General features: G+C 50.5%; 13 protein-coding genes, 1 long non-coding RNA gene and 1 pseudogene across 22 annotated transcripts; 5 read left to right on the top strand and 10 right to left on the bottom strand.

Moving 5' to 3' along the window:
- Positions 1-9,623: 9,623 nt before the first annotated feature.
- Positions 9,624-10,568, top strand: LOC134052543 (olfactory receptor 14J1-like). The gene has a single exon (XM_062507053.1). The coding sequence runs from the start codon at positions 9,636-9,638 to the stop codon at positions 10,566-10,568; it is 933 nt and encodes a 310-aa protein (XP_062363037.1). The 5' UTR covers positions 9,624-9,635.
- A 21,519-nt stretch (positions 10,569-32,087) lies between these two features.
- BCL7B (BAF chromatin remodeling complex subunit BCL7B) lies at positions 32,088-36,864 on the bottom strand. 4 transcript variants are annotated; one of them, XM_062506925.1, is made up of 6 exons: positions 36,654-36,864; positions 36,268-36,343; positions 35,463-35,559; positions 34,360-34,530; positions 34,085-34,164; positions 32,088-33,694 (listed from the first exon to the last, which is right to left on the bottom strand). In XM_062506925.1, exons 1-6 carry the CDS (start codon positions 36,743-36,745, stop codon positions 33,605-33,607), a joined length of 606 nt encoding a protein of 201 aa, XP_062362909.1. In that variant the 5' UTR covers positions 36,746-36,864; the 3' UTR covers positions 32,088-33,604. The 4 variants fall into 4 exon arrangements, with proteins under 4 accessions (XP_062362909.1, XP_062362910.1, XP_062362908.1 ...); XM_062506926.1 differs by having other exon boundaries at positions 34,360-34,545; positions 36,268-36,336; positions 36,654-36,791; XM_062506924.1 differs by having other exon boundaries at positions 34,360-34,545; positions 36,654-36,768.
- Positions 36,865-37,455: 591 nt separating this feature from the next.
- Positions 37,456-42,553, bottom strand: TBL2 (transducin beta like 2). Of its 2 annotated transcripts, XM_062506923.1 has the most exons (9): positions 42,282-42,553; positions 42,073-42,200; positions 41,619-41,803; positions 41,571-41,578; positions 41,072-41,105; positions 40,829-40,980; positions 39,640-39,766; positions 38,878-39,030; positions 37,456-37,912 (listed from the first exon to the last, which is right to left on the bottom strand). In XM_062506923.1, exons 1-9 carry the CDS (start codon positions 42,409-42,411, stop codon positions 37,456-37,458), a joined length of 1,374 nt encoding a protein of 457 aa, XP_062362907.1. In that variant the 5' UTR covers positions 42,412-42,553. The 2 variants fall into 2 exon arrangements, with proteins under 2 accessions (XP_062362907.1, XP_062362906.1); XM_062506922.1 differs by lacking the exons at positions 41,072-41,105; positions 41,571-41,578.
- A 601-nt stretch (positions 42,554-43,154) lies between these two features.
- Positions 43,155-60,298, bottom strand: MLXIPL (MLX interacting protein like). The gene is made up of 17 exons (XM_062507113.1): positions 60,009-60,298; positions 54,452-54,558; positions 54,229-54,311; positions 53,949-54,038; positions 53,712-53,756; positions 53,247-53,445; positions 52,501-52,578; positions 48,463-48,677; positions 47,786-48,380; positions 47,187-47,260; positions 46,625-46,799; positions 45,867-45,979; positions 45,589-45,708; positions 45,258-45,385; positions 44,844-44,967; positions 43,665-43,794; positions 43,155-43,282 (listed from the first exon to the last, which is right to left on the bottom strand). Exons 1-17 carry the CDS (start codon positions 60,296-60,298, stop codon positions 43,155-43,157), a joined length of 2,694 nt encoding a protein of 897 aa, XP_062363097.1.
- A 7,339-nt stretch (positions 60,299-67,637) lies between these two features.
- On the bottom strand, positions 67,638-70,427 carry LOC134052556 (fibrinogen-like protein 1-like protein; annotated as a pseudogene).
- Positions 70,428-85,400: 14,973 nt separating this feature from the next.
- Positions 85,401-90,362, bottom strand: LOC134052684 (uncharacterized). Of its 3 annotated transcripts, XR_009933880.1 has the most exons (4): positions 90,181-90,362; positions 87,436-87,526; positions 86,774-86,909; positions 85,401-86,374 (listed from the first exon to the last, which is right to left on the bottom strand). It is a non-coding gene; the product is annotated as an uncharacterized LOC134052684 (long non-coding RNA). The 3 variants fall into 3 exon arrangements; XR_009933879.1 differs by having other exon boundaries at positions 85,401-86,909; XR_009933881.1 differs by lacking the exon at positions 90,181-90,362 and adding an exon at positions 87,764-88,278 and having other exon boundaries at positions 85,401-86,909.
- A 356-nt stretch (positions 90,363-90,718) lies between these two features.
- Positions 90,719-134,548, top strand: BAZ1B (bromodomain adjacent to zinc finger domain 1B). 2 transcript variants are annotated; one of them, XM_062507237.1, is made up of 19 exons: positions 90,719-90,925; positions 97,109-97,225; positions 99,704-99,848; positions 100,667-100,865; positions 104,326-104,447; positions 105,261-105,458; positions 106,579-108,274; positions 109,620-109,758; positions 110,232-110,362; positions 111,705-111,816; positions 118,295-118,393; positions 118,811-118,988; positions 119,437-119,622; positions 123,675-123,822; positions 125,332-125,479; positions 127,636-127,754; positions 130,028-130,176; positions 131,841-131,944; positions 132,467-134,548. In XM_062507237.1, the coding sequence occupies exons 1-19, from the start codon at positions 90,813-90,815 to the stop codon at positions 132,831-132,833; spliced, it is 4,470 nt and encodes a 1,489-aa protein (XP_062363221.1). In that variant the 5' UTR covers positions 90,719-90,812; the 3' UTR covers positions 132,834-134,548. The 2 variants fall into 2 exon arrangements, with proteins under 2 accessions (XP_062363221.1, XP_062363222.1); XM_062507238.1 differs by lacking the exon at positions 119,437-119,622.
- Positions 134,549-138,418: 3,870 nt separating this feature from the next.
- Positions 138,419-140,173, bottom strand: FZD9 (frizzled class receptor 9). The gene has a single exon (XM_062506910.1). The coding sequence runs from the start codon at positions 140,171-140,173 to the stop codon at positions 138,419-138,421; it is 1,755 nt and encodes a 584-aa protein (XP_062362894.1).
- Positions 140,174-156,536: 16,363 nt separating this feature from the next.
- On the bottom strand, positions 156,537-177,220 carry FKBP6 (FKBP prolyl isomerase family member 6 (inactive)). Its single transcript, XM_062507012.1, has 9 exons — positions 176,051-177,220; positions 174,659-174,748; positions 173,906-174,108; positions 172,614-172,733; positions 171,447-171,641; positions 171,049-171,158; positions 168,869-168,918; positions 167,700-167,787; positions 156,537-156,702 (listed from the first exon to the last, which is right to left on the bottom strand). The coding sequence occupies exons 1-9, from the start codon at positions 176,298-176,300 to the stop codon at positions 156,537-156,539; spliced, it is 1,272 nt and encodes a 423-aa protein (XP_062362996.1). The 5' UTR covers positions 176,301-177,220.
- Positions 177,221-191,098: 13,878 nt separating this feature from the next.
- NSUN5 (NOP2/Sun RNA methyltransferase 5) lies at positions 191,099-194,461 on the top strand. The gene is made up of 10 exons (XM_062506909.1): positions 191,099-191,191; positions 191,312-191,434; positions 191,561-191,735; positions 191,815-191,923; positions 192,182-192,320; positions 192,602-192,717; positions 193,051-193,229; positions 193,310-193,514; positions 193,586-193,738; positions 193,904-194,461. The coding sequence occupies exons 1-10, from the start codon at positions 191,099-191,101 to the stop codon at positions 194,007-194,009; spliced, it is 1,398 nt and encodes a 465-aa protein (XP_062362893.1). The 3' UTR covers positions 194,010-194,461.
- A 2,194-nt stretch (positions 194,462-196,655) lies between these two features.
- Positions 196,656-205,948, bottom strand: LOC134052523 (nuclear envelope pore membrane protein POM 121C-like; the record flags this gene model as incomplete). Its single annotated transcript, XM_062507011.1, has 11 exons — positions 196,656-196,991; positions 197,204-197,332; positions 198,176-199,873; positions 200,195-200,365; positions 200,587-200,689; positions 201,093-201,217; positions 201,921-201,991; positions 202,742-202,833; positions 203,773-203,944; positions 204,226-204,306; positions 205,929-205,948. Coding segments are annotated over 11 exons (2,757 nt in total), but the record flags the coding sequence as incomplete, so codon positions are not given.
- A 3,323-nt stretch (positions 205,949-209,271) lies between these two features.
- HIP1 (huntingtin interacting protein 1) lies at positions 209,272-252,480 on the bottom strand. Its single transcript, XM_062507330.1, has 31 exons — positions 252,364-252,480; positions 223,816-223,879; positions 223,129-223,271; positions 222,541-222,597; positions 222,016-222,096; positions 221,251-221,327; positions 221,032-221,093; positions 219,705-219,845; positions 219,279-219,336; positions 218,412-218,487; positions 217,836-217,967; positions 217,193-217,290; positions 216,963-217,035; positions 216,455-216,638; positions 216,272-216,360; positions 216,065-216,181; positions 215,832-215,974; positions 215,054-215,149; positions 214,709-214,875; positions 214,530-214,616; positions 214,325-214,432; positions 213,859-213,995; positions 213,642-213,752; positions 213,470-213,528; positions 213,272-213,365; positions 212,786-212,886; positions 212,563-212,668; positions 212,308-212,431; positions 211,765-211,826; positions 211,143-211,254; positions 209,272-210,849 (listed from the first exon to the last, which is right to left on the bottom strand). The coding sequence occupies exons 1-31, from the start codon at positions 252,478-252,480 to the stop codon at positions 210,839-210,841; spliced, it is 3,087 nt and encodes a 1,028-aa protein (XP_062363314.1). The 3' UTR covers positions 209,272-210,838.
- An 8,121-nt stretch (positions 252,481-260,601) lies between these two features.
- Positions 260,602-261,754, top strand: LOC134052522 (C-C motif chemokine 5-like). Its single transcript, XM_062507010.1, has 3 exons — positions 260,602-260,607; positions 260,990-261,192; positions 261,655-261,754. The coding sequence occupies exons 1-3, from the start codon at positions 260,602-260,604 to the stop codon at positions 261,752-261,754; spliced, it is 309 nt and encodes a 102-aa protein (XP_062362994.1).
- A 947-nt stretch (positions 261,755-262,701) lies between these two features.
- LOC134052503 (E3 ubiquitin-protein ligase TRIM39-like) lies at positions 262,702-267,188 on the top strand. The gene is made up of 6 exons (XM_062506978.1): positions 262,702-263,139; positions 263,795-263,890; positions 265,112-265,342; positions 265,436-265,458; positions 266,009-266,121; positions 266,617-267,188. Exons 1-6 carry the CDS (start codon positions 262,702-262,704, stop codon positions 267,186-267,188), a joined length of 1,473 nt encoding a protein of 490 aa, XP_062362962.1.
- Positions 267,189-273,653: 6,465 nt separating this feature from the next.
- LOC134052595 (C-C motif chemokine 4 homolog) lies at positions 273,654-274,875 on the bottom strand. 2 transcript variants are annotated; one of them, XM_062507131.1, is made up of 3 exons: positions 274,806-274,875; positions 274,198-274,312; positions 273,654-273,741 (listed from the first exon to the last, which is right to left on the bottom strand). In XM_062507131.1, exons 1-3 carry the CDS (start codon positions 274,873-274,875, stop codon positions 273,654-273,656), a joined length of 273 nt encoding a protein of 90 aa, XP_062363115.1. The 2 variants fall into 2 exon arrangements, with proteins under 2 accessions (XP_062363115.1, XP_062363116.1); XM_062507132.1 differs by having other exon boundaries at positions 273,654-273,729.
- Positions 274,876-279,524: the final 4,649 nt, after the last annotated feature.

The raw sequence follows: 279,524 nt of genomic DNA, 5'->3' as shown, positions 1-279,524 counted from the left end.
GTCACACATTCTGTTGCATATGACTGAGCTGTGTCAGAAGGGATTCTGGTTCCAGGTATCCCCACAGTGTCCAAATGGCCCCTTGGCTCGATGGGACTCTGCTTTCTCACAATGGACCCTTTGTTCCATGAGGTTCCACAGTGTGACCATTGAATCCTTGGGTCCATGAGTCAACTCATGGACTGTTACCAAATCTCCAAAATATCAGAAAAAGACTCCTTAACACTAATTTGGGTTTAGAGTGGGCTGGGGATGACAGGGGATGACACATAATCTTCTGTGGATACATGATTCTAAAAGCCTGCTGTTCAATGCCATTGCTCCATTTGACAGACAGCTCATCCCGAGGTGTCTCAGGACATGGATCTCATCCAACCTCTGACAGCAACCATGGTGACACTGCAGAACCTCATGGAACCATGGGTCAGTTGTGACAAGGACAGCAGCAGATCCAAGGACACCATGGAGATACTATGGAACATCATGGAACCAAAGAGACCATTGTGACACTCTGGTGCCTCATGGAATCAGGAGGACCCATGTGAAACTCAGGACCCCTATGGAACCAAAGGCCAAGGATGAAGCTGTGGGGCCTGTAGAACCAAGGAGCCATTGTGATACTGAAACAGGGGGAAGAAAAATTTAAATCAAAGATTTCAGGGTAAAAATACAGGAGGATGCTTTAACTAGAAGGGGGGTGACAAGATTCTATGAATGCTTCACATTCTCTGTCTTTGCAGGAACAGGAGAAGAGAGCAAGGCTACAAGATAAGATAGAGGAGCAAGAATGTGCAAACAGGATGGAAGAGTGAGGCCCCTTCCAGATAAGGGGCATTCCTTAGACCCCTGCACCAGAAAAAACTGGTATCAAGGTCTGGAAAGAGACAAAGACTAATTTGGCTGTGCAGAGAAGGCAAGGTGAAAAGTTCAGCTGAGAGGAAGACTGTTTGTTTCATCCCAAAGACCCCCAGATGACCACCAGAGTGACCAACAAGGAGCAGTGCGCAGTCACAAAGATGCTTAGAGCTAATATTAATAGAAAGAAGGGACAGGTGGGGTTAGGAAATGAATGTGTATGAGGTGTATTTTGCAATCCTAGTTTGTAGAGAATGAAAAGAGAGGCACAGGTCACTGAAGCCGTGCATGTTTTTGGAGGAGCTATCCCTCATGTACCTCAGTGCAAAATAAAATACATACCTCTAACCTCCTTTGTGGGTTATAGAGTTTTTCTGCACATCAATCTGGGTGACCCTGCTGCCCCCCCTGAGATTTTGGGGTGCCCTCCCTGCTCATCCCAGAACTGGAGCTGGTGTAGAACACCATCTTCATCAACCCCACAGAACAAAGCACCTGCGTGTATCTGCGCTGCATCCTCTCCTGAGATCAATTGGGGCTCCCTCCCACCCCTGGAGCTCTCACCTGGAGTTTGGGGTCATCCCCTGAATGTTGGGGTACCCCTGACAGCCCCCCCACTGCCAAGAGTCATCTGTGTCCAAGTTGACCGGCAGGACACAACCATGGCCATCATCTTCTCCAGGCCCATCAGGGTGAGTCAGGATGCTTGGGTGCCCCAAACATCACCTGGATATCCCCCCAAAAAAATCACCTTGGTACACCTGAGTACCACCAAAAACCACCTAGGTCCCCCAAAAATCGTCTGGGTACACCTTGGTACCCCTTGGACACCTGGATCACCTAAAATCCCTAGGGCTCCCTAAAACTGGTGTCCCAAAAATCCTCATTGCTTTGACTGGGTAGACCTGGTGTCCCTAAAATTCCCTAGTGACTTTAATGGCTACACCTGATATCCCTAAATTCTGATGGATTTTAATGGGGTTCTCTTTATCCGCATTTATTTCTACCAATCCCTACCAGTGGTGTCACTTTTGCCCCAGTACTCCCAGGAACTCCAGTGGACCCCTTAGACACTCCCAGTGCTCCCAGTTAAGCCAGCAATCCTTCCCAATCAAGCTCTATTAATGGATAGACCCAGTGTCCCAAAATTCCCAAATGATTTAAATGGGGAAGACCTGGTGTTCCTCAAAGCCCATTGACTTCAAAACACAGACCCTATGTCCCAAAATTTTTTGGTGCTAAAAATCCCAATTTTGGGCTCAGAATTTCCAGATTTTGGGCTGAAAATGGAGATTTTTGGGCTTACCTGGAGGAAAACCTCCATCACAGGCTGCAGGCACGGGATCAGGGATCCGGGACTGGCTTCCAGAAATTCATCCAGGATTTCCAGAGCATCAGCACTGTCATCCTGGAGCAGAAATTCCCAGAATTCAGCCCATGATTTCTCTGTAATTTATCCATATTTCGCCACTTTAGCTCAAATTTTCTGCAAAATCACCATTGACTTTAATTGGTAGACCTCACTTCCCTAAATCCTCATTAACTGCAATGGGATAGACCTGGTGTTCCTACATCCCTATTGATTTTAGTGCTCCAGATGTTTAGAAAATACTTATCAGGAGACTAATATTACAGAAGACAGAGCAACTGAGAGACATTATAAAAGGTGGTTTATGGGTTGATTGCATCCATCTCATTGAATGGTGAAATATTAAATGTATTAGATACAAGGCCATAATATCAGAGGATGCCTAATTCTCAGTTACAATGCCTTATGTCAGTTTTTAGCCAATACAATACCTCTACAAAGTTTGCTAGCATCTTTTTACACCAATCATTAATAGCTTTGCTTCCCATGGCTCTGCCACAATGTGTCATTTCTCAACCAATCCTATAAAATTTCACAAACTTAAACTTGTACATCTTTAACTTCTAACTAAATTTATAATAGATTCCATTACTAAATTTTAAAATATTTTACTATCTTACTTAACATACTGCTTTGCTCACATAATACATATTTCTGTTTGCTTAAAACATATTTCTACGTAAACTACAAACTTATATTATTGTTTTATGCCTATTTTACTTTTAATGCTCTAACTCTCCAATTCTTCTCCAAGGTCTTAGGTCAAACCTTGGATCCATCTCTTATCTCTGAGCCTGTATGCACAAGGCCCTGAGGGCTCTCCATGCCTGCATTTCCCACACCACCTGTCATTGCTGCCTCCAATTTCCTGCTCTGACTGGAACCTGGGCACACTTTCTCAGTCGTGTCCCTCAGTGGGACACATGAACGATATCAGAAACTTTGGAGTTCTATTATGACTAAATTCTTGAGAGGATTCCTAGCACACCGTGGTTCTGCCTTGATTTCCCTCTGGTGTGGTGCAGTTCATCAGGAAGGTTTTGAACTCCAGTTACGGAGAAATATGTCAAAGAGCTTCTTAGAAATCTCCATTACTGTTTTCAAGGGTGCATTTCAATACAGTTCTCTCTATAGAAGAGGTGATAGCAGCATTCTGTGATTGATATCTGTGAGAAATGGATTTGTAAAGGATTCTCAAAGCCTGACTGAAAGCTCTCACAGTCTTGTACGTGTGCATGGAAATTCTGAGATAAGGTGTGATGACTTAGAAAGGCCATGGACTTGAGAAGACATTATTGAGAGAGACACTGAACTAAAAACAAATCTCAAATGTTTGCCTTGCAAAAAGACCAGATATTTTGGACAATTACAACTTTGAAAGATGCATTGTGGCAAGACCATGTAGGGTAAAATACTAGGTAATTAGAAGTAGGTATATAATTATTTTATTTAATAAAATATTATATAATTTATAATATATATTATATATATTATATTATATATTATATATATAATATAATTTATTATAATTTAATTATATTCTAATACTAGGTATTAGAAGTATTAGCACCACAGGTGCCAAAAGCTCATAGGCTGAAAAACATTTATAAGGTACTGTAACCAGGAAATAATTTGGCTTCTGATTGACAGGCATTTACTTTTACATTTCTTGTGTTTCACTCTTTACAAGACTGGTAATGTAATATCTTGCAAAAAAATGCCTCACAGTTGCCCCGTCTCTGTAGAGCTGAGATTTTCCAACAGTGCTGAGTCCCTGGACATCAGTCCCTGAGAAGGAGCTGAAAGAAAATTCTCAAGAACTCAAAAACATATTCAAACTGCAGAGTTGCTTGAAGTTTTAATGGGTTCCACTGAGGGATATGACTCTGAAAGTGTCCAAGGTTCCAGTTAGATCAGAACACTGGTGGCACAGCAATAACAGGAGGAGACAAACAACTGAAAGATGTCCCTGATGCCGAGCAAACCTGGATGTGTTTCAGGAATGCCAAGGGCCAAGGGCCGAGTCCCAGGCCCTGGCAAGGCAGGTCCTGTCCGTCCCTCATTGCTCAGGGCTCTTCCCGGGGCACTGGGCTCTGGGGATGTGCAGTGCCAAGGGCAGCAGCATGGGGCGGCTCCTGCCAGGCTGCTGAGCAGGGACAAGGAGGCAATGCACACCAGCCCTGCCATGGGATGGAATTTCCTTTCTCCTCGCGTCCTATCTGTGCTCTCCTCTCTGCCCTCTTCAGTCTCCACTCCTCTGGCCACAAACCTCCTTTGTCCCTTTATTGTGGTCGTTTTCTTGCAGCCTCCAAACAATACCTGGGGAGATTTTTGGGCCCTCTCCAAGTTGTTGGCAAATAAAAATTTTCTTCTCATAATGTAACCAAATCAACAGAGGACAAGACAGCCAGACCTTTGTGCCCTTGATAATTTTGTCTGGGCACAGTTCCTGGATAGAGCCTGATGTTCCAAAAAGGATGGTCACCATTTAATTTAGAAAAATAGATATGTTTGGTCTGTTTCAATATCAGGGGTTAATCCTCCCTTTGCAGCTTCAGGGAATGAAGCCATATTACTCCAGTACTCTCCCCCCAATTCACTTTTGTTTATATTTTGAGAGCTTGAAGCTGTAGGGTGTCTTTGAGTTTCAGGCCTGGAGGAATTGTTTTATCTGACCAAAGTGTGAAAATGATAAACACTTTATATGGAGTTTAGAGATATTCACTGATGCAGTACAGGATTTGAAAAATACCAAGGCTAAAACCTTAAGGCATCACAGTTGTCACTGAACAAAGGGGCCACTGTGACACTTTGCAGCCCCATGAAACCAAGGGGTCCATTGTGACACTACAGGGCCCCATGGAACTAAGGATTCATGGAACAGTGCTGGACCCCATGGAACCAAAGGTCCATTGTGACTCTGTGGGGCCTCATGGAATCCTGGAGGCCATGAGGACACTTTGAGGCCTTGTTGAATCAAGGGGCTCCTCAAGGATTCATGGAACCAAGGAGATCCTTGTGACATTGTGAGTCCCCATGGAACCAAGTGTTCATTTTGGTGGCACAAAGCGCCAGGGAGACCTCTGTGACACTGTAAGGCCACATGGGAGCAAAGAACCATTGTGACACTATGGAACTCCATGGAAAGATAAGGCCAGTGTTACACAGCTGGGCCTCATGGAACCAACGATCCAATATGACACAGCCACTGTAACACTGCAGGGCCCCATGGATCCAAGGGAACAGGGAACAGGTCTGGTTGGCTTGGCCTGACTTGTCCAACTGCCCTTGGCATGTCAAGGGTCTCTTCTTGTGTGCACCTGAAACACTGCGGATTTGGGATTTACTTCAAATGGAAAAGGACTGTCCTTCTCATTCAAGCATCCATGGCCAAAATGAGACTCCCCTTCCAAAATTCCCAATATCCAAGGATTGCTCCCATATAAAAGCTGCCATTACCAACAAGTCTGGCTGCCCTTGTCTTCCTTAGAGCCAGCTCTCACCTTCCTGCAAACCCTGGGGCTCAGTGCTTTCCTTCCTAAGGAAAAGAGCCATCCCTCCTGTACAAGCACCCATGGCCAAAATGGGAACTTTTTCTCCCAGATTCCTATCCTCAAGGGTTTCTCCCAGAAAATGCTGCTAGGACAGATAGGTCTGTCTGGTCTTGGCCTCTGCTGACTGCAGTTCATCAGCCCCTGAAACACTGGGGCTCTGTGGTTTTCTTTCTGTGCAGACCATTGTGATACTGAAGGGCCCCATGGAACCATGGAGACAAATGTGACACTTTCAGGACTTGTGAAATGACACTTTGTGACACCACCAAAACCCCTTGGAACCAAGTTCATCATGGTGGTACTGCTGGGCTGCATGGTCCCAAGGGGCCGGTGTGAAGCAGCAGGGCTGTGTGGAACCAAGAGGCCATAGTTGCATTACAGGGCCTCGTGCAGCCAAAGGGCCGCTGTGATCCTGCAGGGCACCGTGGATCCATGGAGACCATTGTGGCATTGCAAGGCCCTATGGAATCATGGAATTTTGACAGGAACAGATCTGAATGGAATCATTGTGACACTGTGGGGCATCACTGAACCAAAGGGCCATTGTGACCCTGCATGGCCTCATGGAAGCAAGGGGCCATTGTGACACTGCAGAATCCAGGAGAACACTGTGACAATGAGGGGTCTCATGGAACCAAAGGGTCGTGGAACAGCTCTGGCTGACTGGGCCTCCTGGGGGCCACCTGGCAGGTCTGGCTGATCCTGGCATGTTGAGAGCTGCCTCTCATCAGCCCCTGGAGCACTGGGGCTCTGGGCTTTCCTTTTGATGCAAAAGAACCATACACCTTTCCAGGTGCGCACGGCTGGAATTGGACCTCATTATAAAAAGTTCTCCATAGACAAGGGCTGCTCCCCACCAGAATCTGCCAGGACAGACAGCTCTGGCTGGCCTTGGCCTCCTGAGGGCTGTCTCTCATCTACCTCCACACACTGGGACTCAGTGCTTTCCTTCAGGTGGAAAATAACTGCCCTCCTTACCAAGCTGCCAATGCCCAAATCTGGGATTCTATCTCCAAAACTGCACCTGTCCAAGAACTGAGCCCAGAAAAAAGTAGCCAGGACAGACAGGTCTGGCTGCCTTGTTCTCTGGTGATTTCCTTAGATATGAGCAGAATGCTTTCATTTGCCAACACCTTGGAGAGGGCCCAGAGATCACCAGGCAGCAACTAACAGAACGAGGGGACACAGTCTCAAATTGTGTAAAGGCAACAATTGGCTGGATACTAGGAAAAAGGTTTTTCACGGAAAGAGTGATAAAAGTACTGGAATGATCTGCCCGGTGAAGTGGTGGATTCACCATGCATGGATGTGTTAAAAATAAAGTCTGAATGTGGCACTTGGGACCATGGTCAAGGTGAGGTGTTAGGGCATGGGTTGGACTTGATATTCTTGAAGGTCTCTTCCAACCTAGTCATGTGAATTCTGTGAATCTCAGATGTTTGGGTTTGGACACTGCAAGAACATGACCACTGTATAAGGACAAAGGAACTCTTTGTTCGGTGGAGTGGAGACTGAGGACAAAAGAAGAGAGCCCAGGGAGGGATTGAAGTGAGCCTTTGTAGATGGAGGATCCTTGTGACAGAGTTGAAAACAGTCTGAGAAAGAAAGAATTAATGCCAAGAGCAGCTAGGATGGTCCAGACAGGACCCAAGGTTAAAAAAATTTCTCTCGCAGGGCAGGGCTGTGGTGAAACATGACCCCCAGAAGGAGTCTGGAGCAGCCCAAGGCTTTGTGTGTCCAGGCAGAGGCAGGCAGGATGCAGAACTGTCAGCAAAGGAAGGGGCCAGCGAGGTGGAGCAGCCAGGGGATGAGGACAGCCTGCAGGGACAGAGGGGCAGGGCATGGACACCGTAGGACAGCCTGGGCTGCAGAGGGCACAGGGATGGGCAGCAGCTGAAAGGCCCTGCCAGAGCCAAGTGCTGCAGCACTTTGGCCATGGCTGCTGGCCCTGGGCCCTTGGCCAGCAGGGGACAAGGGAACCTTGCTGTGCTGGGGCCTCATTGCCTCCTTGTCCCTGCTCAGCAGCCTGGCAGGAGCCGCCCCATGCTCCTGCCCTTGGCATTGCACATCCCCAGAGCCCAGTGCCCCGGGAAGAGCCCTGAGCAATGAGGGACGGACAGGACCTGCCTTGCCAGGGCCTGGGACTCGGCCCTTGGCCCTTGGCATTCCTGAAACACATCCAGGTTTGCTCGGCATCAGGGACACCTTTCCCTTGTTTGTCCCCACCTGTCATCACTGCCTCCAGTGTTCTGCTCTAACTGAAACTGGGGAAATATTCACAGTCAAATGCCTTAGTGGAATCCATTAAAACTTCAAAAAATTTTGGAGTTAGAATATAATTTTGAGTTTTGAGAATTTTTTTGAATACTCTGAGGGACTGAGTCTGACGTAAACAGCACCAAACCCCACGAGGTTCATTAAAGTCCTTCCGCTGTGTCTGTGCTGCTGAGCTGGGCCAGGCCCCTGGCTCAGAGGCAGCTCCCAAGGTAAACCAAGAAAAGCTTCAAAAGACATTTCTGTTAGAAGCAGCTCCTCTACCAGACCAGCAGGGCTGAGAGCACTGCCTGCAGGCACTGAGGGGACAGGAGTCAGGCACAGACAGGTTAAAGGCAATCAGGACTGGGAAGACATTGAGCTGAGACTTCCCTTGGGGAAACATCTTCACAGGCCTGGATATGGTGAGTCTGTGGGTGCAGGGCAATGTCCCCTGTGCTCCCAGAGGGATCTGCTGGAGCCAGCACAGCCCACAGCCTGGGGGATGTGTCAGGAGGACTCTGCCAGTGCTGCTGCCAGGGACGGCTGCAAGGGCTGAAGCTGAGGCTGCAGCCAGGGCTGCCCAGGGCTGTCCTGCAGAGCAGCTCCTGCAGCCCTCAGGGCTCTTGGCCAGCCCAGGGCATGTGCCACCTGCCAGGGACAGCTCTCAGCCTGCCTGGCAGCTCCCCACGGACTGTGAGGAGAAGTTGGAGGTGGAAGGAGCCACCCCCATCAGGGCAGATTCCTCCTGCTCTGGAGATGCTGCTGCATGGCCAGGGCTGCTTTCAGCTCTCTCCTCAAGGCAAGGCAAAGGGGCTGTCAGGTGTGTCTGTGTCACTGAGACTCCTGGGCATCAGCAGATGTGCCTCAGATCTCCTTCACAAAGTGCCTCCTCCTCAGCCTGCTCTGCCTACAGACAGCAGCAGCAGCACCTTGGCTTGCAGCATCTGTTTGTCTGAGCTGCCCTTCAGACCCTGCTGCCAGGGAGATGCCCCTGGGCAGTGCCCTGTGCTGGGAGGAGTCTGCAGGGCAGAGCTGAGCCCCCAGGGCTGGGCTGGGCTCTGACAGCACTGGCAGGGACAGAGCTTGGATAGAGACAAACTGCTCGCATAGTAGGCACAATTCCAGGCAGCAGAGAGCCAGACCAGCTTTGCGTTTCTCTCTTTGTCCAGTAACACAGAGCAGACGAAAAAAAATAATAAAAGAGAGAAGAGTGTAGGGAAATTTATTTTTAAAACTGGATCATTCAAAAAGTCATATTTATTTTCAAGCACATCAGTTTTAACTCTGATCACTCTGAAATAGAGGGAGGTGAAATGAACAATGGGCAGCTCTGTAGGACCAGCAGGTGTGACTGCTCTCTGTCACAGGGAGCCCTCTTTTCCCTCTGGACTTCCCCATTGTTCAGGCTGAAAGCAATTTTGAAGATGAGGCAGTGAATAAGCAGAACCAACCTGAACTCAAAAAAGGTTAGCAATGTTCCATAACAGGAAGAGAAGTAATTCTGAGAGGATTCAAAAAAATGCTATAGGATTGACTCAAAGAGGTTGTTCCCAGCTTCTCAATGTCTTCTTTCAACAGCCCAGTATAGCCAGAGATAGCAAATGTCCAACAGCAGCTCCATCAGGCACTTACTCCTGCTGGCATTGGCAGACACACGGCAGCTGCAGCTCCTGAACTTCTGCCTCTTCCTGGGCATCTCCCTGGCTGCCCTCCTGGCCAACGGCCTCATCATCAGCGCCGTAGCCTGCGGCCACCACCTGCACGCCCCCATGTTCTTCTTCCTGCTCAACCTGGCCCTCACTAACCTGGGCTCCATCTGCACCACTGTCCCCAAAGCCATGCACAATTCCCTCTGGGACACCAGGAGCATCTCCTACTCAGCATGTGCTGCTCAGGTGTTTTTCTTTCTATTCTTCATGTCAGCAGAGTATTTCCTCCTGACCATCATGTGCTACAACCGCTACGTGTCCATCTGCAGACCCCTGCACTACGAGACCCTCCTGGGCAGCAGAGCTTGTGCCCACATGGCAGCAGCTGCCTGGGCCAGTGCCTTTCTCAATGCTCTGCTGCACACAGCCAATACATTTTCCCTGCCCCTGTGCCAGGGCAGTGCCCTGGGCCAGTTCTTCTGTGAAATCCCTCAGATCCTCAAACTCTCCTGCTCACACTCCTACCTCAGGGAACTTGGGCTTATTGCTGTTAGCAGCTGTTTGGTATTTGGTTGTTTTGTGTTCACTGTTTTCTCCTATGTGCAGATCTTCAGGGCTGTGCTGAGGATCCCCTCTGAGCAGGGAAGGCACAAAGCCTTTTCCACCTGCCTCCCTCACCTGGCTGTGGTCTCCTTGTTCCTCAGTACTGGCATATTTGCCTACCTGAAACCTTCCTCCATCTCCTCCCCATCCCTGGATCTGTCCCTGTCAGTTCTGTACTCAGTGGTGCCTCCAGCCCTGAACCCCCTCATCTACAGCCTGAGGAACCAGGAGCTCAAGGCTGCAGTGTGGACACTGATGACTGGATGGTTTCAGAAACATTAAACCTTGCCAATTTCTGCATGTTGCAAGTTTCTCCTAGTCACAAGTAATATGAGTTATTGTTGAGAATTCTTTTTTTATTTCTTCATTGTGGGAAGATTTCTCCTTTGTTTTAGTCTAATAATTTATGGACAAAATCATGCCTGTTTGTGATATTTTTTCTCTCTCCACCGTTGCTGTGGCCCCAGACTCTGTCAATGAGGGGCTGTGTTTTCTGTAGCTTTAAATGAACTAAAGGATCTCCCAACCAATTTTTTACTGGAGATCTCCTTTCTCTGCAACTTTCTTCTGCTCCCTTCCCTTAAGCTGCAGCAGCAATATCTGTGTGGAGAGGTGGGGTCAGGTCAGGGGTGGCACAACAGCTTGGCTGCTGCTGGTCACACCATTCCTGATCCAGGCCAGGGGCCACTGGCCTTCCTGGCCACCTGGTCACACTGCTGCTCATGTCCACCCTGCTGTCCATCACTGCCCCCAGGTCCCTTTCTGCATGGCCCCTGTCCAGCCACTCTGTCCCCAGCCTGGAGTACTGCAGGGGTTGTTGTGAGCCAAGTGCAGGACCCGGCTCTTGGTCTTGTTAAACCTCACCTTGTTGGATTTGGGCCCTGGATCCAGCCTGTCCAGGTCCCTCTGCAGAGCCCTCCTACCCTCCAGGAGATCCACACTCACACCCAGCTTGGTGCCTTCTGCACATTTGCTGATGGTGGACTCAATGCCCTTCTCCAGATCATCAATAAAGATCTTAAACAGGACTGGGCCCAAACTGATCCTGGGGGGACACCCCTGCAAACATGCTGGATGTGGAACTATTCCCCACAAATCTCTGGGTCCTCATGTCCAGTCATTTCTTATTCCAGGTAAGGATAGTGAGGGGACATCACACAGGACATGTAGAAATCCTTTGTTCCCATGGGCTCAGACAGGTTCTGAGATGCTGCCCTGTCTCTGTCCTTTGGGGTTTCCAAATTCAGACCAAATCAAGGCTTGAACCACTTGGTCTGACCCAGTTCCTCACAGCTTGGGCTGCAGACTTGCTGAGGTCCCTTCCAACCTCAGCTCCCTGATGGTCCTGGGACAATGCTGCTCCTGATTTTGGAATGGGCCAGAGCAGATGTTTATGGGACAGGAGCCCTCTGGGGGTGTTGGGCACCTGATGTTTGCAAGGTGCAAGAGCACATCTCATTAGCTTGGTTACTTGAGTACTTGAAGAAATGTCCAAGTTTTCCCACCAGGAGAGAACAGAAATTTCCTGGAAGTGTACTGATGGCAGGAGAAGAAATCCTGCTCTTCCCCTCTACCTGTGTAACCACTGTACTGTTTATTATTTCATGTCCCTCTCCATTTGGGTGTTTCCATCTCTCCTGTTTAAATGGCCATGTCTAAGGACATCTCCTCACTAGACCAGATGGTTCTACGGCCTTCCCATTCCTCCCAGATTTCCTCCTCCACTTGTTCTCTGGTCATTCCACATTAGTCAGTATCTTAATTGAGCTTACATCTATCATAGAATCACCCTTTCTAATGACTTTATCTCAAACTGTTCCTGTATTTCCCTTGGAAATGACAAATGCCACACCTTCAGCCCATGGGGGAGAAAAGGGCTCGGAATTGCCCACCCCGGCACAGAAACCCTGTTCCCAGGGTGCTTCAGACACAGAGTTCTTACAGAGGACTCCAGAAAGCTGAGAATCAGCCCTGCCTTCTCCATGTTCTGTGTCCTAAAGCTGCCTGAGAGTAGAAATTGAGACTCGGCTCCAGCAGCACAATCCCTGCTGGTCCAGGAAAGTCTTTGTGTGCTGAGCCTTTGCTCCAGCCAAGAAAAGCTCCCGCCACAGGGTCACCTTTCCTGCTCAGCCTGACCCCTCAAGTACCCCAGCAGCAGGAAATGGAGGGATGTGGGCAGCACCAATGCTGGCAAATACCAGACTTGGGCTCTGCCATGGCCAGCAATCTGCTGCATCTGGAGTCCTGGCATCCACAAATTACCAGAGCTGGGCAGTGCTGGTGCCCAGAAATTGCCAGATTTTGGCTGTTTGGGCATGCAAAGTGCTAGACATGGGGTGTGCTGGCGCTGGGAAATTTCAGGATCTGGGCAGTGGAGGAGCCAGAAGACATCACATTTCAGGCTCCGGCTGCTGGTAAGGATCAGATCCAGGATTCTGGGATCAGGATCGCCCCTTCCCTTCCCTTCCCTATCAAATGACCCTCCATCACTTACCAGGCTCCCCGGGAATGCTCACAGCTGCCAAGCTGCCACAGCTCCAGGAGCCTTTGGACACCTCTCCCAGGGATGCACAGCCTTGCCTTGTTGGGCTGTGTGTGCAGGGCTGGGGTCTGGACTCCAGAACCCCGCTGGGTCCTTCCCAGATCAGCCACTCTTTCCATCCTCACACTTTTACTCAGCCTTTGTGTCCCCAGGAGGCACTGGGAGAGCTCTTGGGGCCAGGCCAGGAGCAGGGCAGCCCCAACTTTCCCCTCTCTGGGACACTGCAGCTGTGGCAGCCCCAGCATTCCCCTGGCTGTGACACCACAGGCATGGCAGCCCCAACATTCCATCCCTGGAGACACTCCATGGCAAGCTTGCTGTCAACACAACTGACTGGCCACTGAGCACCCCCAGCCTGGCCTGATGTGGATTCCTCTGCACGCAGCTCAGGCAAGGTCCCTTTGGAGAACTTCACTGTGCCACAGACAAGTGCCCCCAGGTCCCTTTCTGCGTGGCCCCTGTCCAGCCACTCTGTCCCCAGCCTGGAGCACTGCAGGGGTTGTTGTGGTCAAGGTGCAGGGCTCTGCACTTGGTCTTGTTAAACCTCACCTTAGTGAATTTGGGCCCTGGATCCAGCCTGTCCAGGTCCCTCTGCAGAGCTCTCCTACCCTCCAGCACATCCACACTCACACCCAACTTGGTGCCATCTGCACATTTGCTGATGGTGGACTCAGTGCCCTCATCCAGATCATCAATGCACATATTGAAATCCACGCTGCCTGGCTCTGATCCCTCAGCCATCCTGGAGGTGCCCTGTGATGGCACTCAAGGTGATCTGTTCCATTACCTCACCAGGCACCCAGCTCAGGCTGACAGGCCAGGAGTTCCCCAGATCCTCTGTCCAGCCCTTCCTGGGGACGGGGTCACCTTGGCACCTCCAGTCCTCTGGGACCTCCCTGCTGAGTCAGGACTGATGAGAAATGATGGAGAGCAGCTTGCGGAACTCATCCACCAGCTGCCTTATCCCCCTAGGACTGATTACATCTGCTCCCAGAGACACCTGTGAGCATCTGAGTGGCTCAGCAGGTCCCCAGCTGCTTCCTCCTGGATTACAGGAGTCTGTTCTGCTCCCTGTCCCCATCCACCAGCTCAGGGGAACACTGGTCCTGAAAACAACCTGTCTTATTGTTGAAAACTGAGGCAACAAAGGTGTTAAGTCCCTCAAACCCTTCCTCATCTTCAGTTAGTATATTCACCACTGCAGCCAATAAAGTGATAAGGTTCTCCTTATCCCTGCTTTTGCTGTTAATGTATGCATAAAAATATTTTACATTATTTTTCACTGAAGCGGCCAAGTTAAGCTCTAATAGAGCTTTCACCTCTCTGCTTTTCTTTCTGCATGATCTAAAGACATCTTTAAACACCTTTTTCTTCCCCTGAGTTCCTGGAAAAAGCTCCATGCCCAGCCAGGCCAGTCATTTTCCTCACTAGCCCACATTTTGGAGCACAGGGACAGTGTGCTCCTGCTCCTTCAATATTTCTTTCTTGAATTGTGTCCATCTTTCCTGGACCCCTTCGTTCTTAAGAACTGTTCCCTTTAAAAAATCAGTACTTGATTTATTACTGCCCAAATCTGCATCCTGAAGAGCCTAAAGACTGCTCTCCATAATTCCAGTATAAAAGTTTTGTTGATGCCCCTCTTTCTTTAACAGAGTATTTAAAAACTCCATAATTTCATGGTCCCTGTACCCCAAACAGACTCTAACCACCACATCACATAACCTCCCACCAGCCCTTCTCTCTTTGTGAACAGCAGCAGACAGAACTTTCCTTGGCAGTGGGAAGAGAAGGAATCCTCCCCAAAGTGCAGCCTGGAAGGTTCAGCCTGGAGGTGAGGGAACACAAAAGTCCCTCCCAGGGCACAATGTTGGTGGCCGAGGTGTCCCAGCGTGAGGCTGGGCCATGGCACAGCTCTGTGTGCCAGGAGCCGGCAGCGCCGGGTGCAGGGAGCCCAGGGAGGGCACAGAAATGCTGGGCTGAGAAATGCTGGGGGGGACAGTGAGATGGGCAAGTGCAGCCGGCCAGGGCAGAGGAGCAGCACGCACAGGGGGCACAGGCTGCAGGAGAGATGGCCGAGGGCTGGGCAGGGCTGGCAGGGCCAGAGGCACCCAGGCCTTTGTCCCCTGGGCTCCAGCAGGGCCTCTGCAGGTCCCACAGAAGGAACTTTCCTCGCAGGGGCCGCACTTTGCTTCTGCCTCAGCTCTCCCTGAGGAGGCTGGCAGGGCTTGCAGGCTGATGCCATTTGTCCTTGCTGCCCCTGCCATCCCACTGCCCCAGCAACAGCCCTGAGCCACCCGTGAGGGACAGGCCCTGCTGTCCCAGGCCTGGGCTCAGCCTTGGCCTTTCTGCTTCCTCCAGCCAGCCCAGGCCTTGCTCAGCATTGCAGTTCCCTGCTCACAGCCTTTGGCTCCTGCAGTCCTGCCCTCAAGGATCTGCTCTCCCCAGGCCCTGGGGAGCCTTGGGCACTCCCTGCCCTCACTCATGGGGGCCACTGATGCTCCAAGGCACTTGCAGTTTTGCTGCTGACTCCTGCAGCAGCTTCTTCAACCTTCTCTCAGTGCCTCAGGCTCCTGGACCCAGCCCCAAATCCACCCTGGGGATCATTAAAATACAGAAAGACCTTGGGAGCTCTTTGTCTTCCTTCCATTGTCTTCAAGTCTCCAGGGCTTGTGCAGCTGCTTGGAGTCAGTTTGGAGTTCTGTTAAGGAGGGGTATTTCAAAGTGCACCTCATGATTTTTGGTTTTAATCAAGGGCATAATATTTTCATTTTTCAGTTCATTGCAGAGGAGATAGAAAAATGATAGATCATTCTCCCAGTGATCTTGATGCTGAATGTCTCCTTAGGAGGTCTGGGCACAGAGAAGAATGACCCCTTTCAGAGCTGACCCTGTTTGGACAACCTGCTCCCCATCTCCAACGTCACCATGTCTGACAAAGCACATCTGGGAGTGACATCCTGAAAGAGGAAAAATTCCCTATAAATTTATTCTTATAATTACACTTTAATAAATAATAAAATTATAAATCTATTTTTCTTTACAAAAGGAATTTTTTAATTTAATAAATTAAAAATAAATTTATGAAATAAATTTATTTTTCTATTTCTAAAAATAAATATTATTTTTATTAACTATTTTTTTGTATTTATATTAAAATATATCCATTTTTAGCAACCAGAAAAATTACTGGTTATTGGTTCTAAGTAACACAATTTCGTTAATTATTGGCTCTTGATTTCTCCCTCTTTATGCTAATTCGTCTTTTTTCAGTCCTTTAGTAATCCTTGCCATAATTTTCTCAGTCAGGGTAAAAGGGGCCACTCTGGGGTCCATGGAGACATTTCTGGGATACATTTGGGGCAGACTGGGGTCTGGGGAGGGAATTTCGAGAGAACTCGAGAGTGTGGAGGACACTTCAGGGAGCCGGGTGGGCACTGGGCAGGGCACTGAGGGATTCTGACGGACACCTCGGCGTCCGGGGGAGCTCTTGGGGGTCCAGGGGGAAAACTTGGAGGTCAGGGAGGGGAATGTGGAGCCCTTCGGGGTCCGGGCGGGCACTTGGGGGGGCTCGAACGGTGCTCTCTGGGGCGCGGGGGATGATGGGAGTTGTAGGCGCGGGTAGAATACTGTTCAAGAAAGCCGCGGAGCATCACGGGAGTTGAAGGCGCAGCTGCAATGTCTCCCGGTCGTGCGCGGTGCATGACGGGAGATGAAGTCACGGCTGGAATAGCACTCCACGGGCACCGCGTAGCATGATGGGAACTGTAGTCCCGGAAGTGGCTGGGACGAGGTGTGTGGGGTCCGGGAAGGCACCTGGGGGACAGTTTTGAGTCCGAGCCGTGACCTGAGGTGCTCAGGGCGGAACGTGTACGGTTCGGGACCATTTGGGGGGAGCTTGGGGAGCTCTAACCGGGTTCCTTGGACCGCGATGCACGACAGGAGTTTTTGGTGCCTGTAATAAAAACAACATAAGAACTGTTCATTAAAATAAAAGGACTATCAGGAGTTCAATAAAATAACAGGAAATAGAACCGGATTTGGGAGAGCAGAAGTCATGCACCCGTAGCCCACAAGAATGTCTTGATACAATTAGTTTTAGCTGAGCTAGTTAACCATACTTAAGTATCCATTGTTCAATGTGTAAAAAGGATCTACTGATTAGGCAGAGGTTCATCGGTCAAGATACGGCTGCAAGGAAGAGGAGTCTTCTTCATTGCAACGACCACCGGAGGGCAAAGTACGACCCCTATCAACAGGCAGTGCCAGCGCAGACACGGTTACAAAAGGGACACGTACACCAGAAACAAGGGGTATAAAACCCAAAGGACTGAGAGAGGAAAGTGCGCGCCGTTGGTGGAGTGCTAACTCCCGGCCGCCCAGCGCTGCTTTTGCTTGTTACCGCTTGCTTAATAAATTCCACTGGTTGATGGACAATTGGCTCTGAGTCAGTGTGTGTGACGAACATTTGTAACAGTGCTGAACTTTGTTATGAAGGTCTGTGAGGCCGCAGCAGCTGAACTGAATTCCCAGAAGTGGTTGTAACGGGAATGTATGGGGTTGGGAGCGTTCAGGGGATCCAAGGATGCTTTTGAGGGGTGCCGAGTGGGTACTGAGGGGGCACTTCGGGATCGTGGAATGTCTGGGGGACGCTTATGGGACATATGGGGGGTGGATACCGGGGGGGGGGTTGTGGAGCGCGGGGCATGATGGGCGTTGTAGTCCCAGCTCTAATGGGTCTCAATCGAGCCGTGGTGCATGATAGGAGTTTTAGGCAATTAGGAAAGATGGCGCTGTTACCAGGCACCGCCCCCAGTCCCCGATCCCCGGCACTGATTGGCTGTGGGCAACGATGGGCGGAGGCGGGAGCAGCCCATTGAAAGCCTCCGGGCCCTCCCAATACACCTGAGTTCATTCCTATTCCTTTCCAGTTCTCCCCAGCGTCATTCACAGCACGCCCCACTGTTGCACAGTCATTCCGATGTTGTTCCCAGTTTTTCCCAGTATCCCCCAGTATCGCTCACAGTATCACCAGTTTGCCCCAGGATTACTCAGTATCACTCCCAGTATGTCCCAGTGGGTCTCTGTGTACCCCCACAGTCCATCCCAGTCCCCCCGGATTCCCCCCCAGCATTGCTCGTGTTCCCAGTATGTCCCTGTCCTCCCAGTGTCATTCCCAGTATGTCCCAGTGTCTCCCACAGCATTCCCAGTATTCCCCAGTATGTCCCAGTCCTCCCCAATGATTCCAAGGAAAATTGAACTTGTCATGGTTGCCGTGGCACCCAAACCCAGCAGTGGGGTCAGTGCAGTGTCCATGGCCACAGCCCCTGGCAGTGCCCAGTGCAAGTTGGGATGATGATCCACCCTTACAGCTGGCCCAGGGCAGCTCTGCAGTGGTTTTGGTGGGGCCTTGGGCTGGCACACACCTGAGGAGTGTGCCTGTTTGCCGTGGGGAAATTTAGGAGTTTTCGATTGCTTCAAAAAAAAAAAGGGAAAACCCCTCTTTGCCAGACCTCCTGAGGAGTGACTCTGGATCAGTATCAGTCACTGAATGCTGCAATCACCTCTGCTCTATAGAGAACAGTAAAAAAAGACACCATTTAAAATAGGAATGTTCATTTCTTAGAAGTTGTTGCTGTAATATTTCTCCATAAGTGGAGTTGAAGCTTTCCTCATGAATTGCAGCAGACCAGAGCGAAATCAAGGCACAGCCATGGTTTGATAGGAAACCTCTCAAGAACTCCAGAATTGAAATCCAAAGTTTCTTTCACTTTTAATGGGTCCCACTGAGGGACACAACTGAGAAAGTGTGCCCAGGTTCAGTCAGAGCAGGAAATTGGAGGCAGAGATGACAGCAGGGGACAAAGAGAAGCCAAGTCTTGGTGGCCTGGGGCACAGCAGGGTCTGTGCCACCAAGGGCTGTGAGGAAACACCTTGTCCTGAGCCACTGGGGCCTCCTGGCACAGCCCCAGCAAGGCTGGGCACTGTCAGCCCTTGTCCTGCCCTCAGCATCCCCCCACATGCCAGTGGCCTCAGGGATCTGCTGGGACCAGTCCCTGGGGAGCCTTGGTCAGGAATGGCCCTGGGGGCTCCTTCAAGCTCCCAGGGACTGCAGGTTTTTCAGAGGACTTTGGGTTTTGCTTTTGCCTTGGAGTCTCTGAGAGCTTTGTGCAATCATGGCCTCCAATTATCTGCTTTAATTAGTCTCTTGAGAAGATTCCTCAATAACAAAACTCAGTGGGGCTAATTGGATCTTTAAGATATTTCAGTTTTTTGAGGTACTTTCCTTTGTCCTTTCTTCTCTAAGTCTGGGAGGTTTTTGGAGAATCATGGCCTCCACTTGTCTCCTCCAAGGAGTCCATGAGGATCCTGTGTTGGGGATGGACCTCAGTGGAACCCATTAATTCTTTGAGACACTTTGGGTTTTTCTTCTGACTCTGACTCTTGGAAAGGTTACTGCAATCTCCTCTCAGGCCCTGAGGTTCAAGGGCTCAGCACCAAATGCACAACGGGGCTCATTGGGATAAAGCAAGTCCTGACAAACCACAGCTCTGCCTTGATTTCCCTCTGGTCTGGTGCAGTTCATCAGGAAGGTTTTCAAATCCACTTATGGAGAAATATTTCAGAGAGCTTCTAAGAAATATCCATTCCTATTTTGAATGAATGGTTTTTAATACTGCTCTGTTTAGAACAGAGTTGACTGCAGCACTCAGTGACTGATGTTGATTCAGGGTCTCTCCTCAGAAGGTCTGGCCTGCTCAGAGAAGCTATGCCTTGGGGTCTGACCCAGTGTGGACAACCTTGCTCCACATTCCCTAACCCCATCCTGTCTGTCCTCCCTCATCTGGCACCTGCTTTGCTTGGAGAACTGGATGCACTCAGACAGAGATATGTTTTTCCTTTACTTTTTTAAGAAGAATCTAGAATTCCTAACTTTCACCATCGAAAACAGACACACTCCTCAGGTGTGTGCCAGCCCAAGGTGCCACCAAGGAGGTTCCCCTTCCCCAAGGCAGAACCCTGGAAAGAATGTTTGAGACATTTGGACTCCTTGGTTCCCTGAGGCCTTGCAGTATCACAAAGGTCCCTTGGTTCCATGAGGTTCATTGATGTCACCATGGTCTCTCTCCTTGGTTCCAGGAAGTTCATTGGTGTCACCATGGTCTCTCTCCTTGGTTCCAGGAGCCATCACAATGTCACAACTACCCCCTGGTTCCATGAGGTTTCTGCAGCAGGACTTCCCCTGTGGCACAGCAGAGCTCATCTCTTCTGTCCATCAGCTGGGCCATCACTCAGGGCATTTCCCCCCTCTCAGGAATTGCTGAGATAACCCAGGTTGGACATCTGTGCTGTGCTGAGTTATCTCTGGTGCCAGGGAGGTGGAATTCCCAGCTGACCATAAGCATCCTCCCTTGAGAGCAGACTGAAGGGAGGGAGATAAGCCTTGAATTTCTGAGTGACACACACTTCACTTTACAAACTCTAAAATATATGCTAAAGTTCCACCATACAAAACTCTTCTGCATAGTCCCTGGAAACAGTCAGGGCTTCACTCCCAAGTCTGGATGAATCTTTGTGGTTCCATTTCTGGAAGCTGAGTGAAAGGGCTCCATGTGTACTCCCTCATCAATTCAGTATAAGTTACACTGACTCCTGATCTCTGCTATTTCTTCACTAGCTGTAAGATAGGTAACTTTATTGTGCACTGGGTTTGTATCTACCTGTACTTCTTCTGTTTATCCTGTGCAGTAAGTAGTCCATTTAAAGTCTCTTGTCTGTTAATCTTGAGTCCATTCAGTAAATAATTCATTTTATAATAGACCTGAATTTGCATTCTAAAGAACTTGTGGGCAAGATCGATTTGGGATTCAGGTATCCTGAAACAGAGCTACTGGTAGAAACCTGAGCATAGGACAGGACTTGTCTAAGCTTTCATTGACTTTGTAACACATTTTATTTAAAAACACTGAGCAAGAGTGTATTTTTTCACATTTATTCTTTTCCTGTTTATAGATTGGTCTCAGCAGTCTCCAGTTGATTTTGATCCCCAGCACCTCCTCATGCACTCTGAACACATATGAAAATCAAGACCCTTTATGGCTGACAATCAATCACACTCTGTCCCTACCCCCATGCCACCATTTCCCTTATCCATCCCCTGGCACTCAGAGCAGCCTTGTGCAAATCTGAGCTTCCTCCACTCCAGGCTGTGCCTGCAGCTTCCAGCTCCTTGGCACCAACTCCCACCTGCTTCCCTTGGAGAAGGAGCTGCCCCAGACACAGAGGGATGTTCATTTCTGGTCAGCAAACAGAAGCAAAGGCAGGACCAGCTCCATGGAAAACACAAGTGCAGCCCAAGGAGTGCTGGGCAATGGAGCCACATGCAGGGGTGTCCCCAGGGCTCAGGACTGGGGCCAGGGCAGTTCAATGTGTTCCTTGCTGATCTGGACCAGGCCATGGAGGGCACCCTGAGTCAGTGTCCAGGGGAGCCCAAGCTGGCTGGGAGTGTGGCTGTGCTGCAGGGCAGCAAGCTCTGCACAGGGATCTGGCCAGGCTGGAGCCATGGGCCCAGGACAATTGGATGAGGTTCACCAAGGCCAAGGGCCAGCTCCTGCCCTGGGCTCACAACCACCCCAAATCCCTGGCTGTGCCCTGCCCCTGATCCCCACAACCTGTCCTGTTTCCTTCATCCCTGCATTGCCAGGGACTTTGTGGGACAAGGGAGCTCTGCTGTGGCTATGGAGGGAGGTGCAAGAGCCACCACTGCAGTGGGCATCACAACTCGTCAGGTTTGTGTCCTTTGGAGGTCAGGAACTGCTGAGACTCAGAGGCACAGACAGTTTCTCTTCATTGCCAATATAAAATAATGTACAAATGATATAATTTAATAAATATCAAAATTCTTCCCTCAGCTCTGTGCAATGTCAGAGCAGTATCTGATATGTCCACCATGCACAAGGGATTTCCATACAGGAACAGTTTTAGACAAAGACATTAGAAGGGGTGATTCTATGACAAATGAAAACATTACTAAGGCTGATGTGAAATTATTGGAAAACAACTGGAGAAGGAAATCTGGGAGAAATGGGAAGACCATAGAACCAGCTGCTGTAGTGAAGAGACATCCGTAGACACGGCCATTTAAACAGGAGAGTTGGAGACACCCAAATGAAGAGGGACATGAAATAATAGACAGCATAGTGGTAACACAGGCAGAGGGGAAGAGCAGGATTTCTTCTCCTGCCATCAGTACACATCCAGGAAATTTCTGTTCTCTCCTGGTGGGAAAACTTGGAGATTTCTTAAAGTACTCAAATGCCTCAACTAATGAGATGTGCTCATGCACCTTGCAAGCATCAAGTCACTTACAGCCCCAGAGGGCTCCTGTCCCATATATATCCTCTCCGGCCTATTACAGTATCAGGAGCAGCATCGTCCTGGGACCATCAGGGAGCTGATCTTGGATGGCACTTCAGCAAATCTGCAGACCAAATTGCCAGAAACTGGGTCAGACCAAGTGGTTCAAGGCTTGTTTTAGTCTTGATTGGAAAATCCCAAAGGACAGTGATGAGGCATGATTTCAGAACCTGACTGAACCCATGGGAACAAATAATTTCCACATGTGCTGTCTGATCTCCACTCTTTCCCCTTCCACCCATTGTGTTTTGTCTCCCCCCAGGCCCCCTGATGAAGAGCCTGGCTCTGTGTTCTCCATCAGCTCCTGGCTGGCACTGCCAGGCTGGGATGAGGAGCCCCTCAGCCTTCCCTGCTCCAGGCTGGGCAAGCCCAGTTCCCTCAGCCTCTCCTCACAGCCAAAGGGCTCCAGCCCCACCTTGGAGGCCCTTCCCTCACCCTGCTCCAGCTGCCAGACATCTTTCCTGCCCTGGGGAACCCAAACCAGGCCCCAGTGACCTGGATGATCAACATCCTTGATGTCCTGGTCACACAGCCCTGGCCCCTTGTCTTTGTGTCAGGCTCTGGGGGTTGATTTGTGGAACATCCTTAGGGGAGGCTGTGGCTCCAGGTGGACAGGGAGGATTCCAGGGGGACAGGGGACCCTGCTGGGCATGAACAGCTTTGGACTTCTGTGGGGAAACAGTGAGGGGGGGGCTCAAACCCAGTGACCTCACACAGCCCTGCTTGGATGTCCCACAGCCCTGATGTGATGTCACAGCCTTCTATGGGATGTCACAGCCTGCTCTGGGATGTTCCAGGCCACTCTGAGAGCCACAGCTTGTGTCATAGCCCACTTTGTGATGTCACACAGCTGCACTCTGATGTCCCAGCCCACTCCCTGATGTCATGGTCCATTCTGTGATGTAACTCTGCCACCCTCTACAGTGTCAGAGTCTTCCCTGTGATGTCATAACCTGCTCTGTAATGTCACAACTTACCCTGTGGTGACACATGTCACCCTGTGATATCACAGCTGGCTCTATGATGTCACACCACCACCCTGTGATGTCACATGATCCCCTCTATTATGCCATAGCGAGACAGAGAAATTAAGCATCAAGCACCAAGAAATGCTTTGTTTAAAGTGGGCTGACAGAACTGTATGGAATGCTCAAACATTTATTGTGCTTACAAGAACAGGGGAACAACAAGTTTACAAAATGAGATAAAGAGCTAGGATGTGCAAACAGGATGGAAGGACAAAGGTACCACAGGATACGGGGGATTATTCAGGACTCTGAACAAGGAAAACTGGTATAAAAATTTGGAAGATGACCAAAGGATTAAAACAAGAATGTGCATAGAGTCAAGGAGAAAAGTTTGACTGAGAGGGAGACTATTTACTTCATCCCAAAGACCCTCAGACGACCTCCAGAGCGACCAGCAAGGAGCAGTATGCAGTCACAAAGAGACGTGGAGCTAATTTTAATACAAAGCAGGGAGAAGTGGAGCTAGGAAATGAACATGTATTAGGTGCATTGTGCAATCCTAGTTTGTAGAGAATAAAAGGAGAGGTACAGGTCACTGAAGGTGTGCATGATTTTGGAGGAGCTATCCCCCATACACCTCAGCACTGAATAAATACATACCTATTCTTATAAATTATTTTGTTGGTTATAGAGAGTTTCTCCCTGCTTCATGTTGGCGAGCCAGCCAGGAGACATGTGTCTGGCTGTGAGAGCAGCCAAGGAGCAGATTCTCTGGTGCACCCCAGTATCTTCCCAGGAGGGACCCTGAACCTCAGTTTGATCACCACAGAGATGGACAACTGTTGCGAGGAGCGGCCAAAGTCAGACACGTAACACTCACAGAGTTATGGTGAATGCTCCACTTTATTATACAAGCTGTTGTCTTTTATAAAGTTCTGACATAAGTGCATGCGCTCATGCACCTAATACTAATATTTATTGGCTACAAGTAACTGTTCATGAGCCGTGACTACCCTACTAATTGGTTACAGCATTTTATGTTCATGTTCTACTTTCTCGCTCTTGTGATTAGCACATCATGACTTGCATTCTCACTCTTGCCACCTGTTTATCTCTTATTCTCAGTCCAAGGTCAGCATGCTTTTGCTAGCACTAAAATAGCCCAATTTATCCCAACACTGCAAAGCAAGCTCTCTGCGGCCTCACTGGCCCAAAACTCCTCCACAGACAACGACCTCCTGGCATTGCAGATGAAATGGTGTGTATGAAATATCAATAACAGGGCTGCTGGAAAGTTGTACAGAGACATCTGACGCACAGCAGTGTCATGGTGGGCTTGCAAGCAGCCAAACAAGGGGGCCAGAGACAGAGGGAGAGGAGTTTATCCCCAGCTGATTGTGCGGCTGACAGAGGGGTCTCACTGAGCTGATAGAGCAGCCCACTAGTGACTCTGGGTTGAGTCGAGTGAACTCGTGTTTTTTCTGCTGTTGTGTGTGACTGCTCAGTCTGGACACGTTGAGCTGTTGAGTGTGTCAGTGAGTGAATGAGTGGGTGAGATGTACCTCTGGTACAGAGCAAGTGTGCAGCTCTATCTGTGTTTTCAACCTGAGGTGACTGAGGAGGCTAAAGGAAAGCGAAGAGACCGGGGTCAGTGTGGGGTGAGTGCAAGTGTGGATGGAGGAGTGTTGTGCTTGAATGTGGAGTGGCTGGTGTCTGTTTTAACCATGGCTAGACCTAGACAAACAGAAGGAATCCCTCTCCCTCAGTGGTTTGGGCTGGATCGCTGGGAGTTCATAAATCCCGTGAATTATTGGATAGAAAGGGGAAATGATCAGGTTTATCTGGAAGGAATATGTAGAACTTGAGGAGGAAGAGTGGTACCTTTGGATTGGGAACAGCCTGCACATTAGGATCTGGTCATTGAAGAGAGAAGAAGTGCAATAGATTGTTCTGGCAGGTGTTAAGTGGCTTTTGGGCTTCTAGAGGTTGGCACACTGTGTGGTTACTGCTACAGTGTAGGACTTATGAAAAATGTTGGTATTGTTCCTCTGAGAAATGGCAAGCTCTATGCCCTCAGTGTAAATCAAGGCATCGCAATCAAGCTAATTTTGAACCTAGGATTCTAAAGTTGGTGTGTGGAAACTCACATTTAATACCTGCAACTTGGGCATGGGTGTGGGATGAAGACTGAGAAAGAGCTGTGAGAAATTGCGAAGAGAGATTTCGGTGGAAATGGGGCAGGACAAGAAGGCAATAATGGGAACTGGACAAAGAGATTTCTAAAGCCAGTCTGCTAGGCTGTATTATTGCACATTGGAAAGACGTTGCTGGACATGGGGGCACAGAATACAAGAGAGACCTTATTAGATTCTGCAAGGACAGGTGGCCTTTATATAAATTAGACGATGAAGAGAAGTGGCCACCCAGTAGAACTTTGGATTATAACACATTATTAAAGCTCATGCTGTTTCTTAGGAGGGAAGTGGACAGAGGTGTCATGTGCTGATATGTTTTTCTCCCTTCAAAATCACCCCAAATGGCAGAGGGAATGTGGGTTGTCAGGGCTCCATCTGACTCTCTGGTATTGGACCTAGAGAAGGAGAATAAGATTAAGAGAGAAAAGCTCAAGCAGTGTGGTTCAGCCTGCAGTCCACGGCAAAGATGTACAAAATTGGATAAGGTTTACCAGACTGTTGCCCAGGAACAAGATCTGGCTGATGATATTCTCAAGCCTCCCCACATAAGACAGGAAAGGGATGAGGATGAAAATCCCCTAAGATCAGACACCAGACTAGACAACAGACACACATATTACAGGCACCTCTGCGAGATGCAGTGGGATCAGATAAGGAATGGTATTGATTAAAGTTCCCTTCTCCACAATCGACCTGGAATCAGGGGAAAAGTTTGATAGAACTTACTTCAGTGATCCATTTAACATGGCTAAACATCTGTGATATATAATAAAGCAACATAATCCAGATTGGAGCAATATGCAGTTATTATTGGATGCACTGACCGAGACAGAGAAATAATTAATTATAAAAATGGCAGGGGATCTGGCAAAAGATTATTACAAAACCCAACAATTAGATGTGAAAAATTATTTTCCACTCCAAAATCCACAGTGGGACCCAAACAGATGAGCAAAATTGAGAAAGTTGGAAAGCTGTCGGGAGTGGATTGCAAAGGGAATTTAAAGGGCCATTCCCAAAACTATAAATTGGTCAGCTTTATATGCAATCAAGCAGGGACCCTCTGAGTCACCACTGGAATTCCTCCATTGATAAGGGATGCAATGTGCTGCCACTCATCACTGGACCCTGGGTCTGACATCAGGATACAGCAGCTGGTCAATTTATTCCTGGGGCAGTCTATGGGTGACATAAGACATAAACTTCAAAAGCTCCAGGGAGGGAGATGGGAGGAACTAAGAGACTCTGTGGATGAGGTGTGGAGAGTCTTTAGAAAGTGGGAATAAGGATATGAAGAAGGAATGAGTAAGTTTGTAGCTGTTGTAAGTGAGAGGGAGAGAGGAAGACGCAGACAGGGACCACCTAGACAAGGCCTGTCCTGGCTGGGCTGGGACCAGTGTGTGATCTGTAAGAAATATGGTCACTGGAAAAATCAATGTCCAAAACTAAGTTGGGGTGGCCTTCAGGAAAAGGGAGAACCATGAAAAGGGAAAAGTGATTGCACATGTGAAAGAAGGCTGAGGAGGACTGGTAGATGTCACCCCAGGAGATCCACTGGTTATAAAATTGAAGCTGCGGATAAAAGGGAAGGAGATGGAATTTCTGGTTGACACAGAGGCAACATATTAGGGTCTGAATAAAATTCTGGAACCTGTAGGGAAAGGATTATGTAACAGTAATAGGAGCAACTGGCCAACCTGAAAAAGCGTATTTTTGCAAACCATTGAAGTATAGGCTATGAAAGCAATGGGGCATTCATAAATTTCTATATCTGCCCAATTCCCTGCGACAGCTTTTGGGGAAAGACTTGTTAGAACAATTACAAGTAACCATTAAATTTAAAAATGAGATTATTCTGGAGGTAAATGATGAACAGTACATAGAGTACAATAAGATTAATGTTAACAGCTATTCAAATGGAGGGAGAAATTAGTGAAGAAATAATAAATTAAGTGTTCCCTGGAGTGTGGGCATCTAATGTAGCAGGGAGGGCGAAAAATGCAACTCCTCTAGTAATTAAAGTTAAGGAAGGAAAACAACCAGCAAGAATTAAGCAGTACCCCTTGAAAAGGGAGGACAGGTGAGGAATTAGCCCGATAGTTGAAAACATTTTGCAATTAGGGTTGTTAAAAAAGAATGTCAGTCTGAGTTCAACACTCCCATCTTACCGGTCAGAAAACCTGAAGGGACATACCTGACAGTACAGGATCTAAGAGCTGTGAACAAAATAACTGCAGATCTCTATCCTGTGGTAGCAAACCCATACACTTTTCTAACATGCTCAACACCAGAGCTGAATTGGTTAAACATTTTAGACTTGACAAGCCTCCTTTTGCCCCCCTCTCCATAAGGATAGACAGAAAATTTTTACATTTGAATGGAAAAACCCTAAAAATGGGCACAAATCCCAGATAACATGGACAGTTTTGCCTTAGGGATTTGAAAACTCTCCTACCTTGTTTAGGAAACAACTTGCTAAAGATCTGGAATCCTGGGAGCCTCCCCCAGAAGAAGGAAAGCCACTGGCAATAAATGGATGATCTCCTCATAGCCACCCAAATGAAAGAGGCATGTGTAGCCTGGACAATGAACCTCCTAAACTTTCTAGGACTTCAGGGATACAGGGTATCAAAGAAAAAGACCCAGGGAGTGAAGCAAAAGGTAATTTACCTGGGTTATGAAATTAGTGTGGGAACACAGGCTCTGGGGCAAGATCACAAGGGAGCAATCTGCCAAACCCTGAAACCTCAGAGAGTAAAGGAACTGTGGACATTGCTAGGAATGACGGGATGGTGCTGATAATGGATTTATAACTACGGCGTACTTGTGAAAGCTCTGTATGCGCTCATTATAAATGGGGACAGAGAACTCCAGTGGACAAAAGAGGCTACCCTGGCCTTTCACCAGCTGAAGAATGCTCTCATGTCAGCTCCAGCTCTCGGACTCCCAGATGTGAGTAAACCATTGTTTTTGTTTCTCCATGAGAAGCAGGGAATTGCCCTGGGGATACTGGCCCAGGAGCTGGGTCCGTACTGGAGAGCAGCTGCTCACTTCTCCAAGCAACTACACACAGCAGCCAAGGTATGGCCAGGCTAGCTCCGAGCCATTGCAGCAGTGGTGCTGAATATTCAAGAGGCATGCAAACTCACCTTGTGTCAGAAAATTACTGTATTGGTGTCTCACACAGGATCTGCAGTGCTGGAAGTAAAGGGCGGGCACTGGCTCTCCCTACGAAAGATTCCTGAAATACCAAGCCATCATGATAGAGCAAGATGATGCAGAGATAATTATGACTAACATTATCAACCCAGCTTCTTTCCTTAATGGAAATCAAGGGAAGCCAGTACACCACGACTGCCAGGAGACTATCGAAGCCTCCTCCTCCAGCTGCCCAGATCTGAAGGACACCCCTTTGGATGATGCAGAAACCTGGTTCACTGATGGAAGCAGCTGCACCATCAGTGGAAAGCGACATGCTGGGTATGCAGTTACCACCTGCAAAGAGGTGACAGAATCTGCACCTTTGCCAGTAGATACCTCTGTTCATAAAGATGGGATAACCACTCTAACCCGTGCCCTAGAGATCATGAAAGGAAAGAAAATAAAGATTCATATAGACTGAAGATAGGCATTTCGGGTTGTACATGCACATGGAGCCATCTGGAAAGAAAAGGGGACTGTTAAAAGGGAAAAATATCAAACATGCACAGGAAATATTGTGGCTATTGGAAGCAGTTCAGCTACCTGAGCTGGTAGCAATTATGCACATTAATGTGCATCAGAAGGTGAGCTCAGAATTGGAGGAAGGAAATGAGGTAGCAGACAGAGAGGCAAAAGAAGTAGCAAAAGGTGAGATGATGATGGACTGAGCTTTAATTCCAGATGGACAGGTCTCCCTTGAAAGTAAGGCAGTATGTTTGTTATGATTTAAAACAGTGTAATTAATAATGGGCTAACAGCTTAAAAAGGCCTGGTATTTCAAATAAAGCATCTCTCCTCGGCACCTGCCTGAGGATTCTGTGTAACAGAGTACAGACCCTCACCCACATTAGCCCAAGGCTCTACTTTGACCAGGATGGGTGTGTCCTGGTTTGAAAGACAGGTGTTTGCTAAGGAAAGCAGAGGCCTCCCTTTGGACTGAAAAATGTGATCCTTCCTTCCTACAGATTATTATGATTTTGAAATTAAGGGAGCTCTCAGGCAAAGGTATGGGGGTAGGAATAACAGTTCTTTACTAGTATATCTAACAAGACAAACAAGAACAACAACAGCTATGAAATTAGCCACAAACAGAACAGTAACTCAGTCCCAGTGTTTTTTGGCTGCAGGCACCTTTTCCCTGAGCTGCAGTTCCCGGTGCTGGGGGCGGGCGGGTCCCGCAGAGCTGCAGGAGGGCTGGGGGTGATGGCAGCGCTGTCCCAGGGGGTGAGAGAGATGGAGAGAGAGCTCTCCGCTCACGGTGTGGGTCCCGATGCTCAGTAGAGTGCTGGATTGTGGTAGTTCACAGCGAGAAAACAGCAGGGCAGGGTCCGATAGTGGTTTCCCAACGCTGGGATGACGGAGATGGAGAAGAGGCGGCGATCGTCCTTCTCGTCCGAACTCTGTGGGGGAAATGGGCCGAGGCCCAGCCTTCCGCTTCCTCTTCTGGCTGTTTGAATCTCGCGGGGTTTCCCTCTTCCCTCCCGTCCCCTCCCCCTTGTCACCAGGGCCCAGTCAACAGGTATCTTATCATGACAATGGGGAAAATTCCACAGAGGGAAAAGGGAGAGAACCAACCCCTAACACCACAGCATCTTGGATGTTGTGCTCTTGGATGTTCAGTGGAGTCTCTTTTGCTCCCCCATCAAAACTCAGCTGAGCTCTTGTTGCCGTTTTCAAGACCGGTGTCTGTTAGGGAAGGCAGGGCCTTCCCTTGGATTGGAGAATGTAAACCCTCTCGCTCCCAATTGTTATGATTTTGAAATTAAGGGACTCTCAGGCAAAGATATGAGGATAGGAATAACAGTTCTTTACTAGTACATATAACAGGGTAAAACAAAATTATGTCATTAAGAACAAACACACAAACAGAACCAGGGATCCAGTAACAGTCCCTCGGCTGCAGACACTTTCACCTTTGGTGCAGTTACCGTCAGCTGGCAGGAATGAGCAAAGAATCCCGGGGCGGTGGACAGTGGTAGCTGCAGAATGTCCCAGGAGGGCAGGAGGGTATGAGCTACCATGTGGAGAAACCTGGAGCAACAGCAAAGAAACAGCAGCCAGCAGGGCCCAGCTCTGAGCAGGGCAGGGAGAGACGAAGTTCAGGATTTCCAGGGCACATGAGCAAATGGTAACAGATCCCTCAGGTGCCAGTAATCAACAGCCTGGACGTCCTTCTCCAATGGCAAAGAGAGAGAGCAAAAAGATCACAACTGCTCCAGCCCCTATCCAGTGTCTCTGTCCCTCTGAGTGAAACTCCCCAAAATCAGAGGAGTTCCTCCTCCCCACTCCATGACATCTCAAGCACCCAGCCACCACTGCCTCTTGGCAACTCAGTGGGAAAAAATTCCACACGTAACAATGAAAAAAAAGGAAAGAAAAAGGTAAGAAAACCCAATCCCCAAGAGCTCTCTTGGGGGTCAGTCCATTCTCATTGTGGTACTCAGCACAGTTTTTCTTCCTCAGGAATCCAGGAACTTCTCTGGACGTCACAGGATAAACCAAAGTGCTGGACCTATAAAACAAACCAGTGGTCAAGCTGCAGAGGTGCAACTTTGTGGCTGCACCTCCCGGCTCCGGGCCTCCACAGCTCCATGTTTTAACAAAAAGCAGCAGGCTACTCCCCTGCTGCATCCATGTAAAGTATTCAGAGGCCTTGTTTGAGGCTCATCTCTATATCCCCACAAATGCCATGCTCCTGGAAGAAATCATTCCTGCTCTCCCTGTCCATTCTCCCTATTCCTCCTCCTGAATTCAGCAATGCACACACTGCTGTGGAAAAGACCTTTTGTTCTGTTTTCTGATTGCTAGACTTCTTTCTGGAACTCTTTCCTTAAAGTATTTTGCCAATAACTGCCTCCACATCAGGACTGTGTTCAAATCCATCGGTAGCTGCCCCTCCTGGCTGGCCATTCTGATCCTGAAAGGATACATTATTACAAACACTTCATGATTATCATGGAATTGTTAGGGTTAAAAAAGTCCTCTGAGACCACTGAGTCCAACTGCTCCCATAGCATTGCCAAGGCCACCGCTAACCCATGCCCCTCCCCATGTGCCACATCTACACATCTGTGATGTGCAGATCTCTTCAAGAGATGATTTCACCAATGGCCTGGGCAGCCTGTGCCAGAGCTGGACAACCTTTTCACTGAAGAAACTTTTTCCCAATGTTCGACCTAAACCTCCTCTGAGACAACTTGAGACCGTTTCCCTTCATGCCACTCCTTGTTCTGTGGGAACGGAGCCCAACCCTCACCTTGCTGTCCCCTCCTGTCAGGGAGTTGTGCAGAGCAAGAAGGTACCCCTTGAGCCTCCTTTTCTCCAGACTGAGTCCCCGCAGGTTTCTCAGCCGTTCCTTATCAAACGTGCTCCAGACCATTCCCCAGCTCCCCTACCCTCCACTGGACATGCAACGAAGAGCACACACACGGTATCAGGACCAAGAAAACTTGGGGGAAAGGAAACATTGGAAAATAAAAGTCAAAATTAAAATAATTTATTGCAGGAGCAGTCAGGTCTGAGTGGGCTGGTGCGGAGGCCGCCGGTTAATTATGGAAATTGTTGGGACGCTCTGGTACTGCCCTGAAGTCACGTCCAAAGCACATCCCAGGTCCCGCAGCCGCGCCGGATTTCTCCCGGCCCCCGCGGTCCCTGACAGCGAGGAGCCGCGAGCAGAGTCCCCCGGAAAGGCGCGAGCGCGGAGCGGTCAGAGCCCGGGGCGGGGCCGAGGTCGGAACCGCTGCACAGGGCGGAGGTGCCGCCCCGGGCTGCTCTTCCCTCCCACCTGCCCCGAGCCGGCTCCGCTGGGAGCTGCTGCCGCCTCGGCTCGGGGCCGCCCCTCACCAACTCCGGACAGCGCCGGCCACCGGCAGGGAAGAAGGTGGGGGGAACGGGGACCGGGCGCTGACCGAACTTCCCGGGGAACCGCCCTCCCGGCCGGCATCGTGCGCACGGCAGGCGGTGACTGCCGGCACCGGGCCCCATCTAGCAGAAACTTCCCTACCCTTCTCCTTCCGCATCGCCCCTCCCCACCCGGCCGGGGGCGGCCGACATCGTGTTCTGCATCTGTATTTCAAAGTTTAATTTCAAAAATATTCTATTCAGTGCTAAAATAACTTTCCACTTCCACACGCGGCCGCGCCTCCAGCTTCACCAGGCTCGATCACGGACTCGGCGGGACATGCAGTGGCAGCGGGGAGAGAGTGGGGCTGCGGGGGGGGGGAGGAAGCAGCGGGTATTGGGGGGCGGCAGAGCCCCATGGCAGGAGCGCTTCCCGGGGGCTCCAGCACCCCGCAGCTTCCTCCCCATCCTGGGGATAGCTGGTACCTAGGCCGGGGCAAAGCCCTCGGCACAGGGCAAGCGGCTCTCCATCCTCTGCCGGCTTCCGAGGGACTGCAGATTCCACCCGGCTGGAGTTGTGCCCCGCGGCAGAGCTAAGGCCGGTCAGTACCTGCCCTCTGGGAGGGTAAAGTGCTCCTCTCTCTCCCAGTACGAATGGCTTAACTAGCAGCTTATTGCACAGCGTCCCAGTGGGTCCCTGCCGCCCTCCCCTCACTACTCCGCACACTCACCACTCCACACTGCTCCCATAGCCCAGTGGACACATCACCCGGAGCATGTAGAAGGTGGCTCTCCTGTTCCAGCACCCAGGGGAAGGGCAGGCAGAGGAGCCACAAGCAGGCAAACAGCATCTGCCAGTGTCCTGGGGACCATGGAGAGCAAGGAGCCCCATGGAGAAACCCCCCACACATGCAACCCACCCAGTGGAGACCCTCCAGCTCTAGGGCAGGAAGCAGGGAGAGAGGGAGCCAATAAATAGAGGCAAATTTGCAGGTACTGGCAGCAGCCCCATCCGTCGGGCAGGGCAGGGCAGGGTGCACTTGATGTGAGTGGTGGGAGCCCCGACACTGGGGAAGCGGCAGGCTGGAGGGAAGTGCTGGTCCTGGGGGGGCCAGGTGGCTCTGCAAGGGGTTGATGAAGGTGCTGTGCCAGGCAGGTTAGCTCTCCGAGGCCGTGTGGCACACAGAGTTCTGATCAGCACAAAATCTCTTCAGAGGTGGTGCACCAGAGTCCTCCTCTTCAGTTACCTGCAAGAGCCAGAGGTCACAGGCAGTGACACCGAGCTATGCACACCTAGACAAGGCTGTGTCACACCATGGGGGACACCCCGGGTGATCACCTATGCACAGACCCCAGGGCACCAGGAATGGAAACCCACTCCAGCCCTGGAGCTTGTCAGAATCATTGTATTCCTACACCCCCATATCCTTCCCTGACACTTCAACACTTGATCTGAAGCAGGGGATAAAGATCACAGCTCAGTAAACCAGGAGGTTCTGGGAGTTCCCAGGGGGCACTCTGGGACTGCAGAGCAACTCCATCCACCATGCTTCTCCTACAAGAAGCAGCAACAAGGGTCCAAGGGCCTATCTAGATCCACGCACATTTTGAGGTGGTTTCAATCCCCCTTCCCTTACCTGAGTCTCAAGGGGGACCGGCTCTTCCTTTGTGAGAGTGGGAGGCTCATCTGCCACTTCTGAGGAAGGCAGGGAGGGCTCTGGGAAGAACAGGTGGGTCAACAAAAAATGCAGACCCAGCACCCAACTCAGTGCTGAGCCAGGACAGAACACCTAGCAAAAGAAGTCCCCAGCACCCTGTCAGCTTGCAGCAGTGCCAAGGCCACCCACTGGACCACCATCAGCCCTGAAGGGACCTTCCCTGAGCCCAGCCATCTTCCCAGTCCAGCACCCACCTTCCAGAGTCTCCTGCCCCAGGGTGGGAGGCTGCGAGTCGTCTGTGCGGAAATCAGACGTGTGGGCAGGACTCATGGACTCGCTCTGCTGAGGACTGGGACTGGAGTTGGGGCTGCTGTCCACCTTGAGCTGGTACACATCAGACAGGGAGCTCTGGTTGCTGTTCTCATCTGCAGAAACAGCACCTGGTGAAGAAGAGCACCTTGACCCAAGGGCACAGGCAGCCAAGGGCAGCACTGAAAGCTGGAGTCTTGCTGAGAAGGCAGAGCATAGTCAGAGATTCAGTCAGGGGATTCACTGTTTCCCATCAGCCCAAGGGCTGTCAGGCACAGGATTGTCCTCCAGAAGAGAGTGGGAATCATATATACAACTGGCCAAGGAAGAGAAAATGTTCCTGCCCTGGGAATGAGAATGAACACTGCCATATTCCACGTCTGCAACTTGGGAGACCGTGGGTATCCAAGGACAGGAATCTCCTGCCATGTACCAGGGTTTTGTTCCTCCTCTGTGAAGCAACATGTGGATTAATGCTCAGCACCTGTATCCCAATGAGGAGGCAGGCCTGGCACACCCCTTCCCAAACTGCAGACCTGCAACATAACACCACCGCATCTCCCAGAAGTGCCAGCACATTCCTGATTTTCCTTAGCAGAGCAGAGTTGGACAGATGTGTACACTCTATTTCAGCAGCGAGTCCAGTGCTGCAGAGCCTCTCCTAGCTGTACCACAGTGCCCAGACCAACAGCAAGGCAAGGGACATCCTCTGCCCCTTCACCCTTGGCTGCAGGTGGCTACTGGCCTATCCCCAGCAGACTGGAATGGGGGGAGCAGGAAACCCCACTCCTCCAGTTAGCTGTGAAGCTTCCCACAGAAGATACCAGAAACAGCCCATTAAGACTCTCTGACAAAAAAAATGAGCAGTTTGGAAAAGGAGAATCCAGAAATGGATCAGCCCAATTCCATAGGTCTCCACTCCACACCAGTGCTCAGAGGCAAGCACTGCTCTTCCCCATAGAGGCAGCACACAGAACCAGCAATGTCCCAGATACTGTACAGCCTTGGGAGTCTTTCCCCACGTTGAAGGGAGCTCAGCCAGACCCACCTTGGAACTCCAGAAGGAGGGAGGAGTTGGCAGAGCTGTCAGCAGGGAAGCCATTGGATTCTCGGGTTGCGCTGCTACTCGATTTGGATTTCTCTTTCTTGAGGAGAGAAAGAAAAGCACAAACACAATGTCAGAGAAACACATGCTGCTCCAGAGGAGCCATTCCCCTTTCTGTCTCCAGAAGCCCAGAGGGATATGCCCAAGCTGGTCTTTTTCCTTGGCTTTGGGGGCACATTCCTAAGTGAGGGACTGGGAATCAGGATAGAGAGGAGGAGCTGACATCCATCTAGGAATGACACTGAGTAAAGCCAGTCCTTGGAGGAGTCAGGCAGAGTCTTAAGGGGAGTGGGAGGGGTCTCAAGGGGCTCGACAGTTCGGGGGAGCTCAGGTCGGCTGAAGGGACTCGTTGGAGCTGGTGGAGGGGACCCAATAAAGCTTGATAGGAGGCTCATGAGGCTTCAGAAGGGACTCGGTGGGGTTTGGATGGGTTCGAAGGTCAGTTCAGGGAGGGATCAGGGGCTTGGGAGACTCAGGGGATCTCGATAGGGTAGGAGGGGCTCGGTGGCGCCTCACGGGTGCTCAGCAGGGCCGGAAGGGCTCAGCAGGGGCTCGGATGCTGGTTCGGGGAGGGCTCCGGGGGGGTTTGTAGCGTTCAGCAGAACTGGGGGGCTCAGAGGTTGCTCGGAGGGCTTCGGTGGTCGGTACGGCTGGGGGAGGCTCAGAACGCAGCTTAAGCGGGGTTGTTAAGGGGGCTAGACTGGCTGTGCGCGGTGCCTCCATGCTCGTCTTCACGCCCAGTACCCACCTCCTTACTGTCCGCCACTGGCACCCACTTGAATATCCGCAGGGATGTGTCGCCCACGGTCACCCATTTCTTCTCCCTGCAGGACACAACGCTGACAGGCCGGGCCAGACTGGGCTGGGTCACCACGGCAATAGATCCCGCCACACTCCGGTTGGCTCAGAGAAGCGTCAGTTCGGCACTCCAGAGCACTTTCCCCGCCCCCCGCACTGTGATTGGCTGGGTCAACCGCCCATCACGAGCATTTCCGTCACCGCCCCATTCCCATTGGCCACCACCCACCCGCCTACACCCTCTGGTTGGGCGCGCACTCCCGGGTCGCACCCCGCGGCACCGTGATTGGCTGCGCGCGGGTGGCGGGGCCCTCCCCCCCGCGGGCCCGCCCTCACCATCTGCGGACGCGCTCGATGGCTGCCATCACCTTCTTGATGTCATCCTTGGCGCGGCTGCGGGTCTCGGCCCGCACCGAGCGCCCCGACATGGCGCGCGCAGTCCCGCAGCACCAGCCCCGCTGCACCTACAGCCGCACCCGGCCCCGCGCACGCGCCCTGCGCGGACCGCCCGCGCGCTGCGCGTCCTGCGTCACCACGCCCGACACGCCCCGGCTGCTGCGCCTGCGCAGACACACACGCCCCCAAAGCGGGCATGGAAACAACGCTCAGGCGAGGCGACAGTGCGCCGCCATCTTTCTTTGGGGCAAGTCCTGCTCCACGCCATCCCGAGATCAGCCTGAGACTCCGGGCCTGGAGCCACCCTAAGTCCGCTGCACCGTTACAGCCCTGCGCCGTTCCCTGCAACAGAAGCCCCACCATTTAGCATCAAAGACTGAGCTTCGGCAGCTCCCCTGGGAAAAAAAAACAAAAAAAACCAAACAAACAAAAAAAAAAAAAAAAAAAACCAAAACACTAAAAACCTATCCCAAATCCACACAACTCCTGTTTCTAAGTTCAGGAAAACTCGTAGGCATTACCTTAGCAATCACTTTCATAGGATATTGATAATCCATGCCCAGGGATGAAAACAACACAAGAGTGTGCCAATGGGAGACCCCACTGTCCCCAGCCCTGTCTCACCCCTCACAGAGCAAGAAAGGAAGGACCTGGGCACTCTTTTATTACTGGTATTCACAGTTATTAAAAAAAAAGACAACCCCAAAGGCGGAGTGCAGCTGCCTCCTGCTGTACAGGTATCTTAGTGTTTCTTGCCATAGATAGCAGCCAATGCTTTGAGAGCACTGGAGATCTGCTGCTCCAGCCTCTCCTGCGTGGCTTTGTTCCCAGTCTTTTTCAGCATGGCCTCCATCTCCTCCACCACAGCACGGTGCCCAGCAGTGTTATGGAAGACACGGATAGCATGGTCCCCACAGGACACAACATAGCGGCCAGTGGTGTCAAAGGCAAGGTCGGTGATACAGTGGCTGTGCACACCAAAAAAACGCTCCTCCTCCTCACCACGCCGTGTGTTGCACACCACAATGTCTGTGGTGCCCGCCACAGCAACTGTACGGCCGTCAGGGGACAGGGCAATGCGGCATGGCTCCAGCACTGCACACTGCCCTGTCAGAAGCAGGTATGGGTCCTGCTGCTTCTTGTACTCCACATCTGTGCCCCAGAACTTCCATGTGCCGTCCTTTGACACAGTCGCCATCCTGCAGCCAAGAGAGAACATGGTGAGTGCGTGGAAAAAGGGCAGCACCTCTAACCCTGCCCATTAACCAAGGATCCTCTGTGGAGAAGTATCTCTTGGGAAGGGTGAGTCTGTACACACATACAGTCTGTGCTCTCTTTCCAAAGTAAAAAAGCCTACCACTAGACCAGGCTGCTCAAAGCCTCTTCCAATACAGCCTTGAACACTTCCAGGGATGGGGCAGCCACATCTCTGGGCAATCTGTGCCAGGGCCTCACTACCCTCACAACCAAGGTTTTCTTCCAAATATCCCATCTAACCCACTCTCTGTCAGCCTGAAACCATTCCCCCTTATCTTGTGACTCCAGGCCCTTGTAAGTAGTCTCTCTCCATCTCTCCTGACAGTTCCCTTCAGGTCCTGGCAAGCCACAATTATATAACCTGAAGCCTTCTCTTTTCCAGGCTGAGCAATCCCAATTCTCTCAGCTTTTCCTCATAGCAGAGCTGCTCCATCCCTCTGATCATCTTAGTGCCTCCTCTACAACTCACTCACAGTTCCATGTCCTTCCTGTGCTGGGACCCCAGAGCTAGAGGCAGATCTGCAGATGTGAGTCTCACCTGAGTGGGGCAGAATTCCCCTCTCCCTTGTTATCCACACTGTGGGATGAACCTAGGGGAGTTTCTGGGCTGGGTCATGTCCAACTCTCACCCACCAGCACCCCTTGGCTGCTCTCAATCTGTTCATCCCCAGCCTGGATTGATACCGGGGGTTGCCCTGTTCCAGGTGCAGCATCAGCACTTGGTCTTATTAAACTACATGAGATTCCTATGAGCAGGGAATTTTGGCCAGGTTTGGCTCCCAAGGGCAGTGTTTTACCCACCACCCCCCCCCCCCCCCCCCCGGTGCAGCTGGTTAACCCTGGAAGAGATGAACTTACATGTCCTGATGGTAACTTGGGTCCCTGTGAACAGGTAACACACACATACCTCCTTGAGTCATTGGAGAAGGAAAAGGATTGTACACCAGCAGTGTGGCCTTTCAATTCAAAAGCCCTGGTCACCTCCCTGAAGTCTCCGTTCTTGCTAAAACACACCTCCCACACCTTCACATCAGGGGTAAAGCCACAGGATGCCACAAACCTATGTGAAGGAACAGGATGCCTTACAGAGGACCCAAACAAAGCAGCTCTGCAAACCTGTCCTGACTCCTGCACTCAAGTCTGGTCAGCTGAATTTCCACTTTTCTCTGAAACCTGCCCTTCCCTGAACACTAAGGAAGGGCACCAGAACAACACAGGAATGAGAAACTTTCCATCAAAGTAAAAGAGTTAAATGCTTTTGAGCCCCAAGCTCCTCACACCAGGAGCAAGGCAAATCAACCAACAGCAGCAAGTGATTTTCCCACTAAACAGATCTCCCAGAAATAAAACCTTTCCTTCTATAATTAACCTTTAAGAAGTCACAGACAAGTTCAAAATGCTGTTTTCTTTGCACAGGCCATTTACTCTGTCCCACCTCTGCTACCTGAGGCCAAAGCTGTTCTCAGATTACCAGAACAGCAGTGCTGAAGTAGAATGGCAACACACAAGTGCCTGAGCCCACATCAGCTCCATCTCCCAGGGAGCCAAAATACCTTTTTATACTGTGGAAGCCTCAGAAAACTGCATTACAATAACAACTAACTGCTGATGGTCTGAACTGACGCTATTCTGGGCAAAGGAGCAGCCTGGAATCCTGCCTGTCTCTCACCTCCCACAGGGTGACACTGTGGCATAGGCATTGTTCATCTGGTTGGTGTTAATGCTGGCCAGAACTTCTCCCTTTGGGCTCCAGATCAGGATGGTGGTGTCACTGGAAGCTGTCATGATAAACTTCCCTGGGGAAAAAAAGGCAAAGATCAGGGGAACCCCCAGACCTAATGCTGCCACAGACTCAACAACCCCCCAGGACAAGCTCTCCCTGCAGCTGGAGGAAACCAGCATCAGCACCAAAATCCAAGGAGTATAAGTCTCCTAGGATAAAGAGCAGTATGAGAAGACTCAACTCCTGGCTATGCCTCAGTACTCCTCTGGCTCCTGAGCAGGCAGCAGGCACTGAGCCCATGTGTGCCCTGTACTCATGACCCTGAGCCCCACAAGCAGAGCTGGGAGCCCCACTGGATTGTGGAAAAAAAGCACACTCCACCTGAACTGCATGCCCAAAATCAGCTCGAGGACAAGCACCTTTCAAACTGTGGATTGCAGGCAGGCAACTGAGTCCCATTAACACCACCATGACCCATGATTGCTGGTTGTGCCTATGCTGGACTCCTGCTTGTTCCCGCTTCCCCTTTGCCACCTCAGCCCAGGCAGGGAGTTGTGTGTTTACTTTTCAGCTACTTGTTGTAGGTTTAAGTTTTCATATTCACAGCTCCAGTCTCACTTAACATTTTCCCTGCTCTCCTATTAGAGGTGAACTCACATCCACCTTCTTCCAACTGCCACTAGCACACACCTGATGCATTAATCCATCAAGCCCTTACCACTAAAATGTAATCTTCACCCACCCACCCCCACCTCTAGATGATCCCAGAAGTTCACGATAGACCAAGTGAACTCACTAGAGATTTATGACTGGTTAAAAAGAGACTGGCAGCCCAGAGAACAGTGATCCTCTCAATATTGAAACCAGACCTCTTTGCAACAGCATCCCTGAAAATGTAAATTAAGAGACTGTGCATATCAGAGAGCTGGTTACAGGGACATAATTGGTGTGAAAACAACACCTCAAAAGGTGTTCAGTTGGCAGCAAATTAAGTAAAAAGCCCTAAGAGACTACAGAGTTCGGTACTGGTGCTGTACACAGCCCTGAGAAAGCCAAAACCTCCAACACATTGAATCCAGTAGCTTCACAAGGAATTCAAAGCTGATCTGGAGAGGTGAGCAGCTCATTTCCATACCTGTCTCTGCAATCCCTATGTTAATGACAGGAGCCTTGTGCTTCTTTGGGAAGTCCCCAGAAGTCACACTGAATGTGAAGCTGCCATCATCCTTCTTGATCATCTTGTAGACACGAATGGTCTCAGCATTGGCCAGCCAGATAATGAAAGCCCTGTGAAGGGACAGGCTCTGAGCCCCAGCTCAGCCCAGGTCACTCAGGGGCACCTGGGAAGAGGGATATGCTGGCAGATAAAAATATTTATAAGGGCACCAATTTCTTTCCCTTTGCTGGCTCAACTGCGCAACACTGAACGAAAAAGAATGGAATTTATTATCCACACCAGGAAATGAGAGCCTTTCCTTTCCTTCTAAAAGAGACCACTTCAAAAAGCCAAAACACACTTTTCCACCAAATTTCCCAACCAGCTAGAGCTCCCCCGTCAGTACTGACATGCTGGAGAGACTCAGCAGCACACTGCAGCTGCAGTCAGCTGGCAGTGACCTCAACAGGCACGTTCCACGGGTGCAGCAAGCTGGGCACTGGGATATTTGCCCTGAAAACCACATTAACACACCAGGAGTTGTACTAGATGATCTCCATAGGTCCCCTCCAACTCGAACTATTGTCATTCTGTGATTAAGTGCCAGCCACTCTCAGGAAAAGGCCACGATTCAGTGATACTGTGATGACCCAGTGAGAGATGCTGCCTCCACCCATCCCAGAGCAACACCACTGATCCCACCACAGCTCGCCCGTGAGACTAGCGGCTCTGCATGACAACCCAGTGCCAGTACAAGGTCCGGCCGTACCGTGAGTCAGGGCTGAGGCGGACGAACTCGGCGTGGTCCAGTCCTACATTGGCTCGCAGGCAGCGGTGCTCCCGCCCCGCCAGGTCCCGGGTGCTCCACAGCCGCACCGTGCGGTCCTCGGAGCATGATGCCAGATACTTGCCATTGCTGCTGAAGTCCAGGCAGGTGACCCGGCTGCTGTGGCCCTGCAGACAGAGAGTGGTCACAAAGGACGGGGGAAGGGGGGAGGAAGGGAGAGGGGAGGCGCAGTGGGACACCACCACAAGTGGGACGCCAGCATCGAGAGGGACACCTACACCAACCCTGGCAGGACAGCGCCATCGGGTGGGACATCGGCACCGGGGAGACACCGGTCTGAGCGCTGGCGGGACACCAGCATCGAGGGGGACACCAATACCGAGGAGCACACTGGCATCAGCAACAGGGAGGCACCGGCCCCAGGCACACGCGATACCTTGAGAGCAGCGACCAGCAGCTGGTGTGCGAAGCTGTGCTGCTGCGGCTTCTTCTCCCTGCGACCCCTCGCCGCCGGCTTCGCCTTCCGCGGCTCCTCCGGCCTGGCGTGCCTGTTCTCCCTAGGTCCTGCGGGAGCGGAGGGGTCGGTGGGTTCGGTTCAGCTACGCTCCACGCTGCCCGGTGCCCCATTACCCGCACGGTACTCACCGTCCTGCGGGGCGGTGGAGGTCTCCCACGGAGCGGAGCGGTGCAGCGCGACCGCCAGCAGCAGGACGAGGATGAGGACGATGAGGGCAACCGGCAGCCCCGATCCCCCCAGTGCCGCCGCCGCCTCCATGCTCCCGCCGCCGCGTCAGCGACCGGCACCAGGAGGGGAGGAATTTCCGTGCGCGCATACGCGGCCCCAGTGATCGGCGCAGGGCGGCCCCTGGTGGTGCTACTGCACCCCCACTTCAGCCGTTTCCCCTTCACCCACGGACACCCCCGACACCCTCCTAGCTCCTGTTTCTCAAGCCCTGCCTCCCACAAAGCCCCGTCAACCTCACAGACCCAATTCTAACACAGCCCCCCAGCACCTGACCATCCCAGCCCGTGTCTTCCACACAGCCCGGACTCCCCTCATCCCACGCCCAGTTTCTACGTCCCTCCTCACCCCTGTCCCCCTCCACTTCCTGCTCCCCCAAGCCCCGGCCATCAACCCCCGCCAGCTCTTGCCTTAACTCCGCCCCCGGCCCCCACCACCCCAGCCTGCTCTGCCCTTCACCCCCCAGCCCGGGACCGCCCCCTCTCCCCCCACCCAGCCTCTTCTCTTTCACTTGCCCCCAACCTCAGTTTCTCTCATCCTCCTCAGCCCCTAGCCCCCCTCCCACTCCCGGCTTTCACCCCTTCCGGTCTCATGCCCCGTCAAGTCCCGGTCCTCCTCCGCCCTTCCTGGCCGAAAGCGGCCTCGGGGCTGAAGGGCCAGGCGGGGTCCGTGGCACAGCAAGTACTTTATTTCAGGAGGACAGGGCGGCACAGCCTTGGTGCACTCCAGGCTTCTCACGCCGGTGCACGTGGGACACCCCGGAGCCCCCGGAGCAGTCAGGTGGAGGAGGAGGCGCTGGGGCGTCCCAGCGCCGCCACTGCCCGCGCCGCCTGGTCGGGGACACGGGCCGGGTCGCTGAGGATGGAGGTGGAGATGCTCAGGTGCCTCAGGGAGCTCAGGACGGCTGCGGGGACAGGGGACAAGGGGGCTCGAAGGCGGACCCATCCTGGGGAAGACGGCGCTGCCCGGCCCCGTTCCAGCCCCGGAACAGTGGGACTGGTCATTCCCGCATCCCCAGCAGACGCGGTGACGGGAAAACCACCCTGAGGGGCTTTCGGGAGGGCCGAACCTGCCCTGCCAGGACACGGGGTTAGGGCACTTCCGGCTCAGCTAGCACGTGGGAAAGAGAGGAGCACGGCAAATCACTGAGCACGAGCTCCATGACATCCCACAGATCAGCCCTGCCGTCCTCTGGGACGCCCCTGTCCTTTTCCCCTCTGCCTTTCCCTCAGTCCATGCCAACACAACTTGCTCAGGGTGCCACAACCAGGCACAGAGCCACTTACTTGGCCGAAGTGCTGGGAGGGAACAGTGCTGGTCCAGCCAGGCGAGGGATGTTTGGGTGAGACTCTCCATGCTGGCCGTTGACACCATGTCATTGAAAGACTCAAAGAGTGGCCGGATGATGATACTGAACTGGTGGGATTAGAGGAGTTAAGGACCACCTTTCCTATGACAATGATCTCTCTCCTCCATGTGTGGACATCACCCTTCTATGACAGCAGGACAGACTTTCTTGTCTGGACATGGAGCAGAACTCCCAGCACAGCACCACACCTGGCACTAGCCCAAGCTGCTGGGGTGATGACATGAGTGTCACCTGGGTAGGCAGTGGAAGAGATACAAAACCCTGCATGGCTGGGGCTGCCAGAAAAGGTTGCTGAGACACAACACATGTCTTCCAGAGCACCTCAGGGAACCAGCTAGCAAAGTGCTCAGGGACAAGGCAGTGTGTCCCATAAGCTCCACTGTTGCTTCAAGCCTGCAGGGACCAGCCTGGTGATTTTGTGCAGGCAGTATTCCACACAGATACCTCCACCACAAGCATGTCCTGGAGCCTATGTTTGCTTTATGACACCCCATGTCCTGAGGAAGGAGCTCCCCAGCTCTGTATCAGAAGTCACCTCTGCCTTGTGCAGATACCCTGTGCTGGACGGGACCATAGGCAGCAGTGCTTTTCATCACTCTGCCACTTGGGATTTCACGGACCTCACAGACTCTGCCAATGAGTCCCAGTGTGTCTAATCCATGTTCACAGAGGAGCAGATCCAGCCATTTGCCCACAGGTTCCTTGGCCCTTGGTCCTCTCCATCCGTGTGTTTCCAGGGTATGCCATGCAACCCCCAGGGCCAAGCCATCATGTCCCCAGCGTTGTATCTGGACCTTTCCTAATCCATGGCTGATGCCTCTCAGAGCCAGTTCCCATGTTATCAGGAGCAATTCCCTTTATAAGCTTAGCTCCACTTCCATTCTTTCTGAGGACCATTTACCCAACTGTTTCTGATCCCTTGGATCAGAATATCCCTCCTAACCACAGAACATCAGCATGTTCCCACTACGTGACTTTAGCTGCGAAACACCTCCCTATGGTCCCCAAAGCCTCCTGAGTAGCAGCAGGTGAACTAGACCACCTGGTGTCTGGTGGAGGGCAAGAGGGAGCAGCAGGCACTGACCCCAAAGGATACAATCCAGAACTTCCAGTTCTGCAGTGTGGAGGAGCACACGTACTCGTCAAACATTTTGCGCATGTGGTCGAAGCGTTGGCGCGTGATGGGCACCCCTGTGGCCGGCAGCTGCTCCTGGCACAGACTGTGGGGCACAACCAGTGTTGTGGGGCCATGTTTGAGAGGCTGGGAGCCATGGAAGCTCAGCAGGAGTTGCCAGCCAGTGTCCCACTCCCAGAGCAGGGGTGGGATCCGGCCCTACTCTGTCCTGCCTCTTGAGCATCAGCCTTCCCAGAAATGGTTTGAGGAGGGACACTCAGCTGAGAGGTGCTCCAGGGAGATGTGCCATGTCCTACTGCTGTCCTGGCACTGCTGCTTGCCCTGTCTGGCTACCCCAAAACAGGCAGTGATCTCCCCCAGCCACGGCCCCCTTACTTGATGGAGCCATTGAGCTCCTCGATCTGCTCCCGCAGACGCAGTGCCTCATCCTGCAAAGCTGCCCGCTCCTGCTGCAGCTTGCCGATGTATTCAGCTGTCTTCTGCAGGGTGGTGGCCTTGCTGACCTGGGGGTCATGGGGTGAGAGGGGAAGAGGGCCCAGACCACCCTCACGCAGCTGCACTGTGTGCCTGATGTGTGCTCCAGTCTCCTGCACCGCAGGCTGGGGTGCAGGAGAGGAACTCTGTGCTGTGAGTCACAGCAGGGATGCAGTCTCTCTGGGTGACGTGCTGTGTCCCTGCATACCCAGGGATGGCCCTGGGTGCTCACCTTGATGCTGGGCTGAGCACTCAATGTGCTCACCAAGCTGTGCAGCGTGGTGAAGCCAAGCTTGATGTTGAAGCGCCTCTTCTGCTCAGCAGAGATATGTGTGATGCGGCGGCTCTCCAGCTGCAGGTCAGCACCGTTAGGCACCTCCCAGCAGCAGGGACAGCCATGGGCCACCAGCCCCACTGGAGACTGGCCCAAAGTTTGAAGTGAGGGTGAATGGTGTTTTGGGGGGGAGGAGGAAAGAGGGGTGCCTATGAAGCTGGCAGTTCCTGCCGTACCTTGCTGGACTCAGGCCTTCCTGGATGGGACAAGGTCTGGTGCGGGGAGGTGCTAATGCCCAGCCTTGCAGTGGGTCCTGAGGAAGCCTGGCTGGGCTTGGGCCAGTCACTGCCTAAAAAAAAGGAAGGTGCTGCTATGAAGAGAGGAGTAGCAACAGCACTCATGACAAGGTGACGTCTCAGCACCTGGGATGGGAAGAGAGGGGCATCCCACAGTACTGCCCCCACCCCAGGACAACCCACCCCACTCAGCTGATGGGGATGCTCCACTTCAGCCTCCAAGCACACATTACCCCAAGTCCCACTCATTTTACAGCTGCTCTGAAATGGGAACATCTCAGATTTGACATTTTAAATTCCCAGCATTTCTTGGGGTGGATATGGCGTGGAAAGAGCTGCAAGGGTAGCAAGATTGTACTGTGCGGCACCAAACTGAACTGGGAACACCACCAGAGACTAGTTTCCAGCAGCCACGCTGGTTACTGCGGATGAAAGCGGATGCTTCCTGCTCCAAAACCAAGCTCTGGGGTTTCAAAACCACAGTCCAACATTTTGCTCCATTTTTGTCTTTCCCTATTTCTGCTTTTGCTGCTGGAGAAAGAGGCAGGTGAAGGGGCACAGAAGAAACACTCCATGCTCAGCTGGATAAATGGAAATAGCCCGGATTGAAGCCAAAATGAAAATTCCCAGTGTTTGGTCCAAGCTCACTGCAGGAACCCCAGTTCCCTGTGGAGCTCCTTGGGGTGCTCCAGACTCACCACAAGCCAAGGTGGGGGACAGCTGCTCTGCCTTGGGGACTTGTAGGGGGCCTGGCTGCATGCCCACTGTGTTCAGCAACACTTGGGAAGGGCTGGAGCCAAGAGCCAGTCCTGGGCTCATCTGGGCCATTCTGGAGAGGAAGGTGGCAGGGACTTTGGGGACAGTGCTCTGCTGCTGGAAGAAGGCAGAGGGAAGGGGAGTTGGGGGATCAGCACCCCATGCACACCAGGTTGGCCATTGCCCAGGCACTGGCAGCCAAACCGCCATGAGGGGATGGGGAAGGGGGGTGTGCAGCCCCATGCCACCATCTGCAGGGGCAGCCCCAGCGCCCCAGGAAAGGGGCCCTTCAAACAGAATGTCTCTCACATCTGCCCTGTTTCTTTTTACAGGAGAAGAAACTCAGGCAACTCCTGCCATCCCCAGCCACCCAGATACATGGCCCCTGCTTCCCTCCATTTCTGTCCAGCCCATAGCAAAGTGTGACCCTCAGAGCCCATCTCTGCCCCTCCCCAGCAGCCAGGAGAAGGCAGTTTCCAACCCAGCACGTTGTTGAGTGCTTACCGGGGAGACAGGGGCTGTGGGCATGAGTCCTGCACCCATCGGGCAAGGGGTATCCAGCACCAGGTCCTGCTTAGCTGAGGGGGCAGGGAGCAGATGGGCACTGCTGCGTGGGGCTGTTGGGACTGGGGTGACCTTCTCTGCCCCAGGAGACAGCCAGCCCCACCCTGCACCAAAATGCTGCACCCCCTTCCCTGCTGGATTGCCCCAGAAAACAAGGCAGTCCTCCTATGGAGGAGGAGCCTGTTTTCTTCACAAAGGGATGTTCTCAGGAGCCTCGTGCAGGCAGGGAGCCCCAGCCCTTAGTACCAACAGGGCCATAAAGACCAGACTGGGAACACAGGAGCTCCTGAGCAGTGCCTCTAGCCACGTCCTGGGGCTGGGCCACATCTCCCTTTGAGGCCACTGAAGCCAGGGCAATCCCTCAGACATGGCTTCTCCCCTGGGTTTGGAACTACCCTGCTATGGGGACTGCCATGTGCCCTGCCCAGTATTCCCTGTGTCCCCAACCCCAGGGAGAAAAGGGGTTCCCACTTTGATCCCCACAACAGCATGCCCCCCCCTCACCCTTGTGTATCCCCACAGCCCCCCAACCCTGTTACCTGTGGTCAGGAGCTGGCTCGGGCAGGGGTTGGGCTCAGGCAGGTGGGACAAGGGGTGTCCTTGCAGCCTCCTTGCCTTGGTGCCACTGGGCTTCGCCTTGGGTCGTGCACCCCCACCCTGGGGCAGCCCCTTGGAGGGGGCAAACCTGGGGTTGCCCAGCAGGGTGGGGGGCAGGAGCTGGGAGACAGCAGGGTTGGGGTACCCCTGGGGCCCCATGCCTGTGGCATAGCCCAGCCCTGGGACATAGGGGGCGAAGCAAGGGCTCGAGAGAGGGGAGGCAGGGTGGGTGACAAGTGAGGGGTCAGGTGAACTGCTGTAGGGGAACTTAAAGTGGGAGGCCGAGGTGGGGGAGAAGGGGGGTTCTGGACTCAGCAGTGGTGCCCGGGGGGATAGGATGGGGGCGACACAGTGGGGTGCTGGTGGCTCCAGGCTGAGGCACTTGCCAGGGAAGTCGTACTGCAGTGTGGGCTTGTGTCGGAGCTGGGAGCTGAGGCTGCTGGGTGCCACGCTGGGGGGATCAGGGGGCAGAGGGGCCAGGGGCAGCTCAGAGGCCAGGAAGGTGCTGTGGAGGCTGAGCTGGGAGGCACCACTGGGCTGCAGAAGACATGTCAGGGTCAGGGCAGGTGACTGGTACACCACCAGTAAGCCACAGGCTGCAGACTGGGATCCCACTCACCTGGAGGAGAGTGCCAGGTAGGATTGGAGCCTCGGGGCTCACAGGCAGACCCTGAACACCCATCAGGGACCCCCCACTGCTGAACAGGGGCTCAGCCATGGGCGAGAAGCAGGATGGATCCTGGTAGCCCAGTTGTGTCTGAGATGGGGGTGGCCGGTGGCTGGTGAAGATTTCTGCAGAACCAAATGGAGATACAGTGACTAGCATAAGCAGACCTGCCCAGAGAGGAGCAGGACACACTGGCACATGAGGGCTGGCACTCTGCACTTTTTTGGGCCAGGGCAGATCCAGCACATTTTTATCTAGGGCCAGCACTGTTACATGCATAGGGGCAGGAAAATCAACCTGAAATACCACCCATATGTGAGGACTCCATCCCTGACACCCAGCTGAGCTCCATGTGCTCCAGCCCAAGCTGTTCCCAGGGGTATGTGTTGCTATATCAGCCCCAGGCTGTGGCACAGATTGTGACACCCTGGCTGGGGGCAGCCACAGCAGAGGGGATGGACAAGCAGGTCTCATGGCATTCCCAAGCCATGGGGGTGGTCCCCTGGAGTGGTGACAAGTTCTGTGCTGCCCACTCCAGTGCTGCTGTGCACTCAGCCTGCGGCTAACCACATCCCATGGCCTTCCTGAAACCAAGCCGCGTGACCCTGCCATGACTCCCCCTCCCTTCCTCTCTCCTTCCCACAGCCCTGGTCCTTCCGCAGGCCCAGACACCACAGCACAAATGGCTGGCCCCATACTTTTGGCAGCTGTCTCCCTAGGCACATCAGCCCCATGAATGCCTTGGCTCAGTGCCTATGTCAATGCTGGTTCTGGCATCACCACAGGGAGGGTTTTTCTTGGAGAGGATGACACATCATGTCCCATGACATCCATGGGACATGGATGGCACTGCTGGATGCTTCCATGTAGGATGGAGCAGGAGGGTTCACTGGGTTTGCTGCCTGGAAGCCCCTGGCACAGGTGCAGTGTTTGAGCAGTTACTGGGGAGAGGCACTTGCATCTCTTCTGGAAAGAACCCAGCTGTGCTCTCCAGCCCTTGGCTGGCACTGGCAGTGCCAGCTCCAGACCCTGCTGCTAGTGCCTGTCTGGTGTGCACACCCATGCTCATGGCACCATCTGTGGTCCAGGCTACAGCACATGGGGTGCCCTGGCTGGGACCCACAAAGGCCTGAGACTCTACTGAATCTACACCAGAGGAGCAAACATGCCAGCACTGTAGGATGCCATGGGACTGGGCACAATGATGATTCCAGCATGCCATGTGCTGCCATCTGAGGAGAACAGTGATTTGAGACAGAACAGAGACCCTGCTGACATGTCCCAGTTAGCTCTCAAACTGCCCCTAACCCCTGCCACAGCCATGGTGAATCCCTGACAGCATGTCAGAGCCATCCCTGCCCCTCCACAGGCCAGCACTTTGTGTGCTGCAGTGCTTCCAGACAGGAGCTTGGCCTTCCTGGATGCAGTCCATCCCCACATTGCCCCCACCTCAGCCATGCCCACTCCAGGATGTCCCTGCCACCAGCACTGAAGCTCTGCAGGTATTTAAAGGAATTTGTGGTACCCAACCTGTCAGACCCTCTTGTGCCTATCACTGTGCTACAGAGATGGAAGGTGGCTGGCAGTCTCTGGGAGCCTTGTCCTCCCTTTCTCCCGCCCCGTTCTCATCCCTTAGCTCTTGCCCATGCTCCTCCTCACTGTTGTATTGCCCTCTTTTGCTCCAAGCAGTGCTGCATGGCCAGGGCACAGCATGGCCAGGACACAGCATGGCCAGGGCACAACATGCTCAAGCAAGAAGAGCCTGCGTGGTTGGCAAACCACAGCTTTGGTAGCCTGCTCAAACCTGGGGATGCTCTCCAATGTGATTGGGCCTTCCCAACCCAAAGACCCTCCCGCACTTGTCCCAGGCTTTGGGGAGAACCCTGCAGTACAGCAGGGCATTGCCACCCCATGGGATGGACAGTCCAGCCCCAGTGCCCAGCACCAATCCTACCTGGAATAAGGTGCCAGCAGGGCACAGGGCCGGACTTCTCCCTCGCCTCTGCTGTCAGGACTTCTCCATCTGCCTCACATCACACTCCAGCACCCATGCGCAGACATGAGATGCTTCCTCATTTGGGGATTGGTTTGCAGACACTGACTGACAGGCACTGTGCTCTGCCACACCACCCCACACAATGACAGCCCTGTGACCCCATGGTGCCCACCCTACATGCCTGCCCTGTGTAGCTCTGCACAAGGCTTCTAGGTGATCCTTGGTCCCAAGTTTCCTACCCTGCTGAAAAAGTCACCTTTTGGGACATAATTGGGTTGGCTGGCACCCAGCACCCCAGTCTTCTCTCCCGACTCTTCCCATGGCCCCAGGGGTACCTGGCACACACAGTGCTCATATGTAATAATGTGATATCCCTTATCACCCAGGGAGCTGTTCCATCCAGGACAAAACTCCACCAACATGTCTCCAAGCACCCCATGGGATGCTGGTCTGTCCCAGGACACACTAGCCTCACAGACCAGGAGCCACAGCCAGAGTTGGGACCCTCCCCAGCCCCAGCAGTGTCCATGGGCAGTGGCGCTGGACATGGTCAGAGCAGGAAGGGATGTTTCCTTGTGATGTTGTGGTCTGCAGTAAGATCCATCCCATTGCCAAGAAGCACCCTGAAGCAAAATGCAGGCCTTTTCCCAGGAAAAAAAGCCAACCTGGCTGATGATGTATTGCTTCAGAAAGGAACCACTGTGCTCCTGCCATCTCCTGCTGAGCTTGAGGCCATGCTGGGCCCTCAGAGAGGTGCTGAAGCTGTTGCTGTGACACCATACAGGATCTCTTGGGATAAGGGAAAGTTATCAAGTGTCAATTTGACCCACTTGGAGCTGGTCACACCTTCCAGCAACTGATGCCCACTTGGGGCACCACAGGACAGAAGGGACACCAGGCATGGCAACAGCATCTTCCCAGCATGCCTAATTCTGATGTGATCTCTGGTTGGAATGAGTTGAGAGGATGCTGGCAGGAGTCTTCCCACCTCATCCATCCCAAGAGAATCCATCCCAAGGGCACCCAGGGCACCACTTGCCCTGGCACATAGAGTGTGCAGCCTGTTCCCTGCCAGCATCTGGTCTTGCAACATCCCACAGCCATGGTGCAAGTATCCTTTTTTCCTGGAGGAAGTGGAAGTGAAGATGAACCATGGAGCTCCAGGGTGCTCACAGAGGGGTCTGGAGATGCTGGTGCTGCCCAAGGCCACTAGCTATCGCTGGGCAGCCACCAACCCCCGCCAGCTCCCACCCTGCGTAGTGTGTACAGACCACCAGATCTGGCATGGTTGAGGACAAAGCTGGTCCCCAAGAGTGCCTTGCCCTGACATTTGGGGACACTGCTGGGACCAGGACATGTCCCAGATGACTGCATGGACATTCACAGCTCAGAGCCTGCATGGCACAATGGGAGAGTTTGCCACTGCCCACTTGCTGGTGTTACCTCAGCAGCCCCCTGCCCCAGCTGGACACCAGCGCCAGATTTGTCTTTGGGCAGCCTGGCAGGGACAGTGACTTATCCCCAGAGGATGTAGCACAGCTTGGTGCAGGGTCCCAGCTCCAGCCAACCACCCAGGCTGCATGGACAGTGGGTGAGGAGGGGACTCAGCAGAACCTACTCTCTAAACATTTCCTCTTCCTCTGGGGGACAATCGTCCTTCCTCTATCTGCAGCCAAAATGAGGGACTTTGGCACTCCCGGAAATACCCTCTTTTTGTAGAAATCCCCTCCCACAGCTCCTGGCCAAACCCTCAAACCCTTCCTGACCTTCTGTGACTCTTTCCAGAGGCAGGCAGGCAAGACAAGGCTTTGCCCTCAGCCCCTGCCCATCCATGCTGCTTTTCCCATGCCGTTGGATGTCCAGTGCTTTCTGCCTGTCTCAGCAACTCCCACTGCTGCCAGGCCAAACCTCTGACCTCCCCCCCCCCCCAGTCTTAGGCAGTCACAGGGTGCAGGGTGAGTTGGATGTGGTACTATAACCAGGCTGCATCTTACCTGATATGTCCATGTCATCCAGGCTGGGCTGCAGGGGTGCCAAATCAGGCTGTATCATGTCAGCATTCCCAACATATGCTGGAAGAGGGCAGAGCTGGAATATCAAGGCCCAGCCACTGCATCCCCAAGACCCACCTTGAAGGCTGCTCCCACCAGTGCCCTGACACCTACCTGACTGCCACACCTCTGTGTCACTCCAGAGTCACCCTGTAACACTGCACCCTGCCCTGGGCAAGGAGATAAGTGCCTACCCTGTAGAGAGCCAGGGCCATTCCATCCCACCACTGTCCATCAGCACCTCTAGGGCCTCATCCAGTTCCCAGGAACCCCAGTGAAATGCTGATCCTTGGCACAGGTCGGAGCTGCAGACACCCAAGGGACATGGCCCAATAGGGACATTGAAGAGTGGCCATGGAAGCAGGACCTGCCCTGGGGGCAGGGGCAAAGTCCTTCATGGTGCCGGTGGTCCCTGGGGAGTTCAGCCCTGGGACAGCACATGCTGGTGCATAGGGAACCACAGGAGAAGGGGATGATCCCACCCTGCCTAAACACTCCTTAAGCATCCCCTCCCCTGGGATGTCCCTGGGCAAGACAGGAATATCTTTTACCCCTGCCCCATCAGGGCAGATGCCAGGGGACCCTGCCTGCCTAAAAGGACACGGCTGGTAGCTCTCAGGGGCTAAGCCAAGATACAGCATCTGGATTCCTCCTCCACATTCTGCTGAAGCATAGTCTGCAGCACTTACCATCCTCGGGGAGTGCCTGGTGGGTGCTGGGCATCTGTGTCATGGTAAAGAGGGTGTCAGATATGTCCAAGAGGAAGGTGTCCAAATCAAAATGCTGCCTGCTCCCACACTCCTCCTCCTCATCCCCAAGCAGCGTGGGCACTACGTTGCAGAAGAGCTGGTTGCACCATTTCTCTGTTGGCCTCCAGGCATCCTCATCCTGCATGAGGTAGAGCAAAAGAGCCAAGTGGACCTCTTTCATTGGTAGGATCCACATCTGGCTCCCTGGCTGCTCCTCCTGGCAGCTTCCATTTTAATGCCTGGCACATTGCTGCTTCCAGGGGCTGAATCCAGCATCCCAGATCCTTAGCATCCCATTCCAATGGGCTTATCACACCCTGGGGCTTTTCTCTGCCCTTGTGCCCAGTGCAGGGGTCCAAATCAGGCTCCCCTTTCTCCCTCCTCCCACCCTTTCTCAGCACTCACCCTCTTTGGACTGGAGATCTCTCCATCCCGTGTGGACTTGCGGAGCTGGAAGAAGACAGCCTATGTCACCCTCCAGCAGGGAGAGCTCAGGGGGCCAGCCAGCATCCCCCTGCCATGATGGCAAAAGCCTGACATGTCCCGCCCTGTCAGCCATGGCTCCAGGTTCCAGCGCACACTGTTCCGTTCCACTGTTGGCACTGCCACAGGACAGGGAGCAGCATGGACAGAGCCACTCACCCGCTTCTTGTAGTAGATCCTCCATTTGTGGTACTCCCTCATCACCACCTCAATGCGGCGTTTCCAGTAATTGCCCTCCAGCACGACAGCCTGAGAGGCAGGACAGGGAATCATGGCTAAGGTCCTCAGCTCCAGCACCCCACAGCCAGGGCTGCTTTCCTTGTGCCATATCAGAAACACCTTTTCCAGCAAATCCATGAAATGCAGCATGTCCCCAGATCCCCACTGTGCCAAACAGACCTGCTGCTGCTCCAGAGAGCTGCAAAGGACCTTGGCCTACCTCTGGTTTTCGGTGCTCATCAGCCTCCATGCCCTCCAGAGGGGTGATGAAGCTGCACACAGGGTTTTTCCTCCGCTCCACATCTGCACAGAGGAGAATACAACTGGTTGTATCTATGCCCATCCCTATCTCTGCACCTGTACACAGTTGTTCTGATGCCAGACCCATCACACTGGCACAGCCTGGCATCTGGCAGACAGAGTGAGGTCTGGCCCATACTCACACTGGATGTACCATGCTCTCCAGATCACATTGTTGAGTCGAATTTTATCCCAGCAAAGCAGCTGCAGCCCCTTGAAATTCTTCCACTTTGGAGATACTAGCTTCCCACTGAAATACCAAGCAAAGGGGAGGCTGAGGGGCACCACCTTGAAAGATGCACAAAGAGCAGATACAGCCACGTGGCTCTGCTGCAGGTGCTTGCCGAGCACCTGTGGAAGCACCTACAGGAACATTCCAATCTCCTGCACACTCTGGGAGCAGCACAGACCTAAACCCTGAGCTTCACAGACCCACAGGAGGCTTCTCAAACCCCTGGATTAAAGCATAGAACACTGAGGCATTGATTCCTTGACATTTGAACCCCACCTTCAAGGCAGGATCCTGCTGTCCCTGACCAAGCCAGCTGTGTCCTCGCCCTGGAGGACAGGAATGCAAGTCTCCTGCCCAGGTGTGATGTGTGGTGACACGTACTGTAGTGGCTCTTGCCTCATCACAGTGTTTGGGCAGCTAATTCTGACCTTCCCTTTAACACCAGGCAAGGCTTGAAAATGCTGCCTTCAGCTGGGGCAGCCAGGGGCAGCCAACGTGGAGGGTCTGGAAAGGCAGGATAACAGTGGAGGATGTTCAGGGACACTTGCCTATGCTCCAAGACAGACACAAAGTGACACCAGCCCTGCTGTCAGCCAGAGCTGCCCTGGCCTCTTTTCCACATTGATCCCTGCAAACCTGCCCCCTCCAGCCCGAGCTGGGCTTCCTGCTTCCCATTTCATAGTTCCCACAGGCAGCTGTGTTTGTTCTGCAGCTCATCATACTGATGGTGGTGGTGGTGAAGTCCCTGATGGGACCTGCAGTGCAGGTGCAGTGCAGCCTCATTTTGCTCTTTGTCTTGTTTCCATCCAACCGAGGGACACAACCAAGGGTTTCATGTGCAGCCACTGAGGAGGTCCTCAGGGTCCTGCTGGCCCAGGAGCTCTGTGGGGGAAGCCAGGGTCCCTCTAGCTTACTTTGGGGTCCATTTCATCTCTCCAGCTCTCCCAACAACATGGCATAAACTCGGGGCAATGCCAGGTGCTCCAGGGGTCCCTTTGAGATCTGGCTGCAGGCTGCATGGCATTCCTGTCTGGGAAGCCATGTCCCTCTCCAGCATACAGTTTGTACCCTAGATATCTTGGTGCTGCTTTGACTCCCACTTTTCCTTGGTACATGTGTGGAGCAGGAAAGGTGGAGGCTGAGCTGGTGTCAGGGTGGTGTATCCCCTGTCCCCAGCCCCTCCAGGTGCCACCAGGCTGTGTCCCCAGGGAAGTGCTGGGTATGAGAGTGGTGTATGAAGCCTCTGACTTGTTCATTCAAGCTTGTGAAAACTCTAAGTGTTCTCAAATAATGATTTTGGTGGGTTCTGTTCTGACCTGCCTTGAAATCTGCCTCTGGCAGAGGGGGAGGACTGGGGACCCCTACCATTCCAGAGCCTGATGCAGGGATGTGTCTAGAAGCAGGTGCAGGAATGGATGGGCATGGTCTCCTGAGGGAGACCCAGCCTGACACATGGCCCTAGGGGCTGGGGAAGGACCTGTGACTCTAGACTGCAGAGAGTTAAGGCTGATACTGACCACTCCACTATCACCAGGATTTTGAACTTTCCCCAGGTGCATAAGGCCAACAGTAAGATGGTGCCAAGTGGAGGAGCCAATGGAAGGGACAGGACTCCTGGGCACATGGCCAGACCATGCTGGTCAAGGCCATGTTCCTCAGTCACAGCCAACTGAGAAGAGCAGTCTGAGGCTGTGGGACACACCTTGCCCTTGTGTGAGGCCAGTGGGCCATGTCTAGGCCGTGTCTGCTGTAGGGGCTGGAGGCAGCAGGGAGATGCCTTTGAGTTTTACCACCAAATGCCTTTTTCCCCCGTAATGATCCTTTCAGTTTTGGGGCTTAACAAGCTGATCTTTGCTCCCTGCCTTGCCTTGGAAAAGGCCCCACCCTTCCCTGCAATTATCTCCACTGGGGATACGGATGCAAACTTCACATTGAACCGTGGGAAGGGTATAGGGTGCCCCAAGATTGGGGGTCCTGCTACCCTACACTGTCACCAGGAGGGGAACACAGATTCTGCCACTGTTGTGCTACCCTGTTGTGGTGTTTGTGTGATAGGGTGAAGTGGCAACAGGGCTCAGTCTCGGTCCAACACTGGCATGGGTCCAGCAGCACCTTGTTTGGTCTGTGACTCATTTATCCATGCAGCAGTTTCAGTTGTTGCAGTCCCTGATTTCATGGCAACATGGGTACTTTCCTCTGCATCAGCAGCAAAAGGAGTAGGGAAGACAGAAGTGATCAAGAGAGATGTAGGGCTGCACCAGCACACCAGCCCAGCTCCTCTGCCCAATCCTTTAACAGGATCAACCTCAAAACCTTGGGGAATGACAGAAGAAAAGAGTGCAACTCCTTGCCATGAATGACAACAGAGCCACAGTACAGCATGAGTGGGTTTAGACCAAGCATGAGCCTTTCCTATTCATCAGACGCCCTAGAATGGAGGTCATCTGCCAGAAAAAAAATGGGGTTGGATGATGAACACCAGTGAGTGTATCCCTGAAGTCTCTGCCTAGTGTTCACTGCCCCTGTGTGAGCATTTAAGGCACTGTGAATTAGAGAATCAATAGCAGCAATTCCACCTCTCCCAGGGGAGACATAGGCTGACAAGAGGATGAATTAGTAGGAAATTGGCACACAAGATATGTTGTTTTAAATCACAAGAGAGGCTGAGTGTATACTCCAAGTCACTGCAGTCTGATGTCCCTGCCTGCAAAATCTCCTCTCTGGAGCACAAGACATATGTTGCCAGGTAAGACTACAAGTGACTGCAGTTCACATCTCCCAATCTGCCCCCAGTTTTCCTTCCTTCAGGAGGATGTTCCCCAGGTCCCATTGTGATTCCCAACAATGAGTCACAGGAGGGGGTGTGAGCCCAGCCTATCCAGGTCACACTGTGGTGATGGAGAGGATGAGCCTTCTGGTGCTAAGACCAAAGTGTGAGCAGCTCCTGAAGGAGCTCAGCTCCACCCTCAGCTTTTTGGGTAATGAGATGCAGCCAGATGGGCTGCAGGGAGAAACAACATTCTAGGGAAGGATTCAAGGAATGCAGGGTGTTGCAGGAGGGGTGAAAAGGATTATTAAGCAGGAAGCTGCTCTAAATGTCCTGGAATACAGGTAAAAATAAACTGCTTCATCCTAGTCTTAGGAGGAAGACCTCAGAGAGGGGAGTTGCTTCTCTTTGGGGGATCTGAAGAAAAGTTACTGCTGGAAGCAAGCCTTAATGTGGAGAGAACATTTCTTTACCAGCGATGGGTGATGCACAGTCCTGCCCATGGAAGGAAGATAAGTCATATCCCCAGAATGATTGTTCAGGCTGAGACAGGGACTGCTATAATGTCTGAGAAATGCAGGGGAGGAATGTTGGAGAGGGGTGGAATTCTAGCTGTAGCCATTGAAAAATATTTAGGGAAAGTTTAGTGAGTTGCTTTTCTGTGTGTGAGCCCAGACAGCAAAGGATGGGTGTCTGCAGCAGTCACAGCTCACCAGGAGACAGGATAGTTTTCTCCTCTGCTCCACATTGTTATGGCCAAGTTATGGACACTGTGTCCAATGGACAAAGAGGGAGGTTTACAAACTGGAGTGACCCTGGAGGAGGACATCAGGGTGGCTGGGGACTAATATACATGACAGAAGAGTGTGAGGTTTGTTCAGCCAGAAGAAGATGAAGAGAGAATTACTGCCGTCAGCTGCCCAAAGGAGATGGAGTCAGACAGTTCTCAAACATGCACTGAGAAAGGCCAAGGGGAAATGAACATAAGAATTGGAACAGGTAAACTCCAAACTAGAGCCACAGACAGCAATTCCCTGTGGAAGAGGGGCAGCCTGGGCAGGTAGTGGGCTCACATTCTAGGGTTCCATCTGTCAAAGTGATGGGCCCGAGCAACCTGACCTGGCTTTGGATCTAGTCCTGCCCTGCACAATGGTTGGATGAGGAACTCCACAGGTGCCACCCAGGTGACAGCATACAGTGGTTTCTCCTTGGTTGGGAAGTTAGTTTGAGCTTAACTGTGGGTGCTGTCCTGAGGGCTGGAGAATATTGGGCTGGTAACCCCAACTGAGGCTGTGCTGCCTCAGGGAACCTGGCTGGGAGGGGAGGTGTAAAATGGCAGGTGATGCAGAGAAGTATCAAATCAGACACTAAATGTATAAGAACACTTCATTTTTCCACCCTGATACCTTTCTTCAGCTGCTGCCTACAAGTGTGTCAAAAATGTATGAGCAAAAACAAAGGCTGAGTGAGCTGAGGTTGGAAAGAATGGGGCTGGGGGAGGAGAGAGCAAGGCCACCAGTGTCTCTATCTCCCCTGTTTGTGGCACTCAGAGGTAAGTGCCACATGCTTCCAGCCAGAAGCATGATCCTCATCTCGGTCACCCCATGCTGAGGCTCCCTGTGCTCCCAGGAGCACTCCCTTCCCCAGCCCCTTGGAGCACAAGATGTGCTGTGCTGGCTGCTGGCAAACTGGGATGATCCCATCCACCACCTGGGAGATGGTGATGGGTCAGATGTGCACAGCTATGTGGGAACTGGTACCCTTGGAGTGCTGTCTCTGTGCCCAGCATCCCCAAGGATGTCCTGGCAGTGACTACATTCCCTAATGCTTTGAGCACTCAAAGACTCCAAGGCAAACCTGAGAGCTCAGTCACTGGATGAGATCCTGGATGTGCCAATGGGCACCTCTTCAAGGCTGCTTTGCTGAGGTTTTACTTTCACATGGTAGGACATCATCATCTAGGTTTTCACTTTTGGACATTTTGAGAAAGCTATGCAAGCAGTTTGGCACTGACTCCACCAGAGCAAGTCATGCTGATGCCATGCTGGAGAGAACTCAAAACCTTGGGGCTTAGCAAAGGAAGGAAATGCCTCCAAGAATGAGGACCATGGCCATAGGAGACACGTTGCAGCTGTCCTGTTGTAACCAAAGAGCTGTCACTGGGCTTTGGCAATTTGTGTGGCAGGAGAAGGAGGAAAGCTTTCAGGAGACCCTGGGCAAAACCTGTGCAGCCATTGAGTCCCAACTGCTACTGCATGTCATGGAATAATCTCAGGACATGGGGACAGAAGTCAAGGACAGAAGGCAGGACTCCTCCTCTGGTATGGATTGCCAAAGAACTGAGTGTTAGCTGTCCACAGGGTTGCTGCTGGTCTACAGAGTGTGCTAGGTCTGGCCAACAGGGAAATACAGCTGGGCACAGTGACACCAGATCTGATGGGAAAATGGAGGAGAGTCAAGCTACATGTGAACAGAGAAGCTTCTCACTTGGCTCCATAGCCAACAACCCAACATCAGCTCTTTCTCGCTGAAACTTTCCAGGATGGCAATTTCTGAGCATATGGCACATCACAGCCCATGGAGAAGAGGAGGAGGAGGTCAGATGGAAACAAATTCCTGGCTGGGGAAGGGGGCTCAGCTAGCCTCCTGCCTTCAGCTAGCTGGGGGTACGTAAGACACATGCAAGGGCTCTGGGACTCACCTGTACTCCAGGCTCATGCACTCAAAGAGCCAGGTGAGGGTCGGGTCGATACTCCAGGGATCAGCCAGCTCAGGTTTGGCATGGTGGTGCCATCGCCGGGGCAGTGAGTCGCTGTGCGGGCATGACACCATGAAGTGGCCACTGTGGATGACCTGGCAGGAGTTCTGTGCCGCAGCATTGGGTCCTGTGCCACCCACAGCTGTGTCCTCTGAGTCAGAGTCAGAGACGGGGCAAGGCCCAACCGGAGGCTCCAGGAATGGTCCCAGTAGTCCCACCTGAGCTCCTGCCATTCCTGCTGCGTACTGGGGAGCCTTTACGGATCTGGCCCAGCACGGTGATGCAAGTCCTGGTTGAGCTGAAGCCCTATGGGCACTGCGTTGGCACCGAGCACATGTACTGTCCCAGTACAGGACACTGGCACCACACCTCCTCCTAGGCACCTCCTCCACCCAGCCCACGCCGTCTGTTCCCTGCTCCAGAGCTCAACGTCCCTCCCCCAGTGCGGATTCCCTGCCAGCCCTATTTATAGTGCTGGTGGCTGATCCCTCCCATGGCACACCATCGGCAGGACACGTCCAATGGCCACCAGGCACCAGGCACCGGAGCTTCAGCTCCATGCCACCATCCAACTCCAGCTTTTACATCCCCCACACACCTGGGGAGGAGCACTGTGGGTCCCCTGTCCCCCCTTGCTGTGGCCAAGGGTTGGCTGGCAGTCGGCTCTGTTTACCCGGAGTTAATTGCTGATCCCGGGTGCTGGTGGAGTGAGGAGCGGGTGGTATTTACCCAGTGCTTCTGCTTTAATGGATCTCCCTGCACTTTCAAGGGAACAAATACAGATTAAGGGACTCAAACAGGTAAAATTATAGCAAAGGGCACTCAGCTCAGCGCAACACAGGCCAAGGCAGTGAGCCAAGTGCCGAGCTGAGAAACAGCCCCAGGAAAACCTGCTCCAAGCTGTGACCTAGCAGGAGAGGGGATACAAAGAACAAATGTGACAGAGAACAGCTGTGAGATTGGGTGTAGTGGGATTTACACACCTTGTTGTCACATAGTCCTTAAAATCAAAAAAATCATCAAATCATAGAATGATTTGGGTTAGAAGTGACCTTAAAACTCACCTTATTCCACTCCCCTTCCACTAGACCAGGGACACCTTCCACAAGAACAAGTTGCTCAAAGCCCTTTCCAGCCTGGCCCAGAATACATCCAGGGATGAGGCAGCCACAGCTTTTCTGGGCAATTTTTGTTGAGACCTCACCACCCTATACAGGAAAGGTTTTTTTCTTAATATCCAGTCTAAATCTACCTTGGATTGCCTTCACCTCTGAGGTTTCCTGAGAGAGGCAGACAGGGCTTGATACACCAAACCCCTGCTCCATGACAGTGGATCTTGGATAAATACAGGATGTAGAAGGTGCCAGCCCAGCCAGACCTGTGTTGCAAGCATCTGCTCACTGACCTGAGCCACAGAGGGACACAGCATATATAATTTCAGACTTAAACCATTTATTTCTCTCTAGTTTCTGGCAACTTCTTTCCCAGCCCCATATACTGGAAGGAGCACGCATGCCTGGAAAGCACTCAGGCATAGATCTTAGGTACCTCCCATGGAGACACAGTATAAATGGGCGGGAGAAACCCAACACAGATAGCTGCAGGAATTGGAGCCCTAATCTCGTTTGTAGATGGAGCTGAATACTTTTCTTACCCTCCAGGTGAGTCCAAGAAGGGTCAGCAGCTATCCGTGGTATTTTCCAGAGCTGGAAGAAGAATATGTACAAAAAGCTGGTTTGGACAGCTTCTACACTGGTTGGTGCAAACCTCCCTTTGGGACCATTTTTTCACTTGAGAACCATTTCTTCATTTTGCAGACAGATTTCTGTGGATCTGTAGCTTTTTGTCCCCTCTGTGATTCATTATAACCACCTCAGCCTGTCCTAAGCTGCCTGTCAAGATGTTGAAGAGAGAAGTAACTTTAAAAATACTGTCTGCATACATTTTAAAGCAGTAATGGGCATGTGAGTGTCCTGGGAAACTAAGAATTAAGCAAGGCACAAAGAAACAAAAATATCAGAGATACAGAGGCTTTCTGGGCACATTCCACTCATGCTGTGCAAAAGAGATTTCCCAGGATTTTGACAAAAACCATTTACCATCTGTTCACTAGCCACAGGCAGACTTCATTCCTCTGGGACAACATCTCTTTGAGTGAAACAGAGAAACATCAGTGAGGCTTTTATGAAGATCACAACTCCCTCATTCCTGGTCTAGCACCTCTTGTGCTGCAGAGAAGGGAAATCCCATGGCCAAAGGGCATCCAGCCCAGGGAAGAGAGTGACAGATCCATAGTCTACCAGGGAGTAGAGCAGGAGTCCTACAGGGGCAGGTAGGCTGCAGAGCTGAGGAATTTTGTAAAAGGCTGTTTGGATCCTAAAATGTGTGATACCAAGCACAGCTGTAGGGATGCAACACAGTCTTGGAGAGAGTGTGGCAAGGGAGATGTAGTCCGGAATGCAATGCAAGATGGGTGCCCTAAAGTTGTCCCAAAGATGTCCCAAAGGTGCGCTGACACACAGGTGGTTAGTGGAGCAGTTTTGGAGCAGTGCTCCAAAATTATTCTGACATCATGCTCAGAGGTGCAGAGAAAAAAACTGGGCTTAGGAGGGGAATGGCTGGCACAGAAGGGTTGGATTTCCTAGTAGCTGAAGAAACTGGGATTGGATAGGACATGAACAAACATGAAGATCTCCATGTGATCCAGACTGCACCGGGGCACTGGTGTATGCAGCCACAGAAGTTCTGGGTGTGGATGGTTGGGCTCAGATCTGCAGGGTTCAACAGATACTGAGGAGCACACAGCTTCCAGTCTATTCCCACAGGATGGGGATCCTGGGAAGCCCTAAAAATTAAAAATTCTAAATAAAAAAAAAAAAAAAGCAGTAGGAATGGAGCTTGTAGCACTGTTGTCAGGATCAATATAGAGAGGATAAATTTATCATGAAAGCTTTATTAGAGAACAAGAAGCAAAGTTGGTGGCCTGAGTACATCTTCATCACGCAGACCAGGGAGACTGTATGGGTAGAAACAATGAGAGCTTTTTAAAAGGAGATTAAAAGGAGCAGGAAACAGATGCTCATCCATTTCCAATCCTCTGCTATGGGGATGCCCTCCACTAGACCAGGTTGCTCCAGGACTTGCCCAGCCTGACCTGGAACACTTCCAGGAATTCTCTGGGTAACCTGTGCCAGGGCCTCACCACGCTGACAGGGAAGAATTTCTTCCCAATATTCCATCTAACCCTGCCCTCTGGCAGTGGGAAGCCATTCCTCCTTGTCTTGTCACTGCAGCCTCTTGTCCCAACTCCTTCTCCTGATCTCCTGGACCCCCTTTAGGCACTGGAAGGGGCTCTAAGGTCTCCCCAGAGCCTTCTCTTCTCCAAAGGAACACTCCCAGCTCTCCCAGCGTATCTCCAGGGCAGAGGGACTCCAGCCCTCAGAGTATTTTCATGGCCTCTTTTGGACTTGCTCCAACAAGTCCAGGTTTCTTGTGCTGAGGGCTCCAGTCCTGAATGTCGTATTTGTCTAGAGATCTCCAGAAGTCTCATTTCTCTAGCTACTGAAAAAAATAGTAATAAACACCGAATTTGTAGGAACTAATGAATAAATATTGAATTGGTAAGGCTATGTGGTTATGGATCAAGGCTGCCAGAGCTCAAGGAAAATTTGAACAAGGTTGTTTGGAACAGGGTGGGATTTTGGGGATGTCCTGTGCAGGGCCATGAGTTGGACTTTGATGATCCTTGTGGGTCCAATTCAGGATGTTCCATGAATCCATGATTCTGTAAATACAATAAACTGAGTCAACATACTTTTTAGCAGAATGTTGTGGCTCAGAAATCTGTTCAGCTATTGCAAGAAGAGGTGGTGTGTGTGGACAACAGTGATCTGGTCAATATAATGCCATCCAAATCACTTTTAAGAAGGTCTATCATAGAGTTTTCAGAGACACTGAACTGTAACAGATCAACATCTTGCAAAGATAAGGGAAATTAGTAAAAATGCAGATTTCCTGTTGTATCTCCACCGGGGCTGGAGTTTTCAGCATATTCATTATATGGAGAAAAGGCTGCAATTAGGATGGTGTCAGTGTTTCTGCCAGAGAAAATAGTTCAGAACTGTCACAGCTAAAGGTAGCTAGAGAGTACTGCAGAAGTATTTCAGGCTACAGAGCTAGTGGGTGATAACATCAGAAATGAAAGTCAGTGCTGATAAGGGTAAAGTAAAGTACATCCTTCACTGCAGACTGAGGCACTCTAGATTAATGCCAGTCAAGAACTAGAGGTAACTGTAAGCAGTTCCCTGAAAACATCAGCTGAAAGTTCATGAGTAACTAAAAAGTAAAAAAAAGCTCCAGATTGCAAGGAAAATATTGCTTTCCCCAGTATAAAACAAGCTCACAAGTCTGTGTGACTTTGGTGCCTGGCTCAGAAAAGATGGAGAAACACTGGAAAAGGTCACAGAGACAAAGAAAATGGGTGGTCAGAAGTGGAGGGGGGGAAAAAAGTGATCAGGACTATTAGGAAAGAGGTGAATGAGGTAACAGGCATTGACAGTGTAGACATGCATGCAGTAGGAACAGGGAATGGTTAGAGGTGGTTATTCAGCACTTTTCAGAGCTGGATGATCTCCAGAGGTCCCTTTGAACCCTAACTGCTCTGTGATTCTGTGTTTCTGGGGGCACCAGGCAGAAGAAGGGTTGGCATGTTAATCTCAGGATGTTGTGAAATCAAAAGTCTAATCGGTCTTAATAAGGAATTGGATAAACTAATAAAGGACTGGAACTATTAAAATTCTTTGTGTGTCCAAATCAAAGCTGACGGATGGGAACTCAGGACAGAGGCGCAAGTTCACCCTTGGCTTCCCCTTGCTCAGGTGGGTGTTTTTGGGCACAGACTGTCAGGGTGAGAGACATCCCTGTCTTGTCAGAGCCACCTGGGCAGCTGATCTTCAGGCCCATGCAAGAATGGGCAGAAAAAGTCTTTGTACTTTCCATCTTTGGCTGCAGATGAATAAAAGATCTGAAAAAAAAGAAGCAAATTATACCTTGTGCAAGCTTACCATGTTCCCTAGGAAACAATTATGAAGTGCATATTAAATCCTTTGGGAAAGGTTGAAAAATCCTGATTCAGGGAAACATGTTGTATTCTCTCTACCTGGAAAGAAATTTTCTGCTATATATTTTCTGTTTGCCCAGAGAAGCTGTGGCTCCCCCATCCCTGGAAGTGTTCAAGACCAGACTGGACAGGGCTTGGAGCAACCTGGTCTAGTGGAAGATGTCCCTGCGTTTGGCAGAGGGATGGAACCAGATGAGGTTTTAAGATCCCAAACCATTCTGTGAGTCCATGATTTGATATATGTGCAATGAAGTTCTTGGTGCTTTTTTCCTTGGATGGCCTCATTCACATTCCCTCTGTGAAGAGCTGATGCTGATAAGGATCTCAACAATCCATGCAGCAACAGGACAGAGTAAGGAAGGTGGAAAAGAAAAATGCAGCCTGTGGTTAGACTCCTTATAGAATATTTCTGGGCTCTCTTTGTCTGCCAGACTTCCTACCCACAGGAAGCTGCCTGGCAAACCTGGGCAAGAGCACCCTCTGGGGACCAACAGAAATGTAATGGTGCGATTACTCTTCTCAAATCCCTTCTTTTCACACTGACGTTGCATTTTAAATGGGTTTCATGATGGTGATGTGTGCCAAGTTGTTTGCCCAGAAAGTGGAGCCTGCTGGGGAGGGCTGGCTCACTACACCCCATCTCTGTTACTGTGAGACAAGCTGAGTCTCCCTGGAGAGAGCAAGAGAGGCCTGAGGAAACACAGCAACTTTGCAGCTTGTAAGAAAAGTGAGGTATCACTTCAAAAAATCGTGGAATGGTTTGGGTTGGAAGGGACCTTAAACGTATTTCATTCCAACCTTACTGTCATGGCCAGGGACACTTTCCACTAGACCAGGTTGCTCCAAGCCTTGTCCAACCTGGCCTGGAACACTTCCAGGGATGGGGCAGCCACAGCTTCTCTGGGCAACCTGTGCCAGGGCCTCACCATGCTCACAGGAAAGAATTTCTTCCCAATATCCCATCTAACCCTACCCTCTGGCAGTGGGAAGCCATGCCCTATGTCCTGTTACTCCAGGGTCTTGTCCAAAGTCCCTCTCCAGATTTGCTGGAGCCCCTTTAGGCACTGGAAGAGGCTTTAAGGTCTCCCCAGAACCTTTTCTTCTCCAGAGGAGCACCCCCAGCTCTGCCAGCCTGCCTCCAGAGCAGAGGGGCTCCAGCCCTTGGTTCATCTCAGTGGCCACCTCTGGACTTGCTTCAACAGCTTCACATCTTTCCTCTGCTAAGGACCTCAGAGTTGGTGGCAGCTCTGCAGGTGGTGGTCTCACAAGGGCAGATGGGGACAATCTCTTCCACTTGACAAAGGTCACACTGGTTAAAGATAATGAGGGGACATGGTGCAAAAGAGACTTCTCTGCATCTTGCTAAGGAGACTCAACCATGAGGATGGAATATCCAATGGAATTGTCTTTCCTGTCATGGAAGGGAATTTGGTGTGGGGAGCCCAGCACAAGTGGGTGGCACTGCCCATGCATAGTGGGTGCCCAGTCTGGGGGGGGGGGGAGGCATTAGCAGAGGGTTCCTTTAATCATACATCACCATGTGTATCTCAAGGCAAGAGAGTTAGCCAAGGAAAAAAACAAAAAAGATTTCTAAATGTTACAAGAAATTCCCAAGTTTGACAGCCAAGAACATTTTATTTAGGTTATTGTCTCCTACACTGGGTTTAGTCTCCATTCTGAGCTGGTGGATGCCTACTCCCACCTGTCACACACCTCATGACTCACTGCAGAGGAGCAGGAGGCAGTAGGAGGCAGGGAGAAAAATCCCACATTTAAAGGAAGACATGCAGTAAAATGTCAGTGTAAAAAACTCACACACAAGCACAACAAAGTAGTAGAAAATTTGTTATTGATGATTTTTATTTTCTAGCTCATGTCTCTATATTGATGAGGAAACAACTTTCATCTCCCTGAGCCAAAGGCACTGCAAGACTCACGTGCCACTGGAGGCGATTTCAGTACATAAGTACAACAGAGGCTGGAATGGGTGGCATCTGCTGAAGCATTCTGCCCTCAAAGATGAGGATGTATCATAGAATTATGAGGGTTGGAAAAGCTCTCTAAGATTATCAAGTCCAACTGTTTTACCAGCACTGACTCTGGGAAGTCATCATTGTCCTGGCTCAGGGAGAAGATGAACTGCAGTGGTAGAAACCCTCCAATGCATTAACCTCTTTGAGCACTTCAAAGGTCTGAAATAGACTTTCACAATTCAGACAGTTCTTTGAATACCAATTTATTTAATATCTATTAAGCATTACATGCAGGAGGTTCAGAGTGGCAAGTTGCCTGTGTACTTTAGTATTTGAGCAAGATTTTCAGCAAAAATTAGGTCATTTTCCTGAAACTAAAGATGTAATTTAACTGACAACACCACAGAAGTCTAGTAGGTTGACCATTTCACATGTATGAAACACACTACCAACATGGAAACTTCTGAGTTTCCAGGAGTCTGTTTCTATTATGTAATTAAAGTTATCTGACTCTGAACTAGAGGACACAGACACAGCTGAGAAGTAGAGAAAATCTACAGGAGGAGGAAGAAGTGGAAAATGCCTTATTTTATTCAGTAGCTACATATGGTCAACCTCTGCAAAGACCCCATGGCACAACCAGTTTGGTTTTGCTTTGTTCCAATTCTTTGGAGAGCCAGAAGTAGCCGCAGGTTGGACAGAAAGGAAATGAAAATGCAACTAGCAGTAGGTGATGGGTTTGATAAGGATGGCTGAGGCTCTGCAGTTCCCCTGGCACAGATTGCCCCATGTCATGGCCCCTTTGAAGTTCAGACGCACAGAGTAACACGCCGAGTACCACCATCCGGCACCGGAACTGGTGGCACAGTTCCCACTAGAAGTGTCCTGATCTCAATCTTTAGCAGAGAACTTCATGTTGTCATGCATGGTGGTTGTGCCTTTGGAGGCCATGGCATCCTCTGCTGTCCCTGAGTGCGCTCCCAGCCTCAGCTGGTAGCCCTGGGACTCATCATCCAAACTGAACAGGTTTTGTAGTCTGCGAACTTCATGTTGTTTGCAGCATCCCAGATGACAAACCTGACCTGGTAGACCTTCTGCCTGGTGATCTGATGTACTCGGTGCCCAGCCAGAACTCAGTGTGCACATTCCCAAAGCCGTGTTTGTAAGTGCTCCAGGACTCATCCCACATGACTGGTGTATCTCTGTGGTTCCTCTGGATAATGGTCCAGCCTCCATCCTCCCTGTTCATCTCACAGTAGACCACGATGGTTTGCTGTCCTGTGGGCTGAATGATGTAGATGCCACTGGGGCTGCTAGCAGGGAGCTCACTGCAGTCCTTGGGCCAACCTGGGGCATGAGAGAACATTGAAGGACCAACACACAACATCCCAGTCTGTTGTCCCTGCAACCCTGGCATCCACTGTATCCCTAGGGTCAGGAAGGAGGAAACCTAATTCCCTTAGCATTGGACCCTGTGGATGGCTGTGAAAGCCCAGCTTTGCTTGGAAGGGACATCTTCTGTGGACTTGTGGCAGGATAGTAATGGCAGCAAAGTAATGGCAGCAGAGTCCTCCGAGATCACAGAATCCCAGAATGGGTTGGCTTGGAAGTCACCTTAAAGCCCATCTTGTTCCACCCCCCTGCCATGGCCAGGAACATGACCTTCCATTAAACCAGGTTGCTCCAAGCCCCATCCAGGCTGTACTTGGACACTTCCAGGGATGGAGTAGTCACAGCTTCTTTGGGCAACTTTTAGCAGATCCTCACCACCCCTGATTGTCTGACATTTCTTCCCCATGTCCAACCTGACCCCACCCTCATTCAGTGGCCTTCAAGTTTGGAGGAGTAGTTGGAGTTCTGCTGAGGCACTGGACTGGCTGCTCCCCAGGGTGACTGCCAACCTGCCACCACTGTGCCTTCATTTCCTACATGCCTCCCTGTTCCCTGAGGGACGTGGGTAATTACCACTGCGGCCCTGTTCCTGCTGAGGGTCAGCTGCCCGGTTCTGCTGGATGATCCCTCCAGCTTCACCTGCATCAAGAAAACAAGGAATGAGAAGAACAGCCCTGTGCTGCATCACAGAGCTAAGTCCAGCCCCCACAGGATATTATTTCCAGCACCGAGCTTTTTGTAGGGCATTTCAGTGGTGCCACTTGGCTCATTTTTCTTCCTCTGTGTTAGTGTTTGGTTGGAAAATCTTCAAAGGTACCACAGACTAGGAATGGGAATGCTGCAGCCATTAAGCAGCTGCCTATTTGCACCTCTCAGCAAGGAGCAGATGGCATATCCATGTAGAACCATGGAATCATTAATGGTTTAGGTTGAAAGGGACCTTTAAAAGACCACTTAGCCCAACTCCCCTGCTATATGCAAGGACACCTTCCACTTGAACAAGTTGCTCAGGGTAGTATTGATGAGTAGAAGGATGTACAGGAGAGAAGGATCAAGAGGGAAGTAGACCACAGGTGCTCTCAGACCAAGATCAAACAGCTGGAAGCTGTTCCTGTGATCCTGCTTTTCAGTGATGGATTCGTATGTTCGTTCAATTCATAAAGAGCTCCAGAAACCTTCAGAGTGTGAGGGAGCTCATAGCTATGAGAGAGCAATGCTCTGTTTAAGAGAAATCCCAGCACCCATCTCACTAAGACTGTTTCCCTGAGAGCCTCTGGAATTGTGATTTCCATCAGTGGTGTGATGAGGTTTTAGAACCATTTAGCCACATGCAAGCTTCAGAAAGCATTTTGGTTATTCACTTATACAAAGTCTCTCTGAAGTTTCAGGGCTCTGAATGAACTATGCAAATGTATATGGGAAGAGAATACATAAAGGAAGAGAAACAGTCTGTCTAGAAAAAGCTGCCACATACAATCTTGTCAATAATGAAGGTTGAATTACCAAATCTGGTGAAGTTTGGTTAAGATATTAAATTAGAAGAAGATTTGATCAGGATCCTTTTATTTCCACAAAAGTATTTTCCACACCTCCCTTTCTGTGCAGAGGAGAGGGCTCCTGATACTTGGATGAACAGAATTCAGGGATGTAAGACAGAAAATACATACCAGGAAGAGGCCTGTCGGAATGGATATTAATGATTTCATCTAAATTTACTTTCAATCTCTCCAGGTTATCAATGTGCAGAGCAAGAAGTGGGGATAGCAGGGCCAGCACAGAGGTGAAGAACAGAGGACTGTAGTGATGAGCAGCTGGAGAAAGAAGATACACAGTGAATCTGAGAATGTGAATCCTCTGGAGGAGAACTGGTGTGTTGGGTTGTCAGCATCGCTGGTACCTAAAGAGACACAGGAGCTACGACAGGAGGAATAAACGAAGCACAAGGAACCCAAGACCTTGGAAAGAAAGGCAAGGATGGCCAGCTGCACATGGAATTCATCCCATCCCATCCCGTCCCATCCCGTCCCATCCCATCCCATCCCATCCCATCCCATCCCATCCCATCCCATCCCATCCCATCCCATCCCATCCCATCCCATCCCATCCCATCCCATCCCATCCCACACTGACCCATGCTGTCTGTCTCTTGTTGAGACCCTGTGAAGTGGGGAGCTGAGTAGGTCTGGTCTGGTGGCACATGGCCAACCCTGATGTTATATAGGGCTGATTGGTGAGGTGAAGCAGCTGATCAAATAACAGTACTCCTTCATTCCTGGAAATTTATGGCCTGTTTGTCCTCTGAAGGTACCTTTGCTCATGCACCATCTGTTGTGTGTCTGTGGTAAGGGTTCCCAGCTGATGGGGTTCACACAGAATTCCAGGAAACCAAGAAAAGCTCCTGATAACACCTCCCAGGACCATGGCAGGGGCCCCTGGGGTCAGCCAGCAGGTCAGAGGGGAGGACCTGCTGGTGCCGCCCAAGCACTGAATGAAAATAGGGACTGAAAGCAGAAGGGAAGAGAGTCCAGCCTGGTGCTGAGGGTTTACCGAAACAGCTGGTACAGATGTGACCCAACAGCTGCTGCTGCTGCCTGATGCACTGGCCACAAAAGAATGCAGATGCTCTCTGAAAAAGCGCCCGGGCTGGGGTGATGACCACCCCCACACAATGGGAGAGAGCAGGTCAGCAGAGCCCTCTTGAGCCTGTTTCTCCCCCTGAGGACATATGGGATAAGGATGAGGAGTGTAGGGACAGGAGCACTGTATGACCACCAGGTTTTTGCTCAGAGCTGCCACAAAGCATCCAGGGGTCATGGATGACCCCCAGGAAAGGTTGTTGACCTTTGCCCCAGCCTTTGCTGATGGAGGGCACAAGGCATCTCTGCCTGCAGCCCCGCTCTGTTTTTCAGTGAGTTGAGTTAGTCAATCCATACAGCAGAACTCACTCGTTCCTGAAAATGTATGGTTTGTTTGCCTCCTTCCACAGACACCTTTTCTCACATGCCAGCTGTTGTGCTTCAGTGATAAGAATTCTCAACTGCTGGTGTTCTGTCTTGGTTTGAAGGACAGGTGTTTGCCAAGGAAAGCAGAAGCTTCCCCTTGGACTGAAAGAAAATGTGATTCTTCCGATTATTATAATTTTGGAATTAAGAGAGCTCTCAGGCAAAGATATGGGGGTAGGAATAACAGTTCTTTACTAGTATAACTAACAAGACAAACAAGAACAACAACAGCTGTGAAATTAGCCACAAACAGAACAGTAACTCAGTCCCAGTGTTTTTTGGCTGCAGGCACCTTTTCCCTGAGCTGCAGTTCCCGGTGCTGGGGGCGGGCGGGTCCCGCAGAGCCGCAGGAGGGCTGGGGGTGATGGCAGCGCTGTCCCAGGGGGTGAGAGAGATGGAGAGAGAGCTCTCCGCTCACGGTGTGGGTCCTGGTGCTCAGCAGAGTGCCGGATTGTGGTAGTTCACAGCGAGAAGACAGCCGGGCAGGGTCCGATGGTGGTTTCCCGACGCTGGGATGGGACACAGACGGCGATCGTCCTTCCCGTCCGAACTCCGCGAGGGAAATGGGCCGAGGCCCAGCCTTCCTCTTCCTCTTCTGGCTGTTTGAATCTCGCGGGGTTTCCCTCTTCCCTCCCGTCCCCTCCCCCCTGTCACCAGGGCCCAGTCAACAGGTATCTTAGCATGACAATGGGGAAAATTCCACAGAGGGAAAAAGGGAGAGAACTAACCCTCAACATGTTCACACTGAATTCCACAAAACCAACAACAGCTACTGATAAGGGTTTTTCTCAGAGTTGTAAATACTTACAAGATTTGAAGCCAAGCCCTGTAGGGACAGTCTGTCACCTGGCCATGTCAGAAATCTCTGTTAGACACCTTCCAGGTTTGTCCACCCTCACATGGTGCATCATTCGAGGCGATACTGTGCTCTGACATTTCACATGGGATTGCACACACATTGAGCAGCAAAAGGGCCTCATCTGCAGCCCTGACCCCTGCTTCCAGTGCCACATATAACCAGGGACTGTAGCATTTGTCTTAGACACATTTCTGGCAGCCTAATTTCAAAACAGATGAGAAGGGTCTTCCCAGCCCTTCCAGCAGCACTCCCCATGCCACACAGGAACAAGGCTCACTCTTTGCACCCACCTGGGCACCAAGTGCAGCCCCAAAGCCAAGGTACAAAGCTGTGCCTGACATCCCAACCTGTGGGCACTGGGGTGGCCCTGGCTGTTATTATCCCCCGGTGACATTCTCATCCTACAGCTCTAAGGGAGGTCCTTGCAGCCAGGAACCCACGGTGAGTCGCTTGAAGTAGCAGTGTCAGGGCATGGATGGTCTTGGAAGTGTGATCCCAGCCAGGGTATCTGGAGGTCACAAGGGAAGCTGAATTACAGAAGGAGGGAGAAGGGACTGAGCCTCCCCCAGATGGAGACCTGCAGCTGTCCCCTGCTCCTTCCCTGCCCTCAATGTGAGACCTGCTGCCCAGGAGCCATCATCTCCAAGCACAGAGAGTGTACTGGAGCCAGGTGTACACCCAGTGCTGGTGACACATGGGTACAAACTGTTCCACCAGGACCACAGCAGGAGCTGGATGTCAGACTGCAGGTCGGGGGGAGGACCTGCTGGTGCCGCCCAAGCACTGGATGAAAATGGGGACTAAAAGCAGAAGGGAAGGAGGAGACTGCCCCAGTGCTGAGGGTTTACGTAAACAGCTGGTACAGATGTGACCCAATAGCTGCTGCCTGAGGCACTGGTCATGAGAAGATGGAGATCCTCTCCCTGGGCTGGGGTGATGCCCACCCACACACAATGGGGGAGAGCAGGTCAGCAGAGCCCTCCTGAGCCTGTTTCTCCACCTCAGGACTTATGGGATAAGGGTGAGGAGAGTAGGGACAGGAGCACGGTATGACCACCAGGTTTTTGCTCAGAGCTGCCACAAAGCATCCAGGCGTCATGGATGACCCCTGGGAAAGTGCTGACCTCAGCCCCAGCCCTTGCTGATAGACAGCACAAGGCATCTTTGTCTGCAGCCCAGCTCTGGGGCTGATGTCTGGACAGCTCTGCAGAGAGGGGGCTGAGACAGATTCAGCTGTCACAGAGATGTCATGTCATTCTGGGAGCTGGGGGCTTCTGCAAAAACACTCCCCATAGGTGTTATTCTCTTTGATCTCCAGATGACAGATCTTCCTTTCAGTTCATGCTCCAGCCCTTCTGTTTGCCCTTCCCCACTCCTTCAGCTGCCTTATTGACTTGCAGCAGTTGGTACATCTCCAGGAAGATTTTAACTCCTGGGCAGGTCCAATGAATTGCAGGTGATAAATGCCCTGCACCTGGGAGATTTGGATTACTTTCTTCTTCCTCAAGAATAAAATCTTGAGGCATCTTTGTGTAATCTTGAGCAAAGACAAGCCACCAGGTGGGTAGACAATGATTAATGCCATGAGATAATGTGCTCACACAGAGGAGGTGTGTGTAGGGACAGACTTGAGAGTGAAGGCACAAGGCCCAGCATGGACCTAGGAGCAGTAGGACTGGCCAGCAGCATGGCAGTGATGGATAAGTCCTCCTCCTCTTTCTCATGGCTCCTTTCCTACAGGACTTTCAGCTCCAGGAGATACAAGCAGAAATCCAAGTGGGGGGACACCAGTGAGGACCAAGGGGGTGGGAATAGATATGTCCAGCATCTATCCCACTCCTTTCCACCCTACTGTTTCTTTCTGGTTTGCTGCTGCTGCTGGGCTCTTTACTGCATCCTTGTGAGCTGCATCCTCTGCACCTGGAGTACCAGGTCTTACTCAACACGCTCAGATGCAGTGCTTTGAACTATTTGCTGTGGATGGTCTTACACACATTTACTTCATTACCATAAAGACATCCTTTTGCTCCTAGACCTATAGAAAAAGAACCAAAGAAACCAACAAAACACCCAAACCACTTTTAGGAGAAACGTGAGAAAATGTAATAAATGTGATTCGTGATAACTAAATTGTAACTATATTGGTGACACTGTACTCATATTAATAGAAAATAATTGCTAGAAAGCAATACTTATTTAAAAAATTAAATAAATAATTGTTACAAAGCAAGAAAGGAAATAGTGAGAAAAAGCAGATGGAATCCCCCAGATGTTAAGTGGGAGTAGTAGATGGATCTAGGTTTGATAAGCCACATCTAGAAATAAAAATTCTGACCTTGGACTGTGCCAAATTGGGATGATTCCAGGCATGGAACTTGAGTCTTATTACAAGGAACATATGCTTAATTACGTAACACCAAGCTTAGTGCGCCTGTGCTACCTGCAAGGTTACATAGCAGACACTGATGAAGACAAAGAGCCTTCATCGGAAAAAAGACCCCAGAAGGATGAGACAGCCCTAACTACTAGTGGAGCATGCACAACACAATGCAGTGACGTAGATTTTAGGAATAGAAACTAGGAGGAGTTTTCCAGAAAGTTCTGTATTGATATGTATTAGCATATAGTATATAAGTGTGATTTTTAGCCTTATTGTTTGATATGTGAGGAAGGGTGGGGCCCTCTCCCTATCCCCGGCCAGTCTTGCTTATGCTTTATATGAACCTTAATTATACTGAATTACTCACTGCCAAATTTTGTATATTCTCAAATATATGTAGCTAAGATATTTGACTGTATTCATTTATACACAATTGCTGCTATTAAAAAATTGCTGCTAAATTTATTCTTCTTGTTTGGTAAATTGGACAGATAGAATAACATTCATAACAGAAAATGTAAGCACAGGCTGCTGCATGGTGCAGTAGAGGGGCTGATCAAGAGATGACAGAGCCATTTCTCACCTAGCTTCAGCCCTGCAGGGGCTGTCCTAAAGCTGCAGCTCCCACTACCCTGCTCCTGTCTGTGCCCTGCCTCTGCCTTTCCTGCTCAAGCATCGTGAGGGCTGCTCAGGGATCCTGATAGTGATGGGCACGTTCTTCCCCAAAACTCCAGGCTGTGGCACCCCAGCTCCACCAGGACTTTGTCCTCCTGCTCACTGTGGTGGGTGCATGGGCCCAGTTTGTGTGACCAGTTCCTAGGGCAGTGAACTGGGCACTGGGTCACAGCCAGGTTAGCGTGCAGGTACAGGGAGTGATGGAAAAACAGGTGCAAGAACATCCTGCTCAGTGCTGTATGGAAAACCACAGTACAAGCCAGTGCCCATAAAGGAGACAAAGGAGTCCTGCCAGTTTATTCAAATAAAGGAAAAAAGTCCACTCTGTCACATGCCTATGGGGTTTTTTCTCCCAAGGTTTTGGAGGATGCAGTCTCCTTTGATCCTGTCAGGAAAATTAATCCACAAACACCAGAGGTTTATGTCCAAAAAGGATACAAAGGAGTCCTGTTACTTTATTTAAATAAAGGGAGAGGCCATGAGGCATTTCCCCGGCGTCTCTCCAATTTTTGGAGGATGCAGCCTCCTTTTTATCCTAATTTCCCAGCTGCATGTGCCCCTCTCTCTTTCCCCATTGGCTGAGGTACTTCAGAGGTACAGACTTCCTGAAATGCCTAATATCTAAGACCCCCTTCTAACATATCCCCCCCTTTGTCTTTTCCTTGCGTCAATTAGTGGAATTCCTTATGGAATTTACGGCTCTTCACACTGTTTTTTCATCTCTCAGTATTCAGTTTTATTTATCAGCAGACCTACAGTTTGTTTGTAAAGACAAATCTCCCATTCCCTTTATCAATCAATGAAATCCTACCTGTTGTTTATATCTCAGTTTCTAGTTTTATTTACCAGCAGATCCACAGTTTGTTTGTAAAGACAAGTCTGTCATTCCTTTCAATCCTAAACTCCTGGACGCATGTTGCTGTTGCCATAATTACTTTTTGCTTTTATATATACTCTATATTCTTTAGACATATATTCTAGCTCTGTTGTTGTGTAGTTATATGGTTCCTAGCTAGCCCCAGTACTTTTCCACATCCTGATAGGCAGAAAGACAAAACACATTCCAAGGCCCCTACTCTATCTTGGTTCTTCCTGGGAATCAAGGCTGAGACCAGCTCTTTGAGATATATTTTCAAAAACAAAGTTTAGCACCCATCGGAGGAGGGGGACGTTTAGAAAGGGGTTGAACTGAGGAGGAATTGCCTCACCACTTTGTGCTCCTAACCGGTGATTTTTTTCAGTTATGCTAATTTGCTAAACTTAAAAAACTACATTCACACTGTGTGGGGGAGGGCATTTGGGCATTTAGGTATTTTTCATTTCTGCCCCTTGGAGGCCTCCAATAAAGATGAGCCTTTATATCAGCTCCTACACTAATATTATCTTGAAAGTGCATTGTTTCATTTTGATGTCCTTAAAGGCATCATTGACTTCATTTCTCCACTGGCTGAGGTACTAGGAAGATACAGCCTTCCTGAACCTGTCATTTCCGTGCAACGTTCAGGAACTCAGGCTTGTGCCGACCCATTTGTCTGTTTCAGGAGCCAAACCACCCAGGTTCTGTAACAAACCTGTGTCTCAAAGTTGGTAGAGACATCAAGACCCATTTCAAAGAGGTCAAACACCCATACTGTCACCCACAGAATTGTTTGTAAAGATATTAGCACACATCTTTCCTATCAATGCCAAAAATTACATTGTTTGGCTGGGATTCTGCGATAACAGTGACTCCACATCCTCTTTCATCCCAGTCAAAGCCACAGACATGTGCTCACTGCGTCCAGCCCCCCGGAGTGAGGGGAATGGGGACTGGGGCAGGGGTACGCGCCACCATCCACAGTGTTAAAGAAACTTCCCACTCCTACCACTCATGACATTTTCTGTCAGTCCCATTCCCAAAGCCAGAGACTTTCATTGCTGGGACAAAAGCCGCTCCACAGCAGGAAGTTTCAGACAGCCAGCATGTCTGCACATTGGCTCCACACACACTCCACTCATACGCAGTCAGACCCGGTTTCCTTTCCGGCTCAACTCAGGTTTCCCTTAGCAGAGTCTCAACTGTCTTGGTTCCATAAAGCCATTTATTCACGGCACAGGAACACAGAAATGGCTTGAGACACCACTCCAAGGAGGACACCCAACAAAGGAACTCCTGTGTTTTTCCACCCTCATAGTCTACTCATGCACAAATTTTGCTCTTCTTCCTGAGGCTTCCACTCCTGCTCTGTCTCACAGTGACAACTCACTACACCAGTCTTAGTCCCTTTTATCCAAAAGACTGGCAATTCCTGGCACCTGCAGTGTCTCTCAGTGTCCATTCATTTGACTGGTGCCTCCTGTCTTCATGTCCTTTGTTAATCAAAAGGTTGGCAGTTCATGGCATCTTGTCTCTGGCTCCCACCCACAGCTCAATCTGCATCTCAATCTACAGATTGAAAACCGACCCACCTGCACCAGACGTTTTCCTCAACATCCAGCTTGGTGCCCCGTTTTCTTTGCAGTCCTGATGCACGCTCTGCTCTGCCCACAGCTCCTGCACTATCACCAGCTGAAACACAGCAACGCTGGGGCTCAGGACCTATCATCCAAAGCACCGGGCACATGGACAGTTTCACCTGATGCCTGGAAAGGCTGACCTAGAACAGAGACTAGACAGAGCAAAAGGGATAAAATAGGTATTTATTGAAAGGATACACTTTGGGCAGTGCAAGAGCCTGGCCAGGGCTACAGCCAAATCAAATCCTAGATGGATCCCAGTCACGAGTCTACACTTCTATAAGTTTTGGTTCATCTACATATTGGGGTCCGTTACCCAACCACAGTCCCAAGCTATGATGTATCAGCCCCTTGGCTTGCCCCCTTTCCCTCGCTGTTGTTTGTGCTTTTTGGGCATCAGGTGTCCTTGATTCTCCAGCTAGAAAGGGATTGTTTTGTGCAGCTACCCTGTGATGAGAACTTACTAACACCAAATATGAAGTTCCAGGGTTACACACTAAGAAGCAGAGATTCTGAAAAATAAAAAAGCTAAACCCAAGGCATCACACCCACTGCCATGGTGCTGACTGGCACTGGGACACAGGTACTGGTTAGGGGTGGGTGCATCCACTCCTGTCCTAGGGAGGGGGACATGGTGCCAGTTCCCTTTCCCCGCAGTCAGTGAACCTTGCTTTGCTCAGGCTATGCTCCTTTCCGAGACCCTGCACAGCCCCCAGCTCTGTTACCCACAGGGTAAGGAATCAGCTCCAACAAACCCTGGAGCCAGACTGTACTGCCTCATGTCTACCTTTGCAGTGACACTGCAAACACACACAGGAGAAGTCAGGGTTCTGGGGAGGAACACTGGACAATGCTTGGGGGCACCATGTTCAGGCAGAGTCCCATTTGCTGCAACCCTATCTGAGTCTGTCTTTGCTCTGCTCCATGCCATGGCTGGGGAAGTTGGAATTCCAGCTCCATCCTGCTGCAAGAGATGGGGGAAGAAGGGTGCCCCTAAGGGGCGTCAGTTCAGCAAGACGGGGCTCCATGCCGTGGGGATCTATCCATCCCTAGGGTAGTGCCTGGCATATGTCAGCAGCCCAGGACTGAGTGCTGGGAGGTGATGCTGCAATGCCCCAGAGGGCTGGAGAGACCAAGGGTGAGTGGGGGTTTTGAATCAGTCCCGCAGTTCTCAGCCTGGGCTCCCATCAGGGGGAGAACAGGGACCATGGGGATAAGAGGACACTGCATCATGACCAGGGCTGTCCAGCCACGGTGTGGGTGATGTTTGGTGGCCAGGATGCACCAGGACCTGGCTGGCCACACCTGGATTTTGGCCAGTGACCAGAGAGCTTGTGGACAGCACCTCCTCCACAGTGAGCTAGACCCACATTTGCCCAACCTGCCTGATGCCCTGATGCCATTGTGCCCTGTGCCAGGATGGGCACATGGGAGCAGGCACAGCAGGAGCACTGGGTGACACCACTGTGGGTGCCCAACCTGGGGTGTTTCCCAGCAGGGACCAGACAGACCTTCATCCCTGGGGCTTGTCAGTGCTGGGCAAAGCGCTCAGAGCTAGTCATCCTTCCCTAAAGCACCTCCATATGGGAGCTAAGACAGAGGATTTAATCTATGGATTTAATTAGCGTAAGTAGTTTGATAACCAAGATGCCTTGGCAAGAACAAACAGGGTAAGAAGATTGAATCAAGACTGGTGACAGGGAAAAAGATTGAATCAAGTAGAAATGCTGTAGCATTTGTGTAAGTTTGTCTGTGTGATTTTTAACCCAATCAATGTAGTAAAAAATTACTAGCCTTCCTAGAATGGTATATAAGCATATGGAGCTCATAGTAAATTCAGATTCTGATCACCAGTCAGTAGTCCTCATCTCACTCTCAACTGTTGATAATTGATGCCCCATGTGAGGAGAAGGACCGGCCTACCTGGCAGTAATCGGCGAGCCCTCAGAACTGATGTGTCAATGAAAGAACTGCATATGGGCCCACAATCACCTGTCCTGCTGTGACATGACAGGTGAGCCAGGGAAATGGAACTATGGGACAGAACATGTCCGAGGAGACAGACGATAATAAAACCATGCTTGCTCTTCCAGGAAAGCATGGCTCCCCCATCCTAAAGCATGACTTTAAGTAACTTTTACAATGGGTGTCACGCATGTTTCCCGATACCACCCCTTCTTCTATTTTTACTCTCCACTACTAGGACGAGGTCGGCATTAAGCTCTATTAACTGCCTACTACGGGACTCGAGCAGGCAATGTGTATGCTCCCAGCCTGGAGGGCAAATTTTGAAACATTGAAAAAGCAAGAGCAGTCTCAGGCTGTATCCTCTGTGGATGTCACTGGCCCCCTGCCCCGCTCTGACTCTCCCTGCTTGAAAATGGTGTTCCTGATACTGGAGAGCTACCACAGCCATCAACACCCCCTTCACCCAGACAAAGAAGGGAAAGGCATTCTGTCTCACGGTCCTTAGCAGCATATATTGCCAACTGGGGCTCTAGCAGTCAGGAGGAAGGGGTCCCCTTCGACGGGGAACCAATAGATCCAGGTGCTGAGCCTGACCTATTCCCTCCTGACCCCCATGAAAACTGGGTGCAATTAAAAAAAAAGGCTCTGAAGGAGGGGGATTTTGATATCGCAACAAAAATAAGTCATGCCAGTCACGTTTTGTGGTGCCGGAGGAAATACCCCACGGTGGGAACCCCTCGCTTATTTGGAAATTAAGAAACTATGCTGCATGGCTACAGAACACGGGCTGGGATCTCCCTACCTCGCTAATCTTTTACAGTCTACATTACCAACTAATCTTATGACCCCTCATGATCTAAAGGAGATGGGGAACTTACTATTAACCCCAGCTCAGTATATAATTTTTGATGCTTAGTGGAAAAATGGTCAGATGCTCTGCTTGTGAAATCCAGAGTGGACTCAGCCAGCCCCAACCCAGCCACCACAAGCAGCCTTCACCAGACCATTGCTGATCTCCAACCCGCTGCACCAGGGAGCGTTGGACTGGACCTGGAAACCTCCAGCACAGTCACATTCATCTGTTCATTTGCTTCCCACCTGAATTGTCAGACAGAAGCAACGTTTGCCTAACACCCTAAATACTGCTGGGTAGAGCCTATATTAGAACAAGGTACATGCCAATGTACCCTGACATTAAAAGAATAAAAGATACCACCTGTCAGTCTCATAGACACAGGGGCTGAGTTACTGTTATCTCTCAAGCCGAATGGTCCCCACAATGGGCCCTTGCTGAAGTGCTCCAGACATTTTTAGGCACTGGGGGAAGCAGCTTTAGCTATCAAAGCCACCACCTGACACAGATCAAACGGCCCCAAGGGACACCTCACCTCAGTCAAACCATTTGTATAACCAGTTGCTTGCCTTTTACTCTGTAGTTTTAACAAATTTTTTATTGTGAAACTTTCAGTACAGCTATTTAGTAATGCAAGTGTAATTATTCTTCCTTGCCACTTTTAAGTATATCGAAGGACCACAAATACAGTCAACAGTAGCTTACTCTTTGGAATAAACTGAACCCTTACATCTGCAACTGTTTGTATGCAAGGATCAATCTTACACACCCATTAACCTAATCAATTTACCTGTGTAAAACTCATTGTTTTAGCCTTCAATATTTATATCCCATTACTTCTATTAGGCCAAACTCAAATCTATTGTACAAGCATTATTTAAAAAGCTGCAGGAGTTGAATTCCTACAGTAAATTCATGTTATTACTACCTCAATACAGTTGTTTACTTGCATGTTTAACTGCTGTATGACAAATTTTCAGTAACTTCTTGTAATGATAGTCAAAATTAATTAAGATTCTGTTAAGTACTGTTAATTTCTGTTAAAGCGTTAGACTAAGCAAAGTTAAATTTAAGTGTTATTCAATTTAAGTTCTGTTATAAATATGTATTATGGTATTGGCTTTTCACAAATACTAGGGTGGATACTATAGGTATGGTGTTGGAATCGTTTTTAAGATACAGTTTTCTTTAGGAGTAACTTAAGCTGATAAAGTGTCTTTGTAGTAAGTGAACTGCCTGCCTGGTTGGGTAACACTCAGTAAAGACACCTGCTATTGATATACCAGCTGACAGCACCTACTCTTGGAGAATTGAAGACCACAGCCCAAATTAAGACTGATAAGAAGTGAAAACCACAGCCAAGAAACACGCATGCTCTAAAAAGGCGGACCCAAAGAGTGGCCAAGCAAAACAGTTCCTGGAATATATAAACTAGTTAATTGAAAAGTTTGAATAAGCATGACAGGTCTATGAATATGCAACGGAATGGTGAATTTAAGGGGTGTCTCCAAAACAGCAAGAGTGGTCATGGCTAAATGCCAAGCACCTGGCCATACAACCTATTGCTTTACTGTCTCTTATTGTCTTTTATTAATATTTCAAAATTTTACCAGGAAAGTGAACCTCGTTTTCACAACTGCGGCTCGTCCAGTATTAACACCTCGCCTCCAAAACCCCAGAGGATCCCGAGCGGGGGAGGTGCACCCCGCCGAGTTCGGCGGCCCGCTCTGTTTCTTCCGGTGCGGACTGACAGCTGCAGGTCCATACCCCGTGGACAAGGAGACAAATAAAGCAAAGGAAAGGGAAAAGGCTCCCTAAGAAACCGCGGTAGTTTGCCCCACAGGTTTTGTGCATGAAGACCCGGAGACGAAAAAAGATTTTAAGTTCTCTTCGGGGAGCGGTTACGGGAGGTGAATGGTGTGTAAATAAGACGCGGACTGGTTATCCCAGATCTGGAAGCTAGTGTGGAGTCTCCAAGTGCTGTTTTTCCACTATCTCTTCAGAGAAACGGCCAGTGAGGAGACAAAGCAAAAGATAAAAGGAGAGAAAGAGACACCTGGGTCCCAGGGGAGGTGTTGGACCCCTTAAAAAAAAAAAAAAAAAAAAAAAAAAAAAAAAAAGGGGGGGGGGGGGGGGGCAAAAAGGGTCTCCCAGCACAATCCACTAGGAAACGGGACAAAAAGGAGGTGGTATCTGGGATTGTACAACAACATTTAAGCATTTACAGTATCCATGGGGGAATATTAACAAATAACTTAAAAGTACCTTATTCTTGTGTTGTCTTGTGAGTGGGGATGTGTGAAATAAAGAAATAAAAGTAAGTGTAAAATTAATGAAAGTATATTTAAACTTATGAAAGTTGATTTTAGGTTTAACTTTGTTTTCTGAAAGGCGGTGTGTTGTATTTTATTGTTGAAAGAAAGGGTTTTCTGTATTGTGGGAAGGGGGTGGTATTCAGGCTATTGAGGAAGTGCTTAGAGGCCACGGACGAACCAGAGGACGCCTGGAGAAATGGGACAAGGAGCCAGTGAGTCAAGGAAAGAAGGGGGAGGGAGGGGTGCTGGCAGATATGCCCCGGGAGGCTTGGATTTGCCAGACCTTGAATATATTTGTAGATTCGGGAGCACTGACTGGTCCGGAGAATGGGGCCAAGAGACACAGAGTCTCTGAGGGTAAAAAGTTTTCCAAGTATCAAAAAACAGAGACAAAGCAAGAAAAGGCCAGGGACCCTCTGGAAACATTTCCTTCCCCTTTAGCTCCAGTTTTTCCCCCAGCCCCAGCTGCCCCAGTTCTCGCCGCTACGATTTTTCCTCCAGCCCCAGTGCTTCTCCCAGCCCCGATTCCGGCTGCCGCATCCCCCGCACCTCTCCCAGCCTCGACCCAGGCTGACGCGGCTTTGTCGCTGGTTGCTCCAGCCGTGGCCCCGGCCGCCGTGGACCCCGCCCGTGCTAGCACAACTCACGCCGGTTCTTCTGTCCAGTCCTCCGTCTGTACCAGGCGCCGCGGTCCCGGGCGCCATGAGCCACCAGTGCACAGTCCGCGCCCCAGTCTAGTTTCCAGAAGGCTCTCCGGAGATTCCGGCGCCAGGCTCCACCTCCGCCCCCTAACCTTCGGACGACCGAGTCTCGAAGCTGATTTCCACTTCCATCCCTCTCTCTTTGGCGGCACTAGCTTTATTACTAAACCCCGCCCTTGCCAGCATTCCCTTGGTGACTCCAGCTCCCGCGGTCCAAGGGAACTCCCTCTTTAGAAAAAGAGTATCATACCAAAATGCTGAGAACTCAGTTAAAACCCAAAAGCATCCCGATATTTCCTCCCCTAACACTATTCCTAAACATTCAGGTTCTGGAGATGGGGAAAAGGGGAGCGGGTGGAGCCCCGGCACAGTCAAGATACCGGGAGCAAGCTGGAAATGCCTATTTCTGATGCGAGGAAGAGATACACTGTGGGAGAAAGTGCCCTCACCTGAGAAGGAGTCTGGGAGTAGTCCGGGAGATACACCTAGGAGAAGAGAGGGGAGGTCATAGGCTCTATCATCTAAAGCCTTTAATAACTTTAAAAACAGGCCCACAAGAGAAGGTATTAGAATTTATAGCAGATAGTGAGGCAAAAAGAACTTGTGTAGTATATATTCCAGAGGATGTGATGCATGTAGTGACACGTAGAAATGGCAGGGGCAAGGGGGAAAAAAGTTTGAAGTTCCTGTCATTAAAGGTGCAATAGGTGGCAGTGAGACCAAGGTATGGAGGGAAAATATCTTACTGGTTCCTGGAATAGGTAATAACGTTCTGGGGAAGAATTTTCAGATACCATTAGACGAGGAAAGAAAAATCTAACATAACAAGCCCTCCTAGAAGAAAAAATATATGTTGATGGTTCATCCACATGCTTACAAGGAAAAAGAATGTCAAGACATACCTTAGTTGATGGAAAAAATATGCAAACTATCAAAAAAGAAAAATTACTTTAAAATTAGTCCATTCAATTTTGTGAACTATATGCTCTAAAAAGAGCATTAGAATATTTAGCACACAAAAAAGAACTATGTATCAGTATATATATGTAAGAATATGTATCAGTGTATATACATATATGTACATGTTGTATTGCACTATACACTGATTCAAAGTGTGCCTTTGGGGTAGTACACACTTTTTAAAAATATGGGAAGAGGCTACTTAATTCAAAAAGAATAAATACATGAGTGACTCATTTTAGTTTTAAAGGCATTAAAATTGCCTGAAGAAAAAGCCGTAGTACATGTTAAAGGGAAATTACCTCAGAAATAAAGGGGAATAATTTGACAGATCAAGAGGCTAGAGAAGCAGCAGAGACTAAGATTAAAGCAGGTTATGTTAATTGTTGACCCCAGACAAGGAGGAATTGGAAATTCCAAAGTTTAGTGAAACAGAAGAAAAAAAAATTAACAGTCCAGGAAGCAGAAATTTCCTGTTAAGAGACAGTGACTTAATAAGCCACTTACAAAAAAATATTAGAAGACATGCATGACAAACTTACTAGGAGTCTCAGGTTTTGTGCGATCATTTTTAAAGAATTACAGGGGCATTGGAATGTTTGGACTGGCAGAGCAAATAACTAAGAAATGTGTAACTTGACAAAAGGTAAAGGTGGTTTTTATTAGTAATAATAGACCATTTAACTCATTAAGTAAAAGCTGTTCCCACTGTCAGAGCTACAGCTAATGTAGTATGTAAAGCCTATTTGGAACAAATTATTCCCAGATACAGAATGATTAATACAGAAAGTAACTCAAGCCTTGGGAATAAAATAAGAATTACACACCCCATTGCATCCTCAAAGTTTGGGCCAAGTAAAAAGAGTAAACCAGACTTTAAAGAAAACTGTAACAAAATTAATAATAAGTAATAGTAATAGAAACCCAAATGTCGTAAGTAAAGTGTTTACTTTGGCTCTGTTAAGGGTCCAAACATAACCCAGGTTAAAACTAGGAGTGTCATCCTACAAGATAATGTTTAGATTACTCTTTTTAACCACCCAATGTGAAACTGCTACTTATAAAGTAGGGGAAATGAGTGTTAAGAAATATGTCACCACAACAGCAAAAACACTTGAAAATTCACAGTTGAAAAGGATAATCCCTCAAACCACACCTTTAAAATTTAAAATCCATAGTATCCATTCAAGGGGGATGGGTATTAGTGAAAACATGGAAAGAATAATCTTTAACTCCACAACAGGAAGGTCCTTTTCAGGTACTGCTAACGACTGAGGCAACAATCCAGAGCAGGAAACAAGAGTGGATCCACGCCAGCAGAATCAAAGGACCTGTGGAAGAACCTAAGGAGTCGACTATAACATCTGAACCTGGTGATACCAAACTGACTCTTAAGCAGGGACTGGGTAGTAATAAAATGGGAAAACCCAAATGATCAAAAAAACATACAAAGAATCACACCTATCTGGGAAATAAGGCCAAGCTTATATAAGTAGTTTCAAGTACCACCTGGACAAGTTCTGAGATGCCTCCGGTACTCCCCTTGAGGAGGGATACTTCCACTTCAAACAGGAGGATCAGGACTGTTTCAGTCATATTCTAGCTTTAGCCTGTGACTTATACGAAAAAGAAGAATTACAACCTCCACCACAGCTATACCAAATACTTTGTCTGATTCATTCCAATACTAGACGAGCTACCGAAGTTAAATGTTTAAATTGTTAAAAAAATTGGTATTGTAATTCACAAAATCAACGCTCTCGCTGTATGAACTGTCGGGCAAGAAGTTTTTTCCCTATCCAAATAGAACCAAGAACAACTGAAATAATAACTTTTCTTTGTGGATGGGAATTACTAGTGCCTGTTGACTGGGTGATACTTGAAAAACAGTGAAAATCTACAGTTAAGGAGTGTAAAAGACAATTTGCCTGGAAAATAACAAAAAGGAAGTAACAAGGAAATAGAGGGCAAGACTGTTAGCCCCTTGTACTCACCACCAAGAAAATCATACACACCTGCTATAGGCAGCAACCCCATAGGCCTGGGAGGTGGGGGTATAAGGCATACCAGACCTCTGTTATTCTTTTTTCTGTCACACTTTGTCTTTTCCCTTTCGAAATGCCAGCAAAGTCATGTCACAAATTCCGGAAGCTGTATATGGAAACAAACAGAAGTTCCTTTTTTATTACACACACGCATGTCAACAGTCACTGCTATAAGCCATCCAGGTTAAGTACTTGTATGCATAAAGGGAAAAAATACTGGATTACAGAAAACTTAAGAACAAGTGGTAACAAATTGGAAAGTAAATGTCCAAAAGGAAAGAAATGGATCTGTTTCACACTTATCACTGAGAATAAAGTCTAAAATTTGGTAAAAGAACAACTAGTAAACACAAAGGAAAATCCAGTACAACAATCTCTGTGCCAATTTCACTTCAAAATTTGTATACAAAACTTAAACAGCAATTTAAAAACGAAATAGATATCTCCAGACTGGAGAAAAATCTGTTTGTAGAATTGGGGGAAAAAATAAGTAAGGAACTTAACATAACCAACTGCTGGGTCTGTAGAGGGGCTTTGACGTCAGAAAAACAGCCATGGAAAGAAAGAATGTTAGGTGCAGTTGAACTAACTCCTTAAGTGAAATCAGGCAAATATAAGGAAAGAAGACTGACCAGAAGGGTGAATTCTAAGTTCAGCAGTATTAGGGGAAGGATGTCTCTGGCGCACTGGGAAAACTTTTCTTAATGAAATAAAAAATACTCCCTGTAAAAAATATAAAGTTAGTAATAGAACTTTTACATAGTGGATCCCAGAGAAACCAATTCAGTATTGGACTCAAAATTAAAAAAGAAAAAAGAGGGAAATTGTAAATATAATAATGAAATTTAACTTTTTCAATGTAACAATAAAGGCAAGAATCCTTACTATCAAATCCCAGAAATATCCAAATTTTAAGAAAATAATAATCAACAGAAAAATAATTATTAGAAAGCACCAGACCCTGCAAATGTAGCCACTTTCCTCCCCAGCAGAGCCAAACAGGCAGCCCATGATGGGATTTTCCTCTTCAGGCAACCTCTGGTGCATCTGGAGAACAGCTGCACACTGACCAAATGCAGGAGTGCCATCTCCTGGGCACTGGGAGACAGCATACAACAGCCTCAGAAAACTACCCTGGAGTAACTCAGAGCTTTTGAGGCTCAGAAGCTGCTGTGATGGGCAGGTATTGCGCATGAATATAAACCCAACCTTTGAGTGCCTCATCAAGCAGCTGCAGGGTCAACGAACAGCTCTCTGGTGAGTGTATGTTTAACCTGTGCCAGGAACCACACACAATTTCCCAGCCTGAAAAATGACTGGGGGACACCAGACCTTTACCAGTCTGGTATCAACACCAGAGGGTTGCCATGCCTCAGATCCCAATGGTTTGCTATGGAGGAACAGGCACATGGCTCCACGGTGGATGTGCAGGAACAGGCAGCTCACCCTTCCATCCCTCCCTGTGGTCCTGCTTCCCTCAGCTCCCTGCCCTGCCTCTGGCTCCCCTGCCTAAGGTTGCTTCCTGCCCTGTGTCTGCTGCCCCCTCCCTGCACACCGCCATTCCCCAGGTCAGACCCCTGATGTGTCCCCAGTGTCAGAGCTTCAGAATAGCCATATTCACTCAACGCTGCCTTTCAGCTAAGCATGTTCTTCCCAAATTATACTGCTCCACAGGTCTGCTCAGTATCTGCTCCCCATTCTCCCTCGGTTCATTACACTAATTTTCCTTGTCCTCCCCACTTTGCCCCGCAGGCCAGAAAGGCAGACATATACTACCTAGAATTTCAGCTCAAGTACTCCAATCTCATCTTACGTACTCCAATTTCTGACAAAATAGCATGGAATGAAGTCAAGTTCAGTTGTGAAGCACCACAAGAACCTTTTTCACTGTCTGAGCTGACTGTGCTTTCAAGCCACTCCTATAGCACCTTACAGGGGTAATGGGAATCCTCAACAACCATTCTTCCATTCACCGATGGATTTATGGCATTACATATCTGTTCTGGTGCCAAACAGAATCATAGAATCATGGGATGGGCTAGGTTGGAAGGAACCACCTTAAAGATCATCTTAGTCCATCCAAATCATGGACAGCAACACCTATCACTAGACCAGGTTGCTCCAAGCCCTGTCCAGCCTAGCCTTCGACACTTCCAGGGAAGGGGCATAACTTCACTGGGAACCTGTTCCATTGCAGAATACTACTACTACTACCAACAATAATGTAAGAGTGAACACTTATGTTACAGCATTACCCTTCTTTCCTGTCTGTTTACAGTGCTGTGGAAAATACAGTAGATTTCTGATTCTACCAGACACTGTGCTCTGCGCTCCATTATGCAACTGCTGTGTTCCAGGGATACTCAGGGCACAAACTTCTTCCCAGAATTACACAACTTGTCAAATGTGTGTGCCCCCAGGGAAGTTAAATGCTTTTAATACTTCACTAGCAGAAATTACGGGATCCTCATTCCTATAAAGCAGTCTAGTAAACATACAGTAATAATCTGATGATTACAACTACAACCCAGAAAATACTGTGTAAGGTGCAGTTACTCCCTTGTCTTCTAGAGAAATTAATGACGCCATTAATTCTGTTGCTCCAGAGCAGAACTGGTCCCAGTTCATACATCCCCTTGGGCCATACCTCCCAGCATAAACAGCCTACCACATGCAGGGGGTAATCTGAGTATCCATCTGCCTGACACAGGGCATGGGTATTGGGAAAAAATTGTTCCCTGTGAGCATGGTGATGCCTTGGTACAGGTTGCCCAGGGAAGCTGCTTCTGCCTCATCCATGGAAGTGTCCAAGGCCAGACAGGACAGGGCTTGGAGCAACCTGGTCTAGTGGAAAGTGTCCCTGCCCATGGCAGGGGTTGGAACAAGATCATCATTAAGGTGCCTTCCAACCCAAACCATTCTGGAATTCTATGATTTTAAGCAGCTTCTCAGGGCTGCTGCTTCTCATCCTGAAGCAGCCACAACAGGCCTATATAAAGCAGATCTAGTCCCTCACTGTCATGAACAGAACAAACCCAGGATCCCTAGAATATATTTGCACATTAAACACAAATCTGTTTTCCCAAAACCTGGGAAAGAGGTACGAGATCACAGCTTCTGCTCTGACTGCTTTAGGCAGGCAGTGCTCGAGTTGCCGCCCCTCTAATCCTCGGTAAACATTCATGCCACAAAAACTCCCCACACATCACTTCCTAGAAAGAAAAAATAAAACCATAAACCCAAAAAAAAGCACAACTCGAGTTTTTGTCTTTCCTCTATTGCCGGGAGCAGCACCCACGGCATGGCCGGGCCTCCCTCCCTCCCTCACTGCTCCTACAGCCCCCATGGCATGACTCCCGCCTCCTCTTCCTCCTCACCCGCCCCAAAGGCCGGCCCATCGGAGCTGGCGCTCCGCTTCCCCGCAGGGCGGAAGGACCTGGCACCGAGGGGACGCTGAGAGTGCGGCCCGACACGGTCCGCGGGTTCCTGAGACAGCGGCTGCGCCCGCCACACAAACCCCTACACGCCCACAATGCCCCGCGCCAGAAGCGGAGGACAAAGCCCGGCGCGCGGCCGCGTCGCGGTACCCGGAGGGGCGCGAGGAGGGGCGGTGGCCGCAACGCCCTCTGATTGGTGGCCACGGGGCTGGGGAGGGCGGAGTCCACTGTGATTGGTTGCCGCGCGGAAGGGAGGGAGGGCAGATAACGGGGGGCCACAAAATGGAGCCGCGCGCTGCGCCGCCGCTTACATAACGCGACCTCTCACCCCGCTGCGCAGGTGGGGCGGGGCGAGGCGGTGCGATCGACCGACCGTGTGACCAATCCGCGGCTGGCGATGCGGGTGTTCAGCCAATAGATTGCCGGCGCCGCGGCGCGGGGGGTGGGTGCTGTGGGGCGGGGCGGCAGGGTCGGGGCGCGCGCGTGGGGCCGGTCCCGCCGCTCGCCGTGAGGGGGAGCGGATTCTCCCGCCATTTTTCAACCGTCCCGCCCGGGCCCCGCCGGGTCCCGCCATGGCGCCGCTACTCGGCCGCAAGCCGTTCCCGTTGGCTAAACCATTGCCGCCGGGGGAGCCAGGCGAGCGGTTCGTCATCCCCCACACGCAGGAGGCCTTCCGCACCCGCGAGTATCCGCCACACCGGGCGCGCGGGGGGGCTGGGGTGGGTCCCTGGGCAGTGGAACCAAACAAATCGGTGCTGGGGCCGGGCGAGGAGCGGGACCGTGAGGATAGTGCGGCGGTCGCTGCCGCGGGGTCCTTGTTCCCTGAGGAGTTCCGGAGCCTGTTCCAGGCGGGCGGGGGATGCGGGACAGCAGCTCCGTGTGGCTGGAGCGGGCGGAGAGCAGAACTAACGGGGACCGGGGACCGTCAGAGTGGGATGTGAGAGCAACTCAGGCACTTTTGGAGCGGGTGGGGACATTGGGGTTCCGCGGGCCGGGAGCGCACTGGTACCGGAGGCTTCCGCAGTCCTTAATTTCTGCAGAATTAAACAGCGGCAGCAGCTTTTTCTGTGTGCATCTCAGGCTTTCGTTCTGAGCGTATCTGTTCCTGAGTTGTTTTTGCATGAAAAACAATGTTTAAATTTTTTTCCCCCCTGCGTGTGCCAACCCTTGATCGCAGGAAGTGGCCGTGGGCCAGGCAGGTAACTGACAGAGCTGCGCGGCAGCAGAGCCACTGTCCGGGTCCGCAGCAAGGCTGACGGGGGAGGACCTCGGCGCTGTAACGTGCAGACTTGCTGCTTCAGAAGGCTGGTTTGGTGTTTGTGTTATAAAAATCAGGATCTGAGTTGAGAACTAAGGAAGGGCTCTAAGTGAGAGGGAATGCATGGATATAGGAAGGAGATGTTGGCATTGTGGAAGACAAAGGGGCTCGAGAACTTCCACAGCCCCTGTGTTGAAGAGTGTCTTGTTTCTGCAGTGAGCAGAACAGGCAGAGGAAGCCCCTAGGAAGGATTAGGTGGCTTTTGAAGAGGAAATGCATCTCTTGAGTGCAGGTAGTAAGCATTGTTAATGCACTCAGCCCAGTAGGACAAGATTAGGTACAGTGTTGGAGACTTGCTTTTAACTGTTTCAAATGAAGACATTCAGTCTGTGATGCCAACCTGCTCTTTTGGTGTGTGCAAACTGAAAGTAGCTCAGTCATCCACCTGGCCAGGTAGTTCTTTCACTATGAGGAATGACCAGTGAGCAAAAAAAGTTTAAACTTAAATACTACTTTTATAAAAGAAGATGTGTCTTTAAGGGTCATCTGCCTTGTCGGAGCAGCACACGGGAGTTCTGGGGCTCCGAGAGTATCTTTCTGTTGGGTGGCTCTTGTGGACCTAGTGAGTAGGTGGAGGACATGCTTCTGCAAACACTTGGGTGGTATTAAAATCGGGGGAAAAAAGGTTTCTCATCCTGAGAGGAGAGTGTGTTGTTAGCTGTAGGACCAGAAGGAAAGAAGAAACCAAGGCAAGCTCTGAGGTTCTGGAGAGATGCTCTTTTCTTGGAAGAAGTACTTCATGGATACTGTGGGAGGCAGCCTAGCATGTTCTAGAAAGTTCATGTTGGCAGGCGGACGTCATGAGGCTATAAAGAGAAACCAAGCAATGCTGGGTTTCTGCTTTGCCTTGTTGACTGTGTATAACATATGCTAGGCCAAAAGTGGAACAGAAAATTGCAAATGAGCCAGTGAGCTGGAGGGAGATGTTAGCCAAGGAAGACTTGGAGGGGTTTTTTGGCCACTTCTATTTATCCTAGTGTTGAGGAGGAGCGGCTCTAGAAGATGGGAAGGGTGTACTGAGAGTATGCCAGGAGGTACCTGAGTCTTTACTCAGTATTATTTATGCCAAGACCTTACAGAGTATATTTTCCTGAATTGTTTTGTATCTTGGAAAATTATTGATCAGCTCTTTCCCTAAAGATTGTAAGTTCTTCTACTGCACAGCTACAAGTGAGGCATTTGAAAGACAACAAGTTCTTAAAGCTTTTTTTTTTGTTACAATTTTCAGCTGCTGCAGATTGGGTTGCACAAAAATGGTGGTGTGCATGAGGAGAGACATCTGCCCTTTGGGTGTGTCTTATGGAAGTGTTTGCCAGCAGTGAGAGTGGAATAAGCTGGTCAGCGCAGCTCAGGTGTTTATTTGGGCCTCTTTTTCCTTTGCAGTTTTATGTGGCTTCCTTTGACTGCCAAATCCTGTAGAAACCTTCTAAGAGAAGTCCTGCTGTGTAGAGCCCTTTGCATCCTGGCAAAGCCTTGGGCCCTGCTAATTGTATGGGTGTGGGGATGGTGGATCATGGGGCAGCCAGGGATAGACTCATCCTTATGTGAGCTCAGTGGGGTCTGCTTTGAGCAGGAAAACGCTCTTTGCATGTGTATGGTCCTGTTGCTAGTGCAGTGGGTGCTGAGCATTTGCAGTCTCCCAAATACGCAGTTTGTACCCTGGTGAACAGCTCAGCTGTGGGCATGTGGGTCTGCTGCAGCATTGTTTGGAAAACTGCTGCTGGATCAGGAGTGATGCTGGGTTCAGAGAGCTCAACCAACCTGGGCTGTTCCAGGCAAAGCATTCCCTCAGCTTCCAGTGCATGGTTTTGGGAAACTGTATTGTCTCCTCTCTGGATGAAAGCCTGCTGTCTTTCTTTAGTTAATACTACTGTATGGTATCCGTGCAAGGAAGAAGAGGGGTTGGGCTGGGTTTGGCAGGTTAAAGGCTACTGCTCACATCCTTGAATATGATACTGGCCAAACTCTGCCTGGAAGATGGCAGCACCAAGGTGCTGTTGTGTCACACTCTCCAATTGCAGAAGAACTTTGGCACACATCCAGGGTGTAGCACCTTATAAATGTGCCCACCTTTCTGGGAAGTTTACCTTCTTGGCTAATATAAATGCAAACAATTCAGATAAAGTAAAACTTTTTTGGAGTTGATACTAGTGCTCTCCCAAAAAATTGCTAACTGAGAACAAAGTAAACTTTTTATTCTCTCAGCAGTTGTTTGTGTGATGGTTAGCTGGTTTCTTCTAAACATCTTTCTTTAAAAGGGTCCTTTTATTTTTTTTCTACTGTAATTTTGTTTGTTCTTTAATTTTGCTACCTTTCAGCATTGAGTGATCTGCAGTGGGATGCAAACAGATGCAATGTTTTAACAGCTACACAGTGGGTAGTCAGCTGTTTCATTTAATATCCATGTTATTCATAGCTTTTTGGGCAATGTTCATAAGTAGCTTGTGTCCAGGTTTTTTTATTTATTTCTGTGTTGGGAATTTTTGGCAATGGAGGCTCCAGCTGTGTGGAGAGATGGGTTGGTTATGGCATGCGAGGGGCATGAGGACTTGGAGTCCTGGATCAAACCTGGTGAGCAATCTGAAATTTCTTGGGTTTTTCAGTCTGAGTGGAGAAGAAAAACAGTGTTTATGTAGTGGAAAGTTTGAGCTATAGTAAACTTCACAGAAACATCCTCCTGCATTTTGGTTTTGTGCTGGCCCCAGGAATTCAAAGCAGGACCTGACCTGGAGGTCTTGGCAGAGCACAAAGACAGGGTCAGCACTGTGGGACAAGTCTGGAGCTCTGGGTAAGGAGTGTGTTCAGCATCAGTGTTAGATGAGCTGACCAGCTGGAGGTGGAATTAAATTTCACAGAAGAGGAAGATCTGAGCTGAACAGGGAATTGCCATATCTATCACTTCTAAATTCCAGGCTGGGTCTGGGAAATGTGAGTCCTGATATGGTGAGGTTAAGCATGTTCTCATAGGTGTGTACAAGGAGGGGAACATTCATAGGAAGAAGTCTCTTGGATCTCCCTGCCGATACGGGAAATGGCGTTTGGGGAAAAAAAATGTGTCATTCAATTATTCTGCAGTTGTACAGAAGGAAACCAAGGGAGAATGCAGAGGGATTGCTGGATGAAGCTGGAGATGACTGCTGCTCCTGCATTTTAGGCCCTGTCTGCTGTGAGGATTGAATTTGTTTTTAATGCTGTTCTTTGTGGGAAAGGCACAGGAGTAAATAGTTATTATGGTGGCAACTTAATAATTATTAAAGTTTATTATTGATTGATTGATTGAATCGTAGAATCTTAGAATAGTTTGGCTTGGAAGGGATCTTAAAGCTCATCTTGTTCCACTCCCTTGTCCTGTGGGCAGGGACAACTTTCACTAGACCAGGTTACTTCAAAACCTGTCCAACCTAGCCCCAGGGATGGGGCAGCCACAGCTACTCTGAGCAACCTGTGCCAGTCCCAAGTTGCTGTAAATTCAAAGAGGATTCCTGCTTTCTTGTTTTATTTATTTTTTAATCTTTTTTCTCTCCTAGCTCAGCATCACTACATTAGGCATCACTATGACATTCCTGGGCTGATTTGTGGGGCTTTGCAGATGAGCTCCCTGTGAGCTGTGATTTTTCCTTGCCTCTGCTCCACCACAGTGATCACACTTCCTGCCCCTGAACCATAAAACCTCTTATTTCTGTGAAAAAATTAGCATCTTTTAAACCACAAGGAGGGGTAAGAATGGGTCAGAGGGCTCGAATCATAGAGGTGTGATGACTTGTCAAGTCTCTTCTGCTGAGGAACAGGAGACTTCACAAGCAGGATAAGCTGGGAGACCATGGGGTTTCTGCTGGATTTTGCAGCATGCTCCAGGAAAAGGGAGTACTGTGATGGACTCTTCTGGAGTTGACTCTGTTCCTTGTTAATATCCTTGCACGGTGCAGTTTGCTGTGTCTGCAAGTTACCTGTACATCAAAACCCATAATGCATCTGCTGTACCTTGTTATGATTTACACTGGGGCTGTGAGGAAACATCTAAGGAAATTTGCTTTTCTGGAGTTGTAGTTCCTAATAGGAGTCTTTAAAAAGGGAAAAAATAGGTTGGTCGCACTAAAATGTTCTTGTGTGACAGAACATGAGATATGTGGGGTGCTTTGCTGTGGCTGGTGGCTCTGCTTGTGCAAGAGTGTAGAGCTATCTGCTGTCACAAGACTCTGCGGCAGTGGACTGAGCTACAGCTGTACCCAGTGTGCCTCATGCTGGCTTTGCCACTGGAGAGCATATGCAGGAGAAGCAAAAGGTGCTATTCTTGCTTCTCTTAGAATTTCTCCTCTTAACTTCCCATTAGAAGGCATGTTGATCACGGGGTAGTTGGTGTGGATTTATACCACACTGATAATTGTGCCTGTGCACCTTCTGTCTGTAGTTAGTGTGAAGTAGCTGCCTTCTGTTTACCCTGACCATTAATTACCACTCAGGTGGAGCAGGGAGAGGAGCCAGAGATGCTCACAGCAGGGTGGCTAATGCTCTCTGCACCCCTGTGACTTGCCCAGGCACCCTTAAATCATGTAATTCCACCTGGAATAACATAACCTTGAGGCAGGCTGTGACACAGAAATGTTGGCACCTGAAGGGAGCCAACAAGAAAGGCAGTGAGGGACTTTCTGCAAGAGCACGAAGTGTCAGGACAAGTGGAAATGATTTCAAATTAAGAGAATAGGTTTGGATTAGATATTAGGAAGAAGTTCTTTGCTGTGCGGATGATGAGCCCCTGGCACAGGTTGTCTAGAGAAGCTGTGGAAGTGTTCAAGGCCAGGTTGGACAGGGCTTGGAGCAACGTAGTCTAGACCCTGCCTATGACAGGAGGGTGGAATAAGATGGACTCTGATCTTCCTTCTGACCCAAACCATTCTGGGATTCTGATTCAGTGAAGCAGGTGATGTAGTTGATGAGAGAGATCCTTATATTGGTATGCAAAAGGATGCTCTTGTTGGAAACCAAAGGAAAAAATACAGGGGTTTCTAGGGGTTTCAGTTTCAAATTGTTTAGGTTGTTTTTTGGGTTTTTTCAAAAGATTGGGGGTGATGGGTAGTCTGGTAATTTGCATCTGGATTTTGTAGTGCCACCATAAGACACCATAGTAGCAGTGCCACAACAGTTATTGTCAGGAATTTAGCAGCAATCTATGCTGTACTTCCTGCATGTGCCTGTGACATTGATTGTGCTGTTTTCCAGTGTATCAGACTGGAAAAGCTGAAAAGTAAGTAGCAATGCTGTGAAACCTTCAGCGATCTGCATTCTCCTTGTGCAGTGCAGCTGAGCTATTGGTGGTGTGGAACCTTCTGTACCAGGATGAGCAGGACAGGCATTTTGGCCTCAGAAAGCACCAATACATTGGGTTTTAGCACAGCATCCTTACAGTAGTCACAGGACTAGACTGTACTGAGGCTCTCCTTAGCCTTTGTACACCCCAGTCATAAGAGTTGAATTAAATTTTACTTTTTTGCACTCTGGTGATTGCACTCTCTACTACATAAATGCTGTTTTCCTGAGCTGCCACTTGTACAGAGAGTATGAAGCACGCTTAGAGCGATACAACGAGCGGATCTGGACGTGCAAGAGCACAGGAAGCAGCCAGCTGACACACAAAGAGGCTTGGGAGGAGGAGCAGGAGGTTGCTGAGCTGTAAGTATCAGAGGAGACATGGGTTTGTGCCTTTAGGTGTTGGGGTGTAAGAGTGGGCTTGGGAATGTGTGTGGCTAGTTTGTGAGGTGAAGTAAGGAGCTTTAAGGAGTTCTGGGGATCCTGGAGTTGAAAGCAAATTAAGTCCAAATTTTACACCATCACTAATGCAATTGGGTAATTTACTTATTTAGTGCTGTATCTTGGTATTACTTGAACCAGAATAGTTGAGCATCTGGCACTTGGCATATTTCCAAGTTCCTGGAGTATTGGGAATATTTTAGAGGAAAAAATAACAAATTTTGGACAATATAAAGTCAAAATAGAATGAAAAGGGTTGATTGAAGTGTTTGAGATCAGCCAGGTCCACACCTGTAATTATTTCCTCCAAATCTGCATTAGAGTTGTTGCACTAAATAAAAAAAGATTGTAGAGACATTTTGGGGAATCTGCTCTGCTTGAAACAACAAGAGTCCTTGTTCTGTGCTGATTGTGTTCCTCTGAGCTGCTGTGGCCCTGGCCTCCTCTAGCCCACAGGAATCCTTGGATAAGATCCAGCATGGCTCTTGTCATAGAAGTGAATTTTCTGTAAAGGTGCAAATCTTTGTCTCAACCAGCACATATAATTTACTGTGTGATTACGGAATCATAGGAATTAATGCCAAACAAGTGATGTATTTCTCCATTCTGTCAGCTGATGACTTGGACTTCTGTGACTTTTTACCCCCGGGTATAAACTGTAGAGAACATCCACCTAAGAGGTGGAATTTTCTGCTGCCTATCTCTGTTTTCGAACTCTATCTCTCATGTTTGATCCATTGGGAAAGAGTTCACAGCCAACTCCTAAGGAGACATTCACCATCATTTGTGGTTAATCACAACCTTGAAGCCAACAAATAAGAAGCCCATTTGCTAATAGCCCTAATTTCTTTGAGGGGCGGACAAACTACTGTCTTCAAGCTTTGCTCCCTGGTGTTCTTGTTTGGGATTGCAGGGGCAGTGCAGAGGCAGCTCCATAGACTTAAAATCTGAAGTCAAAACCCGGTGGTCTACTGCTATTTTCTTTTGGTTATCTGTGTTGGATTGATTGACTGCTTCTGGGAACATTAAGAAATGTCAGTGAAATAGAAGTGGGAGATTTCTCAATAACAAATTTATCTGTAGTCTCTCCAAGGGTGAGGAGGGGGGAGAAATATTCTGTGAAATGAGATTTTGGTCTTGTCTCTTTGAAACACGATGAAAAGCTTCCCAGGAAGTTGGTTTGCTTTAATACCTGACACTAAGCTGGATAAAAAAGTTCATTTAGACAGGTTGCTAAAGGGATAAATTTGCTTATGGAAGTTGTAACACAGCACATATAGCTGAGGGTTCTCAATCACAGATCCTGGAGTCTGGGAAGCTGAATGTGCTTTGGAAAAATGGAATATTTTTTTTACCTCCTTATGGGTAACTTGAAACTGACTTTACTTTTTAGCCAGAAGGCTTTATGCAACATATTCCTTAGTGCCCCTGTCAGCTACCTGAGGTCAGCTTTTAGAAGGGAAAGAAGTGAAGTAAATGCCACGCTCCTTTCTTTTCTTTGAATGGAAAAGTTTGAAGATCATGACATGTGAAACACAAGATATTTTTTCTCTGGCAAGATAATTTGATTGTGTAAACTCACCCCTGTCTTTACTACACTTTTAGCCTCTTGGGGGAGAAGGAGATGCTGAATCTTCATCAGAATTGTGGTGTTAATGGAAACAAACATTTTAAAGTAACAAGCCCCAGGTTAATTGCATCATCTTGATCTATGTTTAATATCTGATAGAGAAACCATAATAACCATTGTGAAAGGGTTCACACTCAGTGCTGCTCTTCCTGAGTGTTTGCACTATTCCTTCTGGGATATAGGGCGATTGGGGTTTTCATGCCAGCTTGTTGTAATGCACATTCATGGTTTTATATTGCACTGGAAATAATTTGTTCTGTTTCCCCTCTCAGTTTGTAGTGTGAATCTTCCTTCCCTTCCCTTAACCCCCCCCCCCCCCTTCTCCCCGGCCGGCCAGACCTGATTGGCTGTGAGCCAGGGCTCCTCTGCCCCTTACCCAGGTTTGAAAATGTCCCCATACACTCTCTCTCTCTCTCTCTCTCTCTCTCCCTGGAACCCTTCAGGATAATAAATTTGGATTATCCCGGGAAGGAGAGCCTCCTCTAATCTTTTATCTTTGTCCTTGCTGGAAAGAACCCTATCTCTCTGACCCGGAGCTAGCCAAGGCAGGTCAGAGAGACCAGGGAGATTCTGGCACCAGCTAAGACCTGGGAGAGTGCTGGGGAAAGGGAGGGGAGCAAAAAGCCATTGGAAGTTTGCATACTAATGGAGCATCTGCCTTAAACATTGTCTTGGCTGCTAACAGGAATTCTTGGAAACTGGGAAATGGGAGGGTACTTTGCATTTGGGTTTTTATTCCCTGAATAATGAAAATTTCTGTGCTTGCTCAGCTTAAAGGAGGAGTTCCCTATCTGGTATGAGAAACTGGTTCTGGAAATAGTCCACCACAACACTGTGTCTTTGGAAAAGTTGGTGGATGCAGCTTGGTTGGAGATCATGACCAAATTCGCAGTGGGGGAAGAGTGTGACTTTGAGGTAAGGATATGTTTTCCATTTTATCCCATGCTTCTGCATAGGGCTAATTGCAGATAGCTAAAGGCAGGAGATGGGAAGAATATGTTAGCTACTGAAGTTACTAGAAGGATGTGAAGATTTATTCTCTGGAGAATCCCAGTGACAGCACCTGATTTTGGATGGAAAATGGTTTTGTGGTTCACCCATATTTTTGGTGGAAGATGTTCCTATCCACGGCAAGGATTTGGAATTGGATGATCTTTAAGGGCTCTCCAACTCAAGTCATTCCAGGATCCTGGAATAATAGCAAGAGAAAAGTGACTGATATGTGTTTGCATGGAAAACATAAAATTGTTATACTGCTTAAATATGTAATGATCTGTTTATATATAAATACAATATTTAATTAGAAGAGATTAAAAATAATTGTCATAATCTTTTTCACCAGACACGTTGCCAGAAGGAGCAGTAGTCTGACACAAATGGAGCTTAAAGTCAAAGCTTAAAAAAATCTCTAAAAAGGCCCTAGAGATTTGAAAATTCCCTCCAAATCTGCGAATGTTGATGAAAACTCAAAACTTTTTGAAAATGTAGAGGAGTTAGTGTTGTATATGAGCAATGTTTAGGGCATAGTCTCTAAACTGGGGTTGCTGAGAACACACTTGCACCTTGTGCACATACTGTGTCCTTAGCTAAAGCAGCAGCATTGGAACACACTGTGGGTTGGGAGCTTTGCTTTTAGGCCATCTGAGCAGGTATTTTTCCCTTCCTCATAGTATTAAAGCCCAGTACCTCACCTGTCTTGTTCAGGTTCAGTCTTCTGCAATATTTCTGTGCAGGTTGGTAAGGAGAAAATGTTGCCTGTAAAAGTTGTGAAACTACATCCCCTGGAGAAAGTTGATGAAGAGGCCTCAGAAAAGAAATCTGATGGAGCCTGTGATTCTCCATCAAGTGACAAGGAGAACTCCAGCCAGGCAGCCCAGGGCAGCCAGAAGGAAGCTATGCTGAAGGAGGATGACAGCAGAAGGGATAGTATGAGTAAGTAGAGAGACAGCACAGCAGTGGGTAGCACCTGGCAGTGTGTGTTGGAGTTTATGCACATCTTGGGGCTGGGCTGTGAATATCTAAACAGTGTTATGGGGTGAAAATCCAGAAGTTGTCCTTGTTAGTGGTGAATTTTTGGAGCATCAGTGCTGCTGGCTTTCAGCTCTTCTTGCCTGATTTAAAGCAGAAAATGTGGTGTCATTCTGAGGTGTAACACCAAAAGCAATGCACAAAATGTATAAATGTCTAAAGTATAACAAGTGTATTTTTAAAACAATGAGGGGAACAGCAAAGGTTCGTTCAGAATTACAAAGTTCTGCTGTGATGCTCATCCTTAAAGGAAACCTCCCTTGTTCAAAAGTCTGTTCTTTTGGAGTCCGAGACAAGCTCTAATTCTCTTTGTCCCCAGCTGTTACAAAAAATGAGTGGGTTTTTTTCAATTTTAGTTCATGCTCTTTCCAATTTTCATATGTTGAGACAAAATAATTTCTATTTCCTAAGAGTTAAAAATAAATCATCCTTTAAAACCTTGTTCCTCTTTCATATGCTCTTCCATGATGCACAGCTCAGTAGTGGTGTCCAAGGCTTTTCTTGACTCTGAGGAAGTATTGTTGAAAGGAAAAAACAAACAAAAAACCCAGAACAGCCAAACACATTAAGTTTATTCTGTGCGACTTCTTAAAATGGAATTATAAGATTCTTTAGAACAGATTGCATAAAATGTTTCAAACAAACCAACCCCAGTCCCACAACATAGTTCTAACCTGGAGAGCTTTATTTTAAAGTCTCATAAGTTAATAAACTGTTGGCATTTGTAAATAGTGACTTCCAGCTTATGGGAAAGTGTGTCTAATCTCCTCTAATGTTGGGAAGAGGAAACTTTAAAAATAGCCCAGGAAGCAAACAGCAAAGTCAAGAGTGGAAAAGAAGTTATACCAAGGTCTAAATCTGAACTTAAAAATTGTCAGCTCTTTCTGATGTGTACTGTTATGAGCTGTTCTGATTTCATTGCAGTGGTCTGTATAATCAGGAAGTAAAAAAAAAAGGTGTTTCAGAAACAATCTGGCCTTACACACATCATTGAAAACGGGTTGTGCTTGGAGAGGGGCTAATGATGCTTTATTTACTTATACATGTGTTTTTTATTGAGTGGTGGTTGAGTCAAAATTCCACATAAGAGGCATGGGAAGTACCTTTTACTTCAGAAATGCTCAGTGATAAAATTTACAGCAGCAGTTTTGGATCTGGTGTTTAAAAAACATTTACCATGATCCTTTGTGCATTGGTATGTGGTATTCCAGCAGCTGTGGGCATCACCAGTGCAGCACTCAGAGATCTGATACTGCAGGAATGAGGGTTTTTGCTCTTCTTTCAGTCCCTCAGTTGGTTCTGGCCTGTGTATAGTCACCTTTGTAAGCTGGGACTGTCTTTCCCTTTCTGAAAAAAATAAACCTCAGTATTTTTCAACTTGAGATGCTGGCAAAATTATAACCTGAGCAGTAAATGCACACTCTTTTAACTCTTTTCCTTGTACATATGCTGTTGCTAAAAGCATATTTTATTGCTAATACTTTTATATTCTGGGTTATAGCAGAACATAGGCTGATGGTAACATCATTGAAAGAAATTGTTGCAGAGTGTGTTAATAAAATATGTGGCATTTCTTACAGTTACACAGCAGACTAGAGAAGTAGGAAATGCTGAGTTGGATCCACAGAGGCTGGGGGTTCCCAGCCACACTGACCTTGACTTTTTCTCTCTAATGATGTTTACATGTGGCCACTTGATGTGGATTGAAGTCGCTACTCTAGAGTGAGTAATTGGAAGCACTAACAAGCTCTGTATAATATGATGTAAGAGCTGTGTGTGCCTGTGTGCGCACGAGGGGGCAGAGCAAACCTTGGCAGTTTTATTAATACTTGTGTCAAACTTACTGGTTTTGTTGGAGGAGAAATGGGGAAGAGAAAGCTAGTTTCATTCTCTCTGCTTAGGATTCTGCTCTCCTTCAGAAGCTAAAAATAAGGCTTTATATCAGCTTTTTTTAATTGTTTGTGCAGTCTGAAATGACTTTATATTTTTAATTGCTTAGGGAATGAACTCTGGAAAATCTTCAGGAGCAAGGAAAGGTTATATTGTCCTGAAAATTGATGGTGAACTGCTGAAGGCAGGATATGTAGCTTGAGCTGGACTTGGAACCTGGTCTGGAAGGTCTGAAATGAAGTGAACACAGGAGACAACACAATATAGATGCTTTAGGAACACAGAGTCAGCTGTGTTGGAAGGGGCCTTAAAGATCCTCCCCTTCCAACACCCCTGCTATGGATGGTAGACCTTCAGTGGACAGTTTTCCTAAGAGCTCCATCCACCTGGCTTTGAAGTCTTCCAGAGATAGATGATGTATGTTTCACTACAATAGAATGCAACAACAAATGGAGTTGGCTTTTTAAAATTGACTTTAGGATGGAATGGATGGTAATTTCTTATTCCTCACCCAAATATCCAGCTGTTTGATGGAATTCCATGTAGCCATCCCTATTTGTGTAGTCTAGAAAGTAAGTCACAGTAGAAGACATCACTACTTGTGTTAGGTATAATGGTGCTGGAGCTTCAGTGCTCTATTATGTGATTCCAAGATCTATTTTTTTTTTTAGGTTTAGCATCTGCTTGTATTCTCTATATATTTAATAGATAATTACTCTCATCCCTCATGCTTGCTTTATTGTTTTCTTTGAATCCTAGGAAGAAATTCTTCCCTGTGAGAATGGTGAGGCCCCTGGCACAGGTTGCCCAGAGTAGCAATGTGGCTGCCCCATCCCTGGAAATGTCCAAGGCCGGGTTGGGCAGGGCTTGGAGAGTGCTGGTCTGGTGGAAGGTGTCTCTGATCTAGTGAACGGGGGGTGGGGGGTGGAATGAGGTGAGCTTTTATGTCCGTTCCAACTCAGGCTATTCCGTGATTCTGTGGTTGCCACAAACATAAAAACATTTGGAGATTGCTTTCTTCTTAAGGCAAAACCAAGTCTGATTGCTGCTATGGAACTATTTCAAAGAAGGCATGGCAGAGGCAGCCAAGGCTGTTGGAAGGAGTTCCCTAAGCAGGTTTACTGATGGTTATATCTCCCCTTCATAAATCTTAGACATTGTCTACCTTTGCATAGGTGGTTGTGGCTTACTGTCTGCAGAGAGATGGGTTTAAATGAAGACAGTCCTTTGTACTCCTTGAAGATAGGTGTTGCCTCCTTAGTTCAGAGCTGGTCTGGACCTCCGTTGCCAGCCTGTATCCTCAGGCTATTTCTAAAACCCAGTTTGGGTTATTTTCCTAATGTTCTAGTTTAACCAAGCACTGTACGGATAGTACAGGTAGCAAGAAATAGGATGCCCCATCAGTGGTGGTCTGAATTTTTTGATTTTTTTTTTTCCCTACTGTAATAAGACCGTGTCTTACCTTTTTTATCAGATGATCGAGCACGTAGGTCTCCTCGAAAGCTTCCCACTTCGTTGAAGAAAGAAGAAAAGAAGTGGGTTCCGCCTAAATTCCTGCCACACAAATATGATGTCAAGCTGAAAAATGAAGATAAGGTGAGTTATCTGCTTGAGTCCTTTCTATTATAACATGAATATGCAAGTTTAATCACTGCCAGTGATTATACAGCCCAATGTATAACGTCCAGCATAATTTCTGCCAGAGTCATGGTACTGGAAAGCAGGGTAGTTGTCTGTGAGGCTGACCAGCCTGGCTGTTTCTATCTGTAATTAGGTTTTGTGCATTGAAACACTTGGTACTACATACACTGAGTCACAGAGCTTTATCATGGCTGCTATTTAGTGCCTCATCTCTGAGATGAATGCAGTTAATGAGACCAGTGGAATCATGAGTGGCAAGTGTTGCTGTTTTCCTGACCGAGCTGCTCTGAGTTGGAGGTGGCAGTGCTTTGGGAATCTCTGGGTAGCTGCAGCACTGCTCTGTGCTTTTTGTCTGCTCTTTGGTAATTTGACAAGCGCGGCTGTGCTGACCTTGAAGAGTACCATGTGTGGAGATGCTCCTCTGGTCTCAGGAAAAAAAAAATCGAACATGAATATGTAATAGCTTTCAAGTCAGTAGCAAGCAGAAGCTGGAGGAAGTTCAGAGATCAAACAGTGGGTTTTGGAAAAAAATCTGCATCATAAATTCATGGTTTTTACTGTTTTGACTGTCTGATTCTACTACCAATCTCTGTGTGTCTCAGTTCTGTAGATTGTTTGATTTGAGTCTTTCCAAGAGCGCTTTGAATGAGTGAAGACTTTTGGACAAGAAGCAGTACCATGATCCTGGTTCCTTATAGCCGAATGATCTGTATTTGTAATGTGATTGGAAGTTAATCATTAACAGTGTGTCTCTTTGTTATCTCCAAGATCATCAGCAATGTTCCAGCAGATAGCTTAGTCCGTACAGAGCGTCCTCCCAACAAGGAGATCCTGAGGTACTTCATCCGTCACAATGCATTACGTGCTGGCACATGTGAGAACGCCCCGTGGGTCGTGGAGGATGAGTTAGTGAAGAAATACTCTCTGCCTAGTAAATTCAGTGACTTCTTGCTTGACCCACATAAGGTAAGAATTCATAAAAGTACTTGCTCTGCTTTCCCACCCATTCCTTGGATCTTGGCGGAGACCTCAGTGTGCTGGTTGGGTTTTAGGATCACAAAATCATTAGGGCTGGAAAAACCCCTTAACATCATGAAGCCACTAAACCATGTCCCCAAGTGCCAATTACACATATCTGTTAAATCCAGAGAGAAGCAGAGCAGGGAAACAGACTCTTTCGAAGGTTGACCTTTTAAGAGGTGACATGGCTTGAACAGCTGAAACAGTGGTCTCCTTTGAAAATTTGAGATGCAACTCTCTTTTAGTTTTTCCAGTAGTTTGCATTAATTGTCTACAACTAAGGATATGATTTCCTGGTGTGTGAGAAATGGGAAAGATACAGTCTTTATGTGTTACTATCAGGTGTTGGGCCCAAGACCCGGATACATGTGACTTCATGAGGCCTGGTTCATGTACAGGGCTGCGTTGACTGATGGCAGATACTACAAATTTAGTACTGAATACATACATGGCATGAATGGGTTCTTCCAGCACTTTGTGGTAATGAGCCAAATGTAATATTAACCAACTAAATCCCATACCATGAAATGTGCTATTTTAAAATCCATCTTTTGGTGTAGAAAGCACTATTTTGTACATTGAGTAAGTCCACTTTTTCATAGACTCTTGTCAAGTGTTGTTCTAAAACTAGAAGATAAATATTTGTTCAGGGCAAGGGGGAATGACTTCAAACTCACACAGAGTACCTTTATATTTAATACTGGGAAAAAATTCTTCCCTGTGGGGGTGATGAGACCCTGACACAGATTGCCCAGAGAAGCTGTGGCTGTCTCATCCCTGGGAATGTGTAAGTCCAGGCTGGACAGAGCTTGCAGCAACCTGGTCTAGTGCTCGGTGTCTGTGCCTGTGGCAGGGGTTGGAAGAAGATGGTCTTTAAGATCCCTCCCATCCTAGGCCATTCTCTGAATCTGATCATGACTGCAGAAGCCTGTTACCCTTAATGCAGTGAGCAATTTAATTAGAAAAAGCATGAAAACACAGGCAAAAATAATAGACAGTAAGAGATCTAGATAATCTTTATTTACCTTTCAATATTAATACAAAATAATTTTTTCTTTAATTTTAGTATATGGCTCTCAATCCGTCAACCAAGAGGAAGAGCTCTCGGTCACCTGACAGAAAGCTTCCTAAGAAATCCAAAGCAGATGGATCTTCACTGGGACAGCCACTGAGTCCAACCCTGTGGTGCCATGTGCATTTGGAAAAATCTATAATTGGCTCTCCACTGAAGGTGAAAAACTCTAAAAACTCAAAATGTCCTAAAGAGGAGCTGGAAGAGGTGATGAAAATTGTGTCACCTGCTAAACTTGGTTCTAACTTTCACATTCCAAAGAGGGGCCGACTAGGAAAGGGCAACAACAAATCCTTGGACAAAAAGCAAAAAGGCAAAAGGGTTCTGAATGGGCAGAAGTCATCGGGGAAGCCAAAGTCTCCCAGGAAAGGTTTGAAGACCCCCAAGATGAAAATGAAACAAATGACTCTGCTGGACATGGCTAAAGGTACCACTAAAGTATCCAGGGCTCCCAGGAATTCTGGAGGCACCCCTGGATCTTCCAGGAAACCCCAGAAACACCTGCCCCCTGCAGCGCTCCATCTCATCGCCTATTACAAAGAAAACAAAGACCGGGAAGACAAAAAAAGTGCTCTTTCCTGCATCATCTCCAAAACAGCTCGGCTGCTCTCCAGTGAGGACCGTGCCCGTCTCCCTGAGGATTTGCGAGGGTTGGTACAGAAACGCTACGAGCTCCTGGAGCACAGGAAGAGGTGGGCCACCATGACTGAGGAACAGCGGAAGGAATACATGAAGAAGAAAAGGGAAAAGCTGAAAGAGAAACTGAAGGAAAGAGCAAAGGAGCGGAAGGAGAAGGAGATGAAGGAAAAATTAGAAAAACAGAGGAGATTTGAGGACCAAGATCTGAAAGGGAAGATACTGCCTACTTTTAAACTCGTTGATACTCCAGAGGGACTTCCTAACACACTTTTTGGGGATGTGGCCATGGTGGTGGAGTTCCTCAGCTGTTACTCAGGGTTATTGATGCCAGATGCTCAGTATCCCATCACAGCAGTGTCCCTGATGGAAGCCCTTTGTGCAGAAAAGGGAGGCTTCCTGTACTTGAACAGAGTTTTGGTCATCCTCTTGCAGACCCTGCTGCAGGATGAAATTGCTGAGGATTACGCTGAGCTGGGAATGAAACTTTCTGAAATCCCACTTACTCTGCATTCTGCTTCCGAGTTGGTTCGCCTCTGCCTGCGCAAGTCAGATGTGCAAGAGGAAAGCGAGGTCTCAGATAACGTAGATGAAAGTAAGGATTCAGCAGCTTTTGAGGATAATGAGGTACAGGATGAGTTTTTGGAGAAACTGGAGACATCGGAGTTCTTTGAGCTGACTCCTGAAGAGAAATTGCAAATCCTTGGAGCGCTGTGTCACCGGATCCTAATGACGTACTCGGTGCAGGACCACGTGGAGGCCAAGCAGCAGGCCTCGGCTGAGCTGTGGAAAGAGCGCCTGGCTGTCCTGAAAGAGGAGAATGACAAGAAGAGGGCAGAGAAACAGAAGCGAAAAGAAATGGTGGCCAAAACCAAGGAGAGTGGGAAAGAAGAGCATATGATGGGAAGAAATGAAAAGAAGAAACACGAAATAATGAAAATAGAGCACCGGGTGGAGATTGAAGCTGATGATATGATCAGTGCTGTAAAGAGCAGGCGCCTTCTTGCCATCCAAGCCAAGAAAGAGAGGGAGCAACAAGAAATACAAATGAGAGGTAAGAAAAATTACCTAGTAAGTAGAGTGTCTGTGTGTTGTGGGTTAACTTCATGGCAAAAATTACAGCAGCCTGTTTTCAGAAGCATTGTCAGGTTTTAAGGGATTTGTTCACTAGAGATTCATAATTTAGCTGCTGTGGTTACTGTTAAACTTTGTAAATTTAAGAAAAAACAATACCTGCTTCTAGTTTTTTTTATCTGTGGGTGTCTTTTGCTCAGTACCTTTTTAATTATGGTAGGCAAAGAGAGGTTAGACAACACAGTATCTGTTTTGGGAACAGAAAACCAAGAATTTGTCTTATGTCCAAGCATCATCAGGTTTTTGGGTACAGAGGAGATATCTTCTGCCTAAAAGCTGTTCCTACTGCTGCTGCTGGCCCTGCTGCTGTTCCCATAGTCAGGTTGTTGCCAGCAGCCCTTCTCCCAGATGAGGATTTGGGCAATAAATCTCAGTTTACTGTTTCTTGCTTTAAAGAATAAGTTATGGAGCTGTATAATATAAACAAACCACTCAAAACTTTCTAAATCACTCGTTGCAACACCAGACCTTCTCTCTGTGTAAGTAATGCTGTTGGAGGAATATGAATGTAAAGAGAGAACACTTTGGAATTACGGTTTGGGGGTTTTATTGGTTGTAAATGTGGATGCTGGGCAGACGGAAGTGGACAGTGTAGCTCATCTGGATTGTTATTTCCCCTCTGAAACAAATGAGGGATAAGCATCCCTCATGGGGCCTGGCTTTTGTACCTTAGATGATCTGTGGGAGTATCTGTTCTGAGAGACCAAGAATCACAGAACTGTTTGGGTTGGAAGGGACCTTAACGTTGGTCAAGGTCCACCCCCCCTTCATGGGCAAGGACAGCTTCCACTAGAGCAGGCTGCTCCAAGTCTCATTCAGGCTGGCCTGGCACAGGTTGCCCAGAGAAGCTGTGGCTGCCCATCCCTGGCAGTGTTCAAGACCAGGCTGGACAGGTCTTGGAGCAACCTGGTCTAGTGTGGAAGGTGTCCCTGCCCATGGCAGGGATTGGAACAAGATGATCTTTAAGGTCTCTTCCAACCCAAACCATTCCATGTTTCTGTGGTATGACGGTTTTTATCCATAGTTTCTTCAGCCCTTACACCTTGACTACTTCTCATATATAATATATACAATATATGTACACACGTTTTTTTAAGAATGGTGGGCAGAAGGTAAACTGAAGAGTGCATAGTTGTAAAGAATGTTAACTAAAACCCTCAATAAAACTGCTTTTTTTACTCCCATGGTATAGTAAAATAAAAGACAATATTGATGTCTTGATACAATAAAGAAAAGCTAATGTTGCTCTTTGATGATTCTAACAGTGAGGATGGAGAAAGAAGCAGAGGAAGAAAGAATCCGCAGGCATAAAGCTGCTGCTGAGAAAACTTTCCAGGATGGAATTGCCAAAGCCAAATTGGTGATGCGCAGGACCCCAATTGGCACTGATAGGAATCACAACAGGTGGGAAAGGAAATGACCATGACCTTCCATCTCTGCCCTGAGGGAGGGGCTGTGTCAGATACCATACCCCAGGAAGGGATTGATAAGAGAGGGTTTACAGAATTGTGGAGAAGAGAGACGGGTAAAATATTTGTGTATACGGAGTGTAGTGGCTGGTTGCATGCCCAGCTTTTTGGAGCCTCCACATGGAGGTCAGGAACAGTGGAGGTTCAAGTGCTGGCATTGGGTGATCAGGAGCCTCGTTACCGTTTTCTTTTTTCATGTTTGTTGCACAGGCATGCTCTTGGAATGGATTCTAAGCAAAGCTTTCCCTGTTTATCAATCGGTCAGTTGCGCTAACATAAAGATGTGCATGCATTCAGCTTTTAGTGAGTTGAGCATGCAGATGCTTCTCCCTTCAGTGCAAATAAAAGTGTGTCTGTTTAGCTAGCCAGAAAAGGAGACAGCTGCCTGTTAACACACATTTCTTGCAGGTACTGGCTGTTTTCGGATGAGGTTCCTGGCTTGTTTATTGAGAAAGGCTGGGTACATGACAGTATAGACTACAGATTTACCCTTCCCCACCAGAAAAAGCAAGATTTGAAGAAGGACTACAGCCCTGGAGGTATGGTCTCTTGAGGGTATTTCCTCTGCTCTGACTGTTCGAATGGAGGCATGAGTGTGAAAAAACTGTCTAGCCTGATTGTTTTCATGGGGATACTTTGATTTAAGCCTCCTTTTAACTCTAGAAGTCGGCATACAAGAGGTGTTGGTGATATTTCCCTTCTGCTGCTGCGGGTCTGAAGACTTGCCTTCGGTGCCCCACCTAAGGACTATGGAATACCCTTTCCTCTCCTACAAATAGTGAGGTTGATGTCAGTTGGTATCATCCCTCTGGTTCACCCTGACCCTGCTTAGTTGCAGCATGCCAGACCCATGTACAGTTAGCCAGTTGTGCTGCAGAGTGAGGATGTCAGCCACAGTGCTGATATTCTGCTGGTGTCAAGACTCCCAGATCAGCCTGTGGAATAGTAACAAGCAGGGCAGTCTGTTAGATCCACGTGGCTTTGCTGATTGAGGTTGTTTTGGTGAACATCCCTCTTGCACTTCCTCTCAGTGTGCTCTTCAACTTTGCTGAGTGTGTAGGTGATGTGCACTGAACATCCAGTGCTTCCTCTGTGATTTTTACTGGCTGATTTGGAGCCTGCGTCCTGGAACCTTGCAAGCTTGAACAGGCACAAAAATCCATCTGTACAGAGGGAAACTTAACAGTTCTATGTGGAAATAGTTCTTGGGACAGAAGACACTGCATTGAGCTGACCCAGCTGAGTTTCAGTTGTGATCATTTCTTGCTTTTGTAACATCACATTCTGGCACTGAGTCCATCTGCAGCAGTCTTGCATGAGAGAGCTTATCAAGTTAGATCCAAGCCCTCACCTGGTAGGATTGTCATAGACAAGGGACAGAATAGATGCCTGTAGAGGAATGGAACCTACAGTGGATGTAGGATGAACCTACAGTGAGATCCTGCATCCAGGTGTACTTTACAGCCACCTGTGTCTTGGAGACTGACTAAGCTGGAGGTGCATCATTCCAAGTTCCTCTGTTTGGTATATTTTCTTACAAGAACTGTTTTCAAATACTGACCAGCTGTGTTTCTGATAAACTACTTGCTTCCAGCTGATTGAATCTCTCAGCTGCTGCTGCAGCCAATGGGCAGGATTTCAGCATGTTCCTTTGGGAACATTTGGGCCATAAAAATCAAAGGCCTGAATGAGCAAAGATTTAAATTCATGTCAGAGTGTTATCTGAGATGCTCAGAAATAAAAATTCTTGCTGCTTAGGCCTCCTTTGGTTTTAAAAGTGCTTTGTCAGTATACAGCTAAAAAGTGAAGCTAGTTCTTTGTGTTTGGAATAGTAGGAATGCTACTCAGGAATCTACCTGAGCGTGTGCTTTTGTTTTGCAGAGAAGCGGAAGAGCACAGGCAGTGACAGCCGAGGGAACAAGCTGCACCGCTCCATGCCCGCCACAGACCTGCCTGCTGAGACCACCACTCCCAAGCAGGGCCAGAACTTATGGTAACACCCACTTTTGATTCTGCAAAATACTCAAAATGTGGAGGTCAAGGAATCTAGACAGATTTCTTTTGCTAAACCCTGCTACAAACCTGTTCCTCTTTCAGTGCTGAGCAGTTAAGTTGGTTCAGCAGCTCCCCAGGCCTCTATTGCTATTGTTACTGCCCTGCTAACAGGGCTGCCAGTCCAAGAGCCAGTGGAACCACTGTTCAACCTAATTAATTATACAAAGCCAGTATAAATTAAGCTATTAAAATGCTTCTTTGATGTATTGCTTTTTAAATATTTTATTCTTCCATATTGACAGCCTGTTATCCCATTAATGCTTCCCAATGCCAAGCAGTGTCTTCTAAGTGAATCAAATCTACCTTAGAGAATGTTTGATTGTAACCTGCCCCAGTAACTGGCCTTATCAGTGTCCTTAAAGAAATTTTATTCTGTTGAATGTTGCTCTGTGTGGTAAGGAATACTCATCAGTGTCCCCATGCCAGAAAACCCTGGCTAAGCTTTACCTGTTAACTGCTGTGGAGTATTGCGTATTTTTTAGATAACACCAAGAATAACTGTCAAAAAGTATGTGTTCCTGTAGGTCGCCTCTTAGCAGTGTCTGTCCCACAGGATTCCACTAATGACACAAAGAGTGGGGTTGCTTGGTCTTTGATAAATAGAGTTGAACTCATCTCCAAAAAATAGTTGCAAGTCAGAACTACTTCACTAAACATGTACCTGCTCCCCTACCAGGAACTGCAGAAGAGACTGAAATTGTGGTTGTCTTGATTTATCTGAACTATCAGTGTTGAGTGCTGACTGTTGATATTGCTCTACTGCTTCTCTGTTATGGCTGCATGTCATAGGGTATCACAGAGTTCCTGTGCTTTCCTTGACTGCCCCATCATCCCGTGACAAATCCCCACCCTGTTAGCAGTCTGGGCCTTTGCATGTCTTGCCAAAATTCAGACAATCGGACTTTCCTAGGAAATGGGTCCTGCACAGGGAGTGTGATCCACAAGAAAATCCTCTGCTCTTCCTAACTGCCTCCTCTAACACTTGATCTTTATTGAACAGAGATGGTAAGGTGTGTTCCAGGAGAAGGACCAATTCTATAAGGAAAGCAGTAGCCTAAATTTACGGAGCATATTGCTTACACTGACAGCAGTGTAGAGCCAAATTGAATGAGTTAACACAGAATTCCTTCAACTTGTGACTCCAGGCTGAACTTGAAAAAGCACAGTACTTGATTGGCTCATTCAGGTTGGCAACTCCCAACAACATTCTGAGGGAGATCAGTGTGGTGAGGGCAGAAATGCTGTATGGAGTAACCAGTCAAAGCCTGGGAGGAGCAGCCTTGGAACCAGGTCCTGGACGTACTCAGTGCTGAAGTATACTCTGTCACTAAGAGCGGCTTGTATGGAGTGACCATAATGTATTCTCCTTTTATAAAAGAAAGCAACAAAAAGAATTAAGCAGCTTCTTTTAAAAAAATGCCTGAAGTGGCAGCCTAAAGCACAAAACACTTTCAAAGAGATTTGCCTTAGTTTCCATACTAAATGATCAGAGCAAGTGCTGCCTCTTAACTTTGGGGAAAAAAAGAGGTTGAGAAGCTTGGAAATAAAACTGTAGCAGTAATAACAAAACATTTTGAGTTCATATCAGGATAAGGAAGCTGGTGAAAGTAAGAAAGCTTGCTTAGAACCTGTGGTGAGTCTCAGTGAAATAAATAAAAAGAATGATAAAGTGAAGTACAGACTAAGGGCAAAACAATTTTCTTTTCCCTTTGGGGAACAATCCTGCTTTACGAAATCCCTTGTTACAGGGTCTGCCTTTGGAGAAGAGGGAGGCTCTTTGCATGCGAAAATAATTGGCTAAGAAATACTAAATAAATTATATAACTGCTCTAAACTTGTATGTTCAGTGGCGAGATGGAGAGTAATGCTAGAGGAAAGTCTAGAGACTGGGGAAGTCTCCTAAAGAGGTTTTATTTGGTAGAGAAAAGAGAAATTGGGAAATAAAACTAGCAAATGGCTGTTTTGAAATAGAAAGTGCTGCAGCTGGGATACACAACTGGCTGCTACCAACTACTGTGTATCTGTTAATTGCACCTGTTCAAAGTACCAGTGGACAAATTGCTAAGAGAAGAGTTAACTGAGAAGTAGGAAGTGTGAAGGTAATTGTCCTGGCACACAGAAGAGTTCTCAAACCAGCAGATGCTGCAGTCTGGAGGGGTAGGTTGAAGAACTGCCACTGCATACCTGCTCTGCCTTTTGGCTACTCAGACATCAGACGCTGAGCTGCGTTGCGGGGTTTGTTTGGCCTGGCTGTTACGCCACAGTGTCCTTAATTTCTGTCTTCTCATCCCTGCTAGGAAGGACTTTTAAGTGCTGACAGTCACAGCACTTGCTGGTTTTCTACAAGGGTCTCATGCCTGTGTGCACTGTTCTGCCAGGCAGGGGCAGCAGTGCAGGTGGAAGATCTGAGCCAGGCGTGGGCCTTGAGCAGAGGCACAGGGGCAGTTTCTCAAAGGACACATAACCCCACGCATAATTGAGTGCTGTGCTGGCTGCCTCTCCCTGATTGACAGGGCACCCAAAGCCATGCCTACAGCTAAGCAGTAAGGTCTCTCAGCTGAAAGGCTTTTCCTTTAGGATCTGGAGCTCCTCAGAGGCTGCTTGCTAAGTACCTGTCTGACACCTGCCACTGTTTACAAGTAAGCATTCACAAAATGCCAAGTGACAGGCTGGGAGCTGTTACTTCAGGGATTAGCCAGGAACTAGAACTTCCCTATTAGGAAATCCATATTCCTATTCCTGTATTTTCATTTGAAGCTATTGATGTCAAGGATTGCTCTGAGCTTAAATGGTTAGGGAAGAGTCTCCTCCTTGGCTGCTTTTTGCACACTGTCCTTGGGCACCATAAGGAGCCCCAAGCCCACTCTGCAGTCCTTGGATATCTCTGTGCCCTGTTGTTTGGATACAAGGACGTGTCCAGCTATAACTCATAATTTTGGCATGCGCATAGGAAGTTCCATTTCATTGTGTTCTGCTTTAAGTCCTGCTGTTTGTCTCTTTTCCTAGTGGTATGTGGGACATGGGACTGAGTAGCTTCAGAGTACATATAGAGCATTTTTAGCTTTACCCTTTTTTACTTCAGAGTGATGAGACTTTGAAATTAAGCACCAAATTAACTCTGAATAGTTGTATTTCACAGTCCTGCCCCTTTCCCCCTTGAGAATGGGAGCTGGTAGAGCACTCATAAAGGGAGAAGTAGATTTATACTTCTATCAAGAATTACATAAACAGTATCTCACAGAAGTGGTTCTGCTATCAGTAATTTGTCCCCAAAAAGAAGAGGGTCCAGTGTTCTGTCCTAAAAGTACAGCATCATAAACACTTGGTTACTTCTGTCTTCTCCAGACAGATGGACCACGCCCTCTCTTTACCTTGTGCTCCACTTGCACAGATATTAATCCTTATGGAAAATCTCCTTGTTCTGGGCACAGAGGCTCCAAAGAAGTCTCTGTCCACACCATAGTGCTTATGAGCTGTGTACATCCTGGTCTTTCCTGCAAGAACCATGGGGAAATCACAGACCTGGCAGGATATTAGCCTTCAGGAGGGTTCTTGCTCATCCTGGTCAGAAGGGAGTTGAATTTTGGAAATAATGGCATCTCTGCAGAATAACTGCCATTGTTCTTCATCTATTAGGAATTCAGCATGCTATGGCGGGTCCCCTCAGCAGACAATTTGAGTTAACCATGAGTGGGTGCTGACAGACTCCATTTTCACGCCTATGCTCTACAGATGGAGTTCCCCTGTTTCCACCAACCCTTCAGAGCAGGTACTGGTCCTGGGCTCCTCTAGATGTTGTCTTCTGAATTTCATTATTCCTTAGTCCAGATTTTAGACCTTTCTGTGTCCCTTCTGGCCTGTAGCCTGAGAACAGGTAGGAATATTCAGCCTGAGTGAATACTGGGAGCTCATTTTGACTTGATGCTTGTGCCATTTGTGCCCTCTGTTCTGGTTGCTGACCAGTCTGTTGGCTTGTGCTGCCAGAAATGTCAGGAGAGAATCTAGGCTGTTCTTTAGGAATGCAGGAAGCCCTTACACCAGTCAGGATTTCCCCCTTGTAGATCAATTTGAAGACACCCACCTAGTTTTGACTTTCCGAAAGGGATCTTTCCCATCCCTCTGGAGTGTGTGATTAACTTGTGCTAGGCCACATGAAGGGCACCAACTGTCTTACCATCCCTCTCTGCAGGACTGACTTTTGCCTTCCCCATTTAAATGCCAGCCTGTCTTACCATGTCCATGTTCCCAGCCTGGAGGTGGCTGAGATCCAGGTGGATGTGGAGGTAGTTCCTACAGGTAGGGAGTGCCTGGAGCTAGTCTGGGAAGCAGGAGCTGTGGCTGCACAGAGTAGCAAGGGGTCACTAATCAAACTAACAAGATGTCTCCGATATGTTTGTCTTTTTCAGATCAGACTTAAGTTCAGGCTTGAGTTCAGGCTTAAGTAGATCAGTTCCCTGTTCCAGAAAGCAGTTCTTTACTCTCAGGGTGAACTGGGAAGATTTAATTAGCTGTTGCAGATGCTCTTCCTTCCCTGTCGCATGTCCTTTTCAGCAGGAATGAAGTTGTACCAGGGCTTAACACTGGTTTTCTTAAAGGGGTGGGAGCTGCTTTCTGCAGCTGCTCAGCAGTCTGTGTTGTCTTCCCCCAAAATACCAGAGAATAGAAACCCTACATGTTGACTGTTTCCAGTACTCTTTTCTTTTTACAGTGTGACAAAACAGTGCATTGAGTTCCCCCCTTTGATTTGTCTCCATGGGAGAAAGCAGGGAAAGCTCAGGCGTGGTCATCTTGAATATTTTTGTAGTTGGTTTCCATGGTGTATCACCAGCAATGTCTGATGTTGTTTTGTCATGACCTGGGCAACCCATCTCAGGTTGCCTGGGAAATACTCCTGTGCTGGGTAACTGTAGGGCAGATGGTTTGGAGTGTGATTTATGCCATTCCCAGGTGGTGACAGAGTCTAGTGGGTGAAGGATAGATTAAGCTGCTCTGTCCTGTTCCACAGGAAGAGATGCAGAGGGTAGTGGTGCCCAAAGGTGTTGATCTCAGGGTCCAGGGTGAGGATGCTCCACAGGGTCAGATGTACTGAAGCATATGACTGACTAAAAAAAAATCCTCCTTCCGTTGTTGGACGGTCAATCTTATGTTCCATTAGACAAATGAATTTCCTAGCTGAATGCAAATTGAGAGCACATTGCCCTAGTAGGACCATAGAATGGACTAGTAGGACTTCATAGAATTATGAAGTATTTTCAGACATGGTATTTAGGAAGTATTTCTGCCAGAAAAATAAGCATCATGGAGACTGATATGCCAAGAGGAGCCACAGCAGTATCTTTCTCTAGTTGCTTGGCTCATCTGAGCTTGTGCCCAAGAAGAAAGATTAGATCTGGAATCTTCTGATAAGGATCACAGAGTGGTCCTTTGCAGTTGTTTCCAAATAAAGTTGTTTCTCCTGTTTCCTGTATTCCCTCTTCTAATGAGCAGTCCTCTAATAGAAGACAGGGAATTAGTCATATTTTTTGTAAACAACCTCTGAAGCTTGAGTTGAATTCACATCTCATCAGATGAAGAAGCTCCATGGTTTCCTGAAATAGAGTTGGAAAGAAAAGAAGGAAAGCACAGAATTTCAGGCTGTCTTAAAACTCACTTAAGTGTACAACCCAACATGCAAACAGGATTGTACTCTGGAATTGTAGAAAGAATATCTGATTTACAGAACTCTGTAAAAGTATTCCCCTTTTAGATTGAACTAACTGCTGATGGCCATCGCTGTCGTCAAGGATTCCTGAGCAGGAAGGTTTCAAGCTGATCAGTATGGTTTTCAGATTCTACACTTGAGCTTTCAAGTTTGGGCAAACTCAGAGGAGGCCTTATACACCTGCAGAGACAGAGTCTGCACAGGCACACAGCTCCAGTTGTGGGATCAGCCAGGACATCCCCTTTTTAATCTGGGGATTTCTGATTAATGAAAGAAAATGTGATTAAACTGCCATGCTGTCAGTGCATAGTGTGTTAGTCTTTCCTAGTGCATCTGACACAACATTCGGATCACTTAAACTAACTGCAGAGTAGTGAATGGAATCCCTGGGGTAGACAACTGAATTCAAATGCCAACATTTTAATAAACTTAATGAGAAAAATACTTAACCAGTTTTATGTTTATTTTTATTCTGTTTTTCTTACTCTGGAATTTGCTGCATTTGAGGACCTTGAAAAGAAGCCAACCTGAGTCAGAATTCTTCTGCCAGCATTCGTAGAATTTCAGGAATGGAATTTTCATCTTTCTCCATTGGGGTCAGGATATAGGTTACCTCTTACCCCTATCTACTGATCCTTGGGAACTATTTAGAAGAAGAAATTGCATTGTCACAGAGATACCCTAGGTGATCTAAGTGCATTTTTCTATCTTTCAGGTTTCTCTGTGACAGTCAAAAAGATTTGGATGAGCTGCTAGATTGCCTGCACCCCCAAGGAGTAAGGGAGAGCCAGCTCAAGGAGCGCTTGGAGAAAAAGTGAGCCTGATCTTTGTTTTCCTGTGTGTGCCTTCTCCAAGTCAGAATAGGTCCTTGGCGCAGCAATCCTTGCCATTCCTGGGGCAGCTTCCCATGCTGGGCTTTGATTGTTCTGGTGCTGAAGAGGGGAGGACATTCAGGTTGAGTAATTACTGGTTTTGTTGGGCAGATTCTTGATAAATAACACTCTGAACAGTGAAGAAGTTTTGTCAGTCTTTAAATTGCTCCTTGAAACCAGGAACAAAGGCAGTGCTGGTTGCTCTGAGCCAGAACTGCCACGTGCTTTCATGTGTCTTTCAAATAACATTATGCACTGGTGGAGCTCATAGGTCTCAAATGGAGACCATTGTCCCAGAGCCTGCCCAGCTCCCGGGACAGTGCTCTGCCTGTACTCAAAGGTTGAGTTTGATTTTCCAGGTATCAGGACATCACACATTCCATCCATTTGGCTCGGAAACAGAACTTGGGCCTCAAATCTTGTGATGGCAACCAGGAGCTGCTGAACTACCTCCGGAGTGATCTGATTGAAGTTGCAACGCGGCTGCAGAAGGGAGGCCTGGGATATGTTGATGTGACACCAGAATATGAAGCAAAAGTGAGTGAACAGGCAAAGTACTGAACAAGACAAGTGTGAGATGATAATTTTTGTGGAAGATCTTCAGTCTTCTGTTCTCCTCAGACAAGAGGAACAGGAAATCATTTTTCTCACTTGTCCTTTCAACAGTTATTTCAAGATTACACAGCTGATGGTTTGAGGTGTAGGTAGGGTCATAATATTGGAGCTGAGCGTCTTGTTCAGTTGTCCTGTTCCCATATTTTCATGACAGACTTCTTTATGGAGCAGAACTCCATAGCTGATTTTTATCTTCTGTATCAAAGCCAGCATGTCTTGTTGAGATAGCAGCAATATTGTTGATTCCATAACCAGGTGTGGCAGGTCACCACACTGCCTTAGGTGCCACAGGTGTCCATTTGCAGACTCGCTTCAAGCAGCAGAGAGAGTAATATCCAGCTGTTACGGGGTCATACGCTCTTCCCAACAGGTGTACTCACTGGAAAGCCTGAAGGATTTTGGAGAGTGTGTGATTGCGCTCCAGGCTGGTGTTGTTAAGAAGTTTCTGCAAGGTTTCATGGCCCCTAAGCAGAAGAGAAGGAAACACCAAGGAGAGGATTACATTGCCAAGGCTGAGGAGATAGATGAAGACAAGAAAATGGCAGAAGAAGCCAAGGTATTGTTCACCTCAGGGCTCTGTTTCAGTCTTGCAGTAGAACTCTTTGAGCAGTAGCAGTACATTTCATGGGGTACTAAGTCTTGAGCAACTTCCTCTCATTTCAGATTTGTAGTTTAGTGTGTTTGGTGTTGGTGGGGTCAGGTGCTTTTTGTTTATTTTGAGGAGTAAACATAGGGGAAAGTAAATATAATAGTGAGGAGTTAGTTTTTCTCCGTGAATAGGAAATGGTCAAGTTCCCTTCAAACAGTTCTACTTAAATAAAAGTACCTTATGAAGCATTTTCACAGAACTTAATAGGAGTTGTGTCTGTTAGAGAGAATTGATGGTGCCTTGGTCCACAAAGAGAAGGAGAGACACGTTGAGGTTCTGCTGATTTCAAGGGAGTGAGATTCAGATAAATACCACATTAGGCAAAGGGAGATGAAAGTTGTTGGATGTGTGGAGGCACTTGAGGAGATGCCTGGGCAAACAAGCTGCCTGTGCCTCCAGGAGAAAAGTGGTATTGTGGGTCTAAATACATATCCCTCCTAATAAAAGGGATGGAGAGAAGATACAGAGGATTGGGAAGAGTACTGCAGGCACTTGTGCTGCACCAGTGTTACACCCTAACAGGGGTACTTGTATCCGGGGGTAGTTTCTATGCAGTAAGTTGAACAGGACATTAATGCCCCATGACAAGACTTTCCCCACTGCCCTCAGCTCTGCCCTAACTGATCACTGACTTCAGCAGAGGCAACAGTATCGGCATTGGATTAGCAGAAGTACTTGAAAGTCCCAACTTAAATAAAGAAAATTTCTTCATGTGTGTTTACCTGAACGGAACAGGCAAGAAAGGTGGAGAGAGACTAATTTACAAGAGCATGTAGTGATAGGACAAGGGGGAATGACTTCACACTGATAGAGTGGGGTTAGAGTTGATATTGGGAAGAAATTCTTCCCTGTAAGAGTGGTGAGGCCGTGGTACAGGTTGCCTAGAGAAGCTGTGGCTGCCCCATCCCTGGAATTGTTCCAGGCCTGGTTGGATGGGGCTTGGAGCAGCCTAATCTAGTGGTAGGTGTCCTTGCCTATGGTGAGGGGTTGGAACAAGATGATCTTTAAAGTCCCTTCCAAAGCAAACCCCTATGGAAATCCATGACTGATGCTGGGGATACTTTTTTTGGTGTGGATCTGTGGGGGTTTTTTAAGGCTCCTATGTCAGTATATGTGCTGAACACTTGTTTGAAAATCAGGTCTTTGCTAAGCTGTGCCATTGCTGTGTTAGCAGGATAATTTGGATAGGCACTAGAAATTTTCACATTCCTCAGTTGTCCTGAAGTATTTAAACTTTTGCTAATTTTGACTCTTCCATCCTAAGTGCAAGGGTAATGGAAGGATGCTGTATCCTGAAAGCTCTCAGCAGAATGGAGTGCTGTAAAAATTGGTGAGGTCTGAGGCAGAAAGGGCTTGGGTCAGCACATTTCCTGTTTCTACAGCAGCACTGTATTGAGCCTTACTCCAGTCTGCCTTTAGAGCTGTAATCATGAGGGCTGTACCTGTAGGGCCCACTCAGGGTAGCATCAGATTTACTGCAACACAGTCCCAGTATGTGATTGTGCAGGTCTCCCTCCCGCAAGCACTGGCTTTAGTGTCATGCCAATCTCTGGAGTGTTTTTTATGCAGTGCAGTGCTTACTACTTCATTTGCATTTTCTAGACCTTCGTGGTGGTACAGCAATGTTCAACTTTTTTGGGGCTGTTTGTTGGTTTGTTTGGTTTGGCAATTTTTTTTTACCTTGAAAGAGCAGCTGTAAAAGTTCTCGGGTACAGTTCTCTGATGCTGACTGCCAGCCAGAGTGTTCTGAAGAGAAATCTCCTGCATAGGCTAAGAATTATGAAGCCTTTTGAGCCAGAACTTCCCTGAGAGTACATAGCAGGTAAAACAGAGCATAGCTGCACTGGAAAAACACACTCCATGTAGTTCCAGACTATAGAGGAAGAATTGCAGCCCTGTGGTATGGCTATGTCTCATTTTCCCTTTGAGAAACAAGTTGGGGCTTAACAGACACCCATTTGCTGACATAATTGTCTGTACTAAGGATTCCTGCTGGCTCAGCTGCGTTGCTGGAACTCACACTGCTGAGTGGCGAAGGATTGCAGCGAGACCTGGCTTGTGAGTGCTCCTGAAAATCAGGCTGGTGCCTCTGTTGACGAAAACATTCCCATTTCCATTGGAAGTAGTATGCTGGACTGTCCCAGAACAGAACAGGGAATATGTGACCTCTTTGCAGCGTGACATTGCATCACAGAAGCATAAGCAGAGTAAAGAACGTGGATAGGTTATCATCCCTGTGACCTGTGTTCAGTAGTCTGTGCAAGGGAACAGTCAGTCTGCACCTGCAAACAATCCTTCAAAGAGTGGCTTCACAACCAAGCAATTCCAGGTTCAGCTGTTCCGAGGAATTTCAGCTTAGGGTGCCAGGTGAGAGCCTTTGTATCTGGAGGCTTGTCTACCTTTAGCAAAGAAAGTGTTTTCTATCACTCTGGGGTTGACATGTGACTGAGGACTTCTCCTTTTATTCTGAGGGTTGATTTTTATTTGTTTTCCCTGCTAGGTTGTTCCTATCCCATCAGGAGGGGATTTAAGTAACTTCTTCCAGTCTCCCATTTTGCCTTGTTGGCAGCTGGAACTCCCTTGGTACTGGTGCTGCTCAAATGCCAGTCTCCTGATGCTTCGGAAGCAAGGCTAGAAATCTGTTAAATTGCACAAATCTAGGGAGAAATATCTCAGCAAAACTTGCCAACAGCTTTTGTAGATTTATCTTGGCCCAGCAGTTACCCAGTATGTTAACAGCAAAACCCATGGAACAGTTCACTGGAAAATCAATTTAAAAGTGTGTGAAGCACCTCAACAATGTTCTGCAAAGAAAGAACGCAGGGCTGTGTAACCTCCACAGTGGGCTGGGCAGCTTTCTGTTTGTCTCTGGTGGTTCTCCAGGATCCACACCAGCAACAGCAGTATGGATATCAACATTTCAGAACAGCTTGTGTGTTTTTCCAGGCATCTAATATATGCTGTACTTCCTCAAATTCAGTCAGAGGAGAATGTGCAACTCTGCAAAACTCCTGGGTTTTGTTTGGCTCCCAAATTGCTGTCAGCTGCAGAGTTTAGATTTTCGCATCTGACACTTCACTCTTTGTTTTTTCATTCTCCTGGGGTAGAAGAACATTAACTTGAGGCCTGTTACGTTCCTGTTATGTCTGGGCCATCGCCTCGTTGTTGTAGAGCACAGGATTACCATTGGAGAGGGGACATGCCTCTGGATAACTTCTGTCGTGCTGCATTTCCGATTTATCAAAATGGGATTTCCAGACCTCCTGAGCTGGATGTATGGTTTTCCATTGGCCTTGCTCTGTGCAGCCCCTGGCAGCTGCCCTGGTGCAAAGCTTAGCTTTTTGATGCTGTCACCCTCATTCCCAACTTCTGGGATTTCAGGTGAACTGAGGCCATCCTGTCTCAGGGAAGCAGCTGATTTCATACTTAGGGGTCCAAATGCCTCTGCAGTGTGATTGTAGCTGGTGGCACAGGGCTCCGTCTGCCACCTGAGCAACTCGGGGACCACAGGGTGTTGCTGAGGTCCAGGTGCCTATGTGATACCCACTGGAGGGCAGCACAGGCTGCTTCAATCCTCCTTCCACTGTGATTGCCAGCTGTTCACAACTTTCACCCCACATTTTACAGTGCTAGGTTTCTGCCTTTTATTTTCTTAGCCTGCTGATTATTTGGGTCAGACCTTCAGAGCAAGAATTCAGTGGAGTTTCATGTAGGTTGATTCAGCCTGACTGTGAAATGCAAAACGGTCCACTGTTACGAACAAACTGTCTGATCCAGGGAGATTGGATATGGATAAATCGCAACCAGAACTGCTGAGGTGAAGGAAATACCACAGAAGAAAAGAAATGTCAGAGTTGAGCTTTGGTTATGAATGGTCCCAGCTAAGGAATATAAAAGCATCTTTAGACTGAAGGAAGCAGAGTCTGTGCATCGTTGTAAGCTGTTAGATCTGTCTGCAGGTTGCTTCAGCCATGGAGAAATGGAAGACAGCAATCCGTGAGGCCCAGACCTTCTCCCGTATGCATGTACTGCTGGGGATGCTGGATGCCTGTATCAAGTGGGATATGTCAGCAGAGAATGCCAGATGCAAAGTGTGTCGCAAGAAAGGTACGCATTCCTGCCCACGGAATTCCTGCTTGTGCAGCAGTTGGATGCTATCACCTCTCTGCTCTGCTTAGGCAGTGTGTTCTTGCAGTCTATCACTCTGACCATGGTTGTATTTTAAGTTCTGAATGTCAGGATTTACAGTCATCAGCATTGATCTCTCAGAAACATTTGACCCTGACTCCATTAAACCATTCTTATGTAACCTGTACACAGTATTGCAGAGCTGCTATCGCCTGGATATTTAGGGTACTTGGAAAAAAGTAATCTACAAATCCTTCTGGGAACACTTATGCAACTGTCCATTCCCTAGTTTCATGTTTGGAATGGTCTTTGTTTCTCTGAGTCTTGTCAGTTAATCCTGTCTTTGAGAGAAGGAGCAATCAAGGAGAAGTTGGGAAGGTTGTTATGGGGAAAGTAAGGTGGGTTGTTGCTGCTCTGAGGCCAGAGTGGTAGCAGAACTGCTCAATGAGCTTGGGAGGTCACCAAACAGGTGACAAGGGGATACTTTCTGTGTGCATTGTAGAATGAAGGGCTTTAGAGTCTTCTAGATGGAGGGCAGAGTAGAAGGGGTGTCAGCAGAGATGGGATGCTGATATTTGTTCTGCCATAACCTCTCCTGTTGGATAGGAGCCTGGAGGAGAGAGCCTGGTGGTACATTCTGCCTCACCACTTTATTATTTGCTGAAGCAGTAGTGGGAAATGAGGGCAGGCAGACCTCAGGGGATTGCTGGGCAACTTTTGTTTACCACAAGGCTTTGCCATCCATCCCTTCAGAGAAATAAGGGCTGAGCTGGTGCAAAATCTGCCTTCACAGCAGAGCCTGAGTGGTATTCCAAACCAGTGCCAAAACCTATCGTACCTGCTGTTGAGAGGAGTTTCTAGGCAAAAGTAAGGAGGGGCTCACCTGAGACTAACACAGAAGTTTCACAGAAATTAGGAACGGATATGTTAGAGAAACAGAATCTGCCAAGCCCTCTGCACTTTTTCCACTTCAGTAAAAGGATTGGCTCAGGATTGTTTCCCTGTTTCCCTTCATCAGTGGAAAGCACAGAGAGCAAGTAGTCCTGCTGCATACTGATTCTCAGTGTACCCTTCTAACCCTGAGTAGAAAGAAGGTGTCATGTAGGTTAACCAGACTGAACACAGAACAAGAATAGCTCTATTTATAGCTTACAGCTCTGGGACTCTGTTTGCAGCAGACTTCTCTTTCCCCATGTTTATCTGGGTGTGGAATGTCTTTGGAAGACTTCTGTCTTTGCCTCCAGTGAAATCTTTGCAGGGTGAGGGACTTACCATTGGTTTTGTTTTTAAATGCTGCTGTTCATAAATGTAGTGGTGGGACAGAAAGAAGGATCCCCAAGGAAGACCATCAGAGAAAAGGGTCCCTGCCCTTTGAAGGGACTCTGCATCTTTCTCTTGGTTACTCCTACCCTCCAGCACTGCAGAAGCTTCTCTCTCTTGCCTTGAGTGAAGCCATGGCCTTGTTACAAATGAGCTACACTTTCCTAGGTGAGGATGACAAGCTGATCCTGTGTGATGAGTGTAACAAGGCCTTCCACCTGTTCTGCCTGCGGCCGGCCCTTTATGAGATCCCAGATGGGGAATGGCAGTGCCCAGCGTGCCAGCCTTCGACAGCCCGTCGCAGCTCACGAGGCAGGTGAGTGACCTTCTTGCCCACAGTGTTATCACAGCACAGTCCCGGGCCTCTTTTCACAAGACTCAAACCAGCCTGGAGCAAAGCCCCTTTAAAAGGTTTAAAATCACCCAGTTAAAGCAGCACTGGAACAGAAGAACAGCAGTTTCAGGATGTAAGTTTAGCACACCTGTGTTGTACTGATGCATTGCAAGTTCATGAGTTCTAATTAATAACTTTGGCTTGGAAATTAAAACGTGCAAAACACCCAGCAAAATTAGGTGCACTAAGGATTGTTGTTTCCTTTGAACAGCTGGTTGAGTTGTTTCTTCATGTAGTTGGTGGCTGCAATTCTGTGAGTCTGTGGGCTGGGTTACTGGAGTGTTCTTGTAAGTTAGAGCCGACATTATTCCAGGCTGTAGCTCAATCCCTACTCTGCTACAAGAAGTCAGGCTATAAAATGCCATTCTAATGGTTTCTGTACCTTATAACCTAAGCAAGACTGGAGCACCTTATAATGTGACAAAGGGAATATGATTTGGGGAAGTGTGGTAAATATGAGTAGCTGCCTTCTGACAGCAGGGGCCTGGATTGATTTTTTTTTTTTTTTTTTTTTTTTGAGTTGCAAGCTGGAGCTTAAGCATTTTACAATGAGTGTCCTTTGCTGGTGGTGACTGCACTGCACCTCCCTGTTTGTCAGTGAGGTGAGGCTGTTGAGTGGCATCTGATGCAGAAGCAGCTAGCAGATCCTCCCTGACAGAGCAGCAGCACAGTAGAGGTGTGCCAGCCAGTACTGTGCAGGTGGTGTATGGCCTTAAAAGTATTACTTACTCCCTGGACACCATTTAAGAGTTCCTCAGGCTTGTACAGAAGTGACAGGACATAAAGGCAGCTGTTGTAGCCTGAGTTCATAGTTGCGTTGTGTCAGAGCCACCTACAAGCTGCTCAGCTCCTGGCCCAGATCCATCAGGTGGGCAACACCTATCCTGTTACCTGCTTTCTGCTCTTGTCTTTCTGGCTGAGATAGGAAAAGAATGTCAGCTTGGCAGGTCTTTTACCCTCTGTGCTTTGGAAGTTTTATTCTTTTTATTGCTCAAGATCCTCTGTATCCAGGGGATTTAGACCCCCACAGCAGTTTTGCCTGTGTCCTCTTTTGCCTGTGCACGCTGGTCTGAATGAGACCCTACCTGCAGTGCTCCCTCTAGCTCAGGAATCCCCAGCACAGAAGGACATCTCTGTGTTGGAGCAAGTCAAGAGGAGGCCACCTAGTTGATGTGAGGGATGGAACATCTCTACAATGAGGGAAGGCTGAGAGAGTTGGGATTGTTCAGCCTGGAAAAGAGAGGGGTTTGGGGTGACCTAATTGCAGCCTTCTAGTACCTGAAGGGAGCCTGCAAAAAAGATGGAGAGACTGTTTACAAGGGGGAATGGCTTCCTTGACATTCTTTCTTGGCAGAAGGCAGGGTTAAAGTGGATATTGATTGGGAAGAGATTCTTCCCTGTGAGGGTGATGAAGCCCTGGCACAGATTGCCCAAAAGAAGCTGTGACTGCCCCACCTCTGGAAGTGATGAAACTTGGAACAACCTGGTCTAGTGAGGGGGTGTCCCTGCCCTTGGCTGGGGAACCGAAGCAAGGTGGGCTTTAAGGGACCTTCTAACCCAAACTGTTCTGTGGTTCTGTGAATGACTGAACAGACACAAGTGAGCAGCCAGAATGTGCTGGGCAGGGAGTCTTCATGGCTTCTGACTTCAGCACATGAGGAGCCTGACAATCTGTTCACCAATTTCTTTCCTTTAGTACGGGGAAAATATTCCAGCAGGAAAAAGTGTCCCTGTTGAAACTCTTTAGGCTGGGCCTATGGACCTGGATTAATAGCAAATTGCCCTCTCAGGGAGGAGTAATTACACAGCAGTCACAGTCTTAAAATCCCCTGCACCATGGTCATGGTGCCAAGAATACCAAAAAAATACCCAAATTCAGCTCTTGGGAATTTCCAGCCCAGATGTTTAGCTGGGGAAGTGCCCTTTGAGCTGTAGCTATAACTTGATATTCTGGAATACAGCAAACTGCTTTGGGCTGAGCCTGGTGTTTGTTGTACAGCCCAAACAGTACCAGGGCCCTCGGGGCCACTGATGCCCAGGCTCTTGTACCACAAACATGTGTATCTGCCTTGTTCTAGGAACTATGCAGAGGATTCTGCTGAAGATGAAGGTGAAGAAGGTGAAGAAGCTTCTGATGAGCCAGATGCTGAGGAGGAAGAGGAGGAGGAAGAAGACTATGAAGTTGCTGGACTAAAATGTAAGGCTTTGACTGTATAGTGAAGTAACAGAAAATAGTAACCCTCCTTCAGTATCTGAAATACTGATACTCTTTGGGATTTGTGCTTTTCCTCATGCAGAGCATCTCCAAGCCTGGGAGATGTCATAGGGGAAGGCTATGGCTGTGCTGTGGTTACCTGGGGAGCTGGAGTATAAGCCCTTGGCGATTTTTTTATGGGGTCAGCACTAGCAAAGATTGAAACTGCTCACTGCCCAGTCACTCGCTGGGGACATTGATGACGCTGTTCAGAGGGCTGAGAGGGGTCAGTAGAGACTGCAGTGGGGTGGGGGGGTCAGCAGAGCCTGCAGAGCAGTGGCAGCAGCAACAGTTCCTGGGATTGTCAATCTCTGCACCTACAGGATTTGTTGTACACTGGAAGCTGTTTAAATGCTCTCACCACAGCCCCAATCTCTTTTCTTTTTCTCACCAGTTCATAACCCCTTGAGTGCAGGACTTCTAGGGATTTGGCCAGGAGGCACTTTGAAAGAGGACTAGCACTTCCTCTCTTTATTCCAATGGGAAGGCACAGTGTTCTAGGTGTAGTGTAGCCTGAACCACCAGCACCCTTTGATTGCATATAGAGACCATTTGGGATGCATAACTGGAGCATTCCTGGGCAGCTGGGAGAAGTAAAAGACTGTTTTTCTAGACTCCTCAATGTCTGCTTCTTCACCTAAACATATTTATGTTTAGTATGTATATCCACTTTGGTTTTAGGGGAGTTTGATTCAGTCCCAGTTGGGCAACTTGCTGCACTGAAAAGCTCTGTCTGGCAATGGCACAATGCCAGCATTTGCTTTCTGTCAAACTGTTCTTGACTGACATAAAATTAACTGCAGATTGTCTTAAACAGGGCAGATGGAATCCAGAGACTGGGACTCAGAGGATTATCCCATGTTCTTTTGAGGGTTTCCATCCAGGCCTGAGCCTTCCCTTACTTTATTCTGGTTTCAGGGAGGCTCACTGATAGCAAGCTATGTACACTGCTTGTTGCCCTGAGGCATATCCATGTCCACACTTGGAGTGTGTTCGGCCTGTGTTGCATGGCCAAGGCAGGAGCTGAGCCAAGCTTCCCAAACAATAGCAAAAGAGGGTTACAGTCACTAAAAATAAAGTGCTAAATGCAACTCCTGGCTTTAGAGAGCATTAACATGGAAAGGTCACTGTGGAAAACTTTTGTTTTAATAGAGAAGTCACATTGATCCTCATGGCGTTTATCCTGAGGGATCTAACCTAGAATGTTGGATTGTGTGACATTTAGCACGTGCTGCACGCTTGACACACAAGTGGAGTGACAGCAGGCGGACGTCCTGCGGACTAGCTGCACGCCCAGCATGGGGGACCCAGCGTGATGATTTATGGGACAGGGCTGGATCAGAGGCTGCAGCTGAGGTATCCAGTGTGCTGGATACAGCTTGCTCAAGGACTTGGGATCAGGTGAAGGGGTTTGACTTGGGAAGGCAAACACATTCTCCTTGTACAGAGGGTCATGGGAGAAACTTAAGACAAGGGAGTGCGTCAGCATGCTTGCATTGCCACCAATGTGGAGCTGAGAGGCAGACTCACGCGGACAATTGCCTTTCTGTAGGATGTAATGTGGCAGCCCCAGTCTTGGGGAATAAAATTGCATTGTTTCCCCCTTGTAGCACGTGGAGCAGTTCCCCAGCTGCAGTAATTTGACACTCCCCCTGCACAAAGTTCCCTTCTCAGGGGGCTTACCAGCTAGCTTATCCCACTGTGTGGGCCACTTGGAAAAGCACCCATCCCCAAAACTGTGAGTTGCAAAGGGGCAGCAGGAAACTGAGGAAAGTCCGGGTTTCTGCTCCCAGTGCTTTCAGAGGGTGTGTTGCAGTGCTGTTTGAGATAGCTGTCTGTCCTTGCATTGCTTCCCTGTCTCTCCCTCAAGCCTTGATATGTTGGGGTCTCTTGGTGCTGTAGGCAGAGGGGTTTGCTGTGACCTGCAATGGATGATCCAGGAGCTCCCAGGTCTCCCTTGGAGCTTGAGGATCTGCTGTGTGTGAGTACCCTTTTAGCAGCAGTCTGTTGCTAGCCATGGCCTCTTTGGGCAAGAGGTGATGACTCACAGATCTCCTCTGGAGAAGGTGTGAGAGTGCAGCTGAGATGGGGCCAGGTGGTCCCTGGGCTCACCAGCCTGACTGAGGCTCAGCCTGGTGTGGGAGGCAAAGGGCTGGTGGTGTCTGCTCCCAGATGCATGCACCCAGGCGTTTAAGCCCATGGCTTATCTCTTTCAGTGAGGCCCAGGAAGGCAGCTCGGGGCAAGCAGAGCTCCATGTACTCCTCGAGGCAGGGAAGGCACCAGAGGAAGAAGCAGACGCTGCACCCTGCACGGGGACCCCGGCAGCGCACGGCACCTGTCAACGGTGCAGACATTGATGAGCTGGTAAGAGCGAAATTGCTCCCTGGAGATTGCTTAAATCATGGGTTATAAACCAAACAGGTGGCATGCTTCTTCCCATCCCTTTGCAGAGAAATGCCTTGAACCCTAGTGAAAGCCTGCACTGGGCTGGGTTAACAAAGGAGACATATCCTTAAGGCCTTGCTGCAGACAGAGCACAGATATGCCAGGCATCCCTCCCCAGCCGCTTTCACACATTGTCCCCTTGAGCAGAAGGCAGTCTGCAGCTTGTTAAAGGGTTTTAAATAGTATCCATATGTCTCTGCAGAGAGGTGGGGAACCTAAGGGGGTCCTGGATGGCTAGGGAATTCCATCAATGCTGGACTCTTGTTCCCCAGCCTTGGCCGTTTTCTGACAGTTGTTGTCCGTATGGTCACTCCTCAACTTCCAGGACATAATTTAGCTGGTTTAGGTTTCACTTGATATTTAAAGAATAAAACCATAGGCTCCTGCACAGAGCAGTCTGTGCATGCTGGATGGGGGGGAGCTGCTGTGACTGTCTCTGGAGAGAAACATGCCATGGGGGATACGTGAGTATATAGCAGCCCCACAGCCACGTCACAACATCCTGCAGATTGGCCATCTGTCCCATGACCAGCACTAGTGGTGCTGGTGTGTCCTGTCACTCTCCTTGCTCATAGTCTGTCGGCTCACTGCTGCTCGTGCTAGGTCTGGGGGACTGTCTTGTGATCTGTGTTGCACACTGGAGGTCAAGCAAGCCCAGGATAGGCACCCACAGCGAGCACAGAGGGATATTCCAGTGGGGGAAATCTTATTGGAGCAGCATGCTGGCTCAGAGAAGAGGACTCTGCCAGAATTTATCATTTGTCCTGGGAAGATATCAGAGCTGGGTCAGAATAGTGAGTACCCTCTGCTGTGGAGCCTTCCTGTCATTCAGTGTTTCCTTAGCAGTGATGTCCCATGAGCTATGGTCTGGGAGCTATGGGGATTGTCCCCATGCTGGGTGTGACCTATGCTGGGTCCTTGGGCATGTGACTGACCTTGTACTGAGCCTGCATTGGGACGGCAGCACTCGGGGCACCAGCTGCTCCCTGGGATTTGAAATGGCATGGTCAGCTCTTCCAGGGCAGAATGGCAGCACAAGTGCTTCTCTGTCTGCCTCTAATGCTGCCCACCACAAGCTCAAGAGAAGGCAGGGAGAGGGAATTCACATTCTCCATCTGCTGGCATTTATTTTTTGGCTGCTTGTTCTGGCCATATTGTCTTTGAACTTATTTTGAAAAAGCCACCTGCCACCAAAGGAGAGCTGGGCAGTTTGAGCTGTTCCTACCAAGCTCCTGAATGGCACTGTTGTCCTGAACCCAAATGGTTGCTACATGTCATAATCACTGAATGGCCTGGCTTGGAAGGGGTCCTAAATGCATTTCATTCTAACCCTTCTGACATGGGCAGGGACAATTTCCACTAGATGAGGTTGCTCCAAGCCCTGTCCAGCCTGTCATTGAACACTTCCTAGGACGGGACAGCCACAACTCCTCTGGGGAGTCAATGCCAGCCCCTCACTATGTTCAGAGGGAAGAAATGTCCTGGCTGTGCTAAGAACTAGCTCCTTTGGCCTCAGGGCTGTTTGCTGAGCCCCAAAGCCTGTAGCCGTTCCCTCCTTTAATCAATACCCTTTGTGTGGGCAGGTCCTTCAGACAAAGAGAACAGCGCGTCGCCAGAACCTCGAGCTCCAGAAGTGTGAGGAGATCCTCAGCAAGCTGATCAAGTACCGCTTCAGCTGGCCCTTCAGGTGAGGGCAAGTGGTGTCCTCCTCTGTGAGCAGGACTGGCCCCAGGCAGTGTGGGGGTGCGGGCTGGCTGTGGTGCAGTCCTGCCAGATCCACCTGGGAGATTTAGGGATCCAAAAGCAAGTCATATCTGGGAAGATGTTGCTGCAGAAGAAGCCACAATGCTCTCAGTCTTCTGGACTGATGACATGGTGCCCTTCTGAGGTGGCAGGCAAGGGGCTGATGCAGAAGGTAGATGTTCTCTGCTACCCCCAGGACTTTGGGAGCACTGAGATGCTGTGACTGAGGGAAGGTGTGGACCTTCGCCATGCCTGAACCAGCTCCCTGGGCTCCTGTACTTCCCATTCCCATACCATAGGGCTGAATTATCTCTAATATGGTCACGGTATTGCTTGGGCTTGTTGCAGCGCTGTGGGGCTGCAGGTCAGGGGTGCCACAGGGGCGAAGGGGTGGGGAGACTCCACTTCTCTGCAGTGGTGCTAGGGTTGGCATTCCCTTCTATCCCTGTGACCCTTCCTTTGACAGGGAGCCAGTGACCACAGAGGAAGCTGAGGACTACTTTGAAGTCATCAGCAACCCCATGGATTTCCAGACTATGCAGAGCAAGTGCTCTTGTGGCAATTACCGCTCCGTGCAGGAGTTCCTCTCTGACATGAAGCAGGTGTTCTCCAATGCTGAGCGCTACAACCAGAACGGGAGTCACGTACTGTCCTGCCTGGAGAAGACAGAGCAGTGTTTGATTGACATGGTGCACAAACACTTGCCAGGCCACACGTATGCACGCAGGAAACGCAAGAAGCTCTCTACCAGATGCCAGGGACTGGAGGAGCAGGAAGGGGACAGTGAGTCAGAGCCCCTTGATCATTCCCGGGGGCGGAAAAGGAAGAAATGAGGGATGGGGAGAGCAAGAACTGGAGCAGACCTTCTGGTGCTGCCAGGCAATCAGATGGGCTGTTTGGAGGGATTTGAGAAGCAGCAAGCACTTCTTTATTAAGGCAGCCTTCCCTTGGGCCCATCCTAGTTTTAATTTTTCTGCAATTTCCTCAAGTATTTGGTCATCCATTGAGTGGCAATGACTTAATGCTTCCTCCAAAATCCACGAAGCTCTTGTGAGTCTGTCCTGCCAGAAGGGGAAGGTGGGAGGGCCTGGCCAAGCTTGGCTGGGCAGAGGAACACCAACCTGCTCCAGCTGAGGCAGTTGGTTTACTGGAATGAATTGCTTCCTTGCCTCTGCAAGCAGCTGGAGTGTGGTGGGACTGCTGCCAGTTATGAGCACACCAGCCTCAAGCTGGTGCTGGGGGAGATCATGTTGCTCTACAGAAGGACTGGGTGCCACCAGGCCAGTGGGCTACTCGGGCTTGTATGTATGTATTTATATGGTGTTAATTCTGAGCCCCAGTTCTGGGCTGCATGGGGCAAGCAACCACTTAGGTGTACTGCAGTCCAGCTTTCACCAGCATCCCAACACCACTGCTCTGAGGTGCTCCTGCTTTCCCCTCTCCTTGGGGAGAAATCCCTGGAGGTCTCAGTCCAAGGAGAGCTCTGAGCTCAGCTACCCACCTGTACACACCAAGAGGAGGCTCCCTGCTCACCTGGACCTGCATGCAGTCATGCAGCCCTTTGAATACCCCAAGTGCCAGCAGCAAACTGGAGAGTGTGGGTGTCTGCACAGCCCAAGGAGAGCTCCAAGGCCATGGGAGCAACAGAAACGTGCTGTGTAATTTTTTAAATTAATTTTTTAGTTGAAAGTGGCTTGTTTCTAGCTGTGATCTTGTACAAAAAACACCTGTAAGATACCCTTGTCTTGCTTTGGCACATGTACAGTTTATACAAAATCGTGTTTGCTTTATATTTTGCCCCTCTTTAAAACTCATTCTCCTACCAGTAGCAGGAGTTATATCATGGGACTTCGAGGTGGGGAGAGGGGGAATCCCAGTCCCTGTCAGCCACACACTCATGACATTTTGTAGTAACACCCTTGTTTCTGTGCCATATCCCAGCACCAGCTCCTGCTGCCCCAGATGCTGACTTTTCCCTAAGAAAAGGGTTTGTTTTCTCATTCTCTCTTCCTTTCCATCATGATAGGTTTGGATCATACAATCAGGGCTTGAACTTTTTATCCCAGAACTGTTTGATTTGGAATAAATGGGCCATGGAGCTATTCAGTGCTGGTTTTGTCACAGAAAAGCAGAAGCAGCTGTTGTAGCTCCTGGGATTTGAGAAGAAAAGACTCATCAATTACAAATTGCAGCCTAGTTTTGTGAACATTTTAGGTTTTGTTGTTTGGTTGGTTTTTTTTTTTTAATAGGTACTTGTTTTCAGTTCTGGACTGTCAGTGACTGCAGATGAGGCAAGTTCCAGCCCCTTCCCTCTCCTTAGCCTCACTCCCTGCCCCACAGAATAGCACTGACATTTGTGTATCACACATCCCTTCAGAAGCTGTTTTGTCTTGTTTCCTAGAGAACATTTCCTGCAGGTCCTACATGGCGGAACCTTTGGAACTGCACGTTTTCTAAAAATCAGTGTCATCTGGGGGGTGGAGATTTCTGCGAAGGGCTGTACTTGTAATAAATTGGAAACTTAAGAATAAACATTATGTACTTGTGTTTGTAAGTGTGGCTTGTGTGAGTTCTTTGTGGGTCCCTGTGTTAGTGTGGGATTGTTTGAGATGCCTCTCCTCTGCCTTCCCAGACCCACCACTGGAGTAGTGGAGTAAAGGCGTGTTGAGTTGGGATCCGATCACCCTGGACTGTGCTGGTGTGTTGTCACCCTCCCCAGGGCCAAGGACCAGAGCTCTGCTCTGCCTGCACCTGGAGTAGGGAGTAGTCCTTGTTCCTTGTCCCCTGCAGGGTGCCAGTGTGACACTTGTCCTCCTGTTCCATTCAGAGTGGCACTGGGTACCCCTGGTGGGACTACAGGAAGGTGATGGGGAGCTGGGATCTGTCTGCTCTTTTGCCCCAGTGTGGTTTGGCTGCCCCTCAAAGCCTGTTCCTTTATGTTGGGGTGTGTTTTACAACCCGAGCCCTGCTTGCAGTAAGGATTATTGTTGCTGTGTCCCAGGCCCCCATCCTGATCTCCAGCAGCCCAGCAGGGACAGGTGGAGCTCCAAGGGCAGCACAGCTGGAGCAGTGATGCACCAATGCTCATGATAGCCCACAGCTGTGACAGAAAGGGTTTGGTCAAACTTGGCTTTTGCTGGGAATATGAGGGTTCCTGGGTCTCTTCATTCTACTCTTCTGGGAGTGTTCCAGCCTGGCCCCATACCGCTGGGCAGGGAAATCTGGATGGGTTTAAGGGCTTGAAGAATTGGCAATGGGCCAAGGTGTTTTCCCTGGAGAAGCCTTATCCCCCCTACACAGGAGGTGGCTTGGCTTGCTGGCCATGCAACAGGACCTGGGTGAGTCTGAGTGACTCCAGCTGGGACATTTCCAGGCCTCGGCACAGAGATCTCACAGCAGCATCTGCTCCAAGACCTTTTTGGAGACTTGCTTTTTATAGCAGTGCCTCCATGGCATCAGTGTCCTGTGCAGTGCTATAAATAACTGTCCTCACACCTGGCAGGGCAATATGGGGGCTTGGTGGGCAGCCGGTCCACCAGTCATCAGCCCTGCTGCACCTGCTGCCTGCAACAAACCCCAGGGGTATGATTGTTGGGGTTCCAGCCTGGCCTTGGGAAAATGAGACCCAGCTTTGGGCCCCCAGGTTTCCTCGTGGCTTAATTCTCAATCACTAATTAATATTCTGGATAATGGAGTTTTTAGCAACTTCCCAGAGCACAGTGGCTTTTCTTTTGCTACTCAAACCAGGAGGGAGGGTCCATCATGTGAAGGTGGGTAAACTCCATGGCTCAGCAAGTGCTAGGACTTGCAGGACTCTACTTCTCCATGCTGAGCTGGACCAGGACCTCAGAGTGTCCTGGCCCCATCTTCATGCAGCTGGCAGCCCCAATTCACCCTCTGCAGCCATCCCAAGCCAGGTATTCCCCTGTGGGGCCTGGGCAGTGCTGAACCCCACTTATCTCTTGCTGGGGCTTTATTGGAGGCAGGTGTTTGGTGCCCTTAGGGCTGCTCTGAGGAGGATGGAGATGGGATGTAGGGATGAACATGGTGGGGAGAGCTACAGAGGGAGCCCCACAGCACAAGGTTGAAAGAAACTGACTAGGAGCAAGCAGTGTCCCTGGGCCAGTCCTTCTATGTGACAGCTCTGCTTTGCAACAGGCTCTGTGAAGCCCTGGCCATGCTCTCAGGACTAGCAGCCTCCACTGGAGCCAGCTGGGCTGCCAGGGCTGATAGTGAGCAGTGGTGGGCGCCGGTGGCCCCTCTGGGGCCCGATAGCAGGGGCCCTTTGAGACAGGTTATCTGGATGAGCACTCCAGAGGCAGCCGTTCCTTGGCAAGCACTGGGTGCTCAAGGGCAGCCCGTCCCCAGGGTTGCCGCCAGCCGGGCACCAGTACTGGGCTGTGTGCCTGGTGCACAAGGTGAACCGAGCTGGCTCTGGGCTTAATACCCGGGGCAGAACACAGGGAGAACGCGTGGCCCTGTGCCCCCTTTCCAGGCAGCCCCCGCCCAGAGCCATGCTCAGCTCCCCAGCTGGACTTTGGAACCTGTCCTGCAGCCAATATTGACTCTCCTGCCCCAGGTCACTGCCCTTTTCTCTGTCCAAAACAAACTTTCCTGTGCCAGCCAAAGGAGCTCCGGAGGCTGCAGCCCCCCAGTGTTGGGGCTAGGTAGGGTCCCTGCCCTACCACCATCATCATCACCAGCCTAGGGAAGGGGCTGGATGCCCACCAGCACAGACACGGGTACAGAGATTTGGTGAGAGACCCTCGGTGTTCCGCCAGCGACACCACATGGGCACTGGGGGCTCCTTTACACCTCGTCCACAACAGCTTCTAAGGGAAGAAAAGGCTCCTCTCAGCCCAGTGATCCGACTTCTGCCTTCCCGGCATCCGGAGGGTGGCAGGGAGCAGACCAAAGGTGCTTCACCACATCAGTCCCAGCATCCCGGCAGCACAAAGCCCTGGCACAGCTTGATGAAGGGGCTCCGACCCCAGCCCCTGTCCCCACTCCAGCTGTGGGAAGGAGTCTTGCCCCTGTTCTCTAGCGGTAGTTTGATAGTCTGGACTCTAAGGGCTTCATCAAATGGGGGCCGAGGACTGTTGAGGTGAGCAGTGGGTGCCAAGGTGAGTGCTGGAGAGAGGGTCTGTCGCTGTATTGTTGTTCCCTGGACAAGGGTCGATCCTCCCTGGGGTCCAGCACTGCCCAGCCTGCAGGCTGGCTAACTAGATGATGGACAAGTTTAAGCATCACTAGAGCTGTCTTGCCCCTATAAGTCCTGCCTGCCACAGCCCCTGTGCTGCCTATGCCGCTGCCACAGCCCCCTGCTCACTTCTCTTCCCTAGCACCGGGAAGCCCTGGCACATCCCTGGGGACAGCCGGGCAAAACAGTCCCACCAAACCCCTGCAGAGATGAGATGGCCCCTGACAGCACCTCAGGATGTCTCGGGGAAGCGTGGGCAGTTCCCCTCCTCCGAGCTCCTGCAGTCACCCTTCTGCCCGCCCTGTGCCCACCAGCCCCGGCTCCCCCAGCCAGCCCCACCAGCAACCATCTGAGGCTTAGATTTCCCCCCGGACAATGGGGAAGGCGAGCTGGGATTGTAACCAGAGCGGGGGATAAACAAAGCTGCCCAGAAGTTTCCATTACCCGCACCTCGGGCTTCTGCGGGGGACATCAAAGCTGAGCCCTCTTTGCCTCAAGGTCCCGTGCCCCACAGCCCATCTCCCTGGCCTGCCCCCTCAAAGCTCCTCAGCCCGGCAACGAGGCTCCGGCAGCCGATGGCACCGACACGAATTACCTTCAGGACATGGAGTGGAAAGGATGATTTGTAAGTGTCACAGCACAGAAAAACCCTCCTCCTCTTCCTCCTCCTTGCTGGGAGGCAGAACCAGCCCCAGGGAAGCTATGCAGGGGAACTGGATGGTGGCAACTGCTGGTACCATGCTCCTGCCAGACAGAGGCACCCCAGCATGGCCTGGCATGGCCAGGACCGACATGAAAGCCCCCAGACTGGGGTAGGGTCCCATGGGGTAGCTCTTGACCCCCTGGAATCCCTGCAAATAGCACCAGGCTCGGATCAAATAACACATCCAGGGTTTATTGTTTTTTCCATTCCTGCAGCTAATGATCAAAAAAATTAAAATAAATTACAGAATTAAATAAACACAAATTGATTATTCCTCTCCCTGCCCCATCCCCACCATTCCCCAAAGAAAGGGTTAGAAGAGTCACTGGATTTGGCAACAGCAACAACAAAACAACCTCTAGGAAAAAGCAGCTACTTGTCAGTGAGGGGTGCTGGGGGGTCCTGCAGCCTCGCCCCACTAAACATGGGAGTGTCCCTCCTGCCACCACACAACCCTTGCCCTTGCCCCTTACCCACGAGGTCACTTCTTCCAGTGTGGAGGGCAGCCCCTGTCCCTATACGTGAGTTGGGTTGTCCAGGTACGGGTCCGTCTTGGTCATGTGCAGCATGACTGTGGGAGCTTTGTAGTGGCAGTGTCCCCCACCACAGCTGACCCCGCTGCAGGGCTTGCCCCGCGTCCTCATGCCCAGCCGCCTGTTGCACAGGCTCTGCCAGGTCTGCAGCGTTTTAGAGCTCCACACCCACACCCCGCTGGTGATGCCCACCACCAGTGACATGAAAATCTTCAGCATGAAGACAGCCACAGTGGGCACCGAGGCCTCAAGGGAGCAGTTAGCAGCACGGCGGCCAGGCAGGTGCAGGCAGCCGTGCTCCAATGCCCGCAGCATCCAGTAATCCATGTTCAACCGCTCATAGAAATAGCAGACAATGACACAGGTGGCTGGGACAGTGTAGAGGATGGAGAAGACCCCAATCTTCACCATCAGCTTCTCCAGCTTCTCCGTGTTGGTGCCACCCGTCTTCATGATCTTCCGGATGTGGAAGAGGGCAACAAAGCCAGTAAGGATGAAGGAGGTGCCAATGACCAGGTAGCAGGAGAGGGGGATGAGGACAAAGCCGGTCAGGGCGCTGATGTCCATGCTCCCCACATAGCACAGCCCTGTGAGCTCATCCCCTGCCACCTTCCGCATGGTGAGGATGACAATAGTCTTCATGGCTGGGATGCCCCAGGCAGCCATGTGGAAGTAGCTGCTGTGAGCCTCAATGGCCTCATGGCCCCACTTCTTCCCAGCAGCCAGGAACCAGGTGAGGGTGAGGACAACCCACCAGAGAGAGCTAGCCATGCCGAAATAGTAGAGGATGAGGAAGACAATGGTGCAACCTGTGCTCTCCAGCCCCTCCTGTATGATGTAGAGCTCACCATTCTCCCGGTCACAGGCAATGTTCTCAGCCCCAGCCACGGAGCGGATGATGAAGGCCACAGAGTAGACGTTGTAGCACATAGAGAGGAAAATGATGGGCCTCTCAGGGTACTGGAACCGATGGGGGTCGAGCAGAAAAGTGAGGACGGTAAAGGCAGTGGAGACGAAGCAGAGGGTAGACCAGACAGCCATCCAGATGAAGGCGAAGTCCTTGTCCTCCTGGGACCAGTATACGTCCACGCCGGGGGAGCACTTTGGCGCACATGAGAGGCTCTTCTCCACATACTGAAACTTCTCAGGGTTGTTGCAAGCCCCCAGGCCATTGGGTCCCCGTCCCTCAGTAGCAGTGCCAGGTGGCCAGGGCCGGGGGGCCACCGGCAGCATCCCCTGTCCCTTGTGTGGCTCAGCAGCTGAGGCATTTTCAGGGGCCTCCATGCAGAGGGCATTTGGGTCATTCTTGGTGGGCAACCTGCCACAATCAAGTGACTCAGGCCAGCCGAAATTGAACTGTTCCATGATGGGGACGCACTTGTGGCGGGCCTGCTCACACATGGGGCGGCAGGCAGGGATGCTGGCGCTCACCTGATCGGTACACATGGGTGCATAGAGGGAGCAGAGGAAGAAGCGCAGGTGAACGTGGCAGCCGTACTCCACCAGCGGGGCGAACTCGTGCAGCTTCAGGGCGGCCTCACGCTGGCTCTCGTGCCCCAGCAGGTTGGGCATGCGGGTCAGGTTGTACCCGATACCCCGGCACATCGGGATGTCCACGGGCTGGCACCGCGCCGCGCGGCCCCGCGAGCCCTCCAGTCCCGCCAGCTCCAACGCGCGACCGCCCACCCCAAAATGCCACAGCACCCACAGGGCCACCCGCAGCCGTGCCGCCGCCATCTCCCGCCGCCCGCACCGGCCCCGCAGCTGCTACAGCTCCGCCATCGCCCGGCCACGCTAACCCCGGCGCCACGGGGCCGATCGCTGCGGTGCTGGAGGCGCCGTGCCGGGGCAGCCCCCGGCCCCGGCCCGCGCCATGCGGCGGCGGCCCCGCCGAGCGCCCCGCGCCGCCCCGCGCCCGCCGACAGCGGCAGCGCCCGCCGAGCGCTCCCGCCTCCCTCCCTCGCCCCGCCCCGCCCCGCCGGGCGTGTCCGGGAGGGGGCCGGACGGGGAGGGGAGGGGGAGGGACCCACGCGGGGAACCGGCTCCGAGACCCTCGCGCCGCGCTGGAGCTCCCCGGCACTGGGGACACGCGGGGGGGGTAACGCATAGACAGACATCTGTCTATGTCTACACATAGACAGACACACGCACATACACACGCACACGAACAGGACGTTTAAATAAGTATAGATACAAACTAATAAGCACGTGTTCGTGCGCACACACACACCTAACACACACACACTGACGTGCACACGCTGCCACACATCTACGTAGACGCATGTGCACACCCTAAGGTGCACATGCCCACACACACGCACATTATCACACACTAAAGCACACTAACATGCATTAGCACACAGACATATCTACACACTGACAGGCGCGCACACACACATTAACACATATGCCCATACTGTATACATGTCCATGTGCTCACACACATACACTCACATGCCCACACACACGCAGACAAGCAGAAACACGCTAACACACACACACACTAAATACACGTGCACTTGCAGACACACGTGCACATCTACACACGGCCAGCCAGGCCCCACACATGCACAGGGCCGTGCACTAGCACATCAGTGCACACACACACGTGGGTACAGGATCACAGTGGCCTCATGGCTGCCCGGACCCACCGGGTGGTGCCAAGCCCCCATGTGCCTGCAGGGTGTGCGTGAGCGGCTGAGCACACCTGGGCACACCCCAGGGCTTGTTGTCCCTTGGGAACGGGACCCTCTCCCCGCAGGGTGCCTCAGCTTGGGAGCACAACCTGCCGCTGAGAACTGGGGAACTCTCAGCACGTGGCACACGGTGCCTGTCCCCCTGTAGGACAGTGGGGACTCCGGGAAATGGCTCAGCTCCAGTGTCCACAGCACAGCCCAGGAAAGCTGTGTCCCCGGCTGAAAGACAATTCAGGGCAGGCAGAGGACAGAGGACAGCAATGTCTCCGTAAGGCCAGAGCAGCTCCAGGAAGGTGACATAAGTCAGGGTGGTCAAGCCAGGGCTGCCAGCCCCCAGAATCCAGTGTCCCACTCACAGGGTGAAAAGTTACATCCAAGGCACGGGCAGGTCTTACAAACACTCTGGGAGTGACAGAGCGTTTGTAAAACCTCCTGAGGTTTTACACCCCTGAGGACAGGGCTGTGCTGCCCAGGCCACAGTCACAAGGTGCCACCAGCAGCCCCCCACTCCTTGGAGCTGCTAGTCCCAGGTCATGCCGGGTTGCTCCGTGCCATCTCCAGCACCCCTTTTGGAGCAGCTCATCCACCCCGGGGTGATTCCAACAGGGTCCCTTGAGTGTCCTGTGGGACATCCGGCATCCAGTGCCTGTCTGGCACCAGGGGGTCCGGGCATCCCGTAATTCCCAGGCATTCCTACTGCCCTGTGATTTCTTTGGTAACAGTATAACAACCTGCCAGAGAGGCCCCTAATCGCCGACACCCACTGTGCAGGATCAAAACATCCCCGTCCAGCGCTACAGGGAAATTCCATGGGAGCTGCTTATCAGCCTTGTAACGGAGAGGGAGATAAGACACCTCCCTGGAATTTCCCTCTAACACAGGGTGTCTGCACAATGGGTTCCGGGGCCCTGGGAAAAGGGTTATTGGGGGATATTTAGGATTATTTGTGTTGTTGGGAGGGCTTTGTCACCTTGGCCACTAGCTCTGGGGTGTTCCAGAAATCACTGTCCCATGTGCCCAGTGGCACGGAAGAGCTTCAGGGGGCTTCGTGCTGTGGGTTAAGGCCACATGCTCTAAGAAATGGATGTTTGGGGGTAATTTGTGCTGTGGCATAGTCCTGGGGACAAATTGTCATGCCTGGCTGTGTCATTAGCAAAGCACGTATGCACAAGCAGCAAAGTAATGGGGATGGAGGTGGCATCTGCAATATGCTGGGACTTCTCCCTGGGCCCCTCACCCCTCCAACCCCCAGACCCAGGGCACGTGTCCCATGTGAGGTGGGGGACCCAAGTCTGTCACTGCCTCCACTCCAGGGCACCCCAAACACAGCTCTGGCCACTGAGACTTCTCTTCAGGGAATTGTTTGCTAAGGAAAGCTGGGAAACATCACCTGGATGCAAACCTGAAACGTCTCTGACCCAGCCCTGGATACCCAGTGAGGGTCCTGAATGGGTAGTGGGCACAGGCAGGGGCTGGATGAGACCCGGGGTCATAGCCCCACCTTCCTGGTTCACCCCCATGGGTGCCCTCCATCTGGACAATGAAAGTAAAAAGGGGGGGGGGGCGGGCAGGGGGCACAAATAAATATATTTTGATTTAATTTTGCTTTAATATGTAAAACTGTTGCTCTTGGCTCCTGTTACTGCAGCTTGGGCAAGAGCAACATGGGCATTTTTGGAGTCAAGGGGTTCCTTGTAGAGATGTGGCTGCCCTTCACCTCTGCCCTGCACCTGGGGGTGCTCCTCCCTCACCCCACCCCCCTCAGGTACTCCACGGGGTGCCCAAGCCCTGCCTGAGCCCCAGGGACCTTACGGGAACTTCATCCCACCCCAGAGGTGGACAGAGGCTATCGGGAAGTACCACCAGAACCCCAAGTTTTGCCCTTTCAGAACCCCAAGTTTTGCCCTTTCACTGCCCCACTGCCTGTGCCTGATGGAGAAGTGACCTGTCCCTGCCTGCCCGCACGCCTGAGGAACGCGGAGACAGCGAGGAGGGGGCAGTGCAGGAGTGGGGACATCCTGGCCACGCACAGAAGCCAAGATCTCCAGCATGTCTGGGAGCCCCACAGTGAAAACAAGAACCCCAGGTACAGCAACACAGAGATTTATGGTCTTGGAAGTGGCCCTGCGCTGTGGATCCAAGATCAATAACAGAAAGAAAGGGCTCTCAGAACTGCACAGGAATCCTGCCCGGGAAGCAGCCAGGCCGGCGAGCAGGACGAATCGCCGGAGCCCGGGAGCCTGTGGTTCCTGGCAGAGCATTGCTCCATTTCCTTTCTTCCCGTCAACAGTGCCTGAAAACTGTGCGAGAGACTCGGCAAGGGGAGAGGATGGAGGGAAAAAATCCACTGGCCACCCTCCCGGGTACAGCGGCCTGCAGCAGTGGCCTCCCCTCTGGCCAGCCACGGGAGGAGGAAGGGTGTCTTTCTGCAAGGAAGGGCTTGGGGGATCCCTTTGGCATCAGAGATGGGGACAGCCCTGGTGGGAGTCAGGGTGGGGGCAGTGGAGTGGGGAGAAGGTGATGGAGCAGAGGAGGGGATGGTGGAGCTGGGGAAAGGCTGATGGAGCAAGAGAGGAGGCAATGGATATGGGGACAGGGAGGGGAGAGAGGATGGGAAAATGAAACTGGGTGAGTGATGGAGTAGGGAAGATTTATGGAGGTGGGGAGGGAGCAGTAGATTAGAGGAGGGGGTGATGAAGCTGGAGTGGGGAGCAACAGAGCCTGGGAGAGGCTGATGGAGCAGGGAAGGGAATGATAGTGCTGGGCAAGGGAGGAGGTGATTGGTCCAGGGAGGAGGTAATCGAGCTGAGAAAGGTCAATGAAGGCTGGAAGGGGGTCAGCGGGGCAGAGGAGGGTGCAATATGGCAGGGGGCAAGATGAAGTTGGGGAGCGGTCAGTGGATTCAGGGAGGGGGTGATGGAACTGTGGCAGGACTGGGGGTGCTGCTCTTCCAAGCCTTGGCCAAGGCAGCACTGCCCTTGCCTCTGCCCTGCTGAGCCCTCAGGTCCCCATTGATCTCAGGTCCCACCAGTGCCTGGCTTGTAGAGAGAGGCAGGGGCTGGGGCATGGAGAGGAATCCACCTCACGAGGACAGGCCACGTCCAGGGTGAGCCAGGGCTCCGGGCACCCCGTGCCCTCCTTGCTAGCTTGGACGTGGGAGATAGCACAGTCATGCAGCAATTTGTGAGGGATAATTTTCTTCCCTTCCTGAAGAATTTCACAGGAATAGCTGTGCAAAAGGCCAGTGGCTTCAGTTTCAAAAGGATGCCAGTGCCAGGCCACATGGGCTGGTGAACAGGTGGAGGGGTCTATCCTGGCAGCAACCCATGGGGCTGTGGGCTGACACCCACCCAGTCAGAGAGGCAAATTACCCCGACCTGGCCACCATCTCCTTGGGTTCACCAGGAACATCACAAGGAGTGATCCTCAAGCCAAAGCTCCTCCTACCCCAGGCACAATCCTGTGTGATTGCACAGTGCAATGTGTGTGTTGCATGTGCAACAGACTGTGTCCACCATAGGACAGCTCATCTCTGTGCCCCTTGGCAGGTTCTGTACCATGGGCAGGTGCAGTAGTGGGGGGAGAATGGGGATTTTGGGGTCTGGCCCCCCGAAAACCAGGTGGAACACAGTGTCCCCAGGCAGTGTCCCAGTCACCTCCTGGCCCCTGGTTCTCTGCAGGTGTTTGTGGTTACAAACCAGCCCATGGTGCAAGGACACTGTGGTGAGGACTCAGGAATGCAGGCTAACATGTGCGACATTACCTACCGGGGTGCTCATTGCAGCCTTGTCACCCCATCACCCTGCAGCTGGAGACTTGTGGGTCCTGCTGCCAGCCAGCACCCCGTCCCCAGTCCTGGCCACAGGATCCCTGGGCCATGACATTACCATTCACAAAGTAGTGACACAAAGCAGGGAAGAGACACACGGCTCAGGGCATGACCTTAACCCCAGGATCCTTGGGAGCCTGAGACACCACCACAGGGATGGGGACCACTTGCAGCTGTGGGACTCAGGGGATGGGCAGAAGGACAGTGGTGTGTCCAGAGGAGCAGTGGTTGGGGGAATGGGAGATGAGAAAGACAATGTCCCTACCTCACCCACAGTATTTCATCTGGTGAGTGTGGTGGGCAGCACAAGGGGCTTCTTTCAGCTCCTGGCAGCACAGAGACACTTGACCCCAGCAGTGGGGACCTCTCCCATCAAAAGAGAACCTAGATCGAGCCACATCCCACCCTCAGTCACCTTGTTCACCCCTGCAGACCCCTTCTAGGGGGACAAGAGCCAGGTGAGCCCTGGCAGCAGCCACTCACTCTGAACCTTACTGAAGGCAGCAGCTGCAGATTGGAGCAGCTGCCTGAGAGAGGCAGATGAAGAGTTGGAGCTCCCTCCCAGCTGGCTCAGCCCCGGGAAGAGTTGCTCATAAACCCCATGCTAGGCCATGGAGCCACCATGTACCACCCCCAGCCCCTCCCCGCCCCCCCCCCCCCCCACCTCCGCCAGGTGACCTTCAGCACCAATCTCTGTTTCTTGGCAGCCGAAGGATAGGGAGAGGAGGTTCCTTGTGCTGGGAGCAGGCTCCGAGGTATTCCCAGACAACATCCAAAGCCAGCACAGCAGCCCTTTCCTCCCCCAACCCTGCTTGCCCCCTGAAGTGAAGTTTCTTCCCCAGGATCCCCCATCCTGGGGCGGGTGCTGGCACCAGGTCCCGGTGCTCACATACACACTCAGCCCTTTCTTCAGCCTCAGCCACAGGCTCGGTGCTGGCAGGAGGTTCCATGCTGCACAATGTGCCTCCTTGTTCACCCGGCCCAGGGCTGGCTTGTGGGGAATGGCAGGGAATCGCCTCTATTTCCTGCTGGAGTTTTATTACATTCACTGTATAAATAAATAAATACAATCCAGAGGAGAAGGGGAGAAGCACGGGGCACGCTGCAGCCAGGCAGAACATGTGCTGGGACTCAGCCCCACAGCACTAGGGCTGGGGGCACCCTGGGAGGGGGCAGGAGATGTCCCATAGCAGCTCTGTCCTGGGTTCTTCATGCTCCCTGGCCTTTCCAAGGAGCAGCAAAATCCAGGACGCAACTGCCCAGTCAGGGACTGGGAGACTGGAGGAGAAACACTCTCTCAAGCAATTTGGGAAGAGTGGGAGCCCCCTCAAGCTCTGCCCCCTCCTGATGAATTGCTGTGTCACACTGAAAGATGCCATGGGCCAAGAATCTCTGCACAGGTTCAGGCTTTTACAGAATAACAGGCCGGACACAGTCAAAGCATCCCCTGGGAAGAAGGAACATTCTTAAGAGAGCTGTGCCCCAGCCCACCATATGCTGCAGGAGCAGGGAGGGCTCTTGGAACCTGCTAGAAATGGTTTTATCACACCACTGGCTTAGCCAAGCTGGCCGCTCAGTTGCCAAGACCAACCACGTCTCCACTGCAACCTCGGCTCTATCACCTGTCAGCTCCCCTGGGTGCCCCACAGCCATGGAGGGCTTTCTCCAGGTCCTCACCTGCTGGCAATGCCATTGATGCTGTGGTTCTCCAGCTGCATGGACCAGGAGGAAGAATCCTGGCTTTTCCAGGGCTCTTGGGTTGGGTTCGTGTCAGCACCCCAGCACAACTGGGCCCAACTGCTGGGAGAAGGCAGGAGCAGCCCCAGCTGAAACGCTCCTGTCTCTGATAGCTCTGGGTAAGCATTTCTCCTCCCAGTACTGGACAGAGTTATCAGTGCTGGGAAGCCCCATACTGAATATCTCCCTTCCCAGACGCCGAACACCTTCTAGTAGGTGTCATCCCAGTCTACAGCAGGAAGTTGGAACAAGAGGATCTTTAAGGTCCCTTCCAATCCAAACTACTCTCTGATTCCATGGAAGCAGCACATGTTCAGGCATCATTTTGATAGTTCCTACCCAAGGTTGGGTCACTCCTTGCTCTGGACAAACCATCTGGCATCAGCATCCTCCTCCCTGAGCTGGTTCCTCCTTGAGTACTACCTCTTCTCCTCCCCTCCATGTAGAGAACACTAAGAGATCCTCACCTCTCACCTGGCCAGAGGAAAAAGGAGAAAGTTGCTCATATATGCCTAACCTGTTCACAGAGAGCTGCTACAGTGCAGCAGTTCCATCCCCCCCTTCCCTGGGCCCTTTCTGAAGAGGAGCTGGTGTGGATGAGCTGCAGCTAAAGGACCCAAGCTCCCCAGAGCCTTATTTCTCAAATAACAGAGCCTGATGTCCTGGCAGGGCCAGGTCAAGGGACACAGAATTTTGACAAGTTTAGGACAAAGAATGTTTTGCTCTGCTGCAGATGGACCCAGAGCCCTTCTGCCCCTCTGCCTCCCATCACCCACAGGGCATGACTTCTTGTCCAAAGAGGAGGTTCCTGATGGGTCACTCTGCTCTTCATTGTCACTGGCTGGTCAGATGGGCTCTGACACCCCTCAGGGATCTGAAAACCTCTCACCTGCGTGGCCCCCCAAAACACTCCACTGGGAAGTTCAGACTTGATCCTGGCTTCCCTGGGGGAGATGGCATTTAGGCACAGGTAATCCAAACCACCGAAGAACTACAACCCAGATGATCCAAGTGTGTTCCAGAAAAGCAAGGTGACCTTTTGCCATTCCCTGTAGCCCCACTCAGATCAGTCAGGAGTATGTCAACCCTCCCAGCACCCTGAGGCCCCTATCTCTTGGGGCAGCACTGGTCCAGACAGGGAGCTGGAGGGGTGCATTCTACCAGGGAAGGACTTTGTACTTAAGTGGCACCAGTGAGACATATTTCTATCTCAAAAACACTCTAATATGCCAACATCTCTAAAAATATTTTAAAAATCCAAAGATTAACAAAGAAACCAAGCAGCACCATGGTAAAGGAGCCAGCTGTTCCTTTTCTCTTCCAAAAAGTATCTTCACAAGATGGGGAACTGCCTCGTCAGGTCTATTGTCATCATCATCATGGCACCAGGAGCTCAAAATAGCAACTTGGAGTGGAAACCCTCAGGTATGTCAAACAAAAACACAATTCTCCATTTGCTGGCTAATCCTGTTCTCCTTGAGGGGAGAAAAAAACCCCCACACAGCTCCCAGATTTATTCAGCCAAACTCAGCACTTTTGGGTTTTGCTGATGGTCTAAATATAGTTTGTGAGAAACAAATAATCTTTCAGGGATTTATGCTACCTCCATCTCTCCAACCACCTTGTTTAAAGGTCAGTGGTTGTGGTTAGGGCTCACTGGAATCATTGGGCAGGAGTCTGGAGGTGAGGAAATGAGCTTTTTCCCCATCTCCAACTCCAGCCTGTCCCTCTCCTGGCCCTGCTAATAGCACAAATTTCCCCATCATGTATTGGTCACTGGAGATGATGGGGAGAGCAAAAGCTGTTATTGGGGAGGCCAACAGCTAGAGGTGACATCCCTGGAAGTGTTCAAGGTCAGGCTGGATGGGGCTTGGAGCAACCTGGTCTAATGAAAGGTGTCCCTGCCCATGGCAGGAAGTTGGAACTGGATCATCTTTAAAGTCCCTTCCAACTCAAACCATTCTGTGATTCCATTATTTCATCCCAGACCAGCACCAGACAATAGATACCAGCTCTCTGAGTGCCCTGCTGAGCCTCTTCCCCTGAAGTTAAACCTGCATGTTCCTGATTTTGCCCTGCCCTAGGTATCCTGAGTTCCCTTTCCTCTCTCTCCATACCTAATCCTGCCCTGTTCCACATGAGAAGAGCAATGGGCAAGGGAGCTGGTGCTGGCTGGCAGACCTGAAGGTCCCACTAGCTCTACATACTGCCAAAATCCATGGCTGGAAAGCAAAGTTGTCTCCAGGTCTGCAGCAGAGCCTGGCCTGAGGGAACACCACACCCAATGGCCCAATGAAATGTCACACCCTATCACCCTGCTGTGGCTGCCTGAGGGTTGCACTGGCAGCACTGAGGGCAGAACCCAGCTGCCCTCTTAGGTGAGTCCAAGTGTCTCTGCAACCAGCTCATGGCTCCCAGTAACAGAGGTTTGCTGCAAACACCCTAGGAGCAGCAGTGAGGTGTCTAAGTGGGATTTGAGATATCTGTGTGCCACAGGGGATGGCCTTGATTGGTGGGAGGGAGCTGTAGTACTGCAGCAAGCCGCTCTATGTTCTGCTGGGTTCCCTCACACCTCTGTAGCATTCCCATCACATGTCAGCCCTGGGAGGCCAGATCATCCCATGGGAGCTGAAGACCAGACAGCCTGTGGAGCTCCTCTGCTTCCCAGCAAACTCCTGTCCCAAACTCAGTGTCCCTGAGCAGGGACACTTCCCAGATCCATTGGGCTTTGGTGTGTGCCATGTCCATGTCCCTGCCACAGGCTCTGCCCTGGCAGGCAGGTCACATCCCAAAGCCCCCAGTGGCCCCAGTCCCCTCTCTTCCCATCACATTTTCTACCCTCACTGCAAACCTCTGGTGAAGAAAAATGTGAGGCCATGGTCCCTGTCAGCCAGGCCACATTCCTCCTCCTCCTCCTCTGCCCCTTGACTCTCAAACCACAGGTTGTCCAGCTCCAGGATCTCCAGTGTTCCACTCCAGCTGGTTGCCCACTTCCCCTGTGCAGGACACAGAGCACCTCAAGCTGCATGGAGCCTGTTTTGGAGCGCACGGAGCATTTTGGGAAACAGCCAGAGCTTCAAGGATGAGAAGACTGCTGGTGAAGCCCCAGTGGTTCCCCCATTCACCTTTCCCTGTGTTGCTCCAAGCCCAGGTCTTCTGTCAGTTCCAGCATTCCTAACCCCACATTTGGAATTGGTCCCTCTGGCATCTGACATATGAGGCCAGGGAGACACCATTGTTGCTCTCCTCTGGCCTCACCAAAGGGAGCAGAGCTGGGAATTACCATGTTCCTGACTCTTCCACACTGGAATGACCACAACCTTTCTCCCAGCACTTGTCATTCCTGACCCAGGTCAGTGTTCCACCCTCAGCTTCCAGACATATGTGCCAAATCTGAAGTCTTCCTTTGCTTATAGAACTCCAGAACCTTCTCTGCTACCTTCTCCAGAATCAGCTCCCAGAGCCTGTCAGGCATAGTTCCTGTCTGGCTTTACACAAGAGGTTGCTCTGCACTGTAGGAGAGGCAGGGGAGGCACCAGGATACACTGACCATAAGATGTACATGGGAAGGGGTGGACAAACTAGCAAAACCGTAGTAAAACCAGCTCAAGTATGATTTACTTTTTCCCAAAACCAGGCAAAAGAAGTGCAGGGAGCTCCCACTTTCCTGCCAATGTCAGGACCAGGTGATGGGTTGAGGATGCATAAGCTGGACCCCTCCCAAAAGCATCCTTACCTGGGAGCTGTGTCATCCCTAGGTAGGTCCCTTGGGTCCTGCTCAGATGGAAATGCTTCTGTCAGCTTTGGAGCCACAGCTGTATACTGAAACAAATGCTAATTGTTCCCAGATAAGGACAGACCTAATGATTTTCCCAGGATGGCTGGGAATGGGGGCAGTGGAGCAGGGGAAGGCTCCTGTTGCTGGTGTCTGCCCTGAAACAGGAGATTTGTGCCTATGCTGCTTTCAGGGAAAGGGAAAATGTGTTCCCCTGAGCTTTCATAGCAGCTCCCTGAGGAATGGAGCAGAGGTGTGGGGGTTCTCAGGAATCCCAGCGCCCCATAGCAGTAGTGCAAGAGCCAGCCCAAGGGACCTTTTTGCCCCACCCAGTGTCCCACCCACCTCCCCCCACTGTGATTGGCTGTCTTAGGGCATCCCAAAAGTAGCTGCGGCCAGGGTTGGGATGGCACAACCCCACAAGCAGCACCAGCCTGGGATATTCCAGGCTGGACTGGGCTGAAGACACTGAGTGAAGGCACCAGGAGCTCCATGGCCCTTGCAAAACCACCCAAATATGGTAAACAACTGAACTCAAGAGCTTGGCTGGGTTGTGGGTGCCCTTCAAGGAACTCAGACAAGAGGGAAGCAGAGCTGCTTCCCCTGGATCCCAAAGGCTGAGCCAGGCTGGACGCTTTGTGTGTGACACCACCCTTATTGCTTCTGCAGCACACAGGGATTTTCTCAAAGTTGGAAGAAAAAACCTTATGGAAGCTGCAAAGTCATAAAGAGCAGCAACACAAGCTGGCAATATGGGGGTCCAGTTGCCCTCAAATCCACCCAAGACAGAACAAGCTTCCAAAACCTGGCAGATACTGGAAACACTTTCAGCACTGAATGGGGACACATGGGAATCCCTGTGGCTGTGTCCCAACTCTGCTAGAGGGGTTTCCACCTGGAAACACCAGTTGAGGGCACTGAAAGCCCCTGGGAGCATCTGCTCTGCTTGGGAGGGATCCCCTTGGTGACCACACTGTGGGGGAGGTGAGGTACCCCCAATCATTCTATAAGCAACAGCCACTTCCTCCATTACCCAGCCAGCACTGCCTGCACACTGGGGAAGAAAGGAATTTCTGTGTAAATCCCGTTTACTGTCGGGTTTTTCAATTTCTGCCCAGTAGACAATCCCAGCCCTCAGTGTAGCACTGCACAAAGGGGTGGTTTAATGTATTTTTGGAAGGAGAGGGGAAAAAAAGCCTTCTCTGAAAAGAGCCTCTTTCAGCTAATAATGAAGTGAATATTATATTAAGAGTGAAAACATATTCAGGGGAACTTACAGAGGTAGACAGAAAACCTTTTCATAACACTCTGGCCGCAAACACAACTGCCAATTAAACAGGCTTCACTCTCTGGCTGGTGCCAACACAAACGAGGGGCCAGGAGCAGAGCACAGAGCGAGTGCATTCCATGCCCAGCTGCGCTCGGCTGTGGCTGGCAGCACAGAGGGGTTTTCGCATCCACGACTTTCAGAGCCAGCCATTGGAATAAAAAGGTCTGAGTCCCTTGTCCTTACCTGGGGGAACAGGTGCCCAGTGAGGCAAGGGACTCTAGTGCCATGGGGGTCCTAAGACCTTGTCCCAGCCCAGGGGCTCCAGTGCCATGGGAAGTCCTGGTTGCTGTCCCAGCCCGGAGCAGGGTGCCCAGTGACTCAAGGGGCTCCAGAACCCCAGGGAGTCCTCTGCCCCATACCAATCCAGGGAATCCAGTGCCATGGGGGACCTTGGTCCCTGCCCACAGCCTCCCCTCTCTCCTGTCAGCAGCACAGAGATGGTGGCAGGAGCCTGAGCCCCCAGGTATCTGGGATCAGCAGGACTGCTCCTGACCAAGGGGAGGCTTCTGAGCACCCACCCAGGCTGAGCTGATAGGACCAGCACACCCATGCATGCCAGGAAGGTTTGGAGAGGTGCTGCATCTTCTACTGCAGCACCTTGTGACTTAGAGGAAACCTGTGACCAGCCTGCATCATAACAAGAGGTGCCACAGCGTGGAGCACCTTCCAGCATCCCTATTTCACATGCCCTGAATGTCTCAGTGCAAGTTTAGCACAGCCATCCAATATGCTTTGCTTGCTTGCCAATGATCTCAGCTCACCCTTATCCCTTAGCAGAGCACAGCCCACACTGGGGGTGGCCCAAGGACACCCACCCACACTCTCTAGGGTTTCTGCACCAATTGCCAGTGGAGGGAACAGGCACGGAGTGGGATCTCACTGCTCTTATGTGTTCTTGGGGGTCAGTGGTGTGCAGGGGACGACAACAGGATGGGAGATGCTCAGGTGGCACACAGGGGTTGTGATTCACACCTCAAAGAGGCTTTACCTTTGCAGCCCAAGGAGCTGCTGGATTGATGAGTTGAAGGTGCACGGCCTTTGAGGTTTGGATAAACAGCCATGCCAGGAAAACTTCACCTGAGATCAGATAATGTTGGAATTGAGCAAACCCAACATAGCTGCAGGTTGACATTTGATAGACCCAAACTGGAAATACAAGACCACTGCCAAGTTGGGACCAACACTTGGAACAGCTTCTCCAGAGAACACTCTGAAGATTGTCAAAAACTATTTCATTGAGGGGGGAAAGGAGGTATTTTGACCAAAACTGAAAATTCCAGTAGGAAACTTTTCTCAGATTTGGTGTTTTTTGGCTACCACCCCAAAAGTGTGGTTCTCTGTAGAGATTTTTGTATCTTTTGCTCAAGGACTAATATTTCTGCTTTAATGCCAAATTAGGATCCAAACACACCACTGATTTTGCCCAGAGATGAAAAGATTTTATCGCCTCCTTTAATAACAGAAGGAAGAGGAAAGAAGGAAGAGGAAAGAAGGAAGAGGAAAGAAGGAAGAGGAAAGAAGGAAGAGGAAAGAAGGAAGAGGAAAGAAGGAAGAGGAAAGAAGGAAGAGGAAAGAAGGAAGAGGAAAGAAGGAAGAGGAAAGAAGGAAGAGGAAAGAAGGAAGAGGAAAGAAGGAAGAGGAAAGAAGGAAGAGGAAAGAAGGAAGAGGAAAGAAGGAAGAGGAAAGAAGGAAGAGGAAAGAAGGAAGAGGAAAGAAGGAAGAGGAAAGAAGGAAAAAATATAAAAAATATGAAAAAAGATGATGAAGAAAAAAAGATGATGAAGAAAAAAAGATGATGAAGAAAAAAAGATGATGAAGAAAAAAAGATGATGAAGAAAAAAAGATGATGAAGAAAAAAAGATGATGAAGAAAAAAAGATGATGAAGAAAAAAAGATGATGAAGAAAAAAAGATGATGAAGAAAAAAAGATGATGAAGAAAAAAAGATGATGAAGAAAAAAAGATGATGAAGAAAAAAAGATGATGAAGAAAAAAAGATGATGAAGAAAAAAAGATGATGAAGAAAAAAAGATGATGAAGAAAAAAAGATGATGAAGAAAAAAAGATGATGAAGAAAAAAAGATGATGAAGAAAAAAAGATGATGAAGAAAAAAAGATGATGAAGAAAAAAAGATGATGAAGAAAAAAAGATGATGAAGAAAAAAAGATGATGAAGAAAAAAAGATGATGAAGAAAAAAAGATGATGAAGAAAAAAAGATGATGAAGAAAAAAAGATGATGAAGAAAAAAAGATGATGAAGAAAAAAAGATGATGAAGAAAAAAAGATGATGAAGAAAAAAAGATGATGAAGAAAAAAAGATGATGAAGAAAAAAAGATGATGAAGAAAAAAAGATGATGAAGAAAAAAAGATGATGAAGAAAAAAAGATGATGAAGAAAAAAAGATGATGAAGAAAAAAAGATGATGAAGAAAAAAAGATGATGAAGAAAAAAAGATGATGAAGAAAAAAAGATGATGAAGAAAAAAAGATGATGAAGAAAAAAAGATGATGAAGAAAAAAAGATGATGAAGAAAAAAAGATGATGAAGAAAAAAAGATGATGAAGAAAAAAAGATGATGAAGAAAAAAAGATGATGAAGAAAAAAAGATGATGAAGAAAAAAAGATGATGAAGAAAAAAAGATGATGAAGAAAAAAAGATGATGAAGAAAAAAAGATGATGAAGAAAAAAAGATGATGAAGAAAAAAAGATGATGAAGAAAAAAAGATGATGAAGAAAAAAAGATGAAAAAAAATAAAAAAGGAGGAGGAGGGAGAAGGAAAAAAGGGAGAGGAAGAAGAAGGAAGACAGAAGAAATAAAAAAAAGAGAAAAGAAAAAGAAGAGAGAAGAAAAAAGAAACCAGAAAAAAAGAAAAAAAAAATTGCCATAATTTGGTAAAGAAAAATGCACTTCAGCAAGGTCTACCTCACCATAGGAAGTCTCCGACAGCAACAAACTGCCTGTCAACTTTCCTGTCAATGGAGCCTGGCTAAAGCACAATTAACTGGTGTGGCCTGGGTGACAGGGAAGAATAGCTGCTGTTCCTGCAGTATGAGCCACAGGCATCAGGACTGGAGTTGACCAGAGGCTTGGAAAGCTCCTCACTGTACCACAGCAGCCACACCACTCCTACACTTCAGATTTAGCAGATGGAACATCTTCCTCAAAGGCTTTGTCCCCAAAGTTTGGGGTCCAGGAGACCCTGCCTTTCCAAGGTCATTGGTGGACACAGATGTGCCAAGTTTCTACTCATGGATCCAGCTGCCCATGGCCATTTGACCCAGGAGCTGGCAGGGAAGTGCCAGCACAGCCCATGTCAGGGAACTCCAGGGAGGCACAGCTGTCCTCTTCTGGAAAACTTGCCTTGTTTATGTCTTCAGAGCTATCCTATCCCAGAAGCACAAAGTTCTCTGCTTCTTGTAGGGAAGAGGCATCAACTCCCAATCAGAATTACCATGAAATTTATGCAGAGGAAGACAGATATTCAGAGTATCCAAGGCCATCAGAAAGGAATCCCAAACACCACTGGGAAGGAGGTATTGCCATCTAGTGTCAGGCTAGGAAAGGGCTCAGGAACACACTCGCCCTGCAGCAGGAGTTGAACTGGATAATCCCAGTGGGTCATTTGAGCTCAGGATATTCCATGCTTCTACAATTCTACTCTTAGTGCCAGCCCAACCACTACTGACTGGGCAGACAAATTTTAGAGCCTTCTGTGAAAGAGCAAGGGCAAGAAGACAGACAGACATGGCCACCTGTGATGCATGGATGGCTGGGAAGCCCTGGCCGGTAGGGAAGCCCTGGCTGGTATGGCTGTGGAAGTCAGAATCATGGAATGTTTTGGGCTGGAAGGACCTTAAAGATCATCTTGTTCCACCCACTGCCATGGCAGGGACACCTTCCTGTAGAGCAGGGTGCCCTCAGCCCCATCCAGCCTGGTCTTGGACACTTCCATGGATCCAGGGGCAGCCACAGCTTCTCTGGGCACCCTGTGTCAGGGCCTCACAGGGAAGAATTTCTTCCCAATATCCCATCTAACCCTGCCCTCTGGCAGTGAGAAGCCATTCCCCCTTGTCCGAAGTCCATCTCCAGCTCTCTTGGAGCTTCTTTACACAGAGGAACGGGCTCTGAGGTCTTCCTGGAGTTTTCTCCAGGTGAACGCCCCCAGTTCTTCCAGCCCAGCTCCAGAGCACATGGGCTCCAGCTCTCAGAGCATCTTTGACTCTGCATTTATCCAATCCCAGCCACAGCCCTATGTTTTGAGCACACAGAGTTCTGGAGTCTGCTCCAAAGCTGGTATTATTCAGCAATTTTAAATCTACCATCCACATTCACAGGAACATTCAACCAAAACAAAGGAGTACAACAACCTGTTGCCCATGAAGGGAGCCAGATCTACAGACCCCATTCCAAATTCCAGCTCCTTTCAGGCATTAATCACTCTTGCACAATAAATTGGCACAAGTCCTGCCAGTTTTAGTGCTCAGGTTGGTTTATTTCCTCAGAACAAAAATATCAAACAATTTTTTGAAAAACAATCTGTGTAAATAGAAAACTTCATGCCATCCTCCTCCCACTTACAAATTCCCTGAAAGCAGCCTGGAATCTATCTACAAGAGGCAGGACATCAGGAAAGAGTTTTCTTCAAACTGTGTGCATGGGAAAAGAAAAGGAATTTACACAGACCCCCTCCTCTCTCCAACAGCATGGACTTCATTATTCTGGAAATGCCTCAAAACATGGCAAACAAACCAAACTTCAGGAAAATCAGGTTGTGTACAAACATTGAACCTTCACTTCCATCCCTCAAAGTAAAACAATGCTCCTGCCCCTTTTCCCAAAACTTGCATGTGATGCTGAGATCTCCATGTACCAGGAGCCGGACAGCTGGAACGGTCCTAGGATGACAAAGTATCACTGTCAGTATCTCCCCAGCATCATCAGTACAGTTTATTTAATTTTAGCTCTCAATGATCCATGGTTACCAGCACACACCTCCAGTGGCCCTGAAAGAAACACCTAGAATTCCACAAATTAGCACAAGTGGAACGAACACAGCGAAAGTCCCTTAAAATCCATTCAACCTCCTTGGAGAACAGAAAGTATTAAGTGACAAGAGTTAAAATAAACCAGGCCCCCTCAAAGAAACCCCCAGAACACTCCTTGGGCCTCCTCCCTTCCTATATAGGGTCATCCATACTTCCCATCACTTAGACTTTTCCACCCTGGTTTTGGGAAACTGAAGCCTGGATACTTACTCTGCCTTTGGGAGAAAGGTGAATCTTGTATAAGACACAGGAATTTCTCCTCAATCCAGTTTCTATTGTTTCTCCCCGTATTTCCCTGCTCCCAGCTCCTTCCTGTTACAGGACAGGAACACTGGAAGGCCTGGCCATCTGGCTGCTTCCCAGCAATGGATCACAGAGCATCCCCAGCACTTTGGGCAGTCCTTACCTCACCCCATCACTCCCACTTGCAGTTGGGTCCTTGACAGCCCTAGAGCCCTGGCAATGCAAATGGCAATTTCCACATCCAGCAAAACCTTTCTTTCATCTTAGCCTCCACCCACACCTCCCCTTCCTTAGGGTAACCAGAAGGAAATATCAGTATCTTGGTGCAGCATCAGCCTGGTCTGGATAAGAACCAGGACTGTTTTAAAGCAGTGATTTCTCCATCCTCAGCTCTAAATTTCAAAGGGGAGCCTCTTTGGTCACTGATCAGGACTTGGCTCACCTATATCACCTTCTAATGGCTTCACTGACCTTGCTGCCAAAAGATCACCAGCTCCTCCAATGCCTCTCCCAGGTGGGCTTTCCCCCTGCTCCTGCAGAAGCAGCACCTTCCCCTCTCTGGTCCTCAGACAGAATCAGCACCTTCCTTTCTGGTACTACAGGTCATATCCTGCTGTCCTTGATGTAGCTGTAAGTGGCTTCTCTCAAATACCAACACAGAAAAACTCAAACTGGAAGTTTTTCCCCAAGTTGTGAGCACAAAAAGCACCAAAATACTGTTAGAACATAAGCTTTGTCCCTCTCTCATCCATATGATTACCAGCAGAAGAAAAAACAATAAATGAAAAACCAAGTAAATCCTTGGAAACCTTTCCCCAAAACAACCCAGTATCTGTCTCCTACAGGAGCTCTGAAGATCAAAGGATCCCATTCAAAAGGTGCATGACTTGCTCACAGCTCAGGAACACCAGAAGCCTGAACACATTCTTATACTCTTCCAGCATCTGTATGCCACCACAGCTGGCCCAGCCAGCTCAGCTGCAGTGGCCATTCCAGTACATGTAAATCAAATTAGTGGTAGCAAAATAGGGAAGCCTGTTCCTTAGAGGATATTGAGTTACAGGCTGCTAATCAGGACGCAACACCCCCCCCCCCCTCCACCCAGGAACGGTGAGGGAAATTGCCTCTTTACAGACTAAAAGAGAAGATGAAGCATTACATAATAGTCAAAATCCACACCTCATTCATTACACATCCCTGAAAGGCAGCACAGGATCATGGGATAACAGGGGCTTTGAGGAACATTAGGACTCTCCAGCCTACCCACAATGACTCATCACTCCCTGCTGACCCTGGAGCAGTGGGATTGTCAGTCCATGGGCTCACAGCCACACAGAACCTATGATCAAGGCCCACCCTGCCAGAAAAATGGGTCTGATTCAGCACAATGTACCTCTTATGAAGGCTGTCCCCAATTTAAAGTTTGGGATAATAAAAGCACAAAAGAGTTGAGGAACTTTCAAAACCGCCAGAAACACAGGAGTGAGACTTCCAGCCTACCACAGACAGGGATTTAGTGCAGTCACTGTCCTGGTTGATCCACACTCACCAAAACACATATCACAGCCCCACTTAAAAGGCCCCCTTGTACTGCCAAACCTTCCAAAACTGGAGTTACATGAGGTTCCTGACACACAAGATATCCATTGTCAGTCCAGGCTGGCAACACTTTCCAGGAAAAGGGGGAAAGGAAGTCCACGAGGAAGGAAAACAGTTGAAGGACACTTCAGCTGATCTCCTCTTTGAAAATGAATCAGTGAAAGAAGTACTTGAATCATTTCTCCAGCTCACAGCAGAAAGTTCTATTAACCAAGAGAAGGAAAGAAAGGCTTCAAGTGGGAAAAAGAAATCCTTACCCTTCATATGCTACAGTGTTCTGTGCATTGTTAGACTAAAGCATCCTTGTTCCTCCTAAAATACAACTGACTTCCACTCTGCTCCTTGTCAGTCTAATCCCATCCCTACACAGCAGCTCCTTCCCGTGCTCCCAACAGGAATACTTCAAAGCTGATCACTGGGTGTTCCTACCAGCTGTTAGCTGTGGTTTGGGGTGTCCAATTTGGAACAAGCCTACAGCTACTGAGGGTTCTTGTGCACTATGAAAATAAAGGATCAGACCAAGACGTTTCTGGTTTCATGGCTGCTATTTGAAGTAATAAAGTCTTTATATGCAGCTAATTAAAACAATGTTCAAACTGAAATCCTAAAGCCATTTCAGAGAGTGTTTGATCAGTTTATCACTTTCATTTCCACCTAATGGCTCCACAATAAGAAGAGAAGTGGAGGGGAGCCACAGGGCGCTGCAGACACAGGAACTGGACGGGTTCTCCTCCTGCATGGAAGTCCACTCCAACCAGAACCCTACTTCAAGATCTGTTTCTTCACTACAGCAGGTTGGCAGCAACTCAGTCACAAAACCACAGGTGCAGATTTTGAAGGTCACTCACAAGCCTGCTGGTCTCAGCTATTTTAACTCATCCTTTGGAACTACAAAGCTGATCATCAATTCACAGGGAGTAACACACCAGGTCACCGGTCATTTATAATCACAGTCACCTTTACCCTGCATTAAAGCCACAATTGACAGTTAATGCTTAACTAAGGCTACACAATTTGTTTAAGCTGCTTTTCTGCATAAAAACTGCAGGTGCATCTTCCCCAGCTCCCCCTTTCCTGCCTCCATATCTAGAAGGGCTGTAGGGAAGCAACAAACACAGCAGATCAAGTTCCTGTCAAAACATGAGGAAACTGGAAAACTCAGAATTGTGCACCTAAACATTGCTCCTGCCAGTTCAGCCCTCACTGCCTCCATGCCTTGAGTAACAGCTCCCAGAGTGCTGCACTGGGATAACCCTCAGTGAGAAGAACATTTCTCAAGTCAAGTATCCAAGAACCAGGTTGGTGGTGACAGTCTGGAAAGCTTTCACATCTCAGTAAAATGACCTCAAAGGATATTCAGAGAAATGCAGCCTCCTGTCTGCAGGGGAAACAGAACACCTCCTCTTCAATGCTTCTGTTCAGATCTAAATGGGATTCACAACTGAGCATCGAGGAGAATGGAAGTTGTCACTCAGTAGCCAGAAGGATAAAACACATCCTACACCACAGCTCCTCAAGAGAGTGGCTGGAAAAGCAGATGTTATGTGCACACATCAGCTAAGAACCAAAACCATGAACAGCAACTGCCTGAGAAGTGCTCTTCACTCAGAGCCTGACCAGCCCCTACAGGCACTGCTACTCTGGAGAACCACCACTGGAACCAGGAGGGAACAATCTCACGGACTCCACGAGGGGTTCCTGACAGGCTGCAGTGCTCTGGAGTGCTGAGATGAAATTCCAACAGCAGCAGAGTGCTCTCAGCAACGAAAAGTGCTGGGCAATCCATCCTGTCACCAGGAGAGGAACAGCTATTTACAATGCTAGCCTGTCCCGATTTATCTGGGCATGAGGCATTGCCACCCCAGGGAGCTTTCTCTGAGCACTCAACATGCCTTAGGGGGAAAATTCCCTAATTAGGGACCATTTATAGGCTCTCCGTGTAAGTGCCTCTGCAGTCAGCCATGCCCTCCTCTTTTCTCTGAAAGTGCTCTTCAGGGATGCCCAGCTATAAGGGCTTCAAGTGGCTGCCTCAATGGTCGAGGTGGCTGTGGATATATTCTCAGAGCATGGCAGCACACAAGCACAATCAGTCATCCTTCCCAGATCCAAAGTCAGAGCCCCATCACAGATGCCCAGATCCACAAAGGAAAGTGGAAGGAACAGATATGCTGCTCCTCTGTTCTAGAGCCAATCTACATGAACTTCAACTGCCATCTGAAGATCTGCACTTACATTATTTTTTCCTCAGGGTTTTTTTTTTTTCCCAAGTCAAGATCCTCAGCTCTGCAAAAGATCCACAGTGAGTTCCAAGAGCTGCCTGTATGCCAGACAGACGATGCAGTAGCAGCAGGAATTCTCCAGAGATCTATAACAAGTCTTGACTCCAAAGACCCTGCATGCTGATGACATGCACTACCATCCCAAACCTAAAGTGATGGAAGGAACAGCTGTGAAAGTCTGCTTAGATCTGGGATAAAACAAGGATACATAAAACAAAAAGGAAGAACATAAAGCAGAGCTCTTTCCCAAGCACACCTTTTTAAAAAAACCTAAAACCTTAAAACAGCACCCAGCCAAAGCAGCAAAACCTCTTTTATTGAAGCAAGAGGTCTCCTAAGAGGAACGATTACGGGAAGGTGAAAGAAGTTGTGACCTCTTTAACACACCCTTCTGATTCAGGAAAGGCTTCACCCAGCAAGTCAGGGTTGAAACAGATCCTTGGAGCAGCTTCTTTAAGTGCTCAGATAACCTCTATGACAATAATGTTCAGCATTCTATGAAATCAACAGCCCCTGATAAAGCAGTGTGGGCTGCACAAGAGGCACATTAAGGTCATGTCTATCCTTACTGGAAATAACTCTTGAGCTCTGCAAACCAACTCTCAACAGTGCCAAGACACTCCCGGCATCAGAAGCAAAAAGCCTTTCCAAAAGCTCATTCCCTAAATATGGAGCCCTTCTGGGGATTTCCTGGTACAGACAGCCAAAAACATCATCTGTTTGCAAAGTGCTGCTGCCACTGTGCCAGACACAGCCACTAGTACCCAGGTGCTGTTCCAGCAGGGATGCAGCCCCCAGTTCCATCAGGCACTCTGTGCTGCTGCTGCTGGAGAAGACACTCCAATATGGAGCAGCTGAGAGAGCTGGGAAAGGGGCTCAGCCTGAAGACAAACGGCTCAGGAGGGATCTTCTCTCTACAACTGCCTAACAGGAGGGGGCAGCCAGGTGGGGGTCAGGCTCTGACCCTAGGGAACAAGGGACAGGACAAGAGGGAAGAGCCTCAAGCTGTGCCAGTGGAGGTTTAGTTCAGATAGTCTGGCAATTTTTTCACAGGATGGTTAGTCAGGCACTGACACAGACTGCCTAGGGCAGTCTCCAGTCTGAAGGCATTTAAGGGATGTGTGGATGTGATAACTGGGGACATGGGTTACTGGTGGCCTTAGCAGTGCTTGGGGAACAGGTGGACTCTGATCTTGAAGGGCTTTTCCAACCTTTAACAACTCTGTGATTCAGTGATTCCATACACAAGTGAACAAGGGTGAACGAGGCTTGGGAGCTCACAAGCAGATAAGTGTTTCTCAAAACCAAAATGAACACTTTTAAGGGCCCTCAGGACTCATTTCATTAACGTCAGCTGTCCCTGTATCATCACAGCTACTGCAATGCCCAATTAGAGCATTTAAAACTGCTCAAGTTTGTCAGTGTTTCACTGCTCACTAGAGCAAAGAGGTCTCAGGACTAGCACCAACACTCTCATAACAAGGAGAGTACTTCCCCCGAAGGGTATCAGGACAGTAATAAGCATCCTTGATAATTTAAAATCCCTGGATTAAAGATTAAGAAAAACAGATAGGACAAAGACATCTCTTTGTTAGTTCAAAGGGAAAGTCTGGAACTGCCAAAGGAGCAGGACTGGTGCCCAGACAGGGCACAACTAGAGGGGGAGAGAAAGGAGGCCTTAAAATTAATAACTGAGGAAAAAACTTAGGATAATAATGTGCCTCCTTGCTGCTGGAAGGGACTCTGACTGCTCAATAAAACTAAAACTTCATAAAGAAATTCTCATTTTATACATAGCCAATTCTCTTTAAACTCCAGCCTGCATGATAACCAGCTATTATCACTGGAATGAAAAGAGCCCAGCAACTTCTTCATGTTCTACTTATTTGTAATACCAGAATATTTGATATTAGAGCTTCTGGCAAAGGCTCTGAAAAGTAAAACCTCACACAGGGATATCCCTTGAGGTCTTAGCCTGGCCTTCCCAAAACCAGTGCCAGGTGCCCTTTAGCAGGCAGGAGCTAGAGGAGAACAGAATCACAGAAGGTTGGATAAACCCTCTAAGATCAAGTCCAACCATCAACCCAGCACCACCACGTTCATCACTAAATTACATCCTGAAGTCCCACATTCACACATTCTTTGAACACTTACAGGAAGGGTGACTCCACTACTACTCTGGACAGTCTATTCCAATGCTTTACAACCCTTTCCATGAAAATTTCCCAAATATCCAATCAAAACCTGGTACAACTTGAGACTGTTTCACCTCGTCCTGTCACTTGTGGCCTGAGAGCAGAGCCCATCCCACCTGGCTCCAACCTCCTGTCACCAAAGTTTCCTTTCAGCACGGCAGCCAGGAATCTGCTCCTATCTCACCTGGGAGCTTTGTGGTCGAGTGCAAAAGGAACTTACAGGCTTTATGCATTTCCTAAATCAGAGAGAATCGCCGAGGGCCCATCCTTGGACGAGGCTGGAGGACCAATACTTCACCAAAGCCTTGAAGGACAGGCACAGTGGGACACCAGGATATTGCACTGGGATATCTGTCCTTTCCATTTCACATCATCTTGTGGCTTCTATATCCTAGCCAAACCTCCCAGTCTGGGCAAAGACCAGTGTCCAGACCCACGTCCAGTACGTCCACTGGGAAAACATATCAGGGATTCCTAAAACCAGGCACCGCAGTAATTTCTTCAGTGTTCAGAAGAGATCAGAGCCCAGGATCCTTTCAGAGAGGTATTACAGGTACTACTGTAGGCAGGAACTGCATAAATCCTCAGAAAAAATGTTCAAGATGCTAGAAAAGGAAAGAGCTGGAGGAAAGGAAAACAAACCCCCAACTCAACCTCATTAAAGCTTTCTCCTTCCTCTGCTTAACAAGGAGAATGCTTAATTAAGTCCTCCTTCAAGCCTTCCCCCTCACCCAGCAAGGCTCAGCAGAAAGCAGAGATTTAACAATTTCCTCTGCAGCACAGGACACCTCAGTGGGACAGGAATTTGCATATTCTAAAGGAGCAGTGAATTGCTGTTTCTCTGCTGCTCAGCTGCAGTGGGGAGGGACAAAATCAGCAGGATTTTGTTTTTTTCAGATTTCATTTCATTTCAGATCTGTTCAGGAACAAGGGAGAGCAGGAGGTGGAAGAGCAAGCTGCTGTTTATTCCAAGTCTGGAGCCTTCCCAAGGCAGGAGTTTGATTGTGTTACACACAGACTTCTCCGTTTATTTGCAAGTCTCCTGCAGCTTACTAGGTCAGTTCAACTGGCAACTGCTGCTGATTTTTAGCCCAACAGCCACTTCTACCTGGTGACACAGCCTCAGTTCTGCAGCTAATTCTCACCCATTAATGCCTCCAGAATTGGTAGAACTTGCTGTTCATGGAAATCACCAGTTTGACCTCAAAGTTACTGTTTCCTATCATAATTTCAGCATTCATTGTTTTCACTGGAACATCTCCCTGTGTGTTCCCAACTCCTAGGACCCCTTTTCCTGCGTACTGAGCTGAGATATATATTAGAGACAAGCTTTCAACTCTGGCTCACTTATAATCAAAAATAAGAGCTCAGAGACATCCTCCTGGGACAGAACCATCATCAAGGACCCTCTACTAGAATCCAGACATTCCGAGGGAAGTTGTCCCCACTTGTCACGATTTAGCTCTTTTATGAAGGATGACAGCAACACAACAATGGGATTTTTTTTTTTTTTCTGATGGGTCTTCCAATCAAAACAGAACAAAAAGCTCCAAAACAGCAGAGGCCTCAGCCCACTGTTCTGCAGTTTAGGGGACACCAAGGAGGACTTCCAGCTCTGCACATCCCAGGAAACTAGGCTCTACATACCTGCACCACACAAAGTGAACAGACACAGATAAATAAACCAAACCCTGAGAGGGGCCAGCTTAAGACCCAAGGGATTTACAAGGAACTGCAGCAAGATGGATTTTAAAAGGAGCTTGTGCTTCTATGTCTCCCTCTGAGTACTTCTGAATTCCCCCCCAAGAAGCATCACATGCAGTTTTGCTTTTCACCAAAGGGAAGATCTATTCTGACCCAAAATTCCATTGAAAAGATAGGAAATGTGTTCTGAGCAAGATGTTTGGGGCAATTAGAAGAACTGGGATCTACAGCTAGCAGGGGATACAGAAATCATGGAATGGCTTGGGATGGAAAGGACCTTAAAACCCATCAGTTTCACTTCCTGCAATACACAGGGGCACCTTCCATTAGACCAGGGTGCTCAGAGCTACATCCAGCCCGGCCTTGAACACTTCTAGAGATGGGGCAACCCCAGTTTCTCTGGGCAATGTGTGCCATGCCATCACCACCCTGACAGGAAAGAATTTCTTCCCTATATACAATCTGAATCTTCCATCTTTTAGCTTAAAGCCATTCACCCTTGTCCTGTCACTGCAAAATACCTTGCAAAAATACCAGGCAAAAGGAAGAAGCTCAGGTGTACCCAGGTTTCAGTCTAATTATACAAAACAGCGTTGGATTATTCAGTACAGAGAAATGAACTTTGTTCCTGGAACACAGCAGTGTTCACCAAAGGCACAGCAGTCCCACCTGGGAAAGAGCTCTGAAGCAAGGGATGGATGCAGCAATGTTGAGGAGGGAAGAGATGCCACAACTACATCTCTGAGCTGTTCAGGAGCTGGACTGCAGGTCAGCTCAGTGCTCCACAAGCACCTGTCAGCTGGTAGATAGGGAGGTTTCCTATAACTTTTGTGATTCCACTGGTCCATTAACCATGGACTACAGACAGCATTCCCAGCCCATCTCCCCCGTCAGTGCCTAACAGAGAATGGATGAAGCTGGCCTGCCAAGCTGCCCCAGTACAGCCTGTGCCCTAAACTTAACTGGTACAAAGCTCCTGGAAAACACTAAAGAATGCTCTGCCTCAATTCTGACCAAATTCCAGTGTCTTTGACAGGGAGGAGGAGCTCCTGCTGGAACTGCTCGCTCCTCTCTGAATGTATAATGAAGTTCTAAAGCAGCAGCCCAACCTCCACCTCACAGAGGGTCCTGCAGGAACCTCCTCCAGCAAAGGACTTATTTTGCCATGAATAAACAGTAGATTTTTTTGTTTGGGTCTCAGTGATTTATGTTCATTTGGGATACCTAGTTTCTTTTTAACACTGCAACAAAAATCCAAAAAGTTTGGAAGTATTTTGGACTGACAATTATCCATCATCTGTGTAAAGTGGGAGAACAGGAGTCTGTGGACAAATCGGCTGATAAGCAGCTCAGTCCAGGCCTTCAGCTTGCCTACAGGAGAGATTTTGCCCTTTCCCTTTGTACTTCTCAGTCTCCTCTAACCAAAATCAGTGGTTTGCTTATACCAGATGTGTGGAAATCAGCATCAAACAAGACACTGCTTGGGAAACAAGTAGCTTTCCCAGGGGGGAACCTGTCTGGTGCCCCAGCATACCACCATATTCACCCTGACTCCCATCACACACCAGGCCCAGCTGATCCCCGAGCCGCACAAGAGCTTCTCAGGTCGGACACCACCAGGGATGAGACCCAAGGTTCTTACAGGCTTCCAAACTGCAACTTCCTGAAATGCAGCAAGTGGAAAAATCAGACCCTCTTGCCAAGTCTAGAGCCACAGATTTTCTACACAAGACTTCATCAGTCTTATATCCCCTTTCAGAGTTCCTTTCCTGGGTGCAGGCACCTGCTAATACACCTAATAAGTCCCATCCCAAACGCAGAGCATGATAACTTGTGCTCTGAGGCCACATGCGCAACTTGGACCAGAGCACAAGGGCAGCAGGAAGGGTAAAGGCTCCGCAAGGACCCATGGCTAGCCAGGAGAAGCTTGTGTTCCTTTAGGAAGCAGCATTAAATCCAACTTCTTCCTCAAACACCGCCTTCCTTGCAAGCACAAAGAGACAACCTTAAAACACCAGAGCTGATGGAAAAGCTGCCAATATTCATTTTCTGATAGCAAGATACTGCCTGTATTGCAGAAGAGACAACAGCAGCAAACTGATGGCCCGGGGGATAGCTCATGAGAGAAGGATGTTGTCAATTTCCAGAACTCTTTCCCTAGGGTTTCCCCCAAAGCAAGAGACAAGAAAAGATTTCCACTCCTGCTTGCATCCCCCAGAAGATTTTGAGAAAAAAAACAGAATGATCAAAGAGCCTTTGTGCATTTATAAACCTGTCAATTTCGCTAGAAGATTTAAGGCTTTAAAGACTCCAAAACATCGACTTGAAATTTTCTATCCAAACAGACTTCTTTTAATACTTAAAAAATCCCCAGAAATAAAATATTTAGATTTTTTTCTGAAGTGAGACATTCCAACAGCTCCAGACAGAAGTGCTGGAGGGGAGGAGGAAATCCAGTTCTTAAGTTTGACAGGAACGTTTTTTTCTCCCCTTTCTTTTAATTGGCAGAGAAATAAGACTACAGAGCTATTTCAGCCCCTGGCTCTGACCAGGAATAGCTGGGATGAGCAGCACAGGAAACAACAAACCAAACTTACTCAAGTGCTGGCAGTTCCAGGTCCCTGTCCCACAACATCCTTTGCCTCAAAGGAAGGATTCTCCAAGGTGACAATGTAGCAGTATTCCACCCCACCATCCTGCCCTTCCTCTCCATACATACCCACCACTTTCCATTTTGCCTCCAAAAGCATCCTCTGCAGAAGAGAAGCAGGTTCCCCATCTGAGAACAGGTTTTGGGAGAGCTCAGCCTTTTTCAAAACTTTGTTACCTTGATTTCTTCTCAGCCATAAGAATTGAGACGGTTGAACATCTGGCAGCACATTTCTCTCTCCATTTCCATGTACTCCTTGTAGTACCTGCAAAGTAGAGCACAGGATGGCATCAGGGACTGGAGACTGTCTGTGCCACTCTCAGTGTCACAAATTGAAAATAATGTTATTTTTTGGATTTAAATTAATTAACATCATGGAAGAGTGAGCTGACAGCAGCGACACAGCTCCTCCAAGCCCTTCTTTCTTCAATGTCAGGGAAAGAGAGCTGGAAATGTCATACCTCATCCCCAGACCTTGGGTCTCTGCTCTACCCAGGACTAATTAGATCATCTACCTTCTGTGAGACAGGTGCTTTCTACACTAGTTTTGTAAGCGTGGGACAGTGCAGAGGAGCCCCACCTGTGTGCTGTGGGATACTTTTGTGTGTCCTTATGCAAGTTCTTTTAGCACCCAGGAGACATTGTTCAACTGCAGTACAGCAGAATACCTACCATAGATATAGGATCTGGATGGGCAGGAGACAGCTGGAATTTGTATCTGGACTAAGTGGATGACAAGGCAGATGCTTCCTCCTCTGTTCTCTCTTCCTTGCCAGTGTCACAGGATGACAAAAGCTTTGCAGTCTGCTCCATTTTAACTTCTCCAAGCACAGTATCCTCTGCTCCCTGTACTCTCACTCCAGTGGTAAGGAATCCCTGCAGAGTGACTCAGTTTGGGAACACTATCCCAGGGATCAGTGGCTGCCCACGAGTTTAGCTTTCCTGCATCTGCTGCTATATAAGGCCAAAAGTAAAGGGTTTTGTGCAACACACTAGAATCAGCCCCAGCGAGAGGCTGGCTCAGGCTCTCTCAGCCCCAGCTCTCAGCACCCGGGGGCTCAGAACGTCAGAGGGTATGAAGTCCTGGCCCAGCAAATTTCTCCTGTTAAGTCTCACACAAAAGTGATGACCAAGGATGCCCACCTGTAGGTGGCACATTCCCACACCTACGACAGCAGGAAATCCAGGAGTCCCTTGTTTGGAGGAACCGATTAATGCCAGATATTGGAAGAACCCTAATTAATTCTGATTTTGATGCAGTGCAAGCCTTCCAATAGAATTCCAAGATCCAGCAGCAGAATTTGCACCAAATCCACCACAGCTGGTACCAGACACATTCTACATACCTCTCACCCTGGATTCTGCCTGTTGTTCTCCAGGACATTTTGCCAAGAGCCTGTTTCAGCCAGTAAACAGATGTATTCCATTTGTTTTAGACACCAAGAGGGAGCTTGCTGATTACCACACAACACTGCTTCTAACAAGGTATAAATGTACGCAGTAAGGAAGCAAAAAGCCACTAAGAAGATGATTTTGATTCATATTCCATTTCTGAAGCATTTTTCAGATCACACTACAAGTTCTCAGGCAAGGGCAGGCTGGCAACATAGCATATTTGCCCAGAGGTAAGGTCTCATTAAAAACACCCAGTAGCACTTGCTTCATCTGTTTCACACTAATTCCACTCTTCGTCACAAGCAAAAGACCTCTCCTGTAGTGCTGCCTCCAGCTCTGTGATCCAACATCAGAAAGACAGAGCTGCTAGAGTGAGTCCAGAGGAGGCCTGGAGCCCCTCTGCTCTGGAGCCAGGCTGGGAGAGCAAGGGTGCCCACCTGGAGAGAACTCCAGGAAGACCTCAGAGCCCCTTCCTCTGCCTAAAGGGGCTCCAGGAGAGCCAGAGATGGGCTTTGGAAAAGGACAAGAGGGAATGACTTCCCACTGCCAGAGGGCAGGGCTAGATGGGATATTGGGAAGAAATTCTTCCATGTAAGAGTGGTAAGGCGCTGGCATAGGTTGCCCTGAGGAGCTGGGGCTGCCCCATCCCTGAAGTGTTAAAGACCAGGTTGGACAGGGCTTGGAGCATCCTGATGTGCTGAAAAGTCTTTGCTCATGGCAGTAGAATGAATTTTAATGTCCCTTCCAACCCAAACCATTCCATGGTAAAAAACAAAAAACACACCAGTTTTAACAGGCAGCAAAGCAGGAACTCCAAGACAACAGTGGTTTAACGTGTACTCAGTTCTGACACATACACTCACTGAACGTGCTGCTCTCTATAGAGCTGGAGCTGACAAAGGCAGATATGCCTTGTTGCTTCCTGGCCACACCACCTCAACATAATTTTAAAAAATTCTCTTTTATCTACCAACATATTTCAAATCAAAGTGTATACATGAGGCTTCTAGAATCAAGCCTTCTAACACTGTACATGTACCAGCCTCCAAGAGCAGCCAGACAGATCTAATTTAGAACTCTCCACCCTCAGTGGACAATTTGGTAGCTCCATACCCAGTGGGAGATCAGGATGAATACAAGAGATTAATCTAAAATTTCCAGACCAGCAGCTAATACTGCCTTCAAGCTCTTTGTACTTCAGAAATAACAGAACAAATGTGAAGACTGGGTGTTAGGACAGACTATTAAAGACAACATGGATACACAGGACAGAAGAGCCCTGCACCAACATATCCCCTGGCAGAAGGCACTCAGCCCACCAGACTGGCTTTTCCAGCAGCACCAACCACTCTTTATAGGTGTTACTGCTGCCTTTCTGCAAGTGCCTGGCAGTGACATACAGAAGAGGGTTCATACTCAAGGGCTGCTTTGTGAGCTCCAGAGCTGAGGACAGCATTGCTCCTGCTTCAGTAAACAATGCCAGGAAGACTGCACACACTTGCAGGAAAAAGCTAATGCTCTTGGCAGTTTCAAAGGAAGAGCATCATGAGCATGAGACAAGCATTAATCATGTTTTGGTGGGGCTGGGGCATGACTAAAGCTGTCAGGATACTCCTGTACTCAGCCTGTGGGCAAAGGGAGAGTTTGTCTTCAGGGCTATTAATTTATGATCTCCAAGATGGCAAGAAATGCACTTTTAATTAATATTAGTATGGTGCATTGAAGCACTTGCAGTGCCAAAAGCTGCTGAAGTTAACCGACACATCTTAAAGGAAATGAAAATCATACTTATTGAGAACATTAACAGCTGGAGCATCAGTCAACTCTATTTCACTGGATTTGAGGCATTTTAACAGCCTCCACATCCCCCTCCTCACCCTGATCTGCTCACAGGTCAGGTAACACACATCCCACCAAAGAAATATATGGAAAAGGTGGGTGTTCCCAGCTCCTCACTTGCATCTTCTGGGCCTGAAAAATGTTTCAAGCTGTTTTCTCCACATGCATTTTCCCAAGTCACTTATTAACCCAATAGTTTGGAGTTTTTTGAATGTTTTAAATATTTCAGAATGGGTATTACAGCCTGTTCAAACACTCTCTCTTCCCCAGGTATGGAAAGGAGGGCTCTCACCTTGCCAACTTCTTCAGTTCATTGTTGATATCACGGTTGAAGGGCTGGATGCATTGAGCTCTAGCCAGGAAATCCCGTGATTTTCTGTACTCCTTCATGTGGAGACAAGCCTGTCATGGAAAAACGATAGATGCATCAAAAGATAAATACAGACCCACTGCCCTTCTTCAGGCCTCGTGCAAAAACAAACATTCCTGAGACAGAGAAAAGTATCTCGGGAACAGCCCAGGAAAAGCTCCATGTGACACATTTCCAGAGGTCCAGGTTTTCCAAAACAGCAGATACAGACAAACCACCTTGACTGCTGCAGCAGCCCAGAATTCAGAGATTCTCCTCAGTTCATTCTGGGCTCCCTCCACAGCCAGGCCGGGATGTTCCATGATGATTTATTTGCCCACCTGACCACACCTGAACAGTGCTTTGGCATTTCCTTGGTCCATCTCCAAGGCTAACTCCCCGTATTTCAAAGCTCGGTCAGCACGTTCCAGTTTCAGGTAAGTGAGTGAGAGATTCAGGAACAGCAGCAGTTTGGAAGCGTTGATCTGGCTCTGCTCTGCCTTACTGGAGGAGCTGTGACCCAGGATGGAGAGCGCCTGAACAGAGAGGAAAAACCATCCAGTGCACAACAAATCCATCATGTAAAGTGAGAAATCAATCTCATCCAACAGCTACATCCATGTTTCTGTCCACCTAGGTCACTTAAAACTAGTAACAATCAAAACTCTAAATACAGGGCATGGCATTCTCAACATGACTAGTCATGCTGACAATATGACCACAGGTTTAGGAACTTACGATGGAAAGCAGCAGAACTTAAAAAAAGGATAAAAAGGATCCAGGACTCAGATTTTAAGGATAAATATGGAAATCTTACAGGGAAGAAGGCAAGTCAAATTACTTTTGTTTCAAAAACACCAAGCAAAAGCAACTTTGAAAGATCTCTGCCACTGAGAAAGTAGCAAATGCCTTCCAGTTTGAGAATAACTGAGCCTGTACCCTGCCTGGAGAGGGAGCTGAAGAGGTTCAGCCCGGGAAAAAGGAGCAGGTGGTACCTTCTTGTTCGCTATAATTCCTGGACAGGAAGGTGCAGCCAGATGGGGGTGAGTCTCTGCTCCCAGGTAGTTGGACAAGACAAACAGCCTCAAGCTGCAGCACAGGAGGTTCAGGTTGGATACTGGGGAAAACTTCTCACTGGAAGTGTTGTCCAGCCCTGGCACAGGCTGTTCAGGGCAGTGGTGGAGTCCCCATTCCTGGAGGGGTTTAAAAGCCCTGCGGATGTGGCACTTGGGGACACGGGGTAGTGGTGGCCTTGGCAGTGCTGGGAAGCAGCTTGACTCGGTGGTCTTAGAGAGCTTTTCCAACCAAAATGATTCTCTGAGTATTCTTTCATTGACCATTGCTGCTCACACAAAACCAGGTGTACAAGCCCTGTTCTGAAGTAACAAACTACACCAGGAAAATACCACAAATTTGATCTCTAACCTGCACCTGCTGTGGTGAGCTAAAAATAATCCCTTATTTCACAGCTTTCCCAAAGCACACGCCACATTTTCATGGTGCCGTACCCTCTTGTATCTGTTCTTGGCAATCTTGAAGCACTGCTTATAGAAGAAGTAGTTGCCAAACTCTCTCTCTGTGGCTGCCACTTTCAACACCTTCTCTAGAGGAAGTCTATCCCGCTGTTCCTGTGTGAAGAAATATCTGAATTTCAGCTCAAACTAAAGAAAACAGGCAGAGAACTCAGACAGGACAGTCCTACACAGCCCCCTCCTATTTACAGAGCAGAAGCCAGGTCCTTACCAAGGCCAGGTCACCACCATGTGGTATCTCCCCAGCCAGGCTGAACATGCCAGTATTATTGTGTTGATTATTCCTAGTGAAGAGGTCAGGAAGCCCAAAGGGGACTGAAAAAAGCAGGAATGTGTCCTTAAAACCTGTCCAACTCTTTTCAGTACACAGCTGAGTTAACACAAATGCAATCATTGGCACAAAGCTGCTTGTTCCTTTGCTCTAATTGCTCTCAGGCCAGCTCTGGGACAGCCTGACACTACCAACGACACCAACCAGCAAAACAAAAACCCCAGCAATCATTAGAAAAATAAATAAATAAATAAATAAAAATATTAAAATGGAGAAATGGAGAGACAGGTTTACTTCTGGGTCTGCAAGTTGGAACCAGCTCATAGAGAGAGGTCAGCCAGCCAAAATGGGTGGGTAAGGAGGGAGCACAACAGGTGTGGTTTGCTCACGGGGCTCTGGGGGAAGATTTGCCTGTGCAGAGGCTGGAGGGCCTCCCCCATTAGCTTCTGCCTCCACTCACTGACCCACAACCACAGCCCAAAGTCCATGACATGAAAGGGTGAATTAACAATAGCACCACAACTCACCAGGGAGGCAAAAACAGGGAAGGAACTAGTGGGAGAAGAGCCAAGAGGCAGAGACAAAGGGTGGAGCCTGGTGGGGCACTGGGACAATGCAGACTGAATAGGATTGCTACAGACAGCTCCTTGCTGTTCCTTAAAGAAATTCCTGGAAGCTGGTGCCCTCTAGTGCAACCCTGAGGTTTCTGGTAAAACTAAAAATAAATGGAAGCCATTCCACCGACTCCACCCAGCACAGAGGAGCAAACAGTGGCAGATCCCGCCTTCTCACTCTGCATGGGAGGGCAAATAGAGCGAGACAGGGAGGGACACAAAAGCCAGGCAATTGGATCAGAGCAGAGCTGGGAGCCCAGGGACTGGATACTTGCACCAGCATTCACCTGAACACATGTAACACAAGCCACAGCAACTGTGAGACAGGACGATGATGGTGTACCCTCCAGCTTTCAGTCTCAAGCTGTATTAAGGGAACTCACACAAGTCAACTCAAAGAACGCGTCGCACTCCTCTGAGTCTATGAAGTCCAGCACCTCCACCTTGAAGAGGACCGTCGTGTTTGGGGGGATGGAGGGAGGACATCCCCGCTGGCCATAGGCATATTCTGGAGTGAGGATGAACAGCGCAGCCTCTCCTTTGGTCATAGACAGCAGCCCGATCTCCAGCCCCCACAGTGTGATGTCTGTCACAACAAGGGGTGGGACAGGTGAGGTTCACAAACACCAACACCCTCACACACCAAACAATGATTTCTCCTTAAGCCTGAAGGAAAAAAATCCCTTTGAGCTCCTAACTCAGCAACTATAACAGCCAGTTGCTCCAGAAAGGATTATCAGGGCAGCCTGTTGTGCAAATCCAGAGTGGGATGAGTTGGAAGTGCCTTTAGAGATCATCCAGTCCAAGTCCTGCCATGGGCAGGGACATCTTCCATTAGACCATGCTCCAAGACCTGTCCAGCCTGGAAAACATCATCTCCTTTCAAGAGATTTAAAGCTACCTGAGGGAAGGTGGGAAACACCTCCCTATCACTCCCAGGCAGAGGGTGAGCAAGTATATTCCAGCTCCCATGTGAATCAGGAGGATTTTGTACTCCATGAGCAAGTGTTAAAGGTTTCAAACAACCCAGAGACACCAAACAGCATTTAAACTGAAATGCCTTAACACAGCCCCAGGTCCCAAAGTGCCTTAATATAATCCCAAGCCCCAAGACAAAGTTTGTGGCTCAAACCTACCTTTTCCAAGTTTCATTAGCCTTGGATACTTGTTGCTCCCGTTTGAACAGAAGAGCTTATTCCAATTTCCCAGGTACCCGGAGTACTTCACTGTAAGCCCAAAGCGAGGAGTGGGGAGAAGGGAAAAGGAAGAGTTTGATCTCATATCCCATAATGGCAACATCAGGAGCACACAGGTTGTAACCAGTTATCCTGCTTCTCTTTTCTCCATTCTGCTATAGAACAGTAGAGGCAGCACAAACCCATCTGTTTTACACCAAAAACCTGGTCACATCCAAGCAGCCAAGTGCTGTGTGTTTTAGCATCATCATTCCCAGACAAAGCAGCTGCTTTACAGTTCTGAGCTATTTAAGAGATGTGATTTCACACTTTTAAGAATTGGAAACTTCAGCTGAGCAAATTAATATGCCCCAGTTATATACAGAAATACTTAAAAACAATTCCCTAACCAAAGCCGGACCTCTGGAAAGAGGAACAAGGGGGAAAATGTACCCCTACCCCAAGCTCTGCATCTGTAACTCCAGTAGTGCCTCAAAAAATACACTGCAGAGAGCTTCTCTTGACACAGCACCCAGGCCCTGCACTTCAGGAACCACTTCCAGTTTCAAACTTCTCTGTGAGCACAGGTGGGCCCTAGAAATCCTTCTTTCCTCAAGGTCAAGATACCTTTTCTTTTGACATGTCAGCCACAATAAGTTAAACAGGGTATTCCAAGTGTTAAAATACTCATAAGAAGAGGAGACAGTCTCTGAAACAGAGACACACCATGTCATAAAATCAGCACTTTTAAGTCCTTGTTGTAGTCTTTGCCAGCCACCAGCACCTCAACATTAAGAGTTTTGGGGGATCTTTCCAAACAGGCTCTGTCCTGTTTCCCTCAGCACCTGCTTCAGGTCCAGCCACACACCGAGACACAGGTTACAGAGACAAGCACCAGACCCTCATTTCCAATGACTTTTGCTTTCTTTGTCCTGCTGAACATGGGCTAAACAATTCCCATTTAAAAGCTGCTCAGGAGATGGTTACTAGCACCTGAACCACCTATGAATTCAGACACAATATTATTGCAGAGTACCCTGACCTCCCCTCATCCCCCAGGCAGCCAGGCTGAGTTCAGGCAGTCTCACTCCAGGACACCAGCCCTGGCGAGACTGCAAGAATCGTGTAATACTTTGGGTTGGAAGGGACCTTGAAGATCATTCAGTCCAACACCCTGCCCATGAGCAGGTTGCTCCAGCCTGGGCTTGAACATTTCCAGGAACGGGGCAACCACAGCTTCCTTGGGCAACCTGTGCCAGACAACTGGGACGTCCTTAACAGGGGTGCCCGGCCCTGGCCACGGGATCTCCCACCGTCCACAGGAGGCTCCAGAGGCCCCAAACACGGGTCTACCTGCCACGGAGGCGGATGGGGGCACAAGCAGCCCGACGCCGGGGCGCAGCTGCTCCTTGAGCACCCCTCCATCGCCGGTCAGGTCCTGCAGAGCTTGAAGAGACTCTGGGGCCAGAGACAAAGAGGGTGTCGAGGCCGGGATCGGCGCTGGGGTCCGGGTCAGCGCTAGAGCCCACGTCGGAGTCAAAGCCGGATCCGGGTCCCGACACCCGGCCCCAAGCGCCCCCTCGCCGGCGCCGTCTGCCATCATGGCCGCGCCGCGCTTCACGCGCTCCGCAAAGCACAGTCCGGCAAACGCGGCGGCTCCAGCCAATCACGCTCCGAGCAGCACCCCCGTCCCAGCCGTAGCTTTAGAGCCACGCGGAAGTGGATACGCCCCTGCGCGGCTCTGGACCAATGGAAGGCGGAACGTCACCGAGCGCCGCGGTGCACGCTGGGGGATGTAGTCCGCGGTGTGCAGCGCCTTCAGCCCTTCGTTACAAAAAACCCAACCCTAACCAACCCAAAGCTAAAAACCAAAACCAAACCCCACAAAAACAGAATCAGAAAACCCAAACAAACTACAACAAAAATCACACAACTACAAAAAAAAAATCCCCCAAACCAACTAACCAACAAATATAATAAAAATAATAAAAAAACTAACCCCCCAAAATAAAAAACCTAACCAAGACATAATCAAACAAAAACCCAAACCAAAGGAAAAACAAAACCAAAAAACGCCCCCCAACCAACCAACAACAACAAAAAACAAAACAACAAACAAAAAACCCAACCAAATAAAAAACATACAAAAAAAGCCAAATAAAAACAAACAAACCCTTTCCCCAAAAAAAGCTGTGATAATTGATGAAAGAATTGTGTTAATCATAAAAGCTTTGGGGTTTGTATAAACCAGAATACTCACGTCTGAAATGAAGCATGGACATTAGATAGAGAAAAATATATACGATTAAATCATTCTGTTTAAATCCCCTGTTGTGAATATTGTGTTTTTTGTAAATTGTATTTGATACCAGTTTGTAAAATGGGGGTTTCCCACGGCCTGAAAGATACTGCAAAATCAGACTTCCTGCCTTTGTATAATCAATTGCAACCCAAAAGATCTTTGCCATACCAGATTTCCTGCCTTGGTGTAATCAATCACAACCTATCTCTTAAGACCAGACCCCCAATGTCTACTGTTCCTTACCTACCAAGACCACATGGCTGCTTGACAAACTGTCCGGATACTACAAGGAAAACAATACTATAAAAAGGAGCTGCAAACCAAGGTTCGATGGAGCGTGGAGTGGATGGTGACCCCTCACGTTCCCCAGCACCGCTTCCTCCGTCTCTATCGAATAAAGCAATCTAAATTTTGCTAAATATCGAGACTTTGTTTCTCATTTATAACAAAGCCAAACCAAAACAACCAACCAAAAACTACCACAGGCAAAAAGTCCAAACTGGTTTGGAACAAGTTTGTAAGTCTGGCTTTCTTCAAGCACCTGAAATGGTATAAATGCAAAACTAATGGGAATGCAAAATAAAAGCAGAAAGAAACCCACATCCCTGAGAATTTTTGAGATCACCACAGAAGAACATAAACCTGAGCTTTTTATTCACTGAAATGAAAAGGGAAAGGGAAAGGGAAAGGGAAAGGGAAAGGGAAAGGGAAAGGGAAAGGGAAAGGGAAAGGGAAAGGGAAAGGGAAAGGGAAAGGGAAAGGAAAGGAAAGGAAAGGAAAGGAAAGGAAAGGAAAGGAAAGGAAAGGAAAGGAAAGGAAAGGAAAGGAAAGGAAAGGAAAGGAAAGGAAAGGAGGATCCCCACAGCCTGTCCCCAGCCCCCCCCCCCTTTGAAGAGAAGGTGCTGCACTCTCTGATTTGCTGTGTCCTAAAGACCTTCAATGTGAGGCTGGGTGACAGCCTCAGACTGATCCTTCCATCACTATGTTCCCAAAATTGGACACTCCTCAGGGAGAAGCCAGGACCATCCCCAGCTCCCTGGGAGATACTGAGAAGGAAGCCAGGGGATGGGATCATAATGGGATTCATATGAAAGATGCTCATAAGCCAAACACCTCTTTGAACTAGGAGTTATATGAAAAACGATATTTTTTCACAGACAAAAAAATTCCTTGTGCCTTATCCCACACAGTAAGAGCAGTGTTTGGTTTCCTTCTGTTTTTTTTCCAAAAGCATAACAGGTTTTCACCAGACAGCAAAAAAACACCAGTTTAACAAAAATAAAAAATATTGTAGTTAATAGCAAAGTTAACCCAGTTGATAACAATATCTTAAAGTCAAGTTATCTTAAATTTAGCCAGTAACTAAGTGCTTTGGTAAGAACATTCTCTCTGTTGCAGTGGGGATAAAGGAAGTCCCACGGGGATTTGGGGACCCTGGCTGTTGTGGGAAGCAAACACAGCCAGCTCTTCTCTTGGTCCTGCCCAGTCATGTGTGTGTGTGCTCATACATGGCTCCAGGAAGCCCTCCCTGGGGTATGCAGGGACAGGACAAGGGGACAAGAGCCTGCCTGGCTCCCCTTGGGAGCAGGAACATCCCAGGGGGGCTGAGGCTGCAGGAGGGGAGCCACTGGGAAACCCCATCCTGAGGAGGAGCTACCCTGTCTGACTGAGTCCCATCAGCTTGACTGGGAGAAGCAGAGGAAAGTTGGGTCCATGCCCTGGGATAAGTGGAGCTGGAGAAATCTGTGCAGGCCACCTCAGTGGTTGAGTATTATTTGGGTCTCTAAGAGGTGTTTCTCTGTGAGCACAGGGAGCATCTGAGGCTGGTCCCTCTGCTTGTGCTCCTGGCATATCTGGTGGACACTTGAGCTTCCCTTGGTTCACCCCACAGCAATGTGTGACACCAGCCCAGCTCAGGTCACAGCCTCCCCTTTCCCTGAGACAGGAACCAAGTCCCTGACTTCAGGTTTGTTTTCAATTCAAGGCAATGTTTGACTTGCCCAGGAGTCTGGCAGTTCTGTCCCAGCTGTGAACAGCAGGGAAGGCAGTGCTGCCTGAGCTTTACAGCTTGGAAACACACTGCCCTGTGCTCCCTGGGGCTGATGGGAGAGGCTGGGATTTCAGCTGACATCTTTTGGGGCAGAGCATGGAACATGGAAACAAATTTCAAGGGGGTGAGCTGTACCTCAACTTCCCAAATCTGGCCCCCTTGTCTTCAAGATAAACGTGCTTTTCATGTTTTCCTTCTGCTTCTTGCTTAGATGTATCAGTTGAGTGATACCAGTCTTTCTGAGGATGTCCATGGGCTGAGATAACCCCAAAGAGATCTGTGGGTTAAGACTGGGGTTTTTCAGTGGAAAATCCCTCCTGGCTGTGTCAGACTTGGCACACAGGCACAACCTCACTGCAGCTTGACATCCCTGCCTGGGCCCAGGTGGGAACAGCTTGTGGATGTCTGCTGACATCTTGGGCAGACCCAGGACACATGGCCAGGTGTGGGCCAGGTGTGGGCCAGGTGCAGCCACAAACCCATTATGGGTTAAAATCATAATCTCAGACATTGTTTGGAGTTTTAAGGATGGGTTTGCAACTGTCTGTGCTGCTGATCTTGTTATTGGAACAGAACTGATCTACCACCAGGAATTTGACACCATCCATCTTGCTACTTTACTCCCAGGAATTGGATCTCTCAGGCAGGTCCTTTGACTTTGCTCTTCTTGATGGCGAAACTGGCTCCCAGCAGAATCTGGATGATCTTCTCTCCTTTCTCAAATACTTCCATTGCCATGTTCCCTCACACAATGATGTCATCGATGTATTGCAGATGTTCTGGAGCTTCACCCTTTTCCAGTGCAGCCTGGATCAGTCCATGGCAGATGGTGGGGCTGTGTTTCCACCCCTGGGGCAGTCGGTTCCAGGTGTACTGCACGCCCCTCCAGGTGAAAGCAAACTGAGGCCTGCACTCTGCTGCCAGAGGAATGGAGAAAAATGCATTGGCAATGTCAATGGTGGCGTACCACTTTGCTGCCTTGGACTCCAGCTCGTACTGGAGTTCCAGCATGTCCGGCACGGCAGCGCTCAGCGGTGGAGTCACTTCATTCAATGCACGATAGTCCACAGTCAATCTCCATTCTCCGTCAGACTTGCGCACAGGCCAGATGGGGCTGTTGAAGGGTGAGTGGGTTTTGCTGACCACCCCTTGGCCCTCCAGCTCACGGATCATCTTGTGGATGGGGATCACGGCATCTCCATTTGTCCTGTACTGCCGGTGGTGCACTGTTGAGGTGGCAATTGGCACTTGCTGCTCCTTCACCTTCAGGAGTCCCACTGCAGATGGATAAATTGGAAAACAAACTGGATAGCAGCTACAGTGGCCTTAGTTATAGGACCCATGTTTAGATAAGGGCCTGGAAATGGGAGAAATATAGCTGTGACCACATGCCACCTGAAACAGGTGCCACCTAATGAGGTTTCTATATTCAGCACACAAAAATTAGGTTGCTCCAGAACTGTTATTCCTTATTCACCCTTTTTCTCTCAATGCCCTCGGGCCCCACGCTTGAACACCAAAATCTGTTGCAGTCCGAAGGACAGGTGTCTGCTAAGGAAGGCAGAAACCTGCCCTGGACTGGAGAATGCAAATAAACCCCCTCCCTCTGATTACGATGATTTTGAAATTAATGGTCTCTCAGGCAAAGATATGAGGATAGGAATAACAGTTCTTTACTACTATGTATAACAAGGCAAACAAAACAACAACAGCTATGGAATTAATAACAAACACAACAGGAATCCAGTTCAGCTGCCTCGGCTGCAGCGTCTTTTCCCTTTGGTGCAGTTCCTGTCTCAGCCAGCAGGGGCGCTGGTGGCACGGGTTCGGGGAGTGATGGGAAGAGGCTGAGGCACGCAGTGATGGCGGCTGGGCCCAGACAGGAAGGGATGGAAAAGAGAGGCTTTGCTCACGGACCCTGGGCTAGTGTCGGTCCCAGTGCTCCAGCAGGACTCTCGGAAAACGGCACGCTGAAATGGCAGGACGTCCTAGGAGGGCAGGGGTGCGGGGTCCAGCAGAAAAGAGACAGCTTCCGGCTGGGCTATGGCGGTGGTAACAGCGGCCCTCCTCTGAAGCCAAGAGCCAGCGAGAGCCAGCGACTTCCCCCACCCCCCCCCCCCTTCCCCCTTTTACCTGCTTCTAATCTCCCTGTGTCTCTGACCCTCCAAGAGAAACTCCCAACAACTGGAGAAGTTCCCCCTCCCCGTCTCAAGTACTCAGCCATCAGTGCTTCTTTAGCAACTCAGTGGGGAAAATTCCACAGGTAACAAGTAAAAGAAAACCCAATCCCCAAGACCAGCCCAGATCTGTGTTGGACGGGGGCTCAGAAGACGAGCATCCTCAAGCTGGAGGAGCAGCTGCTCTGTCCCATCTGCCTGGAGGTGTTCAAGGAGCCATTGATGCTGCAATGTGGGTGCTTGTCCTGTCAGCCCTGCATGTGGTGCCTCCCAAGGCTCTTGGAGAGGCAGCTCCTGTACCCTGTGTGCTGCCAAGGAGTGGCCTGCAGTCCCCTGGCACTCAGCATTGTGCTGGCCTGTGTCATCGAGGTGCTGCATAGCTGGGTCAGGGCAGAGCCCACCTCAGAGTCTTGCCCAATGCACCCCGCAGATGCACAGGCACAGAATCATGGAATGCTTTGGCTTGGAATGGACCTTAAAGATAATCTCCTTCTACCCCCCTGTTATGGCCAGGGACATATTCCATTAGACCAGGTTGCTTTAAGCACCATCCACCTTGGCCTTGGACACTTCCAGGGATGGGGCAGCCCCAGCTTCTCTGGGCAACCTGTACCAGGGCCTTTTCACCCTCACAGGGAAAAATCTCTTCCATATATCTAACTTAAATTTCCCCTTTTTCAGCTTGAATGCATTTCCCCTGGATCTATCCTGTTCCTGATAAAAAGTCCTTCTTCAGCTTCCTTGTAGCCCACTTCAGACACTGGAACTTTATCTTCTCCAGACTGAACAGCCCAGCTCTCTCAGCTTATCTCAGTTAAGGCTGTGGCAGAGTTGTCCTCCTATGGAAACCATGGTGCTGCACACAAGCTCCATCAGTACAGGAGAATCCCTTCCCTCTCCTCTGAGGGCATAAAATGTCAGCCTTGACCTCAGCATCCCCATCTCCAGTCTGCCATACTGAAATACAGCTTACTTGCCAGGATATCCCCATGGAAAGGTCTGTATGCCTGAAGAGGGAGAGCCATGAGTGTTCAGGGTCTTTGTGGCACATCCTTCCAAATAGAGATTGAGGTGGATGGGCTGGTTGCTAGCTGACACAGGGGCTCTCTCTAAGAGAACGAGCACAGCCAGAGCTGAGTGGGCAGCCATGGTGAGAGGCTGCTGAAGAGGGAAATGGGAGCACAAAAAGCAGCTGAAGAGCTGTGTGCAGGCAGCAGATCAATCCTGGTCTTTCCAGCTGCCCAAGACTGTGAGCTGGCTGGGGGATTGTGTGCCCAGTCTGCTAGGGAGTGACACTGCACAGGGCCATCAGCTGAGGGGAGCAGGGCGCCTGAGAGACTCAGCCACCCTGCACACAGCCCAGCAGTGGCTCCTGCAAACTGCAAAGGGTCACCAGGGACCCATTCCTTAGGCCTGTCACCAAAATGCACAAACAGCCTGTGCCAACCAGAAGCCAGGGAATAAAATATACCACCACCAAGGTAAATGTTTGTTTCTGCATCCCCATCAAACTGGAACTCCTGAATGTGCCTTTCCACAGGTTCAAATATTGTAGACTCATGGAACAGCCTGAGCTGGAAGGGATCTACAGGGTTCATCGAGTCCAACTTCTGGCCCTGCACAGACACCCCAATAATCCCACTGTTATAAATGTTCGTCACACACACTGACTCAGAGCCAATTGTCCATCAACCAGTGGAATTTATTAAGCAAGCGGTAACAAGCAAAAGCAGCGCTGGGCGGCCGGGAGTTAGCGCTCCACCAACGGCGCGCACTTTCCTCTCTCAGTCCTTTGGGTTTTATACCCCTTGTTTCTGGTGTACGTGTCCCTTTTGTAACCGTGTCTGCGCTGGCACTGCCTGTTGATAGGGGTCGTACTTTGCCCTCCGGTGGTCCTTGGAATGAAGAAGACTCCTCTTCCTTGCAGCCGTATCTTGACCGATGAACCTCTGCCTAATCAGTAGATCCTTTTTACACATTGAACAATGGATACTTAAGTATGGTTAACTAGCTCAGCTAAAACTAATTGTATCAAGACATTCTTGTGGGCTACAGGTGCATGACTTGTGCCCTCTCAAATCCGGTTCTATTTTCTGTTATTTTATTGAACTCCTGGTAGTCCTTTTATTTTAATGAACAATTCTTATGTTGTTTTTATTACAATCCCTCCTTTTCTTCTTTCATAATTTGTTCATTAAATCTTTTTAATTCCTGGTAGCTCAGTGCAAGTTCTTCTCCCACCTCCTGATTATTTGAGATATGTTCGTATTTAGCTCTAATTAACATCAGGTGAGCAGCCTCTAATCGCCCTTTGACAATTTCTATGAGCTTATTAAAGATGCAGGGTCCAAGGCTAATTTGAACACTAGAAATAACAAAGGACCTGCAATTGTAGATAACAGAGTAGTAAGCCAGGGAGAACTGTTGAACCAAGTTTCATACCAGGACTGTTGAGCTTCTCTTTCTCGCCTTCTTTGCTCTAGCCCTTCTCTCAATTTAGCCATTGTATCTCTAACAATCCCGGTGTGATCTGCATAAATGCAGCATTCTTCTTTAAGTGCCGCGCACAATCCTCCTTGCTGAAGGAAGATTAAATCTAGCCCCCTTCGGTTTTGTAATACTACCTCAGATAAAGACCGAACAGATTTTTCTAAGGCCGTGATTGATTGTTCTATTCTAGCTAAATCTTCATCTAGGGCTATCCTTAATGTATTAAACTCTGTTGTTTGTCTCACTAGGGAAGCTATTCCTGTACCAGCTCCCGCAGTGCCCACCAACACAAGTGTGGCCACAGTAAGGGCTGTAAAGGACTCTCTTTTTTTGCAAATGATATTCTGGGGTGTTTTGGGCTTGATATACATATTCCTCTGGGTGGTATTATAATTTTGGGGACCACCACAACTTGTACACAATAGTCTGATGTTTCATTACAGGTGTCCAGAGAGATACATGGCATTAGTCCTCCTACACTGCAGATCCATTTTGCATTTTCTGGAGGTATTAACCATTTGGCAGGGGCTTCTCTTTTCTTGGCACTAGTTATCACCCCACAAAGGTGCTGCATCTTGGTATGTTTCCCATACATCGGCCTTTTCCTGTTACAGAGGCCAGAGTAATCCCCAGCCTGCTAGGTTCTTTCCAGTTACATTGATTGGGGTCACTTCCATTTATTCTTTTAGCTTTTTTAATTACTCCAATAGTTTCGTAAAACGGTGGTTTAATGCTAAAGCATAGCCAACAATGCTCAGTTAGGTTAGGCTGGGTTATGTTGAGCACACTAAAAGTTGCAGAAAGCAAATTCCACAAAGGGCTACTAGGAAGTGGGGTATCAGTGGGGAGGCCAGTGGAAGAAGTGTTATCCTCTGATTTGGTAGTGGTATTATCTATTGATTCAATGTCAGGCTTCAGTTTCGGGGGCTCCTTTACCACTGGGTTAGGACCTACACCTACCAGGTCATTTGGGGCTATTTCTTTCTTTATTGGTATTAATCCTCCTTGGTCTCACCCTGGCTCCCTATACCTCACTCCCCTGGTTTTACCTGTTAACCATCCCGCATCCTCTGGTTGCGTTATGTTGATAAAAAAGATGATTGCAGTTCCCTGCTGAGACAATTCCTCCGTTCCAATCCATATTTGGAGGAGTACATCCCCGAGGGCCCCATCCTACACTGATAAATTTATCTTGGCCGCCACCCGGTGTCCAACCATAAGAGACTGTTTTACATCCCTAATAGGCACAAAAAATATTCTGAAGGATAATTACAATACGATTTTCCGGGATTTGAACTAGGACAAAAATAGAATCCTAACTTATTTAGACAAGGGCTTATGGGTACTAGGTCACATAGCTGACTGGTAAAACTTGGGGGTCCAGTTATAACCTTTGATTGTAACACCTGCTGATCATTCCATTGAATTAGGGACCATTTGAAAGGTTGATGCTTGTTCACATAAGCAACAACTTGGCTGATTTGTATATATATTACAGCTAAAATTTTCATAACCTGCCAAGAAGGGTGTGGTCCTGGTGGATTTTTATTCCCAATTCCTTTGTGTCCTAATGTGAAATTTTTATTTTTGCACCCCTCACCTGGGTCTATGAGTGATTTCTGGGATTTAAAATCCTTGAGGCAGTTCTCAGAACATTTCTGAATTGTTCCAATCTGTGGCTTCTCTCCTCCACCTTTTCTTATCCCTCTGCCTCGCTCGCTGACTCGCTTGCTTCGAGCCGCGAGGGGAACCATCTTCTCGGCAGCAAGGATATTCTTCAGGATGGCCATGTCGTTTTTGTTGCCTCTTTTTATAGGATTCCCAGTTCTTATCCTTCACTTGCGGTGAAGAACACCAGACCCCAGGTACTGCTTTTCTACAATTTCCCTTAATGATTTTAGCTATAAAAGGAGCTGGTTCATTAGTATGGAAGCAATAATTTTCTGGCCTTGCCCTCCTTGTGAATACCTTCCACCAAATTCGAGATCCTTGGGGCAATATTCCACTCTCTTCCCCTTCACGTAAATCCTTTCAGTAAGCTCCCTTTCTAGTTGATAGCAATTCTTATAAACACCTCTAGGTGGAGTTCCTCTCCAACAATGGACCCCCCACTGTTCTTGGCAAATTTTACAAACAAAACATACAAATGGATAACAACCACAATCCTTATTCGAGCAATATATCTTGAAATATCCAGTTATCAAGTAGTTATACTTAATTTCGCTGTCCCATTTTACCCGAACTACCTTCACAGTGTTCATTTAAGTGCGTTTTAGGGTGACTCTAAGATCTCCTGGAGCGCTGGTTACTTTCCAGGGTTCCTCGGAGGAGGGGTGTATAGGTCCTTTTATCCTGCTTGCATGAGTCCAGCCTTTTTCCGCGGTTCTGATGGCAGTTTCTGTGGTGAGTAACACAACATAGGGACCTTCCCAAGTTGGAGTTAACGTATTTTCTTTTCATGTTTTAACCAAAACCTTATCACCCACTTTTATATTGTGAATCGCTAAGTCAAGAGGAGGTCTTTGTACCAATAATCCAGCTTTTCTGAGTTTATCACGAGCTTGTGTCAGCTGTATTGTGTAATGATCCGCTGGGGCATCCATATTATACGGAATGGCATTCCGTAAAGCGTTTCAAAGGGGGAAATCCCTACATCAGTCCGGGGTTGAGTGCATATATTTAGCAAAGCTAAAGGTAAATATTTTACCCAAGATCATTGTGTTTCGTACATCAGCTTGGTTAGTTGTTTCTTTGTTTCTCCATTTATTCTTTCTACTTGCCCCAAACTCTGTGGGTGCCAAGGAGTGTGATACTTCCATTTTGTCCCCAGGGCTGAAACAATCTCCTTAGCAATTTTAGATGTAAAATGTGGCCCCCTGTCCAAATCTATAACCTCTATTAATCCATATCGAGGGATGATATCTTCTAGCAAAATTTTCACCACTGTTTGTGTAGTTGCTCTAGAGGTAGGAAAAGCTTTTACAAAATGGGTTAAATGATCAATTATTGCTAACAAATGTTTGTATCTCCCTACCTTAGGCAAATCAGTAAAGTCAATTTGAATGTGTGAAAAAGTTCTGTACTCTAAATCCCTTCCCCCAGCTTCCCGTTTTCTCCACTGCTTCTTATTCACCTTTTGACAGGTTAAACATCGTTGTGTGACCTGTTTGGCTAAGTTACACATTCCAATACAGACATATTTAATAGCAAATTGATCTATCAAGGCTTGTGTACCCCAGTGAGTTTTGGAGTGAATGGCTTTTAAAATTATTCGGGCTACCGGTTTTGGAAGAACCTTGCGACCCGTCTGGCAATTCTCATTTATTTCCCTTCTTCACTACCCCCATTTTTATTTAATTTTTGTTGTTCCCTCTCGGTGAATATGAGTATTTGAATTGGCCCGTGATAATAACAATGTGTATTAGTGGGATTTAAACAGACACATTTTACTCCATTTCTTTTGGAATTTTTCCCAGCAAAGCATGTAAGGTAATTAGTTTAATTTTTATTTTTTTTTTTCACAAAAGGGGCAATTTTTCTTATCTCCTGCAGCCTTTTCTTTTAATACTCTGAGGGCTGCGGTCTTTGCCTCATGATTCACTAGGTTATTTCCCCTTACTTGATTGTTTACTCCAGTCTGGTGCCCTTTTACATGGACCACAGCTATTTCAGCGGGCCACTTTAGAGCTTGTAAAATTTTCCTTACTAAATTTTCATGAATTAATCCTTTTCCCTGGGAATTAATTAAACCTTTCTCTTCCCAAAAGATCGTAATTTGCTTCAGGTACCAACAGGAAGGTTCCTAAACCTGATTTTGAACTGCTTTCAAAAACTACATCTTTAATCACAGGTACACTAAAAGGTTTTCCCTTCGCCCCCACAACTTGGATTTTTTTTTTTTTTCCATCCTAAAGGGATATTTTGTACTGTGGACCTTTCCGCTCCAGTGTCAATTAAAAACTCAATTTCCTGTTGTTGGGGACTTACTTTCAGTTTTACCAGGGGCTCTGATCTTTCTCAGGTCCCCAGCAAATAGAGCCCCTGAACCCCCTAATCTTCCTTAAATTCTTTCTCATTCGCAATCCTTTTCCGACAATGTCTCCAAAAATGCCCTCTCTTTCCACAATAATAACAAGTCACCTGGGTACCCTCCTTTTCTCTAGGCACATTTCTGGTTCTGGGAGGGCCCCCCTTCGAGGAGAATCAAATAGTTGTTACCTGTTGCCCCTCACGTACTACTGCCATCATTACTCTAGCCTGCTTCTTATATCCTTCTTCCTCTCTCCAGACATACACATTCTGTGCTTCCCACAACAATTCATCTAAACCATGATCATGCCAATCTTCAATTTTTTTTTAAACTTTTTCCTGATGTCAGGCCAAGATTTTGCTACAAATTGGGTTTTTAATAACACTTGACCTTCTGGAGTATCAGGGTTCACCCCGGAATATAGTTGACCTCTGGAGCCTCTCTATCCATTCAGTAGGGTCCTCATCCTTCTTTTGGCTTTTACAGAAGGCTTTATTTACATTTTGTCCCTGAGGGACAGATTCCTGGATTCCTTGGACTAGGATAGTTCTTAAATCTGCCATATGGGCTCAGTGCTGTGGATTTTGCTTATCCCAATTAGGGCGTTGCAATGGCCACTTCACATCAGCTTGGGGACCTCCCTGGTGGTCCCTGTCCCACACTCTCATTTCTGCTGTTTTGATCATTCTCCTTTCTTCAGAAGAGAACAAAATTCCTATGATAGACTGTATTTTATCCCATGTATATATATTGGGACTCAGAAATTGATCAACCCTTTCCACCACTCCAAGGGGATTTTCTAGCAAATGTCCCATGTCCTTCTTGAATTCTCTAACACTTCCAGAATTAAGGGGCACTTTTACATAGTCTATGCCCAGTATTTGGGCAGGCTGCCCCTGTTGTCCAGCATTTGGATTAGGGATTATCCCCAGTCCCACTTCTCTTAATGGATACAGGGTTGGACCTTTTCTATCCCTTCTAGACTAGCTGCGAGTGATCCGTCGGTTATTTTCCGATCCTAACTCGCGGTTCCCCAATTTTCGTTCCCCGGATTCTTCTTCATGATCTGACTCTAGGACTTGTGCCTGGGGAGGTGGGGGAACTGGGAGAGGAGGAGATATGTATGGCGGGGGGGAAGCAGTCGGGACCTCCTTGGATCGTTTCGATTTCTTTTTCCCTCCCCAGGTGTTTAGGGCAAACAATCTAGTCCTAGTTTCTCCCACTATCCAAAGGGCAGCATATTCGCTTTCTTCCAGGCAAAAAAAGGTTCTTTAGAGTTTACATAAATATTTAACACCTGGCAAATCCAGTCTTCGGAACTTCCTAATACCGGCTAAAACAGATTATCTCCACGGATCTGTTTCCCTCCGCACACCTCCATACAAAAATGTATCATTTTGACCTTATCTTTCCCTTTCCTAGAAGGATAATCATTCCAATATTTAATCATTATCCCTAATGGACTGTCAGGGGGTATCTGGGGGAGCTTTACTGGGGTCCCCTTACCCATGGGATCAGAGGGCTTGCTTTTCCCCGGTCCCATCTTCCAGAACACCAACAAACACTCACACACACGTTTCCCTCTTTTTGTGGCCCACTCCCTCGCGGAATTTGGGAACCACACTACTCAGAGGTCTGCACTCACTTCACCCACACCGGGCGTCTCATTTGCTGTGTCCTGGGATACCCAACCCCAACCGAGCGGATTCCCAAATATACTTACGCTTCCTGCGTCTTCGCCCGGGGCTTCGTGCACAAAGATTATGGGGTTACCGGTTTTCCTTTGCTTGTTACCAATTTAGGGTTCGTCGGTAAGGGTCCAGGAGGGTGGACGCAGCACCAAGGCTGCTAAAAGCGGGGCACCTCCCTGGTGGAGGTCTCCCACCGGGTTGCCCTTATCCGAGTCACGGCACCAAATTTGTTATAAATGTTCGTCACACACACTGACTCAGAGCCAATTGTACATCAACAAGTGGAATTTATTAAGCAAGCGGTAACAAGCAAAAGCAGCGCTGGGTGGCCGGGAGTTAGCACTCCACCAACGGCGCGCACTTTCCTCTCTCAGTCCTTTGGGTTTTATACCCCTTGTTTCTGGTGTACGTGTCCCTTTTGCAATCGTGTCTGCGCTGGCACTGCCTGTTGATAGGGGTCGTACTTTGCCCTCCGGTGGTCGTTGGAATGAAGAAGACTCCTCTTCCTTGCAGCCGTATCTTGACCTATGAACCTCTGCCTAATCAGTAGATCCTTTTTACACATTGAACGATGGATACTTAAGTATGGTTAACTAGCTCAGCTAAAACTAATTGTATCAAGACATTCTTGTGGGCTACGGGTGCACAATTTGTGCCCTCAAATCCGGTTCTATTTTCTGTTATTTTATTGAACTCCTGGTAGTCCTTTTATTTTAATGAACAATTCTTATGTTGTTTTTATTACACCACCTAGTGCCTGAGAGCGTTGTACAAATGCTGCTGGAGCTCTGGTAGCCTTGGGGCTGTGAGCATTCCCTGGGGAGCTTGGTCAGTGCCCCAGCACCCTCTGCGGGAAGAGCCTTTCCCTGATACAAAACTAAACCTTCCCCGACAGTGACAGCACCAGCTCTTCCCTCAGATCCTGTCACTAGGATAAGATTTTTACACCGTTTGATTGTTCAGGTAGAAGATGACTGATTCCCAGCACCCACTGCTAACCCTTCAGACCCTGGAAAGCAGCTCTCACCTGTCCCTGGATCCAGGTGTCCCTGGAGCAGGTCATGCTGGAGTGACTGATCCATTGCACCAGATGGTTCAGGGACAGTTTCAAAGCCATGTCCATGTCTTATAGCGGCTGTGCTGGGGTATCCTTTACCCTGCATATACAGCTCTGAAGTTCCCAGAGCAGATCCCTCTTTCTCAGAGCAGATCCCTTTCCCGGAGCAGACCCCTCTTTCCAGGGCTGGGCATCCTTGGCTCTGTTTGAATGCAGCATGAACACCACCACGGCCTGCAACAAATCCCTGCCAACCCGTCACACACAGGGTATCACAGAGTCTAACAATCAGTAGTAATGTCAATGCGCTTCAACATTAAGGGACCAGATGGGGTGCCCGGGGCTGGTGACCAGCGTCACCGGGGTGATAGAGGCGGCTGGGATGGCCGGGGTAACCAGGGTGATGAGGGCGACCGAGACGACTGGGTTGGCCGCGGCCACTGCGATGACGGTGTAGCCGGGGTGACCTTGGTCCTTCCGCCCGCACGGTGCCCGCTCCGCCCCGTGCCCTCCGCCCGCTCTGCTCCGGCCACCGAGCCAAGAGCGGCGCCGCGCTCGCCCCCTGTGGCCCCGGAGGCCCCGGCGGAAGCGGCGCGGGGCGCACATGGCGCTGTACAGCGCGGCGGCCGCGGTGCTGGCGGGGCTGGAGCGCGGTGAGGGCGGCCTCAAGAGCCTCGTGTACAACAGCGGCTTCCCGGTGCGCCCGGAGGGAACGGGGGTGTGGGGCGGCCGAGGAGAATCACTCCCGGGAGGGCGGGAGGTGCCCCGGAGCCCGGCGCAGGCCTTGTGACGCTCATTGCTGCCTGCTCCGCTGCAGCGTGTCCGGCAGCTGTACGCGCTGGTGTCCGAGACCGTCCGCTACGCCTCGGTGCTGGAGAAGCTGCTGGATGGAGCCGCGCTGCTGCGGGCCGAGAAGAAGCTGGCGCCGCAGCTGGCGAAGGTACGGGCATCCAGGGAATCCCTGGGCCGCGGTGTCGCGGGACTGCGGTGTCCCGGAGCCACGGTGCCCTTGGAGCCGCGGTGGCTTGGGCAGCGGGACCGGGCTCATCTCGTCCCCTCCCTGCAGGTCCTGGTGTATGATCTACTCTTCGGCAAGGGGCTGAAGTGCGGGGGCCGGTGGAAGGCGCTGGCCCGGCGGCACCGGGCGCGGCTGGAGGCCGAGCTGGCCCGCATGAAGGTCCGGCACAAGGTGAGCCGCAACGAGGACCTGCTGGCCCCAGAGAAGGCGGTAAGCACCGCAGGTGAGTGGGCTCGGGCTGGGTGGGCGCCCTGTGTTGGGAGCAGTGGGGGGACTGTGTCTGACCTGTCCGGCCCCTGCAGCCTCCCAGGTACCACGTTACGTCCGGGTCAACACCCTGAAGACTTGTGTGGAGGATGTGATCAACTTCTTCAAGCGCCAGGGATATGCCTACCTGGGCAAGGCAGCCAGGTGAGTATTTCTTTCTGCTATCCCACCTTTCCCAGAATGTCAGCAAGTGGCATGGGTTGAGGTCTGAAGAGTTGCTGAACTTGGTGCTCAGAGTGGTTGGGGTCTCCATCACTCCTCACACTTAGATGCTGCCTATTTGGGTGCTGCCTGGAGCTGGAGAGGAGCTGTGGGATGAAGGGGTTTCTCAGCCTGGGCTCTGCTGTGAGCACTTGGATTAGGACTTTGAATGAATATATGCTCCCTGTGTCTCATGGGCAGTGTGGAGGAGCTGAAGGCCCTCTCTGGAAAACAATTCTTGTTGGATCTGCATCTCCCGGAGCTGTTGGTTTTCCCTTCGCAGACAGACCTCCATGACAACCTGCTGTATACTTCAGGACACATAATTCTGCAGGACAAGGTGAGGCTTGCAGCAGCGTTTAAATCTAAGCAAAAGCTGTGGGGGCTCCCATGGGCCTTTGCTTCCATTGTTTGTGGGTTCAGGATGAAATCCTGGGGTATAAAACCCCTGTGGGAGCTGGGGAGGAGCAGGAGGCTGTGGGTTGGGCAAGGCTGTTGATGGAGTGTTGGTGGCCTTGGTCCTGTGTCATGGTGGTCCTTGTGACCCCACAGCATCAGCCATGCCCAAGGAGGGGCCAGGTGTTTCTGCCCACTCCTCTGTTGGTCTTTGCCCTCTTGCAGGCCAGCTGCCTTCCTGCCTTCCTCCTTGGCCCTGTTGCTGGCTCCCATGTCATCGATGCCTGTGCTGCCCCTGGAAACAAGACAAGCCACCTTGCTGCCATCCTGAAGAACAAGGGGTGAGGGCAGGGTTGTGTGCAGGGGTGAAGGGAAGAGGGGAGGTGGCCCTGGTTTCCCCCGAGCCCACAGAGAGCACAAGAAAGGTGGCAGGAGGAGCTGCAACCTGACACCAACTCAGGTGAGCTGGTGGCTCTGACAGTTCTGGGCCACTGGAAGGACCTGAGTGAGGGCACATGAAGTCACACATGTCTTCACTCCCAGCCCCTGGCCCTGTTCCATAACCCTGCCAGAGGGGAAGCAGCTCTCAAGGTCTCCCTGCCTAGTATTAGAGTGTTCCTGGGAGCCAGGTGGTCTGTTCACAGCTTCTCTTGTGTGCTGGGCTCTGCCTTCAGACAGATCTTTGCCTTTGATGTGGACCCCAAGCGTGTGGCCACCATGAACACGCTGCTGACACGGGCAGGGGTCACTGGCTGCCAGCTGGCCCAGCAGGACTTCCTGACCGTGGACCCTGGAGACACCAAATACAGCAGGGTGACCCACATCCTTCTCGACCCATCCTGCAGTGGCTCTGGTAATGTGTGAGGCTCCAGCTGCTCACCTGGAGCCGGGCTGTGGGTGTGCAAACCCCAGGTGACGGCTCCTGTCCCACAGGGATGGTGACCCGGGGGCCAGGGGAAGAGGCGACCTCGAGTGCTGAACGCTTGCAGGCCCTGGCTGGCTTCCAGCGTCGGGTCCTCAGCCACGCCCTGAGCTTTCCAGCTCTCCAGCGCCTGGTCTACTCCACCTGCTCCCTACACCAGGAGGAGAACGAGGATGTGGTGCAGGCTGTGCTGCAGAAGTGGGGCTCGGCCTTCAGGTGGATGTGGCTCAGGGAACCTGGAGGACTGTAGAGCAGGGTTTGGTGCTGACCCCTTCTCCATGCTGCAGGTTGGTGACTGCCTTCCCATCGTGGCCCTGCCGAGGACTTGCTGCCTTCTCTGGAGCAGAGAGCTGCCTCCGTGCTTCCCCCGCAGAGACCCTCACCCATGGCTTCTTTGTGGCTGTGCTGGAGCGATGCAAGGAAGGGGCTGCTGCCCCCAGGTGAGAGGGGGCTCTGGGGGACTCCAGCTGCCTCTGGGGTGCGCCATGGCCAAGGTCAACACTCGGCACCCTGGGGAAGGTGTGAGGGGATGTGGCTGTGGGAGCAGAGGGCAGGAACTCTGGCACTGTCAAGTGTGGCTCAGGCTGTTTTGCTCTTGTCCACAGCTCCCTGCCTGCAGCAGCCAAGGAGAACCCACAACCAGGAGAGGGAACGGAGCCAGGTGCAGCTCCCAGAAAGAGGAGGAAAAAAAAGCAGCAGGTGACAGAGTGAAACAACATTTTCTGGACAAACCCCTGCAGATGGGCCTTGTGGGGAACACATACTGGTCCAAACACAAGTCAAGCTCTGTGCCAACTGCAGCCATAGTAAGAATTCTGTAACACTGGGGACTCGGTGCCAACATTGGGACCACCCTGGTGCCAGGAAGGGGCAACTGCTCACCCAGGGCTGCCCCTTGCAGCCAGCCCCGGCCCCAGGTTTGACCCCAAGGCAATCCCCACTCTGCACCCTGCAGTCCTGAGGTCCTCCAGCTGGATTAAGGGTGGTTTATCAAGTCCCCACCCCAAAAATTCCAACAGCCAGCCTGATGTAGAGCTTTGAAAAAGCATTTCAATGTAGGAATGAAGCACATTAAAAGTTTCTTCACTGTCTTTTCTAGTGTGTTTGTGCAGTCCTGCCCTGAAATTGCCACTGCTCATAGTACAGGCAAAGTGGGGGAAAAATTGAAATAATAATTCTGTCCCTGGACCTGTCTTGGAACTAGGGGAACAAGGATCCTTGAGTCAGAAGGTGCTGCACCTGAAACCCCACCAGCACCACCCTGCCCTGGGAATCCCAGGCCCAGTAATCACACACTCACCCAGCCATATGAACACAGTAATTTTACTTTAAACCAGGGACATAAGCAACGAAACAAAAATTGCACATTCACACCAAAATCCTCATCAGCCACACCAGGAATGATCCAAGTCTTCAGTCAATTACAACCTAGCCTCCCCCCAGGCACAAGGGGCTCTCCCAGCAAGGCCTGTGTGGCAGGGAAGGGATAGCCAGGCTCTTTATGGGTGTATGGGAGTATATGGGGGGGGTACTTAGGGGGCAGGACCCAGAGCCAGGGTGCCCTCAACCTTGTCCCAGCTCATCCCCATGTTGTCAGAGCTGACCTGGCCAAACACTGGCCCCTTGAGGATGGGGAGTGGGTGCTTTCCTGGCCTGGGGCAGAGGCAGGGACACACAGGGTCAGTCTTGGCAGGCACTAGCCCCTTGCCATCTGCTTCCTCCAACCTCAAGGATACATTTTCCCAGCCTGGCTGCTCTTGGCCCACTGCACCCTCAGCCATGGTGGTGGGTGACAGCCAGAACATTCCCACCAGCACCTACAGGTCCCTCTATGTCCCCTTACTATGGGACTGTGTCCCCTCTGTACCACACAGAGCTCAGCACCTGCACTTTCTGCTGGGAGAGACGCCTTGACCCTGGCACTCCACTCCATAATATGAGAGCTCCTGCTCCTCACCCTCAGAGAAATAATCAAAAAACTTAAAAAGGCTTAGTCACAGCCACATACACATCACACTGAAAACGAAGGGGATGATGTACAGTGGGAGGGAGCGTGGCTGAGCCTGTAGGATGTAGCTGCCTTTCCCAGCACAATGCATTTCCTCAGGCACAGCCAGAGTGGGAACAGCTAAACACTAACAGCTGTGGGCGGGCAGGCAACTTCACTGAACCAAGCTTGAAGGAATTTGAAGGTGATTTATCATAAATATAAAAATAATTTTTTTATTTTGTTAAAAAATGTTTAAATAGTTGTGATTTTTTTTTAAATTTTTAAATTTAGACCTCAGAAAACACACACACTCACACGGCTCAGAGAGTAAAAACCTGGCAGCAAAGCATTCCTGGGAATGGAGTGCCCATCCCTCACCAGGGAAAGGGCAGAGGGTGGCTCTTTGGTGACCCCCAGCTCTGGCAGTCTCTTCCCACAGAAGCTCCAAAAAAAGGTAGGATCCCCATTCCTGGCTGGATGGGGACAGGGGAGGCAGCACCACAGTTCCTAGGAACTAGTAAAACCCACTGGGATGGAGATGAGCTGAAAAATGAAAAACAACTTCACTTTGGGATGGGAGGGAGAATGCATCTGCTCTGGACTCTTTCTGTCAGCAATTGGTCGCAGAAATTCCAGAGCCCCCTGAAGTGCAGAAGAGGTACCAAGAGAGAGGGAAAGGGAGAGGAGAGACTGCCACAGTTGGAACCCCCTGTCCTAGCTGCCTTTCAGTCACAGACATGGAAGGGACTACTCCCCAGCATGAGCAGCCACGCAGTGATGCTACTGTAAACACCCAATTAGCTGGGGCACATCTCCCCCCAAGGACTAGTGCCCCCCAAAAAGAAACTCCAAACAGCAAATCCGGCATAACCAACATGCCGCCACACACACGGTTCAGTTCTTCCTCCAAACTCGATTCAGTGAGTGCAGGAACAGGAGCATGGATAAAGCAGAACTAGGGAGTAGGGTGGGGGCAGCCCACAGCCCCACGGCGTAGCAGAGATAGGAGAGGGGTGGGGGGACCCCCATCCTCACTCTGCCCCCAGCCCAGGTCCCGGGCTGGACATGGCATGTCCTCAGCTGGAGGTAGCAGGATATTAGGTCTCAGCAAGGGTTGTCACCCAGCTGCACCCATGCCAATCACCTGCAGCACCAAACAGAGCCAGGCTGGAACCCGCCCTGCCTGCAGGCATGTGATCGTGTTCACCGGCCATGGGATGAACAATGGGAAAGATTTCAGGGCCTGGTGAAGACAGTATCTGACAGCAGCTCGGAACCACAGCATGCTGCCAGCCAGGCTCTGAATGAAACACCGCCTTGGGGCTGGCCGAGGGCTGGGAAGGGACACAGAAACAGCTACAAGCAAATGGGGAGAAATGTACATGTTATTAAACAAGGCAAAATAAATTGAGGGAAAGAACATTGTGAATATGTACAGAGATTTGTCCAGACTTGGCTCTGGAACTGTTCAAGTAACAAGAGTTTGGTTTATCCTGTCCCAGCATGGTCTCTGGTGGGTGTCAGGGATGGGGCCTGGTCCCACCACAGGGACAGCTCCAGGACAGAGTCCCCCCCCACGTGGGCCAGCAGAGCCCAGCAGCACTACGGTTACTTTTTGCGGGTGTGCTGTCTCCGTGCCTGTAGCCGTTGTCGAGTGCCCATCTTGGATCCTGCCCCGATGGAGAAGGTGGGAGTGGATGAACCTGGAAGCAGAAAGGTTTCTCAGGTCTCTGTAGCTTTGGGATCAGTGTGATCCTCACCCTGCGAGGAACACAAGGCTTGGCATCCCCCAAAGTCCAGCAGGTACCACCTGAGCCATCTCCCAGAGCATACCTGGCCTTACCACTGTCCCCAGCCCAAGGGGACATCATGACCCAAGAACTCCCCAACACTGGAGCACCAACCCCCTCCTTACCAAAGGAAGTGCCGACCCCTCCGAAGTTCGAGGCAGGAGTGCTGGGTGTCCTGAAGGAAAGGGTGCTGCTCCCACTGCCCACAGCTCCAGGGACAGGTGTGCCCTGCCCAAAGGTAGGCACTGGAGCTCCTGGAAAGCAACAGGTCACTGTGGGCCAGGGTTGGCAAAGGAGAGATTTTGGGAGCCAGTGGCACCCAGAGGAGGCCCAGGATGCTCTCTGGGGGCTGAAGCAGCACAGTCCATCCCCCAGAACCAGCCTCTGCTCCTGAAAACCCCTTTTAATGCAAAAGTTACACTCTCTGGATAATCCCTGGGCTCTCTGAACAGCAGGGCTGCATAGGAGAATTTGCCAGGGAGGAACAAAGACCTTGGCCTTTCTAGATCAAGGAGTTGCTCACTATGTGGGTTTCAGTTCCATGGGAGCTGGGAATAACCAGCAAGGATCTGAAGTGGTAGGGAAACCCTGAGAGCAAGCACGAAGTGATAGCAGCTGCTGGGTGGCAGCATTCCAGCTTGCTAAGGTGTTCCAGGTGGCTGCTAAGGACTTGGATGATTGTGGCTCCTGCGGGACACTTGGATGGGCAGAGTTGGAGAGCTGGTGCCTTCAGAGGGGCCAATGAGCAGAGTTTAGGGATTCCCTTCCCCAGAGGGCCAGAATTCTTAGAGAGAGTGATGGGACTGCCTTCCCTTTACATGGCAAGGTTCTGCATAGCAGGAGCACTGGCCTCATCAGGGCTGTGGACTCTGGAACCTTGGCAAGGTCCATCAGGAATACTACTGCCCAACTCTAGACCCTCAAGATGGCCTGTCTGCCCTCACCTCATCCTGGAAATGTTCAAGGCCATGCTGGACAGGGCTTTGAGTAATCTGGTCTAGTGGAAGGTCTCTCTGCCCTAGGCAAGGGGGTGGATCAACATGACCTTTAAGGTCCCTTTCCAACATGACCCATTCCATGATTCCATGATGACTTACCTCCAAATGCAGGCTTGCTGTTGGGAGTGCTGGTCATGGTGAAGGCAAAGGGTGTGCTCTGGCCCTGTGCTCCCAGGGCACTCTGCGACAGAGATGAGCCAAAGGGTGTTGCTGCTGGGGCTGCCCCACCCTGTCCAGTCCCAAAGCTGAAGGCCACAGCTGGAGACCCACTGCTGAGGCCCGGCGTACCCATACCAAAGGTGCTGGTGGTGGCCCCGAAAGTGAATGGAGATGGGGTGGTACCAAAGACAGTGGCACTGGTGCTGCTGCTTGTAGTCTGGGTGGTGGCACCAAAGCTGGATGTGGTAGAGGTGGCTGTTCCAAAAGAGAACACTGAGGTGGTGGTCCCAAAAGCTGCCTGGGTGCTGCTGGTGCCAAAGGAGCCCTGGGCACTGGTTGTGCCAAAAGCTGGCTGGGCACCACTGCCAAATGCTGCCTGAGCCACTGACTGTGCTGGGGGGGCTCCAAAACTGAATGAGGGGGTGAAGCTGATGGGGCCAGCAGCAGGCTTGCTGGCAGGCACCTGGCTCTCAGCAGCCCCAGCGCTGAAGGTGAGTTGGCTCTCAGTGCCTGGGTATGGTGGTGGTAGCTTTGTGCTGGCTGAAAAGCTGCCAAAAGCTGAAATGGAGGAGCCGAATGTCAGCGGCGCTTGAGCGGTGGTGGCTGGGGCAGAGGAGGTTAGTGTAGTGCTCCCAAATATGCTAAAGCCCACAGTGGTGGCAACAGCTGTTGAGTTTGTAGGTACCTGACCAAAGGCAGGGTCTCCTGGGACACTGGTCGTGGCAGTGACTGTAGCTGGAGGTGGCTTCCCGAACTGGAACATAGGCCCTGAGGTGGCAAAGCTGGCTTCTGTGCTGGGAACAGAGCTGGCAAGGCCCCCGAACAGAAAGGGCTGTGTTGTGCTGGTGGAGGTGGCAGCAGTGACAGTCACACTGGGGGCAGGGCCAGTGGAAGCAGGCGAGTTCAGTCCAAAGCTGAAGACGGGTTTAATGGTGGCATCTGTGGAGGAACTCTGGGTGGTGGCAGTTGTTGCTGCCGTGGTGAAGATGATACTGGGAAGACCTGTGAATCCTGCCAGAGTAGCTGTGGAGGCAGTTGGTGGCTCTGAGGCTGGCTGTATAGCAGGTTTGAAGGTGAAAGGAGAGACTTTTGCTGGAGATGAAGCTGTGGCAATGCTGCCAAAGATGGGCTTGAATATTGAGGATGTGGAGGACGTTGAGGCAGGATCTGAGCTTGTAGACACGGTGGCTGTGGTGGAAATGACAGCCGTGCAGACTGCTGCATTCTCACTCTTTGGCACAGCACCAAAGATGGGTTTGAAGATGGGGGTTGTGGTGGGCATGGCAGTGGCTGTGGTGGGCACAGCAGTGGATGCAGAGGGAGCAGCAGAGGCTGCTGTCAGTGCTGGTTGGCTGGCTGGAGCAGTGTTCAGCATCCCAAACAGGGCGCTTGGCTTTGGGAAAGAGGGCGGCTTGCTGGGGGTCTGGCCCAGCTCAGTGAACACAGGAGGTGCCAGGCTGCTGAGCGGTTGCTCTGCCAGGGCAGGGGGAGCACTGGGGCCAGGTGTGCTCAACACAGGCACAGGCTTGGTGTCAGCAGAGATGGCAGGCAGAGAGCTCGACTCCAATGACACAGCAGGAGCAGATGGCTGTGCAGATGATGGAGGTGGTTGGGATGCTGTTGCACTTCCAGTGGAGTCTGGAAAGGGGGAAGAGAGCTTATTTACAGACAAGGTGGCACCTTCAGAAGCCCACCCCTCTGCCAGGTACCCACCCATTGCTGCAAAGGCTGCCGGAGCTCCCATCACACCCTCCACAGTTACCAGAGCCTCCAGCAGGATCAGTGGCTCAGCATCCCCAAAGGTGTCCCCTCAAGCCCTGCCTGCTAGCCCTGCTGCCAGCAGAGCATTTGAACAGAGGGTTTTGTCATCTGCCTCACATAGAGGCAATGAGGAGTTCCTGCTGCACCTGCCCAACTCTGCTGGCATTCCACTGTGCTGACTCTCCTCATCATCATCACCTGGTGCTATGGATAAAGCCTGGCTGCCCTGCATCTTCTTCAGGCTGTCCAGGAGTGAGGAGTTGGCTGGAGCAGGAGCTGTGGAAGCAGGCATAGGCACAGGAGAGGTCACAGCAAACACCAACGGCTTGGACACAGGCATTGTCGCTGCAGTGGTGCTGGGGACTGCATCTACAGGGAAACAGCAAGATCTCAGAACCCACAACTGGCTGTAACGAACAAACCTTTAGCAGAACTTCCCAGCAGGCAGGGGAACTGCACCTACCACCCTACAGACCTGGGCAACCTCACCCATCACCATAAGGCATGAGATCTTCTCAGCTGCAAGGCATTAGGAGCACCCCAAGAACCAAGCATCTTCCTACCCCTCCACATTTCCAGCCCATCCTTACCAGCCCTATCCTCCAAGACACTGTTGAACCACTGCAGTACTGCCTTCTTCTCTGCATCCAGGTCCTCTGAGGTGATGGAGTAGCCCAGCTGAGGTGGCGGGGGCTGCCAAGAGAGAGCGGCAGCAGCTTAGTTCCTTCCCAGGGAAGCGGGCAGAGCCTCTGTGAAGGTGTGTTGGCGACTGGCTGCGGCGAGCCCTATCAAGCAGGTGGTGATCCTGCTGCAGTGACCACAGAGCTCCAGTCCCCAACTCTGGTGGGCCCCCGACGTGGCACTGAGGGCACAGCAGGCCTTTCCCAGGCCATTACCTGGTCTGGCAGCAGGCAGCACAACCACGTACAGCCCACTAGACATTGGGGCTGGGGAGAGCGTCACTTCCCACTCGGCCAAGGACGGGGCCTCCTTCCTGAGGGCAGGCAGGTCAGTGTGCCCCCAGCCCTGCAGAAATTGCAGTGAGCGCATTCTATTGCCAGAACGGGGCCAAAGGGGCTGTGAGACAGTGACGTACCAGCACCAGCTGGTCCCCACGAAGAGATGACAGCAACGGGATCTTCCGTTTGCGCTTCCCACTGCTCCCCAGTGCAGACGGCGGGCTCAAGGAATCCTGCTTCTTCCACACCGGTGACTCCACCACTACAGAAGGAAACAAGTCAGGCCAAGCTCTGGGCAGAGAGGTTATTTGGTTGCATTGATGGGGCTGTCCCTTCTGACCCTGCTCTGGGTGGCCCTGCTCAGAGGCCAGAACCAGGGACACAGTGTGAAGCTGATGATGAGGTTGTGACGCCCATGGAAGAGGCAGCTTCACACACAGGAGGTCTGTGACATAAGGCTCTGGCAGGGCTCTGTGGGGCAGTGGCTCCTTCCTAGCTCCAAGGATGGTGCCAAAACTGCCTACCCAAACTACATGTCACAGCTGGAACTTTATCATGGGGCCCATTGCCATAGGCACAGAGGATTTCCTCTCTGTTTTAGCTGAGGAAACATTGGAATAAACTCAGACTGAAATTTGGTCAGAGTGCTACTCATGCAACAGCAGGCTGTGGATCAAGGGTGACACCTGACCCATGCTGGGTTGGGAGCTGGAGTTCCCCCTTGCAAGCCAGCTCCCAGCCATCTGCCAGCACCCCAACACTGTCAGCACCCGTTTATCACTTGGAAATCCCACTAGGGCAGTCACTGAGGCCAGCAGATGTGCCACTGCCTTGGGACCAGCACATGCCAAGTTTGCATGTGACCCCTCAAGCCAATCCCACTGTAGCCATCAGCTGTCCTCCTGTCCTGCTCTCTTGCTTGCACCAGTGACGTGGGTGCACCATCAGGGTACACCTACACTTACCCTTCTCTGTCTGCAGCTCCTTGTCTGATTTCACTGGGGTGGAAGTGTTGGAACGATGTGATTCCTCTTCCCTGTGTAAGCAAGAGGGACAGTTAGGGTCAACCCTGGGCTCAGCCCTGTCCCCAGGGAGCAGGATGAGACTCAACAAGCTGATGACTTGCACGAGCATCCCTGGTGTGTTTATTGGCCTCCTGCAAACAGATCTCAAGACAAAAGCTTTGCCCAGCTTCAGGCAGAGCAGTTACTTCCTGCTCCACCTTGGCTGAGCCTGTGCACCCTCCACAAGATGAGTCAGTCTCAGGAAGATAGCTGGGGGTCTCAGATGGGAATCACTGCCCCTCACAGGTGGGGCCCACCCAGGTGGTTGTGTCAGTTTTAGTTCTGACATAAGCTCAGGCTCCTCTGACTCAGGAAAGAGAACACAGGCTGTGCTCCAAGGCATGCACAAAAATACAGATCCTGGGAATTGACTTTGAGATGGCAAAAATCAGGGCCTGTCTCTTCCCAACGATCTGGCAACCCAGGCCATGCCAATGCCACCAGGCACCACCACTACTGCGGCAACCTGTGCTCTCAAATCTCTGACCTAGCTTGGGAGCGGTCCAGGGATGACATAGATTGGACACACTACAGCATAACAAGGTGACAGGGAGGCCAGTTGACACAAGTGGGTTTCTACATCATTATGTCTAGCAGAGGGGCCTGGACTGTCCCAGCTCCAGTGGAAAGTGGGACTTACATGCTAAGATGGCTGGGAAGGATTGCTCTCTTGCTGGCTGGCCATCAGCAAGCAGGCACTTGCTAGGTGACTGGCTGATTACCTGGCTTTCTTGAGAGGCCACTCTGGTGTCTGGGGGCGGGAGGACGCTGGGCTGGACAGAGGGGACATGCTCACACCACTTCTCTTCAACAGCTGGAATGCAGAGAGATACCAGCAGTAACTTGGCATGGGTCTGGCAGAGAGCACAGCCCCCTTCCTCCTTGCTCACCCACACTAAGCCCCATTGCCCAGGACCATGGCTGTTGAGTCCAATGAGTTCAGAGCTTCTCCTGCTTTCTTTAAGGAAGGAACTCCCCTCCACATTTTAGGAAGCACAAAGTCTGGCCACCCTAAGCTGAACCCACATGAGGAACAAGTAGACTTCAGTGCCTTTACTGCCCTGGCTGAGCACAGGGAGGGAGAACACTGCTGTTCTTGCCTTTGTGTGACACAGGCAGAGGCAACCCAACAGCTTTAGACAACCTTGTGTGTGGGGCTGCTCTGACAGGAGCCAGCACCTCCTTGCCAGGAGTTCAAAGCAGATGGATCCCAATGCAAAGGTCAGACTCTCTGCAGCCCCAGCAAACCTCTCCCTCCCACTGCCTGGAGCAAACCTTTCCCCAAACAGACAGAGCTCCAGAAGCCATGGCTATGTGTCCCATCTGCAAGCCCAGCCAGGCCAGAAGCATTGCTCCACTGCAGTCAGCAAGTGGTACCTGGGTCAGAAGGGAACACATGGCTCCCACATTGCTGACTCTAGCTGAAAAGATGTCAGCACAGCAAAACTATTTTATTTTCCTTCACCTGGATCTATCCAGTCTATTAGACTGGCCAAGAAGAACAAAGGGGAAAACAGTCTCATTCTTCGTTTGGTGTAAAAGCAGCACTACAGCTCAGCCTAGGACTCCTCCAAAAAGCAGATAATTGCTGCTTGGCCCATGGCCCACAGTTCACCTGAACCCCAGGGTGGTGAGACAGCCATGCTGAGCCACACTGGGTCCAGGCACCCAGCCACACCAGTGTCTCCTCACAAGCCCAGAGCTGGGCTTACATGGGTGATCCCAAAAGAATGCCAAGCTACAGTGTCCCTACCTGTGTGAGGCCCCGGCTGGAGCTGTAGGAGCTGGCAATAGCATTGCGAATGGAGGTGGGGATCCCACCAGCGTAGGTGTTGTTGAGGGAGCTCATGGAGGAGGTGCGAGACCTCTTGTTGGAGCAGTCATCTGGGCACTGTGAGATGAGGCCCCTCTTCAGAGAGCCTGGCCTGGAGGGAAATGAAGGCTTGATGAGCTCCCCATCAGCTCTTGCCCACCCATCCTCTCCATGCAGGGCAGGTGGAAGAAGGCAATCCTGCTTGGAAACAACCCTCAGCAACAGCACAGCCCTACTGTCACAGGGTGACAGACCAAAGGCACAACCACAGCCTCTCCTGCTCTGCCCTAAAGCCAGGCTCTGCAAGCAAAACCCAAACCCCTCTTTTCCAGATCCCACACACATTTGCTCCCTCCCACCCCAAGAGTTGCTTTTGGCCCACTGGACACTTACTTAGGTATGAGAGAAGCAGGGGCACCATTGGCTACCAGTGGCTCAAATGCTGACTGCCCACTTCCACTGCTGTCGTGACGCCTGTGGGAATAGAGTGTGAAAGCCTCTTCCAGCCTGGGGAAAGGCAGGCTAAGCACCCAGAGAGAAATCAAACCTGGCTTTCTTCCTGGTACTCAATACCTAGGACAGAGCTTTCCCCCATCCACACCCTGCTGCAGATTTTCTCTTCCTGTGGGCCTGTACTCACTGACTCTCACCCCAAACCCCAGGAGCTCCTCCAGCTGCCTGTTGGTGCAGTAGTATGGTGTAAAAAACAAAACAAAACATGCAAACAAAAAACCAAGCAAAAAGCCTCTAAACAAACAAAAAACCCCTTTGCTTAAATCCATTACTCTAAGCCAAAATACTTCCAGAAGTGAGCTGCTGAGCCTTTCTGAACAGATCTGAGCTCTTCCTAAGCAGTGCCTTGGACAGTTCAAGTCAAAAAGTGAATTCCCATTCCCACTATGATTTCATGAGGATCTGAAGTGTCAAAACTACAAAAGACACCCTGTTGTAAAGGGGAGCTGGAGGTGTAGGACAGGCCTGTCACTTGGCCAGGCACTCCCCTCAAGCTCAGAGCATGCTGACCCCAAGGCACAGGCAATTCCACACTCTCCAGCTGACACAGCTCCTTCCTGTCCACCAAGAACATGGACTTTTCTATCTAAATGCATTCCTCAGGGTTGCCAGATATTAATGACTTCAAAATTGGCTTTTGTAGTTAAAACTGTGCAATGGCATATTAGAAACCAGTTTGAAGAAAAATACCCAGAGCTGATCCTGCCTGTGTACCTATTCTGTTGTCCTGATTAGCTCTTATGGGGTTCAGATCCAATGAGTCAAGCATTCAGAGATGGGAATTCAGTGCTGGAGGAGGATGGTGTGCCCTGCTTTATACTGCTCTGCTCCCTGGGCCACCTCCAGCAGCAGCCCTGGTGCAGGACAATGCCCCAGGCACCGCCCAAGCAGTGCCTCAACTCCCCATCCCAACCCAGATAGAAGAGCCCCCATGGACACAACTAGGAAGGACAAAGGAATTGCTGGGGCAAGTCCAGAAAAACGCTACAAATTTCGTTAAGGGGACTGGAGCACCTTCCCTATGGAAACAGGCTGAGACATCAGGGGCTGTTCAGCCTGAAGCAGAGAAGGTTGTGTGGAAACCCCAGCAGCCTTTGAGGATCTGAAGGAGCCTGCAAGGAAACTGGAGAAGGACTGCATTAAGAAGTGCAGAGATAGGACAAGGGAGAAAGGCTTTAAATTGAAAACAGGATAGTTTAGGTTGGATATACAGAAAAAATTCTTCCCTCTGAGAGTGGTGAGGCCCTGGCACAGGTTTACAAAGAAACTGTGGCTGCCCTCGTCCCTGGAAGGGTTCAAGGCCAGGCTGGACAGGGCTTGGAGCAACCTGGTCTAGCGGAGGATGTCCCTGCCCATGGCAAGGGGTGGCACTGGATGAGCTTTATTAAGATCCCTTCCAACCCAAATCATCCTGTTATTCTAGGAAAAGCAGGAGGGTGGGATAGCAAGGCAGTGCTGTGGCTGGGTGGCTGGAAAGGCTCTGGCAAACCACAGCTCTCAGGATTTATTCCTTGTCCTTCCTAGGACACTGGCAAAAACACAGCACCCTCCCTCCTTCAAATGCAGGGATGGAAGTTGCTGACCTTGAGTAACAAAAGCAGCAGAGTCTCACTTGCTCTCTTGTTTCACCTCCTTCTACTAGATCAGCTCACAAGGGGAGTGCTTGGAGGTCTCCAAGTGCAATGCTTCCACCACGTAATCCCATCTCTCCTGGTAGGCCAGGGCTGACAGAAGGACACAGCCCACAGCAGATACCAACATTTCCCACCATGCTTTCCCAGTCTGCAAACCCCTGGGAGGAGACAAGCCACTTTTCACCCAGGCTTCCCAAAACACATCCCAGCCAGGCAAGGGAACACACTGGACCCACACCTAAACAACATTCCTTTGACTGCAAAGGAGGACTTTTAGATGCAGCACCAAGGGCTGAGTGATGGGGTGTGCTTCCTCTCTGCAGTTCACTTCTCACAGTACTTTTCCAGCCCTGACTCCAGATCTCATGGGGCCTGAGACACATCCCGTTTGTAACCTCTGGAGCAAGAATCCCATCTGTGACCTTCTCAACATGCTGTCTGCAACTTAAACTGCTCCCTTTTTACCTTCTTTTGCTCTCCTGATCGTTGCCAAAAGTCTGGTCCTCCTCCTCCTCTTCCTCCACAGCCCTTTTCCTGCTCTCCCTGATGGCATTCAGCACAGTCTCCTTCGCGCACGGGTCAGGGCTGCTGGTGGCCGGGAAGGTCAGAGGCGAGACCAGCTGCTCTAGACTGTGGAACAGAGCAGAGCGAAGTGTGAGACAGGCTGGGCTCTCCAGTCTGATCTTCGCACAGAAGGGAGGACACAGGTCTCCCATGCAGCTCTTCTGGGAGGTTATGACAGCCCCATCCGCCCAGCCACATGGCAGCATTCGGGATTAGACGCTGCTCCCGGGCACAGCACAGCCAGCTGAGGGCTCCTCCCGGGGTGTCCTGATCCCCACCGTGCCTGATAACCAAGCTCCCCCAGGTGTGTCCCGGTCTCCCCCGTACTCACGCCGGTGAGCGGGCGATGCCGACGGCCGGCGGGGCGATTCTCACGGTGACGGGGCTGCGGAGCGGTCCGGCACGGCGGGCCCAAGGCGCGCTGCGGGGGGAGCCGCCCTCCCAGCGGGCGGCGGGCATGCACAGCGGGACGGCCGGCCGGGCATCAGGCAGCGGGTACCGGCGGCGCGGAGCCTGCGGCCGGCAACGCGGGACCCTGCGGGGACAGAGCGCGGTCAGCGCCTCCGACACGGTCTAAGGCTTCCCCGCCTGTTCTACCCCTATCTTCCCCTTACTTACCCAGGCTGGGGGCGACGCGAAGCGGCCCTCGCGGCCGGGCCCCCGTTTGCGGCGGCTTTGCCGGGCGGGCGAGGCGCGGGCGAGCCGGGCCGCATGGCGCACCAGGCGCCCGCTGCCCCCAACGCCGCCGCGCCCAGCAGCACACCCCGCACCAGAAGCCAGGCCAGGGCAAGAGCCAGCGCGGCGGCCACGACCAGCGCGGCCCTCACAGCCCCATCCCGCCGCCCGCCCGGCCCCGCGCCCGCCATCGCCGCGCGAACGCCACTCCCGGCGTGCTCTGCGGGGCGGGGCAGGGAAGCGGGCCGGAGGCGGGACCCAACAGCAGGGCGGAAGCTGCCTGAAGGGGCGGAGCTTAGAGTGAGTGAGCCTGCTTCTCTCCGCACGTACCTCGGGGGCGAGGCTTAGCGGGAGGGATGTGCCCGGTAGGCGGAGCTTCCGGTCTCAGCGCGACCAATCCTGCTGCCAAGCACGGAGGGGGCGGAGACCCGTGGGGAGGCGGGGCGAGCCCTCATGTCAACCTGGGAGGCGTGGCTTTACGGGGCGGAGTTTCTGAGGTGAGTAGCGCTTCCAGCTGCGTGGGATGGGCGGCCCCGAGAGCACGGCCGTCCTTTCTCCGCGGGCTCCCGGCATGCTCTGTGTGGGGCGGGGCTTCGGCCCCGCGTTCCCATCCCCATGACCCCTTATGACACACCCCTGTCCTGCCGTCTCGTCCTCCATCTCCCCTGCCCCAGGGCCTGTGCCCCTGTTCCCACCCGGACCTTCGGGTCTGCGTCACCCCCATTTCCATCCCTTCCCCACCATGTCTCCCCACACCCTGATCCCCATTTCCCCATCTCTACTCCAATCCAGAGTCCTGTTTACCACCGCAATCCCCGTATCCTCCCTCTCCTGGTCCCTGTGTTCCTATCCTGTCTTTTAACAAGACCCCTACATAACTCCAGCCTATGTGTCATCCCCTCTGCCCCTCCCTATGTCACTCTCCCCATTCTGTCCCCTACAGCCCCCCTATACCATTCCAGCCTCTGTGTCCTCGCATATCCCACGTGCAGGAATCTGAGGGCACAGCTCTCCCCCGCCGCCACCACCGTATCCAGCCTGTCCCCTTGTCCCAACCGAAGAGTACCATTGCCACCATCCTGCTCTGAGGATGGGGCTGGGAAGTATGGGAAATTTTCTCTGGCTGGCTGTGCCCTTGGAATCCCCAGGAAACATGACTATCCCTGGGGATATCCCACCCCCCTTCCAGTCAGCCATGTCTGTACAGCAGGGACCATGGCAGGCAGGGACAAGAGCATGAAAAATGACAGGGACCGTGGCAGCGAGAGTAGCTGCAGTCACAGGGCTTCCTGCATCCCAGGGGTCCAGGTGGCCCTGGCAGGGCTGGAAGATATTTTATGTGCAACCCAGAGTGGGTTAACCATGCTTAGGAGGGGACATTCCCCTGAAATCTCTGTCTGTGCACTCCATGGGCCACCCACCAGCAAGACCGACTTGCCATGGCTCTGCTGGGCTGACGCTACATGACAGGATGATCATGGCCTCCCCCCATGATGCTCCCTCGGGTAGCATCAGCCACCCAGGGAGGATAAAGCCCCCAGCACTCTTCAGGGAAGGGCAGGGACCACGTCCTGGTGCCCTCCCAGCAAAAAGAGATGACATGCAGGGTGGCTGTAGGGACACACAGCTCATTACCAGGACAACACCTGGGTCACCTTGACATCAAGTGATTTTGGGGGCCACTGAGCACAGTGATGAGGGCAGAGCCCACGACCCCCTTGTGACACAGGTCCCCTTTGGCTCCTGCCCCCTCCCCCAAACCACGGGGCTGGGCTGAAGGCTTTATTGAAAAATCCAAAACAAACAACGTGGTCATTATCATCATACAATGAAAACCCAAATCAACTCACCCTGCAGTGGGGGGGGGGGGGGGGGACAGCGGGGCACCCCTACCATCCCTGTCACCAGTGGACACTGCAGGGACTCTCTGCCCCTGCCTGGCTGAGATACAAGAGACAAGTGGATTTGGCCTAGAGTGATACCACTGTCCCCAAGCCCCTGCCGCCACTGTGACCCCCATGCCGCTCCCCAGCCCCAAGGCCTGAGGTAGTTGGGCATGCAGGCAAGACTCCCCCCAAAAAAAGTGGGGAGTTCTGGGGCTCCCTGGGTCCCACAGGAAGATGATCACTGATATTGCATCCAAGGGGAGCCAGTAGGGGTTGAGGATGGGCAAGCAGCAGGACCCCCAGAGGGAGGTCCAGGTCCCTCTGGCAAGCTAGTGCACAGAGCAGGTGGTCTGGCAGCAGGGCTGGCAGGGGACATGGAAACAATGAGCCGCTGCATGGTGCACGGCTGCATGGAGGGATGGCAACTCTGATGCCACAGTGGTGGCAGGTCCCACTGCTCCAGGTGCCAGCTGGGTGCTGACAGGTGCATGTTGCTGAGAAACCATACAGTGACAGCCCAGCCCCTTCCCAAAGGGAGAAAGGCCAAATCCTGTCCTCAGCACCCCTAGTGGAGGGATACTAGCCCCAGCAGGGGCACCAGCAGGACTGTGGAGGATGGGGACAGTGCTGCATGGTCTGACACTACTGTCTCCACTGCAGCAAGATGAGGTGGGGGGCCCAGAGGCAGCTGATGCCCCCTGCCCTCTAAGGCCCCTGCTCAAGGCACAAAGGCTCCCAGGCTGGTGCCAGCCCCATGCCTACAGCCATACTGGCCCTAGTCCCCCTGCAGCCAAGAAGGTGGCAATGATATCAGGGTGGCACCAAAGTGAGAAAGCACAGGGAGCTGTTTACTCTGGTTTTAGGGCACCCTGGCTTCCCCCCAGACCCTCTGTGCTGCTGCCCTAGAATCACCCCATCCCCAGGAGCTGGTGGCGTGTGCAGTGGCAGTGTGGTGGCCCAAACCCGCACCCAGCACCTTGCAGAGGGTTTATTGCTGGCTTGAACACAGTGAACCGTCAGGGCAGAGCAGCCCAGCTCGGGGGGGGGGGGGGGCTTGGGAGGAGTTTTGGGGACCTGGAATGAGGCAGGAGCTCATGGCAGCATCCCTCTGCTGCTGTCCTTTTCCTAGCTGTTCCTGGCCCCCTGTGTCACCGGCCAGAGCGTCCCATGAAAGCACCACCTCTCAGCCTGCAGTGGCCAAAGGCACTCAGTGTCCCCGCCAGGGGGAGTATACTTAGCACCAAGCCCAACAGCACCCCAAAATCTGTCCTCCACACGGTGGCACGCCCAGGGCCTTCAACATGCTCATTCCTGGGGCAGGGGAACGTTCACGTTGAGCACAAGGGATGGATTAAGGCTGGAAAAGCAGTGAGAGGCAAGAGAAGCCCGACCACTCTTGTTCAGCCGGAGACAGCTCTAAGAATTCCCAGAATCTGCGCAAAAACAAAACTAAAGGGTTAAAGACCCCCACGTAGAAACCTCCCCCCACCCCCAGCAGGTCTAATAAATACAGGTGTGGTTTGCACCCTTGCCCCAGCCCCAGGGGCTCTCTGGCCACTCGGTTCTGGTGCTGGAGGCAGCTCCTGGGGGGGGACGACACAGGGGACGTGTGCTTCAGGGGGGCCTCTGCACCACTTCCTTGGGGATCTTCTCAACAGACTGCACCATGTTGGGTCCCAGAGGTATCCACCGCAGGGTCCCAGGTGCCCCTGTGGGCTGCTTCTACCACTGCTGCTAATCTGTAGCTATAGGTGGAAAGACATGGTCAGGGGGTGTGCTGTCCACCAGCATTCCTCTGCCCCAGCCCTCTGGGACCACAGAGCTGCTCTAGCAGCACCTGAGCTCCCTGCCTGGGGATAATGCAGATCACACATGTTGGGGTCTTTCCTGCAAAGAGACCCCATAGGACTTGCCCATGTGTGCCAACTATCCCCAGGCTTGTGCCAGCTACAGCAAAACCTCCTCACTGCCATGAGGGCAGGCAGGGCCTTCTCCACATTCCCCCACCTTTTCCAGAAGCAGAACTGGCACCGCTTACCGTCCTCCTCCCAGCCCTCTGCCACACCAGCCAGCTCATAGTGCTTCTTGCGCAGCTCCCCCAGCTTCTGTCGCTCCTTCTGCAGCTGATTCTCCAGCTCCAGCACCCGCACCTGGGGACATGGCCCAGGACATGCCCACCCTGGCACGGACCTGGTGCAAGCACTCCCCTTTCACACCCGTTATGCCCCCCATATTGAGCCCAAAGACCACAGACGTGCATCCCACAAGTGCTCCAATGACAAGTGGACCTGGGGAGGGGATGGAGCTCAGGTGGGCATTGCTTGTGCAGGCAGGTGAAGGCACAATGATCTGTGTGGGCATCCCAGGCAGGGAAATTCTCCAGAGCTGCCCCATGCCAGGCAGAAGTGGGTGGCACACAGGGGGCAGGAATGGCTATGGGCTGCTATGTCATGATGGGAACAGCATCGGAAGGGATCAAAGACCAAGTGCATGTGACTCCTGGGCAAACTCATCTGCTACCATCACACCTTGGGCTTTGCCTTTGTTTGTGCTACCTGGGGACAGCTGGGCATGGTGACCCCAAATTTGATACCCCACCCCAAGCAGCCCAAGAGAGACATGATCAGGTACATTTCCCAAAACATGTGGGAATCTCCAACCTGCGAGTCCATCTCCTGACGCTTGATCTGGGTGAGTGTCATGCTGGAGAAGTCCATGCTATCTGTGGAGAAAGACACCACCAGCCCCCTTCAAGCTCTGCTCCCCTAGTCAGATCTCCTGGCAGCTCCCATGCTGCTGGCAGGATCTGGTACCATGGGATATGCAGGGAGGGAGTGAGGGGCAGCTATGGGCAGAGACCAAAGGAGCACAGCCAGTCAAGGGTGGTGAGTGCCAAGAGCAGAGGTTTTGGGACAGGTTTGTATTCCAAGTGTTAGAATCAGAGGAAACGTCTTCAAGTTGTGCCAGCGGAGGTTTAGGTTGGATAAAAAGGAAAATTTCTTCATGAAAAGGGTTTTCAGCACTGGCAGAGATTGCCCAGGGTATGGTAGTGTCACAATTCCTGGAGGGATTTAAAAGCCATGTAGATGTGGCACTTGGAGACATGATTAGTGGTGGGGGAACAGTTAAACTCAATTGTTTTAGAGAGCTTTTCCAACCTTCGTGATTACATGACTCTAAGGTCCTTGCAGCCCAACGCTCACCCTTCTCCTCCACCTGAGACTTCCCAGCCTTGGTGGAGGCCACCACACTGGCTGTGGCCTGGTTGACGCCCCGGGAGGCTTGCTGGAGCTTGCAGAGGTTGGCGCTGTCTTTGTCTGCCTTCACCTGCCGGGACAGTGAGGAGGGAGTCGCACCCCTCCAGGCAAGCAGAAGACCAGCCTCATGATTTGGGGTGACGACATGGTGCCCCCCAGCATCATCCTGAACCATGGGCAGGATAGCAGCCTTGCTCCTACCTTGGAGGCTGCCACCAGCTGCGCAGTGCTGGCTGCAATCTCCCGGGAACAGACCATCAGCTCCTCAAATGTCCCCTTGCCTTGCACTACCATATCAGCAGCATCACTGTGGGAGGGGAGAGGAGAGAGGAACTGGAGCATACTCCTGCCATCTGTGTCCCCTCTCCATGGTGACAGCAGGACTCTGCCATCCTCTCCCCACTCTGGTGACAGTGGCACTTACACCATGATGGTGGCACCCCAGCCCACTGCCTTGGAAGCAGAGATGAGACCCTCGGTCCAGCGTGAATTCTTGGCATAGAACTCCTTGGGGGATGCTGCACCCTGCCATTGGTAAAGGCACAATTAGTTACCAGGCACCCCCAGACCCTGCTCTAGGGTGAAAAAAGGAGGTAAGGGTGTCATTCAGGATGTGTATGGGAAGTAGGGACTCACTGAACTTGAGAGGGCTGTGGGGTCCCCAGTGTGGAAAGGGAGATCAGGGATCTCCATGACACCCCAGGAACCATAACCAGGGTGAGATTCCCTGGGGGTGGAAAGGAGCTCCTGACAGCTGGTGGGCAAGTCCCAGTGGGACAAAGGTTGGAGCATCATGTCCCAGCAGTGTGCAAATACCCCCAGCTGGACAAGCACATCTGTCTTCATCCCTGCCCTCAGCCCTTCCTACACACCTGTCTGCCGCCTTGCTTGCACCCCTGTCCCAGCTCACCCGTCCACTCTCCACAATCTCTCTCTGGAGGTCCTTGGAGGCCAGGACCAGGACATGGATGGCCTGCATGAGGCCTGTGCAGGAACCCAGGATCCTGTGAGACAAATACCACTGAGCCCCCCTGTACAGCAGCTGCCCTGCCTGCACTACCTGTCCTCATCCTGCCGGCCTCTGTCCAGTGCTCCAATCACCACTCACCTCTCGTTAACTTCCAGTTTGACCCCAGTGTCAGCAGCTCGTGCCTTGCTCAGCATCTCCTGGTTGAAGGGAGAGGTACTGAACCCAATGTGCCTCTCTGGCCTCTAGAGTGGTCCCAGCAGTCCCCAGCATGGTGGCCTGTGGGCACCTCTCTGCTCATGGTGATCCTCACCTCAATACGGGCAGATGCTGTTTCGATGGCCACAGCTGTTGCTGCCATCTCCTTGTCCACTAGGTCACCCAGCTCCTCCTGGTTGATGTCCAGACCTCTGGGACGCAGCTCCTGGGGACAGGATGGGATAGAAAGGACTGTCCAGGAGCACTACACTCCCTCTGGTGGTGCCTGCCATGGCCTGATCCCATCTCACTAGGCCTCCTGGGCCACCCACCTCCCCGATGGCGCTGATCTGGCCCAGGCAGGCTGTCACCAGGCTGCAGTCAGCACTTGCCACTGTCCCTGGGTCTTGCACGGCGCTGAGGTAGCTCACAGCCTCACTGCCACACTGCTTGCACAGCTCCAGCAGACCTGTGTGGGCAGCATGAGGGCCACACGTGGGGAGATGTCAGCTCCTACCCACCATAACATCCTTCCTTTGCTGTCCTCTGACTGCCCTGGTTTCTGCCCACTTCAGCACCATACTTGCCCCAGCATCCTGCCCACCTTATCGTAGCATCCTGCCATGACACCTCTGCGCACCCTGGTCTCTCCTCACCCCAGCATCCTCTTCGCCCTGGCACCTTCCCACCCTGACATCTGCTCACCCCAGTCCCTGCTCACCCTGATCCCCTGTCCATTCTGACCCCTGACCACGTTGGTCTCTGCCCACCCAGCCCCTGGCCTGGGGCAGCACTCACGGTCAGCAGGCTCCACAGGGGCCACATGGGAGGTCGCGCTGCCCTGCAGGAGGGTGTTGCTGACCAGGTGGGCGAAGAGAGCCAGGCAGGGCAGCAGGGAGCCCATGGCTGTGGCAGGACAGCAGGCACAGGCCTCAGCCCCCACTGTGCTGCTCACCTGCCCTGTGTGCCAGGGCTGCCCCTGTGCCCAATGCCCACCTCTTACCTGCACCATCCAAAAGGTACTTGCTGTGTTTATCCTGCAGCCGCTCTGCACACTCAGAGGCTGCCAGCGTCTGGGACAGAAGGCAATCTGCAGGCAGACAGCAGGCAGGGCTCAGCTGGGACCACAGGGAGCAAGCAGGCTGGGATAACAGCAGGTTTTGGGAGCAGCAGGGGCATCACCTGCTGAGCCGGTGCAGCTGATGTGAGCAGGATCCTCCATGCGAGCCAGGGCATCCTGCACCATGCGCTTGGCTTCATGTATGGTGCCCTGTAGCACAGATAGCCGCTCCTTGGCCAGGAGCTGTTGCAGTGCCTGCTCTGTGCTCTCCTGCTGGGCCAGATCTGGGCTCAGAGCCCCTGCTGGGCCACTGGGCACTCCCTGCACCTCGTCTGCCCAAACCCCTCTGGTCTGGCCAGAATGGGGATGGGCAGGACCATCATGGTACCTTGTCTCTCAGCTGGGTCTGCAGCATCTCCAGCTCTGTCCTGCTGCTCTCCTGCTCGTTGCTGAGTGTGTCCCGCAGCTGCTGCAGCTCAGCCTGCAGAGCTGCCATCTCGTCCCTGTGGTGCTCTGCTGCTTGGCTAAGCCTGTCCCTCTCCTGCTCCAGGCTGGCAATTTGACTGTTCTGCTCTGCTCCTGCCTGGGGGGGGGGTGGGGGGGGAGGGGGGGCATGACACCGGGCTTTGCCGAGGGTTTGGGGACTCATTCCTGGTCCAAGCTTGGGCCACCCCGACTGTCCCTGCTGGGTGCACTGTGGCCTGCACAAGCGCAGCACCCCACATGGAGCAGTGACGATGATCTCATCTGGTGACAACCAAGGCTCCTGGGCCACTTTCATTGGTGAAAATGCGTTTTTATCACGACTGTCATCATTCTGGTGGAAGAGAGGATGCAGGGTGCTGCTTCTACCCCATCCTCATCCTGCTGCCAAGTCTACCCACTTCATAGGTGGGCGACTGCATTTTCCTGACAGCTTCTGCCTTCTTCAATGAGTCCAGGCAACCCTGCTGTCTTCCACAGCTCTGTAAGCATGGGATACCCTCTGGCACATCTTGCAGTGTGATGCAACATTGCTACATGGGCTTACAGCAGGCAGAGCTGCAGACTGACCCTGCTCTTCCAGGCATTTTATTCCATGATCCCTGCTACTGGAGTCCATTGCTCCACATACTACCACACTCAGGAGTGTGAAACCCCTCCATGTGACATCAAACCCACTCAGATGTGGCAAAGAAGATGACAGGGAGCTGGTTTTGGGGCCAATGGTGGGTATCACCTCTTGAATGGTTAAGACCGGGCTACCCAGCCCAGAGGGGTGCTAGGGGCTGCCCATGTGCTCTCACCTGTGTGCTGGACTCCAGCGTGCCTTGAAGAACCTGCAGCTCCTGTCTGCTGGTTGCCAGCTCCCGCTTCAGTGTCTCTAGCACCTCTGCCTGCTCCTGAGACTGCAGCAAGGGGAGAGAGTTTGGCAGCACTGGTGCCCCATGGGGAGCGCCCCTGCTCAACCTTGGTGTGTCCCTCCCATTCCTACTCACCTTCCTCTGTGCCTGCTCGCTCACCCGCTGGAAGGAGTCCTCCAGCTCCTTCTTCTCCCTCTCCACATCCCCCTGAGCCTGCCTGGCCACTGTCATCTGCTTGATCACCTCCGCATTCTGGCGACATCAGAGAATGAGCTGAGCAGCCCCTTGGTATCGGGGGGCATGGCTGGGGAAGGGGATGCTGGGGGGGTTTGGGGAGCCCACCTTGCGCAGCAGGTCAGCATGGTTCTGCACCAGCTCACTGTACTTCTCCTTCAGTTTGCTGTACCGCTGCTCGTTGGCCTGTGCCCGTCCTGCCACACACGCAGAGACACAGAGCTGAGCACCTGGGACCCCCTGCCTGGAGCCCGCCCCCATCCCACGCTGGTGCTGACACTCTCTGCTCACTCTCAATTTCCGTCAGGCTCCGCTGAGCCTTCTCCGTGTCTTCCCGCTGCTTCTTCAGCTCCTCCAGCTCTGCACGCAGGAACTCGCTCTCATCCTGTGCCTGCTGCTTCAGGTGCTGCTGCTCTGCCAGCTCAGCCTCCAGCTCACTGGCACGGCCACGTAGCTGCACTGCACCCCGTGTGCTCTGCAGGGATGGGTGGGGGCTGATGGCACTGTTCAGTGCCTGCCAGGACCATCCAATGCCCACCAGTACTGTCCAGCAGCACCCCATGGGTACCACTCCACAGGCCCCCAAAAGCATAGGGATCCTGGGCAGTGGGGCCGATCCCATCCCCCGACAGGGATGCAGCTCCCTGGCACACCTGGGGAGCCCCTGTACTCCCTGAGAAGCCACTGGGAAGAGGGCAGGACAGAGACAGAGTCACTGTCTTGTCCACCCAGGGACACAGCCACCAGCATACCCAACACTCCCAGTGGGTCTCATCCTGCCTACCTGGTTGCCACTCACCTCAGCCTTGAAGCTCTCCATCTCCTCCTTCAGGGCTGTGATCTCCCCATAAAGCTGCTCAATTAGCCGGTCCCTGGGGAGGAGAGACATGGGGTGCACCCTCAGTGCCATGGGACACAGCCTGCGAGGGGAGGTGTCCCCCCTTGTGTCACCATGGCTGCGATGCTGTTCCAGGCAGGGACCTCCCGGTACAATCCTGGCCATTCTGCAGTATCACCTGGATTGCTTACTTGTCATCCTTGCTCATCCCATTCTGGTTGTTGAAGTTGAAGGGGTCGCAGCTGAAGGAGCTGCCAAAGATGTCATCAAACTTGTTGTCAAACAGACTCTGTGGTAAGAGCAGGAAAGACCTGGAATTACCCCACCACCACTTGGGAGCCCTTGTCCCCCTTCATGGCCCCAGTGTCACTGCCAAGCCAGCTTATGAGCTGCCTGGACACTGGGGCTGGTTTCCCGGCCCCGCTTCCAGCACACTGAATGTGATGAATTTAATGAACATGAAGCATCTGTGGTCTATCCCCACCTAATTCCTGGAGGGAGATCCCCAAAGTCATGTCACTGCATGCTCCTTCCCTTCCCCACTCAATTCCTGAGGACAACTCTTGGTGGAGAGGAGGGTAAAGATCTAAAGGTCTCCATGGCAATGCTAGAAGCCAAACCTCTCCTTGCCCATCACTGGAGGACACCACACTACTGAGCAGTGCTAGGAGAATTCAGGCTAGTTCAGCCCTAGTAGCACCCAGACAGGACACGCAGCACCAACCCATCTCTCTCCAGTGACACTCCTCAGTTCCTGAGGCCATCCTCACTATGCAGCATGGATTTGGAGAAGTAACCCCAGGCTCAGAGCCAGAGAGACCCCACCATCCTCACCTGCGAGGCTCCGTCCATCTCCACCAGGTCTGTGATGGGCTCACTGTCAGGCGAGGATGCCTCGGCGGGGATCACCACCACAGGACTGATGTGCTCTGACAGTGCAGAGGCACGCAGGAAATTGGGAGGGTTCTGGGGAGGGAGGGGAGCAGGGCTGAGGGGGGAAGGACTGGCACTGCTGCTGGGTTGAAGGCACAGTTGGTTGAAATCCTGCCCTGGAGCTGAGCTGGCCATGCCTTGACCCATGAGAATGGAGCCAGGACCCATAGGGATGGAGTCAGGATGTGGAAGAACAGAATCAGAACCCACAAGGATGGAACCAGGACCCACAGGGATGGATCTCAGCAAGGGCTATAGATCAGTGAGAGAGGCAATGCCAGCTTCCAGTCAGAGGGCAGCTCCATCCAGATGGATACCACCCAGTGAGGGATAAAAGAATAGTCCTCAAGGCTCACGGTACCACCAGACCTAAGAAGCTGGGCAAGGCAGAAAGCGGCTTTTCTGGGCCTTTTTCCAGTGCCCCCACTGCTGCCCCTGGGCACAGGGATAGGCAACCTGGGGACTGCAGGGTCTCACCTCTGGCAGCTGTGGGATCTGAATCAGCTGCTTGAAGTACTGCAGGTTGCTGGAGCGGTAGAAAAGGTCCTTGAGCCTGCAAGGGGCAGGCAATGGTTAGGGATGGCTCTTGTCCAAACTGGACAACCCCTTGCCTGGCCTTAGGGGGTTACCCGATTATCATACTGCTCTGGAGGGCAAGGTGTTTTGTGCTGCCACCAAACTCAGGAAGGCCTCCCATTGCTGAAGGGTGTATCCCACAAATCCCAGGCCTGATGGGCAGGGAGAAGGACCTGGAACTTGAGCGACCTTGTCTAGTGGAAGGTTCCCCTATCCATGTCAGGGAGTTGTACCTGATGACCTTCAAAAGTCCATTCCAACCTAAACCACTTCCTGCCTACCCAAAGTTCACAGGACTGGGGGGGCTTCTCGCCTGGAGCCAACACCCTCACCTTCAATTCCTGCAGGAGCATCTTCCCCAGAAGCAGGGTATCTCCCTCCAGAACCTACAGTTTTGGGCAAGAGGGACAGTGCCCAGCCACACCACTCCTAGCTCCCACCTCTCCTAGTCACCTGAGCATCCCAGTCAGGATCTTGGTGCTGTTGAATTCTGCCCCAAGCTAAGTCCCTGTGTAGTCAGAGCACAGCAAGCACTGCTATCTGCTCTTTGCAGTTTGGTATCTTGAATCAAGCTGTCCCTCAGCACCATGACATCCTCCCCTGTCACCTGACATCCCCTCCCTGATCTCGGTGGGCAGTTTTTATTTTGGTTATTCTGAATAATCATGCACCAGAGACCACAGCGTATCTCTGCTCACTCATTTTTAATCTCAATGCCTTGGAGGATCGGAAGACCAGAGAACCAATGCTCTGGGTCTGGGCACTTACTTTCGGAACTGCTCCAGGAAGCGATCTCGGTGGCCCTGCAGTGTATCTGCTGGCAAACCTGGAAGAAGCAGCAAGTAGAAATGTCAGCAGGTGTCTGTCTTCATGGATTAAGGAAAAACCCATCAGCACAGCCATATGGAGATGGCTCTTTCCCAGAGACGGCCCCGTCCTCTGGGGGTCCGAATACTCCAGGCAGCGTCCTGCTGCTGGAGGGGACCACACCCCCAGGACAGAGAGAAGTGTGGGCTAGTGGCTGCCACAGTTCCAGATCCTGAATGATATGGGTTTTGCACCTCCTTGCCATCATCCCCCAAAAAAGGCTGGAGAAGATGTGGTGGTGAACAGCCCAGGTTGAGCAGAGTGGTGGCTCCAGTGCCTCCCTCTCTGTCCCCTTCTGTCAAAGGCAGTGGTGCTGAGGACACTCACAGGAGTGGAGCTTGAAGAGCAGCTTGACAGTGTAGTCATAGAGGTGGCTGCAGTCCAGGATCACCTGGATGAGTGGGGCCAGACGGCACTGCCCTGCTGCTGTGACCGACACTGAGCGAGACATGTCCAGGGAGCTGAACACTGTAGGGAAGGAGCACAGCGTCAGAGAGTGCCACGCTGTGTCTCCCAAATCCACGTTATGTCACCCAGAGCAAGATATCCACTGGCCCTTGGGGACACAGCTTGCTACCCTGCAGCTGTGCGTGAGCTCAGTAGGAAGAGAAATTCCCACTCAGGTCTCCCACCTGGGCCTGGGAGCACTCCAGCTGGGACTGAGCCCCAGCTGTGATCCTGGGCAGAGCTGACATACCACCCCCTGTGCTCTGCCTGTCACTGCTGTCCCTCTGGCCACAGGAGTGTGCTGGGTATGCCATGGGGAAGGTGCTCCAAAACCAGCTTGGAGAAGCTGAAGACCATCTCATTCCAACACCTTCCACTAGACCAGGGTGCTCCAAGCTCTATCCAACCTAGACTTGAACTCTTTCAGGGATGGGGGAGCCACACAGCTTCCTCACACAACCTGTGCCAGGGCCTCACCATCCTTACTCCAAGAATTTCTTCCTAATTTTCCACCTAATCCCACTCTGTGGCAGTGGGAAGCCATTCCCCCTTGTCCTGTCACTCCATCCCTTGTCCGAAGTCTTTCTGGTGTTCTTGGAGCTCCTTTAGGCACTGGAAGGGGCTCTAATGTCTTCCTGGAGCCTTCTGTTCTCCAGCTGAACACTCCCAGCTCTGCCAGTCTGTCTCCAGAACAGAGGGGCTTCAGCCCTCAGAGCAAATCTGTGGCCTCCTCTGGACTTGCTCCAGTAGCCCCATGTCCTTCCTGTGCTGGAACACCAGGGCTGGAGGCAGGTCTGCAGGTGGGCTCTTACCTAAGTGGGGCAGAGGGGCAGAATCGTCCCATCACCTGCTGCCTGTGCTGGGGATCAGCCCAGGGAATGGGGGGTTTTGGAGCACACATGGCTCCACACATGTTGAACTCCTCATCCTCCAGCATCCCCAAGTCCTTCCCAGCATGGCTGCTCTCCATCCCCTCATCCTCCAGCCTGGATTGATACCAGGGGTTGCCCTGACCCAGATGCAGCACCTTCCACTTTGCCTTGTTGAACCGTAATTCAGGTGAAGTGCCCATGGAAGAGCTAAGCTGTGGTGCCCTCAGCCAACATCCCCTGTCAGAGCCTCACCCATCTCGGATCAGCCCCACACAGGGGCTGGACTTCGGCAGATCTCTCACTCCATTGTGTCTCAGAGTAATGCAGGGCTTTACCTGTCTGGAAGAGATTCAGCTCACACTCCAGGTAGTCAAACATCTCCACCGTCAGCTGAAAACTAGGAAACAGGGTTGAGGATGGTTGGGGACTGTCCCCAAGGCCACCCATGAGGAAGGGTCCTGTCCCAGCTTGGTCATGCTGCCAGTGGGGTTGGGCAGATTGTGCCACCCACCTGCACCCACTCCCTCCCTGACCTTCCCCTGCCCCACACTCACAAATTATTGACGTCATTCTCCCCAGCCTCATCAAGCTGCCGGTCAGACATCTGCAGATTTCCAGGGAATCGGGGATTCTGTGGGGAAAACGGGAGGCAGGAAAGGGCTCCAGAGGATCTCCTGCTCTGGCCACAGCTCTGGGAGCACCAGGGCTGTGAACCTGCAGCCTCAAAGTCAGCTCTTCAATGAGCCATGGGAGTGATGTGGGAGGAAAGGGATGTAGCACAGGGTCTCTGAACCCTGGGTGACCACAGCATCTCTAATCCACAGCATCTGTTCTCCTCCCAGCAAGAAAATCTGATTCTCCTTGAGCTGAGAAACCTGCCAAGCAGGAAGGATATAGGGCTGCCAGCAGAGAACTGGATGGGATAGAGTGATATCTGCCCCAGGGGGTACCTGCCCTGGCATTTTGGCAAAGGTCACATAACACTTCCAAAACAGGGTGATGGGCAAAGAAAACACCATTTTCCAGCCGTTTTCTCCCTCCCCCCCCCTTTTCCCATCTAGGATAGCTGGGGTAGAATGGGGTGTGTATGTGTCTCCTACTACTTGTAGCCCACTGACTCCCAGCCCAGCCCAAGGAGTCCTGGACCACCAGGAATCCTGCCACCTCCAAAGCATTGATCCTTGGGCCAATTCTGGCAGCCACTGGCAGCCTTGGGGATATTTCATGGAGGTAGCAGGATGGCCATGCTGGTCCCTTGCTGTCACCCCAGTGCCCACTCCTTGCTACAGCCTTGAGAAGAGGAGCAGGGGGGGCCTTACCTTGGTGTGAAATTCCATCTTGGTTCTCAGCAGTTTGAGGTAGATGCTACAGAGCTGACCATAGCCCTCATTCAGGTGGCCCTGTGGGGAATCCAAAAAGCTGCTGAGATCCAGGGCAGGCTGTGGAAAAGCCTTTTTTCCACTGCAGAATGATTGACCCCTTCCTTATCTCCCCAAAACCACAGCCAAACCCTCCTTGCTGGCACCTGGATGGAGGCTGGCTGTACTGAAGGGATTTGGTCAGACCTTCTCATCACCTTCTCTGCATGTTTCAATGCTTCATTTGACTGCCAGAGCTGAGTTTTTACTGGGTTTTACCATAAAATAGGATGGTGACATTTGATTTTGGTGGAAGGGAACACAAAATCCAACTGAAACCCAGCCCAGGTAGGTGATGACAGTCACAGGTCAGTCATGGCTATGCGCTGCTTCCTGAGAGAGGGAGCCCCCCAAGCCTACACCCCCCAGCCTAGCCAAGGCAGCCTCAGGGTCTCCCTGCCATGGCTGGCAGAGTTGGTCACTTACCCACATCCTGCTCATGTCACTCAGCTCATTCTTGTATCGCACCGAGTCTTTCAGGACCTGGAGGAATGATGGTTTGACAATCAGCAGGCAGAGCACCAGGACAAGTGTTCTATACTTGAAACCACAAACTGGGTGACAAATGGGAGGTCTTGATGCATTCCCAATCCTTTATTGCCACCACCAGCCCTGAATGCCTCCACTTCCCCAGGGAGGATACTTGCTGATGGCTCCCCCACTAATGCCATTGCCAGGCACTGAGCAGTTTCCTTTGGCACTGGCATTGCCAATGGCACTGGGGTTTGAGGCAGGCCAGCACCAGAAGGGCTCTGGCACCCAGGATTCACCTGCAGGAGGGCTCTAACCCTTTGGGAGAGCTCCAGCACTGGTGTCCACATAGGACTGACCCCCAGGAGGGCTCCAGCTCCAGGCCCCACTCAGAATTGACCCCAGGAGGCCAACACCATTCTGGGAGTATTCCAGTCCCCACCCCAGAACTGATCCCCCAGAAGGACACTGACCCTCCAGCATCTCCCAGTGCAGCCCTGCAGGGGAAAGGATTTGGCTCCAGGCTGAGCTTTGGGCACTCACATTGGAATGTCCATCCCGGAGGAGCTTATGGAAGACGTGGCAGAACTTCCAGCAGAGCACAGCATTGCCAGACAGAGGCAGCCGGTTCACCACTGACCAGAAGGTCTGTGCCCCCTTCTCATGGTGCGTGCCCAGGATGCAAGGTGCCAGTGGTCAAGGAAGCATTCCTCTGCCCTTTGGTGATGGAGAATGGCCACTCAAAGACAGCAGCATCCACAGAGCCCGGGGGGCCAGGCCACCACAGGGAGCTAATGATGCCCAGCCCAGGCATATGCTGTCCCCAAAGTGGCACAAGCCACCTTCTCCCCCCTCCCCAGTCCTGCTCTGGGAATACCATGGCATATGCAAGGCTGGGACTGTGCCTCTGCTAAGCTTTCCCAGATGCCTTGCTGCAATACTGGGGATCCACTTTTGGTGGTAGTGTCCCAATCTGCTGTGGGCACCTTCCCCTCCTGCCTCCTTCTGGAATAGCAGTGCTGAGAGCACCAGCCTGGGTACCTACCAACATTCAAAGACTGAGACAGCAGCAGCGACCCTGTGCCATGCTGGAAAGATAGCCAATAGTCCCAGCCTTCCCAGAACCCTAGACACCTCTCCTCACACACCCTCTTGATGCTGCCCCTTTTCCAGGCAGCCCCACCCCTGTTCCCATACTCCTTGTCTCACAGCCAGCTTTCAGAAGGATATTCCTGGCATGTTTCTCCTTGACAGCCACTTCCTGTGCATTAATGGCCTTATTGATGCTGACAGTCTGCAAGAGAGAAGTAATTGAGTGGGTGAGATGGGAAGGGTTGAGGCTCCCTCACAGTTCCCCCCTTGCTCACTGAGACCCTCCGGGTCTGCAATGGCTGGGTCCCATCCAGGTCCCCAATCCCTACTTGTGTCAGCTGGATGCCAACCTTTCCCGGATGCCTTTCTGGGATGCAGTTGGCATCCACCCGGTTCAGCTGCTGCCAGGACTCATTTACTCAGGATAATAACGAAGCAATAAAAGCAGTGCCCACAAAGAACCCTCTGCTGCCCTCAGAGTGGTGGGACAGGCAGAGGGAAGGCAAATCCCTCCCCTGCCCTTGGATCACGGGAAGGAACTCCTACCCCACTCCTGGGGGTGCTGAATGGGGAGGACAATTTGGGGAGTACCAAAAATCAGGCAGTGGGATGGTGAGACCACTGCCAGCACTGCCTGGCAAGGTCCTGGCTGCTCCATGGATTAGAGGGACAGGAGTGGAACCCACAGGCAGGACTTGCCATGCAGGTGTTGAGGACCTTGGGGAGTCCATGCTGAGGAGCCTGAGCACAAACAGATGCCATTTATCCTATGGAAGGCAGTGGCAGCCACTGGAAGAATTTTCCAGATCGTATTCTTAACTCCACCTAATTTCTGATCCTTCATGGGGACACAAGGATGCCAGCTGAGGGTCATCCTCTCGCCAGGCTCACACATCACCAAGTGATTCCTTGGCACCTGCTTCCATGAACATCCCGCTGCCAAGGGAAGGAACTGTCTGGCTCAGCACTGCCAGAAGTAGCTCATAACTGCTATAAACCAATTAAAGCCGTGAGATTAATTTCAATGCCTTTCTCACCACAATCCTGCTTCCTGGCCCTCTCTGAAGTGGTCCCACATGGTTTTATCTCTACAGACCCTCATGAGTCTGTGCTGAGTGGGGCTGGAGGGGCCCCAAATGTGGTTGAGTACAGCCCAATTCCCCCAGGAAGTCCCTCTGCCACCAAAACATGTGCCAGCTGGAGCAGGAATGATGATGGCCTGAGACAGACAAGACCCTACCCACAGTTGCACCCCCAACCCAGAGTCAAACATCCCCTTAGCTGAAACTGTGTCCAGATGTCCCAGTATGAGCCAGTTCTGCTGCAGGGTTGCCACTGCCAAACACTGTGTTGTTTGCAGCCCCATCCCTACTGGTTCTGGGTGGTGACCAGTAAGGACCATGGAGGTGACATGGGAGGTCGTCAGCAAGATGCAAGAAGCTCATGTTGAGGTGTCAGGGGACCCAAACTGGCAGTTGCAAGACACCCATCCCAGGCACTCGGAGCAGAACCTGTATCTCAGGCTGGTTTTGTAAGATAGCTGAAAGGAACACCAGCAGTGGAGAGACCCATCCATCCCTTCCTGAGGGGCTGGGATGGAGGTTATAGGTTCCCAGTACATGAGGACAAGAGTGGGAAGTCACTTCTGCAGCTCTGCCTGTCCCAGCAGCCACAGCCCCTTGTCAGGAAAACCATAAAATTAAATTCAGCATTAAAAGAAATGCTTGGGAAGGGGTCTCTGCCAGTCTGGAGAGGGATGCCCATATCCTAGAGGCTTGGAGCAGGATTCCTGCATCCCAACAGTCATGTGTGACATATGGATCCAGCTCGAGGGGCAGTTTGTCCTCATCCAAAATCCCAGTCTGCAGCCCCAAAGTCCCCAAGACTGTCAGGACAGTTGTGATGAACCAGCTGACACAGCGAGGAGTGCAAGGACCAGCATTTGAATGCACATTCCACCTCAGAATGGAGTCCTGGACCACAAGGAAAAAGCCAAATGCAAAGCCAGAGCTGGGGAGCAGAAGCTCATAGCCAGAGGCAGGACATAGGCACCACTCTCCTGAAGTTGCTCCTACCGTCCTTAAACAACCGGAACAGGGTTGGTCTCCGGAGGGAAGCTGTGCTATGTCCCTGGGAAAGCCAGAAATGAAGCTCCCAGTTTAACCACTCTTTTGTGCCAGCTTTTCCTAGCAAAGCAAGGACAGTTTTTTTCCAAACAAGGAAGCCCCAGTGACCTCCCAGAGTGAGGAGACACAGTGGAAGGGTGATGGGGCTGGCAGCCCCTGGCTCTAGGCAGGGACCAGCTCCCAGTTGCTTCCATCCCCAAATTCCTCAACTCCATTTGAAGCACACACAACTGTCTGGAAAGCAGAAAGGTTTCCAAGAAGAAGCTGGATCTCACTTTCTGTGTGTACTTGTGGACACCCCACTTTCATGCTGTATCCCCAGGAGTGCAGGGGAGGGGTCCCATCCCAGGAGCTTCTTGGGACATGCCCAGATTGCCATAACAGTGATTCTGGCAGCACCCACATCGGCAAACTGGGGGAGCACAGAGCAGCAACAGGAGTCCAAGGCTAGAACTGTCACCTCCAGGGGACAAGCAGGGTCAGGGAAGGTGATTTGGCTGCAAAATTGTTTCAGAACAGAGGGAAATATGGGGCTGCCTGAACAGCAAGTCCTGACCTCTTCCCCACAGAGGGTCTTTCACCCTGACTCAAAGATGCCACTCCCCACCACCATCCCACACCTGCAGTTGACAGAATTTTAATTTAATTATGAGCTTCCAACCAATGAGGGGGACTTCTGACCCACTAGGACACATCTGAGCAGCACTGCACTCCAGTTTCATGAACAGGGCAGGGGACATCAGGAACTTGGGGCAGTCCCACGCTCCACCCTGCCGCTGGGACAGGAAACCCTGGAGTTTCCTCTTGTGCAACAGGCCAGGCGGGAAGTGGGAGGACAGTCCAGAGGGGTCCATTGCATAAGGAGATGTGCGAGGGTGACACTGCCATCCGGCCACCCCGGCAGAGCTACAGGGCCAGGATGTGAGACTGAGCTCAGTGGGGCAGGACCTAAAGCAGGGTTGGGCATGGGGCTCTTGTCAGGATGGGGGTGCAAGGTGGCTCCTCAGCTGTTGCAAGGGCTGGGAAGGACACAGTGGCGCTGGGAAAGCTGCAAGGGCTAGGAATGCTGCAAGCACTGTTAACCTTCCAAGTGCCACTTGAGCTGGGTGAGGAAACCCACCGGCATGTGCTTGGAAAGGCACAGGCCATTCGGGAAAGGAGCAGACTGGGACTAACTATCCCCGAGCAATGGGATCTTTCCAATAGTCTTTTCCTCCCTCTGCAACACCAAGGGGATTCCCAGAAACCTGTAGAAGCTCTACTGCCCATGGCTTGACAGGCCATCACAGCTATGTCTCACAGGAACTCCCAACCCTTGATCCAGCCCAGCCCTTTTCATAGAGATCCCACAGCAGGGCAGAGCCATCAACAGCTCCACACTGGGGTGACCCATGGACAGGTCTCATGTCACCTCTCTGAGTATGTGTCTGCAGGCTCCAGACACAGGAGCCCAAAACTGCATGGAGGAAGAGGGTCAGGATGACAGAGGTTTTCTGAGCCCTGACACACACTTCCCTCTGCCACACACATCCTCACTCCCCACCAGCTCTCCCCAGATTATGCTCTCCCTCTCTGAATGCAAAATTTCCCATTTGGAAGCAAAGAGCCAAGCTTGGCTCAGGAGCAGCACAACGCCTTCCTGCTTATTTAATTTCCAAAAGGAAACAAGTATTGATTAAAGAATCAGAGCTACTGCAAATTATTTGGAGGAACTGAGTAAGTCGCAGTGCAAATCCTCTTAGTAATGCTCCCTCATTTCTCCTCAATTCCTTTCTATAAATGGAGAGCCAGGGTGGCGCATACCTCCAGAAAACCACTCACAAGCCTTGCAGATGCAGGAGCTTGGGAGAAGGGAATGAGCAGCAAGACTTGACTACAATAAGCCTAAAAACAAAATCCATGGGCTTAATTAAAATGAAAATCCCAGTAAAGCAAAGCTTGGCTCAGTCCCTGGAGGTGTTCAGGACATGGGAAGCAGGTAAATACTCCCAAGGGCACATCTCTCTTTAAACACCACCCCCCTCCCACAGCTAATGTCAAATCCCAGCCTTGATGGGACTCATGGAATGGTATTGTTCAGCAAAATCCTGGAACTAAGCTAGGTGGATAACACCTGGGGTGGTCAGTGCTCTGCTCCTGGGAACAGTTGGGGTGGCTGCAGTCCCCCCATGCTTGGCACCTGTGTCCTGACAGCAACAGCAGGAGCAGGAAACAAGCCTGGCTTTATGCCTGCCAGCAGCTGGAGGGAAAGGGAGGCAGGAAGGCAGGAAAGCAATGTTGACAGGCCTGGCCAGCCACATGGGATGTAAAATCCAGGGATATATTTCTACATATTAGACAGGAGGATGCTCAAACTGTCTTTCTGCTCAGTCCCATAGCCTTCTTGGGAGCAGGGAGTCAGGAGATGTGAAAAATACCTCCCTACCACTTAATCCAGGCTATTTGGCTGCATCTGCTGCTGAATCCATGAGTTTGGAAAACAAGTGCTCCTCTCCTGGCTGGCTGCATCCTGGAGCTGCTCTGGGGATGAAGTTCCTTGTCCAGGCCGTGTGAGCACATCCTGGAAGATACTGCCACTCTTCTCACCTCCTGCTCCCTCCAGATGAAAATAGTTCCCAAAATTGACATAAGTCTCAGACTTGGGCCATAAAAACAACCATTTTCCCCAAACCAATGACATATTCCAGCGACAGAGATGCCAAAACCTCACTGCATCCACTGGGGTCACTCCCAGTAGTGGTGGCTTCAGATGTCCCTCTCCACAAGGAGATGCTGATGCCACCAGCCCAGATGCCAGCAGGCAGAGGACCACGAGACAGCCCTGAACCCCAAGTGATACCAGTGTAGGTGTTTGGAGTCACCTTGTCCCATAGCCTGCACATGGAACAGCCCAAAACAGAGTCACCATGAAGATGGCAACAGGCTCCCTGAGCCAGGGTGGAATCCAATGGCATGACCATCATGCTCTTCTTGGCAGAGACCTTGCTCTGGCATTGCTGCCTCCAGGTCCACTCTCCTGAAGTCAGGAGTATGATGACTTCAGATCAATGACACCACTGGCCCCTCCATTCCCGATACAGGAGTGTTACGGAGCTCTTCCAGCCCAGGTGGCATTTCCACGGAAACAATCACCTGGGCCAGGAAATGGAGCGTGGTGTGAGGTTCAGAGGTCTCTGACCACAAGGAAACACGTGAGGCTGGAAGCCGACTCCTAGCATGCCTTTGCCTTGAGAGCTGCAGTGCTGTTATTCCCAGTAGGAAAACCAAAACAAAGTTGTAGGATGTCCATTATGTCCATTTGAAGTGAGCCTGGACAGCCCACTCCACCAACTCCTAGCTCCTCCTGAGGGTAGCAGAGGTTGGGATCCACAGGAGGATGCACCCATGAACTGTGTATACAAGAACTTGACTCACTGTTGGCTCTTCAAGTGCCTCCAGTGAAAATCCCAAGTTCCACACCATCAGGAGAGATGGGGTAGGATGAGACAGTGTGATCCTATTTCTCCTCCACCTTCAAAGCAAAGGAAAGAAGGAAAACAACCAGCCAATCTGTAGTGGGTCCCAAGGGCTCCAGTGAGACACTTGATGCCAGCAGGGAGAGCTGGAATGATCCCAGGGAGGGTTTGGCTCCCAGGAATAAGAGTTCACCACAGTGAACACATCACTGCCCACCACAAGGAACCAGCACCTGGAGACCTGGGCAACTGGGTTACTCCAGCCATAAACAACTTAATGCAGTTCAGTTATTTGGACACGGAATTTTTAAAACCGGTTTAAGGAATGTGGACTTTTCCAATACAGAGATAAACCTTACGGGGGGAAAAAAAGGATGGCAAGAAGCAATTTTGGGGAGAACAGCTGGCAAAAAGCAAGACTACAAAATCCAGACCTCACAGGGACCAGCTGGGGGAAACTGACACTGTAAAGTTCAGAGCCCAGGCTGCCAGTACCCAGCACTTCTGACCCCAGAACACAACCAGAGGCCATCACAGGGGGCTGGATCTGAGGAGAGGCAGAAATCCAGGGAGAACCTGAGGATCTACATCCCTCCATTAAAACATGCACACCCACTCCTTACTCTTCTCACATAATTACTGCTCAGGGAACTCTGTCATTCCTGCCCCACATGCCCAGCTGGCTCAACTGCAGCCAGAGCCCTTCCCATGAGCTGCCCCAATAGCCAGGCTTTTAATTTTAAATGGGGATTTTACACCAGGATAATCTCTTCCAGCAGTGATTTCTGTCTGGGGAAGGAGTGTGGTTGCGTCTGACAGGGTCAGCAGTCCAGGAAGGTCTTCCACCACCTTCAAACGTTCCTGAAACATTCCCAGTCATGCTGACCAGGGTCTTCTGCTTCCCAGCAGATGCAAATATTTGGGCATTTTTTAGAACAAGAAGAGATAAAGGAGTGAGGACAGACGATTTTGGGAGCAGATGCAAGATCATCCAGATGTGCATTTCTAAGATCATCTGTCATCCAGGACCCACCTTTCTTGGGAAGTGTCACCCCAGCAGGAACATGGTGGTGCTTATTGTCCCAGGAGGATATTCCAATTAAGCTCCGACCTGGTGTTGGTGGAAATCGTTCCTTGAAAGGCTTCTAGGTAAGCAGCAGCTCCCGGGAGCGGGATGGGGCATCCCACCCCCGTTATCCCCCCAGGATGTCTAGATCCTGCAATGGTGCCAAGAGCAGCCACGACCACGTGGGCTCAATGCTGAGGGACCTGCTGGAGCACCGGGAAAAGCCAAATCCCACTTCCCAGGGGAGCAGCACAGGGGTGAACATGCTTCCTGTAGGAACAGTCCCTACAAAAACTCACTTCTTGCCTCAAACTTAGTTTCCATTCCTTCTACCTGGGCTCGAGGCAGCCCCCACGGGCCACAGGAGCTGTGACAGCAGCACTGGTTGGGCACGGGGACACAGGTACACGGCAATACAGGTATGTGGGGACACAGGTGCTCATGGGGACATGGCAACATGGATGCATGGGGACACGGGTGCTTATGGGGACACGGACACATGGGGACACCTAAGCTTGCGGGGACCCGGGTGTTCGTGGCAGGGCCTGAACCCGGCTGAGCCGGGGATTGGTGAAGGACGACTCACACGGGCATGTGGGAGCGAACCCACCCCGGCCGCAGCCGCACGGGGAGCTCAGCAACACCGCGGAGACGAGCCCCCCCGCACCCGCTGGCGGGTCCCAGCGGCACACGAATCATCCCCTCTCCCCGCGATGCTCCTCGGGGAACAGCCGGTATCGAGGGTGACGAACTTCCCCGGGAAGGAGTTTCCCTGGATGCGATCCCGGGAGGGGCGCAAGGGTCCCCGAGGAGCGGCCGTGGCCGCGCACTTACCACCTTGCCCAGCTCCATGGCGGGGGTCGGGGCGCGGGCTCAGCGCGGCGCGGCGCCCATGGCGGCGGCCCCGTGGGGCGGCGGCGCTGGAAGGTTCTGCGGAGCAGCGGCGGCGGAGCGCGGCGAGGGAAGCGGGGCAGTGAGGCAAACGGGGCGGCGCGGGAGGAAAAGGGACGGGAGCGGGACGCACTCCCGCGAGGGGCGGCACAGCCGGGACAGGGGGTGCTGCTGTGGCGCTCGGTCGAAATAACAAAGGAGCCCTCGGGGGGGCGGGCGGTTCTGCAGGACGCCCCCCGGGCGTGCCGCCCTCCGCGCCCGCCCACCCCCGCCACGCCTCCGTGCCCGCTTCGGGGCGGCAGCAGAGGGTGGGGGTGAGTGGGTGATGGCCAGACAGTGGTTAGGTGGAGAGCTCCGCATGCCTCGGCGCAGCTGCCCTAGCCATACTGCTCTGCTCCATCTCCTGCCCACTGCTAGATGCACGCTTCAACCCCTGCCCCACTGCCAGATATGCTGCCCCATCCCCTGCCTCATCCCTTGTATCACCTGCACCCTTCTGCTCCATCCCCTAAATAATTAATTCCCCCACCGCCAGACCCCTCTCTTATTTCCTGGCAGACTCCCTACCCCTGTGTCTGCCCCCTGGTGCATTCCCTGTCAATCACCCTGCTCCATCCCCTGTCCCATCTCTGTGCCTGGGAGTGAAGCTACACCAGTAGATTTGTCTGGGACATGCCCAGGGTTCCTTTGTTCCAAAGCCCCCTCGGCTGCTGGCATCTTGGTTCCAACAGCAAAAGCAATTAAACCAGCGTGGTAACAAGCCCCTGGTCAAAGCCCATCCCATGGGCAGGCAGGCATGGCTCGCTGACCACCATGACCACCCCATTACTAGACAGGAAAGCATCCAGGCAGGAGAATTTTGGTTTTTCTCAGCTCCTCCTTGTGCTCAAGGAACATTTTCTGATGGGAGGCACGAAAGAAACCCAAACAATTCTTCTATCATTCAGTGAATCTCCTAAAAACAACCCCAAAGCACTGCCCAGGCCCTTGGCTTGCCAGTGGAGGAGATGCTTCAGAGCACAAAGAACAAAGTGCTGCTGCAGGGCCAACCCAGCCAACACACTAATCCAACACACTAATCGTTCGGGATTACTGCAGTCTAGTCACGCCTCAAGCACTTACTCTGGGATGGTGACTTGGCCTCTCTTAATGAGATAACAGGATCCCACATCCCTCAGGGGACAGAGTGCTGCCACCCCTGCACTCTCCCAACACCCAGCTCTGCAACCACCCAGTTCATCCCAGCTTTGGGGGAGCTTTTAGGGCCAAATCCAGGTAGTGTTTTCCTCAGGTGGTTGTTAAAGCCCCTGTGAGATCGCTGGGATGGACAGCCAGATGGATGGAGCACCCCTCAGCAGCACTGTTTGTCTCAGAGCACACAGAAGTTTTTTGCTGGACTAAATGTGTTTTGCTAGACCAGATGGTTTCAACCAGCAGCCAAATTCCTTCAGGATGCTGCTCTGACCCTGGGAATGAGTATGGATCAATGCTCTGCAATCAGGGCAGGCACCTGCCTCTATGGAGGGTACCTGCTCCTGTTACAGGTGCCATCATGGGACCAGGTTTTGTGCTCTCCCTGCATTGAAGCCCTTCAGTGAGTGACTCCCAGCTGTATTCTCAACATGAAAAGTGAGAGCTTGGATCCTTGCTGTGCAGCCCACCCTCCAGCCTAGCACTCCCTCCACCTTAAAGGGATCCTGGAATTAATTAATTCCCCCAGAGATGAGTTTAGCATCACTCTGAACTCAGTGCCACAACCGCTTTTGCCTGCTGCTCCAGGATATCCTGGAGGTGCAGTCCAGAATTTCCAGGGCACTTTCTCCAGAGTTTCCAAGGAGCCAAGCCACAGCATCCAGAGGCCACAGTGCTGCAATAAGCAGCACTGCTTATTAATGGCTCAATTGCATGAAGAGATCTTATGGCAGGTGTGTAAAGAGCACAGCCAAAACCAAAGAGGATCTGAACTAAACCCACTCCCTCCCACATGCACAGGATGGATGAGACTTTCTCTACAATGTCACCTGCATAAAAAATAGCCTCTAAAATAATAAACAGGATACATTCATTTTTTTCATAGTTACTGGTGACATGTTGTAATGCCACTGGAACCCTCTTGCAGCTGCCCACCCCCCACTCACAGGCTTTGTGCTCCCAGCATCCCTGTTCAATCCCCCTAATTAAAATCAGCTCATCATCATTAACCTTAATTTTCCAAATCAAGCTTTCAGACCAGCTCCCCCTGAACAAAGTGCTCAGCTCAGGGGGAAGGTATCCAGGGTGTCCTGCAGAGCTGGGACATCCAAGTATTTGAGGCCATGGCTGCAGTGTGCTTCCTCATGGCTGAGCTGCTCCAGCTGGCAAAGCCCAGAGTTTGGATACCACCAGAAAGCACTTGGGGCAAAGGCAGAGAGATCCAACTCTACCAGGGTTCACAGCATGGGGGGAGCTTCAGCCAGGAGGCAAAAAATCAGACCAAAGGAGCTTGAGGAGAAAATCTGGAAATTAACTTAAAAGCAATTTTGGGAGGGTCCTCAGAGCAAAGGGAAACCTCCGTTCCAGAGAGGCCAGGACAGCTGGAAGCACCAAGCAGATATGACAGCACTCAAGAAAGGCTGGTGAAGCCTATGGGGACAAATTCCACTTCCAGGATCCACTGAGGTGGAAGGAATTTCATGCTCTTCCCAGGTGAGTTCCCTGCTGTAGTTCGCTGCCATCACTGTGAGGGTAAAGAGGCATTCTTGGCCCCAGGGTGCTCTTGGGTTATTCCCAGGTGCTCCTGTGAGGAGTGGGGGATACAGAATATCTCGGTCAGATGTGCAAATTTACATGCTTCATCCCAGGCTCCAGCATCCAGGCTCCAGGGCTGACCAATTCGGGATCTCAACAATTCGGGATGCACTTACAAAGGCCTTAGCAAGCTTCTCCAGGTGGGATGGAGGGAATTAGGAGCCCACTGATGGGGCTGTTGCACAACTGCAGGGTATCACCGGCATTGCCTCCACTGGGGTAGGAAGGAGCCTTTCCCACAGGGAATACAGAAGGCAAAGTGAGGGCTGCTTTCCTGGAGAACCAGGGGGGAGGCAGCTCCTTGCTTCACCCTGTCCCCTGAGGGCCTTCATTCATCATCCTCTGGTCTGATGTGGAGAGGTGCACATCCCTCCTCTCCCCCTGGGTGTACTGAATCTTCTTGGGTGCTTCACTCCACCTCCCCTTTCTCCACCCTGGAAGCATCCTCCACCCTCCTGCAGCTCCATGACTCTCCTGCCAGCTTCCAGGATATGTGTGGTTTGGATCACGACAGATGAAAAAAGAAGAGACATTCAGCATCTTCCCCCACCTGCCGGAGGCTCTGCAAGCAGCTTTTAAACTCTATTTCAGCAATCACCTCCCATTAAAATGATGGGAATTAAGGTGAAATGTTTCAGCAAGTGTGGCCTTTTGTCATTGCAGCTCAGAGAGGCTCCTCGGAAACGCTCTCTAAGGCTTTGGCTTCTATTGCTTTTGCATCTCTGATTTCTGTTGGGGCAAATCTCTGCCTGAGCTGATGCTCAGGATGGGAATGGGAAGCCCGGGCCAAGCTGCTCCAGGGAACATTTACATGCCTCTCAAAGGTCCTCTTCCCTCTTTTTTCCTCTCCTTCTGTTCATTTTACCACGTCTAAAAATACTCCACTAAAAACCCTCTTCCCCTGCAGCCGCCTCCCTCCTGGATGACTAATAATATCTGTTGCTCCTTCTTGATCTCTCTCTATTTCCTGAGTCTTCCCCAGGGGAAGGAACCAAACCAGGGCTGTGCTCTCAACCCGCTCCTTGGATTCAGACCACTAAATTAATTTTCCTCAGAGAATGGTTATTTTTTTCCCAGCTCCTCCAGTGCAGCAGCAGTTTAAACAAACCTCCCATCTCATAATAAACTAATCCTGCTCCATGGCTTACACCTGCCTAATGCTCTTGAAGCATTGTACTGATATGGGGGCTCCAGGATCCTGGAATTTTCAGACCTCTGGGGAGAATAGCTGGTTCACTGGGAAAACCACCAAGCACTTAAAAAACAATTTATTGTCTGTTTTTTCAGGTTTCAGTTTTTTCCAGCAGCTTTCCAACCTGGGAGCAATCCCTTGTGGGATGTGCTGAGGAGGCTGGGTTAGGCTGGGTTTGGTGCCTGGTCCTTGGAGCTGCATAAGAAGCACTGGCTGTGTGAGGAGCTTGCATTTTAGGAGCACGGGGTGAATGCTGGGCATTGGGGGTGTTTGGGATAGTGGGACTTAGAGGAAAAATCCACTTTGCTGTCACCACATTGGTGGCAATGGCTTTTTTTCCCCCACTGAGTGGGATGTTAGAACACTGTAACAGAGATCGGCTTTACTTCACTACTCCATGTATCTCCAAAGCAGAGCCAAGACCTGCACCAGGCACCCTTCCCACTGCCAGCACCACATCATGAATTAGTCAGGATACAGGGATGGAACAGCACTGGCAGGAGCTGGAGGTGTGATGAGTTTCTCTGGACCCAGATACTGCAGTATAGACAAATCTCTCAGAGCTCAGCCCACTGTGATTTTCCAAAGAGTTCCATCGATGAACAACCTTTGGAAAATCCTCATGCTGACACTGGTAATGTAACAAATGTCCTCAAATGGTCATAGTCCTGGTGAACCAGCTACTTCCAGCCCCAAACTTGCACTGCAAGGAGGCAGATTTAAAGGGTGTTTGGCTGTTCCAACACTTCTAGAAATCCCCCTGTCTGGCTAATGCCCGGATACCTTTGCAAATCTTGATTTAGGGAAAATATCCGCTTGGGAGCAGTGCTTAAAAAGCTCAAGGCCATTTTCAAATCCTTGTAATGCTGCAGTTTCCTGGACATGTGAAAGTGAGAGGAAAAAGCAGATCAGGCTGAAGCAGGCACATGGCCAGGGCTGGCGGCTGCGCCCAGGGCTGTGCCGGCATGAAGCAGACAGGAGTGGGCAACACCAAGCTCCCCCAGCTGCTCACCATGGCTGGTATGCATGTTGAGGAGGGAGGACAGCAGCCCTTCCACATCACCCCAGATAGGAAATCCAGAAGGTTCTTAGGGCAGACCATAGTGATCCCCATGGACAGAGAGGTGTGGGTATGGCTGAAGCCACTGCTAGCCCGAGGTCCACTACCCCTCCTGCCTTTACAGGAAGCCACTTGGTTGAGTTGTCAATATAGAGATTTTCTTAAAAAAAAAAAAAAGAAAAAAAGCCAGGTTCATGGTGCCATTGTTGATCATTTGGTATTTTTAGCTCCTTGTTCAATCCAACCCTGTTGGTGTTACAGCAACTGCACACCCCCATAGAACATGGCTCAGTGGGGCTGCTCCAAGGTGAGCAGGAGCTCAGAGAGCAGCAATACAATGCCAATGGGATTAAAAATGCAAGAGGGAAAAGGGAAAGAGAGAGGTAGGATAAGCAGCATTCTCCCCCTTGCTGCTTCTAGGTCCTGCCAATGTTTCAAGGAGACAGGTAGATAGATCCAAACCAGAGGCAGATGAAACTCCTGTTTCCAACCTGGTGTGGAGGGCTGGGAATCCACAAAAAGGGTGAGTCTGATCTGGGTGGTGCCATCAACAGGTTGGAGGGAAGGGAGGGCATCCAGAGGGTGCTAGACATGCTGGAGCAGTGGGTCCACAGGAGCTTCATGAAGTTCAGTCAGGCCAAGGGCAAGATCATGGACCTGGGCCAGGGCAATCCTTAGTGCCGGCACAGACTAGAGAGGTCTGTGGGGACCCCAGAGATCAATGATGATAAACACCCTCAGCATCTCTCTCCATCCACAGGGCCACTTACCCCCACCAATGACCCCCAATATTGTCCTCTCTTCTCAACTTGCAGGCCCTCCATATCCTGGAGGATTCTATAGTGATTCAGTGTATTCTACCATTACTGATTTAATAGATGGATGGATGGATGGATGGATGGATGGATGGATGGATGGACTGGGGGATTCTGGTGGGTGACAAATGGGACATGATCCAGCCATGTGTGCTGACAGCCCAAAAAGTCAAGTGTCTTCTGAGACCCCCTGGGAGCTGCCTGTACCTCTGAGGTCCCAGCACAGGACAATGATGTTAAACTGAACAAGGGTTGGGTCAGGTTAGACATGGGGAGGAAATGTAGGTGAATCATGGCAGTGGGATGTAAACCTGCACACTTAAGCTCGCACTTAATGGGACAACTTGCTCATCATTGCAGATGTCTCCTGGGTCCCCTGCAGCCCCTTCCTTAAATGCAGGTTATCTGAGTACCCTCCTAGTAACCCCAGGCTGGCTCTTCCTTTGCACAAGCACAATGCTTTGCTGTGGTGTCTCTTCCTTCTTGCCTCATGCTGACACCACTGAAATGAGCCAACGCCCAGAAGAAAACAGGGTCAGCAAAGGAGACGGCTGCAGTGGGAAGTGGCTCATCCTGCCATGTCTGACCCTTGCTGCTCCCTGGGCTCACAGGGACCAGAGCTCTGATGTCACCCACCACCTTGCAATCCCCAAAGTTTACAGGGGTCAATGCCCCCAGCAGCTGTCCCCATCCATGGGAATGTTTACCCCCAGCCATGAGTCCACTGACCCCTCCATCAACAACCCCCAACTTTGTCCTCCTTTCTCTGCTTGCAGCACTTCCATATCTGGATCAGTGTCACCAGTGACTCAGAAGATGGTTGATAAATCATAGAATCCCAGAAGGATGTGGTTTGGAAAGGACCTTAAAGCCCATCTCATTCCACCCCTGCCATGTGCAGGGATACCTTCTACTATCCCAGGCTGATCCAAGCCCCATCCAATGTGCCCTTGGACACTTCCAGGGACGGGACAGCCACGGCTGCTCTGGGCAACCACCCTTGCAGGGAAGAATTCCTCCCTAATACCCACTCCAAACTTACTCTCTTTCAGTTTAAAGCCATAAAACACATCTCCCACTCATTTCCTTTTAAAGTTGCCAAGTTCTACCCTGGAGACTTCATAAATGGGGAGCTGAGGCTTCACACAAAGCACAATGCAAAACACATTCAGCATCTGCCCTCCGGTGCCTTCCTCCCTCCCCCAAAGCATAGCTAGGCCCTTATGAATCTCCAACCATTTGCCTCAGGTGATCCTTCAATTGGCCCATCAGAAGAAACACTTTATTTATCTGCTTTTGTTTGCCCCTGAATTGAGACAGCAGAGCCTGGCAATGACAAGTGCAATGCTCAGCTGAGTGCCCAGCCCATAACCACCTCCCAGGAGCTTCCCAAACTTTCTCCTGAGCTTTACATCCATGTGAACCTGGACAGGGGAGCAGGAGGCTGTGTGGATGCTCCAATACAGGCACACATACCTCAGCACCTCCTACAAGTCCAAAATCTGAACAGTTTTGTTGCAGATGTGTAGCAAAGGGGGAGCAAACTCGCCTGAAGTGAAACCACTGGATGCAATAGGTTGGGGAATGCCACAGCATGTGTCTTCCCTGCACCATGTCCTTCCCAGACCATGTTCTATGAGGCTGGCCTCTGGCCAGCCCCCTGCAGCCCCCTCAGCAGTGCTAGGGCTGCGTGGGGCATCAGGGTGCTGCGCCTGCCTCTGGCTAATAGGCAGCAGCTGAGGTATTTATAGGAAATATGCAACATACTTCCAGTCTGGGGACAGTTTCCAACCCTGAGCTTGTTCATATTTAAGTGCCGCATGGTTGTAGGGGGAGGTCGGAGCAGAGCAGCCCATGCTGGCTCACAGCAACACCGCCTCCTCCCAGTGCTCCCACAGGTTTGGTGCTTGCTTTTCCTCTAGAGGCCACTTCCCAGCTCTCTCCCCCCACCCCAGCTACCAAGACCCCATCCAACTCCCCATGTCCCAAACAGCTGCTTCCCAGAAGGGCTGTGGAGTTCCAGATTTGCAGAGGGGCCAAGGGCTGGTCTCCCTCCCAGCGGACCCAGCAGGATTGCGGTGCCCAGTTCAGTCCAAGGGAAAATGTTGGAGTAAACAGGAGTCCAAATGACAGCTAAAAATGACATGGTAAATTCCCTGCCCGGCATTCTTTCATATGCACCAATGCCAGGATTAAACCCTTTGGGTAAACCTTGAGGGCTGGAGCCCCTCTGCTCTGGAGCCAGGCTGGGATACCTTGGGATATTCACCTGGAGAAGGGAAGGCTCCAGAGAGACCTTAGAACCCCTTCCTCTGCCTAAAGAGGCTCCGAGAGAGCTGAAGAAGAACTTTGGACAAGGGCCGGGAGTGACAGGACAAAGGGGAATGGCTTTCCACTGCCAGAGGGCAGGGTTAGATGGGATATTGGGAAGAAATTGTTCCCTGTGAAGGTGGTGAGGCCCTGGCACAGGTTGCCCAGAGAAGCTGTGGCTGCCCCTGGATCCCTGGAAGTGTCCAAGGCCAGGCTGGGTAGAACTTGGAGCAAGCTGCTCTAGTGGACGGTGTCCCTGCCCATGGCAAGGGGTGGAGTGAGATGGTCTCTAAGGTTCCTTTCAACCCAAACCATTCCAGGACTCTCTGCTATGTGAGTTCAAGTTTTCCTTGTGCTCTTTTAACAGTCCCTGCTCCTGCATCCAACACCTCTCCAGTGCCTGTGGCTGCTCCTGCCACAGATGATGCCCCCGCAACACCCCATAACTTGGCCTGGCTAGAAGCACCTGGCAAGCTGCCTGCTACTTGGGTGTGAGAAGGGCCTGAGGAGCCGGCAGGGCTAGGTGACCAGGGTGGAGCCCGAGGTGAAAAAAAACCCAGCACAAAAAGGAAACTATGTTTCATGTATTACTGCTGCCTGTCTGAGATGATGGAGGAGGGAACAGCAGTCATGACTCCATACAAAAGGCTGCATAATCCCTTCCTGAGATATAAATATTTGGTTTTCCTCATTTTCCTTGTGTGGAAATAGACACCACTGTCTGGAGCATTGCCAGCATACCCCTGGGCTCACCCAGGCCAAGGAGAAGGGTTGCACTGTCCTGCTCTGGCCAGCCCCAGCACTGAGGCTGGAAGGACACTATGAGCATGAAACCACACTCTGGGTGTACGAAACATGCCTGTGCCTACTGGAAGCATTGGGAAAACGGATGAGAGGCACTTGGAATAAGCACAGACGACTAGAAATAGCTCCATTGGGAGGTTTCCCAGTAGCAGGAGATGCCCCCTGTGCTGGGAGCTACTGGTTCCCCATGTGCAATTCCACACTGGAATGGGCTGGGCGTGGAGGGCTGTGCCTACCACTCTGTTCCCTGCCTCCTCTGGCCCTATGAGCAGGATGATACATCTTCCACAGCAGGATGAAGGTGTGAAAAGGGGTGCCTGTAGGATTCTGCACCCCAGGGATGCCCCTGCTAGTGTTCATCAGGGCAGAGGGAAGGGCAGCCCCAGAATTTCCATGTTGTTCTAGGAAAACAGGGGGTTTAATGTGGAAGCAAAATCTTTGCTCTCAAATGCAAATCACAGGAGCACACTCAATAACACTGATGCTGGCAGAGGGGCATATGGGACACCCAAACACAAGGAAATGGCTCTGAGACACTAAACACACCCAATTTCCTTCTTTTCCAGCAATTCAGCAGCTGTCAGCCACTGCCAGGCCAGCCTAGCCCAGCACAGGACACCCTGGTCCTCCCCCTTCCCCCCCCCCCCCCCCACTCCACTGTCCTGCCCCTGGCACATCCTCCTGCTGGGGACATACTGAGCTGGGAGGTGACAGGGTTGGGTAGAGTGACACAGGGACAAGCCTTCTGGGACATAAAAGCCACGAGAATCAGAGTGGCCTCAGTGAAGGTGATGGATGGCTAAGCCAGCCACCAGCCCAAGGACTATGAGAGCTGCACCCAGTACTTCTGCGGAGAAAATCCTTCATGTTGCGATGACATTCAGGGAATCAGGACTTTTTAAACTTTTTTTGATAAATAAAGAAAAATGTGCAAGACATCTGCTGTATGATATTATTAGAAACAACCCAGAGAGCCCTGAGCACAGCTCAACCACCATGACCAGTTCCTCTGCTGTACCCTGGTGAGTCAGAGAAACAATTCCATGTGGGGACAATTAGTGGGTATTTCCAAATGCTGCTTCCTTCTGGAAGAGCATATTCAACCTAAACACAGGACCAGGAACATCTTCAGGGGAGAAACAAACATCTAGCTCCTGAAACACCCAGGCTGTGGGACCAGCTGGGGATTGCTGTGGAAGGAGCTGAGCACCATCCTTACCCTCTAGGGCTGGGAAAGATGGAAATACCCATGGGAAGAAGAAGCAGAAGACCTCACCATGGCTACATGCCCTGTTCATGAGATGCTTGCTATTTTCCCAAGCAGGAATCACAGCACTTCCTGCTGCAGCTGGAAAGAAAGAATCCCTTGGAGATGCTGGGACTGGGTACCCAAAACTTGCTTATTGTACAACGAAAGGGCCTGACAGACTTAACCCCTCTGATAGGAATCCATATATCTTAGCATTCCAACAATGAGAAAAAACTCCTTACCCTGCTGATGGAAAGAGAATTTGGATTGCAACTGCTCCCAGAGTTAGTGAATGCTGCTGAAAAGGAGGGAAAAGGGTTAAAACAATAAAAGATCTAACAGGGATGCTGGCTAATTGTCAATTCCATGTGATGGCTGATTAGAAGAAAGTTTGGTTCAGAATTGATCCCAGAATTATTTTTCCCTGGCATGTCCCATTCCCATCTCACAGAGATGCTGGTGTGCACACACAGCACTCTGGAAGCTGACAGATAAGGAGCAGCAGGGACCCAAAGTGGTTCAGTGCTAAAATCTCGCAGAAGGGAGATTGCAGCTAAGGTATGCCCCACAGTGGTATCCAAGTATTAAGGGATTAATGGAAAAGTGAAGATGTGACACTGTTAATTATACCCTGCTCCTATGGGAGAGAGGAGCCGACCTCAGGATGCTGCGGATGCTGTCCCAGGGCAGCTCTGTCCACATGCCCCTGCCCCAGCATAGCACCACAGCCAAAATCCCAGATAATAATGGGCTGGAAACCACAGGTTTTGTCCAACAATTTCTCCACTTTCCTTTGCTTTGGTTTATTTGCATCCATGCTGCTGTAAAAGCTTTGCTTCCCTCCCTGTAGGCAGAAATTGCTGGATATTTAGTCTGAGTTCTTTGCTCACTGCTCAGAAGCTTTGGCTGGTACCTGATTGCTCCTCCACCCCCCAGACATTACTAATTCCTCAGGGAGTTCTCCTTCCACACCAGCTGTGTTGAGGGGTGAAATCTGAGGGTTACAGAAAACACAGGCAGGGCTGACAGACCCCATTCTCCAGGAAAATCATCCCAAAGGCGCTCAGTGGCTGGTGTGAGGGCACTGGAAATAAAGGAGAAATAATACCCAATGTGAATGGAAAAAACGTGGATGGTTCCCAGTTTCATGCCTGCGGCAATGGGACTCTTCAAATTTGGACATTTCAGCTAAAAAAATAAAAAATCTGGAATGCAGGAGCAGAGAGCAGCCCTATTTCTAGCTGCAACTCCTCCCTATGTGCTTGGCCTCCAAGACAACTCAGAAACTCAAGGCACTTCTTCCTGAGCCATAAAAAGAGCTGGAGTGGGACTGCAAGAGCCAGGAAAACAAACAAGGGAGAAATATGCCCTCATGTTGAGGACATGGGTAAAGCCAGGAGAGGGTCTTGCTCACCCCACCTTTTGAAGCGCCACCTAGGAAGGAGAGTTGTGGGGCACAGCAGAAATTCCAGGCTGGATCCCACCTACCAAAATGTTGTCTGTGCTGTGTCCCAAGGCACCCCACCACCTCACACCCCTCCTGTGTGAGGAAAAGGTCTCAGACTGGCCCCATCCATCACCACAACACAATTCTGGGCTCCCCGTGCTTGGGGAGTATCAAAGGTACCACAGTGACCAGGGACAGAGCATGGAGTGTCCCTTGGGACCACAGGGTGGAAGGAGCTCCACCAAAACGCAGCTCCCCTTCCCCCAAGCTGAAAGGGTTAACAGCCTCACCTGACACCTGATCCATGAGTCCCTGAAGGACAGGATGGACTATGTGAGTTCCAGGTGATCAAAAAAATTCAGCAAACTCAGGAATACCTACCTTTGCCCTCTCCAGACAAGCATTTACCTCTGCAGAAGCAGCCAAACCTTGCAGACTGTTGGAACATTTGATTCCCATTTGTGAAGTGCACAAAACATTCCTGGCTGGAAAAACACCACCAGGTCACTGACTGAAACAGCACCACCAGGAGAGATAAGTTCCTTACTGGCTTCACTGACTTAGTGCAGAAGAAGCATCTCTTCTGGCACAGCCATTCCCAGCCTACACTGACTTCTTCAACACCCAGAAAGCTGAAGCCTTCCTCTGCCACTACTTCAACATTCCCTTAAGACCTCAGAAAATCTCCTCACACCACAAATTGGTGCTGTGGGACTTTCCTCCTGAGCAGTTCCAAGGGATGTAGAGCTGGACTGGGTGGTCCATATGAAGCAACCTGAAGTTGCTTTGTAACTACAGTTCAGGAGGAGAGATAACAGATGGGATGAGAGGGCATCGCCTCAAGCTGAACCAGGAAAGGTACAGGTTGGACATCAAAAGGAGTTTCTTCATGAAAAGCTCTGTCCGGCACTGGAAAGGGCTTCCCAGAGAGGTGGTGGTGTCCCCATCCCTGGAGGTGTCTATGGCATGCAGAGCTCTGGGCTGTTTGACAAGGTGGGAATCAGTCACATGCTGGACTTGATGACCTTGGAGGTGTTTCCCAATGCAAAGGATTCTGTGATGCCCACATCAGCAAGGATCAGCAAGGTGAGGGCCAGCACTGGTGTGACCTGCTGCCAAGCCCACATTGATGCCAGAGTGCTGATCCATGCTTTATTCAGTGGGATGCAGAGGTTGCATTTAGTTCATTTAGAGATGGGATGCAGAGGTTGTGGATGGACTGTGACTTCATCAGGATCAGGTTGGGGATCTGAGGGTCATATCTGGCTTGTGCAGAAGATGCCAGCTGCTCTTTTCAGCAGTTGAATGGAGCCCTCCTGTGCCCAGGTGCCTGATCCCAGAGAAAAATGTCCCTGCCCATGGCAGGGGATTGGGACCAGATGATCTCTAAAGGTCCTCCAGCCTAACCCAAATGTTTTAAAACAGTCTCTTAGCACATCTTGCCTTTTGTAAATGTGGAATCTCAGTCCCTTCTTTGGTGGGACACTTCTCCGGTTTGCCAAGCTTCACACCAATGGAGAGCATGTCCTAAGCGTTGGTTGGTTGGTGGTGCTGTGTGATAAGGATGGGCTTAGCACTGTATCTGCTGCAGAACTGCACCCTGGCCACAGCTTCTAACAACATCTTCAGGCCATCACAGGGTGTCAGTCCCCACCACTGGCTGGGGACTGCATATGTCCATCAGCTTTGTCCTGGAGCCTGTGACCTCCACAGTGCTCAGAACTCACCAATCCCCTCCTGTCCCTTGGTTGTGCCAGTTTGGTGGTCCAACAAAAGGGTGTCTTTGTTCCCACCAATGCAGAAAGTACCAGTCCAGTGGCTGGGAACATTGTGGACTGAGGAATCAAGCAGCTCCAGAGTTGCTCTTGCCGTGCTCAGCTAATAGGGAGGTTGCCAGGCTGGTTTGATGGTTCAGACATGAAACTTAGGTTCAAGGGGACCTCAGGCTGTCCAGATGTGCCATACTCAAGTCTTGAGGTGAAGAAGATCCTTCGTTGCTTGGCAGTAGAGCAAACTAATAAAACCCTTCTGAGCTGTGGCTACCTTATTCCAAGACTTCCATAATTTTAGATCCTATTTTTATATGGTCTGACTGGTAGCTTTATGTGATGGCAATAAATCCCAGTTTAACACCATCAGCCTATGCCCTCCCTGGGTGGGTGTTTAGTCCTGTTGTGCCAAGTGCTTGCCATGCTGGAAAGAGGAAACTTCCATCAGAGAAGGGGATCCTTTGGGAGAAGTGGCTTCTCTCACCAGGGCCAGGTTGGAGACTTGCTGCTTATTGCTCCCATTTGTCTCTTTTATTGGAATAAAAGACAGATGTAAGCAGCTCAGCACTCTTGAGAAAGCCTATGGCATCATGCTTTTTTCTGAATTAGCAGATGCTGGTTGGAAAACAGATTTTTCCAGTCATTATGTTTACATGAAGGTGAACAAGGATACAGGGTTTCATAAGTGCAAATTGTGTTGCAAGGTACTTGTGCCAGAACCTCAGGGAAACCTAGGAATTGTCCCTTCTCCTCCTAAGAGCCTGGAAAACAGGGAATGGCATCAGTGGGGAGACCTCAGCAGTCATGGCCCACTGGGACCCCTAAAGAGCACAAAGAAAGCTTGAACTCACATAACACAGAATACCGGACTGGTTTGGGGTTGGAAATTACCCTAAAGATCACCCAGTTCTAGGCCCTGCCATGGACAGGGACACCTTCCACTAGAAGGAATACCAGGGTGCTCCAAGCCCCATCCAACCTGGCCTTGGACACTTGCAGGGATGGGGCAGATACAGCTTCCCTGGGCAACCTGTGCCAAGGCCTTACCACCCTCACAGCCAGGAATTCTTCCCAGCATCCCGTATGTATCCACTCTCTGTCAATCTGAAACCATTCCCCCTTGTCCTGTTACTCCAGCCCCTTCTCCAGAGTCCCTCCCCAGCTCACCTGGAGCCCCTCTAAGCACTGGAGGGGCTCTAAGGTCTCCCCAGAGCCTTCTCTTTTCCAGGTGAACACCTCAAGGTATCCCAGCCTGTCTCCAGAGCAGAGAGGCTCCAGGCCTCAGCACATCTTTATGGCCTCCTCTGGACTCACTCCAACAGCTGCACTTTAATTCCTGGAATTGCCCAAAGCCAGGCTGGACAGGGCTTGGAAGGGCCTGGTCTAGTGCAAGGTGTCCCTGCCCATAGCAGAAAATGGAGCAAGCTAAGCTTAAAAGGTGCCTTCCAACCCAACCCTCTCAGTGAGTCCATAACAAACTATTCAGTGTCTGTGTATGCCTTTGAGAAAATAATTCACCTTTCTACAGTGGTGTGGGATCATTTACCCTGCCCTGTGATTAGCCTGGAACAGCACACAATGTATAATCAGTCCAGCCATGGGCTGGACTAGCACATCCGGGCTAAAACACCGTCTGTGCTGCCTGTTTCTGTAGTCACCCGGGGAACAGACTGTCCCCAGGAAGTCTCCTTATTTGGTTACTGTGCAAAATAAATCAGCCAAGCTGGTGGCAGGGATGAGGGCAAGGATCCAGCCCTTTCTCCAGTCCTCATGCTGCTGTGTAACCCTCAGCTGCTGACCCTCTGTCCCAGGTTCAGAGGGCACAGAGCCAGCAGTGGGTGATCGGATGAGGATGGGCACAGAATCCAGGGGCTTGTGTTGGAGTGTCATGTGCTGGACAGTTCTGGAGCAGGTGGTGCTCATCCTGGTCGCATGTCATGTAGGCAGGATGATGCAATGGGCTGCAATTGGTACCTTCTCCCCATCCTTAGTTTCTCAGTCTTTCAGCCAAAATTGTCCCTCCTGCAGCTCCAGCCCGTCCAGAGGTTTTTTCTTTTGGGAGAACAAACCTGGGATGAGTCACCCTCTCCTCATGACAGGTGCCCAAGTCCCATGTGCCCTTCCCTACTGTTTTCATTGGACTTGTGTCACAGCCAGGGGCAGCAGAGGGGACCACACTCAGTCCAATGTCCTCTGATGTGGAATAGTAAAAACCCTGACTTCCTGGCTGTTTCTCCTCAGCTCTGCAGATGGATGGAATTAAGCTGGATAAATTTCAGAGGGCAAGAACCGTCCCCAGCGCAGGACATCCGCGGTGGGGAAGTACATGCTGAGTGAGAGGGAAAGGGGTTTTTGAGGCAGCAACATCCCCCAGCATCCGTCTTCCCACTCAGCCTCTGGTGTAATTCAGGGCAAGGTTTCCCCTTGTCACTTGGTGGTCCAAAATCATCACATTTTCCCAGCTACAGAAGCTCCTGGACTTGGTGGCGGTACTTTCAGCACCAAAGCTATTCATCCTCCTGAGGCTTAGCTGCCATCCCCACATTAAAAAACTCAGATATTTCTGCATCTAAAATAGATATTTCTATACCTAAAAAACCCTCCTAAACCTCTCCACATCCCTGTGTGCACTAACAAATAAAGCAGTCCCATATCTGTACAAGACAAACTATTTTCTTTCCCTAGGGATGGAAATAAGTTTCTAAGAGGGACTCTCTGAAAAGAGATGACTCACTACTTCACTGCTGAAGCTGCATTCAATCCCCAGCACCTCTAGTTCCCAGTAAAAGCCAGGAGACTGAAAGCACAAGGGTTCACACAGCATAAAACCCAGGAGCTCCTTTTCCTGGAGATGAAAGGGCCATGAATTAATCCCCTGTATCACCTACTCCCCCAGGATGGGCACAGCTGCCGTCAGCCCTTGCTCCCCACAGGCAGGAGCTATTTTTTCCTGTTCTTGCTAGTGTCAATATGTTTCTTTAAATATCTTTTTGGAGATGCTGTATATATATATATAGCCCTACTCTGGTGCTTTGAAAGGAACCTCATTTCCTGTGTAAGAACTGAAAAAACTTTGGCAAAGCTGCTGATGGCTGCAGCATCTGAAACCACAAAATTATTTTTTTTTCAGTAGTAAACGGTATTTCCTTTGCAATTGTGAGTTGGACTGAGCTGGGTCTGGTCTGAAATCAGCTGGTTGCTGTGTCTGAAAGATACAGGACCATATTCCCGATTATAAAAATGATGGGAGAAAAGGATTAATTGCATTAATGGTGGCCCAGAGGTGCCACAGCCTATGATAGGGACAGGATGGGTGCAAAGCTGCTTTTAACCTGCATTTGGCTGTGAAAAAGTTGGGTTGACATATCAGAAGTATTTATTAACTGACACTGAGGGAGAAAAAAAGATCAATTTCATTTCCATCTGATACTTTTTCTCTTTCTTTTGCACCATCTCTCTGCACCTAATTTTGAAGAAGGCTCCTCCAGCAGCAAGGTAGGAAGTATAATAGCTCTGCAGCCCCTGAGGGATAGCTCATGGATACTAATGACATTAAAACCTTCCTGAGGAGACGTGGCATCAGCTGCATTCAGAGTTCTGCATCTCCCTGAAATAAAAATGCCACACCTTCCCACTGGGAAACCCTTAGCAGGTGTGTTTGACATTCCCAGTACCACCCTGGGGACTCTGATAGGAAGAGTGGGGATGTAGCCAGGTCAGCAATCACCTTCTGCTGCAAATATGTCTTTGGAGAGTAATTTCTGAGTCATAAATTGCTTTTAATGCTGGACACAGTCCTAAGCAGCCAGTCTTACGGACCCAGTGTGTAAATGACGTTTACACCATCAGAGGTAGTGGTGGCTGTGGGCAGCCCAAGTGGCCCTTGTTTCCTTTTGCTACTCCCTGAGTTTCTCAGAAAGAAACCCACAGCCAAAGAACCTAAAATGCAAGTTTTTTAGATTTTCTACAGGAATTAAAGAAAAGTGTCTCCTCCCAGTCTTCACCCTTGTCAGGATGGATTACCCTTGGAATTGCCGTTAGGGCACAGGGACCATGCTGGGCATGCAGACACATCTGCTGGTACAAAGTTCCAGCAGCCATGAGGTCTGGGAAACAACATGGAATTTCTGTAGCTCCTCCACAGACCCAGGCACTGTCTCCACCTCACCTCCTCATCCCTGGGACACAGGATGGACTCAGGACAGGGCAGCCTGCAGTGGTGTGGGACATGATGGCTCATGAGGGAGCACAGCTGGACACTGAAGCAGTGCTCAGGACAGGAGACACAAGAGATTTATTTCATGACTTTGCAACCCAGGAGATTACAACATTATTACAACTACAATGTGCTGCCTCCCTTCCACCCCAAACCCACAGGGCTGAGCTCTGTCAGGAAGGAGGTCTTTCCATACCTCCAGCCTTCCAGGAGTCAGCTGCTGCTTTGCTTGGGAATGTCATGCACCACTTCTGGGAGTCTGCAGTTGCACCTGCACTAATGCCCTGCTAGCCATAACCCTGCTGAAGATGAAGGGAAATATCCCATGAGAGTCCAAAACATGAGCGAAGGAGCAGGAGAGCCTGGGACATCAGCCCTGGAGCACCATCCCTGCCCCAGTGAAGTCCTGTGTCCTTCCAACTCCATTTTCACCCTCAACACTTTGGCTCATCCAATCGTTGGAACATCCAGTCTTTGCCAACCAGCCAAGCACAGAAGGAATTTTACTCCTTGGCTCCATCATGGCACAAGGATGTCTGCTGTGGACAATTAAGAGTGTGGAAAGAGGAAGGAGAGAAGGCAGGAAAATCCCGAGGAGAGGATATCGCATGTACCGACCCAAAGAAAAATTTCCCTGCAGACCTCCAGCACCAGGACATACCCCTTAATCCAACCAGGAGAACTTGGAGGGGTTGTAAAGATCAGACACCATGTGAAATACAAACATTTATCTTAAAATATGGCAGAATTTTCACCTCTGGTGTTTTTTCTTCTCTGTTGGTGACCTTTGATGTGCCCAAAGATTTGTGCTGAAGTTGAGGTGATGAGTGGTGAATCACCACGTGAAACACCAGCAAATGGGCAACAGCCATTGCAACACTCATACTCCCATGGCAGGGCTGCACCCAGCTCATTGCAATGGCAGCAGAACGGCAGGATTTGGTGTTCCTGTTGCTCAACTTCCTATGAAAACTATCATAATTGACCGGAGAGGAGAAGAGTAGCCCTTGGCTGTGTCTTGTTCTCCCTGAGCTGCTCTTGCCCAGCAGGTACCAAGGACAGCATGAAACGAACATCATGCCTGGGCATGTCCTCAGGTTTCCCACATTTGCATTCCCAGGAAAACTGAGACACCTGAAAATCTGCAGAAGCAAAAGAGAGGACACCAGGGAGTTTATTCCTGTTTGTCTTCAAGCCAACAGATGTATGTTGCCAGGGCAGAGTCACTGTGCAATGTAATGACCACAGTGGAAGTGTCCCATCACCATGGAAGCTTTCCACCACCAGAATATCCCACCATCATAAAAGCATCCCACCATCATGGAACCATTCCATCACCAGTTTACCACCACCACGGAAACATCCCACCACCAGACCTCCCCACTAGTAGGGTGTCCCACCACCACTACAGCTTTGTAGGATGCTCTTGTTCTTCCAAACTGAGCTCAGACCACAGAAATTGGGTGCTGCCAATCCAAGCAGGTGTTCCCAAAGGCCCATTTGGACATGCTTTCTGCCTGTTTGGGCTCTTTTAGCCCAAAATAGGCTTTGCAATGCATGTGCTGCTGCCCTGAGACAGGCAGGATTGGAGGGAAGGAGTTTGTACACGCCGAAACATAGGGCAAATTTTCATTTTAAAGCCATTTAACAGATGAAACTTTTCTTAAAAGAAGTCAGTTTCAAAAAGAAAAAAACACAAACCCACAAAGTTTATCCAAAAAAACCTCAGAAAGAAGAAGTTGAACAAAAACTGTATGACCAAGACCTAAGGTGTGCCTGGCAAGTTCTCTAAACTGGAAATTACTTTAAAAAAAAAACCAACCAAACAAACAAAACAAACAAACAAACAAAAAACACCCAAAAAAACCCGGGAAAAATGAGTGAGAAAGGGAATAAGGGAATTGCAAGGAGCTGAAGCACAGAAGAAGGAAAAGCCAGTCAGGGCCATGCTGTATCATTAGTCTGGAAGTCAGACAAGGAAGATGAAATCCAGCTTGTGATGATGTGATGTGGGGAGCTCCACCACCTTCTCCACTTGGCCCTTCCCGGGAAACCACCAGTGTCAGGGGGAGCCTGTGAGAGCTCCAAGCCCATGGGGGCTGTTGCTGACACAAGGAGCCAAAAGGTTCCAGGAGCAAACCAGTTCCACTCCTACCTTTAGCAGTATGAGTAAATAATTGATGTCTCAGGTAATCTGAGCAGGAAGCTGAGCACAGCCCTGCACATGATCCTGCATCCAACTTCCCACACCCTGGTGGGTTTTCTTTCTGTGAAACCACCTCAGACCTGATTCTTGGTGTTTATTTCCATCTCTAAGCCAGCTCCCACATGTTGTTCCCACTCTGGGCTCATCCATATCTGCTCCCACTGGTCCCACTACTACTTTTGCTTCTGCTTCTATTACTCTTCCTCTCCTGCAGTAGGTCTGGACAGCTCTGCTTCACTGGTATTTTCCATCCCTGGACATGGAGCAGGGCCAAGCTGTCCCCAGGTCCCTGTGCTGCCATCCCTCCCTCTTCACCCTTCCCATGCCTTGTCCAGGCACATTCCCAGCTGCTGGAAGTACATCCTTTCACCAAATCACCAGCTTTTTCCACCAAAGCACCCCTGCTTCTCTTCCAGCTTGGCTGCCACCTTTCCTCTGTGCAGGACATCAATCCATCACCTAAAAGCTGAGTGAAGGGTGCCATCCAGGTACCCTGGATGCTGCTGAGGAGCAAATTCTGTTTGCTTTTCAATATATCGATGCCTCTTCCCAGAAGCCACCCGCAGGGATAGACCCTGTCCCCTGCCCTGTCTACACCTGGTGTCCCTGAGTGACATGGGAGCAGAATCCAGTGGGGTGACTGACTCCACTGGTCAAAGAGCCACTCCACTCCACTCCAGCCAGTGGAGACACAGGCTATATGTGCCCACGCTGGTTCTAAGGATAGGGTGGCACTGTCCTGGGCATGATGCCCGGCTGTGGCATCAGGCCAGAGGGTGAGTGTTCCCTAGCTCCACTGGTGGGGAGGCCAGGCTGAGTATCCACTGCTGGACTGGGGTACCCCGGGTGCCACTGCACCCTGATGTTGCACCCTGATGTCCCCGGGCATTCCTCCAGGGCAGGGTCAGTCCCAGCTAGGAGAGTGGAGGGTCCCCATCCCTGCCCCCCATGGCAATCCACTGCCGTCCTGGGTGCTTGGGGCCCCGTCAATCTCCACCTACCTGGCACAGCCCCGCCCCCTTCCAAGACCCGCCCATTGTGCCAAAACCAATCTGCTGGACAACTCGAGCTGTCCCCGCCCAGCGCTCACCTGGGCTGACCCCGCCCACTCACAGAACCCTCGCCCACTTGGGATAACCCCGCCCGCTCGGTACAGCCGCGCCCACTGCAACCATTCCAGATACCTCTCGGGCTGTTCCCATCGGACCGCGCCCCAGCCTGGCCCAGCCCCCTCAGCTGGCACGTTCCCTTCCTCGTCGTTCGCATCCCCACCCCGCCCTGTCCCGCCCGCACCTGGGCGCGCTCGAAGCTCTCCCGCTCCGCCTCCAGGCCGCCGCCGCCCCCCCGCCGGCTCAGCACCTTGGGCAGCGGGTTGGACACCTGCTTCATACTGCTGCTCACGCGGTCCATGGCCGCCCCGAGCCCGCCACCGCCCCGGCCCCGCCGCCCCGCGCAGCGCCGCCGCCTCGCGGGCCCAGCGCCATTGGCCCGCCCACATGCCACTCACGGTAGGGACTGCTCCGAGGGCACCACCCTTCCACCCTCAGCTCCGCTCGCCGGCCCGGCTTCTCGCTCTCATTGGATCCCGGCATCGCCCCTCCGTGGCCACCACCAAGCTCATTGGTTCGGATGGGCATCAGTCAACGCTGGCTCCCGCCCCCACCCCGAGTCCTCTGCCCCTCCTTCAGAGAGCGCGCCCTTAGCACCGCCTACCCCTGCGCTGTGGTCACGCCTTCGCGCCGCTCCCTGCTGTAATTGGCCCACGGAGCTGCCGCTCACCCTTTGGTGTCCTGCACCGCCCCTCACCGGAGCGGGGTGTGGCTCCCCCTGGCGGTGGCGGGGGATGTCGCTGATGGCGGGCCCGCGCGGGACTCGAGGAGCGCTCGGACCTCGCCGAGAAGGCTCGGCCGTGTATGGGGCGCCGCCGCGGAGTCCGCCAGTCCCGGGGGACCGATATCGAACGGCTTCCAGCCGCGGCTGAGCCATCCGGGTCCGTAGGCCGCAGGGGTCCTTACAGTTCGTCCGTGCGGCCTGCGGGGCTGCGGCCCCTCAGCCGAGCCCAGATTGTGACCACGGGGGTGACACGACGCCACTGCCCGCCTCCTGTCCGTCTCAGGCCCAGCTCAACCCCTCGCAGGTCTGAGCCCCCTTTTCAGGCTGTGCTTGGCGCAGCGGGTGGTTCGGGGCTCCCCAGCCCTGCCTGGGGCCGGGGGTGGAGGAGGCAGCTCTACCCTCTGTCAGGGCGGCCAGGGTCCCGCAGCCTGTGGAAGGGTTGTGTGGGGGTCTTCCTTTGTGGGGTCCAGGCTGTGGGTGGGAGGTCTGGAGGTGAGTGCTGAAGACACAGCTGGAAGAGCCCAGAAGAAGGGCATAGCATAGGTAGAGGTGCAAAATGTGATTACAAGTGTCTGAAAAAGGAGAGGTGAGAGAAGGATTTTTCTTCCCCTGAGCAGCTGGACTGTACATTAGCATAACCTGATCTGACCCTCTGTCTCTGGTCCCATCACTCTGATCAGAGATTTGTGTAGGGTTAGATTAGATATCGGGAAGGAATTCTTGGCTTGTAAGGGTGGTTGAAGCCATGGCACAGATTGCCTGGAGAATCTGTGGCTGCCCCGTCCCTGGAAGTTATCCAGGCCACATTGGATGAAGCTTGGAGCAGCCTGGGACAGTGGAAGGTGTCCCATGGCAGGGAGTGGAACAGAAGTGTTGGAAATGATACAGCTTCTAAAATTTTATACTAACTTTAATGAGGGGTTTTGTTTATTTTTGCCGTGGGGGAAGGGAATGGAAGTTTCTTTTCAAGAGACTGTTCCCAAGGCATGATGAGTTTAACATCTCAGTGTTGGAGCTGCCAGAGGATGCACAAGAGATTAGCGACGATTAAGGAACATCAACACTTGAACATCCTGGTGTGTCGGGAGACACCTGGTCTGGGCAAAGATCATAAGAGGAGAATGAGGACCAGATTAGCATTGAAGGTGAAGTGATCAATAACCAATAGGAAACCAAGTACTAAGAACTGTGTAACTTGGGACCAATAAACATTGAACTAATGAATGTCTCTGGGTTTTGACTGTATGAGTGTGAAAAATCTTGAAAAGAGACGTGTGATGGAATTATTTTCTTTGCACAAGGAGGTGATGTGTGGATGAAATGACTTCTGTTGCACATCTTGCCCAGAATAAAGTAATGCTTGAGTTCTCTAACACTAAAAACTGTTGGAGAGATTTTGTTTTTCCTGCTTTTTCAGTGACAAGGATGAGTTTTAAGGTTTCTTCCAACCCAAACCATTCTGGGATTCTCTCAACCTGGTGAATTGCTGACTCCTGTAATTTTGGCCAGGACTACTGTCCTATTCCACAGGCAAATTTCTCAGTAGGAGCATTTCTGCAATATGGGGAGAAATTATTCTTTTTTTTTTTTTTTTTTTTTTTTGTGAAGAGACTGCCCCAAATATGGCAAATGGGCCGTGGTGGGGTTGTGCCAGCTGGGTTCCTGCATCCTTAAAAGCTGACTTTGCTCCAGGTGGGGAGGAACTGTGCAAAACACTGCTGGGGTGATGGGGCAATCTGGGAACAGCTCTTTAGGATGTGGGCTGTCAGGAGCTCTTGTATAAGCAACTCTCCTAACATAACTCTATTTTGTGGCTTTTCAGCTGAAATAATTGCCACACCAGGACCCTCCTGGAGCTGCCCAGCAGGGTGTGTGAAAGGCTGTTAGTACCACAGGCCTTCCCAGTCCCTGTACATTAGATATCAAATTCCAGCTGATGGAAAATGGCCTGCACAGAGCAGCAAGGCCATTCCTCCCACTGTGGCTTGTCTCAATTGCCTGTTTGCATTCTCCTTAATGTACTTTCTGGAAACCTGCCTCCTTCCTTGGGGCTGCTTCCAGGGAGGTTTAATGGGTTTGATTCATCCACTATTGCAGTAAGGTGATTAATAATGGAAGAAATTACATCACTGCTGAATAGAGATGGAGGAAAGGAAGAGCAAAGGAGGGCATTGGACAAAAGACAGTGGTATCCTTGTGATCTGGACCTTTCCCACCCTCCACCTTGCTGGGAACATCTTGCTCCTGGAGCCCATGGCAAGGGACCACTAGGCTGAGGCCTGGTGTAGCTGCTCTCTCCTACTGAAGAGCAGAGTCATATCCTCTTCTTCCCTAGCCAGGAGTACTCCTGGGCAGGAGTAGAGGAAGGTACTTGGATGTGAGACAGAACAGGCTATTTCTACTGGCTGCTCCTGCCTCCCCCAGGAAGGGGCTGTAAGAGGATGGAACTGGGATCTAGACCATGGGCTGCTGGTCAGACCACCCTGGGCTGGAATGTGCTGTGGGGCTCTGCAGAGATTTGAGGGGCTTCTTTCCAGTGGGAGAGAGTGCCTTGTTGTCAGATAGTTGAGAGGGGAAGGCACAGAGCTGTTCCTGTGGAGTTTCTGTTCTCTGTCTCAGGTTCCATGGGGAGATGATGAGGAAGGGCTGAAAGTGAGCAGGGTGGAGGTAGAGCAGGACATTTCTCTTCCTTCCCAGCAGGTCCTTTTTGGAAGCCATGGCTGGGGTTCACCTGTTTCTCACTCCTGTCCAAGAGGCTGGACTGAAGGGTGATGACAGAGCCCCTCATGGGGGTGTCTGGCCTGTGTGGGGATAGACATTATCTGGACATGGAGAGGATAATGTATGCCCTCTCTTTTTTTCCTGCTCAGCAGTATGTGGCACCCACCAAGTGCTGCTCAGGCCAGGCATGTGGTCGGACTGCTCATCCTTCCCCTGTTGCAGGGCTCTGTAGGGCAGTTTCTTCTTCCTGCTCCATGCCCAGAGGTTCTTGTCCACAGGACCCTAAAGGGGGTCTGCTCCTATTCTGTCAGGACACCCTTAACCCAAAGGGGAAGGACAAGTGGCAGGAGAGGAGCCAGAAGGGACTGCAGGGTCTATGGGATGCTCTTTTTGCAGGGGCTGGGCACTAGAGTCTGTTTTTCCAATTCCCTCCCCAGCCAGAGCTGGAGAGTCCCAGGGTGCTGCTGCAACACTCATCACCCTCCTGCGATCTGGCCTGGGCTTGGGGAGAGCACAAATCCCCCTTGTTTCTGCAGGAAATCAGAATCACAGAGCTCCACAGTCCTCCCTCTGTTTTGCTGCTGGCTGTGCCAGAGTGGGCTGGCACAGGGCTCTGTACTAAGATCCTGCTCTTTCCCCCTTGGCGGTGGGAAAAAAGGATGCCAAATGGATCCCCTTAAATAGTCCCTTTACACATTCCAAGGCACACCATCCTGATCCCACCCAAGAAGATGAGCTGTTCCTGGGGCCACATCTCAAAGGGGCAGTGAAATACCAAGCCTTTCAGAAACCCAGTATTGCAGCCCCAGATGCAGCCCTGTCGTGGTGATGGGGTAATTTGCTCAGACTCTGGGATAAAAGCAACTTATGAGCTGAAGTGCCCACCTGGAGAGGGCAGAGTAATGGTCCAGACCCAGCAGGAGTGTCCTTGGGGAGCAAAGATTGTGCCAGGAGGAGCAGGCATGGGAGCCTGGGAAGGATTTTTCATCTTTTGATCCCACGTTTTGAATGCTTTGAGCAAACAGATACTGCTGCTGAGTCTTTGCTTCCAGAGAGACCCTGGGCTGCTATGTGGGGCAGTCCTGGTGCTGGACCTGGGAGAGCATTGGAGGCAGAGCAGTCTGGGACTGGGAGGGGGTCTTGGAGAGGACTGCTTGACTAAGGTGCTTGAGGTCCATAGGGCCCTCACCTCTGTCCTGTCTAGGTCTCCTACTTGCCTAGGTGTTACAAGGAGGGCTGTAACTAAAACATAATCTGCTGTGTTTTCTGCATGGAAGCCTCAGCAACTGCCTCTGCTTGCCCAAGAATTCAAAAGCAAAGCTGAAGAGGCTTTCAGATGGATCTGCAGGAGAAGACCTGAACTCCACAAGAAGGCTGGGGCTGCAGGGCTGAGAAACCAGCTCGTGGGCAGGACCTGGAGGTGGGAACTGTTTTTGCCACTTGCTAGAGAGCTTCCCCTTGGCATGGCCAGCAGGTCCAGCTGGAGCACCCCACCGAGCACAAGTCTCTTCAAGGCAGAACATGGCAAACCTAGTTTCACAAAATCAGTTGGTTGGAAAAGAGCTGTGAGATCATCAAGTCCAACCTATGACTGATCACCACCAGGCCAATCAGTTCATGGCACTAAGGGTCAGATCCAGTCTTTCCTTAAACACCTCCAGGGATGGTGACTCCACCACCTCCCTGGACAGCCCATTCCAATGTCTTATCACCCTTCCTGTGAAGAAATTCTTCCTAATTCTTCCTTTATTTCTGTGTTGGGAGCTTTGGCTGCCAGAGTGGGATCACTGAGGAAAGGATTTCTGTGTAAGACTTGGGGTGTGCAAAGTTGGGTATGGGAGTCCTGTGCTCACTGTGGAGCAGTGTTCGGAGAGCACAAGGCAGGTACTGCAGCACGGCATGGGCATGGATCTGAAGACCCAGTATATCCCTGTCTTCCCTTTATGATACAGGAAACATTCTGGGTCTCTACAACTCTCTGGCTGGAGGGTGGAGCCAGTTGGGGGTCAGGTTCTGCTCCTAAGGAACAAGTGATAGGACAAGGGGAAACTACCTCAAGCTGAACCAAGGGAAGTTCAGGTTGGATATTATGGAAAATTTCTTCACTGAAAGAGTGGTCAAGCATTGGAACAGGCTGCCCAGGGCAGTAGTGGAGTTACCATCCCTGGAGCGATTTAACAGAAGTAGACATGTGATGCTTAGGGCCACGGTTAGTGGTGGCCTTGACAGTGCTGTACTTAATGATGTTAGAGGTCTTTTCCAACCTGAATGACTCCATGATTTCTATTCTTTCCATGATCCAACATCCACCAGTCTTATCAAATGTTTTTTCAAGATTCCTGCAATTCCAGGCGTGACTTGCAGATGTCCCCTGTACCTCCAGCTGATGACAACAGGTGGCAGAGTGTGCAAGGACAACGCAGCCGTCACGCTGGTGGTCGGCAGCCTCAGGTCCTGCCCGTCGCAAACCCAGCACCAAATGTTTTATTTTCCTTTCTCTGAACCATGGCTAAGCCTGTCACATTGTGCTGCAGCTGCTGGACAAGCCCTGCTCAGCTTCAGGGCAGTGGCTGCTCAGTACTGAGCACATTGTTGGGGAAACAAAGGTGTCATGGCAGAGGCATAATTTGGCTGTCCTGGCAAGTACCAGCACATTCCTGTGAGGGCCACATCTCAACATGGTGTCCAGCTACCTCCTGCTCTTTAGATTCTTGGTGCCAAAGCAAATCTTTCATAGGGGCCCCAGATTTGTTTTGGAAAATTGCATGGACTGCAGCAATGTATTTCTGCCTTGCTGTGTGCTTAGAAACTGTTGGCGTCTTTCTGCTGACATTTACCAAAAACATTTTTCTGGAGGCACATCCTGGTGTAGAGATTTCAGACCAGGGATTTCTATGCAATTTCATAAGCTACTCTGTTGCCCCGATGGTCCTATTGGACTAGTTGTCCTGGGGAATCAAAGATGAACAGCCCCAGAGGATGTAGACTAAGGATCCATCTACATCAGCCTTGATACCTCCAGATGTGTCCAGAGCAGAGACAGATGTGTCCTTGAAGAGACAGATCAATATTTGTACTGCATTCTGGAGTGCGCTCCCAGCCCCTCAACCCATTCTCATTTTCCAAATCTTCTCAAGTTTATCGCTCTGAAATCCAAGCTCAGATTCAAGGAAATTTCCTTGTGCTCACCGTGTCCCTTGGCAAGGAGCTCTTCATGTGAAGAGCTGTCTCCCTCTGTTCCATTTGAACCTGACTCTTACCTTGAATATTCTTACATTGAATAATCCGTGGTTCCTGCTCTGGGACAGACAGTGACTATTCTCTTTGTCCCTCTTTCTAGGCCACTTCTCATCTTGCAGATTTCAATTCCCATGTGGAAAGTCTCAATTCTTGAAAATGCTTCTTCTCATCTGAGATCTTGTTTGGAGCTGCACCACCCTGGGATCTCTGGCCCCAGTAATTTTCTTTCTGTTTCCAACTGATTTGCTCAGTTAAACAGTTAAACTCAGTTTCTGGTATAAGTGATCCCGCAGCTCCCAAGAGCACTGTGATAAAGTGATCCCCCAGACATGACTCCAGCCTGGGAGGTGGTGTGGTGGAGCAGGCTACCCTCAGGGCTGAGCAGAGTTTTCGTCCCACATCTCAAAACTGTCCTGGTGATGGATCCAAAGATAATGTGTGTGGTTTCTATCTATAGCTGAAGCACACCATACGGCAGAGGTTTTACAGACTCCATAAATAACCACTATTTAGGATCTATAATATGGAGGAGGTTTTAGAAATCAAAATATTTAGAGGTTTGCATTATTTGTCTTGGCAGGAAGGAGCAGCCAAGACTGAAATACAGAATCTTTAAGGAAGGAACAAAGTTGAGGAAAGCAGTGAATAGAGGAAATAACAGAGGTGTCAAAACCTCCAAGAATTCCTTTTGGTTGAATGGAAGCAGGAAATACACCATAGTGTACCTGAAAGGAGGGAGAATTCATTGACAATGTTGAGGCACATTTATATTCCTGCTATAAAATACTGATTTTTCAAAACAAATCTTGACATTTTGATCAAACCTGTAGTTGAATGTTGTGGAAATTCCAGAACACTCAGCTAAAACTGCTCAGAGCTGGGCTGTGTTTGTGTGAGCAATCAGCATGGAGGCTCCAGCTCATTCCCCAGTCTGTTCTCCTCCTTTCAGTTTTATTCTGGTCCCTGTGTGGAGATGTGTCAGACCAGTGTAGGGTTGCTCTGAATGGGAATTTGTACAGGTTTGTTTCTGAATGTGCTGGTAGAAATGGAAGGAGAAGGGAATGGATAGATGCTGGTGACACCTGATCTTAGAGGACTTTTCCAACATTAATTATTCTGTGGTTCTGTGATTCTGTGACTCACACTGAGCAGTTTATTAGCACTGCTCAGAGAAGACTGTGACAGCTTTAGAGGTTGCCACTGATAATAACTGACCGCAAAAAAGTTGGAGTCTCCTGACCTCCCTCCCCACTTCAGCTATATTTATATTATTTTCTTGGGAAAATGTAAAATTACAGTTGATGTCATCTGCAGTTTAGGTGGAGTTTGATAGACTTTAGTTACTAGCATATGTAGAAGTGAGGAAAGTAGTATGTATTTCTGAGTTAAGCGAAGTTCAGCTTTCTATTTCCATCTAGATCATTCCTTTGGATTAGTTCCTATTAGCTGCATTGTTTTCCATGGAGCCTGTCCACAAAACTGCTATGCTGCACCACTTTTTGTTTTATATTTGTTTTGATTTCAGCAGAGAATTACTGCAGTGCCTCCATGTTGCTCCGTCCTTTGTTCCATGTCTCCCTTGGAGTGGCACACCAAGCTCCATCAGCATTCCTGCTCCTAAGGTGTGCAGGCAGTTTGTCCCTGTCCTTGCACTCCTTCTTGCTGAGCTTTGCGTTTCGGTCTCCTCACATCTTCCTTGTCCCACTGTGTGCAGTGTCAGGGGGAAGTGGATCCATGATGGTGGTAGGACCTCATGCCTTTGGAGGTACCAGGTTTCATCCTAGTGTCTGAATGGGCTCTGGAACATAGGACAAAGCAAATCATGGAGCAGGAAGGGTCCTGGAGGAATCATGAGCTCCTCAGCTGTTCAGAGCAGGGTATTCTGAGTCTTCTTCACTAGTAGAACCTCAACCTTGATTCCAGCTGTCTCAACTGGCTCTCACTCTGGGAGTTTAACCCTTTAGCAGGATCTGGGATGAAAGCAAGCCAGTCCATGGGGAAAGAGCTTCAGAGAAGGGAACAGATGTGCCGAGCTGGGGCTGGGCTGTGATAGCAGCTGAGAATTCATGGGCTGTATGGAGCCTGCCCACCTGCTGTGGGAGCAGCACTTCCTCCACTTCCCCAGCACTTCCTGGGGATCTTCTCATCTTCTGATTCCTATTCCCCACTGGCATTTTTCCTGGTCTGGTGTAATCAGAAAACTTCTCTTCCAGTTTCTCTCAACTTTTATGGTCCCTGCTGTATTGAGTACATCACCAGACCATTGCCCTTGAGCCATGTGGTAAAGTATGAGTACATGGGCAGCCACTGCTCCCCGCCAGCCGTGATGTGAGTAGATCATCTTCCCTGTTTCTGGGGACCCTGCTTGTCCCGAGAGTATCAGGGAACCCCACATCATACCTCATCCTGACATGGAAAAGCACTTGGAAGAGCTCTCCCATGTGAGGAGAAAAGCCTGGGAACATATCAGAGGTCAATCCCACAACCCAGGCAGCTAGTTTGTTGACCTCCCTATTAGACTTGAGCCAAAAGAGCTTTTGCTGGTCACCTCCCTCACCTCACATAGACTCAGCCAGGATGGTTTCCCAGATGTAGAGATGCTGGGGACAAGTGGCTTAAGTGGCAGAGAGCAGGATACCTGTAAGGACATGGAGCCACCCCATTTCCCTAAGGCTGTTTTGCAGCCTGTAGAGGTGTCTGGTGGGCTTCACTGGTGGCATGGAGCAGGTGGTCCCACTCTCCTCTCTGTCTTCTTTCCCAGTCCTTTCCTCACTGGATTTCCTTTTCCAGATTTACCACCAGCAAGGACAAGCTGGTCTGTGCCAACCCTAAGGACAAGTGGGTCCACGACATAATGAATCAATTAAAGGACAATGAGCACAGAGAATGAGCAATATCCTGCTCTCTCCAAGCATCATGTCTGCAAGGACCTGCTTTCATGGATACCTCCAAGACATATTCCATTTTCTCATTGCCTGGAAATTTGGCAGGGTATTCAACTCAGTGTTTAGCTCTTTTATTGAAGGTTGTACAAGGGCAGTCTTAATTTATTTGGCATTTTCAGTGAAACTTCTCATTCTTCTTTGTCCTGAATGTGTTGAAGTTATTTTTATATAATAAAAAGGAGCAAAACTTGCAACTTCTCCCAGTGGTTCTTGGGATGCTCCACAGAGACTGGGGTACATAGCAGTGGCTGGAAGGGGGTCAGGGCTGACCCTCGAGGGTCTGTGGGCGATGGGGTGATGCCTGGCTGTCCCCCAGCCCCTCTGTACATGCATGGGAGAGCACTTTTCATCCTCCCTGTCCCTCCTGCCTCCTGCCCAGCTCCCGGCTCTCTGCATTGGGTGTCACGGGGGATGTTTTGGCAAAATTGTTGGTGTGGAGAGGGGTCCCCGACCTCGGCCAACAGCTTTGGGCAGCGGGCAAGTGCCACAGGAGCTCCACGGGCTGCTGAGCTCAGCCAACACCAGACCCGACCCCATCTCCACCACCGTGCCGGCCCGGGGCTGTCTCTGACCACGGGTTATTTCTGGTGCTTCCTAATAAGTCTCGCTCTCCCCGCGGAGGTTTCCTCTGGCTTTGCCCCGCCGGGCTGGAGGCAGTGCCAGCCTTTGGGACTGGCTTGCAGCTGTCGGCCGGTGCCAGCTCCTCCCCCCGGCAGCACGGAGGCTCAGTGGCCCGTGCTAGCCGGCAGCAAGGCTAGCTCGTCCTCCAGCCTTTCATGGCACTGCCGGTACCTCCTCACCGTAGGGCCGTGCCAACCGTGCCTTCCTGCGAGCCCGCCTTTGCCGGCTGACGAGGGGCGAGGGCAGTGCCCGTCGGGACCATCGGGCCCCCATGGCGCTGGCAGGTGCCCTGGAGCGGCTGCAGGAGGAGGCCATCTGCCCCATCTGCCTGGAGTACATGAGCGAGCCGGTCAGCATCGACTGCGGCCACAACTTCTGCCGGGGCTGCATCGCCAAACACTGCCAGGACAAGGGGCTGTGGGCCGACGGGCCCTTCTCCTGCCCGCAGTGCCGGGCCTCCTGCCACCGCAGCGGCTTCCGACCCAACCGGCAGCTGGCCAATATCGTGGAGAGCATCCGCCAGTTGGGGCTGCGGGGCGGCCCGGGGCCCGAGCTGGAGCTGGGCACCCCCCTGTGCCCCCAGCACGACGAGCGCCTGAAGCTGTTCTGCGAGGAGGACGAGGAGCCCATCTGCGTGGTGTGTCGGGAGTCCCTGCTCCACCGCCCGCACACCGTCTACCCCATCGAGGAGGCGGCGCACCTTTACAAGGTAGGGTAGGCTGAGGCACCGGGGCCCCTGTCGTGCCCCGAGACACTCTGGCACGGAGGTGTGCGGCCACCCGGACCCCAACATGCCCGGTGGCATCGCTAGGAAAGCAGAAGAAGGGGCGGCGCAGAAGCTGACGACTCCCACCCCCCGCCCCGCAGCCGCCTTCCAGCCGCAGAGGTAAGGCTGGACCCGCATTATCTTCCAAACCGTTGGTTTGGAACCCAGGCTCACCCCTTCCACCCACCTCAGGGAGGCAGCCTGGCTCCCTGCCCATTCACAGCCCCGGGAGAAGCTGAGCCGGTGGGTCCCTGAGGACACTTTTCCTCGGTGGAGGAATGCTGGCACCCAAACTCCACATCCCAGATATGATCCTGGCAGTACCAGCATCCACCCTTCACCCCAGCGCTGAAAAAGGGCAGTCACTTTGGTCTCCAGAACCTTAATAGTGAGGAAAAACATAGGGGAAACTGGAGGAGCATGGGGAGGGTTAACACTGCGAGCAGAGTGAAGAGCACAGCTGCTTGGTTTGGGTGCCAGTACTGGCACTGCCTGGCACTGGGTCAGTGTCTCTCCCCAGGCAGAGGGGAGCCAGCCAACCTGCAGTGCTCAGCGGGTGCTTGTTGGAGTGAGCTGAGCCCATTTTTCCTCTTTCCAGGTCAAACTCCAGAAATCCCTGGAGAATCTTTTGAAGGAAGTGGAGGAGGTGAAGAAGCGTGAGTCAGCAGAAAGGATGAAAACCCATGAGTGCAAGGCAGGTGTCTGTCTTAATTCTTAAAGAATGAGCTTCAGAGATAGCAGGATTTAAAAAACAAAAAAACAAAAACAAAAAAATCCCCAACCAAACAAAACAAACAAACAAACAAACAAAAACCCAACAAAAAATAAACAAACAAACAAAAAAAAAAACCCCAAAAACAACAAAAAAACCCCACCCTGAATGGTCTTGTCTGGGGACACAGATTTATCATTGTGTCCAGGTTGTGTTCCCATGTCCTGCTGTCACATGTAGGAGCAGTGCTGGAAGCCAGGCTCAGTAACCATGTGTGGCTCCATAAAAAGGTTTGCAAGGAGCAGCGTGCCAGATTCCCTGGAATCATGAGGACTTTGTGCTGGTTAAACAAGTAGACATGGGCCATTTTTTATTGCCTTTTGTTTTACAGCATGTGCTTGAGTTCCAAGCCAGGTGTGAGCTGTGTGGTGAGCTCCACTCCACAGCAACAGGAACCAGAAGTGTTTTCATAAGAAAAAAAAAAAAAAGCTGAATTACTGCACCTCTGCCTGACTCCAGACAGTTCTGGGAAGAGCAGACACCAGCAAACAGCTGTGTTTCAAGTCCCTTGGGGTGAAAGCTGGAAAGTAAAAGTAACTGCAGGAAAGGAAATGAAACTGCTGGATGAGTTATCTAGCCCTGAATTTGAGCTGATGATTAATCCGCTCTGGCTGGGAAAAGAGGTTTCTCTGAATTCCCCTAGTTTGTTGCTCAGCTCCCTTGCCTTCGGCAGTCCAGACAAGTGGTGGTGGGTTTTGAGGATGTCCATATGTGCCCTCTGTCTCTTTAACTGAAACCATTCCATGATTTTATGATTTTTCCACCTCTTGCCCTTTACTGGAGATTTTCCCAGCATTTTCCACCTACCTGAGCAGTTTATTAGCCTGGATTTGGCTGGAGGTATAAGTTGTTATAAAAACCTACCCCAACACCTGAGGGCACATCCTTGCAGCCCAGCATCTGGGGCCCAGCTGAGCAGAAGTGCCCCAGGCAAAGTCCTGCTGCTGGTGAACTGAGGATATGGAGTGAGAACTCCAGTGAGGTGGAAGCACAAGTTTGTCTCTGGCTGGTTTTTAAATTCATGCACTTATTACAAAAATGTGGTGCTTTCCCAGGGCCTGATGCCAGGCATGGATGCCAGAGCATCCGGCTCTGTCTCAGCTGCCTGGATAATGTTCACCCCATGAATCTTCTTATCCCAAGGAGACAGTAAAGAAAAAGAGGGAGAGGATTGTAAGTGAGTTTGGGAAGCTCCATCGGCTGCTGGCTGATGAGGAGAAACTACTGCTCCAGAAGCTGGAGGAAGAGGAGAAGCAGATTCTGCTGCTGATCAATGAAAACGTGGCCAGGCTGGTGGAGGAGAAGTGCTTGCTGGAGGAGCTGATCCTGGAGATACAGGACAAGACCCAGCAGCCAGCTGATGGGCTGCTCAAGGTCAGGCTTTGCTTAACTCAGCCCTGGTGCCTTTGTCACCTGGGTCAGTGGCTTGGCCCTGAGAAACCCAGAGTCGTTTTTGTCTTCTTCTAGGACATGAAAAGTATCCTGAGCAGGTGGGTGATTTTTCCTGGTAGGTGCCATGATTAATCCTGGTAGGTACCCATGATTATTCCTGGTAGGCACCATGGTTGTTCCTCTTACTGTCCTGGCTCCTCCAGGCTTTGAGGCAGATGTTTGTATCTGTTCCACAACAGCCACCCCATCCTCCCTGCCCAGCATCTGCTTTGGTCTTCCTGGGGTAGACACAGGAGGGACTAAGACAATCCCTCAGAGGTTCCATCTTTTTCCAGAGGCTCAGAGCCAAGGTCTTGCCTGGCTTGTGATGTCTGAGCTGTGTCCCCTCCTAAGGGACGTTCTGCCCAGTGGCTTTGTTTGTTCCTTCCTTCCCCAGGCCTGGCACTTCTGCTCCCTGTATTGTTTAACTCTGATCTCATTTGGATTGCCAATATGCAAGTAATAATCCCTAGTGTTCTTCCCAGTCAGAGCTCCATGGAGGCAGTGGATCTATGGAGCCAACAAAAGGGCATTAGCCCCCCTCCTGGATGGAGAGGGGCCATGGCACAGGCTCTGGATACAGCCCCATGGGCATTCCTCTCTTCTCAGGTGTGAAGGGGTAAAGTTCCAATCCCTCAAGGCTGTGTCTGTGACCCTGAAAGAAAACTACAGCATTCCTGAGCGCTGCCTGGGCATGAGGGACATGCTGAAGAAGTTCAAAGGTGAAGTGTGCTCCTGGCACATTTGGGCTCTGGTTTCCCCCACTACCCTGTGGCACAGGGAGGTTTTTCCAACAAGCTTTGTCCCGCTGCTCCCAGTGTGTGCACTGGTGAGTTCATGTTGGTTTTCATGTTTTGTTGTCATCTTGGATGGATTGTGAGGGGACACTGAAGCCCAGAATGTCCCTCGGGGGTTTCAAGCGCCGTGTTGCCCATGACCTCTTGCTTTCAGTGTTGGCTCTTTCTGAAGCTCTGGAACTCCCCTCATTCTGCCCTGGCTCTGCAGCCTGACACCAAATATTTTGATGTGGCTGATTTTCTATATTGCGCTTCCCCACTGCCAGACAGTGCTGGGAGCTGTGCAAAACCGTGAGCAAATAACTGGGGGATCTGGGACAGTTTAGGAGAGCCCAGCATGCAGGCCACAGGCACCTGCTTGTGTCTGTGCCTGTAGATGCCTGAAGCCCTGTCCATCCTTCCATCCTTCTCTCTCTCCAGTGGATGTGATTCTGGACCCAGAGACGGCACACCCAGATCTCACTGTGTCTGAGGACCGCAGGAGCGTCCGACGCGGGAGCAAGAAGCTGCTTCTGTCCCTCTTTGACAACCCCAAGAGGTTCAGCACCACCCCGGTGGTGCTGGGCACTCCAGGCTTCTTCTCAGGCCGCCACTACTGGGAGGTGCAAGTGGGAGACAAGCCTGAGTGGGGCCTGGGGCTGTGCCAGGAGGCTGCTGCCCGGAAAGGCTCTGTCCTCTTCTCCCCCAACAATGGCTACTGGGTGCTGCGGCTGCAAAATGGGGGCATGTACGAGGCCCTGACCCTACCCATCTCCCCCCTGACCCTGAGCGTGAGGCCCCGGCGCATCGGGATCTTCCTGGACTATGAGGCGGGAGAGATCTCCTTCTACAACGTAAGCGACCGCTCCCATATTTACACCTTCACTGACAAGTTCTCGGGCAACCTCCGGCCTCTCTTTTTCCTGGGTGCCTTTCTGGGGGGCAGAAATGCAGAACCCTTGGTGATCTCCTGGGTAAGGGACCCACAGGGGACTGGATGCATCATCCTGTGAGAATGGCTGCTCTGGTTTGTCACTGGTGTTCAGAGACGTGGGAGCCCAACCAGCTTCTCCCTGTAAGTGGGACAGCACTAGGAAAAAAACTTAGTGCCCTGGTGAGTGTCCTGGCAGGATGCTCACATAGTTCTGGCTGCAGGGGTGACCTGCCTTGTGTGACACCCACTGTGTGCTATGTGTTGGGAAGGCACTTTGCAGCAAGGATGTTCCATAACTCTGTCTGCCCCTAGTGCTGCCACTAGTGGGGACAGGGGAGTCCCCTGATCACTGATGCCCTGATGCTCATCTCACAGGCTGCTGGAGCAGGTTATATGCCCAGCCTGCCATGTAGTGCTGACTTTGGTGTGAATTGTACTGGAATAAGGCAATAAAGGCTTGATCTAGGGAGCCTTGTGTGGTTAATAGTGTGGGTGTGTAGTGCTGGTACTCCAAAATATCTCAGAAGGAAAAGGGTGCTGCTGGAACTGGTCCTCTCCAGCCTAGAGAGGGTCCTTGAGGGATCCCACTGTGGTATCTGTGGGACACAGCAGCTCTCTCCAGGCAGAGATTTGGAAGTGGCAGCTGCCTGTGTGGTGGCTTCACCTCAGCCTTGTGGTGCTGGGGCCTGGGGTGAAGAGAGAGGACATCTGTGTGGGTGGTCCCTGGGCTGCTGTCTCTGGTCCCCTGGTCAGGAGATCCCCTCCATGTCTGTCAGCTCCAGCCCCTCTGACCCCCCTCAAAATCGAATGGATGGGAAGCCTCCAAGTGTGGGGAGCTGCCCCCCATAGGGCAGGGATACTTCAGGGCTGCAAGACTCAAGAAAAGAAAAATAGTCCAAAATTTGTATCCAATATTCACCTTTGGTCTGTCCATCCCCTGGGACATCCCTTCTCCTCCAGGCTGTCTTGCTGCCTCAAGGCTCTTGTCTTGAATGGACTGTCAGTGTGTCTCTGGATGAAAAGCTCATCTGAACCTGAATGGTCTCTTTGCACAAGGCCAGGAGGCAGGAGACACTGCCCTCGGTGCACAAAACACTGGTCCATGGCGCATGGGGTGTCAGCAGTGCCACCAGCCCTGGACTACCATCTGGAGTAGCTGTGCATTGTGTCCTTCAGACAGAAACCAAGAAGCTGCTCAATGTCTGATTCAATGGAATTAAAATGAGATTTGGTAAAACACAGTCTGAAATGCTCAGCACAATTTATCATGTAGTCCTGGCCTGGTTTGTGTTGGAAGGGACCTTAAAGCTCATGTTGTTCCACCCGCTGCCATGGGCAGGGACACCTTCCACTATCCCAGGTTTCCCCAAGCCCTGTCCAGCCTGGCCTTGGGCACTTCCAGGGATCCAGGGGCAGCCACAGCTTCTCGGGTACCCTGTGGCAGGGCCTCCCCACCCTCACGGGGAATGATTTATTCCCAATATCCCATCAAGCCCTGTCCTCTGGCAGTGGGAAGCCATTCCCCCTTGTCCTGTCACCCCATGCCCTTGTAAATTGTCTCTCTCCAGTTCTCTTGGGATGTCCTGGATGATGCTTTAGGAGTCTTCTAGTGAAAAATTATCTGGACTGGGAGAGCAGTTCCTCTTGGCTGAGTTTTGCTGTGTTTTGGGGAGTCCCACACTCCTTTGGGATCCTTCTTTTAGAGGCTGCACAACAGAGAGAACAGACTAGTGAGACAAGCTCAGTCACAGCTTTGCCACATCTCAGGAAGGAGTAGGGTGATAGGTCTCAGTGGCTCCTGCAGTGCATTGACACCCTGGAGATACTACATGGAGATTGTGATCTTACATCCACTCAGTGGAGAGGAAGTTTATAGAGCCTGAGGAGATAAGAAAGGACATGAACTTAGAGGCCTCTGCTTTCAGCAGAGGCAGTTGGTTGAGGGAGTGGTAAGGACAGCCACAGAAGCCTGCTTTGCAGGGAAGGAACCAGGGTAAATGCTACTGAACCAGAGTGGGAGGAGGTGATGGAATAGAAACTGTCCAGAGCAATCAGATCCTGGCAGGTGATGGATGAATGGCACTTGTTGCAGTGCTGCAGGGATAAAGAGTTTCCAGAAGCAGCAGAAGGAAGTGCAACAATTCAGAGATCTTGCAAGTAGGGGAAGAAGTGAATGAGCAGAAAGGATGTGAACTCACTCTAATGCAGCATCCCAAGTGTTTCTAGAAATCATGAATCTGCCTCCCCCAGCAAGGACAGTGGAGGTCAAAGGTATGAGATAGCTCTGAATAGGCTCCCAGATTTTCCATCTGGTGGACTCTGCATCATCTGTTACTAAGGAACTGCTTGGGGCAGATACGTGTCTGACCTCTGATGCCCAGACTGGTTGGCAATGAGCAGCTGGAAGCACTGGGACCTGGCTTTGGGAGCTCCCTGCTGCCCTGAAACTGATCCTGGGGTGATTTGCAAGCAGGATTTCTCTCTAAGTCATGGCAAGTGGAGTTTGTCCCTGTCCTCAGTGGCAATGCATTGATGTCTGGCTCCAGCCTCCCTGTACTGCAAGGACCAGATCCTGCTCAGCCTTATCCGCAGGGAATGGCTGCAAAGCACAGCAGAGAATCATAGAATCATGGAATTGTTCAGGTTGGAAAACACCTCTAAGGTCATCGACTCCAACTATTACCCCAGCCAAGGAGTGTTCTGCTCAAGGGGTGTGGTTTGGCTGAATGCTGGAATCCCTTGAGATACCACATCTGGCAGAGGGACCATGGATTGGGTGTTACTGTTTTTCTGAGCAATTGGTACAAGTGTCCCCTGTTAAGATTCAGCACAGTAAACAGACCTGCAGTTTTAGAAATGTGCTATCTCAAAAATGTGGCATCTTTCTCTTCTAGAAGAAAATGCTTCATCCTCTCAGGGGGATGTGAGTCATTATCCATGTCTTTCTAAGGACTCAGCAGAAATATTCTTTTGGGTCCCCATGGCCACTTCTGCCTTTCGCTGGCTGTCACAGGGAAGGTGACAGCCAGGCACAATTTCTTTTGTACTACTTCTGTGTCTTCCTTAGCCTTGGAAGTCTGGGATATCTCCCCACTTTAGGAAAACACTACTTTTTGTGTGCAGCATACAAACCTATCCCCTTTTACATTATATTTTTGGATTCTGGCCCCTCAGAAGTGACACACCCCCTGCTCATGGTGTCACTGGGAAGAGCTGCTCTGGATGCAGGACTGAGCCTCCCTTCCCTGTGGCAAACCAGGATGGGAAGACATGGAACTGGCACTTCTGGGTGCACAAACGTTTTGCCTTCAGTGTGTCTAATTCCTCTCTGAAAAGTGGAGATGTAAAAGCTCAGACCATGAAACTTGACTGGCTTCAATCCACCTCCTCATCAGTACAGCCCAGCTCCTTCTGTGAGATGCTGGACTCCAGACTCCTACTCCTCTGGCATTTGATGTGCCTCTAAATGACTACAGACACATTAGAGTGATGTAAACAGTAAATATGGAGACGTGCACATATATTATAATGATATTCTTATCATAGTAATGATTGAATTTTTGTTCACAGCTAGGCTTGCCCAGGACTTTTGTCAAAACTGAAAAGAACTAACAAAACCAAACAAACCAATCTCCCAAAAAAACAAAAGAAGAATTATTTAAATCTGCATTGTACAAAACAATCAGTAAATACCACACTCTGTTTTCAGGATGAGTAGTTTACAAATTCCAAAACCCTTGACAGCATTGTTCTTGTTTTGAGAAAATTCCCCAGAAAACCACTCTTCTCTTGGTCCAAGCCCCACTTTACTCTTTATCTGTTGCCTCAAGCTTAAGGATCCCTTCCAGTTCAGCATGTTCTGTCATTCTGGTGTCCACCTGCTTGAGCACCCCATTAGGTTGTTTATGGGAGGGATGAATGCTACAATTAGCCCTGAGCCCCGGGCATGAGTTTCCTAAGGCGAAAATCTCTTTACCATGAAGGGGGGGAGGCTCTGGCACAGGTTGCCCAGAGCAGCTGTGGGTGCCCAATCCCTGGAAGTGTCCAAGGCCAGGCTGGACAGGGCTTGGAGCAATCTGGGATAGTGGAAGATGTCCCTGCCCATGGCAGGGGGTGGAATGGGATGAACTTTGACATCCTTTCAAACCAAAACCATTCCATGATATTATGATTCCATAATTCTGTGACCCAAAGATTGCACAGTGTGAGGGCCTCCTTGCATCCTTCAGCTCTAGCAGCAAAATCAGCCTCAAACAGCGGCACAAAACAAATACATCCAGTGCTCAAGGCAGGGTGATCCCTGGGTGAGGATTTGAGCTGATGGTACTGGTGCTGATGGTACATGGGTACTGCAGCCCCTGCCTGCTGTGGGGCACTCCTCATCCTCTGTAGAATGTGCTCAATTCTCACCTCTGTGCCGGGGGTGTGGAGTTACAGCTCCTCACTGGCTCCTCTGAGCCATGTAGGAGGTGCATGTCACACGTAGGTGGGTGCAAGATCAAGAAAGCCATGAGTAATTCCGAGCTCCTGCAGGCTCCCAGAATAGCAATGATGAGCCAGCTGAAGTAGCTTGGAGCTGGGGTAGGCTGCAATGCTCCCCGGGTGCTTTAGGACATGGCACCAGGGACTGTTTCTGCAGGCTCCAGGAGATGGTACCATGGATGGTATTCCCTGGATGAACCTGTGCCCTTCCAGAAGAAGCCCTGAGGCTGTGGGACTGCTCCCAGTGCCACAGGGCCAGGCAGGGCTTGTACCCAAGAAGGACTGTGGAGACTCAAGTGATTTTGGGATAATCCCAGCACAGGTCTTCCCCCTCCTGTCTCCTGCTGTTCCTTTGAGAGGCGGCAGCTCTGGGCACTAGGCTTTGTGCCAGTCTCAGTCTTCAGGGTGAATCTGCCCAGCAGAACCCAGGGTGGTACCCAGTGTCCATGATGTTTTCCTGGCCCTGATGAGCCCTCCTTCTGGAGCTGGCCACTGGTTATGCAGGACCTGGTGGAGTCCAGGCTTTCACCAAAGCCACCACCTTCACATGCCGGTGGCAATGTCCATCTGAAACTCCAAACCATGGGCTCCCTCCACTCCCAGCAGCTTCTCAGGGAAGAGGGTTCTGGTCCTGCTCTCTACCTCACTCCCCTCCTGCCAGGGTGCTATTTTAAGCTGGATGCAGTCAGCACTGGAGTGGAATGACTGATGGGATCCACAGGGCCCTGTGGGCTAAGGAGCCGGGGGCTGCAGTTCCCCGAGTGAGGAGCGATGTGTTCTTTCCTCCCCCAGACACACCCATGTTCCCCGATCCCTCCCAGTCCCACCTGAGCCTTCTCTCCCTGCTCACCATCCACCCTCTGTGTCTGCTCAAGGTCACCCCTCCTCAGGGCTACCTCCTGCTCTGTTCCCCTGTGTCCCACTGGTGTTTATGTTTGAAATCCCAAATCCAGTATGGAAACGCAGTGGGGTGACTCGAGCAATTTTCCGTGGACTGCACCAGAGATCCAGGCAGGAGGAACCCAAATTCTCCTTACTGATCCAAAAAAGCCTGTTCAGAGCTGATCAGAGCATCCCAAATAGCATCAGTGGTGTGGGAAATACCTTCACTAAGGTGGGCTTCATCTCCTTCAGAACCAGGGGAGATGTTTCCTTGCAGGGGCAGGTCCTGCCCTGGGCTGGGGTCTGGAATCGTCATCTTTTGACAGGTATCTCCAGAGATGAGCAGGTTTTGGAATCAAGGTATTACTGAGAAGGAATATCTGCCAAGCTTCATGTCCCAGCTAAATGAGAACTTAATGAAATAATTCTAAAATTCTTGCAGTCAAACATAGTTTTTCCAACCTCAGCTCTGGAAATAGCTGATCCATTTTATCTGTAGCTTTCAGAAAGCTTTCCCTAAAACAGCCAGTATGTTAAATTTCAGCCTCTAAAGATAATATTTTGGTTGATTATAATAGGGCCAGCAACAGAATTTAATGAGCTTCCAGCTGTCATAATGAATGGAAATTAGATACCTTAAAAAAAGCTTGAGACAAGTTACCTGAATGTAATCCCTGCCCTTCTCACAGCTCCTCCTTCATGGCCTTTCTTGTTATTATTTTGCAAAACAGGGTGTTCAGACACAGAAAACTTGTAAGAGTTTTGACAGTGTGGAAAAGGAAATAAAGAACTTCTTGTCACTATTATAATTTCAATTTGTCATCCCAAAGGATTGTAACAGAGGCAAACACAGCAGGTTCTTACAAAAATATTTATTTATTGACATTGGAATTGAATTTTGTGTCAAAAATGCAGTTACTTAAATACAGAAAATGTAACTTGAGTCTACTGGTTAAAAAAATAAAAAATATATAAATAAAATTATTTTTATCTCAAAGTTATTGCACCTGATCCCTCTCCTATAAAAATTAAATGGCACAACATTTAGTTTGATTTTGGAATGTTTTCAGTTTCTCAGCTAACTCTGAATTACATTGAAGCAGTTCCAATGGAACCCATTTGGTCACGCTCCTCCATCCCAGCAGCTGGGGACATGGAGCAGCTGGATCTGTCCAGGACCTCAGTCCAGCTCCAGCTCATTCATGTACTGCTGGACCCAGTCCTCCATCGGGTTGGCACAGACTTCCCGGCCCTTCCTGGTGATGAACCTGTGGGGTACAATAAGCAATGAAGTCAGGTTTTGGTGGGAGAGCACTGAATGGAGTATCACAGAATCATGGAATTACGGAATGGTTTGTATTAGAAGGCACCTTAAAGCTTATCCTGTTCCACCCCCTGCCATGGGCAGGGACACCTTCCACTAGACCATGTTGTTTCAAGCCCCATCCAACCTGGTGTTGGGCACTTCCAGGGCTGAGACCAGAGCCCTGCCCAAACCCAGACTCTCCCAAGGATGAGCAGCTCCATGCCTTGCCCATCCTATCCAGCAGACACCAGTTTTGTCTGCAAAGGGGTAGAGCCAGAGCAGCATGTGCCTTCTGTGCTCCAAGCATCACCCTGTACTTCTCGTCTACCCCAGCCTTTCTTCCCTGTCTTTGGAAAAAGGCCTTTCCCTGCCTGGCTCCCCAGCCCAAAACCACCCCTGCCCCAGAGAAGGGACTTACACGACAGCAGGCTGGGAGCACTGGCTGTTGGTTTCGTAGTAATCCTTCACAAAGCTGCGGGGCAGCTGTCGGGAGGTGTAGGAGAAGCAGCAGGAGGTTGGTGGGTCAGAGCCAACTGTGAAGGCAAAGACAGTCATGAGCAGTGGCAAGGGATGGGAAGCAGGGCAGAGAGATGGGATCATTCATCCCCAGGTCTAGAGAGCAGGAATGAGGTGAAGGAGGAAAATATGGGGTCTTTTTTCTTCTTCTTCCTTCAGTTGTTTCCCTGTTGGATTTACCCAGAGCTGGCACTGACACAGCCCATGCCACCAGGCAACATCTCCCAACCCAAAGCTGAACAGCCCTAGCCTTCCTCATGGTGCCCACATTTGACTGCTGTAACAGGGGTAGGGGGCATGGTTGTATTTTTATCTTAAAAAGGCTAAAAATCTTTAGCTTTTATGCTAATGGTCTTTGCGTTTTGCCTGTCCCACAGCCCTGGAGCACCTGCCAGAAGATGGTGGAACAGAGGGAGGGACCTGTATTGGAAGTGCTGTCAGAAGGGACTCTCCCAGCAGTGACATTTCTCCTGTCCCCACTTAGGGAGGGTGAGGAGACCCTGGACTTACGTGGAGCAGCAGAGGTCTGGTAGCAGAAGGCAGCGATGAGGATGGCGAGGGCAACCACAGACACCTTCATGTTGGTGAAGTGGTGGCTGGAGCTGGAGCAGGCAAGGGTGTCTTGGAAGCCTCTTCGCTGTCTGATGCTGAGACCATCAGCAACCCCTCAATTTATGGGGCAAGAGGTTGATGCAGTGGCTTGCGTAGGCATGGTGGAATTTCCACCAGAGTCCACTTGTGGTGCAGTCTCATGATGGAACAGAGCAGCCCCAGCCCCGGAAGAGTGAAGCTCCCTTCTTGATTCAGTGCCTCCCCAGTGACACAGGATATGAAACAGTCACTGTGGCTATTTCTGCTTCTCTCATGCATGTCCCTTAGTAAGAAGTTCCTCTGTGGAGGTTCCAGCATTTGTCAAGTCCCCTATTACCCAACCTTCCCAGCAGCTTGGAGGGGAGAGTGTATCCATGCAAGAGTTGTGCTGGAGGGCTGAGGAGCATGAGTGAAATGAGGCTGGTTAGGGAAAAAGAGACTGAAGTCTCCTTTACCATGGACTTCTTGTGTCCCATAGCTGCAAAGCCCTTGCTGTCCCAGGAGAAGGAGGTGGGAGCTGTCACCAGTGTCCTGCATGTGTTCCCCATGGTTGGAGGTACCTCAGGGAATGTCCTGCTGTGACAGCACTGCAGGCACTGGCATAGGTAGTGGTGGGCATGAAAGAAGAGTTTGAGAAACTGGAACACTCAAATTTCCTCCTCAATTTAAGAGAGCTGAGATGGGCTACTTGCTATCTCCTGGAACTGACAGATGCACTCCTGGTCCTATAAGGAGACATTAAAATGCAATTTAATTATACATATTTTAAAATACAGCTGATACAGTTACATTTCAAGGGCTACTGGTAGTCTGGGCATGAGGATACAGAGAGCTGAAAAAAGTGTGGAGACTTGTAACCCTGAAGATGAAGCAGAACCAGTTCCAGGAGCAGGGTAGGAAGGAAACAGTGATTCTGAAAATGACAAACAGATTAACTGTGAGGTGAAAGCATGGGTAGAAACTGGGATGTTGGAAAGAAAAGAGTATCCTGTCTCAGCTGATCAGAGAAAATGACCACAGACTGGGGATGCAGTACAATGTAGGCAAGAGAGTAAGAGCTCTGTGGAGGCTGGGCCAGGACCAAGATGGGGATGGGTTACTGGCAAGAAGCCACCAGCCTCCATACAGAGAGCCATGGAGGTCTCACAGACTCCCTGAGAAGAAGAGGAAAGGCCTAGCAGGGAGGTGATGAGTGCTCTGGGAAGAGCTGAGGGCTGTCCAGCTCTACTGAGATGTTCCTAGAAGGATATTTGCTCTCTACAGGAAAGCAGACATTCCTGGGGGATGTCTCCATTTTGTTATTTTCAAGACATCATGGAATGGTGATGTCTTGATAGACACTCCCTGAATACCAGTGGAAAGCTTATAATGTAAAGTGGAGCAACCCAACCTCACTCCAGCACCTCTGCACTCCCCCCAGCAGTACTGGGTACTGACTCATCCTGTTCCTATTAATGGTTTCCAGCTACCGCCCCAGGAATCTTCTGTAAATAACCTGGTGTTTTCCTAATATCCCTCAGCCCTCCACCAGCAGGGCCCTGTTAGCTCCATGCTCCAGGTGGGCAGTGAGAGCTCCAGAGGACAAGGCACAGGAGAAGCCCCAGACTTGTCTCACCCTCAGGGAGGCTCCTTCTGGGACCTGTGGTGGTGTCTCTCACCCATACTGGGGAGGGCAGATCTACCCCATGGAGTAAATATGGCTCTTACCAAGCTGAGCATCCCCTACCATAGCTGATCTGGCCCATTTCCATCTTTCCCTTTGCAGAGAAGCATACCTTGCAGGCTCACTCACCAGTCCAGATCCCATTGCCTCACTCTGTTACTCCAAATATCCTGGGAAGATGAGGAGAGAGTCTGCCTCCACATGCAGGGCACCCAGCCAGACAGGAGGTGAGAACCTGGCATTCCGATGGACACCAGCTGGTCCTGGAAGGAGTGAGCATGAGCTCCCTTTGATCCTGGCTGGTTGCTCAGGGAATATAATTCGTACATGGATGTAGGAGTGTGGTTTGCCTCTGAGCTATTCCCTCTGACTGTGCCTTCAAGCATGCGTGGGTTACGCTTGGAGATCTACACCTTGGCACCTACAGCCAAGTGTTCCTGTCCTGCACCTGAGGTACACGGTGCCAAATGCAGAGACATGTTTTGCTAAAAGATGAATTTCACGAAAACAGAAGAATTAGTCTGGGATCTGCTTTGATTATTCAAATGTTTTCAATGAGAGATTTTTCCTTTCAGTCGGCTGGACACCTCTTTGTCAGCAACCACATACCAAATTATTTTGGATTCTCAGGGACTATTTTGAAATTAATAAAAACAAAAATTTCCTTAGTCAGTTTAGGATCAGTTTAGTTTAAGTAATGTGTGTTACAGGGGACTGGTAAGGGCTGAAGCTTTTCCACTGCTGAGAGCCAAAAAACAACACCAAAGCCAAGTTGCTTGGTTTCTAGGAATCTAATTCTTCCTTAGAAATCTGACAAAAGATCCTGCTCTGCCAGCTTGTGGCCTGCTGGGGGGAGGTGGGTGGTTATAGTCATGCCAGTAATGCCCTGGATGTTGCAGCCTGGTCCTAAAATAAATGTTTTCTTACCCACGCTTCACATTCCAGTGATGATGAATAGAGAAAATAATCTCTTCCAGCTCTTCCCCTTTTTAGGAAGGGAGGTTGAGTGTGTCTCAGATAAGGAACTGTCTTCCCTGAGAGGAGCCTTGAGACATGAAGACAGCCATGGAAGAGTGGGAAAAGTGGGTTGGAGCATCTCTGAGGCTATTAATTTAATTACACAGCAAAGTGGTAGTGTGAAAAGGAAGTTTCCCATCAGGTGGTTTCAGAATTCCTGACCCACCAGGCAGTGCTTGGAGTCAGTGGGATTTGCCATCTAAAGGAGTCTGGCTGATGTTGCCCTGTTTCAGACAGAGGGGATACCATTGAGATTTTCTACAAGTCCCCAAAAAATCCCAGGAGAAAGTGTTGTGTAAAGCAAATGCCGAAAATAAGTTCAGTGACAGCAGAAATAGGGAAATTCTCTGTCTTGAATGAAAGGGGAACCTGGAAAAAAATGGTGAGACTGGCTGACCTAAGCTGCTATTTATAGCAGGGTTTAATGCTGAAAATTTGGATTCACTCAGAAAAGGAAGTAATTAAAGATGCCCTGAGTTCAGAAATTGCCCCTAAGCCAAGATCCACCAGTCCCTGCAGCAGCTCCATCCTGCCCTGCCCTGCTCCAGTACTGGTGACATTCCATCAGTGTCCAGAAATTTCACCCACACCACTTCTGAGATTGTTGGAGAAATGTTGGAATTTTTTAGATGATGTCACATCCTGGAACTCACTGCAGTAAGAAGCTGTGCCTGTGGGAGTGATTGGGGGCCATCTGTCTCCAGTGTGGTGGGTCCAGGGGTGGGTCCATGGTCACCTTGGCCAGCCACCTCTGGCTGGTTCACAGTAAACATTTTGTGTTTCCCCAAAGTCATGTTAGGACAGGAAGCTGGTCATAGCTGATAAGAAATGTGTATCTTGCTAAAGATACCATCTTTCTTCAGTGAAGGGATTTTACAAAATAAAATATTCCAGAGAATGCCCTTCTTTCTAATGGCTGATGCCTCAGATTTTTCCTGACCTTTATTTTGAGGCAAAGAAATGAAGTGTAGAGTATTTCAAAGTAAATTAAGGTGAAATAAAAAAGCCTCTTTGCTCCATACCCCTCTCCATTCTTGGCATGAAAAGAAAAGAAAGAAACAGGGAAAACCTGAGTTTTCACAATTTTTAAGCCTTAGGGAGGTGACTGTGGGGCTGTTCCCTGGTTCACCCTGACTGCTGGCTCCAGGGACTGGGACATACCCAACCCACCCCCCTCAGCATGCCTCAAATCCCAAGTGTCTGGGAGGACCAGACAAAGTATCTCTCCTAGGGCGGCATCCTCTGCCTACCTCATTCAGATCATTGTTGAGTCCCCCAGAAAGAGCGAGGAGGACCAGGCTGAAAATTCAGAGCTCTGCTGGGATGGAAACTATAAGAGGGTAGAATTAGAATAGATATGAAGAAGGAATTGCTCCCTGTGAGGATGGACAAGCCCTGGCACAGGCTACCCAGAGAAGCTGTGGCTGCCCTTGGATCCCTGGCAGTGTCCAAGGCCAGGTTGGACAGGGCTTGGAGCAGCCTGGGATGATGGAAGGTGTCTCTGCACATGGCAGGGGGGTTGAGGGGAGTGGAACAAGGTGGCATTTAAGGTCCCTTCCAACTCGAACCACTTTTTGATTCTATGAATACCAAACCCACTTTTAATGAACCCAGTGGGCTTTGCCTGCTCGTTATAATCAAGGAAAAATAAAAATAAACAAGACACAAACAGTTTTTATTTTCATTGGTGCTCCTGCTGTGCAGCTTTCTAGGCTTTTTTGGGTGGCATAGGTGGAGGTGGCCCAGGGAGCACATGATGTCTGGCTGATGTAAGAACCACAGCTTCACCTGAGAGCAGGCATAACCCTGAGCCATTGTGTCAGGGCCATTACCACAGCTGAAGGACTTCCCTAATCACAGAATCGTGGAATCATTTAGGCTGGAAAAGCCCTCTGAGGTCATTGAGTCCAACCATCCTCCAAGCATTACCAAGGCCACCACTAATGCAGGTCCCCAAG

This window comes from Cinclus cinclus, chromosome 22, assembly GCF_963662255.1.
Source record: "Cinclus cinclus chromosome 22, bCinCin1.1, whole genome shotgun sequence".
NCBI lineage: Eukaryota > Metazoa > Chordata > Aves > Passeriformes > Cinclidae > Cinclus > Cinclus cinclus.
The sequence above is the reverse complement of the archived record's forward strand: the minus strand, read 5'-3'. Positions and strand labels throughout refer to the sequence as shown.

Excerpts from the sequence above, each read along its gene's own strand:
- LOC134052543 (XM_062507053.1), top strand. The coding sequence starts at position 9,636 with ATGTCCAACAGCAGCTCCATCAGGCACTTACTCCTGCTGGCATTGGCA.
- BCL7B (XM_062506924.1), bottom strand. The coding sequence starts at position 36,745 with ATGTCGGGGCGCTCGGTGCGGGCCGAGACCCGCAGCCGCGCCAAGGAT. Across the intron at positions 36,344-36,653 it reads ATCGAGCGCGTCCGCAGATG|GGAGAAGAAATGGGTGACCG; the intron begins GTGAGGGCGGGC and ends TGTGTCCTGCAG. Across the intron at positions 35,560-36,267 it reads CAGTGGCGGACAGTAAGGAG|AAAGAGAAATCCAAATCGAG; the intron begins GTGGGTACTGGG and ends TCTCTCCTCAAG.
- TBL2 (XM_062506923.1), bottom strand. The coding sequence starts at position 42,411 with ATGGAGGCGGCGGCGGCACTGGGGGGATCGGGGCTGCCGGTTGCCCTC. Across the intron at positions 40,981-41,071 it reads GGAAAGAAATTGGTGCCCTT|GGCTTTCATTATCTGGCTGG; the intron begins ATAAATATTTTT and ends GTCCCTTCACAG. Across the intron at positions 39,031-39,639 it reads ACAGTGTCACCCTGTGGGAG|GTTTGTGGCATCCTGTGGCT; the intron begins GTGAGAGACAGG and ends TCCTTCACATAG.
- MLXIPL (XM_062507113.1), bottom strand. The coding sequence starts at position 60,298 with ATGGCAGGAGCTCAGGTGGGACTACTGGGACCATTCCTGGAGCCTCCG. Across the intron at positions 54,039-54,228 it reads ATGAGCACCGAAAACCAGAG|GCTGTCGTGCTGGAGGGCAA; the intron begins GTAGGCCAAGGT and ends CCTGCCTCTCAG. Across the intron at positions 47,261-47,785 it reads GAGCCAGCTCCTGACCACAG|CTAAGCAGGACCTGGTGCTG; the intron begins GTAACAGGGTTG and ends CTGCCCCCTCAG.
- BAZ1B (XM_062507237.1), top strand. The coding sequence starts at position 90,813 with ATGGCGCCGCTACTCGGCCGCAAGCCGTTCCCGTTGGCTAAACCATTG. Across the intron at positions 99,849-100,666 it reads GGGAAGAGTGTGACTTTGAG|GTTGGTAAGGAGAAAATGTT; the intron begins GTAAGGATATGT and ends ATTTCTGTGCAG. Across the intron at positions 108,275-109,619 it reads ACAAGAAATACAAATGAGAG|TGAGGATGGAGAAAGAAGCA; the intron begins GTAAGAAAAATT and ends TGATTCTAACAG.
- FZD9 (XM_062506910.1), bottom strand. The coding sequence starts at position 140,173 with ATGGCGGCGGCACGGCTGCGGGTGGCCCTGTGGGTGCTGTGGCATTTT.
- FKBP6 (XM_062507012.1), bottom strand. The coding sequence starts at position 176,300 with ATGATGGCAGACGGCGCCGGCGAGGGGGCGCTTGGGGCCGGGTGTCGG. Across the intron at positions 174,109-174,658 it reads GCTAATGAAACTTGGAAAAG|ACATCACACTGTGGGGGCTG; the intron begins GTAGGTTTGAGC and ends TTGTTGTGACAG. Across the intron at positions 156,703-167,699 it reads ATGGCTGAGAAGAAATCAAG|GACCGTTCCAGCTGTCCGGC; the intron begins GTAACAAAGTTT and ends TTGTCATCCTAG.
- NSUN5 (XM_062506909.1), top strand. The coding sequence starts at position 191,099 with ATGGCGCTGTACAGCGCGGCGGCCGCGGTGCTGGCGGGGCTGGAGCGC. Across the intron at positions 192,321-192,601 it reads ACATAATTCTGCAGGACAAG|GCCAGCTGCCTTCCTGCCTT; the intron begins GTGAGGCTTGCA and ends GCCCTCTTGCAG. Across the intron at positions 193,230-193,309 it reads CCCATCCTGCAGTGGCTCTG|GGATGGTGACCCGGGGGCCA; the intron begins GTAATGTGTGAG and ends CCTGTCCCACAG.
- HIP1 (XM_062507330.1), bottom strand. The coding sequence starts at position 252,480 with ATGGACCGCGTGAGCAGCAGTATGAAGCAGGTGTCCAACCCGCTGCCC. Across the intron at positions 216,361-216,454 it reads GAGCCTGACGGAAATTGAGA|GACGGGCACAGGCCAACGAG; the intron begins GTGAGCAGAGAG and ends CGTGTGTGGCAG. Across the intron at positions 211,827-212,307 it reads GTCTCAGGTGGAGGAGAAGG|ATAGCATGGACTTCTCCAGC; the intron begins GTGAGCGTTGGG and ends CTTTCTCCACAG.
- LOC134052522 (XM_062507010.1), top strand. Across the intron at positions 261,193-261,654 it reads TGCTCCCCGCCAGCCGTGAT|ATTTACCACCAGCAAGGACA; the intron begins GTGAGTAGATCA and ends TTCCTTTTCCAG.
- LOC134052503 (XM_062506978.1), top strand. The coding sequence starts at position 262,702 with ATGGCGCTGGCAGGTGCCCTGGAGCGGCTGCAGGAGGAGGCCATCTGC. Across the intron at positions 263,140-263,794 it reads AGGCGGCGCACCTTTACAAG|GTCAAACTCCAGAAATCCCT; the intron begins GTAGGGTAGGCT and ends TCCTCTTTCCAG. Across the intron at positions 265,459-266,008 it reads ATGAAAAGTATCCTGAGCAG|GTGTGAAGGGGTAAAGTTCC; the intron begins GTGGGTGATTTT and ends CTCTCTTCTCAG.
- LOC134052595 (XM_062507131.1), bottom strand. The coding sequence starts at position 274,875 with ATGAAGGTGTCTGTGGTTGCCCTCGCCATCCTCATCGCTGCCTTCTGC. Across the intron at positions 274,313-274,805 it reads CCAGACCTCTGCTGCTCCAC|TTGGCTCTGACCCACCAACC; the intron begins GTAAGTCCAGGG and ends TTGCCTTCACAG. Across the intron at positions 273,742-274,197 it reads TGCTCCCAGCCTGCTGTCGT|GTTCATCACCAGGAAGGGCC; the intron begins GTAAGTCCCTTC and ends TGTACCCCACAG.